Here is a 288,358-nt window from a genome sequence, read left to right as displayed (position 1 = left end):
CCATGTGAAATTGGATCTACTGAAACAATGAGCTCACCCTGGAGAGAGCCCTGGAACTGGCTGACACCTTCTACCAGGCTCAGTCAATGCCCACCAGCATAAGGGGCTTAGAGAGACAACCCATTAACAATGCCCTGATACAATATAGAGGATAGAAGAATTCTGCAAATGAAATTTTGAGATAGGGGGCTCAGACTCCATTACCAGTTTCCAGTCACCAATCCCATCCATATGTTTTAACTTTTGACAGAGAGGACACTTGGCAAAGGACTGTCAGTATAGCTGAAGCAAACATATGAATATTTGCGTGGTGATCCAGACAATGTCAGAGGGGGAAGAGTGGGGGAAGAGCGCATACTTAAAAACAACATCCTGAAGCAGTGATGACCCACAACCCAGAAAAAAAAGGAGACCGGAGAGGTGGGACAACCCAGAAATGGGGCCTTGCAGACTCTCTCTTTTTGTGCTCTTTGTATGGAGAATGGGCATGAAGAAGACTACTGTCCATATAGGCAGCCAGAAATGGAAGAGTCTTTAAATGTACTAGGTAGGTAAGAAACCCAACCAGCCCTATTGGCATGTGCTTTTGTTACGAGCGCGGAGGCGCGGTCGTTTCTATAGCGGGTGTTGTGAGCCCTTGGGCCACAGCAAGACTCAGGGAGGAGCCCCAAGACACACCGCGGGAGGTGAACTGGTGTGAGCACGGGTAGGGAGAAACAGGACATGGCGGAAGCAGAGACAAGGAAACTGAAGGTCTGCCCTCTACCGGACCTGCACGCCTCAGGATGACCAACAACACAATGTTGATCAGTGAACAGTTCTCCGACTGTTCCAAGCCCTTTCGGACCTGCCGCTGGTTACGGCAATAGGCGGCAGGCCGGACAGAGGATGAGGGCAGACGAAGGCTCTGGAACATAGAGACTCTAGACGAAGACTTCAGGAGCAAGGTACTTGGTTGCACAGGCGAAGACCCAGGAACGAGGTGCTTTGGGTACACAGACGAAGACTCGTGCAGGAACTTGGTCAAAGGTTCAGAAGCTAGGTATTAAAGGCAAAGGATATACAGTCAGAGTCTAGGGCATGGACGGATGCAATACAAGGGACTCCGAAGACTGGGACGGAAGAAAGCAAGAACTGAAGCAGAAGTCTTCTGGAGGCTTGTACTTGCACAGGTGAAGGTGGACATCAAGGAGCCAAAATCAGGGGTGAAAGCGAAGATATCAGGGTGGAACAACAGGACCAACATGAGACATGGAGCTCCAACGAAGAACATGAAGATGAGGCCATCAAAGCGGAAGCAGACCACGGTAGACCTGGACCGGTCAGAAGACACAGATGACTGTGGAACCCGATCCGAAGGCAAACAGGAACTGAAGTGAAGATCCTTTTATAATGCTGTAAGCAGGCAACTCCCTGGGAGAAGTGTAGATGGACCACACCCAGCTGGTCCTTTAACTAAAGCAAAGAGCTGCGGGCCGGCCCCTAGGAAGAAGGGCGGGGCCCAAGTCAGGAAGTCCAAACTGAGACTGGAGCAGACCTCAGGCAGGCCCCGAGGGCATCAAAGGCCGCACAGGCCATGGAGCAAAACCAGGATAGACTGTCCAGGCAAGACCCTGGCTTCGGTGCAGCCTCCAGGGAAAAGGTGAGAGGCCTCCTGTGGCACAGCTACAGGAGGAATCGTAACAGCTTTCTGTAAAACAGAAGGTCATGCAAAGACAGAATGTCTTTGGCTTGATGACCTGGAGTGCGAGCACAAGTTAGTGGAACAGAGTGAGATGGAGCAAAGAATGGAGAAAGAACCCCAGAATGTTAATGATACATGGGAACACACTTGGGATCACAAATTCTCAAAACTCCAAAGCTTCAATGTTGTCGATGTTCCTCATGTTTGACTTAAGGACTTTATAATCCAGGTAGAATTGGAACGAACCTCTATTCAGGACTTGGTGGATTCCAGCTGTAGCAAAATGCTCATTTGCTAGGACTTACTGTGTCAAGGACACATCAATTTTAAGAGGAAAGTGACATTAACTTGTATACATGGAGACGATCAGAAATGTTCAACCTCTCAAGTCCTCTTGTTGACCATCACAGGACAAGCCATGCTAGAATTGGGTGTTCTCCCTGAACTCTCATACCCAATAATCCTGCGTCAAGATTATCCCCATTTTGCATCCATATGGAGACTACGCATGGGTAGTGGGGACAGTACAACTGGAGGAGTATACTTAAGGCTGATTTGGGGAGAACGTATGTGATGAAATATTCCGAAAACTCCCTCATTCTACATTAAGGAGCCCGGTTCAGGCTTTTAACCAAGCCTCCTTAAGGCAGAAGGCTGCTAGGGATTCCGGATGAAGGGAGGTTCCTGTAACTCTTACACATGAGCCTAGGCCTAGAGAGCTTGAACAGACTCCAGGGGAGCTGGTAGGACCTCGCGATACATCCGTAAGGAAAGTCTATTTGATATTTTTGCCTGACACAAGGTGAGCTATTATTTTGATTTATGTAACTGTGAAACATTGTAAATAAATAATTGCACCAGCATTGTTAGTCAAGCCTTGTGTTGGTCAAAGGCTGCTGCTAGCCTGAATAAGCTACAGATCTGAATATGGATTTATTCTCTCAAGTGCTGTATATGTAGTGTGAGGGAGAAGTATGTATAGTAAATTAGTATGGAGTAGGTTATATACAAGAGAGATAAATATACATAATACTGCCACATAGTGTGATATGTAATCATTTTGAATGAGTAATATTGCAATACACTATTACAGCAGTCTATTTTGTTTTCATAACTTGGAAGTGTTGCGTGCTCCTTCCGTGCTCGGCCCGTGCACGGGCCTGCTCACCTCTCTAACTCCACTGCAGGTTTCGGGTCGGCCTCTCCAGCAGCAGATGCAAGCTCCTCCAGGCCTCGGTGTCCCGCGGCGGTGGTAGCCGGGCCTTCCTCAGCGCACCAGGCCTCACGGCGGGGCTCGACATCCTCTGTGGTGTTGGCCCCGCCCTTAGGCACGCATGCGCGGACCGCCTGGTCCCTTATAGGGCCAGGGGCGGGTCCAAGCTCCGAGGCATGCCCTGATTGAAGGTACTATAAAAGGAAGTGCCTGCACTTCCTTGCCTTGGCAATCATGTCATCACCGTGTGGGTACTAGTTTGCCTCCATGTCTCATCGCTTGTTCCAGTGTATTCCTGTTCCAGCATCCTCCTGTTCCAGCGTCCGTCTATTCCTGCATTCTCCTAGGTAGTACCTCTTGGACTGACTCTCTGGTACTGACCTCTGCCTGCTTCTTGACCACGTTGATCACTGCCCGGATTCTGACCTTTGCCTGCCTCCTTGACTACGTCTGACCTCTGAAACCTGACCCCTGCTTTGGCTGACTACTCACGGACTGATCCTTGGAACTTGAACTCTGCTAATGTTGACCACGCCTCCTTGATTCTGAACCTGCTCCTAGCCTTGTCATCTCAGACACTGTACTGGCCTTCCTTGACCCCTCAGGCCTCTAGACAAGACATCGACTGCGCACCCTTGATCCTGGTGGGCACACTACTCTATCTATGGCAAAGGAAACTCATCTTTCATTGTATTGGCATTTAATTTTCTATAATCAACACAAAATCTCATGCCACCATCTTTTTTCCATACAATTATGGCTGGCGAAGACCAAAGACTACAGGTTTTTTATATAATGTTCTGATTGACCAAATCCTGAATGTGCTTTTTGAATTCTTCATATACATGAGGAGATACCCTCCACATCCCTGGTGTCAACTCGATGTTGCAATACATCAGTGTGTTCAATATCCTGGTCATTAACTGAGAACACCTGTCTATGGTCTAGATCAGAGCTTTCCAAAGTGTGTGTCGGGACACATTAGTGTGTCGCCTGTAGTGTGGAGGTGTGTCGCCCGGTCCACAGGGCCGGCGGAAGCAGGGAACTATAGCAGGAAGATCTGCGGGCAGTGGTGGAGCTTACATCACCACGGCCCGAAGAAAAGGGTCACGTTCACTCCTCCTCCTTCCTGCCTGTGCAGCCCTGGAAGAAAAACGTTGCCGGAGCCGCGTGGGCAGGAAGGAGGAGGAGCATCTGCTGCGTACAGAAGAAGAGCAGCATTAATGGGCTGTTGCAGATCCCACGTCGCGACGGCCCGAGAAGAGGAGGAAACCCGATAGCAGGGCCGCTGCGGATCCCACGTTGCGGCAGCCCGAGAAGAGGAGGAAACCCGATAGCAGGGCCGCTGCAGATCCCATGTCACGGCCAGGGAAGATCAGGGCCTCTGAAGAGCCCATCCTTCGGCAACCCGTGCAGAGGGACAGCATGTGCCAGTGAGAGCCTGTGCTTGAGCAAGAGAGCATGTAGGAGTGAGAGAGCCTGTGTGTGTGAGAGTGAGACAGCATGTGCACGAGAGAGACAGTATGTATGTATGTATGAGAGAGAGGCATGTGAGAGTGAGAGCTGTGGATGTGTGAGATTGCATGTGAGTGAGAACCTGATTGTGTGTTTGAGGGAAGACAGATGGAGAGAAAAGAAATAGAAAAAAAGACCCTGTAAAAGGAATTGGCAAAAAAACAAGAAAGGAAAGGTGGAAAAAAAAGCCTGTGACCAACCGATTAGAAAACTAAGATCAGACAGCAAAGGTAAAAAAAAAATAACTTTTTAGTGATTGCCACATGTAATCTTTGGGAATGTGCAAGAGTAGCACTTTCTCTATGCCGATCTCACAATGTACGAGATCAGCATGGAGGAAGTGGAAGCCTGCAAATATTTATTATGAGATAGGTTGTGTTGTGAAACATTTTATTTATGTATATATTTAAGGAAATATACATAAATTGTTGAAATACATTTTGTTCGTTTAACCTTTAACTTCTGGTTTGCTGGTAGACTGAATTACTGTGTCACGAAATTATGTTTGTCTAAAAAGTGTGTCACCAACATGAAAAGTTTGGAAAGCTCTGGTCTAGATTCATCAAATTGCTATATTGATTGCAGGGATATGGCGCATTAGCAGCCTTAACAAAAAAGGGGCATCAAGGAGGTAAAAATTGAAATGGGCATCAAGCAGGTAAAAATTGAAACCTGTGATAATTTTTGGCAGAGACAAATAGTAATATCTAGTTTCAAAAGTTGGTTATATTTCAACAGAAAATCAAATAATTATGGAACCAGTTCCCAGAACAGAAAACAGCAAAAGGTATTAAACATTCACAATCTTAAAGATAAGTAAAAATTTTCATTCTATTACTGTGTTTTGTATATTTAAGGAATATTTATTTATTTATGTATTTATTTATAACTTTTCTATACCTAAGTTCAAATAATAGAGTTACTTATCACTACGGTTTACATTTCAACCATAAAATATTTTTGTGTTTTAAAGAACTGATTCTTTGTGTGCTTATTCTTTTAAACAGAGACTCAAGAAGAATCTCATCTAATGGTAAAGGATTCATCTCAGGTAAATATTGTTCTTAGTTTTGTGTATCCTTTTCCTTTTATTAACTAATGTCTCTATTGTAGGTGCACGCTTAACTTTATTTCCCTTGCAGCTGAGGCTAGGGGGCAGAGCTCGTATTCTTTGCTGGTGAGCATGACACTAGGACACCCTGGAGGAAGAGTTGCATCATAGAAACATAGAAATGACAGCAGAAGAAGACCAAACGGCCCATCCAGTCTGCCCAGCAAGCTTCACACATTTTTTTTCTCATACTTATCTGTTTCTCTTAGCTCTTTGGTTCTATTTCCCTTCCACCCCCACCATTGATGTAGAGAGCAGTGATGGAGCTGCATCCAAGTGAAATATCAAGCTTGATTAGTTAGGGGTAGTAACCGCCGCAATAAGCAAGCTACACCCATGCTTATTTGTTTTACCCAGACTATGTTATTCAGCCCTTATTGGTTGTTTTTCTTCTCTCCTGCCATTGAAGCAGAGAGCTATGCTGGATATGCGTGAAGTATCAGTTTTTCTTCTCCCCTGCTGTTGAAGCAGAGAGCTGTGCTGGATATGCGTGAAGTATCAGTTTTTCTTCTCCCCTGCCATTGAAGCAGAGAGCTATGCTGGATATGCGTGAAGTATCAGTTTTTCTTCTCCCCTGCCATTGAAGCAGAGAGCTATGCTGGATATGAGTGAAGTATCAGTTTTTCTTCTCCCCTGCCGTTGAAGCAGAGAGCTATGCTGGATATGCATTGAAAGTGAAGTATCAGGCTTATTTGGTTTGGGGTAGTAACCGCCGTAACAAGCCAGCTACTCCCCGCTTTGTGAGTGCAAATCCTTTTTTCCACATTTCCTCTTGCCGTTGAAGCTTAGAGCGATGTTGGAGTCACAGTAACCATGTGTATGTTTATTGAATAAGGGTATTATCTCCAGGCAGTAGCCGTCATTCTGGCGAGCCACCCACTCTTCATTGACGGCCTCTTGACTTTACGGATCCATAGTGTTTATCCCACGCCCCTTTGAAGTCCTTCACAGTTCTGGTCTTCACCACTTCCTCCAGAAGGGCATTCCAGGCATCTACCACCCTCTCCTTGAAGAAATACTTCCTGACATTGAATGCTGGAGTCTGATGCTGGGGCTTGCCGATAGAGGGCATGGCCTGTAGATCTCTCTCTCACCTCTTGACCCCATAGACCTCTCTTTTTTAAGACTACTACACTAGCCTTAAAAAACGAACTCTCTATTCCAAAATGTTCATCCATTTACTAAATAATGAATTAACACTTCTAACTTATAGAATAAAGAATAATTAAATTCCCTGTTTAAAATAATGGGAGGGAACTGTGATATCTATTTAAGTACAGTAATCTATAATGATTTGTTGTCCAGTGTCATTGAATCTGCTCAAGTTGTGGAGGATATTTAGGTTTACCAACACTCACACATGCCACAATCATTGTCTGTAAATCTCATAGTTTCACAACACTTGTTCGACATCAATACCTTTCAGTCTATTTTAATCTAATTAGGAAAATGTATACATGGATCACAGGAATACTGTTGGTAAAGAATTCCTCTAGTGAGGAGTAATATATATCTTCAGGTTCTGATATATTCTGAAATATCCAAGCATTTATATACTCATGAATCTTTTTGCTAATAATTTATTATATTGTTGCAATTAAAATCAAATCATAGCTGGATTATATTCATCATTTCCTTTTGCTTTATGTACAGGATAGGCTAGCATTTATGGGTGACCTTTAGTTCTTTTATCTTTTATATATAGAATGGACAGCTTGAAACATTAAATCAATGTTCTTTAAAGATTTTTAATTTCCTCACTTATCTTAGTGGAAGTAGTGACATTTAAATAATTATCCACTTCTAATTGTTCCTTTCAGTTTTCTAATAAAGCCAAAGAAAACCCGTGGATTGGCTATTTTTTTAACTTTTACTAATCCTAGTTTCTTACCTTTTTAAAGGTTATCTTAAAGTTAACAACTATATCTCACTCATACATACACATTCCTTTATGTTCCCTTGCTAATCTGAGTGATTTTACATAAAACTAGGCCCCAAAATGTGAGCTTTAGATGCACAGCTCCTGCGGCTCTCAGTGTCTCTTCAGCAATCTGTGAGTCAGTTCTAAATGTGGGTTACAAGCTTTCCACCTGTGATATGACTTTTCCAATGATATCAAAATAGTTCTCAGCTGATTGAGTCATGGAGTTGCTATGGTATCTCCAAGGTGACAGCTTCAGAATGATAGCTAGGACAATTTTTTTTTTATTAACGGACCTTTATTTTTTAATATCTAGCTCTATTGACTTTAATGAAAAGGGAAAACACACTAAAATAAATATAAATAAACTACCACAAAAGAAACACAAATTAAAACAACTTATGGGCACATTTTCAAATCGGCGCATAAGCATCCAAGAACGTGTGGTTCCCAGTGCACATACATGGACATGCCAATTTTATAACATGCATGTGGCAAGGTTTCATAATAAGAGAGTGACAGTGCTTGATTCAAATAAAATGTGCTTCAGTGATGAATAATGGTAAGAATCCTGACTGGAAATGTGAGCTTGCATGGAAGTGCTTGTTTATCAGTGTGCATAGAGTTTTGCTGTCACTGTTTGACTATCTTTCTGCTCACATTCCCTATTGGTGAACGCTATTTGATGTGCATTGATTTTCTGCATGACTGCAGCCATCAATACTAAGCATGAGCCTGGTGCCCTACTCTACCTTTTATTGCACAGATGAGCATTCTGTGGCTAGAGCCATGTATTATTTTATGCCAATCATTTACAAGCTGCAGCAAGACAGAAATGTTATCCTTTTCCACCTGAGTCCTATTAGTGACATATAAAGCAGCTAGCATAAAAAAGATATTAAAAAACTGAACAGCAACTAACTTGTATATGATATCCCTATGTTAACAATCTTTTAAACCGTTTTGAAAACCTTGTTATCCTCCTTAACCTTGTAAACCTTCGTATTTTTGTAAACTGTTATGATGGCGAAACCAAATGATGGTTTATAAAACTCGACAAATAAATAAATAAACAAACAAATAAATAAATAAATATAGCAAAAAAAGGATTTATCACTTATGAATTTAAAACGTCCAACCTTTGACTCTTTCTAGAAATTAGAAAATTGAAATTTGCAAAAAGCAAATCATTTTTTATGTGTAGGTTCATTATAATCACACACAAAAAAGGTGCATCTGTAAACCATTACCTACCCTTATAACTTAGTAGGGATGTGGAATATTTTGAAATGAAAATGGAAAACAGGAAAAATGAGTCTGTTTTCATTTTTCACCCAAAATCCCAAAATTTTTGTTCTCATTTGTTTTCGGCAAATAATGAGCATACTTTGCAAATAGTAGACACAGTTTTCAAATTGTGAGCACTATTTGCCGAAAACAAATAAGAATAAAAATACTAAAATAATTAAAATATACAAAAACATAAAACATTTTTTTTAAATGACAAATGAAAAACAAAAACATAAACAAACTTTATGGCTGTGCCTCTCTATCACAGTGACTAGGCTAAATAATCATACTATTATTGGAAAATTACCAGAATTTGAAAGTAGTTCCTTGACAACTCAGCTGTGTTATAAAGATAGAGCAGTGGATGATGCCAACACAGATAAGGACTGTCTTGGAGGTAGGAATGAGCGGTTTGAATTGATACATTTTTTCATTTAAATAATATATGACACTGAAGCAAAGTTTACTATTTTATTTCATATTAATCAAACTTGTGTCCTCTAATTGTGAAATTCTGTCCAGAACTGAATACGTGATTTTTTTAGGTTCGAGGAAGTACAAGATAAATCCCACGTGACATTCAGATGAGCCAGTGGTCTATCATCCTGGATACTTTGATGCTTCCATTATGATTTCTATCTCCTTTGTTGACCGCATTGGGCACTGCTTGACTCTAAGAGTAATTAAGTTTACACTAACACTAAAAAAAATAACAGAATTCCTCTCTAAATCATGACTCATAAGTGAATTCTTTCACTTATTCCTTCTGATGTCATTTTCCTGATCTAAGCATGGGTGCACATTTAACTATGAATATAAACTAAAAATTGAAAACAAAATTGATTTACATAGATTGCTTTACTACAATTTTTAGTACCTAGCTAAGATATATTCTGAGCTTAAGGCAGCTTATACAAAACCATTAAACTCCTATCTAGCAATAAGGAGTACATCTGAATGTATTAGGTTCTGTAAAAAGCAATTATGCTTCAATAAAAAACATTGTTAAGAAATGTGGAAACTATATTCCTGGGTTTTTTTCCCATAATATAGCACTATACAGATATAGTAGCACTATAAAAGTGATAAGTAGCAGAAGTATATCTATTTAATAAAAGTACAAGTACATATTTTATACATTAATTAATTGTAACAGGTGGTTGTATGAACAGAGGCAAGTGTTTTATAAATATGGGAAGAATTTTCTAAACATTTACATATGTAAAATTAGCATATATGCATATAAATAGTTTGTACTTCAGCACATGCTATTTTAAGATCATGAAAATATGGTTTTTTTCAGTCTCACTTGCACAATTATGCATGAAAACAGGAGTAGTCAAGGAGTGTTTTGAGACAAGGCCAAGAGTTATGCATTCAAGTTGCTATTTTATAAGAGATTTACACTTGTACATTTGTCAATTTATTCACAAAATTTTACACTTGCTAATGCTATTTAACTTGCACAATTGATATCAATCTCAATATTATTTACTATTGATTGGGTAGGAGGTTTGAGTGAACTGGAGGGATTTTGAAGTAAAGAACTAGGAAGGTCTTGATGACCTGGAGAAGAACCATGTGAACTGGTAAAGGTTTCAGCAAACTGGTAATTACAACTATGTGCTCATGTTTTAAAATATACTGACATGTACATAAACAGAATTTTACATGAGCAAGTAGAGAGTTCTTATCATATTAAATATATGCGCATAGAGGTAGATTTTAAAAGCCTTACGCGTGCAAAAATGGCTACATACACGCGAGAGCTACACAAATTTAAATATCTGGGAAGGGAGAGCGTACATTGATATACCTGCACCCGGAAAAAGTAGGTGGAAAAGGGGGCAGGGCATGGGTATTCCAGAGGTGGAGCCAGCACTGCTGTATGCTATTTTCCTACAGCTCCTCAGTAGGCGAGAGAGACTCTTTATAAGGTGCAGCCTGACACTCAATATATGGACCATTGTAAGGGGGCAATTTGATTCAGGATGAGTTTTCAGAAGGTGGGTTGGGGTTAGGGGGGTGTTGTTACAGACACTTTTAGAGGTATTCATAATAAAATTGACATCATTAAAGAATTTTAGACCTTATAAGTGATGAAAATTCTAACAAAAAGAGTTGATTTGCACACCGCAGTTTCTGAGAGCTGCATTGTACAAATCAACTCCTTTTCATCACTTATAAGGTCTAAAATTCTTCAATGATGTAAATTTTGCAATGAATACTTCTGAATGTGTTTGTAACAACATGCCCCCTAACCCCAACCCATCTCCTGAAAACTCACCCCGACTCAAAGTGCCCCCTTACAATGGTCCATATATTGAGTGTCAAGCTGCACCTCAAAAAAAGTCTCTCTCTCTCTCTCTCTCTCTCTCTCTCTCTCTCTCAATATGCATGTGAAGAGTATTTTATAACCTACATGTATATTTTATAAAATAACGTATATCTTTGCATGGGTTTATGGGTGCACGTGCATTTAAAAACATATTTGATACTGTATGTATTTAAAATTGATAGGAAATATATGCACTTTCAATACATTGCAGATATTTACACGTGGGTACACATAAGCGTCACGCCCCTGACATGCCTCCCGCCCTGCCCCGAAATTTGCGCCGCCCACCCGACATGCCCCCGACATGCCCCCTTTGCAAAGCCCCAGGACTTATGCACGTCCCGGGGCTTGGTGCGCCGCCGAGCCTATGCAAAATAGGCTCAGCACACGCAGGGGCCTTTTAAGAGGGTTACGCACATAACTTATACGCGTAACCCATTTAAAATCCGGCCCTTACAGTGCCGACCAGATTGCCAAGGCAAGGAAGTGCAGGCAGGGACTTCCTCATATCGTTCCATCAATCAGGGCGCAACGCAGAGCTAGGACCCGCCCCTGGCCCCTGAAGAGGCCGGGTGGTCCACGCGAGTGTGTAGGGGCATGGCCAATGCCACTGCAGATGCCAAACTCCGGCGTAAAGCCTGGTGCACAGAGGAAGGCCCATTGACTGCCGCTATAGGAAGCCTAGAGGAGCTCACGGCTGCCGCTGGAGTGGCCGAACCCATGACCTGCAGAGGAGCTAGCGAGGTGAGCAGGCCCATGCGCGAGCCAGGCACAGACAGAGCATGCAACAGTATCCCCCCTTCTAGGCCTCCCTCTTTGCGACCGTGGCTTGTCAGGATGGGTTCTCTGGAAGGCTTTAAGGAGTTATTTGTCGAGAATGTTATGGGAAGGTTCCCATGAATTTTCCTCAGCCCCATAACCCTCCCAAGCTAGGAGGTATTCCCATCTACCTCAACACCGACAGATGTCGAGGACCTCTCTTATCTGAAGAGATGAGTCTGGTTCAGTGGAGATCTGTGGAGGTGAGAGGCCCAGGAGAGGATCAAAGGCTTCAACAGCGAGACATGGAACGTGTTATGGATGCCCATGGCACGTGGTAGCTGTAGCTGATAAGACACTGCTCCCACTCTTCGAAGCACCGGAAACGGACCAATGTACTTGGGAGCCAGACGATGAGCAGGAAGTCTCAACCTTATGTTTCGGGTGCTTAACTACACCTTCTGACCAGGATGGAAGAGTGGAGCGGGACATCTGTGGGCATCAGAAGTACGCTTGGAGTGTTCTGCAGCCTAGGTAAGGCGTTCTTTGACTTGATTCAACACCTTTCAAATGGTGTGGGCCATGAACTCTGCCGCTGGGGAAGGAACAGTCAGAGGAACTGGAAGTGGCAGCTGAGGTTGTCGTCTGAAAACCACGGAGAACGGAGATACATCGGTGGCGGCAGTGACGTGGGTATTATGCAACAACTCAGCCCAGGGTAACAAATCAGACCAGTTGTCATGCTGGTCATTCACGTAGGAATGGAGGAATGTTTTCAAGGTCCGATTGGTCCTTTCAGCTTGACCATTGGCCTGTGGATGATAGGCTGACGTAAAATTCAAGGTAATATTAAATTTCTTGCATAAGGAGCGCCAGTATCTGGCGGAAAACTGTGGTCCTCGGTCAGATATTATCTCTTTTGGGAGTCCTTGGAGACAAAAAATATGTTTCAGGAACAACTTGGCTAGTTCTGGGGCCGATGGGAGGCCCAGCAAGGGAATAACATGACCCATTGTCAAAAATCGGTCAATGATGACCCAAATTACGGTATTGTTCTGAGACGGAGGCAGGTCTGTGATGAAGTCCGTTGAGATGCTGGACCATGGCTTGGTAGGTGCTGGAAGCGGCTGGAGTAGGCCCCAAGGCCTTTCGGTAGGTGGCTTCTGTTGGGCGCAGATGGGACATGAATCCACATAGTTATGAGAGTCTTGTGCTATGTTGGGCCACCAGTAATATCTCCGCAGCATCTCTAGGGTCCTGGTACGACCCAGGTGTCCTGCCAACTTGGAATTATGGGCCCATTTCAGAACTCGTTCACGTAATCTACGTGGAATGACGGTTTTCCCCACTGGAACTGTGGTGGTCACGGCAAGGGATATGCAGGCAGGATCTATGATGTGTCTGGGAACATCAGAAACATCCTCTGGTTCATAGGATCTCAATAGTGCATCAGCACAGAGGTTCTTGGGACCTGGGTGATAGCGTAGGACAAAATTGAATTGTTCAAAGAAGAACGCACATCAGGCTTGTCTAGGATTCAAGAGCTTCTTTCAGGTGTTCAAGATTCTTATGTTCTGTGAAAATGGTAAATTTATGTTGCGCCCCTTCCAACCAGGGGCTCCACTCTTGGAGCGCCAACTTGATGGCGAGAAGTTCTCGGTCACCCACGGTGTAGTGCTGCTCTGTGGGAGAGATCTTGTGGGAGTAGAATGAACAAGGTATTAATTTACTCTTTGGAGGAAACTGACTTAAGACGGCACCCACTCCAATTGCGGAGGTGTTGACTTCGGCAACAAATGGACATCTTGGGTCTGGATACTGAAGACAAGGACCAGAACAGAAGGCCTCTTTTAACGTCTGAAAGGTGGCTTGTGCTTTGGGTGTCCACACACGAGTATTAGCCCCTTTCTTGGTCATGGCAGTGAGCGGAGCAACTAGGGTAGAACAGTTGGCAATGAAGCTCCAGTAATAATTGCTGAAACCAAGGAAACATTGTAAGGCCCGTAGGCTTACTGGCTGGGGCAAATCTTGGATCCCTTGGACTTTTTCTGGATCCATGGAGAAACCGAGATCGGATATGATGTACCCTAGGAAGGGTAAGCGATTTCGCTCAAAGAGGCATTTTTCTAACTTGGCATATAGATGATTCTCTCTTAGACGTTGGAGGACAATCCAAACATGATATCGATGGGATTCTAAGTCCTTGGAAAAGATCAAGATGTCGTCATGATATACAGCTACGAATGAGTACAAGAGATCTCGGAGGATTTCATTCATAAGGCGTTGAAAGACCGCTGGGGCATTGCATAGCCCAAAGGGCATCACTGTATATTCAGAGTGACCATCCCTCATATTGAATGCAGTTTTCCAGATATCTTCAGGTTGGATGCGTACCAGAATGTACGCACTCCTCAGATCCAACTTGGTGAATATCCGTGCCCCTTGAAGGCGGTCAAACAGCTCATTGATAAGGGGCAGAGGGTAATGTCTTTGCGGGTTATGGCGTTGAGCCCTCTGTAATCTATACAAGGGCATAGACTGCCAACCTTCTTCTTAATGAAGAAAAAGCCCACTCCAGCGGGAGAATCCGAGGGACGAATGAACCCTTTTTCTAGGTTCTTTTTGATATACTCAGACATGGCTAGGGTTTCTGGGTGAGACAATGGGTAAGTTCGTGCCTGGCAGAAGTTCTATGGAGCAATTGAATTTGCAAAATTGTTACTTAATGGTTTAAAAGTAACATTTGAGGAAATGTTCATTAGCTAGAGGTGTGCACTAAGCCGCGCATGCTTGGTGCTGTCCCCCGTGGCCATTTTGCTACCAGATATAGTACGCACTAGCCAGAAAGAGAAAAAATGTGCCAGCAGGCTGCAGCAGTGACAGTGTCAGCAGTAGCCAGTAGCCAGTCTAGCCTCAGCCTGCTCTTTAAATTTAACCACTGTAAATATAATAAATTAATAATAAACTTTTTTGTTTAGTTTTTCTATAGTATGTTAATGTTTTGAAGCTCAGGTTGCAAGTTTCTTTATTAAATGTTTTGTTTCACTAAAGTAGCATATAGAGAAGTACTTAATTTCATTTTATGTAAAGTTTAAAAAAGAAGTTTAGTTTAACACAGGAACTGCAAACTTGAGCACAGTGAATGGGGGGGGCAAGAGGGATGTGAAGGGGGAGACAGCTCCTGCATTCAGCAGCTCTGATTTTCTGAAGAGATCTGTCCTTCAGAGACCAGGGAGTGGGACTGCTTGGCCCTTCACCTCCCCCTTTCCCTCCCCTCCCCTTCTCTCTCCCATATACCAGCAGTGGGGGGGGGGAGAGGGATGTGAAGGGGGAGACAGCCCCTGCATTCAGCAGCTCTGATTTTCTGAAGAGATCTATCCTTCAGAGACAAGGGAGTGGGACTGCTTGGCCCTTTACCTCCCTCTTTCCCTTCCCTTTGTCAAGCTACCAACCATTTCCATTTCCCATGCCCCATATATTAAACTATCACCTCAGTGGGAACCTTGGTAACATCAATAAATAAGAGGGCAGCCAATAGGAATACATATTCATTCCTAACTGACTTTAACTGACCTGAGAAGTGTCAAATTGTATCATTTTCTGTTAGTGTGCACTAACAATGGGTAGTGTGCACTAACTTCCTGTTAGCGCGCACTAACTCCCGTTAGTGCGCACTAAGGGGTAGATTTTTTAAAACAGCGCGATCGCGTACTTTTGTTTGCGCAGCAGGCGCAAACAAAAGTACGCTGGATTTTATAAGATACGCATGTAGCCGCGCGTATCTTCTAAAATCCTGGATCGGCGCGCGCAAGGCTGCCAATTTTGGCCAGCCGGCGCGCGCTGAGCCGCGCAGCCTGTCTCCGTTCCCTCCGAGGCCGCTCAAAAATCGGAGTGGCCTCGGAGGGATCTTTCTTTCGCCGTCCCCTCACCTTCCCCTCCCCTCCCTTCCCCTCCCTAACCCACCCCCCCGGCCCTATCTAACCCCCCCCCTACCTTTATCCATGGATTTACGCCTCCCGGAGGAAGACGTAAATCCACGCGCGCCAGCGGGCTGCTGGCGCGCTGAGACTCGACCCGGGGGCGGTTCCGGAGGGCGTGGCCTCGCCCCCGATATGCCCCAGGCCGAAACCACGCCCCCGGTCCCGCCCCCAAAATGCCGAGCCCTGCCGCCGAAACGTCGCGTCATCGGGTCCTGCCCCCGACACGCCCCCTTCCAAAAAACCCTGGAGCTATGCATGTCCCAGGGCTCTGCGCGCGCCGGTGGCCTATGCAAAATAGGCGCGCCGGCGCGCAAGGCCCTGCTCGCGTAAATCCGGGCGGATTTACACGAACAGAGCTTTTAAAATCCGCCCGTCAGATGAGTAACGATTTTTTTACGATAAATCGGGGGAATTTCTATTTTTTCGCACTCTTTGATTAATGACGATATTAAAAATATCGGAAGATAATTTAAATCGTTAAAAAATGATTCACATACCTAGTCCCAATACAGATCCCTGAGGCACTCCACTGTCCACTCCGTTCCACTGAGAAAATTGTCCATTTAATCCTATTCTCTGTTTCCTGTCTTTTAGCCAGTTTGCAATCCACGAAAGGACATTGCAACCTATCCCATGACTTTTTACTTTTCCTAGAAGCCTCTCATGAGGAACTTTGTCAAACGCCTTCTGAGAATCCAAGTATACTACATCTACCGGTTCACCTTTATCCACATGATTATTAACTCTTTCAAAAAAGTGAAGCAGATTCGTGAGGCAAGACTTGCCCTGGATAAAGCCATGCTGACTTTGTTTCATTAAACCATGTCTTTCTATATGTTCTGTGATTTTGATGTTTAGAACACTTTCCACTGTTTTTCCTGGCACTGAAGTCAGGCTAACCGGTCTGTAGTTTCCAGGATCGCCCCTGGAGCCCTTTTTAAATATTGGGGTTACATTTGCTATCCTCCAGTCTTCCGGTACAATGGATGATTTTAATGATAGGTTACAAATTTTTACTAATAGGTCTAAAATTTCATTTTTTAGTTCCTTCAGAACTCTGGGGTGTATACCATCTGGTCCAGGTGATTTACTACTCTTCAGTTTGTCAATCAGGCCTACCAAATCTTCTAGGTTCACCGTGATTTGATTCAGTCCATCTGAATCATTACCCATGAAAACCTTCTCCATTACGGGTACCTCCCCAACATCCTCTTCAGTAGACACCAAAGCAAAGAAATAATTTAATATTTCCGCGATGGCCTTATCTTCTCTAAGTGCCCCTTTAACCCCTCAATCATCTAACGGTCCAACTGACTCCCTCACAGGCTTTCTGCTTCGGATATATTTTAAAAAGTTTTTACTGTGGGTTTTTGCCTTTACAGCCAACTTCTTTTCAAATTCTCTCTTAGCCTGTCTTATCAATATCTTACATTTAACTTGCCAACGTTTATGCTTTATCCTATTTTCTTCTGTTGGATCCTTCTTCCAATTTTTGAATGAAGATCTTTTAGCTAAAATAGCTTCTTTCACCTCCCCTTTTAACCATGCCGGTAATCGTTTTGCCTTCTTTCCACCTTTCTTAATGTGTGGAATACATCTAGACTGTGCTTCTAGAATGGTATTTTTTAACAATGACCACGCCTCTTGGACAATCAATGGAGCCACAGGGACTGAATGATAAAATAGAGTGGTATTCTTTGGTTTGAAGGCTTCTGCCTTTGGAACTGTGTTCTTTTTTCTTTTCCCCTGTTTTCACGCCATTTTTCGTTCAGGGTCTACATAGTAAGAGCCAAGGATTCCCCCCACGTAGTTTTTCCAAAATGATCGCTATTATTCTGTAAGGGTGTGCATTCGTTTTGAACTTATATGTAAAACGCTACTTTTTTATTTTTTTAACTTAAAAAAGTGATGAGGCAAAAACGATCGGATTTCCAACTTATTCAACATAGCTATGTTGAATACGTTGGAAATCGCGATCATTGATCCTAAATAAAAATTTAAACCCCTCACCCTCCTTAATCCCCCCCCAAGACTTACCAAAACTCCCTGGTGGTCCAGCGGGGAGTCAGGAAGCCATTCCTCTATTCCTTTGTGAGGAGCACGTGATGTCCGCGTCACGTCGGAGTGACGCGGCCGTCACGTGGTCCACCGCGGTTCCGCTCCTGGACCCCTCGTTGGACACAAACGGAACTTTTGGCCAGCTTGGGGGGGCCTCCTGACCTCCCCAAGCTGGCCAAAAGTTCCGTTTGTGTCCAACGAGGGGTCCGGGAGCGGAACCGCGGTGGACCACGTGACGGCCGCGTCACTCCGACGTGACGCGGACGTCACGTGCTCCTCGCAAAGGAATAGAGGAATGGCTTCCTGACTCCCCGCTGGACCACCAGGGAGTTTTGGTAAGTCTTGGGGGGGATTAAGGACAGTGAGGGGTTTAAATTTTTATTTAGGATCAATGATCGCGATTTCCAACGTATTCAACATAGCTATGTTGAATACGTTGGAAATCCGATCGTTTTTGCCTCATCACTTTTTTAAGTTAAAAAAATAAAAAAGTAGCGTTTTACATATAAGTTCAAAACGAATGCACACCCCTACAGAATAATAGCGATCATTTTGGAAAAAACTACGTGGGGGGAATCCTTGGCTCTTACTGACCTCCCCAAGCTGGCCAAAAGTTCCGTTTGTGTCCAACGAGGGGTCCGGGAGCGGAACCGCGGTGGACCACGTGACGTGACGCGGCCGTCACGTGCTCCTGACCCCCCCAAGCTGGTTCCGCTCCCGGACCCCTCGTTGGACACAAACGGAACTTTTGGCCAGCTTGGGGAGGTCAGGAGGCCCCCCCAAGCTGGCCAAAAGTTCCGTTTGTGTCCAACGAGGGGTCCGGGAGCGGAACCGTGGTGGACCACGTGACGGCCGCGTCACTCTGACATGACGCGGACGTCACGTGCTCCTCGCAAAGGAATAGAGGAATGGCTTCCTGACTCCCCGCTGGACCACCAGGGAATTTTGGTAAGTCTTGGGGGGGGATTAAGGAGGGTGAGGGGTTTAAATTTTTATTTAGGGAACCGGTGCACGTATGGACATAGACTCAACTTATGGAATTCTCCATATGTCCATATTGACCGAAATTGACCCCCCTTTTCGACTTATGGACTTATGAACATAAACGTTTTGTCTGCACATCCCTATTATTCTGATATCACTACCCATATATGGACCTTCCAACCTGGTGTTTTCTCACTAGACGTCATTTCCCATATTTGGATTTTTCCTTTTTTGGCGTTGTAACTTTACGTCACTTCCCCTAGCTATCCTTAGCAGTCGATGGAATCTCCTTTAAATACAGCATCTTTTGCCGTGGTCGAGCTGTCAGCTGCGAGACGAAACACCAGCAGGCAGCGCGTTGCCGCGCACGTAAGTCTATCTTTTGCAGCATAATTTCTCCGTTTCTTAAGAGATACATCTACAAACTTAAACTTAAACTGCTTTAAAATTTGTTTTTTTTAGCGCATGTTTTCGCTACTACCAGCCCAGAACTGACCACAATAGCGTCTGTCTGTAAGTCTCACATTCTCATGCCGTTAGCCATGTTCTTTAGCCGGTTGGCATTTTTTAAGGACTCTGTTTTCTCATTTCTTCCACACAGATGTACCAATAGACCTTTGGTTCCTGAAGCTCCCTGAAGAAGGAGTATTACACTCCGAAACACTGCTGTGTCGGAGGATAGTCTTCAGGATTTCACACGTTGACAGTGGATCCAAGCTAAGTGTACAAATCAGTGCCTTATCTTGTGCAATAGCTCCTGACGGAGAATATTAGGATATCTTGCAACCTTTGATTAGTCAGCCCAGAGCTATATAGGCTTCATATATAAGCCAATTGCTTCTAGGGGCATTGTATGATGGTCGTAAGACTCCTTTAATAAGAGTTCCTTTATTCATAGCTGAATCTTATACATTGTGATAATTTCATATTTTCAAGCTACTTGGGGTTTTTTATTGTACTGTGCAAAGAAGGTCATGCATAGTCAATTTGATGTTAATATTTTATCAAAGCCAACTGAGAAGGTGGTCAGTTGCAATAAAATAACAGCATCTCTTTGAAATGCATTAGATGTGCAGAAGGAGGCCCAGGACTATAATGTGGGTCTCGAGACTCCCATAGCACATTTAAGGTGGCAGAAAAAAAAAAGTCATGGCCAAATGGGGAGGTTAAGTGGGAGCCAGTGCTGACCCCTGTCTCAACCCAGAGCCTCTGCTAAGTTGACCCTAACATCTCCAAAAAGTTTAAAAATAGAAAAAAAAAAAGCCCATGCAGCAAAGACCCCCTGTCCAAGTAAAAATAAAATCAGCTTTGGTTCCTGGCCCCCTATCCTCCAAGTGACAATGATCCTGGCGCAATCCCACCTTGCCATGTCACAGTGCCAGTGGCGAAACCCTTCCCCCATTCCCAAGTGACAGTACTAGTGACGACCCCACCCTATCCCCCGAGTGCCAGTGACAAGCCCCAATTTAAAAAAATGAAATAATCCTGGGCCACACCCTATTCCACCCCTGCCTGAAAGGAAAAAACAAAAGAAATGGTCCGAGCTCTCACCCCCTTTCCACCCTCCCCCACCCCTGACCCCTCTTGCACCCTCTGTACCTAAAAGCTGATCCTGCATTTGGCCTAGATATACCCTCGCACCCGGCCTGGTTTGCACCATTTTCCAAAATGGTGTTAACCTGACCTAGTCCCAGCCATGTGATCCCTGCTCAACCTTCCCGTTTGCCACGACTTTGATTTTTCGGGATAGCGGTGATGACGGTCCCTTGAGATTGGGGCCACTTTGCGTTAAAGGGCTGCTTGCCATGTTCTTTTGTGCTGCAGTGTTTGGCCGCAACATAAAAGAATGCATCATACAGCTACAATGCTTTTCCAGGGGAGGGGCCCCACTATCGCAGCGCCCCCCCTCCCCCCACAATAGTAGGACCCTTCCTGTGACAAAACATTGTGGCTTACTGAATCTAAGGGTAAGTTTGTACCTGAGACAACAGAGGGTAAAGTGACTTGCCTAAGGTCACAAGGAGCGTCAGTGGAATTTAAATCCTGCTTTCCCTGGTTCATAGCCCACTGCTCTAACCACTTTTGCCTTGAGTTAAGCCTTTAAGTCTCAGAATCGATTGAACACCTATCACTGGATGTTCTGATCCACTGTGTCTGTAGATCATGTTTGCAATCTTCCTCCATATTGTGCCCTTTGCCACCTTTGACGTCTTGGCTGTCTGGCTCCTGAACAACATGGTGAGGACACCCTGGATCAGTAGGCCGTTATCCTCAGTGCTGAACCTCTGTGCTTGAAGACTCTGTCTGCTCTGTCCTTGGCTGCCTGAAGATTGGATTGCCATCACTGAAAGGATAGTGACACTTTATCCATCACTCGCGTTCTCACTCTCAGTTCCTTCCTCCCTCCCTCCCATCTGTTCCTGCTCTGACCACTACCCCATCCTCTATCTTTTCTATGTTCCTAAAATGCCTTGCTCTTCCCTCCAGACTCTCTTGCCTGTGCCTTCCCCCGCCTCTCCCTCCACCTCCTGCCTCTCCCTTCCTCCCTGTTTCTACTCCTTTGCCTTGTCTCTCTCCCATCACTTTCCCCTCTACCATTCCTCCACTCCTCCTCCCTCCATCACTCCCATCCCTCCCTCCTCTCCTGATCTGCCTCTCTCCTCTCCTTTCTACCAAAACTCACCCCATTCACTACCTGTCATGAATACACACACACTCCTCTCTTCCACTCTCTAAATACAAAATGACAGATAAATAAGACACATTTCTTTCAGTCACAAGAAAGGATAATAGACAAAGGGGATGATAAACAGCGGAGAAACAAGCAAAAGACATAGGCGCGCGCATGGTATAAAATTCAGGGTCGGCTCATGCAAGGGGGTGCACAATTGTGCACCTTGCGAGTACCGAGCCGTACTGGCTTCCTCCGTTCCTTTCCCACTAACCTAACCTTCCCACCCCTTCCCCCCCCCCCCAAGCCCTACTCTAACTCCCCCCTGACTCTTGTCTTACCTTTTGTGCCTGCCCTTTTCGCGTGCGATCCCTTTAGAAAATGGCCCCCTTAGTTGGATAAGTTTGAATAGTGTTACTTGTCTGGCTGGTTAGCACTTTTCTGATTTATCTGGGTATGTAAGATACCTGGATAAGTCTAAAACAAATGCACTATTTATCCTGATAAGGTCAAATTTGTCCATCTATATAGTGGCAAAGGCATTACTTAGCCAGATAAGGTGGAATTTAGCAGGATAAATATGCAAAAATGATGTACCCGGTATATTTGTACTTTGAATCTTAAAGGGATATATGAATAGACTTTACTTGCATTATTTAGATGCATTTAGCCCCCATAAGTCGACTTTTGCACTCATAAGTCAGGGGATTTTATAACATGCGCACAGCAATGAAATTACCAGTTTTACCAATTAGTCTACCAGTTCACCCATTCCATCTGCAGCTCTTGAAGACCCTCCTGGTTCTTCGGCCTGAGATCCCTCCATGTCACCCAGATGCATGCATCTTGTGAAAATGTACATCGTAATGCGCTTAAATCACTAAATTCCTCACTTAACTCTCCTTAACAAACCTTTATAAGTAGATCTTGTTGTTATCATATTATCCACCTGCTTAAAGGTCAGCATAACCCTGACATTCATGATATATTTATTACTTATACAACTTCATCAGAGTGCATCATGCTATAAATGAAAATCCATGTTATGACAAGGTACCCAGGGTCCTTAGATCTTATACTCTAAACAAAAGTTCAGAGAGGTTTAAGGGTGGATTTTCAAAATTTTCATCTAACTAACTTTGGACGTTAGCCAGATAAATTTAACAAAGTAAAAATTCCCCCATCTAACCATCTAAATTTATTAATCATAAATTGCAAGGTGCACAAATTTAGCCAGTCAAAAAAATGTCAGAATTAGAGCTGTTCCAGGAGTGAGTTTTTTATTTAACCATTCAGCGCAGATTTTCAGCCCTCCCCTAACTGACTACATTTGATTGCACAATTGTGGTTGCCCAAATGGCAATCCTGAATTTGGGAATACAAATTTTGTGTGGTTCAATTTAGGTGGATTTTCAACCACAAATCTATTTTGTTAAATGTAGCTGAAAATATGATAAAGAAAACCAGGTTAAAATTCCCCTTTTATCTTAACCTCTGAACAGGTTTTTGAAAACTGACCTGCAAAGGCTTGTTGAAGGTCAGTAAATGCTAGAGATGGGAATCAGACTTGGATCTCGAATTTTCATCAACTGTGCCTACAAGGGAGAAACTTTGCTTGCTCCTTATGAATTAAATAAAAGAAGAAATTAGTTACAAAATACTCATTAACTCTCTTGTACTTGGTTAAGTTTTCAAAGGAACATTTTATCCTGGAATCAAGAAAAGAAGGACATCTCCAGTTTTCACAATTTTGTGACTGAGTCATAAGGTCACACATTTGATGGTGCCACAAGCATCTATATAATCACGTTAGTTCTACTCTGCTAATGTGAGAATCTCAATCATACACAACTTCATTTCTGAGAAGTTCACCATAGAGGAATTTTTCATTTTAGCTGGCACATTGAAATCAAGTCCAAAGATAAAAGCATTTTTCCTCTGGAGAAAAACTAGCAGCTTGCAGGCAATAGTAAACAACATTTTAAAATGAGCCTAAGATTTAGCTTCCTTGAACATTTAAGTACATCATGGATTAAAAAGGATTTATTTTGTGCTTTTTAAAACCAAGAGAATTTTGGTTTGTTGGAATTGGATTTGCATTAGCGTTCAAAAAAAAAAGGATGATTTCTGTCTTACATCTATTTCCATGAATTTCCTTAAATGACATGAAAGAGAAAATGCAGCTGCAGCACAGATAGTGTTTTACCAAGCTTTACATTTGTTAAGATTTATTTTCCTCTACTAATCTCTAAACACACAGAGCCATTGCATTTTTAAAAACCTAAAACATGCTTTCTAATTTTGTTTACAGCAGTTGCACAATATTTTGAACTAATCAAAACAAGAAAATAAAAAACTTCAGACACAACTACACCAGTGTTTCAGTATTGTTTAAAGTTGTCATTTACAATTGAAGCACATGGTAGTTATTCAAAAGATAGTCAGCTAGGAAAGTTAGCCAGATAAGCATAACTTTAGATCTACTCAATAGCACATCTAACTTATATGACTAACTTATTGGGTCATTCATCAAAGTGTGTTAGGGCCCGGGCACATGTTAAATGGGGTCTAAAGTGCATTGCATGAGCAAAGAAAGTGCAATTCAAGCTAGCATACACATTTTAAATTCAGTATGCATGTGGGAGGAGTTAATGCAAATTAAGGTGTCCTACTGCATTCCGCAATAGCTTAATGCTCACACAGGATTTAATATCAGAAATAACTACACCTATTTTTTTTGCAGTACAAGGGAAAAAAGATTTGATCGTGCACCCGTGACCATTATCGCAGATCACAGCTATTATCACACGTGATAAAAAGAGGTCTTCTATCAGACACACCTACCAGGCCTGCATGGGCCAATAAAAACACTTGTTCTTACCTGGCCTACCTTCCTAAACCCATAGGAGCAGATTTTAAAAGGGTTATGCGCATAATACACGCGCGTAACACTTTAAAACCCATTCCTGCGCGTGCCGATCCTATTTTGCATAGGCCTGGCGATGCGCGCAAGCCCCAGGATGCGCGTACGTTCCGGGGATTTGAAAAATGGGCGGGGGCAGGAAGGGGCGCCAGTCCGGGGGCGGGACTGAGGCCTCTGGCACAGCGGCCATGCTGGGGGAATGAGTGCTAGTTACGCCTGCCAAAGAATAAAATAAAGGTAGGGGGGAGGATTTAGGTAGGGCTGGGGGGCAGGTTAGATAGGGGAAGGCCGGGGAAGGTGGGGCGGAATGGAAGGAAAGTTACCTCTGAGGCGCTCCGATTTCGCAGCGGCCTCAGAGGTATCGGGGAAAGCCATTGGGGCTCCCCTAGGGCTCGGCGCACACAAGGTGCACAAGTGTGCATCCCCTTGTGCGTGCCGACCCCGGAGTTTATAACATGCGTGCAGCTTTTATAACATGTGCCAGACTGCACGCACAAATCTACGCCCGCGCGTAGCTTTAAATCTCTGCCCCATAATGTTTACGGCAAGTTTACTTGTTTGGGGATACTGGATGCTTTAAGAGGCTTGCTTAAAACAACAACCAGAACAACAACCAGAAGAAGAGGCAGGGGAAGAGTCAATCCCTTCTAGGGAAGTCCCTGCACTGGAGCCTGAGCTACTAGCCCCTCAGGGAGAAGGTCAGGGCCCATGGACGCATGCGCACTCCTTTTAAAATCAACCCCTAAGCTTGCTTTTTCCTCATTTTTGCTTTAGATTAGATGGTTACGTGAAGGTCAATATCTGTGGAACTGAGAATATTTATTTCAGTGCTTCATTCTCCAGGAGTGCTGGCCATAGGTCTTTTATGATTTTTCTTAGTTTCCCCAGCTCTGAGTTGTACGTAACTATAGTAAGTACTCACTTTGTGGGTTTGCTTTCTTTGTCGATTTGCCCTGCGTATTTTAAATGAGCAAGCAATCTTCTTAGAAACAATTTTGGGGGTCTATCCCTTTTATTTGAAAGATTCAGTTAAGACTTTCTGGTGTTCATCCCTGTCTTTTGGATCAGAGCATATTATGTTGATACTGTGTGGATTGACTGTGTAAAATTGACTTTTTTGTATGTGAATGATGGAAGCTGGAACTATGAAGGTAACTGCATCTGTCAGTTGTTTCTAGATAGCCACTGTTGATAGAAATTGAGGTAGCTGAAATTTAGTAGCAGTAGTCCATTTTTAGGGTCCTTCATTTTCAGTTTAAATTAATTTTCCCCATATATTCCCCTGATTTTTCCAAAAGTAACAATCAGTTTAAACTGATTTTCACCCTCATTTTAGGCTGATTAAAGAGCAGTTCCAGAATTGCAAGTGCAGTGTCTCAAGGACCCTAGCAACTAGGTTCCTTTCCCTTTTCAAGTCCCACACCACTCCAATGAAAGTGTTTGCCCTCCGAGTGCTGATGACATGGCGTTTCAAGACCTGTTTTGCCCAGGCAGCCAATATGCCTGCTACTTGATGCCACCAAAGCAGCATATGAAACAGGCCTCAGAAGTACTACCTGACAGGCTCCCTTACCCCACACAAAAGCAGAAGTGCAGTGCTACAGAGTACAGGAGATTCAGCAAGCGTGCTGCCAAAGGAGAGAGGAGAAGCCTAGAGCCATCACTAGTAAGGATGAATGCAGATGCAGTGGAAGAGAAGAGGGAGATTCTTGAGGTATGGAAAGAGAAAGGAACATGCTAGGCAGGAGATGGGGATCAAGAAGGAGATGCTGCTGAGAAGGTGGGTGGAAGAATCTGCTTAATATTGTTTTATTGTCCTGGCCTCTGTCCACCAAAATAAACTCTGATATTTACTCAGAAAAATAATGAATCACATATTTCCACTGTTTTTGTTCCTGTTTTTGTTCTTGACATAATAAACCATGATAAAATCCTTGGAAAATTTAAAAAAATAAAAACTGAAAATAAAGGTCCCAATCCATTTTGAATCTGAATGAATTATGGATTGACTTAAAGGAATTGTAAAGAGTCTCTTCTCTTGTTGTCCAAACCATAAAGATATCATTAATATACCAGTAATATTTGAAGGTTCTAGTCTGATATTTATTTTAAGAAATGTCTCTTCCAGTTTTGCCATAAAAGATTGGCATATTGTGGTGCCAACCTGGTGCCCATGATTTATAGATTGATGGCATTATTAATGCTGAAGTAGTTGTATGTCAGGATGAATTCAATTAATTTTGTAATAGTTTCTGGTGTGTATTGGTAGGGCCAGGGTAGATGTCTTTATACATTTGTTATATGCAGCTATACTATCTGCATGAGGAATGTTACTGTATACTGATTCTATATCTATTATCTGTAAGAGAGTGTCAGGCGGTAGCCGTACTTGGTTCAGAAAGTCTGTGATGTCTTGTAGGAAACTGCTTGGGTTGTGCACCATAGTTCTGAGAATCCTCTCTGTATGTTCAGCTATTTCCTCTGTGTTTGCCAATATCAGGTATGATTGGTCTGCCAATCATACCTGATATTGGCAAACACATGTTTTGGAAATGTGTTAATAAGACTTTTCAATTATTTAGCATCGCCTTGTGTAGGTACCTTAATCAGTTTCCTGTAGTATGTATTGTTTGAGAGCTGTTCATGTCTTTCTTCTATGTATTATTAGCTGTCTAGAGCCTTCTTTATTTACAGATCTGATGATAATGTTTTGGTTGTTTTGTAGGTTCTTTATGGCAGTTCTTACTAGTGTATTGCATTAAAACTCAAATCAATTTATCATAATTGAAAACTTATCTCATAATAAAAAATGTATCTTTCCTTTTGTTGTCTTTCTATATTCATTGTTAAATGCCATCTACCATGCACTTACATTCTCTTCAACGTGCCCCTTTTGCTCTCCCCATATCCCTTCTAACTTAGCTGGATAAGTTATATTTGGCCAAGTTACATACACAGATATCTTTAAATATTGGGACCAGGTTGAAAACACAGTTTTCCAGCAAAACATAGGCTGCCTCAGATCAGAAATCGAACATTTTGCCACTGATCCAAATCTTCTTCCATCAGGTAGCAATGCTCTCACCACTTGCTTAATGGCAACCTATTGGCAAATCGATTGGCCAACATCGGCGGTGGCTTTTGCCCAGATTTTTCTGGTTCGTCAGAAAGAACGGTCATTATAAGATGTTATTTTATCTCATTTAGAAAAATATAAAAAAAAACAGTTGGCGTGATTAAAAGATTTTTTGACATTTGAATAAAAACTGGCTGGTTGGAGGTTTTTAGACCGATGATTAGAAAAACACTGACATTTTGAAGTCGGCTGACACAGTATGCCAGATCTCTGAGGTCTTTTCCTCCTCCATATTATTATTATATTAGAAATCCAAGATATTCTCTTTAATAATATAACTATTTCAGTGAAATAGTTTGCAGATTTGAGTTGCTATCTTTCACTTGCCCTTTCTTGGGTTTTTTGGATTGTTTCATTTAAATTGATGCACAAATAAGAGAATGAGAGGTATAGGATTTTGTACTAACATCATTGTAGGTGTCCCATACAATGTCCAATCATTTTGGTACATGTTTGTTTACACTGATTTCAACATACCTGTTGAATAATTTTAAATACTCTGAAAACTTTCACAAATTTTGATCCCAAGATATAGAGAAGCACTGGTTCCTCATATACTGGTGGTAAGCTACAGTGAAAAGGCGTGAGCTAAATACACTAAATAAATAAATGAATAAATAAATAAATAAATAAATAAATGTATGAAAAAGATTGAGAATAGTCTGTTTGTGATGAGCGGGTCAACTGCAGATAGGTCATTCATGTTTCCATAAGTATTGCATTGTTTGGGGATGTCATGATCTATTTGTCTTCTTTTTCAATTTCCTTGTCTCTATCCTATGGAACTTGAAGACTGTATCCTGTTTTGAGTTTGTGTACCATAGATTGATTTTGTGATTACTAAAACTTTTGATTCGATCAGTAAACTCTATTTTTGTTTTGAACATACTCTGATTTGTGTGCTGCTTTATTTTTGTGGACTTTTGAATCTTTTAATGGCCCTGCAGGTATATGAATTCCTGTCCCCCAACTCACAGAACCCATATTACTCCATCTTTCTCTAAGTGGTCTAGTGCTCTGCAGGAATGAGAAGTGTGATCCTGTTACAGGTTCACTGTGTGCTTAAAGCAAAACACAAGTCCACAACCCCCAGGTCCTTTCCCTTGGAGATTTTCTACTCTGAAACACAAATAGGGCTAGTATCCCCCAAGAACTTCCTCTCTGGTGAGACACACTGCCCTGAACACAAAACTTAAACTATTATCCTATAGGCTTCTCTGAAAGGATCTGTTACACCAAAGCACAGATATACTCACGCATGCTCTGAGTAAGCATACACTAGATTCCAGAATAGTAGTGTATTATGCCCATCAGAAAACAATGCAGCAAAGATATATCACACACACATATAGAGAAAAGGCAATAGTTACCATAATAAAGAAGTGCCATATTTCCCTCTCTCTGTTGTCACAAAAGCCCAGAAGAGCAACACAGCTTTGTTGCTTCTAGTTGGTAAACATTACAAATATCTTCTCTCCTTCAGTTTTCCTACTTTTCCATCTGCACATCTGAAAGTATGTTTGGAGAGACTGCATACATTTTTCCAAAACAACTGGCTTTTCTTGTGACTCTGCACAGCTGCTGTTTACCTCTTCCCTTCTCACACTTGTTCACAGTTATGTGATATGTGTCAGTATGAGTTCAGTAAGGTCTAGCAGAGTAGTCAGACTCAAGCTAAGTAATTCCATTTCAGACCCCCTTCCCCCGAGGAGGGGTTACACATATTTGTGACTATCAAAGGTGGGAACAGGACAAAGTATAAGTGCAACAAAATAATATTACTGGACTCCCTAAAAAGTGCTTTGGAATACAGAGGTCAATATTCAGTAGGGTTTGTTGTGGACAAACCCAAGAATTCAATGTTTCACTTCTTTCAGCAGTGAAAGTTTACTTAGGTAAACCATTACCTGTCTAAAATTTAATCTGCTAAAAAGAGACAGGGTGAGGGTGTTCTAGGGCCATGGCTAAAATGTATCTTGCTAACATTGATATTCAGCACTAGCTAGTAGGGATGTGAATCGTTTTTTGACGATTTAAAATATCGTCCGATATATTTTAAATCGTCAAAAATCGTTAGAGGCGATATTTAATAGGAATTCCCCCGATTTATCGTCAAAAATCGTAAATCGGGGAAGGGGGAGGGCGGGAAAACCAGCACACTAAAACAACCCTAAAACCCACCCCGACCCTTTAAAATAAATCCCCCACCCTCCCGAACCCCCCCAAAATGTCTTAAATTACCTGGGGTCCAGTGGGGGGGGGGGGGGGGGGTCCCGTTGTGATCTTCCACTCTCGGGCCACGTGTGCATTGATGGAAATGGTGCCGGCACTACCTTTGCCCTGTCATATGACAGGGCAAAGGTAGCGCTGGCGCCATTTTGGTTCCTGTCCCCCGATGTCATGAGCCTAGGAGATCGCTCCCGGACCCCCGCTGGACCCCCAGGGACTTTTGGCCAGCTTGGGGGGGCCTCCTGACCCCCACAAGACTTGCCAAAAGTCCAGCGGGGGTCCGGGAATGATCTCCTGCACTCGAATCGTGTTGCCATACGGCCGGCGCCATTTTGCAGTACGGCAATATGGCCATATGGCAAAGGTAGCGCCGGCGCCATTTCCATCAACGCACCCGTGGCCCGTTGTGATCTTCCCGAGAGTGGAAGATCACAACGGGACCCCCCCACTGGACCCCAGGTAATTTAAGACATTTGGGGGGGGGGGTTCGGGAGGGTGGGGGATTTATTTTAAAGGGTCGGGGTGGTTTTAGGGATGTTTTAGTGTGCCGGTTTTCCCGCCCTCCCCCGATTTACAATTTACACGATATTTAAAAAAACAAAACCGCGACGATCCGATTCCCCCCCCCAGCCAAAATCGATCGTTAAGACGATCGATCACACGATTCACATCTCTACTAGCTAGATCAGTGGTTCTCAACCCTGTCCTGGGGACCCCCCAGCCAGTCGGGTTTTCATGATATCCACAATGAATATGCATGGGAGAAAATTTGCATACACTGCCTCCACAACATGCAAATTTTCTCTCATGCATATTCATTGTGGATATCATGAAAATCCGACTGGCTGGGGGGTCCACAGGACAGGGTTGAGAACCACTGAGCTAGATAAACTTAACCAGGTAAGTCAAATCGGAAATAAAAATGGATAACCTTATCTGGGTAGAGCTATCTAAGTATATTCAGCAAATGACTTACCTGGCTACATCTTACTGAATATCCTGGATAAAGTTACTCTGATAATGTTATCTGGCTATATTTTTGCTCGTTGGATTAATAAATATTAATATCATAAAGAGTACCATAAAAGTCTGTGAGACAGATAAGTTAATTCTGATGCTATGAAGCAAAAGAAAAGAGTCATACTGATCCCTTTTATCAATGAGAATGAACTCAAAATTGAAAATGTTCATAGTATTTTATGCAATCAGATTTGTAACTTAAGGTTTAGGGAACCATAACTTCAGAATGAATTGACTTATTAGGATGTTGTAGAACTTGTTTCAAAGGAAATTATATTACAAAATCATATGTAAACAGCTCAACTTTCATAACTTTGCCAGAAATGTATGACTAAAAGATAAAATGGAATAGTAGTTACATATAGCTATATTTCTATCAGCAGCTATTTTGTATTTCTGAGTTAAAATGGAAGAATCTACATATCAACATTTCATCTGTACTGGGTCTGATTTTCAAAAACATTTACATGCTTAAAACTGGGCTTTACATGTGTCAATTTACTTTAAGTGGGCTTTTGAAATTTGCTACAATACATGCCTTTGAATTTTACATAGGATTTACCTATTTTAAGTGCACTTTCATAGGTAAATGGCTTTTAAAAATTGCTATGATAGTATTTTAAAAATTGCTATGATACATTTATATGCATACTTCCTTTGAAACTTCATCTGTAAGCAGGGGCAGATTATAGGAAAATAGCCTGGGGGATTTCTTTTTTAAACAGGCCCCTGTGATTCAATGATTCCCAAAAGCACATCAAGCTGACCCTAGAGAAGTACATTATATGGCCTCTCTAACTGTCAGACATGAGCCAAAAAGTCTCCAACACCCAGGGCTGCTCACTTCTTCCCTAATTTCCCACGTACCTTCACCCAATCCTCAAATTCCTGCTTTAATCCCCCAATCCCCCACCCCAGCTATTTTTTATTTTATTTTTTGCAGGTAACCATAACGTCCCTACAGGCTACAATTGGTACATTCAGCTGCTGGGTTCTGTAGCACTTTGTTGTCCTGGTGATAGTGGGAGAGCTGCAGTGTGATGGTCCCAGCCAGACCCTCTCTCCTGCACAGCTTTTTATTTATTTATTTTATTTTTTTAAACTTTACTGGATTCACTGAGGCCAAAAAAAAACCTCTGTTTCTTGTCCCAGGGCAGTGCTGTTTTCAGTCACAGTGCTGCCTGCCAATGCTTGCACAACTTTATTTCCCTTCTTCCATCTCTGAGGCTACAGGCAGGCAGTTTCATCAGGATGGAAACAGAGCTCTATTACTCCAGGATTGGTAATAGACTGCATTTTTATCTCCCTAGGAAGGGCCCTGGGGCTGATAGCTCATCCACACGCCGATACAGTAAGGAGCGGTAGGAAGTGCCGGGCGAACCGCGTTTGCCGCATGCACAGTCCGGCTCACCTACTGCTCGATACTGTATTTAAATAGCTTGCAAATGCAAGCCGCGTCCAAGAAGCGTCCATGAAGTGTTTTACTGTATAGCGCGCTATACAGCACCTATACAGTATCCTGGATGCGCTGGTACCTGTCATTTCAAATGTCATTTCAAATGACATTTGAAATGACAGGTACCAGGAAGTGGATGGTCCTCTCTCCTTCCCTCCCGAAGAAAGGCTCAGGGCGAAAGTTAAAACAAAAGGGAGTGTGATAAAAGTAAACTTACTGGCGGGAGCCGGCGGGCGTGCATTCTTCGAGGCGGGAGACGGCGGGCGCGCATTCATCGAGGCGGCGGGAGCCGGTAGGCGCGCATTCTTCGAGGTGGCGGGAGCTGGCGGGCGCGCATTCACCAAGGTGGTGGGAGCCGGCGGGCGCGCATTCTTCGAGGCAGCGGGAGCCGGCGGGCGCACATTCACCGAGGCAGCTGGAAACAGCGGGCGCGCATTCTTCGAGGTGGCGGGAGCCAGCGGGCGCGCATTCTTCAAGGTGGCGTGAGCCGGCGGGCGCGCATTCTTCGAGGCGGCAGGAGCTGGCGGGCACGCATTCACCGAGGCGGAGGGAGCCGGCAGCGAAAGCGGCCTCCAACAGCCCCCGCCGGCAGTGAATGAATGCACGCCTGTGCAATTCGGGCGCTCAAGGTGTGACGTCACGACTTTTGGTGTCACGGCGTGTGACGCCTCGAAGAATGCACGCCTGCCGGCTCCCGCTGCCTCGAAGAATGCGTGCCCGCCGGCTCCCTCCGCCTCGGTAAATGCGCGCCCGCCGGCTCCCGCCGCCTTGGTAAATGCACGCCCACCGGTTCCCGCCACCTCAAAGAATGCGCCCGCCGGCAAGAAGAAAGGAAACTTTTTTTTTGCAAGACTGGGGCAGAGCTGGGTTGCAGCTCCGGAGAGCCCGGGGGATTGGTCCGTCAATTTGAGAGGACTGGGGCTGCCCCGGAGACCGGCACCCATGGACGCGGCCAGGGGAAAGTTTGCCGTCTACCCTTACCCCTGCCTCTAACGCAGGCGTAAGGGTAGGCGGTAAGTTAGCAGGTTAAACGCACAGGAAAAGTGCAGGTTTAAAAAGTGATAATCGGGGCACGCATTACTATATGGGAGGGAATAGCTAATCCGATCGTTTACATCTCATATACATGCCGCGGGCGGAAAGGGTTACCCGTTGAGTTAAAGTGGCGGTAAGGATGGGTTAAAGGGGATAGTGAATCGCAGGTTGGGTTAACGCGGGTTAGAAGCAGGGTAACCGTGGCCGCACTTTACTGTATTGGCCTGCCAGTTAGTAAAAAAAAAAAAAGGAGGTGGGAGAGACAGGAAGGCAGTCTGGGGCCAGGACACTGCAGCTCTGACTGGAGCATAAAAGAAATGCAGGCCCAAAGCAGGCAGTGCTCTGACTGGAAAGCAGAATGCTGCCATGGAACCATCAACAGAGCAGTGTTTCTTTTTTTTTTTTTTTTTAATATATGCAGCAGACAGGGGTCATTAAGGTACTGGCTTACCTGTAACAAGTACCAGCCTGCCTTTCCTCCCTCCAAAACTGAAGCCCAGCACATCTGCACACAAAGACAAGGAGCTAACTGCTAGTGCAGTTGAACCACAAGGAAAACAGAGGAGTCTGAGAGGAAATGACACGTGACCAACCTGACCAGCCCATCAGGGCATGTCCAATTCCCTGATAGGCCAATCCGCCCCTGTCTATAAGAGTACACAAAATCACGTTTGTTTCAAGAAGTGCAGGTGCCCTTGGGCTTGCCATTCAGTTATTTTGGGTCAGTAAGGATCTTGAAAGAGCAGGAGTGTAAGACTTGACAGGTGAGAGAATGGAGTTTGGAAGGGGCAAGCAACTGTGCATATGGGTAGATATGGGAGGAGCATGTGAGGTAGGAATGTGAGTAGATGTAGTGGGGGGGGGGAGAGGGATAGTGTTGGCATTATCAGAAGGAGGAGGCATTCAGAAGGAGGGTACAGGTAAAGGCAGAGAGGGGTGGAGCTGAGGCAGAAGCAGAGCAGTCAGACTAAAGGGGTACAGGAAAGCTATCTCATTAGACAGTAAATAGTGGAACAGAGGACAAGACAGCAGAGAGAGAAAGGGATGGGAAAAGGATAAAGGATAAATCAAGGAATCCCAAAAGAATGTGACTCCTATGACAATCAAGGAGATAGAGAAAGAGGAGGAAGAAAGTACAGAGAAGCTGTGGAGGAACAGGAGCAAGAGGCAAGCACACAACCATGCCAATGGATCTTTTATTTCACTCAACAAGAAAAACAACCACATGCTGGAGCCAATACTGGAAAACTTCAATGTGCTCTTTGGCAGAGACTCTACAAGAAAATACTTGGCAGAAAAGTTGAACATTTGGTAAAGAATAGCAATATAGCATCAGATGTCAGTAGCCTCAGAGCCACCCCCAGGACAATAAAACATTAAATATTGATATCAAAACATTAAAAGGGACATCTGAGAAAAAAGCAAAGAAATCATGGTGATGGTTTCCTTATTGCTCTCATCTGCTGTTTCTGTTTTTCCTCTGCCCCTTCTTTCGTTCCTCTTCTCTCTCTCCTTTCTCTCTGGTATCCTTCCTCCTCTCTCTCACAGTCTCCCCTTTCCTCCATCTCTCCTCTGTCCTCTGTCCTCTATTCCACTCCACCAATTCCTCCTCCTCCAGCAGCCACATTGCCTGCATCTTGAAACCCACAATGCGTCAGAGTATGCATTCAAAAAGGTTTGCACCCAGTCTGAGGTAGGTGACAAATTTTAGGTCTCAATTAGTTCATGCTAAATAATGCAAGGTGGAAAGTGTACTATGCTATTCTGCACTCACCCACTAAATCCTAATTTGCATCTCATGTTCCTTCACTTACATACATATGAGCGCTAATTTTAACATGTATATGGTAATGACTAAGGATGTGCATTCGTTTGTGACGAAATAGGAAATAGAGACGATAATTCCTATTTCGTCGCATTTCGGGAGGGCAACGAAATGATAAGATAAAAACCACAAAATTTTGTGTGGTTTTCTTATCGTATTTTTTTTTTTTGGGGGGGGGGGGAGAGAAAGGGCACATTAAAAAAAAAAACCTAAACCCACCCCAACCCTTCAAATGTAATTAATTGCGAAACCCCCCCCCCCAAGACTTACTGAAAGTCCCTGGTGGTCCAGCAGGGTCCCGGGAGCGATCTCCCCCTCTCAGGCCATTGGCTGCCACTAATCAAAATGGTGCTGATGGCCCTTTGCCCTTACCATGTGACGGGCTATAGGTGCTATTGGTCGGCCCCTGTCACATGGGAGGAGCAATGGATGGCCTGCGCCATTTTTTAAGATGGTTCTATTCCTCAGTTGCATTCTAGTTATTAATAAAGGATAGGGATGTGCAGGCAAAAAGTTTTCGTTGACTTGTTGATAAGTTTTCGTGGGGTGTCGATTTCGTTCAATATGGACATATGGAGAATTCCATAAGTTGAGGGTCTGTCCATATGTTCACCGGTTCCCTAAATAAAAATTTAAACCCCTCACCCTCCTTAATCCCCCCCCCCCCAAGACTTACCAAAATTCCCTGGTGGTCCAGCGGGGAGTTAGGAAGCCATCCCTGCACTCGTCTGCGATTTCCTCATGGCGCCGATAGCCTGTGTCACAGGGGCTGCCGTGCCATTGGTCAGCCCCTGTCACATGGTCACCGGCACCATCTTGTGCTCCTACCATGTGACAGGTAGGTCATGTGGCAGGAGGTCGCTCCGGGACCCCCGTTGGACCCAACCGGAACTTTTGGCCAGCCGACGTCACGTGCTCCTCCGCACCTCTGCTCCCAGACCCCCGCTGGACCCAACCGGAACTTTTGGCCAGCTTGGGGGGGCCTCCTGACCCCCCCAAGCTGGCCAAATGTTCCGGTTGGGTCCAATGGGGGTCCGAGAGCGGAGGCACGGAGGAGCACGTGACGTCGGCATCACGTGCTCCTCGCAAAGGAATGCAGGGATGGCTTCCTGACTCCCCGCTGGATCACCAGGGAGTTTTGGTAAGTCTTGCGGGGGTCAGGAGGGTGGGGGGTTTAAGTGTTTATTTAGGTTCAACGTATTCAACATAGCTATGTTGAATACGTTGGAACTCGTGATGCGTTTCTCCTCAAACCTTTTTTTCTGTTTTAAAAATATAAGTTGTGTTTTACATATGGGTTCAAAACGAATGCACACCCCTAATAAAGGAAAATAAATTGAAACAAGGGGAAGAATGAATATGAATGAATGCTAAAAGAAAACTGAATATGTATGGAGAAAATAATAAGGAAGTGCAAAGAAATAAAGGTTGAAGGAAAAAGAAACAGATGAGTTCCCTGTAGAGTATTTTAAAATATTTATTTATTAATCACTTATGCAACAGCTCTAAGCGATGAACTAGTTACCATACAAAGTCAAAATACTTAAGAACAATTAGCCACATTGCATAAAATAAAAACAAAATAATAATGTTAATCAAAACATATATAACCAATCATAATAAGTCTTGCCTGTACCACTGGATAACAACAACTCTATGAGCATTCAAAGGTCTGCTGAAAAATACATGTTTTTAACATTGATTTAAATGTTCTTAAACAATCCATTAGCCGCAATGTAATTACATTTCTGAATCACATGTAAAATGGCAAAAAAAAAAAAGTCTGTACATCTGGTGAAATAAGAAAGTAAAGGAGAAAAAACAGAGAGCTTGAAAAATGAGACAAAATGATAATATACAGGGAATACTTTTTGTTCTTTCCATCACTCATGCTAGCTGCAAACATCTGGTTTCCATACTATAAATTGTGTTGTAAAATTGGAAAAGGTAAGAGGTCAAGATGAATTTGTAAAACCTTTCCTTAGATACTCAGAATTGTTAGTACATTCAGGTTCTTCTATCAGCTCAATGAAAATTAACTGCATGCTTTTGACCCTTTAAAAATACTTTATTTTCCTAGTAAATGCTGGTAACAGTGTTTGCTGTCGGCAATATAAATACCCTAGATGGGGCCTAGAGCAAGTAATTTAGGTTATATATATATATATATATATATATATATATATATATATATATATATATATATATATATATATACAGCGAAAATACACTCTAAAATGAGTGGGACAAAAGCACTTATGGAATAAAATATGTTCAATACAAATTAAAGGTGAATCTGTTACAATAAATCTTTATTCATATACATATACACAATTAAAATGTTAGTACTCTCTCATAGTAAAGATTAATGTAAAACTAATACAAATATGCACTAATAACCCCTAAGGCTACATATACAAACAAAAAACTACATATGAGTAAGAATAGTTGAAACATTTTATGACTCTCAAAACAAAGTTACAATAACAACTAGTGTATGCAAAAATGTTCCTCCATAGCAAATGGAAACCATGTCTTATAGTCTTAGCATCATGAATAATATTACATTGTCAAAAAACACCACAATGTTCCCCAGTATATTTTTTTAAATGTTTAGAAAATTTTTACACTAAGATGTGTAGGACCTTCATGAATACAACTTGCACATGTCAACAAGCTGTGTAAACCTTTGGTCCATTTACTTTATTTTTATTTTATACTTCTTTGCCTTATTACATTGTGACAATGCAGTAACTGATTTAACCACATGAAATCATACAACTTTAGTAAAACACAAGAAAAACAACCAGGGTTTTGTGATACAATGTTACATATTACACTAGAATACAAACAGAAAGACTTGTCTCTATTGAAAATAATGTTGCAAGAACCTTCTGTCTACATGAAGCTACATGAGGCTGAACGCCTTTCGATAAATCAGAGTTAACAAGCCAATTGTAGCTGCACTCAATAATATTTATTAATGGTAGGGATGTGCAGAGCAAAAGTTTAAGTTCATATGTCCATATGTCCAAAGGGGGTCCCATTTGCGGTCAATATGGACATAAACAGAATTCAATGAGTTGACTATATGTCCATATGTGCAAATAAAAATTTAAACCCCTCACCCTCCTTAATCCCCCCCCCCCAAGACTTACCACAACTCCCTGGTGGTCCAGCGGGGTCAGGACGCCATTTCTGACCAACTTTGCAAGGAGCACGTGACGTCGGTGTCACGTCGGAGTGACGCGGTGTCACGTGATTCCCCGCGGGTTCGCGCCGGAACGCTCGTTCGGCCCAAAAGGAACTTTTGGCCAGCTTGGGGGGGTTAGGAGGCCCCCCCCCCCCAAGCTGGCCAAAAGTTCCTTTTGGGCCGAACGAGGGTGCCGGAGGGAACTCGGGGGAATCACGTGACGCCGCGTCACTGCGATGTGGCACCGACGTCACGTGATTCCCCGCGGGGTCGCTTCTGGGATCCTCGTTCGGCCCAAAAGGAACTTTTGGCCAGCTTGGGGGTGTCCCCCAAGCTGGCCAAAAGTTCCTTTTGGGCCGAACGAGGATCCCGGAAGCGACCCCACGGGGAATCACGTGACGTCGGCGTGATGCCGCGTCACGTGATTCCCCGCGAGTTCCCTCCGGCACCCTCGTTCGGCCCAAAAGGAACTTTTGGCCAGCTTGGGGGGGGGCCTCCTAACCCCCCCAAGCTGGCCAAAAGTTCCTTTTGGGCCGAACGATTCCCCGCGAGTTCCCTCCGGCACCCTCGTTCGGCCCAAAAGGAACTTTTGGCCAGCTTGGGGGACACCCCCAAGCTGGCCAAAAGTTCCTTTTGGGCCGAACGAGGATCCCGGAAGCGACCCCGCGGGGAATCACGTGACGTCGGTGCCACATCACAGTGACGCGGCGTCACGTGATTCCCCGCGAGTTCCCTCCGGCACCCTCGTTCGGCCCAAAAGGAACTTTTGGCCAGCTTGGGGGGGGCCTCCTAACCCCCCCAAGCTGGCCAAAAGTTCCTTTTGGGCCGAACGAGCGTTCCGGCGCGAACCCGCGGGGAATCACGTGACGCCGCGTCACTCTGACGTGGCGCCGACGTCACTTGCTCCTCGGAAAGGCTTTCAGAAATGGCGTCCTCACTCCTCGCTGGATCACCAGGGAGTTGTGGTAAGTCTTTGGGGGGGGGATTAAGGAAGGTGAGGGGTTTAAATTTTTATTTTGGATCAACAATCGCGATTTCCAACTTATTCAACATAGCTATGTTGAATAAGTTGGAAATCCGATCGTTTATGTCTTATCACTTTTTTAAGTTAAAAAAAAAAAAAGTAGCGTTTTACATTTATGTTCAATACGAATGCACACCCCTAATTAATGGTATGCTGACCAAAAATACACTTAAGGGAGGTGTTCCTGTAGGGTATGATGTTGTAAGGTCCCGACAAGGTCCTTGTTTCACCAGACTGGCTTCCTCAGGGGAGATCCCTGACGAATTGGACACTTAAAAATGCTTATCAAGCTGCACCCATGCCACAGCTGGGGGAGCTGCAATTAGAACTAGGTCTAAAAAGCCACATAGGCTTAATAAACCAGTTGGAACTGTAAATATGAAAACTTAAATGTGGCATTTAACAAGTGTATGGGTCGCGCTTACAAAGATAGCTGCACCATCCTCACGGGCGGGGATTCCTCAAACAGCTAATGGCTTTATAAGGAAGAACTTGTGCCAGCAACTGTGGAAAGGAATTTCAAAAGCAAGATAAACAGCGCTATAGCTTCTTGCACTGTTTCAATCCCGTGCTTAATCGATCAATCCTCAGGCCTTGTTTTCAGTTCCGGTGGAGTCAGGCAAGGTAACAAGACTGTGACAAAGTGGCACCAGAAGTGGCAAAGATGTATCAGAAGTAGTAGCAGCAGCTCTACAAGGCAATATCAGAAGAGCAAAGAATCAGCAAGAGTGGCAAGAACACCCAAAGGCTTCAAAAGAGGGCACTGACAGAAAGTAGCTTAAACCCTTGAAGGCAGCATGGGTAGGCAAAGTGGCATCAAAAGTGTTATTAATTTCCTAAGGCACCAAGAAGGGGGAACAAAGCAGAAAAGCAGCATAAAAATACCCAGGGCACTGATAAAGGGAAAAGCAGCCCAAAGAGTGACATCGATATACCAAAGCACTATAAGAAGGACAAAACTGCCCCTCACAGTGGCAAAAACACCCCAAGATGTGGAGTCTGGGATATGACTGCAAGACAAAATGACAACAAGATTCTCAAGGTACAAAGTCAGTGTATGGCAGCAGTGCTAAGTGGAAGAAAGAATCCTATGTGTAAGATATGGGGGATAGCAGCAAGGCAGAGTGGAATAGAAAATGTCTGTCTTCCTGTTGAAGCACTTGCCACTTGTCAAATTTAATAACATCAGTATCGGTTTTGTGACATAAGATTATATTACATTCCCTACTTGAACTTCATCTTGCTGCTGGGTGGAATTTTGGGTTTCCTGTGAAATGTGCTTTCCAATTGAAACTTTAGTCATAATCACAACATGTCAGTGGTCTCTCATTAGTGTGAATTTCCTGGTAATTTGTGAGGTCTACTTTATTAAAAATGTTTTCCCATATTCTGTATCTGAACACAGTCTCTTTCTTTGATGATTTTATGGTGTTGTATTAGTTCTCTCTTCCTATTGAAACTTTTCTCACATTCAGAATATGTTTTCTGTTGTGCCTGCATTTCTTCCTTCTGACTGAGGATTTTGCTATAGTATCTTTATATGTATGTTGTCTGTAGGGATATGCAAGGAAAAACATTTGTTTTTGTTTTTTTGGTTGATGAGTCCATGGAATGATTAAAATGAGGTGGCCTCAGACCATTTGTTAGCCAAGAATATGGATCGGGATAGATCCTCCGGAAGCTGAGAAAGGATTGTTGGGAGATGTCCAGTGTTTAAGCAACTAGATGGATGAGGGCTGCAGGGTGGAACAAAACCTCCAAGGTGGTACATCTTTTCTGTGCACCCTCCGACTTAATATCATGGCGATATTAAGACGGAGGTCCCAAAAGTTAAAAACCGGATGCTCAATTCTGCCGGCGTCCGGTTTCCAAACCCGTGGCTGTCAGCGGGCTTGAGAACTGACGCCGGCAAAATTGAGCGTCAGCTGTCAAACCCGCTGAGCCGATGCTCCTGTCCAAAAAGAGGCGCTAGGGACACGCTAGTGTCCCTAGCACCTCTTTTTACCATGGGCCCTAATTTAAATATTTTGGTTTACTGAATCGCACGCACAGGACACTGGCCTGTGTGCACGCCGGGAGAGGGGGCGCTCACTCGCTCTCCCGCGAACTTTACTGTATCGGCCTGTTTGAAAGCATAAAGAACCAATTCATTATAGGCAGATTAAGTACTATTCATAACTAAAAAAATAAAATAGGATTCCTTATTCCACTCCACGCTTTATTTGACAAACCTTGAGGATAAAATTGCCCCCAGCTCTGGAGTCGATCAAGGCTAGGGTATCAAAATCTCCCTTGGGAAGAAGTATGGTCACTGGAACAGTACATGGGGAGGATGAAGTGGTGTTACCTAGGGTTAGCCCTCCGACAATCCCTAGGTCCGGGTGTTTCCCAGCCGCTCACCACACTGAGCATGGAAGTGGCCCTTGCCGCCACAATACAGGCACAGACCTTGGGACCGGCGGCTTCTTCTCTCCTCCTGAGAGATTGGACCTCGGCCCAACTGCATGGGTTCTGAGTCTTGACTTCCTGGAGAGGCCAAAGAAGAGGGTACTGGTCGGGAAAATGGGGTTCCAGAGTTCCCAAGCCTCCAAGCAGACCTCCCCTCCCTGAAGCGGTGTTGGATGCATTGATCTACGCGACCCGCCAGGTCGATGAGGCTATTCAGGTCATCCAGGATGTCCCTGCCTACCAGCTCATCTTGGAGACTTGGGGAAAGACCCTCCAGGAATATGCCATGAAGGCTGTCATTCCCCCAGCTCGGCTGCTAGTGTCTGGAATTCTGTGGCATCCTCGAACAGGGGCCGGTTGCCCTGACACAGCTGAAGTAGCTCTGAGGCAGCGTTGGGCCTGTGAGAGGGTTCATCAAAAACCTGCTGGAAGGCTGCAACAAATTGTTCCAGGTTAGCTAAGCGGGAGTCCTGATGCTCCCATAGAGATGAGGCCCACGCCAAAGGTTTCCCGTCCAACAGCGTGATAATGTAATTGGTTGTAATCCAATCCGTGGGAAACTGCACAGTTAGTAGATTGAACCTTATGAAACACTGATTAAGAAATCCTCGGCATAACTTGGCGTCCCCAGAGTACCGTGTGGGCGCCGGTAGTTGTGTGGGCGTGGACGGTCTGACGTCTGCCACAGCTACGGGGACCGGGGGGCTGAGTGCGGCGGCTCCATCAATCCGATTTGCTAATCTTTGCACAGTTGTCATCAGGGCCTCTTGGACTTAGGTGTGATCCTCTGCGACCGAGGATCAGGAGAGACTTAACCCTCGGAAGCCCGCAGTCCCCTCAGGAGGAGCCCGTGAGGACCCGAGCCGCTGGGACTTAGGTGAAAACCTCCAGGCGAGTGAAACACAGGATACTGAAGAAGAGGGTTGAAGCCGGAGTCCAGGGACAAACCAAGGTCGGAAGCCAGAAGTCAGATGCCAAAGACAAACCAGAGACGGAAGCTGAAGACGGAGTCAATGGACAAAGCAAGGTCAGGAGCCAGAAGTCAGAAGCCGAAGACAAAACCAGAGACGGAAGCTGAAGCCAGAGTCGATGGATGAAGCAAGATCAGGAGTCAGAAGCCGAAGACAATCAGGAACCAGGAAACACAACTAGAGACTCAAATGAGAGTGAACCTCTTTGCAAGGCGAGGTTTAGGCCAAGCTGCAGGTTTTAAATACCCTACAAGGTCTGACATCATCCGAGAGCGTCTTTTCCCTTTTCCCGTGCTGGCCCCTTTAAAGTTCAAGCCCCCGTGCGCACGCACCTAGGGGGCGGGGCCAAGCGCGTCGGGTCGGCGGCGTCTCCCTCGTGAACGGAGAGAAGCGGCAGGAGCCTGGTCGGGCCTAGACGACCGAAGAGGAGTTTGGGCAGGCTGGGCCGGCCCCGAAATAGGTGGAGGGACTGGGGTACGGCCTGGGCTCGTAACGATGGGAGGAAAATAAAATTTTAAAAATACATTTTTCCTCACATAGCAGGGAATGGGAGCTATGCAAGCTAAAGGCAAGCCATGTGGATTTTGTCATGCTCTGGGCAGTAGTAAATTTGTTTGAAGTAGAGGATTCAGGGAGGCAAATAAAAACCTTGTTTAACTCTTTTTGGAGGCAGAGCACAGCATTATAATGGAGCATACAGCTGGGCTTTTCCTCCTGCGTACTCTGAATATCTAATTTCAGATACTTCCAAGTAAGTTTTGGATTGGGCCTAATAACCCCTTTTATGACAGTAAATACAATTTTCATCCAGTAGAGACCCAAACTTATTGGGTGAATCAAATCCTTTTATGTGGGGTTATAAATCTTCTTGCACTGATATGATTCTTTCATTTTTCAAACCAATTTATAAAATATTACTGTGGAAGTGCATTTTACTGTCCAGAATAATGTGACACATGGAGAAAAATGTACCTCTATATGTATTTGCACAGTGCTACCCAGTGAAAATGTGCAGGTATCTGTAGACGGTCTCGGAAATTGCAAGGTGATTTATAAAGTTGATAGGTATTGCAAATGGTTTATCGTACTGTTTATGACTTTTACCTACTGTTAGGAGCTTCATAGTAAATGCCCTCTTATCAGTTTTAAAAACTGTTCCAGGGAAAGACTCCTTCATGGCCTGAAGTGGAAATGTCCAACTACTGTTTCCCTGCACACCTTGACATTGTACCAGAAATACAGTCAGTGGAGCATGTCAGTCAATCCAGCAATGTAATTAGCAGGCCATCCCCTTCTGCTTAATAATCTATGGAGATTACTGGAAGCTGGTAAAACTGAATGATTATTTTAGTTAGTATTCTTATTTGTGCAAGACATAAATGAGGTGTAATTGACTTATGGATGTGTTCATCGTGACTAATAACTGAATAAAATAATTCTCTGTTTGTATAGTTCTGTCCACAGAGCCTTGGGCTATAGGCAATGCAATCTCATTAGCAGCCTTTATTGTAGATTAATGTTTGCTGCATTCTGACATGGCTATGAAATTTATATTCTGCTCTTCATCAGAAATGTCTATTATATTTTCAGTTTAAAAGGGAAGCATTGAACTACAAGTTTTTGTTTTGGTCCTGCCAATAAAAATTACTTTAAGATGACACTTTCTTTTTTGTTACTAATATGTTCATTTGGCCGTATTAATTCCATTCTTTAAGAATTAACATCGTCTTAATTTCCAGTTTTAATTTTGCTATGTAAGAGATTATGATAAAAAAAAATTGCAAATGTGAATGTAGCCACTGCTCCAACATCTCCTGTTATGCATAAAAGTATAGAAACATGAAGCCAAGAAAATAACATATAGCCTATCTAGTCAGCCCATCCATACCAACTGCTCAGCTCTACAATCACTACCACTCCCTCAGAGATCCCCTGTACCTGTTCCTTGCTTTCTTGAATTCGAATACTGACCTTGTCTCTACCACCTCCATTGGGAAATTGTTCCATACATCCACCATCTTTTCATCTTGAATATATCATGTAATTATCTTTCAAGCTGTCTAATCTTTAAAGTTAAGCATAAACCCTTTTCAGTACAATTTCAAAGGAGTTACATATGTAAATTAGCATACATGTGCAAGTTGCATTTGCATACATGCTATTTTATAAACATTAAACATATGTGCATATTTTGTGTTTCATGCACACATTTAGCTATACAAAAAAGGGGCAGTCTAGTGGCATTCAGTGGTGAGGCAAAGAGGCACCCATGGAAGTTGCTATTTTATAAGAGATTTACACAAATACATTAAGCACTTATCTCGCAATTTTACACCTGATAATTCATGCAAAAGATCTCAGACTCATCTGTTGTCTGCCTCTCTACCTTAGTGGTGACTCCCTTCGGGTCTGATGGACAGATGCTGCCACGGCTTCTCCTCGCCGTACTTCCTGGAATCCCCGGGCCTGGCCTGACGCTGCGGATCCGCCATGTTCCTGATGACGTAAGGGTGCGAGCGTGTGCGCTCCAGAGTTTGTACTGGCAAGGGCGCGAACCTCGGGGGTGTCCCCCCATAGTGACATCATCCACTTCCAGTTTAAAAGGTCTTTGCTTGCAACTACGAATCGAGTTAGCAAGGGGAATTCTTTCTCCGCTGCTCTGCCTTCACCAACTTACCTAGGGTGTACTCGGAAGTCATGCTGGAGGTTTACAGCACTGTTTGATTCCGGGGATGAAGATATCTCCATCCATCATCCTGATCATTTTGCTGGTATTGCCATCAACTATCTTCCAGCATCCTGCGGAAGAGCCAATCAGACATGGATTTTGGACAAGTTTCTACATCACCACTTCCACTGAAACTTCAGTGACGTCCATGGTAGCCCTCTCATTGCTGTTGACTTCATTATACACTCTGCAAGATTCTTCAAATCTCAACTCCATCTGCCATCGTGAATTACGAACTTGAACTCAAGAATTTAGAGATCCTGGATGTTTGTACACAAGCTGAGTTTTGTTTGCCTGAAAGGGTTTCAGCCCTGAATCCATCTTTGGGAGCCTCAGACCTATTGGATAAAGAGATGCTTAATCAATTCCATCTCACACATTCTTGGTACTTAACCTGGTGTCCGAAGAGGAGACCGCCCTTTGAAGGGCGGTACTGTTGCATTCGTGCCTGTTCTCGCCCTCGCTCCACCCTCTCTACTTTAGTGGCGACTCACTTCGGGTATGACGGACAGATGCTGCCGTCGCTTCTCCTCGCCATACTTCCTGGAATCCCCAGGCCTTGCCTGACGCTGTGGATCTGCCAAGTTCCTGAAGACGTAAGGGTGCGCACTCCAGAGTTTGTACCGGCAAGGGTGCGAACCTCGGGGGCGTCCCCCCGTAGTGATGTCATCCGCTTCCAGTTTAAAATGTATTTGCTTGCAACTATGAATCGAGTTAGCAAGGGGAATTCTTTCTCCGTTGCTCTGCCTTCACCAACTTACCTAGGGGTACCCGCTCCTCGGGGGCCCCGCTCCCTCTTCTTCATTTCAGATTGCTAAGACGGGATCCGGTACTCACTCCACGAGGACCTACATCCCTGAATGCTCAGAAGACTCCTTACTACTAGAGATGTGAATCGTGTGATCGATCGTCTTAACGATCGATTTTGGCAGGGGAGGGGAGGGAATCGGATCGTCGCGGTTTTGTTTTTTTTTAAATCGTGTAAATCGTAAATCGGGGAAGGGCGGGAAAAATCATTAGAGTCGATATACAATAGGAATTCCCCCGATTTATCGTCAAAAATTGTAAATCGGGGGAAGGGGGAGGGGAAGGGGAGGGTGGGAAAACCGGCACACTAAAACAAGCCTAAAACCCACCCCGACCCTTTAAAATAAATCCCCCACCCTCCCGAACCCCCCACCCAAATGTCTTAAATTACCTGGGGTCCAGTGGGGGGGTCCTGCTGTGATCTTCCACTCTCGGGCCACGGGTGCATTAATAGAAATGACGCCGGCGCTACCTTTGCCCTGTCATATGACAGGGCAAAGGTAGCACCGGCGCCATTTTGGTTCCTGTCCCCCGACGTCACGAGTGCAGGAGATCGCTCCCGGACCCCCGCTGGACCCCCAGGGACTTTTGGCCAGCTTGGGGGGGCCTCCTGACCCCCACAAGACTTGCCAAGAGTCCAGCGGGGGTCCGGAAGCAACCTCCTGCACTCGAATCGTATTTGCCGTATTGCAAAATGGCACCGGCAAAATGGCACCGGCCATATGGCCGGCGCCATTTTGCAATACGGCAAATACGATTCGAGTGCAGGTGGTCGCTTCCGGACCCCCGCTGGACTCTTGGCAAGTCTTGTGGGGGTCAGGAGGCCCCCCCAAGCTGGCCAAAAGTCCCTGGGGGTCCAGGGGAGCCGGCGCTACCTTTGCCCTGTCATATGACAGGGCAAAGGTAGCGCCGGCGTCATTTCTATTAATGCACCCATGGCCCGAGAGTGGAAGATCACAGCGGGACCCCCCCACTGGACCCCAGGTAATTTAAGACATTTGGGTGGGGGGTTCGGGAGGGTGGGGGATTTATTTTAAAGGGTTGGGGTGGGTTTTAGGCTTGTTTTAGTGTGCCGGTTTTCCCACCCTCCCTTCCCCTCCCCCTTCCCCCGATTTACGATTTTTGACGATAAATCGGGGGAATTCCTATTGTATATCGACTCTAATGATTTTTGACGATTTAAAATATATCGGACGATATTTTAAATCATCAAAAAACGATTCACATCCCTACTTACTACCTGGAAGCGATCGCAGACGTGAATACTGTTAGTTCTATTACAGACAGGAATCAATTCTCGCTCCATGAGGGCCTATGTTCCTAATCTCCGAAGACTCCCTTCTGTCTAAGACGTTATCGCAGGTACGGAGATCGTGAGTCATTATTACAGATTGCAGATAGGAACCGATACTTGCTCCAAGAGGGCCCATGTTCCTAAATCCCTTCTCAACTCTCTTCTATATCAGAAGCTATCATATACCTATATCTTGTGAATTACTATTATAATTTGCAGATAGGAACAAGTACTTGCTCCACGAGGGCGTATGTTCCTAAAACCCTCCAAATACTCTTCTTTTCCTTAAGCCATCTCAAACACAGATATTGTGAGTTCTCTTTCCAGACTGCATATAGGAACACGTCCTCACCTACAGCTCCTGTTCCTGAATATACTGAAGACTCTCTGTTGCATAGAAGCCATTACAGATATCTACTATTGTGAGTATATCATCTACTACTGGTTATGTATCCAGCATACCCTGGCTACTCACTACCTATAGTCTCTCTCTACAGGTCAGCAACCCAGAGACTGTAATTTCAGTATCAGAGGGACTTCAGCCCTGCCGGGCACATCAGCTCACTACTGCTACCTCTGGTGGTTCTACTGCCTGTCTAATAAAGAACTATCTGTGTTTGTCTCTATACTCCAGCCTAACCGGTGGTCCCACTCAGGATATCCTCCTGGGGGCGCTGTCATCTGCCATCGGCCCAGGGATTCACCAATTTACTTTAAGTGTTCATTCCTTACACTACTAGAGCGGTATTATACAAACTGCCACTCTGTGGGAAGCCAACCCCCCACAGATCATTGACTCCACCTACGGAGTATTACAATGGTTAGCTCTTCCCCTTGACAGGGTGATCCATAACAAATTGCTAACTCCCTGGCAGACTTATAACAGATCGCTACTCCTAGCAACAGGGATTGATAACAGATTGTTAACTCCTCCCTCTCCAGGAGGAGATCCATAACAGATTAGTAACTCCTCCCCCTACAGGAGGAGCTCGATATCAGATTGCTAACTCCAAGCAGCAGATTTATAACAGTTTAATTGCCTTCCTTTTCCCCTGTTAGAACCGACCCTTAAAATCCTGATCTGCCTATTTATCTTTATTTTATTACTTACACGTCAGCCATAGCAGAAGTAAAGTTACGCGGCAGGGGATTCCAGCGGGCACATGTGTGTATAATTATTTATGTGCTAATTTCAATGTGAAATCCAGGAACGCCCATGCCCTGTCCAGACCATAGCCTTGCCCTGCCCCATTTTTGGAACTTTCAATTTGTGTGCGTAGCGGGAGATATGCGTGTTCACAGGCTGCTTTTAAAATCTGCTCGGCATGCACTGACCCAATTTGTGCACATATCTCCCAGTTTTGGCGGGCTTTTAAAATTCACCTATATGTTCGTATGCTTATAAAATAGGTAAATAACGTAAACGTTTTCAATACTTTGCAAATATTTGCACGTACCGAAACGTATTTGTATATATTGGGGCGGATATATGCATAATTTATAATTTGTGTGGATGTATATACGCAGATTATAAAATTCTATAGTAAATCTCGGTACGCCCATATATGTGTGTATATGGGGCTGTGTGGAGTTCTTTGACATTTAGCCTTTATGTGAGTTTGTGCATTAAAGATACAGCATACCCAATAGTGCTTGAGTAAAAGGAGCAAAGTCAACCATGGGTAAAAGGACTTGTGTTTTATTGCCTTGTTTTCACTTTATATTCTGTCCCCATATTCTCCATAATGACTCAGACTCTATGACAAAACATGGACATGTCAGGGGACTATATCTTTTTAGATTCTGTTTTGTATTGCTCTGAAGACATTATTGAAATATTACGTCTGTTTACCTATTAGTCACATACCCTGTTCTTTCATAGAAAAGTATTATGCCATATAGAGTTTTGTTTGGAAAAATTATACTGTACCTGAAATAAAGGACTCAGATTAACTGCTATTTCATTTCCTACATTGCTTTTATCATTAGTTGAACGAAAGGAAGGTGTCATCTACCGTACTGTGTTTTTTCATTATTAGCCTCAAGGGATGTTTTTAATGAGCAAATGATAGTTTACAATAGCATGCTAAAAAAACTGTTTCAATTCTTTTCTAGATATTTCTTTTGGCTACATTGGAGCAGAGAAATTTCAATTAAATCTCTCTCTCTGCTATGACATTTCTTCTCATGTTATCTTGGCTGACACACTCCAGAATCAGCTATCCAACCATTTCCTTGGCAACATCTTTCTCAAGGGATTAGGGGAGCATATGGTAGACTAAGTGACAAAACCATGTGCAGAATTAGCAAAGTACTGAAATGGTAAAATGCAGAAAAAGATTCATTATATCAACAACAATATAAGTTTGCACAATAAAAATATTTTATTTTTCAAACTCATTATTGGTTTTTTTTTTATTTCAGAACATATAACTAGTATCATTAAGTTAATAACAAGCAGATAATGATGTAGCAGGGACCATTTCTGGGTCATTGTAGACAACAATCTACCATGGATCATATAGAGTAACTTACATATCAGAAGATATGTGGTGAATGGAAGGATCTAGTGATTTTAAACCCCTTTGTAATGTTTATATAACACATATAGAGGTTCATATCCAGCGAAAACAGTTTTTTTTCCATTATTTTTCATTTTAATGCATGCTAAATGTTTTTAGTGTGCACTAATGGGTGAATTTTTTAAAGTCCTACGCGTGCCAAAGCTGGGGAATATGTGTGTATATCAGCCCAGTGCGTGCCAAGTGGATTTTAAGAGGTGCCTGGGTAAGTGTGTTTCTCCCAGTATGTGAGTAAACTTTCTTTTCATAAAAGAAGCAGGGCATGGGCATGCCAGGAAATATGAATGAAACTATGGCCCCCAGCTTGGCTTGCCTATTTATGGATAATTTTGAGACCCAGTTTATCTACCCTTCGGAATGGTCTAGATTTATTCATGTCTGGCGCCGCTATATTGATGATGTCCTTTTAATTTGGACCGGGACTGACATACAATTTTACTGTTTTCTTGACTGGCTTAATTCTTTGAATGCACATATTCAATTTAATTTTTGTATTCACCCTCGAGCAATAGCATTTTTGGACATTATGATCATAGCGGGGGATGGCAGGTTTGAAACCACGCTTTACCGTAAGGAAACTGATCGTAATACACTCTTGCAGTATCAGAGCTGCCATCCCCGTGCATTACGAGATAATATCCCCACTGGGCAGTTTTTACGCTTGCGTCGCCTGTGCTCCTCCCGTCCAGAATTTTTAATGCAAGCACGGATTATGATGAACCGGTTCCTGGAGCGCGGCTATCCGTACAGAGTGGTCAAGAGAGCCTTTAAAAGGGCATTGTACACTCATAGAGATTGGCTATTCTTACCCACTGTGCACTCGGAGGATGAGACTAACAATTGTATACTACCTTTCTCAATTGTGGGGGGAGCCATCTCCTCGATGATAAGTCGACACTGGGCAGCTCTCGCACTCACTGACCTCTTACACAGCCCGCTGCGTTTTACTTTTAAACACGGCAGAAATCTGCGTGATCGTCTGGTACATTCATCTTCACCGGTTGATTCAATATACAGCCAGGGTACACACGGCCCTTGTGGCCACTGCACGATGTGCAGTCACACGGAAAGAACATCATCTTTTGTACATCCCACTACAGGGCGCCTGTTTCAATTACGGGCAACATCAGATTGCCTTACTAAAGGCGTGGTATATGCTGTGAAATGTCCTTGCCCTCTACTCTATGTGGGTAAAACCACGCGTATGCTAAAAACTCGCATGATAGAACATTGTTCTAACATCCGTTTACATAGAGTAGATGAGCCCTTAGTCACCCACTGGACAGAATGTGGCCACTCCATTTCTGAGCTCTGCTTCACGGTTCTCGAGGTGGTGGGCCGCCCTTCCCGGGGCGGGGACTACCCATCGATCCTCGGTCGCAGGGAGCAGAAATGGATCTTCATGCTCAACATGGTGGCCCCCCATGGTCTTAATAAAGAAATTGAGTGGAACCTTTTCTATTGAGGTCTGTCTATGGCCACAGTAGGGACGGATCTGCCGAGATTTGGAGGGTTTTGACAGCTCTCGCGAGAGTTGCCGCGTTCGCGCCTTTTTCTCATGTTTAAATATCCCACATCTGTGAGAGCCTGCGCGCTCCAGGTATGACGTCAGAGGTATGTACATGGTCGAATAGGTTTTACTATGTAGCCACTGTTTCCATCATTCTGACTTAACTTTGTGTTTACTCTTTAGATTTGAATTTACCCTGGGTCCCCCCCGATGCAGCCCAGCGAAACACGGGACCGTGTCGGGGGACCTGTTTAATATCTTCTTGTTTGAGTCTATGGAGTTGCCAATAGAAACAATACTATATTGTATTATCTGGATTCACTATTAAAATACACCTAAAATGGTGGTTTAAGACTTCTCCTACACCAGCGTTTTGTGATAATTGAAGTCTCCCAGTATTACCGCACTACCAATTTGGTTAGCTTCCCTAATTTCTCTTGGCATTTCACTGTCAGTCTCACCATCTTGACCAGGTGGATGGTAGTATACTCCTATCACTATAGTCTTCCCTGACACACAAGGGATTTCTACACATAAAGATTCAATTGTGCATTTAGCCTCATGCAGGATGTTTATCCTGTTGGACTCTATGCCATCCCTGACATAAAGTGCCACACCGCGTCCCGGGTGCTCCTCTCTGTTATTGTGATATAATTTGTACCCCGGTATAGCACTGTCACATTGGTTGTCCTCCTTCCACCATGTCTGTGAGATGCCAATTAAGTCTGTCATTATTCACTGCTATACATTCTAATTCTCCCATCTTACTTCTTAGACTTCTGACATTAGCATACAAACATTTCAAAGTTTGTTTTTTGTTTGTATTTTCATTCTGCTTTTTAATTGGTAGGGATAAGTTAGAATTTTTTAGCTCAGGTGAGTTTTTAGTTAAAGGCACTTGGACTACTTTTCTTATTATTGGAACCTCACTGTTGGGATGCCCTAATTCCTATGCATCATTAGTATTCTTTGAAGATACCTCTCTCTCCGAACCATGCATGCACTGCTGACCAATTGTTGGCTTTCCCCTTTGTTCTAGTTTAAAAGCTGCTCTATCTCCTTTTTAAAGGTTAGCGCCAGCAGTCTGGTTTCACCCTGGTTAAGGTGGAGCCCATCCCTTCGGAAGAGACTCCCCATTCCCCAACTATATTTTATATATATACTGTATATTTATATATATATTTTGTGTTGTTGTTTTTATTTGTTAACCTTTATTTCTGCGAGGTCAAAGCAGTAACCAATTTCAAGAAAGCATTGGGAAACTAGGATGAGAGTGTAAAGTCTGATATTGGGTAGGTTTGGTGGTATTACATCAGGAATGGACTGACTAGGTCAGTCTCCTGGTCCTTTTGTACTTTTAATTTCTGTTTATAGAAAAGTTTTCCTTGTTACTTATTTAAAATCTATTTTAAATTTTAATTTCATAGTTCATTGATTTTATTTTTTCAATTTTACTCACATGAACAGCTTAATTATTTTGTTCTACTTGTATAGGTAGATTTTATTTCTGCTGGTAAAATGGATGATAATTCTATAATTTAATTGAAATCAGTTAGCAGTCTATGTTCAGATACTGAATATACCTGTTAAATAAACCCAGTGAATATACCTGGCTATCTTAAAGTTAGCTGGATAGGTTTATCTGGATAACTTTAAAGCTGCTCTTTGGCTGATCTAAAACTATCCAGCTATGTCAGCTGAATAATGCTGAAAATTGGAGCTTGTCTGGCTAACTTAACAGGATAAGCAGTTCCACCCCTAAATGCCCCCAAGCTAGCTGGATAAAATGTTATCCAGCTATCTCCGCTAGTCTGTCTGAATCCAAACTTATATCATATAACAAAAAGACAGAGTATTTAAGTTCTCAATGCTGTGCTGACCACAAGAGTAATCAAAATTAATAGTACCGCATCAGCAAGCCAGACAACGGCAGTGATATACACTTGCCGTCCGGACCACTCGTCACTTGCGGTTAGATGTTTTTTTAGAACATTGTTCAAAAGTGTATATTTTAAGTAAGCTTAACACTTCAGCTGTTCCCTGAGAGTCAACTCGAAAAATCAGTCCCCCGACAGCGGCCGGTGTTTCGCGATATATCAATCGCTTCTTCAGGAGTACTTTGTAAAATGCTGAGAAGGGTGCTGACAAACAAAAGAACAAAAAATTCAAACCTTTTCCAAAGCTTCAAAACAACACAGTTACTTAACTTAAAGCGACACAGCCACGCCAACCTTCTTAGTGGACTCATACGTCTCAGACGCTGTTTCAATTAGAACGGGACAGCAGGAGCCCTGAAACTCCTTACCTTTAAAAAAAGCCAGCGCTTTGTGCGCGTGATGACGTCATAACGTTACCTACGTCACTAAAGATTTGTTACCATAGTTGCATGTAAACAAAGCAAAATATGAAGAGAGGTGAACTGCGGAATGATTAGAGAAACACTTGAAGTTCTAAGGAAGACTTCAAACCTTCAGGTTCCACAGTGCCAAGTCGATGGATCCAATGATGTTCTGCGCGCAGAAGGCGAATATTGAAGTCCCCACCTCTCCAATTAGGAGAGAGTTGCTCAAGTACGCAAACTCTAAGATCATCAAAGGTGTGTTGAAAACGAGTGCAGTGCGAAGTAAGTGGAGCTGTCATCCGGCCTGTAGAAATGCATGACCGGTGCTCAATGAGACGAGTCTTAAGTGCCCGTTGAGTCTTGCCAACGTATAGGAGGTGACAGGGGCATTGTATGATATAAATGACTCCTGTCGAACGACAGTCTGTGAACTTCCTCAAGACGAAAGTAAAATCCTTTCTGGTAAAATAAATTGCTGATGTGTCAATCATGACATGACATACTGTACATGTACCACAGGATGTATGGGCTCCTATAACATTAGCAGATTGGGGTACTGAAGAATCGGAGTGAACCAAAAGATCTTTTATATTGGGACTCCGAGTAAAAGCAAATCTAGGGATCTCCTGAAATTCATTATGAATCTGCAACATGTGCCAATTCTGATGTATGATGCCAATTCTGATGTATGAATCCAAACTTAGCCAGACAAATGAAGATAACTATTGGCCTCTTGTTTTAAATATTTACTACAATCAGATTTGGAATGCTTATATTTGGAAAACAGATATGATCATGAAAAGTTAATCTATTTAACTACAGCTTACCACATTCCTCTTCTTAAGGGAATTTCCTTAGAAATGACCACACTATTACTTAACGGATGGTCTGGGGCCTGGATGCAGGATTTAATTCTCATCCTACTAAGGGACAAACCTTTTGAATAAAAATATATTTCTAACATAACAATACTTTGTAAGACTCATATCATGACTACCCACACATCTGCAAGACAGACAAGTGAATTTTAAAAGACCTATACGCGCCAAAGCCAGAAGATATGCACGAGTCTCGGGCTAGTGCATGCTGTGCAGATTTTGAGAAGTGCTGATTATGAGTATATCTCCCGGTATGTGCACAAATCAAAAAGGCAAAAAAGGAGCAAGGTTTGGGCAGGATCTGAGTGGAATACAGGGGGTCTGGGGCTGTAACATGGTCTGTGCATAAGTATTTACACACACAAGCATGCACCGGGGTCCCATATCATGTAAATTTACATCTGCTATGGATGGTGTGTAAGTTTTAAAATAAAAAAAATCAAAGCTAGTCAGTGGAGTTTTAAGGATCAGGGCAAATAGGGTAGAAAGGAGGCTATCTAGCTGGGGAGTTAGGAAGTCCTATCCTTTAATAGGGTGAACTGGGAATGAACTGGGGAAACACTTATTTGCATCAGCGCGCATGAGTAACAAAATCACCCCACTTATGCAGTAGAAGTGGTATTTGCACACACATATGTTGGCCATATAAAATTGCATGCACATGTACATGTGTACTGCTGATTTTATAACATACATTTATATACGCATGTATAATATAAAATGGGCATGTGTATTTGTGCAAGGTGGCATGCGTGCATACATGTGTGCCTGTGCGGCTATTTAAAAGTTACCTTCCCTGTGTATAAGAAATAATTAACATTCTATGCAGGACAATAGATCTTTCATGCCAAACATGAAAGACACAGTGTGCCTGACTTTAATCCCACTCAGCTCTCTCTTTGTTTTTTGTTCTGGTCGCCGCATCTCAAAAAAGATATAATTGCAATGGAGAAGGTACAGAGAAGGGCTACCAAAATGATAAGGGAATGGAACAACTCCCCTATGAGGAAAGACTAAAGAGGTTAGGACTTTTCAGCTTGGAGAAGAGACGACTGAGGGGGGATATGATAGAGGTGTTTAAAATCATGAGAGGTCTAGAACGGGTAGATGTGAATCGGTTATTTACTCTTTCGGATAGTAGAAAGACTAGGGGACACTCCATGAAGTTAGCATGGGGCACATTTAAAACTAATCGGAGAAAGTTCTTTTTTACTCAACGCACAATTAAACTCTGGAATTTGTTGCCAGAGAATGTGGTTCGTGCAGTTAGTATAGCTGTGTTTAAAAAAGGATTGGATAAGTTCTTGGAGGAGAAGTCCATTACCTGCTATTAGTTCACTTAGAGAATAGCCATTGCCATTAGCAATGGTTACATGGAATACACTTAGTTTGTGGGTACTTGCCAGGTTCTTATGGCCTGGATTGGCCACTGTTGGAAACAGGATGCTGGGCTTGATGGACCCTTGGTCTGACCCAGTATGGCATTTTCTTATGTTCTTATGTTCTTATGTTTCAGCCCTTCCCATCACAAGCAGCCTGCAGGGAACAGGAGGAGATGGGATGTTGAGGCTGGAGCATAGAAACATAGAAACATATAGAAATGACGGCAGAAGAAGACCAAATGGCCCATCCAGTCTGCCCAGCAAGCTTCCCTCATTTCTTCTCTCATACTTATCTGTTTCTCTTAGCTCTTGGTTCTAATTCCCTTCCACCCCCGCCATTAATGTAGAGAGCGGTGATGGAGCTGCATCCAAGTGAAATATCTAGCTTGATTAGTTAGAGGTAGTAGGGGTAGTAACCGCCGCAATAAGCAAGCTACACCCAGAAAGAGCTAAAGAAAAAAGAAGATAAGAACATAACATAAGAACATAAGATATGCCATACTGGGTCAGACCAAGGGTCCATCAAGCCCAGTAACCTGTTTCCAACAGTGGCGAATCCAAGTCACAAGTACCTGGCAAATACCCAAACATTAGATAAATCATAAGCTACTATTGCTTATTAATTACCATAATATCAATTTATGGATTTCTCTTCCAGGAAATTATTCAAAACTTTTTTTAAACCCAGCTATGCCAACTGCCTTAACCACATCCTCTGGTAATGAATTCCAGAGCTTAATTGTGCATACAGTGAAAAATAATGTTCTCTGATTTATTTTAAATATGCTACTTGCTAACATGATGGAGTGCCCCCCCAGTCTTTTTAATCTGAAAAAGTAAATTACCAATTCACATTTATCTGTTCAAGTCCTTTCATGATTCTGTACATCTCTATCATATCTCCCCTCAGCCGTCTCTTCTCCAAGCTGAATAGCCCTATCCTCTTTAGCTTTTCCTCATAAGGCAGTCGTTCCATTCCCCTTATCATTTTGGTTGCCCTTTTCTGTACTTTCAGCTTTATCCTTTTTGAGATGAGGTGACCAGAATTGCATATAGTATTCAAGGTGCGGTCTCACCAAGGAGCGATACAGAGGCATTATGACATCCTCTGTTCTATTTGCCATTCCCTTCCTAATAATTCCTAAAACTGTTTGCTTTTTTGATTGCCACAGCACACTGAGCCAACAATTTCAATGTAATATCCATTATGATGCCTAGATCTCTTTCCTGGGTTGTAACTCCTAAGATAGAACCTAACATTATGTAACTACATTAAGGGTTATTGTTCCCTATATGCATCACTTTGCACTTGTCCACGTTAAATTTCATCTGCCATTTGGAAGCCTAATCTGCTCCCTACTCCAGTTCCTCCCCTCCTGTTGTTTCTCCCTCTCTTTTTCTGTTCAGAACAGAAGAGGAAGGGAAGGATGAAATTGGAGTGAACAGAGAAGGCAGTCGGAATGTTTAATGTTTCACTAAGGATGTGAATTTATTTATAATGAATGTGCAATTCAACAAATGAGGACATTTTTGATTCTTTCCAAATTGAAGAAACTGAAAATAGCCTCCTGCAAAAATACCTGAAAATAATTGGGCATTTTCACATTCAGTACATAAGAAAAAAAATGGACCTCTCAAGGGACCAGGTCTCAATGCAGTGCCCATCCCAGAGACCTGGTCCTATCACTGAGACTTATGCCTAGGCTCAATGCCGAGGCCCAGCCTGGAGGGCTGGTCCCATATCCAAGGCCTAGGATCAGCACCAGGACCTAGCCTGGAGGCTTTGTTCTAGCACCAAGGTCTAGGCACAGACCTAGGCCTAATGTTAAGGCCTGACATGGAGGCCTTGTCCCATCACTGAAGCCTAGGCCTGACACCAAGGCCTGGGCCAGAAGTGCATGACCAAGTCTGCAGATGTTGTCTTCCAATTCACGATCCTCAAAAAATGATATTGTCCGCTTTTAGAATGCGCTAGAGTGATGTTGCTGCAAAACCAATGGACAGCACCATTTTGATGTCATATATTTAACAGAACATAAGAATTGCAGTAGTGTAATCTTGAATATGAGCCTCCCAGGAGAGTCTGTGTATAGGAACCTGCCAGGAGGGTGTCTGTGTGGATAGGAGCCTACCAGGATGGGGTGTGTGTGTGTGTGGATGGGAACCTTCCAAGTGTGTATGTGTTTCTGAATAGGAACCTTCCAAGAATGTGTGTGTGTGTCTGAATAGGAACCTTTCAAGAGTGTGTGTGTGTGTATGTGTGTATATAGGAACCTTCCAAAGTGTGTGTGTGTGTGTGTGTGTGTGTGTGTGTGTGAATAGGAACCTTCCAAGAGTGTATGTGTGTGTGTGTGTGTGTGTCTGTGTGAATAGGAACCTTCCAAGAGTGTGAGTGTGTGTGAATAGGAACCTTCCAAGAGAGTGTGTGAGTGTGTGTGTGAATAGGAACATAAAGAAATTGCCATGCTGGGTCAGACCAAGGGTCCATCAAGCCCAGCATCCTGTTTCCAACAGAGGCCAAACCAGGCCACAAGAACCTGGCAATTACCCACACACTAAGAAGATCCCCTGCCACTGATGCAATTAATAGCAGTGGCTATTCTCTAAGTAAACTTGATTAATAGCAGTTAATGGATTTCTCCTCCAAGAACCCAACTACACTAACTGCACTAACCACATCCTCTGACAACAAATTCCAGAGCTTAACCGTGCGTTGAGTGAAAAAGAATTTTATCTGATTAGTCTTAAATGTGCTACTTGCTAACTTCATGGAATGCCCCCTAGTCCTTCTATTATTTGAAAGTGTAAATAACCTATTCACATCTACTCGTTCAGGACCTCTCATGATCTTAAAGACCTCTATCATATCTCCCCTCAGCCATCTCTTCTCCAAGCTGAACAGCCCTAACCTCTTCAGTCTTTCCTCATAGGGGAGCTGTTCCATCCTCTTTATCATTTTGTTTGCCCTACTCTGTACCTTCTACATCGCGACAATCTCTTTTTTGAGATGGGCTGACCAGAATTGTACACAGAATTCAAGGTGCGGTCTCAGAATGGAGCGATACAGAGGCGTTATGACATTTTCTGTTTTATTAACCATTCCCTTCCTAATAATCCCTAACATTCTGTTTGCTTTTTTGACTGCTGCAGCACACTGAGCCAACGATTTTAAAGTATTATCCACTATGATGTCTAGATCTTTTTCCTGGGTGGTAGCTCCTAATATGGAACCTAACATCGTGTAACTAAAGCAAGGATTATTTTTCCCTATATGTATCAACTTGTACTTCTCCACATTAAATTTTCATCTGCCATTTGGATGCCCAATCTTCCAGTCTTGCAAGGTCCTCCTGTTGTGTCACAATCCGCTTGTGATTTAACTACTCTGAATAATTTTATATCATCCGCAAATTTGATAACCTCACTCAGGGGTAGATTTTCAAAAAAAGCGAATAGGCGTACTTTTGCTGGCGCATCAGGCGCAAGCAAAAGTACGCTGGATTTTAGTAGATACGCGTGGAGCCGCGCGTATCCACTAAAATCCTGGATCGGCGCGCGCAAGGCTATGAATTTTGTATAGCCGGCGCGCGCCGAGCCGCACAGCCTACCCCATTTCCCTCCAAGGCCGCTCCGAAATCGGAGCGGCCTTGGAGGGAATCCTCTAACGCCCTCCCCTCACCGTCCCCTCCCTTCCTCTACCTAACCCACCCGCCCGGCCCTGTCTACACCCCCCCCCTTACCTTTCTCCGGGGATTTACGCCTCCCGGAGGGAGAAGTAAAACCCCGCGCGCCAGCGGGCCTGTTGCGCGCCGGGACGCGACCTGGGGGCAGGTACGGAGGGCGCGGCCACGCCCCCGGACCGCCCCGGGCCGTAGCCACGCCCCCGTACCCGCCCCAAAAACGCTGCCGACACGCCCCCTAAATGCCGCGACGACCGGGCCCGCCCCCGACACGCCCCCCTCGGAGAACCCCGGGACTTACGCGAGTCCCGGGGCTCTGCGCACGCCGGTAAGCCTATGTAAAATAGGCTCACCGGCGCGCAGGGCCCTGCTCGCCTAAATCCGCCCGGTTTTGGGCGGATTTAGGCGAGCAGGGCTCTGTAAATCTGCCCCTCATTGTATTCCTTTCCAGATCATTTATATATATATTGAAATGCACTGGTACAAGTACAGATCCCTGAGGCACTCCACTGTTTATATCCTTTTCCACTGAGAAAATTGACCATTTATTCCTACTCTCTGTTTCCTAGGGGTGTGCATTCGTTTTCGTCTTATTGGCAATCCGCAACGTATATGTCCCTATTCGTTGTATTTGTGGGGTCACGAAACGTATGGCGAACCCCCACGAATACAACGTATCTAGCGAATAAACCCCCCACCCTCCTGACACCCCCAAGACTTACCAAAAGTCCCTGGTGGTCCAGCAGGGGTCCTGGCGTGATCTTCTGCACTCGGACTGTCGGCTGCCGGTTTTCAAAATGGTGCTGAAAACCTTTGCCCTCACTATGTCACAGGGGCTACCGGTGCCATTGGTCAGCCTCTGTCACATGGTAGGAGCAATGGACAGCCGGCGCCATCTTGTGCTCCTACCATGTGACAGGGGCCGACCAATGCCATTGGTCGGCCCCTGTGACATAGTAAGGGCAAAGGCTATTGGCGCCATTTTGAATACTGGCAGCTGACGGCCCGAGTGCAGGAGATCGCTCCAGGACCACCGCTGGACTACCAGGGACTTTTGGCAAGTATTGGGGGGGTGTCAGGAGTCCCTTTGCCCTTACTATATAACAGGGACTACCAGTGCCATTGGTCGGCCCCTGTCACATGGTAGGAGCACAAGATGGTGCCGGCCATCCATTGCTCCTACCATGTGATAGGGGCTGACCAATGGCACCGGTAGTCCCTGTGACATAGTGAGGGCAAAGGCTATCAGTGCCATTTTGAATACCGGCAGCCGACAGCCCGAGTGCAGGAGATCGCTCCAGGACCCCCACTGGACCACCAGGGACTTTTGGTAAGTCTTGGGGGGTCAGGAGGGTGGGGGGTTGTAGTTAATTAAATTTAAGAGGTTGGGATGGGTTTTTTGGGGGGAAACGAATACATACGTAACTAATGAATGGATCGGGGTCCCCCAAGAACGGATGCAAGGGATTTGGCTTCCCACGAATACGAATACCAAATGGGACAAATCCGTCCCTGCTGCACATCCCTACTGTTGCCTGTCTTTTAACCAGTTTGTAATCGCCTCCTAACCCATGACATTTTAGTTTTCTTAGAAGCTTCTCATGAAGGACTTTTTCAAACACCTTCTGAAAATCTAAATACACTACATCTACCAGTTCACCTTTATCCATATGTTTATTAACCCCTTCAAAAAAATGAAGCAGATTTGTTAGGCAAGGCTTCCCTTGGGTAAGTCCATGTTGACTGTGTTCCATTAAACCATGTCTTTCTATATGCTCTACGATTTTGATCTTGAGAATAGTTTCTATTATTTGTCCTGGTACTGAAGTCAGGTTCACTGGTCTATAGTTACCCGGATCACCCCTGGAGCCCTTTTTAAATATTGGAGTTACATTGGCCACCCTCTAGTCTTCAGGTACAATGGATGATTTTAATGATAGGTTACAAATTTTAACTAATAGATCAGAAATTTCATTTTTTAGTTCCTTCAGTACCCTAGGATGCATACCATCTGGTCCAGGTGATTTGCTACTTTTTAGTTTCTCAATCTGGCCTACTACATCTTCCAGGTTCTCAGTGATTTGGTTCAGTTTGTCTGACTCATCACCCCTGAAAACCATTTCCGGAACTGGTATCTCCACAACATCCTCATTAGTAAACACGGAAGCAAAGAATTCATTTAGTCTTTCTGCAATGGCTTTATCTTCCCTAAGAGCCCCCTTAATCCCTCGGTCATCTAATGATGTAACCAACTCCCTCACAGGTTTCTTGCTTCGATTAAAATTATCGTCCGATAATGTTACTATCGTCTTAAATCGTTATAGAACACAATACAATAGAAATTCTAACGATTTATCGTTAAAAATCGTTAAATCGTGTTAGTGCGCACTAACTCCCGTTAGTGCGCACTAACAGAAAATGATACAAATTGACACTTTCCAGGTCAGTGAAGGTCAGTTAGGAATGAATATGTACTCCTATTGGCTGGCTGCCCTCTTATCTATTGATGTTACCAAGGTTCCCACTGAGGTGATGGTTGGGGGGATGGGAAATGGAACTGGAAACTCACGAACACCAACAGAAAATGAAACAAAGTGTTGACACTTCCCAGGTCAGTAAAGGTCACTTAGGAATGAATATGTATTCCTATTGGCTGGCTGTGCTCTTATCTATTGATGTTACCAAGGTTCCCACTGAGGTAATGGTTGGGGGGATGTGAAATGGAAACAGTTGGAAGCTTGACAAAAAAAGTAATGTGATGATCATCACTCATGTGACTAGAACTTGTTTGTTTATTATTTTTGATAGCAGGCACATGAAATGTTAGTGCATGTTGAATTTGCCAATCACTGTGCATTTTAGAAAGGTGGTCCTGGCTGGAACTACACAGTTCAAATATATGTGGTAATTGATTGTTGGTAAGTGTATTTTTTAAGTAGCCACACTGGCCACCAGTATGTTTACTTTTCCTCCTACTTAACTCACTAGCTCAGCTTTATAAGAAGGGCTTCTCTGCTTGTGTGTTGCTTTTGTTTGGTGTGAGGAAAGCAGAAACATCAGATCTTTATTCAATCTACTACAGTCATCTATTATATTAACCTACTCAATTTTTTTTAAATTATTTATTATATCACTGAATTAATAATTAATTATTATTAGGTGGTGGTGAATGTCTGACTAGGCTACTAGCCTAGTGTAACTGGTGAGGCTAGTGGCATTTTAGCAGAATTATAATTTATTTTTATTCGTACTGCAGCATTAATATATTCAAGCCTAGGTAGGCAGGCAGTGCACCACTCCAGCAGTCACATCATTGCTTCCTGTGCATTGCATTATGTGTGCACAGGTCTCCTTTACTACACACACTGACTCCAGCTGTGGAAAAGGCAGGTCTCCTTTACTGCACACATTGATTCCAGCTTGGGGAAAAAGCAGGTCACCTTTTCTGCACACACTGACTCCAGCTTGGGGACAAGGCAGGTCTCCTTTACTGCACACACTGACTCCAGCTGTGGAAAAGGCAGGTCTCCTTTACTGCACACATTGATTCCAGCTTGGGGACAAGGTAGATCTCCTTTACTGCACACACTGACTCCAGCTTGGGGACAAGGCAGGTCTCCTTTACTGCACACACTGACTCCAGCTGTGGAAAAGGCAGGTCTCCTTTACTGCACACATTGATTCCAGCTTGGGGAAAAGTCAGGTCACCTTTTCTGCAAACACTGACTCCAGCTTGGGGACAAGAAGGTTTCCTTTACTGCACACACTGACTCCAGCTGTGGAAAAGGCAGGTCTCCTTTACTGCACACATTGATTCCAGCTTGGGGACAAGGTAGATCTCCTTTACTGCACACACTGACTCCAGCTAGGGCACTGTGTGCAGGAAGATCACAACACTCCTGGTATTAATAGGGATAGGGCACTGTGTGCAGGAAGATCACAACACTCCTGGTATTAATAGGGATAGGGCACTGTGTGCAAGAAGATCACAACACCCCTGGTATCAGGGTTAGGGCACTGTGTGCAGGAAGATCACAACACTCCTGGTATTAATAGGGATAGGGCACTGTGTGCAGGAAGATCACAACACTCCTGGTATTAATAGGGATAGGGCACTGTGTGCAGGAAGATGACAACACTCCTGGTATTAATAGGGAAAGGGCACTGTGTGCAGGAAGATCACAACACCCCTGGTATCAGGGTTAGGGCACTGTGTGAAGGAAGATCACAACACTCCTGGTATTAATAGGGATAGGGCACTGTGTACATGAAGATCACAACACCCCTGGTGCCAGGGTTAGGGCACTGTGTGCAGGAAGATCACAACACCCCTGGTATCAGGGTTAGGGCACAAGTTCTAGTCACATTGACTGATCACATTACTTGTTTTGTCAAGCTACCAACTGTTTCCATTTCCCATCCCCCATATGCTGTCAGTGGGAACCTTGGTAACATGAATAAATAAGAGGGCAGCCAATAGGAATACATATTCATTCCTAAACTGACCTTAACTGACCTGAAAAGTGTCAAATTGTATCATTTTCAGTTAGTGCGCACTAACTGGGAGTTAGTGCGCACTAATCGGAAAAAACGATTTTTAACGATTTTTTAACTAAAAAATCGTGCCAAACACGATTTTCGTCTCCTGCCAGACGATTTCAATCGTTAAGACGATAGGGCACACGATTCACATCCCTAATATTTTTAAAAGTTTTTATTATGAGTTTTTGCCTCTATGGCCAACTTCATTTCAAATTCTCTCTTCGCCTGTCTTATAAATGTTTTACACTTAACTTGACAATGCTTATGTTTTATCCTATTTTCTTCAGATGGATCCTTCTTCCAATTTTTGAAGGATTTTTTTTGGCTAAAATAGCCTCTTTCACCTCACCTTTTAACCATGACGGTAATCGTTTTGCCTTCTTTCCACCTTTCTTAATGAGTGGAATACATATGGACTGTGCCTCTAGGATTGTATTTTTAAACAATGTCCATGCCTGTTGAACACTTTTAACCTTTGCATCTGCACCTTTCAGATTTTTTCTATTTTCCTCATTTTATCAAAGTTTCCCTTTTGAAAGTTTAGTGTTACAGCTGTAGATTTATTTATTGTCCCCCTTCCAGTTATTAGTTTAAATTCGATCATGTTATGATCACTGTTGCCAAGTGGCCCCACCACCATTACCTCTCTCCCAAGGAAAGCATAGCTATGACATCACTCTGACGTGTCCTCCAACAGGATCATTTTTTGAAGGTCATTGATGGAAGAAGATATCGGAAGACCTGGTCCTAGGCTTCCTGGTCAGGACGTGGTGTGGGGTCTAGTCCTTTCAGATGGGATCAGGGCTCCGAGCAGGCCTCAACAATGGTACCAGGTCTCTGAGCCAGGTCCTGGCATCAGGCCAAAGCTTGGGCCTAGATCTCAGTAGTAGGATCCAGCTTTTGGGCCAAATACCAGCATCAAGACAAAGCCTAGATCTCATTGCTGGAGCTAGGTCTAGAGAACAGGCTGTGGTGTTGGGGCTAGGCCTTGATCTGTGCCTCAACTCCAGGGCCAGGTGCCAGGGCTAGGCCTCTGCATCAGGCCTGGGTATTGGAATCAGGCCTCAGGGGCCAGGTGGGACCGACACTTCAGTGTTGGACCCTGTAGCTTGGCCCAGGCTGTTTTTTGGCCAGGGACTTCCCACTAATGGCAACTGGAGGCATTTTTTTTTTTTAGTGGTTGAGTGGGGTTTTTTTGTTTCACACTTTTTTATAGTTAATTTTTTTTCAGTTTGACAAATTAATTGAATAAAAAAAAAATAAAACAAACCAAATCTAGACAACAAAAATGAAATAAAAAAACAAACTGAACAGAAAATTTGGGGGTTTTCCCATCCCTATCTTTTAAAGATTTCTTAAATCAACCAAAGATGATTTTAATATAATTCCTAGATGGAATGATGTCTCTTCAGAAGAATATCATCCTTACACAAGGACAATAGCTTGCAAACTGGCATAGGTCCATGCCCAAGGACACAGTTATTTTACAACTTGTGCACGCTATAAAATAACCTGGTTGCATGCACATGTGCACCTAATTTTAAGTTGTCACATGCATGGGTGTGCAAATCCTGCTTCTATCACATAAATTGGGGGATTTTAAAAGGGTAGCGTGCCCACGCCATTCCCAGTTTACAAATTTGTCCACCAGTTCACTCTGTTAACAGCTAGATCCTCCAATCTCCCCCCCAGTTTGATAGTCTAACTCCCCCAGTTACTCCAGACCTTTTAAACCTCTCAGAAATGGCTTGATCCTTTTATTTTATAACTTACACATCATCCATAACAGAAGTAAAGATACGCGACAGGGGACCTCAGTATTTACATGCACGTCTCTTGGCCAGGCCTCAAAATGCCCATGCCCCACCCCTTTTTGGAAACTTTTGCGATGTGGGTGCCACAGCATTTATGCACATAAACGGGTGCTTTTTAATATATGGTTTGCATGTGTGAGCCCACCTTCTTCATGCATCCCCTAATTTCAGCACTTGCCAGGCTTTAAAAATTCACCTAAGGGTTCTTGCACCTGCATATATGCTCAACCATATACCAGGTACAAGGACCTGGATGTGTTTTTGGAAGTCTGCAAATGCTGTTGTCTCACAGCTGACAGAGAAGGCTTTAATTTCAGTTTATAGCAGCCTTAATAGATAAGAAAATATACTTATGTAAAGTGTGCTTCACTCCTTTACCATATTTATTGCCTTGGTCAATATTAAAGGGACTTATGAGCTTCTGTGACCATCCCTAAATTTTCTCCGTAGAGTGATTTGTAGACTGGTCAAGCTCCCTCTGTATAACTATGGTTGAGCATGAGCAAGTGGTAGTTGTTGTTTTAGTTCCTGCAAAGGTGGAAGTGGAGGGGGTCCTTCCCCCCCCCCCCTAAAAAAAAACAAACCCAAATATCCTAATAGTCCCTTTAACCTGCACAAAGGGGTTAGAGTTTTCCTTCTTTTGAGTCCTCATGGACCAAGAAGGGAAAAGGAAGAAATGAGAGAGCTGGAAAAAGAGAGAGTTGGGATTGCTTGATCTTTTCACTTGAAGAGAGCTGGTTCTTTTAAGATCTGTTCCAGTTGTTGAGAGGACTGAACTTTGGCTATTGTTTGGCCTGTTACCATTCGAAGTTGGTCTGTGGTTTGCTGTGAAGTAGAAAAGAATATTTTTGTTTTGTTTTATCCACTTATTTGGCAGGATGAATTTTTATAACCACCATTCCTGTCCTCTGGAGGAGATGAGGTGATTTGTTTTCCTTCCCCTTAATGTTACCAGGAAAGGACTCGAAAGTACAGATTTTGTGTAGAAATTAAAGCACATGGATTTAGTACCTTTATTTCACCTTTTTTTTTTCAACTTGAAGTTATATGGTTTGGACATTCATTGAGTTCTTTAAGTTACAGTAAATTTTTATTATTTGAACCCCATATCAAGGGGCAGATTTTAAAAGCCCTACTCGTGTAAATTCAGGTAGATTTACGCGCGTAGGGGGGTTACGTGCGCCGGGCCTATTTTCAAAAGGCCCGGCGGCGTGCATAAAGCCCATGGACGCATGTAAGTCCTGGGGCTTGAAAAAAAGGGGCGGGCAGGGGAGGGGCGGCGGGACGGGGCATGGCAGATGGTCCGGGGGTGAGGCAGGGCGGTCCGGGGGTGTGACTGAGCGGTCCGGCAGGTATGGACGAGGACTCTGGCACAGGGGGATTGTGTGTCAGCACTCGGCCGGCAGGCGTAACTTCTAAAACAAAGGTATGATTTTTTTTTTTCGGGCTGGGGGTGGGACAGGCAGGGGAAGGTGGGGGGGGGGGGAAGGAAAGTTCCCTCCGAGGCCGCTCCGATTTCGGAGCGGCCACGAAGGGAACGGGGAAAGCCAGCTGGTCTCCCTGAGGGCTCAGCGCACGCAAGGTGCACTAGTGTGCACCCCCTTGCACGCGCCGACCCCTGATTTTATAACGTGCGTGCGGCTGCGCGCGCATGTTAGAAAATCGGGCGTCCATTTTAAAATCTGCCCCCAAGTATCCAGCCTGATTTTTGTTTCCAAGCTACTGAAGAAAGTAGCCAAAACCTTGAGAAGTGAGTACATTGGGAGAGTGATGTTAGAGGTTTTGAGAGACTGTGTAGAGGTCCCCCCACCACTACTCTTAGGGACCCAGAAGCTTGGACCCCTCCCGGCACCCAGTGGTCAATGGTCTGATAAAAACAAATAATTTGAAATGTTTTCAATAAAAAAATTGCCATTTTTTTATAGAGATATGAATCTTTATGCAAGTTTACCATATAATTGCTGCAGAATTTTGAAAAATCTGCACAGAATGTGCTATCTTTTGCTGCTGAAGGCTATAAAATCTCCCAAAGGAAACCAGGTCTCTGACATGACTATATTGTATCAGTACATTTAGTATCACACTGATGATCAAGTCAGTAACCCAAATAGGATTGCGCCATAGAGATATGATATGAATACATTAGTGCATTTGATGAAGGATTTCTCTTGTGTGCTAATAATTTTCATTATGCCTTAGTTGACTCTTATTTGCTAAGAAACTCAATTCCTTTCATATTTTTTACTTCTCATAGAAACATATAAAGAATCTGACATCAGATAAGGACCAATAGGCCCACCCAGTGCTCAATATCATTCCTGGTAATATACCTAGATCCCAGATAACTCTGGCTTTTCCTTCACAACTAGGGATCCTTTGTGCTTTCTCCATGCTTTCTTGAATTTGCTGCTTTTTTGATCTCTGTAAAGGAATAAGAACATAAACACATGCCATACTGGGTCAGACCAGGGTCCATCAAGCCCGGCATCCTGTCTCCAACAGTGGCCAATTCAGGCCATAAGAACCTGGCAAGTACCCAAAATCTATCCCATTTTACTGTTGCTAGTAATAGCAGTGGCTATTTTCTAAGTCAACTTAATTAATAGCAGGTAATGGAATATTCCTTCAAAAACGTATCCAATCCTTTTTTAAATCCATGTATACTAATTGCACTAACCATATCCCCTGACAACAAATTCCAGAGTTTAATTATGTGTTGAGTGAAAAAAAACTTTCTCCGATTAGTTTTCTTCGTAATTTATACTTTATTAATTTCCAAATCACACTCAAGTGAATAAAAGAATAAATAGAATAAATCTCCGATTAGTTTTAAATGTGCCACATGCTAACTTCATGGAGTACCCCCTAGTTCTTCTATTATCCGAAAGAGTAAATAACCGATAAGAACTTAAGAAAATGCCATACTGGGTCAGACCAAGGGTCCATCAAGCCCAGCATCCTGTTTCCAACAGTGGCCAATCCAGGCCATAAGAACCTGGCAAGTACCCAAAAACTAAGTCTATTCCATGTAACCATTGCTAATGGCAGTGGCTATTCTCTAAGTGAACTTAATAGCAGGTAATGGACTTCTCTTCCAAGAACTTATCCAATCCTTTTTTAAACACAGCTATACTAACTGCACTAACCACATTCTCTGGCAACAAATTCCAGAGTTTAATTGTGCGTTGAGTAAAAAAGAACTTTCTCCGATTAGTTTTATTGGCCTAGTTCCTAGTCCTGTTCGGCGGTGTCTCTGCGAGGGCCATGCCACCGGGAAGCCTTCTATGGGACGCCATGTTTCTAGTCGCACATGCACGCCACTTGGGTGCTTTTCTAGGCCATTTCCCGCCAGTGGTGACTCCGCCCAATTCCTGACGTCAGACGCCTCGGCCTTGATAAACCAGCCGCAGCCACCCAGTCTTGGCCTTGCAATGGGCTTACCTACCAGATCCCTGTTGCGCTGTGCCCCAGAGTGACCTGTCTTGCTATTCACTCCATTCCTGCTACAGTACTTGCTTGGTTCCTGCTTGCCTGCTACAGTACCTGCCTGGTTCCTGTTTACCTGCTACAGTTCCTGCCTGGTTCCAGTACCCGAGTCCTGCTACAGTTCCTGCCTGGTTCCAGAACCTGTACCCTGTTACAGTACTGACCTACTGTCTTAGTCTGGTTCCAGTTCCCAGTCCTGATCCACTACCGCCTAAGTCCCACCGGCCGGGCCCCTACGGGCTCTTCCCGGGGGGGCTTCGGCTTCCAAGGGTGAAGCCACCTAAGTCCCAGCAATTGGGCTCCTACGGGCTCCTCCCGGGGGAGTACCAGCTTCCAGGGTGAAGAGCACCTCTCGTCCAGCCTGAACATCTGCCTCCCGGCCTGCCAGTTACTAGAGACATTGACCATCTTTTCCCAGTCTCTTGCAGGTCGGCCCAAGGGTCCACTAAACTGAGACTCCCACAACACAATCTACCTGCCTTAACAAGAGAGAATACATAAGAAATTCTTCTGCTTAAAAGAATGAAGATATATAGTTTTTGGCTTCCATACTTTCTGGGTAAAATTTTAAGAACCCCTGCTTTTCAGCTATAATTGATGCCTCAGTATGCTGCAGCAGTCAAAAAAGGAAACAGAATGTTAGAAATTATTAGGAAGGGAATGATAACACTGCACTTTGAGACTGTGTGCAATTCTGGTTGCAGTAGAAAAGGTACAGAGAAGGGCGACCAAAATGGTAAAGAGGATGAAACAGCTCCCCTATGAGAAAAGGCTAAAAAGGTCAGGGATGTTCAGCTTGAAGAAGAGACAGCTGAGGGGGGATGATAGAGGTCTATAAATTCATGAGAGGTCTAGAATGGGTAAATGTGAATTGGTTATTTACTCTTTCAGAAAATAGAAGGACTAAGGGGAACTCCATGAAGTTAGCAAGTAGCATATTTAAAATAAATTGGAGAAAATTCTTTTTCACGCAATGCACAATTAAGCTCTGGAATTCATTGGTGGAAGATATGGTTAGGGCAGTTAGTGTAGCTGGGTTTAAAAAAGGTTTCTATAAGTTCCTGGATGAGGAGTCCATAAACTGCTATTAATCATTTGTAGCATGGGATCTGTTTAATGTCTGGGTACTTATCAGGTGATTGTAACCTGGAATGACCACTGTTGGAAACAGAATGCTGGACTTGATGGACCCTATGATCTGACCCAGTATGGCAGTTTCTTATGTTCTTATTTCACATTAATATGTGATGATGACCAATTCCATCAAAACATCAAGCTTTTTACATAATCATTAGTGCTAAGGCCAACAGTAAGTCTAATAATTTTTTTGAAAAACTGATAAATCCTGCTGAAAACTACAGAATGCCATTTACTTATTGCAAAGAAATGGAACAAACTATCTCTAGAGCACATCAAATTTTTCCCCACACCACATTTAAGTACAATTGAACTATAATATAACATATATGATAGGATCCCTAAATCCACATTACACAACACTTTTTATTTTCTTGATTTTAATTTACCAATTCTGACTAGAGTCCAAATTGCCCTGTGAGCTACAAAAATGGATTGTCTAAGGAATGCAGATAAAGATACCCTCATAAATTTGTCCCAAAAGAAGGACCAGACAAGACATTATCATGCAGAACTGAGCCCATATTCACTTTGAAGCCCTTGTAGTCCAGTCACAAGCCCCTTATTGAAACATTTATAATTACCCAGTACTATTTTTTATGAACTAAATATAACATTGCAGGTTTCTAAAGAGTCTGGAAGATTTGAGATTTGTTAAATTTACTTAAACCAATTCATTTTCTAGAAATTCAATGATCCAATTGTACAAATTTAAACAAATGAGAAGATAATCCAAATTTAGACTGCAAAACGGTAAAGGTTGATAATTCCCCCTCACACTCCGAAAAGTATGTCTCAATTTCAAAATCCCTTTCCTTAGCTTTAATTGTCATGTTACTGAAACATTTAACAGGGGATTGAACCTCAAACACTCCTTCCATTTAAGCAGTGATAGAACATCTTATTGCTGAAAAGCTGTTTCTCCTCTTTCACCTTATCTTCTCTATCTCTTATAGGGATGTGCATTTGTTTTGAACGAATGCGCAATCCGCAACTAATAGGTCCCTATTAGTGGATCCACGAAATGCATGGCGAACCCCCACAAATACAACATATCATTTGTTTCATTCTTTTGGTTAGCGCCGCGGTATTTTAGTGGCCATTTGAAATGGAAGGCCATGTGAGATTATCCAGCAGGGAAGGATTGGCCTATCGGGGGATCGGGCTTCCCCCGGTGGGCTGGACTAGCTGATCACTTGGCCTACTCTGTTCCTGCTCACATTTGAGGGCGCCGGGCCGAAGAAAAGAAGATTGGCGCAGCCAGCCACTGTTATGATTCCTCCTGTAGCTGGAGCCACGTGAGGTCTCTCACCTTTCTCTGGAGGCCGCTCCAAAACCGGGGCCTTGCCTGACCTGGCTTTCCGGATTTTGCTCCACAGCCTGGAAGGCCTTCGATGTCATTGGGGCCTGCCTGAGGCCTGCTCCAGTCTCAGCTTGGACTTCTGGTATGGGCCCTGCCCTTCTCTCTAAGGGGTCGGCCCACAGCTTCTCTCTATTCTTATAGGGCCAGCCAGGTGTGGCCCATGGGAACTCCTCCCAGGGAGTTGCCTGCTTTCTGGCCTATAAAAGAGCTTCACTTTCAGTTCTGCCTGGCCTTGCATCGGAGTTTCCTGCTCCTGGAAGTCTTGTCTTCCAGCGCTCCATCAGGTCCATGTTCTTCGTTGGTGCTCCATGTCCTGTGTTACCTGTTCCCGATGTTCATGTTCCAGTTCCATTCCTGATGCCCGTTACCCTTGGTTCCTCGTCACCATTCTTCTTCATGTCCGCAGCTCAAGCCTCTGGAGGGACCCTCCTGCCTGAAGCCAGGTCCTGTCTTGGTCCTGTATCCTTGCCTGAAGCCAAGTTCCGTCTTAGTCCTGTGTCTTGAACTCTGTCTCACCCTCGGATACTTGAGCTTGCTCCGTCCACGCCTAAGACTCTAACTGTACCTGTGCCATTCCTGCTTGGTCCGCGACCAACCTAGGATGGGATGTGTATGGTGTGCCCTGGTGCAGGCCTCTTCAGTATCTTCGCCATGTTCCAGCCTCAGCCTGTCATACCTCATCTAGAGTCTGCCTCTTGTCCAGCGTGGTCCGCGATCAGTCCCATGGGTCCGCCCTGGGGTGGACTGAGTAGGGCGTGCTGCGTGGTAGGGCTCAACCCAGTACTTCGCTTGCTTCTGAATCCTTGCCTAAATTCCTTGAATACCTTGAACCTTGCCTCGTTTGAGTCCTTGTCTTCAGTGCCTTGTTCCTGTGTCTTCGTTTCCAGTGCCTTCTCCTGAGCCTTCGTCTGCCCTCATCCGGAGTCCGGCCTGCTGCCTCTTGCCATTCCAGCAGCAGGTCCAAAAGGGCCGGGAACAGTTGGAGGACTGTTCATTACCAACATCATGATTGTTGGTTCCAGAAGCATGCAGGTCTGGCAGAGGGTTGGACTGTCAGCTTCCACCCATGCTGGGACGTGCCTCGCCTACCCTCGGTGCTTCTTGGATTTGTCTGGGACTGTGCTGAGGCTCAAGGATACACAATCCCCTAGAGTGGGACCGCTCCCTCAGCGCTCCCATAACAGCTGCCGCCCAAGACCAGGCCAGTGGGGCCAAAGAAAAGAAGATGGGCGCTGCCAGCTGCCACCGGAGAGCAGGCCGGCGGGGCCAAAGAAAAGAAGATGGGTGCTGCAAGCCGCCGCTGGAGAGCAGGCTGGTGGGGGCTGAAGAAAAGAATATTGGCTCTGCTAGCCACTGCTGAAGACGAGGTGTTCAGCTGGAGGCCTTTGTATATATATGTAGTAGAGATCGGAAGGATGCTTCTGTGTGTGTATATGTGAGAAAGGAATGGTGCTTCTGTGTGTGAGACAGGGAAGGTGCTTCATGTATGTAAGATAGGGAGGGGTGCTTCTGTATGTGTGTGGTGTATATGTGAGTCAGGGAGGTTGCTTGTGTGTGTCAATGTGTGTGTGCGAGAGAGTGATGGAGCATGTTTTTGGCTGGCTTGTGGCTGTAAGAGAGGGAATGTGTGTGTTTGAGCCTGTTGTAAGTGAGATAGAACATGTGTGTGATTGAGAGCTTGTGTGTAAGTAAGAGAGAGCGAGAGCATTGTGTGATTGAGACAGACTGGCCAGAGAGGTGACGTGTGTATGTGTGAGAGAGACTGATCAGGGTGACTTGTGTGTGTGTATGAGAGAGAGAGAGAGAGAGACTAGTTGGGGAGATGATTGGTGTGTGACAGACAGAAACTGGTCCTGAGCGTGTAACTGGTGTGTGTGTGTGAGAGACAGAAGAGACTGGTTGTGGTCCCTAAGGAAAAGGACTGGGAGGACAGCTTCAGTAGCTATTGCTGCTTCTGGTGTGGCCTGCAAGCGAAAGGAGTAGGAGAACTACTGGAGAGGGTAACTAAAGGTGGCTTTTTAAGTTAATTTTTCTTGATTGACTACCATTTTAATTATTGGGTAGTATGTGATGTGTCTGCTGTTTGAAATATTTTATTGGTGTTTGGTAACGCTTGAGTCTTTATTGGATATGCTATTCATCAGCTGATTTGAAATTATTTTATTAGTATGATTTTACTATTATGATTAATGGTTTATATATCTTGATTTTATTGATTGTTTCATGAGCAATGGTGAAATTTTTGTTTTTCCATTGTTGCACTGTATAGAGTCTGGCGTGATGCGTTTTACAGTTCAGTTGTTGTCTGCACATTTCTATTTATACTTTATGTGGCTTTATTCTGTATTTGGTGAGGGTTTGTGTTCTGCATGCAAAGACTGAGATGAAGTATTTTTTTAATATGTGGTTCTCTGTAGGGATCTGTAGTAGCTTTAGCTTGGCCAGTTCTGTTTTCCTGATAGGAGGTGTATTGATATTTTAGATTCTGGTGTAATATTTGTGGTATTCTTTTTCATAGGTAGGGTTGTTGTTCTTTGAGTGTTGGCAGATAGTACTGTGTTGATACGGGAGGACCATGCCGAAATATATCACAATAGGTATGATACCATATGAATTCCAAGATGCAAAGTTTTCTTGTTGGCATCACAACAGTGCATGAAATTATCACAATAACGTATATATTAATTTTACCTCAGAATGTCACTTTTGATGTAAAATATGTGTTAAATGCATAATTTAAAATTGTGTATGGGGAGGTGGGGGTTGGGCACTAGACTATAAGGTTTGCCTAGGGTGCCTAATACCCTTGCACCGGCCCTGTGCACAGCAGCAATGCTCCACCCCACCCAGGCATAGTTCATCATGTTTCAGGTCCTAGCACATGTGTATTAGACTCCTTGGTCCGTGATTCAAGACGGGTCGGGTGAACAGTACGCACCAGTTGATAGTCATGCCGTATGCTGAGCCTTGTCTTGTCTTGCCTCCTTGTCTTTCCCCTATCAACACCACAGCGACCTGACTACCTCCGCTCTGCCAGCCTGTGTTGCTCCTATCAAAACCACAGCGACCTGACTACCTTGAATACCTTATGAATTCGAATCGATGTGATGTTACTAAACAAATGTCAGTATATAAAAGCAACAAATAAATAAATAAATAAAATACCTCAGCTCTGCTAGCCTGGCTAGCCACTATCAAAACCACAGGGACCAGACTACCTCCGCTCTGCCATCCTGTCTTGCACCTATCAACTTTCTGCCACTCTGCCTTGCTGCCGTACACCAGACGATTCTACTCCTTGTGTTGTTCTTGCCACTATCATGGTTCATCAGTATGTTGATGCTAGTCTTTCGGATGCTTTATCTCTTTATCGGCACCTTGTGGTTTTTTCTTACACCCATTCTGCTTGCTATGTTCCCCCTTCATTGTGTTGTAGGATGTTGATGCCACTTGCTTGCCACTTTGCCTGTCATGCTGCCTTCGAGGGTTCATGCAACTGTTATCGGTTATCTCTTTTGAAAATGTGGTGTGTTTTTGGCACTCTCGCTGCTGCTTTGCACCTCTGTTAAAGCACTCTTGCCACTCCTGGTACCCCTTTGCCCCTTTACAGTACCTTAGGCTATTCATGCCACTTTGGTTCCACTTTGCTACAGTCTAAGTACCTTGGAGCTCTTTTCTTATTCTGATGATTGCTCCCCAGAAGTTTCATCAGAATTGATAAGAAAACCCCAGTTCTGCAGCCAAAAATATGCTGCAAATACATCCTCCATTGACTTTCATGGGAAAATGAATAAAACAAATAATACAAATTGTTTTTTCCCCTATGAAACGAATGCAACAAATTTGGGTCCTGGCGAAATGAATACGAATTGAAACAAATGTTTTCCTTCTGCACATCCCTAATCTCTTATACTCCTTTCATCTTGGTCTAGGTCTTTTCCCTGATTGCTGCAGCATTTTCTGTTTTACAGCCAAACTACCTCCATTTTCTCTTACAACATACGTCTGGCCAACAGGTTAGTTTTATAGTAATCAACAGTCTAGAGTGGGTGATGCATTTTTAGGAGTAGTGTGTGTAGTTGTTAATAAACACTTGAGTTAGTGAATAAACAGACAATTGTCAAGCACGTATGCCTTCAATTGCATCTTATTTTTCTCATTAGTATGAGCTACAATGTTATGGTTTACCATCCACTCACTAATGTGCTAGTGAGTGCCTTAATGTGCACGTTAAAAAGTTGATATTCACATGGTTTGTCCCACTAAGTTAGAAACTTTGCACAGTGAAGGCAGTGCATGTAAATCTTTCTCATGCATACTTGTAGATATCCTGAAAACCTGGCCTGTTTGTAGCACTCAAGGACTGGAGTTCGCCATCACTGACTTAGTGGGACAAACTGCAGGATTTGAAAATTCTGCCACATTATGACATGGGCCTAACATATAGGATCATTTATCAAAATGCTATAAGGCGTTTTAGCATGCGTTAAGCATCTTTAATGCATGCAAAAGCACCATAACATATGGTGCGATGCAAATCCAAAAATGAGGAGGGCTTACTGTTTTGCAAAGCTTTAACTACACCTTTTTCAGTAGCATTAAGCTGTATTACATTGTGTAATGTGTTCTCAAATGCCTGTTTTGAAGTTCCTGTCTGGGGGGGGAAGGGAGGGAGAGAGAGAGAGAGAGAGACTAGCCATGATCCCCTAACACTAAATAGGTATTTATATCTCCATGGGAGGCCCACCTAGCAACTCGAGGTGAGGTTTAGGTATTAGTGTAGGGGTTAGGGGCCGCTTTGACATTCAAGTGAGACGAACAGAACAGTGCTCTCTTGTGAAGATTTGATGACCCTCAGAGTGAGGAAACTCACTCAAAGATGAGATTTGTGCAATGGTCTCTCACCCTAGCTTGATGGACTCTCTACCTGGGTAACATCAAGCTAGGTTGAGAGAACATTGCACAAATCTCATCTTTGAGTGAATTTCCTCACCCAAAGGGATACAAATACCTATCTAGGGAGAGGACATTATGGCTAGTCTTTCTCTCTCTCTCTCTCTCTCTCTCTCTCTCTCTCTCTTTCCATGGTGGTTGGAGGGCCCTGATAGCTAGGCTGGCTCTCCAGGAGCTTAAAACTACTAAACATGGTCCCCCCAGTGGTTGTATGTAGGAAATAGCATGTTCTGGCACTTATCAAAAAGTGATTGCAATAACTTAGCTCTTCACATAGGTATTAGCATAAATTGTGATAAACTCCCTATTACCATAAAACACACCCCTTCTCCCATCACATGTGATATTTAGTGCATTTTGATAAATCCAGGCCATAGCCAGATTGTTACCTAGATAATTCTGAATATCAGCACTATCCAAGTAAATCTGGTCATGCCCCCAGGCAGACCTAAAATTATCTGGATAACTTTAACTTTCCAGCTATATTCAGTAGTGCAAAGAATGCTGCTGAATATCCAGTTCAAGTTATCTGGATAATATACCCTGACAATCCAATATCAGCATGTAAGCTTTTACTAAATAGATATTATTTCATGCATTCTAAACCAGTTCAATGTGTATCGTAACTGTTAGCAACCTTTATTGAACTGACCCCTGAAATCCTGTTTGGGAATTTTTTGGATGTGCCTTATGGAACTGAAAATATTTTTTATTATTTATCAGATTTACAGTCCAGGCAATGGGCAGGATGCCTTTTACACTGCTTGATGTACTATGTTGAAATAAGAAAATAGAATTAATTATGTGATGATATCCTGGCAGAATGAATACATTAAAAATAGACAGATGACATTATAGATAATATAAGAGAATGCAAGACATTTTTTTTTAATCCTGGAAATTTACAAAAACAAAAATCCAACAAATCCAGACATTTTGCATGTAGGTAAGCAAGTATGGAAACAGAATACTATTTCTGTTTTTTTGTGAATAATTACAGCGGAAATCAACCAGTTAAAAAAAAAAGGCAACATATTATAATGAAAACCACATGCATGCAATTACATTCCTGATGGGCTTACTGTAATATAGACATGCAGTAATAAATACATTTGGGTCTGAGGGATGTCAGAAATTAAATACAGGGAGCAATAATTGAGATACCCTTTTAGGGAATTTTTACCTGCAGGATTTGTACCAATAATCAAAGCAAAACGACATAGTATTGCTTTGTCTATTGACCCCTCATAAAATTACCAGCAGACATTTCTCTGCAGGCAATCAAAACTATCCATTGCATTGCTTTAGGTGAAAAAATTGCATTGTTTGATCTTCAATCCTCTCTGCCCCAAGGGAATGCCTCTTCATGCAGAGCAAAGGTTCATTCCAGATCAAACTGAAAGAAAGGAATTGCTGAAGGAATGAAACACTTATTACTGTAACCACTCAGTTCATCTAATTAACTGTAATTGTAATTTACATTTATAAAAACAAAAATTAGCCTTATACTGTTGTACCATACTAATTATTGCATAATAAAACTGTGAACCTAAGTTATGTAACAAAATATTATTAAACAGAACAAAAAGTGCTAGCCATTCTAAAAACTGAATGGGTAATTTTTGGTTCTGACTCTATTATTGATTCTATATGTGCACATATCATTTTAAGTTTATGTTCTATGGTTCCTCTGTCTTAAATATTACAGTGCCTAGGAACTGTATTAAACAGAAAAAACAATCTGTCCTAATATTGATAGAGAAAACATCATCCCTTGGCTAGTTATTCAGTTTGGATTAATATTTCTCAATGGACAATATTCCACAATGCAGAAGTGTGCAAGGAATGATGAGACTGAATTAAACTACAATGAGATTCAAACATAATCTCTGACACTGACAAAATATCTCTCTGTGCAGAGTGATAAAGAATGCCATGGGTAGAGCATTTCCAGATAGTTGCCCAATTATGCAGCTCAAGAATTTAACAGAACAGAAGCCTATGTCATTTCCTTCACTGCAGTGACCTTTTCTGCGAGTACCTTCTTGAGCCAGCCTGTCTGGAGCAGTTGCTGGAGAATATTTAATGAGAATGAGGTAATAAAGAAGCATTGATGATAGGTTCTGCTGACTAAAGAAGCAGTGAAAAAATTGTTATACAATTCTTTCTGTTGGCTCTAATATAGAATATCTGCTTGTTTCTATTTATAATTCCCTTCTGTTTAACATGCTCTTTCAGCTAGGATTAATTTTTTTTAAAGTATATATTTTTATTTCAACAAAATTATGATATACAAATTCTGAAATTTGTCTATGTATCTTTTAATTTGACATACTTGTTTTTTTATTCCCTTATGTTTAAATAAATGAAAATGAGAAGTATACAAATAAAAGTTCTATTTTATTGAACACAGTACTTTTTTTTCATGTTTTTGCATGGTGTCACTATGAATGATATTTTAGATGGCTTCTCCCTGTTTAAAATCAATTTCTCAGTTCCTCCCACAAGTAGAAGTTGTTTTCTAGTTTGCAAGATGTATCTCACAGCTCAATAACAAAAAATCTGGCAAATATCTAAAGCTAAACAAAGTATTAGGGAATTTGATACATAATGTACAATCTATATTATATGACTAGAACAGCTGTTTCATACGGCAGTGTAAACGACTAGTGAGATAAATAATAGATATATTTTAAATATTCAAGCAATCTATAGCAGTAATGAATCATAAGAGAAATATGTGTTTCACTTTGCACTATGACATGATTACTACTACAAAATACATTTAAAAAGTTTATTTTGTTCAGTATTAAGTTGAACTTTGGGACCCATGAAGCAAAAAATATCTGGGTGCTTAGGAAGGTATCTTTCTATTAACTATAATCAGTTACTGATGTAACATGCTTGAAGGAATTCAGTTATATTAAGACTCCTGTAGACTACGGGGTAGATTTTCAAACGGTTTCGCCCATAAGATACGCGCGTAACCCCCGAAAACCTGCCCCTGCCTGCCCCTGCGCGCGCCGGACCTATCTTGCATAGGCTCGGCGGCGCGCACAAGTCCCGGGACGCGCATATGTCCCGGGGCTTCGAAAAAGGGGCATTCTAGGGGCGGGGCCAAGGCCTCCTCTGTTGCAGTCCTGCCGAGGGATGGTGCACCGGCAGCCAGCCGGCGCACGCAAGTTACGCCTGCCCAGAGGCAGGCATAACTTCAACGATAAAGGTCGGGGGGGTTAGATAGGGCTAGGGGGCAAGTTAGGTAGGGGAAGGGAGGGGAAGGTGGAGGAAGGCGGAAGGAAAGTTCCCTCTGAGGCCGCTCCAATTTTGGAGCGGCCTTGGAGGGAAGAGGAAGGCTACGCGGCTCGGTACGCACAAGTTGCACAATTGTGCACCCCCTTGCGCGTGCTGACCCTGGATTTTATAACATGTGCACGGCTGCGTGCGCATGTTATAAAATTGGGCATAGATTTGTTCACGCCGGGTTGCGCGAACAAATCTACGCCCGCGAGTATGTCTGAAAATCTACCCCTAAGGTTATAAAGATGGTCCGCACAGACTCATTTGGTGAAAATGAGTTGTCCTTTTTATATTAATAGGTGTTGTAGAGCTAAGGTTCCACACATTTAGAAGCAGCCAACAGACATAGAGCAAGTAGGCTGTCAACAACATAAAGAACAATGTAAAAGGAATAACAGAAAAGAGAGAAGGAATGTGGTATAAAGAGAAGGATCATAGGAGTTTAGTCTGTAATGGGAATACAACTCTAGTACTCTACCCAGTTGGGAATAGACCAGGGATAACATGCAGTTCACCTGCTAAGTAAGCAGAGAGCACTGCAAAGGAAAAGATGAAATGGAAATAGGTGCCAAGAGATTATTGGGTAATTCTTTGTTTCGAACTTTACTGAGGAGGATGTTGGGGACATACACACCAAAAGGAATCTTTGATGGTGAAGATTCTTAGCAACTAAAGCAAATATCTGGAAGATGTAGTAGATCAAATTGACAAACTCAAGGATAACAAATCACCAGGATTAGATGGTATATCCTCCAGAGTTTGGAAGAAATCAAACATGAAATTACAGACCTGTTACTAATTATCTGTAACTTATTTAAACAGACACAGTTCCCACACATTCAGGGAGTACAATATAACACCAGTTTTTATAAAGGATTCCAGGTAGGTTTGTCAACATGCTCCAGATTTTCAGGATATGCTGATCTAGTCCTGGTTTATCCTCACTGCCTGCATGGACTTGTATATCTGATGTCCCTCTTGATTTTCCTAAGAAAAGCAAGACTGAAAGTCACTGCAGGCAGAGGGTAAAACCAGAATGGTATCTGCCTGTCCTGAAAATCTTAAGCTAGTTGGCAACTCTAGTTCCAGAGGTGATCCAAGAAACTATGCACAAATGAGCCTGGCATCAGTAACAGGCAAATTCGTACAATCTATTCTTAAAAACAAAAGTGCATGTTATATAGGGAAGAGTCAACATGTTTTTAGCAAAGGGAAGTCTTACCTTACAAACTATTAACATTTTTCCTAAAGATATAAGATCTGCCATACTGAATCAGGTAAAGGGTGCATCAAGGCCAGTGTCCTGTTTCCAACAGTGGCCAATTCAGATCACAAGTACTTGGCAAGATCACAAACAGTAGATAGATCCCATGCTGTTAATGCCCAGAAATAAGTTGTGGCATTTCCCCAGGTTTTCCTGGTTAAAAAAAAAAAATTATGGACTTCTCCAGAAACTTGTCCAAAACATTTTTAAACCCAGCTACACTAACTGCCATTACCACATCCTCCAGCAATGAATTCCAGAGCTTATCTGTGCATTGAGTGAAAAAGAAATTTTCTCCAATTTGATTTAAATGGGCTACTTACCCACTTTCTGAATTATCCCTTAGTCTTTGAATTTTTTGAAAGCGTAAATAACTGATTCACATTTGCTCATTCTTTTCCACTCATAATTTTATAGACCTCTGTCATATCTCCACTCAGCAGTCTCTTCTCCAAGTTGAACAGCCCTAACCTCTTTAGCCTTTCCTTATAAGGGAGTGGTTCCATCCCCTTTATCATTTTGGTCAATTTTCTCTGTACATTTTCCAGTAAAACTATATCTTTCATGAGATGTGGTAACCAGAATTACACATAGGGGTAGATTTTTAAAAAATGCGCGTTCGCGTACTTTTGTTGGCGCACCAGTCGCAAACAAAATTATGCTGGATTTTAGTAGATACGCGCGTAGCCGCGCGTATCTTCTAAAATCCAGGATCGGCGCAGCCTGCCTCTGTTCCCTCCGAGGCCGCTCCGAAATCAGAGCGGCCTCGGAGGGAACTCTCTTTCGCCCTCCCCTCACCTTCCCCTCCCTTCCTCTACCTAACCCACCCCCCCCCGGCCCTATCTAAACTCCCCCCCTACCTTTGTCCACGGATTTACGCCTCCCGGAGGGAGAAGTAAATCCACGCGTGCCAGCGGCCCGCTGGCGCGCCGAGACGCAACCCGGGGGCGGTTCCGAAGGGCGCAGCCACGCCCCCGGACTGCCCCGGGCTGAAACCACGCCCCCAGGCCTGCCCCCGAAACGCCGCGCCCCGCCCCCGACACGCCGCATCAATCGGCCCCGCCCCCGACATACCCCCTTCCAAAAACCCCGGGACTTACGCAAGTCCCGGGGCTCTGCGCATGCCGGCAGGCCTATGGAAAATAGGTGCGCCGGCGCGCAAGGCCCTGCTCGCGTAAATCCGCCCGGATTTACGCGAGCAGGGCTTTTAAAATCCGCCCGAAAGTACTCTAGATGTGGTCTCATCATGGAGCAATACAGAGGTATTATGATATTCTCAGTTTCTTCTCCATTTTTTTCCTAACATTCTCTTTGCTTTTTTGACTGCTACTACACACCGAACCAAAGATTTCAAAGTATTGTCCACAATGACACCCAGATACTTTTCCTGGATGTAAACTCCTAATATGGAACCTAACAATGTGTAACTACAGTGTAAGTTACTTTTTCCAGTGTTCATCACTTTGCATTTGTCCACATTATGACAGTATCTTTCAAATTGGCGCGTGGGTGCACTTTGGTATAAGTGTGTCAGCATGCCTCCAGATACATAGCCATTTTATAACTTGCACACACATATGCATGCATGTTATAAAATAACCTGGCAGCTTGCACTTCCAGGTTTAAGTAGCATGCACCTAGGCATACAAATCTCAGTTCTACTGCATAAGTCAGGGTCGTTTATCATGGGCACATGCCCACGCCATTGCCAGTTTCACCAGTACATCCACCAGTTCTCTGTTAAGAGCAAGTTTCTCCAACACCCCCTCCCCAATAGTTTGATAGCCTGCAATCCCTCCCCCCCCCCCACACACACACCAGTTACCCCAGACCCTTTAAACCTGGCAGAAATGACTAACATCTTTTATTTTTTTAAGTTACACCTTCATAGCAGAACTAGTTATGCGGCAGTGGACCTGGGTGCATGCCAGGTGTGAATTTAAGTGCACATCTCTTGGCCATACCCCAAAATGCCCACACTCCACCCAGATCATGCCCACACCATGCCCCTTTATGAAATCGAGTGAGATGTGTATGCAGCAGGAGATACGTACGCATCTAGGTGGTTTTTAAAATTCAGTGAGCACGCGACCTGACTTGTGCCCACATCTTTCAATTTTGGTGCGTGCCAGGTTTTTTAAATTCACCTTTAAATTTCATCTGCCATTTGGATACCCAGTCTCCCAATCTCATGCCCTCCTGCCATTTCTCACAATCTGCTTGTGATTTAACATCTCTGAATAATTTTGTGTCATCTGCAAATTTGATCATCTCACATGTTCCCATCTCCAGATCATTTATAAATATATTAAACAGCACCTGTCCTAATATAGATCCCAGGGGCACTCCACTATTTACCTTTTTCGATTAAGAAAACTGAACATTTAGTCCTAATCTCTGTTTCCTATCTTTTAATGAGTTTGCAGTCCACAGTAGGATATTGCCCCCTATCCCATGACTTCTTAATTTTCTCAGAAGTCTCTCATAGGGAACTTTGTAAAACACCTTCTGAAAACCCAAATACACTGTATCCACTAGATCACCTTTATCCACATTTTTATTAATCCCTTCAAAAAAATATAGCAGATTGCTGAGGCAAGACTTCCCTTGAATAAATCCATGCTGGCAGTATTCCATTGAACCATGTCTATCTATATATTCTGTATTTTTTTATTTTTTTTAGAATAGTTTCTACAATTTTCCAGTCACTGAAGTCAGACTCACCAGTCTATATTTTCCTGGATCAACCTGGAGCCCTTTATAAAAATTTGCATGACATTGTCCTCCCTCCAATCTTCAGGTAGAATAGATGATTTTATGATATGTTACAAATTACTAGTCTTAGATCTACAATTTCATTTTTGAATTATTTTAGAACTCTGGGGTGTAAACCATCTGGTCCAGGTGATTTGCTACTCTTTAGTTTCATCTTCCATCTTCACTGAGATCTGTTTCAGATTTTCTGAATCATCAAAATTAAATACCATTTCGGTATAGGTATCTCCCCAACATCCTCTTCTGTAAACATCAAAGCAAAGAAGTTACAATAAAACCCTCGTTTTATTGTAACTTCTTCTTCCATGCACTTGTTTTACTTTTAATGTATACTCTTATGTTATTAGTTATTTACGTTATAATGTATTTCTCACCCCTTGTTTTATGTAAACCAACATGATACGAACTCCATGAATGCCGGTATAGAAAAATATAAATAAATAAATAAATTAAATAAATAAAATTAATTTAGTCTTTCCACTATGCCTTGTGTTCACTAAGTACTCCTTTAATCCCTCAATCATCTAACGATTCAATGGACATCTTCTCATGTTTCCTGTTTTGGATATATTAAAATAAATGTTTTATTATGAGTTTTTGCCTTATGGCCAGGTTCTTTTCAAATTCTCTTTTTGTCTGCCTTATTAAAGTTATACATCTAACTTGCCAATGCTTATAAGTTTTCCTGTTTTCTTCAGATTTATCCTTTTTCCCATTTTTGAAAGTTCTTTTGGCTAAAATAGCGCAGGCCCACCCCCCGTTTCGGCCCCCCACCCCTTATTCCCTAAAGTATCGCAGGCCTGCGATACTTTAGAAAATGAGGCCCTAAGTAAGCTATTGCTATGATATATGCCATTGAAAATAACATAGGATATTCATGTGTAAGTACACTTTACATATGTAAATGGATTTTTAAAATTGCTATGATAGTATGCTACATTTACACGTGTAACTCCTTTTAAAATTACCTCCTTAGCTTGGGGTCTTTCATTGCTGCTGTATTTTGCCCCTCCAGAGAAAATACCACAAGATTCACAAAACCACAGAATTATTATCGCGGCTTTATGAATCCTGCCATACTTTAACCTCAGGAAAAAATACCACGACTTAATGAATGACTCTCATTGGCACTTGTTCAGTGCAAAAAGACTGACTTCTATTTAGCACAATATAAAACAATTTATCACAGAATACTGCAGAGCATGGAAATTTTTTTTACATAAATTGATTGGTGTTTTCACATTGAACAAATGTTTGTGTTAAATGTGATTACTGTATTTGTGTAAATTCATTCTCTTCTTTTCCTCTCAGATGAAGCAATCTAATTTCAAATAAAAGAACTGACATGCCACAGTTTCTTATCTTTGACCTGTTTTGATTTAAACACCCTGAGGATTTAACATGCATCAAATGTCTTCCAAACACAACACAAATATCCCAAAACAAAACAAATGAACCTGCAGCTGAATTATGTTTTTGTTCTCTTAACTTTAAAAGCCTTAAGTCAAATGTAGCACCCATTACTAAGAAAGCTACACATATATTTTTCAATTTGCTCTAGCAATTTACTGTTATAGTAGTGCTATATTTCACAGATAGCTGGAATACTTAGATTCCGCCATGGACTTAGCTTGCAGGCCTTGAAGGCTCAGCTGCTTGTCAGAATGATGGACTATTGTCTGTCTTTGTACAGAAAAGGTGAGAGAAACAGGTGCCATCTATTCCCTTGGCTCTTTTGCTGTACAATGCTCAAATAAATTTGTATTGTAATGGCAGGAAAAATGCATGTTCCTCTTTCTTATCCGACACTAAATTGTTACTATATCAGGGTAAGTAGGAGGAGGGTTGAACTCTGTGACAATCTAGGAGTAATGCTGTATTTACAGATAGAGAGCTGAAAATTCAAAGCCATTGATGTGAAAAAAAAGAATTTTACCCACAGAAATAGGGGCTTTGAATATGTCCAATCTGTCTGCTGGTAAAAGTGTGTGTATTGTTCACCACACACATGCTTTTATTTGAGGTCACTGGAAACTTTTCTGGGGGTGGAGAGAGGGCATTGGAAAGAATACCACACATAGTTTTGAATTATTCAAGCCTATATGAATTGTTTTGTGCTGACAAAATACCCACAAAGCAAGCATACATAAATCACTGTGGGTAATTTTTTGTTAGATATTTTTCTTTTAGTTATTGCCTATGTATTTTTGCTTTGATTATCATGAAAACCCCACAGGTAAAAAGTAACCATAGAGTTTGTATCTAGGTACCCAGTTTGATTAATTATCCCATAATAAATGGCAAGATGTCAAAGCGGCAGTGACTCCATCTTGTCTCAAATTTTTGTTTTGCAGTGAATAACAAGACATCCTATTACAAAATAGAGAACTACTGGGTCACTGTGTTTTTTTTCTGAGAGTACCAGATCTAAGTAAAATAGGGGTTTATTTAAGATAACTGGGAACACAGAAAATGGTAAGTGAACCATTGGTCTGCCTTTCTTAATCTTGTCTTCATGCCTCTGAGCACTAATTGAATTCAACCTCAAAAGCACCAACTGGGGGGTCAGACGCATAAGAAAAAGAAGAGGAGATAGAAAAGGGAGAACAAGTGCTTGATAGGTACTTTCTGGCTAGGCTGAAGAGTAAGTAACCTTGTTGTTTTCAATTCTTATTGCACTGCATTAAACCTCTATGAAAGTCAAATTGTTACAGGAATGCTGGAAGCAGTCCCATTTCTGGAGAGATAGTATACCCTTGGACCACGACCAACCACAGAGGAGCTCCGGGGAAGTGCCGAGGCAGGTGAGGCGTGTCCAAGCACGGGCAGACAGGCTGGAGATAAGGAGAACTGGCCTCTGCCGAATCTGAACGCATCAAACAGACCCAACAACGCAATGTTGGTCTCTGGGGTAGCTCTCCGGCCACTCGATAGCCCCTTCGGACCTGCCGTATGGGAACGGCAGATGCAACAGGATGGACAGAGGCTGAGGGCAGGAACAAACAGACTCAGACGAAGACTCGGGATACTTGAAGGACTCAGACATAGTCTCCAGTTGCTTGGAGATTCAAATGAGGTTCAGGATCAAGGAGAGTACTGAATAGGTACTGCCATGCTGCGCACCCTACACAGCCAGTCAAGGCAGGTCGTGGACCACGCGATGGCAAAGCAGGCTCCAGACTCCGGTTACTTGGAGATTTAGGATTATGGAGAGTGCTGAGTGAGTGCTGCTTCACCGCATGCCCTACACAGCCACTCAAGGCAGGTCACGGACCATGCTGATGGTGAAGCAGACTCCAGGGGAAGCAATGGAACTTCACATCAGGAGATGACGAAGATTCAGGTGAGGCTGCACCAAGATGCGCCCTCCACAGCCAGTCAAGGCAAGGCACGGGCCACACTGGAACGGAAAAGGTTCAGGTAGAGTCTTAGGCATGGACAGAAGCAGACACAAAGAACTCCAAAGACCAGGACAGGATTCAGGACTCAGGACAGGACCTCAGAATCCAAGACTCAGATCAAGGAACTCAAAGCAGGGGCTTGGAGCAAGGAACTCGGAGCAAGGAACTCAGAGTAAGGACTCGGAGCAAGGCCTCGCGCCTAAGGCAGGACCCTGGAGAGTGGCGTCCTGCCGCAGCTCAGAGCAGGAGCAGAACTAGGCCACAAACCCTGGCCCAGCAACATTGGAGGCAACTCCATGCCACAGAAGGAGAAGGCGACACCCGTGACCTCCAGGCCACATGGAGGCACGCCGGCGGCTCCCTGCCGCCACACAGCTAGGAACGTCAGCAGCCTCCAGGCCACGTGGGGACACCGTCGGCAGCCTCCCAGCCGCAAGGGAAAGTCGGTGGCCTCCGGGCCGCGAAAGAAGGTGAAAAAAGGTGAGAGACTGCCCGCACGGGCAGAATCGTAACACAAATGTTATGTTTTTCACAAGTAGAAAGTTCTGTTGTTTAAATGCTAGATGAGATGGTAAAATTGACTTGATTTTACATTTCCTTTAAGCCATTGCAGTGTTACTTTAGATCATTATTACCTGGTGACATTCTAACATGAGGAAAGTTAGCATTTATAAATAACAAGAGATTATAGAAAGAGGAAGACAGGTGACAATATCTGGAAAATGTAAGAGAAACTGGGAAAATAGTCAGGAGAGTAAAGATGTACATGGAATTAAAAATAGCAAATATGGTAAATTTGAAGGACAAAGACTATTTTTAGATATTAGGAGGAAGTGCAAAAGTGGCATTGTGAGACTCAGAGGTAAAGAGGAAGAATATGTAGAGGCTGATGAGAAAAAAGCAGAAATGCATAACAAATATTTCTATTAGGTGTTTACTGAGGAAGATCCAGGAGCAGAACACAAATGGGATTGGAAGTGAAGTAAACCTTAAGCAATTTTCAGAAGACTGTGATTGTGAGGAACTAGCTAAAATAAAATTAGACAAAGAAATAGGGCTTTAAGGGGTACATCCCAGGGTATTAAGGGAAATTTCTAGCAGCTCTGCTAGCTACATTTTCAATGCTTCTTTAGAGTCGGGAGTAGTTTTTGAGTATTCGAAACAGGTGGATATGGTTCCTTTTCATAAAAGTTGAAGCAATGAGGAAGCTGGGAACTGCAGGTTGGTTAGTCTGACCTCTGTGATGAGTATATTAATGGAATGGCTGCTAAAACTGAGGATAGTAGTGTTTTTGCAATCCATAGAATTACAAGATTTGAGGCAAGCATGGTTTCACCAGAGGTAGATCTTGTCAGACAAACCTGATCAATTTTTTTTGACTAGGTGATTAGATAGCTGGAACAGGGAGAATGTTATGTGTACTCTACTTGGATTTTAAGTAAAGTGTTTGACACAGTTCTACATAGGCAACTTATAAATAAACTGAGCACCCATGCTATGGGTGCTAAAGTGACTAAATGGGTTAGAAATTGGTTGAGTTGGAGGCAGGGTGTAATGGGAGTGGACATTTGCTACTGTGGAGTAGTTAACACAGCCTATGGGTGAACCCCAGAGGTACACATCAACAGCTGGTGGAGGTTTTCTGGGGGAAGACTGGTCTAGGACTTCACCTTTACCAACCCCTTTCCCCACAGGTTGAATACTTGGGGGTATATTTTAAAACATAATGCGCACGTGTACTTTTTTCGCGCACCAGGCACGAACAAAAGTTCATGCAAGGGGGTGCACATTTGTGCAACTTGTGTGCGCCGAGCCCTCTGTGCACTGCCCGTTCCCTCAGAGGCCGCTCCGAAATCAGAGCAGCCTCGGAGGGAACTTTCCTTCCACCTCCCCCCACCTTCCCCTCCCTTCCCCTACCTAACCCACCCCCCCGGCCCTATCTAACCCCCCCCTACCTTTGTTGCACAAGTTATGCCTGCTCAAAGCAGGCGTAACTTTGCGTGCGCTGGGCCAGCTGCCGCACATCCATGTTCCGGTCCAGGGGTGGGTCTGGAGGCCGCGGCCACGCCCGTGGCACCACCCCCAGATGACACGCCGACCGCATCAGGCCCCCGACATGCCCCACGATGATGCACGGACCGCGTCACGCCCCCGACACTCCCACCCCAAGAAAGCCCTGGGACTTACGCGCATCCTGGGGCTTTGCACGCTTCGGAAGCCTATGTAATATAGGCTCGGTGCATGCAGGGGCGTTTTAAAAGGGTTACGCGCGTACCTTATGCATGTAACCCTTTTAAAATCTGGCCCTTGGGTTCCAGGAGCTGGCAAGACTTTGGCATAAGTCTCACAGAGAATGGCCCCAATGATGGTCCAGAGCCAGGCAAGTATCAGAGGTAGGTGACAAGCAAGGAGGGTCAGGGTCCAGGCAAAGAGTCAGTGGCAGGTGGCAGGCAAGAGCAGTCAGTGTCTAGAGAGAGGGTCAATAACAGGCGGAAGGCAAGAGTAGTCAGATTGCAGGCTAAGGGTCAAATCCAGGAGTCAGTGTGAAGGGAAGACAGGGATGAGACGAGAGGAACTGACACAGCAGGATGGACTAGGTGGGCAAGGCAGGGCTGAACACTGTGAGGTAGGACAGACTGGACAGATGAGGCAAGGCCAGATGAGACAAGGTGGGGGAAACTGAAGAAGTAAGGAGAGGCTGGGCAAGACAAGGCAGTCTGGAGAAGCAATGTAAGGCTGGGCAAGACAAGGCAGTCTGAAGAGGCAAGGTGGGATACAGATGGACTAGACAAGGCAGGCTGGAATGAAGAACAAAATGAGCAATACGCACTACTGAGGTAAGTGGACCTGTTGCTGAGGCATCGTTCATCGTGTGGCTGTGGTTGAATTTCCGAGCTGCATGACATCAACAACATCGGATGCCTGCTAGAGAGTTTCTTGCCATGGGTCCTTTAAGATTAGTTATAAAAATGTCTCTTTATCTTGGGCACAGGACACCTGGTCTTCTCACTAGTGCTATCATCAATAGTGCTGTTTATGTTAGTCCTCGATTCCTGTGGAGGAGAATGTAAAACTTTTCCTATTCCTTTGCCATTGTTGTTCCCTCTAGTATTATACATTTAAGCAAGAATGGCAATTAGTTATTGCTTCCGAAAGGTGGGAGGAGGTGATAGCTGAAAAAGCGGTAAATAGATGGTATACCAGTCTTACAGATGTATATAACAAATTAGCACTTCAATGTAGTTAAGTGAGTTCCTTGGTTTTCTCATGCATTGGTACAGTAACTCTTTGCAAAACTTTGTGACAAGTTAAAAAGAAATGGAGAAAAACAAAAGAATATCAGGTTAAAGATCTTTATAAAGCTAAAATGCAGGAGTATAAGCTAAACTGTCAAAGGGATAAATAGGCTCATTATATTCATAAAAGAGAGGGTTCCATTAATCAACTCCTTGAGCTTTTTGCTACTATGAGAAAATTAAGGGGTAGATTTTGAAAGGTGTGCGCATGCGTCCTTATGCGCAAGCTTCTCGGTGCTCACACATGGACGCGCACGCATGCGCGCCAAATTTTGTAATCCAGTCTGCTCCAATTAAGGAGTGGACTGGGAGGGACCTTCCCTACTCCCTACCCTAACCTCCTTTCCCCTTCCCTTCCCTTCCCCTCTCCTCCCCAACCCCTAATTCCTACCTTTTTTTTCCCAACTTACTTCAGGGCCGAACCTGAAGTAAGTTGCGAGCGCCGGCAGCTGGTTGGCGTGCGAGACTCCTGGGCAGCGATCAATGCCGCTGCCCGGCCTGCCCCCCCCCCACCTATACCACCTGTCCCCACCCAGAACACACCCCCGGGCCCGCTTCTTGCAGGAAAGCTGGCAGGTATGCACGTACCGGCCTTTATGCGCATGGCTGGGCCTTTTTTAAAATGGGCTCGGCACGTGCAAGGCCCTGCCATGCACATAAAGGCCAGATTTTATGCATGGGGGGATTTAAAATACGGCCGTAAGAGCTCAGCCTTACATCAGTTTATGGAGTTTTCCTAGCTGTGATACGTTAGCTAGTTATTTTGAGGAGAAAAATACTAACATATAGCAACAACTTACCCCAGTATATTCCATTAATATTGAAAATAAATCATATGAAAGTCATATAGCATGATGTTCAATTTCTATTAGTCCAAAAGGTTTTTTCAGTAATTATTAAATTCCGCTCCACTTATTCTTATTTATAATCCCTATATATTTTCTATAATTATTTGTATGGTCGGTCTTTCTTTTGAAGTAATAACAATAGTAAATACATCATTGATGGAAGGGGTAGTACCCAAATATATTAAAACTGCAACTTTGAGACCCATCCAAAAAAAGAGTAGCCTACCAATGGATGATATCACAAACTACTGTCCTATAATCAAGTCTTCCATCTTTATCAAAGGTCCTCGAGAAATGTGCACTAGTACAGTTGGAAGAGTTCCTGGATGATCATAATATTTTAGATAGCCACCAATATGGCTTCCAAAAAGGCCACAATGCAGATTTATTGCTGACATCCCTTTTGGATGATTTGTATCGTACATTTGAACAAGGTAACTCTGACATATTGGTGCAACTAGCTGTGACAGTGGTGTTTGATACTATAAGACATGATTAGCTGACACATTGGTTGAGTCAGACTGAGATAAAGGGTAAAGTCCTGCAATGGTTTGAATCAGTTTTATATAGTAGGAAAATTCAAATGAGGATGAGTAATTCCTTTTCATCCTGGAAATCCCTAAATATTGGGGTTCCCCAGGCGCCTCATTCTTCCCTATATTTGCCAATGATTGGCCCTCTTCTTAAAGGTTTGTAACATAATATATCTATGCAGATGTCATACATTTGTATATCCCTTTTGATGCAGACGGTATAGTTTTCCAATTTTTTTTCAACAATGTATGACTTCCATCTGGAACTGGCTTGCCAGTCAAAGGTTAGTTTTGAATATTTCAAAATCATGGCTTTTATTGATGGGAAAACAATCATTGCTTAATGATGATTTTTCTCTATCTTTTGAGGAAGTGTCTTTAGTTACCTTAAAAAAAAAAGTCTTGGTATTCTTATGGATTCCCAACTCACTATGAAATCACCCTTTCAACAGATGGCAAAAATTGCATTTTACAAACTCAAGTTGTTAAGGCCACTAAGAGGCATGTTTAAGACAGTAATTGATGCTAGGTTTTCTGGATTTCTGCAACAGTCTGTAGACAGGACTCCTTGATAAGCACCTTCATGTTTTTCAGTTGGTCCAACATGCTGCAACACTTGTTTTAAATGGATGCAGAATGGGAAAGCACATCACCCTTACAGGGCTGGTGCAAGGGTATTAGGAACCCTACCCCACCCCAAGACCTCACAAACACAGATTTTAATGAAAAAGGACATTCTGAGGTAAAAAAAAAAATAGCACTTACAACAACATGTATATCATATTAACATGTGCTACTATGGTGCAAAAAGGACACTTGGAACCAATATGGTATTAGGCCTACTTTTACAAATAGGTATGGGCTTGGTCCTCAGAAAGTCATGAGTAAACTGAATTACAATTACAGTACAGTAAGTCTTCTATAACAAAAGAACACTAGCTGCTATTATTCAAATAGTAACAACTCTACCTATGAAAAAGCAACACTGTAAATATTATACCAAGACAACAGAACAAGCCAGGCTGCTATAGATCCCTACATAGATAGTAGGCGCTAGCAGAATACCTCATCTCAGTTAAACACAAAGAACCCAGACAGACCTTACCAAATACAGACTAAAGAACCCATAAAGTATAAATATAAATGTGCAGACAATTGAAATGGAAACCACAATAAGACACTCTGTATGCAGTGCAACAGTGGAAAAATAGAACTGTTATTTTTGTATACAAAATAACCTTCCTATGGCAGCAAGTAAAGTTATAACAGGGTTCTTATATTATACTTCCAGCATTGCTGGAAGAGTCTAGGAGAGAAGTAGTTTCCACTGCCCTGGCCGGCTTCTGTCCCGTCCTGCCCCTCCCTGCTCAGGACCCTACCCCCCCCCCCCCCCCCCCCCCCGCTGGCCCGTTTTTCGGGGTCCGGCACGTGCGCATACCAGGGTTTACGCACTATTAAAATGCGTGCAGCATTCGCAAGGCACAGCATTGGGCCTTTGAAAATCTGGGCTAAAGCATACAAAAATAATTTACATTAAATGCTTTATCATCGCTGGTCACATCCCTAAACCCTTAAAAATCTTCCCAACACGTATCATACACATGCACTCAAACTATTACATACATATCCATCATACACTCACATAATAATAGGATACATAGCAAACAATATCACATAAGTATCATAGCTAAAATCAGCACAAAATCGATCTCTTAAATAATATCATTAATGAAATATTTAAATCCGTTTTATGATTTACAATGTTTTTCACTGTCAACTCATCCAGCGTATTCGGCACAGTTTATGTAAGGGTTTCTTTAAGGACTTCCCTCTTCAATCTCTTTAACCATAATCTGTCAAACTCTACTTGCTTGGAAAATGTATTTATATATTTATATTATTCTTGACAAAGAATTCTTTGTTTCACCCCATATGGCAAGGGCTTCATCAGGGGAAACTATTAGAATAATCATTCCATCTACTCCTTAATGGATCTTCTTCCAAACATTCAACTCAAATAAATACATAATGGAACTCAAGCCCCACTCTGACGGCGTTATTTGATCCAATACAATTTAAATATATTTCTAAAAGACTCACTCCCCAATCCAGTGATGTAACCATAACCATGAAACCGTGCCGAATACTCCGGATGAGTTGACAGTGAAAAACGATGTAAATCACAAAATTGATTTAAATATTTCATTAATGATTATATTTAAGAGATCTATTTTGTGCTGATTTTAGCTATGATACTTATGCGATATTGCTTGCCTATATATCTTATTATGTGATATATGATGGATATGTTTGTAGTAATTTGAGTGAATGTGTATGATATGTGTTGGGAATTTTTTTAAGGGTTTAGGGATGTGACCAGAGATGATAAAGCATTTATTGTAAATTATTTTTGCAAAGCTTTGTATAAATATTTTGTAAATTTATTAAAATTAGCATTTGGATAATTAGATACAAAAGTACTTTCTTTGTATTCTCTCTTTGATTTAAATTGAAACACATACTACCTCAGAGAAAATAATATTTCACAAAGTTCCGCAGATTCAAATTGTGAACACTCCACCTGTAGATAAAGGTGTTGCATTGCTGTTCACTGGACCTGTAAATAAAAGTGTTGGTTTCTTAGAAGACAAAATATTTGGAATTTGGAATACAAAAATGCAATATATTTTCCCTGTCTTTACTAGCAAATTTATGAGTGGAATGCGAGAGAGAGAGAGAGAGTTATTAATTATTTTTTTAATCTATAAGTTCTCACAAAGCCTGCAAATTAGACAGGGCTGAAATAATTGTCTTTTGATTTCCATTAGCAAGAACTCCAGTCTCACACATAATAGCAACACTAGATTGGCAGTATAAGGAAGTCAGTCTTTATTATTGATTTACCGTAGTTTGAGTTAGCGTAGGTAAACCATTGTATCCTTTAGACTTCATGATCAAGAGTGGTAGTACAGGTCCAGTCTGCACCATCAAGCAGCATAAGCTAGTCCTCAATCACAAGCCACCATAGCTTCACATAATCCTGGGTCAGCACTTCCTATCCAGGTTCACAAGCAGCTTTCTCAAAATGCATTACCATGAAATAAATTAAAGATAAATGCACCCCAATGAACTGTGACACAATTTTGGTAAATTGCACTTGTTCAAATATACATGGACAGTCAAGAGGTCAGAGTCATTGAGTTAAACCAAATTATAGAGAAAAACTGTTCATACTTACCTGAAGGGAAACCTGGAGGATTCCAGAATATTCTGAAGAGTCTGTAATGATAAAAAGTTAACACAAAGAATCAGATTTCTTGAATCAAAATTAAGAATTCAATATTTGTTCTCATTAAGAAGTAACTAACTGAGAAAAATACTTATCTGATAGTATCTTGGTGAAGAGTAATCCTTGTACAGGAACCGGTTTTTATTCAAATAGGGGTAAATTTTAAAAGGAGCGCGCGCATGTTATAAAATCAGGGGTCAGCGCACGCAAGGGGGTGCACAATTGTGCACCTTGCACACACTGAACCTGCGCTGAGCTGCGCTTCCTTACCCCCCACCCCACCTTCCCTTCCCTTCCCCTACCTTTCCCGCCATTTCCTCCCTACCTTTTTTTTTCTTTCTTTTATTACAAAACTTACTTCAGCCCTAGAGCTGAAGTAAGTTGCATGCGCCGGCCGACTGCTGGTGTGTGATCCCCGACACAGCAGCAAATATGGCCGCTGTGTCGGGAGCCCAACCCCGCCCCGGACCACCCTGGCCTGCCTACACCCCACCCACTCCCCGCCCCTTTTTGCAAGCCCCGGGACTTACACATGTCCTGGGTCTTTACGCTCGTCGCTGGGCCTTTTTAAAATTGGCCTGGCGCGCATAACCCTTTTAAAATCTGGCCCATACCTTGTTAAAGAATAAGAGTGAAATTTAAATATACAAAATTGTTTTGTGCATCAGAAGTAAATCATTTTTCATTGACAATATTGACACTATTGAAATGTTTATTCCATTCAATAATTACACTTGTTTCTAGAAGTGAAGAATCTGGAAAATTATCTACTTACCAGCAAAATAGAATTATTTAATTTGATTATAGAAGTGTCTCTAAAACTATTCTTTTATTTTAATTTATTTCACGGTGCAAATACTCTGGGTGTATAAACTATTTACATACCATTTTTGTAAAGTGGAAACCCCAATTGCCTTTACATTGGCTATCCACGTGACAGTTCCTGAAATAGGTTTGTGCCCAAGGGTATTTACATTTGGATATACTGTTAACACTGAAGACTGTGTTAGGATTTTGCCTGTTATACTGGCTTATCCTACCTTCCTGATGCTTTCCTACCAGAAGAGGCCCTCAGTTTGCCTCATCACTAGTCTTGTCCAGTTCCTCCTCACTGCCCTTGACATGCCCAAGTCCCAGCCCTATGTAAACCCACCTTGCCATAGTAGACTTATCTTATCATGGTGTCATGTCTGGCTCTGTGACCTGACCCTTGTTCTGTCTTGTTGTGCCTTGTGGACTAATGGCCTTCTGCCTTGCCTTGCCTTGTAGTCTACAGGCCTTCTGTTTTGCTTTCACTTGTGACCCACAGGCCTTCCAGTCTCTTGCCTTGCCAAGAGGCCCTTGTACCTACCTTACCTTGTTCCCTGTCTTGGGTTCTTTGACCTATTCTCTCTTGTATCCTACCTTGGGGCCTTTGAGCCTATTCTATTTGTTCTAAGCTTTGCTGTCTTTGGGCTTCTCTGTTCTTTGTTCTTTGTCTGCCTTGTCTAAGTCCTGCCCCTGTTTGACTTATTGGTCTTCCCCCTTCTGTTCCAGAGTCCTGCCCCAGTCTGCCTTGTTGGTCTTGCCCTGTCTGTTCCAGAGTCCTGCCCCAGTCTGCCTTGTTTGTCTTGTCCTGTCTGTTCCAGTATCTGGTCTTGCTTGTACCAGAGTCCTGCCATTGCCTTGTCTCACCCTTGTCTTGTCTAGTTTCAGGTCCTGTTTAGTATCCTGACTTGTTTTGTCCTGCCAGCCAGTCCTGCCTGCCAAGCCTTTGTCCATGTCTTCTCTCCAGCCTCCCTTATCCAAGCCTTGCCTGTGTGGACTTACCACTATGATGTACTGCCGCCACAGAGACCTGCTGGGCCCCAGATCCCAAGGGCTGAACCGGCGGGGAAGGGGGCTGGTTAGGCGGAAGACCGGCCCTTTTCTTGCTCTGAGTTCTGCCTTGCCGTCCCATGCCACTCCCCAGGTGGGTTTCCCGGACTCCTGGGCTTGTAAGAGTCTGCAGGCAATACCTTTAGTCATATTTATAAAATTGCATCATTCCATTGCCAATGCTTGTGGCAATAAAGTCCACATTTGGCATAAATGGGAAATGAAGAGGTCTGTGGGTAAAGCCTGTTCCTGTACAGGGAACTAGTGTCAGTACAAGCAGCACAGATGATACTAGTGATTATACTAGAAGCTCCCAAACCAAGATGAAAAGAGGTTATTTTAGCAAGAGGAAAGCAGTTACAGAGGCAGGGTTAGGCAAAAAACTGAAAGAGCAGTTGCTGTTTCCTTCTTCTCCACTCTGTGGTGCAGCAGGAGCAGAGGAAGACCGAGCCACTTATGAGTGAGGGATCAGCAGTGTGGGGGAATGGGAGGAGTTCAGTGTCAGTACAGCACCAGCACTAACCTCTGTTTCCTCCTGAAGACTGTCTGCAGAAGGCGTTCAAAGAAAACATGACGCAGATGAATTGTGCCTTGAATCTGAAGAGTCAGAAAATAGTGAAGATTAAGTAGCTGAGGAGAATTCAAGGAGTCTAGCTACTAGGGTGCTACCCAGCAAGCAGCTGCAGGAGGCACAAAGTAATACTGTCATGACAAATACCCCCAGAATGAATAGGTAGTGGAAAGCATGATAGAGTCCCCTGGCTTTTCCCTATCAGTCTCTCCTTATCTCCATATTTGGGAATTTTTGATATCCAATCACTCTGAAAAAATAAAAACATAAGTTATGTCATACTGGGTCAGACAAGGATCCATCAAGCCCAGTATCCTGTCTTGAACAGTGGAGAATCCAAGTCATAAGTACTTAGAAAGTACCCATATTTGGGGAGGGGGGGGGGGGCAGCACTGTCCACACACACCTTCATAAACACAAACTTTCTCACATACACACACAAACCAACACACTGTGTTCACTCTAATATTCTCTTCCACACACATACATGCTCATTCATTCTCTCTCTCTCTCTCTCTCTCTCTCTCTCTCTCTCTCACACACACACACACACACACACTTATTCTAATTCACCCACAAACGGACTCTCATGCACATGTACATTCACTCATCTCAGTAACAACAAACCAAATAACTTCCACTACCACTTTTGTGAAATAACATAACCCTGCAAAAAGAGAAATACTTAGAACCTTGCCATCCTGTATCATAACAGCACTAAATATCAGACTCAAACAGCAACAACCTTATCTCTGAAAAGGCAGTAATGCAAATATTTTACCATGCCCTAGAACACTAATGTTCTAGGGCATGGTAAAATATTTTTCTCTTCTGCTTTCTCTTCTGCTTCCACCGTTTTCTCTTCTGCTTCCACCGTTTTCTCTTCTGCTTCCTTGCCTTATCTCCTCTGCAGCCTATGCTATATCCCCTCCCCACACCCCTGTTCATTGTATTTCCTTTCCTCCTTTTTTAGTTCCAATGTAAACCGACATGATGTTTGCACACTATTTCGGATTTTAATGCCGGTATATAAAAACCTTAAATAAATAAATAAATAAATAAATAAATAATGCACCACTTATTAAGGAATCAAAATAAGCCAGACTGCTACAAATCCCTACAGAGAAACTACACACTAACAGAAATAATGCACCTCAGTTAAACATGAGGAACACAAGTTTACCCTTACCTAATACAAAATAAAAGACTACAAATTAATAAAAGAAACATGCAGATAAAAATAAAATGGAAAGTCTGAGAAATCAAACTCTGAACAGTGGAATACTGAATAAAGAACAAAATACAAAATATAATGTACATTCCCAAAGAAAGCATATGGCAATCACTAAAAACTCAAAATAATATTTTTTTAACCTTTGTTATTTGATCTTATTTTTCTAATCATTTGGTCCCAGCCTCTTTTTTTTCTGCATTCCCCTTTTTCTGACTTTTTGTAATTCTTTTTTCAGGGTCTATTTTTTTCCTTTGTTTCTACTCTCTCCTCTTGTCTTATTTCCTTTTTCCCTTTCTCCCTTAAACAATCACACTGGCTCTCACTCTCACACACTGGCTCTCACTCTCATACACTGTCTCTTACACTCACACATGCACTCATTCACACAGGTTCTCACTCTCACATGCTGTCTCTCTCACACACAGGCTTGCTCTCACATGCTATCTCTCTCTCTCTCACACACACAGGCTCTCCCTCTCAGATGCTGTCTCTCACTCACACACATATACAGGATCAAACTCTCACATCCCGTGTGTCTCTCTCTCATTCTCATATGCTGTCTCTCACTCTCACACACTCACAACTGTCTTTCACACACACACAGGCTCTCACTCTCTTGCTGTATCTCTCTCTCTCTTTCTTACGCATACACACAGGCTCTCACTCTCACATGATCTCTCTCATATAAACACACAAGCTCACTCTTACATGCTCTCTCCCACACACAGTTTCTCATTCTCACATGCTGTGTCTCTCTCACTCTCTCTCTCTCACACATACACAAAGGCTCTCACTCTCACCTGCTGTCTTTCTCTCACACACAGGCACTCATTCTCCCATACTCTCTCTCTCTTTCACACATACACATATACACGCACACTCACTTTCACATACTGTCACTCTCTCTCTCTCTCTCTCTCACACACACACAAACAGCCTCTCACATATGCTGTCTGTCACTTTCACACATAGACACTCACTCTCACATGCTGTTTCTCTTTTTCACACACACACACATAGGCTCTCCTTCGAATGCTCTCTGTGTCTCTCTTACTTACACAAACACTCTTACGGAGAGGCTCTCACTCTCTCATGCTGTCTCTCTCACATACAGAAGCTTACTCTCACATGCTATCTCTCTCTCTCTCACACACAGGCTCTCACTCTCACATGGAATCTCTCATTCACACACACACAGGATCAAATTCTCATATCTTATATCTCTCTCACTCTCATATGCTCTCTCTTTCTTTCTCTCTTACACACACAAGCTCTTACTCTCACATGCTGTATCTCTTCCTCATACACACACACACACACACACACACACACACATGCTCTTACTCTCACATGTTCTGTTATAAACCAAGGCTCTCACTTTCACATGAAGTCTCCTCCTTCCTACCTGCTCAGCTCTGGCAACTTTTCTTCTGGGTCCTGTTCTGCAAGAGCACCCAGAGTTTCCAGGTCTTGGCCCAAAGACGCGACAATTCCTTCAGAATTCCAGAGTCTTCAGGCCAAAGCCAGAGAGTTTCCAGATATGCCCACAAGACATTAGAAGTGTGGAGGCACTTTAGATTTAGAAAGAACTAACATTTTACAGAATGCATTCATTGTTGTAAGGCGATTAGAATAGGAAAGATACAGGCCATCTTACAGTGTTTTATAGAATCATTTAAAAAAAAAAAAGTTAGTATTGGTTTCAGGGGAAGCTGCAAGTACTATTCCGGGGACCCTTTCTTACACTCAAAGCAGCAGGAAAACCAGAGAAAAAGAGGGTATCTATCTCTCAAACTAATCTCTCAATTCCTTCCCCCAGTGAGATGGCAAGCACGCAGCCCCCAATGAGGTCTGAATTTAGTCATAGTAAAGATAGGCATCTACCTCCCTCATTAAATTTTCATGAGCACTGGAGTGGCAATGTCATGCCTTCATCTGGGCCTGTTGCCGCAAACTCAACACCAGCAGATACTCTAACAAAATTCAGTATGGGGCCTGAAAGCTCCATGGAAACCCATGCAAGGGATGGAGTCACCACAGGATCTGTCAGTACATGATGGCTCTCGGACCCCAGTCTTAATTTTCTTGTTGCTGTTATTGGGTCAGTGCTAATAGTGGAGCTGGATCTATGAAGCGTGTGTGTGTGTGTGTGGGGGGGGGGGGGGGTGCACCAAGAAAGAGAAGGACTTACCTGGGATACAATAACTTGGGGGGAAATAATGACCCTTATGGACACTCTGGTTTTAAATCTGGTCTTTCCCCAACCCCACATTTGTGGTAAGTCACCATGGAGCAGATGGGGTGTTCTACCATATCACTGTTAAATAGTAAGAGGCAGATAACATCAAAGGTGGAAATGATTGCTTTGTATAAGCCTCTGCACATTATAGAGAACATGAGATTTAAGTGGCTGCTGCACCTCTTAACCTTCAACTAGAAAGTGCCCTCCAGTACAACATTCAGAAGGCCGGTTATACTCATCTTGTACACTCAGTACCAAACTGGCATGCAGGCACAGCTGGACAAGATGGAAGGGAGTGGTATCCATTTCACCAATGACATTTGAACTAACCAGAACACTACATACATCTACCTCTCCCTAATGGCACACTGGTGATAGCTGGATAGGACAGGGGCAAGCAACAGCTCTAGCAGGGGGTAGACCTGCAAGGTACTGGTGGGCTGTGCTGCTCACCCAGGTGATGGACATCATCCATAATTTGGTCCAGGGCGGGACCACGGCAAATGGCACCCAGAGAAACTCTTGCCACTTCTGGTACCATTTTGCCTTTCTCAGGGTGCCTTGGGGTGTTTGATGGGGCCCTTTGCCCATCTTTTAGTGCCTTGGAGTCTTCATGCCACTTTTGTTGGTGCCCTTTGTTCCTCTTTTAAAGCCTTTACTCCTCTTTTGAGCTTTGAGCTGTTCATGGTGTTTTTGTTGCTAATTCTTACCCCTTTCATGGCACTATGGGTATTCATGCCTTTGGGTAGTTCCCCCCCCCCCCCCCCCCCCGCCATCTTGGGATTCTGACTCTATTTGTGATGCTTTTTCTCCTCTCATGATACCTTGGGCTTTTCATGCCTTCGCTTGGGCTTCTTTGCCCCTGTCACGGTGCCTTGGGCTATTTATGCCATTTTTGGTATTACTTTGCCCCTCTCTTGGTGTCTTAGAGTGCTTCTCCCTTGCTGCTGATGCCAACCTGCAAGTTTCATAAAAAATGGATTGAAAACCTCAATTTTAGAGCCCAAAATAAGATAAAGTATATTGCTTCCCCCGTTGACTTTAATGGAGAATGAATGAACGAATGACACAAATAAACAAATGTGATTTCGGGGCTTGAAACTGAGCAAAACGAATCAGGGACCCAAACAAACTGAAATAACTAAGACAACTAAAAGATTTTTCTGTGCAACCTTTTAATGTTATGAACTGTATGAGTGCACAATGTCCTTAGATCAGTGTCTGCAGGTCTGCCTTTTGTATGCCAGATTCTACCAACAGTGACAACAATATTCCTTCCTCTCCAAAATCACAGTTGTATTAAATATTAAATACCAGACAACATTATAGCAGTACTATAAAATCCAATTCAAATCAAAATAGCACCCTGGGAAAATTTGCATTCTGGGATATAAAATACAGTCCAGTGGCAAAGGGATGAGTAAATTCATGCAATAATGATTAGCTGGAAAAGGCTGCCAGGCTTAAAAGTGGTAATACTAAAAGCATAATAAGTAACTGAAGCAAGGAGAATTAGATTTCTAGCTGACAAAAGATATAGACAAATTCATATGTCAAATTTGTCTTCACCTTGTGCGTGTTTTAAATTGCTACTTCTTGATAACAGAATTCTAGCAAAAATCTGCTCATGTAGGTTTTTTGAATTCTTTCTGTGCAGCAACAGTGACATCTGGTGGGTACTTAGCTGTGTTTGTATTTTGGCCGAGTATTGTCTTGGCTTTCAGTTCAACTATTCAATGGCTTTATACAATGAAAACAGATACATTTATAAAATAAAAAACTATATAAGTGTAAATCATCCCTCCAGGAGAGAGGGGCACAATCCCCAGTCCTGCAGAGTACTAGAACTCTCAGGGCGGAGGCAGAGAGGCATGTGTTCTATGAGTTGGGGGGCACCAGGAGGGTCAAAGGTCCACCAAAAATAAACCAGTCCATGCCAAAGATGTGTTACAAACAAAATGAAATTACTAGATTCAAATATTAAGTTCAGCAGGTTCAAAAGTATAGAATCAGGGGTAGACTGCAGGAAAATAAAGGCCTGGGGGATTTTTTCAAAACTGGGCAATGGGGTATCTGACGCTCTCATCCACTTTCACTGCAGCACATGTATCTTCCAGCCGCGGCAGGATGGGCTCTGGCATGGCCTCGCAGGCCTCCAGGACTGGTGCTAGCTTTTTTCCTGCCCTGTGCGAACAATTACTGTGTTGCCCCCTCCTCCAGCATCATTCAGTCTCTGCCCGGTGCCCATCAAAAAAAGCCCAGCTTCCCTCAGCAATCTATATTTTTAAAAAATGACATACACACCCCAAACGGAACCCATGGTCAAGGGAAGGGTATTAGGTACCCTAAGCAAACCTTATAGCCTTACACACACACACACACACACACACACACACACACACGCACACACACACATACACACACATCCTCAGATGCACACACACAATTTAATTATGCTTTTATAACATATTCTACATGAAAAAAAGAACATTCAAAAGCACATTCTTCTGAGGCAAAATATTACTTACAACATGCATGTTATATTTACATGCACTGTTGTGATGCCAACCTGAAAATCCTGCAAAAAAAGACAGTTGGAACACCTATGGAATTACATTTTTTGTAATGAGTGCTGGGTGTGGACTTGGCCCTCAGAAAGCCATGAATACGTGGAATTACCATTATAATATAGTAAACTCAACATGAAAAAAAAAGCTATATTCAAATTCTGGGGTCATCTCACCAAAAAAAAAAAAAGACCCCCCCCCCCTCTACTGCTAAACATTTTGTGAAGTAATACAAACCCCTGCAAAAAAAAAAAAAAAAGGCGCCTAGAACCTTGCCATACCATATAACAGAACTGACTCTCAGGACTCAAATAATAGCAACATTATGAAAAAGAAGCAATACAAATAATAAATCAGGCCTTAGAACATTAATACACCACCTACTGGGATAACAGAACAAGCCAGACTGACTACTACAAATCTCTACAGAGAAGCTGCATGCTAGCAGCAATACTGCACCTCAATCACACACAGGCAGAACACAGATTGACCCTCACCTAATACAGAAATAAGGGACTACAAAATAGAAATAGAAACATGTAAACAAAACCGAAATAGAAAGTCAGAGAAACCATACTGTGAACAGTGGAAGGGTAAAAAGCAAAATACCAAATTATAAGCAATGCATATACCCAAAGATGGCATATTCCAATTGCTAAAATCTAAAAAAAAAAAATTATATATATATATATATATATATATATATATCTTAGGGATGTGAATCATTTATTTGACGATTGAAAATATCAGACGATATTTTCAATCTCGTCAGATATCGGGGGGTCCCCGATAGCGATAGGAAACCCCACAATTAATTTTGTGGGTTCTCTTATCGTTATTGGGGGGGGGGGAAGAAAGGGCACTTACAAAAACACAGCCCAACCCTTTAAAATTAGTTCTTTAGTATCCCCCCACCCTCCGGGACCCCCCCCCAAAAGTTTTAAGTACCTGGTGGTCCAGTGGGGGTCCCGGGAGCGTTCTCCCACTCTCGGGCCATCGGCTGCCAGTACACAAAATGGCACCGATGGCCCTTTGCCCTTAGCATGTGACAGGGTATCCGTGCCATTGGCCGGCCCCTGTCACATGGTAGGAGTAATGGACGGCCAGTGCAATCTTTAAAAATGGTGCGGGCCATCCAGAATCCCCCACCTCCCTCACCACACACACACAAGAAAGGGTTCTTCTTAAAGCTGCAGATACCACAATATATCAGACATAGTTTTTAAACACTTCCCAAGTTCAAAAGCTACCTCATGCATCTTGAAGAAATCGAGCAGGGAAAACTTGGAATTCCCAGGACTCCTGGAATTTTGTTCCTTCCCAGATGCCCCTCAGAGATAAGGAATTGTCTTCTACCAATTCAGTAAGACTTCTCAGATTCCTTGTTGATGATAACTGCCTCCTGGACAAGCTTCCAACCCTGAGCATGGGGATAGCCACCCTTCTGGATCAGCTCCAACAATCAAACAGCTGGGAGAAACACCCTATCCCAAAGAAAAGGCAAGACGGCTGTCCTTTCCTTCACTGGAGTTTTGCTGTCTCTCCTGAGCTCTCTCCCGAGCTCTCACAGGTCTGCTTTATATTGGTTAAAATATAGGGAAGGCTGTTGGCCCTCCCGAGGGTTGAGGGGATTGCCTCCACCACTAGGGGGTCCAGACTTGGGATTCTTTTGAACTGGTGGTCTCAATGGAGGTAGAGGAGGCATTAGCCAGATTGAATGCCTCCTCCAGTCCTTTGGATGTATGTCTGTTGTGGGTTCTACAGGTTCTAGGGGAGGAAATGATAAGGGTCATCACAGCTTTAGTTAACTTTCTCTAGAGGAGGAGGTGATGCCATCTAAATTTTATAAAGGTATAATTCGCCCATTTTAAAAGTCTCTCATTTCCCAATGAACCAGTTAGTTATTGCCCCATTTCATTTCTCCCTTCTTTGTGGAAGGCTCTGGAGAGGGTGGCATTGATCCAATTGGTAAATTATGTGGAGGACTGTGCGGCCTGTAGTGGACCATATCCCACCAGCAGCTGAAAAACAAGGAGAGAGGCAATACAGTGAGAACAGCGTGGAGGAAGTGCTAGGCTGTAAATATTTAATACCACGGTGCCTGCACAGAGGAGGCACCATGGCTTCAATAGCAGCAATCATCTTAGCTCCTCTCTAACAGGCATACAGCAGCAGTGACAGTGGCAGCAAAGGACTGAGAGAGGCTCCAAGGCTGTCTGGAAAAGAAAGAGAGGTGGCTGCCTTCAGTGTGTATATGTGTGTGAATGAAAGGGTGCATGCCTGGGGTCTATCAGTGTGTGTGTGAGTGAGAGAGAATGAATGGGTGCATGCTTGGGGGTTTGTGTGTGTGTGTATGTGTGTGTGTGTGTGTATGTGTGTGTGTGTGAACCTGTGAGATGAGTGTATGCTTGTATATGAAAGAGACAGTGAGAGTAAAAGCCCATGAATGTATGAAGGAATCCAGGGAAGTAAGAGCTTGTGTGTGCATGCTGGGGGGTAGGGAGAGAGAGAGGATCTGAGAGTGTGTGTATGAGAGAGAGGTTATGCATGTGTATGAGAGCATGTCTGTGTGTGTGTTTATGACAGCTTATGTGTGAGAGCAAATGAACATGCAAGGGTGTGGGTGAGAGAGAGAGGATAAAGTTTGTGTGCCATCCTAGCCCCCTAATCCTTGACAATTTAAGGGTGACTGGAAATCAAGAATTCCCAGGAATGGACAGCAGGGTTTTTAAAAATCCTTATTTGTTTTAATTATTGGGTGTTATTTGATGTGTCTGCTGTTTTGAAATATTTTTGTTATGAACCCTCCTGTAGCACTGCTACAGGAGGCTCCTTACCTCTTCCTGGAGGCCGCTCCAAGCCAGGGTCTCGCCTGTGAACTGTCCAGGATTTACTCCAGGGCCTGGGAGGCCTCAATGTCCTTTGGGCCTGCCTGAGGCTGCTAATGTTTGCATGGACTTCCTGGTTTGAGCCACGCCCTTCCCTAGGGGCCGGCCCGCAGCACTTCTCCATAGTTATAGGGCCAGCTAGGTGTGGGCCTGCCAAACTCCTCCCAGGGAGTCGCCGGTCTGCAGCCCTATAAAAGGACTTCAACTTCAGTCTGTCTTTGCCTTGCATCATCGTGACTTCCCTCTGGAGGCTCCTGCCTGCCAGAGCCTTGTAAGGTCTTCTGTTCTTCGTGGAGCTCCTCATCTCGTCTGCTTTTATACTACGTCTTCGTGTCCTGATGTCTTGCCTGAGGTCCCTGACCATGTCCTGATGTTCCGCCATGATCTTCCTTATCCTGATGTGTCTGCCTGCCAGGATGTTCTTCCCTGCGTCTTTGTCTGGTGGTCCTGAGCCTTCTGTTCCTGTAAGCCGGTGCTCTCGGATGGTGTATGCCCGAGAATGAGGTGGCTTGCAGGTGGGAAGTGTCCCTGTGCTCCTGAGCCTCCGTTCCTGCCAGCCTTGGGGGAAGCTTCGGATGACACCGGCTTCGTCATTGGAGTTCCTCCTTGCCTGGGTCTTCCCTGCACTGTCCCGTTCTCCTCGTGGTCCATGACCAGCCTGCTAGGGCTGTGTAGGGTGCACAGTGGGACAGGGTGGTCCGCGACTCAGTCCTGTGGGTGGGCTGAGTAGGGCACCCTGAGAGACAGTGCCAATGTCCATGCCTTGTGTTTTGCCTGTTTGGATCAAGTTCCTCGTCATGCGTGTGATGCCGTCGCATCAACCCAGTCTTGTCTAAGATGTCGTCACATCAATCATAGTCCTGTCTACGTGTCAAGGCCTCCGTCTGCCCTCAACCTCAGGCCAGACCTGCTGCTCCATGCTGTTCGCAGCAGGTCCGAAAGGGCTCGGAATGGTCGGAGGACCATTCAACTTCCAACATCCTTGGGTGTTGGCCTTGGGAGATTGCAGGCCTGGCAGAGGGTCAGCCCGTCAGCCATGTGGGAGCATGCCGTCAACCCTCGGCCCGGCCCTGAAGGTCTGGGCCTGGGCTGAGGCCCAAGGGCACACTAAACATCCCCGTTCTCAACAGAATGCAAGGCCTTTCGAGGCCCCTCACAACAATTTTATTGGTGCTTGGGAAATTTTAAGAAATGTATAAGACTTTAATTGATGTTCTATTTGCAGGAGTTATGAAATATTCTTTTATTAGTATGGTTTTACTATTATAGTTAAAGTGTTATGTTTCTTGATTTTTCTTGTTTGTTTTATGAGGAATAGTGATTCTGTTTTTCCATTGTTACATTGTAGAGTGTGATGAGTGAAATAGTGTGAGCCCTTGGTGCTGAGGCATAGTTCACGCAGCCTTGTAGGTGAACCTTTGAGGCCTAGGCTAACAGCTGGCAAGCAAGTCCTGAAGCAGGACACAGTGGAGCTTTACTTATACCAGTGCCCTCCCCCCCACCCCCCATAGGTTGAGCCGTTGGGTTCTAGCACACGGCATGACTTAGGTGGGTCCATAGGGTGGAAGGGAGAATAAAGATATGCTGGTGTCAGGAAAAGCAGCAGACAGGAGGTACTGGGTTGAGACAGGTGTCAAACAAGCATAGTCAGGTCCAAAGCAGTGGTCAAGTAGTGTGGCAGCGGACCATGAGACTGTCACGTGGCCCGCTGCTCTTACCTCCAGCCTGGGCCAATCCTCTCTGCCTTCCAATGCCACACCAGTCTTCTGAGATGTGGCCGCCCATCGCATCTGCCTCCAGGCACCCATCTGCTCCCTGGCATCAAGCCCTCCTTTGAGTGTGGTAAGAGGCCATGCTGCAACTGCTCTTCCTCTTCGCTGCAGCATGCTGCCAGATCCTCAAGGTGTGCACCCCTCCCTTAGGGCACGTATGTGACAACTTCCCTAACTTTAAAGGGCCAGCATCAGGAAACCTCAGGAGGGGCCCCCTGATGATGTCCAGTGCTTTGGCAATAGGTCGCCTTGCTTCAAGATATGCTTTGCCACCGTGTTCCTGTTCCTGATCCTTGTTCCTGGTTCCTAGTTCCTGTTTCTGCTGTGTGTTCCTGAGTTCCTGTGTTTCATGCCTGTTCCTGTTTGGAAGCCCAGTTCATCTTGAGTTCTTGTCTTTGTGCTCAGTCTTCCTTCTCTGTCTTCAGTATTTCCTGCTCTAAGGGCCCCGCCCTCCTCTTCTATGTCCGTCCCCTTGAATTGGACTTCTGGCTGGACCTCGAACCAGCTCAGACTCTGACTTGGATTGGATTTCTGGCTTGACCCTTGGACTGGAACATGATGCTGCTTGACCTCTGCCTGCCTTTGTCCACTGCCTTCTCACCATCTCTGATTCAGCTCCACCTGCCACGACCACTGCCTGGACCTCGACACTCTCTGAACTCTGCCTGCCTCTGACCATAGCCTGAACTTGACTGTGTCTGACCTCTGTCTGCCCTGATCGCTGCTTGCCCTGACTTCGCTTCTTTCTCTGTGTTGGTCTGCAACATCTCCATTGCAACAGATCATCACCTTCACAGAGGCTCGTACCTAAGACCAGCTGACCCTGGCACCCGAGAGCTCAATCTAAGGGGAACATGTGTTGGTATTGGCGAAGCTCCTGTTGGGCTTCTTCTCCAGCTAGCTCTGCCTGCTGACAGTGAGGACCTGCAGGGTTCCTCCCTGCTATTTGTAGCAACTCTGCCTCAGCCCAAGGGTCCACATATGCAAAAGATTGCCAAGGTCATGAACCCGACAGCCACCTCAGGCCTTCAGACCAACACAGGCCTAGCACAGAAGATCCAGCAGCAGCAGTTTCTTGAGCTACTGGCGAACTCCATGGAGTGACTCAGTGCCTGCCTAGATGCAGCAGCACTGTCAGCTACCTCCTCATCTTCTGTTGCTGTCACAGCCCCGCAGGTGTACCTTTTCTCCTCGTGATTTGTCTACTGGCACCACCCTGATATGCTGGGGACCCAAAACAGTGCCAAGGGTTCTTTAAACAATGTTTCATGCACTTTTCTGTCCAGCCAGCATGTTTCCCCAATCGGTCTGTCAAGACTACCTTTGTGCTCTCGCTGCTGGAAGGTAAGGCCTTGGCCTGGGCCTCCCCATTATGAGAGTGAGCGGATCCTCTTCTCCAGGATCTTCAGCAATTTGTCAAGGCCTTCAAGCCCTTCTTTGATGAACCCAGCTGGCTAGCCATGGTGGGTTCGGACCTTCTTTACTTAGGCCAGAGTTCCAGAAAGCCAATGGACTATGCTATTGAATTTCAGACCATGGCTATGGAGATATACTAGGGAGAAGACATCCTCTGTAGTATTTTCATGGAGGGGCTGTCTTCGCGAGACAAGGATGAGTTGGCTGTCCGCGAGCTCCCAGAATCCCTAGATGGTCTTATTGATTTAGCTTGGAGAATCTACCGTCACCTCCAGCAACGAGCCCGGAAGCTTCACCCACCATTCAGACCCATCATGCTAGCTCCTCGATTTCAATGCCCCCTCTCTCCCTTTCCAATGGCAGCACCAGCCCAAGCACGCCCAGAGGAACCAATGCAGCTCAGCCAGGGGCACCTCACCCCTGAAGAAAAGCTTCACCAACGTTAACTGGGGCTGTGCTTCTACTGCGCTGGGACCAGGCACCAGCTTGCATACAGTCCACTGAAGCCAGGAAACTAACCAGCCTAGAATCTAGTCGGGAGGTGATCCTAGGCTTCATGACTCCTACTCCTGAAATGACATTCCCGGTGACTATTTCTGGAATAACCAAGAATTTCCTACCCAAGCTTTGGTAGACTATATACAAAGCTTTGGTAGACTATCTTTAAAGCCATCCATAACCATGCTCCACTTAACCTTCAAATCCCATTCAGAAAACATACCTCGTCCAGACCCATTAGAAAAGCTTACAGAGATTCACTACATGTACCCCAAGCCAAAACCTCTCATCATATAACATTTAGAGACCGGGCTTTCTCTACAGCAGGACCTTCTCTATGGAACTCCATCCCACCGGATCTACGTCAAGAACCGTGCCTCCTAACTTTCAGAAAAAGGCTTAAGATGTGGTTGTTTGAACAAGCCTTTACAGACACCAACTGAACCGCAATTCAACGACAACCACAATCAGACATTCCTAGAACATAGTAAATAATTGCTCTCTATGTTAAATTCCTTTAGACTTTCCTCCTCCCAGTTTTGAATCTCCCCTGTTTTATTGTAACTTCAGAGTTTTTTTCTTTTCACTTGCTACAGTTTGTTAATTAATTAATTAATTTATTTTTTCACCCCCCCTGTTAAATGTAAACCGGCATGATGAGATGTTTATCTTGAATGCGGTATAGAAAAGCGCTAAATAAATAAATAGACTGTGGCGCCAGGGGGAAATTTCAAAATGAAAGCCCTCGTCAACCACTTGCAGCTTCCCATAGTTAGCAGAAAGATACCCCTAGTCATCTCCTCGATTCACATGGATCCTCTTCCTGGCTGGATCACCCTAGCCACAGCACTCTTGTGCCTATGCACCAGCTTGCTATACGTAGAGAGCATAGTCTTTCATATCATCAACAAGGCAGTGCAACCCATTGTGCTGGGTTTAACCTGGTTGCAACTCCACTCTTTGCACTTTGACTGGGCTTCATTACAGTTGTTCAGCTGAGGCTCTCATTGCCAAAACTCATGCCTGCAATGTGTTGAACCACCATCTCATTTGTTCTTGGTGACAACCCTGGTAGGACTGCCTCCACAATACACAGATTACACTGACATTTCTCCATGAAGGAGGCTGAGACTCTGCTTTCCCATAGGATATACAAGTGTGCCATCGATCTGTTACCTAACAATGAACCGCTTCGTGGGAGATTATAAACTTTATCCACCCCGGAGACTAAAGTGATGTCAGAATACATAAAAAAAACCTTGACCAGGATTTCATAGGCCCTCCACTTCCTCCGCAGGGGCAGGTTTCTTCTTCATCTCCAAAAAGGATGGCTCATTATATCCATGCAATGAATATAGAGGGTTGAATGCAATTAAAAAAAAGGACCGGTACACTTTACCACTCATTTCTGTGTTGTTTGACCATCTCCAAGGATCTAGAGTATTTACAAAGCTTTGCCAGGCCTACAATCTAATTCAGATCAAACATGGAGATGAATGGAAATCAGCATTCAGTACTCGAGATGGGCACTATGAGTACCTTGTAATGCCCCTGCTGTATTTCAGAAAATGAATGAAATCTTCAGAGACCTTCTCTATCTGTGTCATCATGTACCTCAATGATATTCTCATCTTTTATAAGGACCTCAACTTCTACTGCCAAGATGTTCACCTAGACCTCCAGAGACTACGAGATAAACTGTGCACAAAGTTGGAGAAATGCCTATTTGAGAAAGAGAGTCTCCCTTTTCTAGTATACATCATATCTAGCAAAGGCTTCCATATGAATCTAGATAAGGTCAAGTGCATCCAAGACTGGCGGCAACCCTCCGGTCTTTGTGCCCTGTAGAGATTCCTAGGCTTTGCCAACTATTACCAGCATTTCATTCCTAACTACTCCTGGATTGTGGCTCCACTCACAGCACTCACTCAAAACAAGCCAACACCAAATCCTGGCCTTTGGAAATTTTTACTGCCTTCCAAGAACTGAAGAATGCATTCCTTTAAAAGCCTTCCCTCCATCACCCTGACCCCATGAGCCCCTTTTCCTCAAAGTTCATTCTTCCGCATTGGGAGTAGGAGCAGTACTGAGTCAGCACTCAATAGGGGAGTCCTTCATCCATGCTCCTCCTTCTCATGAAAATTCTCCTCCACAGAATACAACTATGGGATCGGGGACAGAGAACTGCTAACCATGAAGCTTGCATTTGAGGAATGGTACCATTGGCTCGAAGCTGCTCAACATCGCACTACCATTTACACTGATCACAAAAACTTAGAACATCTTCATCAGGCCCGATGGCTGAGCACCCGCCAAGCATGCTAGTATCTATTTTTTGCATGTTTTTGCTTTTGAGCTGATGTACCAGCCAGCCATCAAGAACATTAGAGTGGACACCTTCTCCCTGTCTATCCTGGTAGAGGACATTCTGGACCCTCCCAGGCATATTATTGATCTAACCCAGATCCTCCTAGCCTCCACCAAGACTGTCCCTCCAGGAAAGATGATTGTACCATGCAAACTTGGAGAAAAAGTATTAAAATGGTCCTATGATTCTCATGTCGCAGGTCACCCTGGATGAGCTTGGACCCTCATGATGCTTCAGCAATACTACTGGTGGCCTCAAATGCACAGAGACATCCAGACCTATGTGGACTCCTTTCCCACCTGCACACAGCAGAAACCTGGGGCTGTTACAGCTGTTGCCAGCTCCCAGGGAACCCTGGACTCACATGTCTACCAACTTTGTGGTGGACATAAGAACATAAGATATGCCATACTGGGTCAGACCAAGGGTCCACCAAGCCCAGCATCCTGTTTCCAACAGTGGCCAATCCAAATCACAAATAACTGGCAAGTAATCAAACATTAAGTAGATCTCAAGCTGCTATTGCTTATTAATTAATAGCAGTTTATGGAATTTTCCTCTAGGAACTTATCCAAACCTTTTTTAAAACCAGTTACACTAACTGCCATAACCACATCCTCTGGCAATATATTCCAGTTATTAACTAGGCGCTGAGTGAAAAGAATGTTCTTTGATTAGCTTTAAATGAGCTACTTGCTAACTTCATGGAGTGCCCCTTAGATCTATTATCTGAGAGAGCAAATAACTGATTTACATTAACCTGTTCAAGTCCTTTCATGATTTTATAGACCTCTATCAGATGCCTGTCAGCCTTCTCTTCTCCAAACTGACGATATCCAGTTTCTAATCCCGATTTAAAGATATTTAGAGCATTCATTAAAAATATTGGAAATTTACATTAAAGCAATTAAACAAACACTTCAGGAAATGAAATTAGTATTTAACTGTGACAAAACAGAAAGTATTCTGCTGAATAGAAAGATATCTATAATATATCGGGCTTGGAGTGTGTCCATCAGTGATCGCGGATGTTCCACAGCCCGCTGATAGATGGCGCTATAATATTTATTTTTTATTTTTATTTATTTAAAATCTTTTCTATACCATTGTTAAGTTAATTCACCATCACAACGGTTTACAAAAAGGCACAAACAGTATTAAAAGTTGATTGGTATAGATTACATATTATAGACGTGCCATTAGTGAACGGTAACGTGTTTTTTATAATATAAAAAGCTATGTGTTGATTTTGCTTATATGTTGGTTGAAAAAACTTCTTTACGGTTCCTATATAAATTTAACACTCTAATATGTATTAGGAGATAGGAAAGAAACATTTTAGAAACTAATTGCTTGGTGCCTACTTATGCGCTCATTCGTTTTCTTCATTCTCCTTATAAAAAGCCTGTTTAAAAAGCCAGGTTTTTAGACTTACTTTGAAAAGTTTAAAGCTTCTCTGCAGTCTAATTTTGAGTGGCATTGAGTTTCCCAGCCCGCCGATAGATGGCGCAAGCGTCTCAAACACGGCACAGGTAGGAAGGACAGCGGCCATCGCGAGAGAGGCAGAATATAGCAGAGGAGACCCTGGCATGCAGCGAACGGAGCGCATCCCGCGGCACACGTGCCGTTTGTGGCGAAAAGGGAAGGCCTCCGTGTGCCATGATCGGAGTGTGTGCCACGGGACACGCTCCGTTCGCTGCATGCCAGGGTCTCCTCTGCTATATTCTGCTTCTCCCGCGATGGCCGCTGTCCTTCCTACCTGTGCCGTGTTTGAGCCGCCTGCGCCATCTATCGGTGGGCCTTCATCTTCACGCACATGCTCCGTTCGCAACATGCCAGGGTCTCTGCTGCTATTTTCTGATCTCCGCTGCTATTTTCTGATCACGCCAAAAATGGAAGACCCCCGTGTGTCGCGAACAGTGCGTCGGGCCTTCATCTTTGCCGCAAACGGCGCCCCAGCCTTCATCTTTGCCGTGAACAGCGCAGGTCCCGCGGCTTGCCGGTGAGAGATAATGTTTGGCGGGGAGGGGAGGGTGAGAAAGAGCAGGAGGGTGTGAAACAGAGCATGGTGGGGGGGGGGGATACCGGTGAGAGACAATGTGTGTGTGAGAGAGGGGGGGTGACACAGAGTATGGTTGGTGAGCGGGGGGTGGTGAGGCTGTGAGAGAGAGCATGGGAGGTAAGAGAGGGTGGGTGGGGAATTCTTGAGTGTGGGTTTCAGAGCCTATATGAGGGGAGGGGGATGCCGGTGAGAGAGAATGTGTGTCTCTCTGGTACTGACCTCGGCCTGCTCCTTGACCGGGAGGATGAGAGACAGCAGGAGGGTGTGAGAGAGAGCATGGGAGGTAAGAGAGGGTGGGTGGACCCGCGCCATGCTGGTGACAGAGAATGTGTGTCGGGGAGGGTGAGAGAGAGCAGGAGGGTGTGAAAGAGAGCATGGGGGGGGGATGCCAGTGAGAGGGAATGTGTATGTGAGAGAGGGGGGTGACAGAGAGCATGGTTGTGAGAGGTGAGTGGGGAGGGTGTGAGAGAGAGAGCATGGGAGGTAAGAGAGGGTGGGTGGGGGGATGCTTGAGCGTGGGTTTCAGAGACAGGGAGCCTATATGAGGGGAGGTGTGTGTGTGTGAGAGAAGGGGTGTGACAAAGAGCATGGTAGAACCTGCCATTTCATCTGCCATTTCACCTGCCATTTGGATGCCCAATCTTCCAGTCTCGTAAGGTCCTCCTGCAATGTATCACGATCCACTTGAGATTTAACCACTGTTATGTGCGCCCGCCGAGGCAGACCCATGGCTCGGCCCCCTCACCTCTTTCAAAGTAATCCAGTGCTTGGTCCCTCATCTCTGGTGGCTGTGGGCCGCCGGCTCTGTCCTTGGGCCACCCCTGGTGCCTCCAGCTCTGCTACTGCTCCTGGCGCTCCGCACCAGGCCTCTCCACGTGGCCCGCGGAGAGACGCCGTTCCGACCAGCACCATGCCCCTCCTTAGGAGTGTGCACTCGTACAACCAGACCTTAAGTAGGGCCCTCAGCGGGAACCTAGCCACAGACCCCGGATGATGACATCAGCGGAACTCTGGTATATAAGGCCAGGCCCCGCTACCTCAGATTGCCTTTGCAACAGGTACCCTCGATGTTCGAGTGCTCGTTGCTTCTGCTGTTCCTGGTTCCTGATCCTGAGTATCCTTTTTCCTGTTTCCTCATTCCTGCGTTCCTGTTCCTTCATCTCCCCTTCGGACTGCTGACCTTGTTTGACCTCTGCATCGACCGACTACGCCGTTGTCTCTCTCCAGCCCTGGTCCTCTGCATTGCATGACTACTCCGTGGCCTCTCTGCAGTCCCGGACCTCTGCATTGCCTGACTACTCCGTTGCCTCTCTCCAGCCCTGGACTTCTGCTTAGTCTGACCATCCACTTGCTTCTCATCCAGTCCTCAGCCTTGCTTTCCACCGCCTCCAGATTGCTACCAGCCCTGAACCCAGCTTGCTCAATGATGCCTCTTCAGCCCTTGTCCTGGACATGGCTTATTCAGGCTTCGGCCTGCTCTTGCTCAGACGCCCCCTGTCTGACCTGAATTTCTGAAATCCATGACTTTTATCTTCATGTGAATTCTCTCCATTTTAGATGGTATATCAAATCTGATAATCACTGGTGATCTGTTGGGCTCCTACCCAGACATTAGAGATACTGTCTCTGATTAAATGGACTCTGTCCTCAAAAGCTTCAATAAATGGGTTAGTCTATAAAGTGCCATCCCACTCCTGTCATTTTTGCTACCCCAGACTAACATGGTTATTCTTCTGAAGATTTGTCTCCATTTGTGAGCACCAGATCTGGTAATGCTTCTCTTCTCTTAGGTTCCATCACTTTTATCTAAGCAGAGACCCTTGAAAGGGTAGATGTGAATCGGTTATTTACTCTTTCGGATAGTAGAAGGACTAGGGGACACTCCATGAAGTTAGCATGGGGCACATTTAAAACTAATCGGAGAAAGTTCTTTTTTACTCAACGCACAATTAAACTCTGGAATTTGTTGCCAGAGAATGTGGTTCGTGCAGTTAGTATAGCTGTGTTTAAAAAAGGATTGGATAAGTTCTTGGAGGAGAAGTCCATTACCTGCTATTAAGTTCACTTAGAGAATAGCCACTGCCATTAGCAATGGTTACATGGAATAGACTTAGTTTTTGGGTACTTGCCAGGTTCTTATGGCCTGGATTGGCCACTGTTGGAAACAGGATGCTGGGCTTGATGGACCCTTGGTCTGACCCAGTATGGCATTTTCTAAAGGCATCCACAATCTTCCTACTCCTTATAGATTCTGTAACAGTGATACTCCAATCCATGTCTGGCAGATTAAAATCTCCAACAAGCAACATTTATCCCTTCTTTCCCACCTTTTGGATGTCTTTGGCCAAATCTCTGTCCAGTTCTTCTGTCTGATTCGGAGGTCTGTAGACCACACCAGTATAAATGGAAGTGCCATCCTATGTTTTTAAGACAGCCCAGAGTGCTTCTTTCTTTTCCCACATCTTCTGCATTTCAGTTACTAAGATATTGTTTTCGACATAAAGAGCAACTCCTCTTCCTTTTTTGCCCCCTCTATCTTTCCTCAATAGGTTATAGCCTGGTGTGGTCATATCTCATTCTTGAGATTCACTGAACCATGTCTCTATGATAGCTACAATATTCAAGACTGCTGCCACTATTAGGACCTGCAAATCTGGAATTTTGTTGCTCAGACTGCAAGCGTTTCTGCACATGGCTTTCCATTTTTTCTCTTGCCTTGATGCTTTTTCCAGACACCTTTTCTACATTTTCGCCTAAACGTGGACTAATTTTATTCTTTACTTAAATCAGTTGTATGTGTTGGGGGTGACATTTCAATTCCATTGACTTCCTTGTCATCCCCATCCCTTATTTTAAACGCCTAATGATACAGATTTTTAGTTTCTCATTTAGGATCTTTCTTCTTGCTATAGACAGATGCAGGCCACTTTTGCTGTATAGTCTTTTATTATTCCATATGCAGCCCCTACCCCCCATTGTATCCAAACCCTTCTTTTTTACACCAGGATTTGAGCCAAGTATTGAAGTTGTCTTTATGATCTGTTGAGCTTGAAGGTGGATCCTTGTCCGGAGCAGTGGAGAATGGCTCCCTGGTAGGGACCAGGAAGCACCTGCCCCCAGGGGGCGGAGCACAGGAGGAGACAGAGGCTAGGATGAGCTTCACCACTGGAAGCCCGCAGTCCCCCCAGGTGGAGCCCATAGGGACCCGGGCCGCTTGGACTAGGTGGGCCTCGTAGGGTCTCCCAGAGAGGTAGTAGAGAGGTGTGCCCATGAGCAGCAAGGGATCATGGTTGGACTCTAGGCTGTAGGTCTGGAGGAGCAAGGAAGGCCAGTACAGTGTAGGAGATGACAAGGCAAGGGACAAAGCCAGAATCAGATGTGGTCAATGACAGCCGAGGTCAGAATTTGAGGATCAGTCCGAGGAGTAGTCAACGAAGCAGGGGTCAGGTTCCAGAGGTCAGACGAGGTCACAAGGCAGGCAAAGGTCAGGATCCAGGCAGTGAACAGAGTGGTCAAGGAGCAGGCCGAGGTCAGTACCAGAGAGAGTCTGAGGGTACTACCTGGAGAGACAGGACAGACAGACGCTGGAACAGAAGGATGCTGGAACAGAAGGATGCCGGACAAGGCTGGAACAGTAGGACGCTGGAACAGTAGGATGCTGGAACAGTAGGATGCTGGAACAATAGGATACTGGAACAGAAGGATGCTGGACAAGGCTGGAACAGTAGGACACTGGAACAGTAGGACGCTGGAACAAGACTGGAACAAGACTGGAACAAGACTGTGAACGCGGAGGCAAACTAGTACACATACAGTGCTGACCCAATTGCCAAGGCAAGGAAGTGCAGGCAGGGTCTTCCTTATATCGTATGTTCAATCAGGATGCCCCGCAGAGCTAGGACCAACCCTTGGCCCTACAAGAGATCGGGCGGTCCACTCGTGCATGTGTAGGGGCATGGCCAATGCCACTGGGGACGCCGAACTCCAGCGAGAGGCCTGGTGCACAGTGGCCTGGGTAAGGCGTTCTTTGACTTGATTCCACACCTGGAGAATGGTGGTAGCAGCGACGTGGGTATTATGTGACAGCTCAGCTCAGGGTAACAAATCGGACCAGTTGTCCTGCTGGTTATTCACGTAGGAATGAAGGAATGTTTTCAAGGTCTGGTTGATCCTTTCAGCTTGACCATTAGCCTGTGGGTGATAGGCCAACGTGAAATTCAAGGCAATGCTGAACTTTTTGCATAGAGAGTAGGGATGTGAATCGTTTTCCATATCGTCTTAACGATAGAAATCGTGTGGCAGGGCAAGAAAATCGTCTTAGGCACGATTTTTTTAGTTAAAAAATCGTTAAAAATCGTTTTTTCCGATTAGTGCGCACTAACTCGAGTTAGTGCGCACTAACGGGAGTTAGTGCGCACTAACTGGGAGTTAGTGCGCACTAACTGAAAATGATACAATTTGACACTTTTCAGGTCAGTTAAGGTCAGTTTAGGAATGAATATGTATTCCTATTGGCTGCCCTCTTATTTATTCATGTTACCAAGTTTCCTACTGACAGTATATGGGGGATGGGAAATGGAAACAGTTGGTAGCTTGACAAAACAAGTAATGTGATCAGTCAATGTGACTAGAACTTGTGCCCTAACCCTGATACCAGGGGTATTGTGATCTTCCTGCACACAGTGCCCTATCCCTATTAATACCAGGAGTGTTGTGATCTTCCTGCACACAGTGCCCTATCCCTAATACCAGGGGTGTTGTGATCTTCCTGCACACAGTGCCCTATTCCTGATACTGGGGGTGTTGTGATCTTCCTGCACACAGTGCCCTATTCCTGATACCGGGGGTGTTGTGATCTTCTTGCACACATCCCGGTATCAGGGATAGGGCACTGCATGCAGGAAGATCACAACACTCCTGGTATTAATAGGGATAGGGCACTGCATGCAGGAAGATCACAACACTCCTGGTATTAATAGGGATAGGGCACTGCATGCAGGAAGATCACAACACCCCTGGTATCAGGGATAGGGCACTGTGTGCAGGAAGATCACAATACCCCGGAGGAGTGAGGGTCAGGCAGCTCCCCCCTGTCTGTGAAGCCAGCCTCTCACTAGTAATGCAGGGAGGGAGCTGTCTCAGACTTCACCATCCTCCCCCCCCCCCCCTTACCCACACACCATTCACTAGCTGGGACATGGGGGAAGTCAGGAGTGAGGGTCAGGCAGCTCCCCCCTGTCTGTGAAGCCAGCCTCTCACTAGTAATGCAGGGAGGGAGCTGTCTCAGACTTCACCATCCACCCCCCCCCCCTCACCCACACACCATTCACTAGCTGGGACATGGGGGAAGTCAGGAGTGAGGGACAGGCAGCTCCCCCCTGTCTGTGAAGCCAGCCTCTCACTAGTAATGCAGGGAGGGAGCTGTCTCAGACTTCACCATCCTCCCCCCCCCCCTCACCCACACACCATTCACTAGCTGGGACATGGGGGAAGTCAGGAGTGAGGGTCAGGCAGCTCCCCCCTGTCTGTGAAGCCAGCCTCTCACTAGTAATGCAGGGAGGGAGCTGTCTCAGACTTCACCATCCTCCCCCCCCCCCCCTCACCCACACACCATTCACTAGCTGGGACATGGGGGAAGTCAGGAGTGAGGGTCAGGCAGCTCCCCCCTGTCTGTGAAGCCAGCCTCTCACTAGTAATGCAGGGAGGGAGCTGTCTCAGACTTCACCATCCTCCCCCCCCCTCACCCACACACCATTCACTAGCTGGGACATGGGGGAAGTCAGGAGTGAGGGTCAGGCAGCTCCCCCCTGTCTGTGAAGCCAGCCTCTCACTAGTAATGCAGGGAGGGAGCTGTCTCAGACTTCACCATCCTCCCCCCCCCCCTCACCCACACACCATTCACTAGCTGGGACATGGGGGAAGTCAGGAGTGAGGGTCAGGCAGCTCCCCCCTGTCTGTGAAGCCAGCCTCTCACTAGTAATGCAGGGAGGGAGCTGTCTCAGACTTCACCATCCTCCCCCCCCCTCACCCACACACCATTCACTAGCTGGGACATGGGGGAAGTCAGGAGTGAGGGTCAGGCAGCTCCCCCCTGTCTGTGAAGCCAGCCTCTCACTAGTAATGCAGGGAGGGAGCTGTCTCAGACTTCACCATCCTCCCCCCCCCCCTCACCCACACACCATTCACTAGCTGGGACATGGGGGAAGTCAGGAGTGAGGGTCAGGCAGCTCCCCCCTGTCTGTGAAGCCAGCCTCTCACTAGTAATGCAGGGAGGGAGCTGTCTCAGACTGGTATCAGGGTTAGGGCACTGTGTGCAGGAAGATCACAACACTCCTGGTATTAATAGGGATAGGGCACTGTAAGAGATGACTGTAGTAGATTGAATAAAGATCTGATGTTTCTGCTCTCCTCACACCAAACAAAAACAACACACAAGCAGAGAAGCCCTTCTTACAAAGCTGAGCTAGTTAGTTAAGTAGGAGGAAAAGTAAACATACTGGTGCCAGTGTGGCTACTTAAAAAATACACTTACCAACAATCAATTACATATATTTGAACTGTGTACAGTTCCAGCCAGGACCACCTTTCTAAAATGCACAGTGATTGGCAAATTCAACATGCACTAGCATTTCAGGTGCCTGCTAACAAAAATAATAAACAAACAAGTTCTAGTCAGGTGAGTGCTGATCATTACATTACTTTTTTTGTCAAGCTTCCAACTGTTTCCATTTCACATCCCCCCAACCATATTGGTAACATCAATAGATAAGAGCACAGCCAGCCAATAGGAATACATACATACATATTCATTCCTAAGTGACCTTTACTGACCTGGGAAGTGTGAACACTTTGTTTCATTTTCTGTTGGTGTTCGTTAGTTTCCAGTTCCATTTCCCATCCCCCCAACCATCACCTCAGTGGTAACATCAATAGATAAGAGGGCAGCCAGCCAATAGGAACACATATTCATTCCTAACTGACCTTCAGTGACCTGGAAAGTGTTTATTTGTATCATTTTCAGTTAGTGCGCACTAAATCGAGTTAGTGCGCACTAACGGGGAGTTAGTGCGCACTAACTCGAGTTAGTGCGCACTAACACGATTTAACGATTTTTTAACGATAAATCGTTAGAATTTCTATTGTATCGTGTTCTATAACGATTTAAGACGATATAAACATTATCGGACGATAATTTTAATCGTTGAAAAACGATTCACATCCCTAATAGAGAGCGCCAGTACCTGGTGGCAAACTGTGGTCCTCAGTCGGATATAATTTCCTTTGGGAGTCCATGGAGATAGAAAATGTGTTTCAGGAACAACTTGGCTAGTTCTGGGGCCGATGGGAGGCCTGGCAGGGGAATGAAGTGACCCATTTTCAAAAAACAGTTGATGATAACCCAGATTACGGTATTGTTCTGGAATGGAGGCAGGTCTGTGATGAAGTTGAGATGCTGGACCATGGCTCAGTAGGTGCTGGAAGTGGATGGAGTAGGCCCCAAGGATGTCCGGTAGGCAGATTCTGTTGGGCGCAGATGGGACATGAATCCACATAGTTACGAGAGTCTGCACCATGTTGGGTCACCAGTAATATCTCTGCAACAGCTCTAGGGTCCTGGTATAACCCGGGTGACCTGCCAGCTTGGAATCATGGGCCCATTTCAGAACTTGTTCACGTAATCTATATGGAACGACGGTTTTCCCAACTGGAACTGTAGTGGTCACAGCAAGGGATACCTAGACAGAATCTATAATGTGTCTGGGAACATCAGGAGCATCCTCTGGTTCGAAGGATAGTGCATCAGCACAGAGGTTCTTGGAAGCTGGGCGATAACATAGAATGAAATTGAACCATTCAAAGAAGAGCGCCCATCGGGTTTGTCTAGGACTCAAGAGTTGAGCTTCTTTAAGGTGCTCAAGATTCTTATGGTTGGTGAAAATGGATGTTGCGCCCCTTCCAACCAGGGGCGCCACTCTTGGAGCACCAACTTGACGGCTAGAAGTTCTTGGTCACCAACAGTGTAGTGCTGCTCTGTAGGAGAGAACTTGTGTGAGTAGAATGAACAAGGTATCAATTTACCCTTTGGAAAAAACTGACTTAAGTCGGCTCCTGCTCCAATTGCAGAGGCGTCAACTTCGACGATGAATGGGCGTCTTGGGTCTAGATGCTGAAAACAAGGACCGGAACAGAAAGCTTCTTTTAGCATCTGAAAGGCGGCTTGTGCTTTGGGTGTCCACACGCCAGTGTTAGCCCCTTTCTTGGTCATGATGGTGAGCGGAGCAGCTAGGTTAGAATAATTGGCAATGAAGCTCCTGTAATAATTAGTAAAGCCAAGGAAATGTTGTAAGGCCCGTAGGCCTATCGGCTGGGGCCAGTCTCAGATCCCCTGGTCTTTATCTGGATCCATGGGAAACCTCAATCAGATATGATGTACCCTAGGAAGGGTAAGTGATTTTGCTCGAAGAGGCACTTTTCTAACTTGGGATAAAGATGATTTTCTGTTAGACATTGGAGGATGATCCAAACATGATCTCAATGGTATTCAAGGTCTATGGAAATGATCAGGATGTCGTCAAGATATATGACTACGAATGAGTACAAGAGGTCTCGGAGTATTTCATTCATAAAGCGTTGAAAGACCGCTGAGGCATTCCATAGCCCAAAGGGCATCACGGTATATTCATAGTGATCATCCCTCATGTTGAATGCGGTTTTCCAAATATCTTCAGGTTGGATGCGTACCAGATTGTATGCACCTCTCAGATTCAACTTGGTGAAGATCCGTGCCCCTTGAAGGCGGTCAAACAGCTCACTGATAAGGGGCAGGGGTACCGGTCTTTGTGGGTTATGGCGTTGAGCCCTCTGTAGTCAATACAAGGGCGTAAACCGCCGTCCTTTTTCTTGACGAAGAAAAAGCCTGCTCCAGTGGGAGAATCAGAGGGGCGAATGAACCCTTTTTCTAAGTTCTCTTTGATAAACTCAGACATGGCTAGGGTTTCTGAAGGAGACAATGAATAAGTTCTGCCCTTGGGAGGCGTCATGCCCGGCAGACGTTCTATGGAGCAATTGAACTTGCATAACGGAGGCATGGTATCCGCCTTCTGCTTTGAGAAGACGTCTTCGAACTCAACATACTGGGTAGGCAAACCAGATAGAGTGCTAGACATCAAGACAGAGACTGCTGGAGATACTTTATGTAGACATGTCTTCTGGCATTTGGAACCACACTGCATCAACTGCAGGGAATGCCATTCAAACTGGGGTTCGTGGACCTGGAGCCAGGGCAGCCCCAGGAAGACTGGATGTATAGAACATTTTAACACATAGAAGGACATCTCCTCCTTGTGGAGAGTGCCCATGGTAAGACGGACAGCCACTGTTCAATGGGTGATCAGCCCTGGAAGACGTTTTCCCTGAATGGAGGTGATGTGGAGGCTCACATCTAATAGCTGAAGAGGAATGTTCAGAAGCTTGACAATGTCATCCATGATGAAGCTGCCACTTGCTCCTGTATCGACAAGAGCAGTGGTGGTGAAGGAGTGGGCCACGATGCCCAGAGAGTCTGGAAGCAGGAGTTGGGGGCCGGTGACAGTAGCACCTAAGTTCGGGACCCCCGCCAGGCTCAGGCATTGCAGTTTTATGGACGGACTGGACAGGACTGCCAAAGTTGTCCGGAAGTGCCACCGTAAAGGCAAAGACCCTCCTTCCTCCAGCGGAGACATTCGGTCGGAGACAGTCGCCCATGGTTCACCTCCATAGGTTCCACCACAGGAGGAGGTGGTGGTGATGGAGTCTTGGCTGGAGGACTTTGGACACGAGGTCACAAGGCAGGCAGAGGTCAGGATCCAGGCAGCGAACAGAGTGGTCAAGGAGCAGGCTGAGGTCAGTACCAGAGAGACAGTCCGAGGGTACTACCTGGGGAGACAGGACAGACAGATGCTGGAACAGAAAGACACTGGACAAGGCTGGAACAGTAGGACGCTGGAACAGTAGGATGCTGGAACAAGGCTGGACAAGACTGGAACGAGGCTGGAACAAGACTGAATGCGGAGGCAAACTAGTACACATAGAGTGCCGACCCGATTGCCAAGGCAAGGAAGTGCAGGCAGGGATGTCCTTATTTTGTACATTCAATCAGAGCGCACCGCGGAGCTAGGACCCTCCCCTGGCCCTACAAGAGGCTGGGCAGTCCACGCGTGAGCGTAGGGGCATTGCATATGCTACTGGGGATGCCGAACTCCAGCGAGAGGCCTGGTGCACAGTGGAAGGCCCGACGACTGCCGCCACGGGACGCCGAGGCCTGGAGGAGCTCGCAGCTGCCGCTGGGGAGGCCGACCCATGACCTGCAGAGGAGCTAGCGAGGTGAGCAGGCCCGTGCGTGGGCCGGGCGCAGATGGGGCATGCAACATGATCTAACCTTTCACTTCCCTTTCTGTGAACAGGTAACACATCCGAAAAAGCAACAGTCTGTGCCATGTGCTCAAGCTGCTTCCCCAGATTCTGGAAATCTTTCTTAACTTCTTGGATGCTGTATCTAGTGAGTCATTGGTCCCCAGATGGATGAAAACATCAGTTTTATATCCCTTTCTTTCTTAATTAATGGTAGTAACAAAATGTTTGTATTGCTGCCAGCTGAGGATCCTGGAGGGCATTTTACTATTGTGTATCCCTCAAACTGAGTCCTCAGTTTAATGCCTTTAATGATAAGAGTCTCCCAGCAGGAGGATCTTTCTCTTAGGATGCCCAAAGGCAGACAAACTAATTTTCTATTTCTAGGGCTACTCCGGCTAGCGCTTCTCCCCTCTCTCTTTGTCCTAAGGGTTGGGTCCTTTTTGTGGGGGAAGGCTTAAGCTTATGGTCCAGGCAGTGGTGTGTTTCTAGCGCCTTCTTCCTTAATGACTGTAATGACAAACAGGCAGGACAAGGTACTGGGTGTTAAAAATCATAATATTGTTCCAAGTGTTTAAAATAAAAGATGTGGGTATACTGAAAGTGAAGCGTATTTCTTTATTTTATTATTCTTGCCTCCCCTCTTTACCTTGAGAGACTGCTGGGTGGGCTGTGGGCCCCAGTCCTTGGGGAGACCTGAGTAGGAGAAGGGAACTGTACTCCAACCTTGAGGACCCACCTGAGAGCTTGCTGAGCTGGTCACAAACATGATTACACAGTGATACCAATAACCCCGGCCACCCCCCAAGTAAGGTTTCCCTGGCCTCCTGGAACAGATTATGCACTTGAAGTAATAAACTCAAGCCCAAGGAACCTGAAAGGACACATACCCAGAGGAAGATTAACATCTGTAAGTCAAACAGCTGTAATCTCACACATTTGCATAAATTGGACTTTGATTTAAAGAATCAGTAAAAATGTTTTCAGAATCATCAAGATGTGCACACATATATGATATCTTTACTCTTCTCTAATTTAAATATTCATGCTCATTTTTCATTACCATTAATAATAATTCTTTATTTTTCATATATTGTTTTCCTTAGAGAAATGACTGTACTAAACAAGCAAGAAAATAAAAACAACTGTCAACACATTCAGGATGCACTTCTATCAGATAAGTATTCTCTTGTGAAACTATTTTGTTATTATATTACTTTTCAGAACTTAATTCTCAATGTCTTATTTCTCTGACTATTAAGATCTGATTCTTTGTGTTCTTTTCCTTGTTATTCAGGTCATGGTAAGTTCTCCTTTTTGGACTCAAGTAAGTAACTTTTATGTTTTATGTATAGTCTTTCCTTTCCTTTTCTTTTCTTAATTTTATTACCTATTTTCTTACAATCTCTTTCTTTTTTTTTTAAATTCTTTATTTATATAATTTTAATATGATATACAGAAACAAAAAAACAAAAAGGTTATCACCTCTTTAAGCAATCATTAAAGAAAAATAAAAACATTTCAAGAAACATATCAATCAGACAATTATTTCTTTCCTTCTCCCTCTATCATATTTAACTTTAAGCGGAAATCTGGGAGATCCAAGGGTTTACGGAACATCATCTTACAATTACACAATGTGGAAACTAAAGGAGGCTAAATGAATTCTTCTCTAGCTTGAGACGTATTAGGCCGCACTCCCCCCATTCTTATGGCTATCCAAAAATATATGCAGTTGGTCCGGTTCAAAGAAAATATAATGAACATCATTCCAAATTAATATACATTTACAAGGATATCTAATAGTGAATCTGGCACCCATCAACCTCGCTTCCTGGTGCATCTCCAATAGCTTTTTCCTTCGAATTTGTGTTGTTTTAGTAATGTCTGGTAAGATCCAAATCTTTTGTCCATAGAACACTTTCTCCCTGTTTCGCAGAAATAATTTTAAAACCATATCTCTGTCAGTGGAAAAGACAAATGAAACTGAGACGGTTCCACGAGACTTGACTTGTTCCTCCAATGATGTTTCAAGAAGAGCTGTTAGATTATCACCAACATTCAGGGGTGGGTTAGCCAGATTAGTATTTGAAATATAGAATATATTTGCTATTGGGAGAATAGCTTCAGTAGGTATATGCAAATTCTCTATGATACTTTTTAAATTGATCCCTCAAAGGGGATCAGTTTCACTTGAGGAAAATTCAAAACCCTCAGGTTTAAATATCTTTGATAATTCTCCATGTTTTCTATCTTCCTGGTTAATATTATATCATTATCGGATTTCACAAGATTTGTTTGTATTTCTTGAAATTCAGTCATTTTAGTGTCCAGATCTTTAATTTTGGCTTCATGCTGGGCCACACAAGGTTCAATCTTTTTAATAGACTCTTGATTATCAACTAATGCCTGTGTTAACGATGCAATCGATTTTTCTAAAATTATCAAGGCACTGCATACCGTCTCCAAAGTTATTTCACTCGGTTTGACCAATCTTTGAATGGGGTTTGTGCCTACCTTACCCCCTGAACAAACCTCTGAAACCTTAATGATTTCATTGGTTGAGTCTTCATCCTCCGTTGGATCTAACAGGACAGCACTTGGTTCCAAATCGGCCCAAATCTCCATTTTGGCCTTCTGATCTTGCCGTCTTCTCACTGCCTCAGTGCTGTCCCCCATTACACACGCTGCTAACAATTTCTTTCCTGCCTCTGTTGCCATTTCTCTCTCCCCTTCACGCTGAGAGATAATCCGGCTCAGGTCAAGGTTGTTGCTGCGGGTCGGAGGCGAAGGCTGCTCGGGCGTTCCGGGGCTCAACGATGTTTGTGAATCCTGGGGTGAGTCAGCGTGTTCCCCGCCCTGCACCCTTGCGGATCTCTCTCCCGGAGTTGAAGCTGAAGTCGGAGTAAAGAAACCCACTATCGTAGGTTTGGAAGGAGTCATCACAACAGGTACAGAAAATTCCTGTCGAATTTGCCCCTTCCTCTTAGTATGGGGCATGATAGATTGTGGTAAATTTTCAAAAAACGAAGCCAGCTTTTCTGCGACCTCTCCTTGAAATGCCATCTTGGATCTCTTACAATCTCTTTCTTTATTATTTGTCTAATAATTTGATGCTTGTGTGTCTGTATGCTCAAGCCTGGCTGTAGTTATTAATATTCTTTTCTTTTTAATGGAAAACATATCTGTAGTTTCTTTCTTCTTCTGTCAGTGCTGGCCAGTTCTTCTCTCTTCTCCTCTTTCTTTTTGTGATTTCCTCTTCACCCTACTTACTTAAGCTTTAAATAAACCAAAAAGAAAACTAACTCCCTCCAACTGCTCCAGGTTCTTCTGCAGACTAGTCAGTGTATTCCCTGGGTGTATGTGTGTCTGTTGTCTTATTATGACTATTATTTTTAACTAAAGAAAACCAAAGGATCTGTAGATAAGGCAAAAAAACAAAAAATAAATACATAAATAAATAGACAAATATATAAATAACTGTGTCCTGGGCTGGTGTGGATGTGATCCAGCTTCCCTGGGCTTGGTGGCCCATGCAAGTATTATCCTGATTTTTTTAATAAATAAAATAAGGGAAGTGGCTCCATTGTCATGGGGCTGGAGATGGATTATGGCCCTCATGTAAAAAAAAAAAAAAAGGCCATGTGCAGGAGGCAGAGTGGTGTAGGGAGTCAGACCGGGTGGCTGACAAGTGCCACGACTGCTCTGAGGCTCCTGAAGCACACCAGTGTGCCGGCTGGTGACTGAAGTGTTGCAGGAGAGTGGGGATTCTTGCCAGCACTGTATTATTATTATTATTTATTATTATTTAGATTTATATTCTGCTTTTTGCACTTTTTTCAGCGCTTCAAAATGGAATAAAAAAATCTGATCTGGGTCAGGTCCCAACATCTATTTTTTTTAATGAAGTGGGTGGACCCCACACTGCTGCGTGAATGCGTGGATTGACAGCAGTCACTCTGGGGAGGCTGCCGCTGTGTGTAGTTGGGAGGGGGGAAGTGCACTTGGTGCTGGGAGCCTTAGGAAAGCTCCTGGTGCATTACAAAAGTGAAGGCCCCCACTGGTGTCATCAGTGACATCAGCGGTTGGCCAGCAGAGTGCCTGAAAGCTCTTATATTAGTCAACTATTTATAGCACTGTAGGAGGGTTAACTAGTAACTCGCGGTGAGGTTTTGGTGGTGAGCTAGTGTTTTACATGCACAGTCAGAGGTATGAACAGCACAGTACCCATCAGTGAACATTTAATGTGATTTGGAATGAGGAAAGGTACTCAAAGATGAGATTTCTACAATGTACTCTTGCACTACTTGATAGCACCTAGGTAGAGAGTGCATATTTGTGTTCTTTGTGTTCTTTTCCTTGTTTTTCAGGTCACGGTAAGTTCTCCTTTTTGGATTCAGGTAACTAACTTTTATGTTTTACATATAGTCTTTCCTTTCCTTTTCTTAAGTTTCTTTCTTATTTTCTAACAATCTCTTTCTTTATTTTGTGTCTAATAACTTGATGTTTGTGTGTCTATAGGCTCAGTCCTGGCAGCAGTTAGTAATATTCATTTCTTTTTAATGGAAAACTTATCTAATTTCTTTCTTCTTCTGCCAGAGCACCTAGGTAGAGAGTGCATCAAGCTAGGGTGAGAGTACATTGTAGAAATCTCATCTTTGTGTACCTTGTCTCATTCCAAATCACATCAAATGTTCACTGATGTGTACTGTGCTGTTCGTACCTCTGACTGGCATGTAAAACTAGACCCCAATCCTAGACCTCCAGATAACGTATGTTATGCTATTGCACGCAACGTTAAACACCCCTCATGTTCATCAACCCTGCTCAAACTCCTCCCCTTTGACTAAATTTTCAAAATGTGCATATGCATTGCAATATGCGAAAAATAACTCATGTGTTATCACGGCAGTTAGGGCACTAACACCCGCGATATGCCATAATGCATTTTGATGAATGATCCTGTTGGTAAGCAACACAGGGCAGATTTTAAAAGGACTACACATGCACTTTTATCTTGCCACGTGCAAAGATATACTCTATTTTATAAAGTATACACATATGGAGGGAGAGTGAGAGAGAGAACCTCTGTAGAGAAATCAATATGTCACTCTCCATTTATACCACTGTAAGAGGGGGGCACACTTAACTAGGTGTGCAGAGCTTGGTTGGCCCTCCCAAACAAAAAGGCATTTCCCTACTCCTGAATCTGCTCCTGAGCCAGACTACTATAGAGCCACATTGAATTGATGGGATTGTGCAGAATAGAAGATGTTCTAAATAATAAATAAAGATCTTTTGAAAGAAAACTAGAGCCTAGCAGAATTTCTCACCTTGATCACTCAGGCAGAATGAGTACAAACTCTCATTTAATACAAAGTAGATGACCACAAATTAGAAAACGAAATGTGCAGACCAAAACTGAACTAGAAACCCCACAATGCCAGATTCTGTATACAATGCAGCAATGGAAAAATAGAAACAGAAATACATTTTTTCCTGCACCTAATATTTCCTAACATAAGCGATAGGTACATGCTGCTATGACAGAGATGTGGTTCAACGAGTCCCCGTCACTGTGATGCAGTCATATCAGGTCATAATCTGTTCAGGAAGGACAGAGCAGACAGAAAGGGAGGGAAAAATAGAACTTTATGTAAAACATGATATTAAAGCAACTGAATAAGTAACTACAAATTAGATAAGAAATGTGCAGACAAAAATGAACAGACTGCATACAGTGCAACACTGGCAAAAGAGAAACAGAAATGCATTTCCTTCTGTAACAAGCAAAATACAAAGATATCAGAGATGCTGCACATTCACATTCCAAAGGCTGACATACTGGCTTCACTATACCAAAAATAAAATGCTTTTTTACCAACTTGCATACTCTGAACATCTTGGTCCCTAATATCCATCCCCGCAAAAAACAACAGAAACCGTCAGTTCCAACATGATAAGACGTTACCCATACACACACATACAAGAACAGGGGCTCGGTATACCCAGCATAAGACCTCTACTTCCCCCTCCCCCCACCACCACACATACACATGTACACACATGCATGATGACAAAAACGGCAGGGGTTTGACAATCCTAACATAACATCTTCCTCCACCCATAAATAATGATGGATCCTCACCACTACTTTGCGCTTGTTCTCTCCCCACCCCCACCCTCTGTCCAACACCTATATGACCCATGATCACCTCTCTCCTCTACACCCAGGATCACTTTTCTTTTTAATTGATGTAGCAGCAAACCCTGGTGCCTCTATATGAGGAAGAAGGTGTTAGTCGGTGAGATTTTCCTTCCTTCACCCCAGAAAAACACATAAAATAGATAGGAGTATAAAAAAGGTATCACCATTTAAATGTTATAGTAATCTGCCTTGAGACCAACTTTGGGAAAAGGCAGACAGAATCAAATGTTCAAAAATAAATAAATAAATAAATGCCACTTCTGGTACCGCTTTGCCCATCTTGATACCTTGGACTTTTGATGCCATTCTTTTTACTACACCCTTACTGTATATCTTGGAGGCCTTGATGACACTCTTCTTGCTGTATTTCTCTGCATCTACTTGTTTGTGATATTAAATGCTAGTACAGCTGCTACTGCAAGCCACTCTTGGTACATTTGGATGGTTCCTCCTCTGCTCCAGCTGTCTTAAAGGTTATTTACAAATTCCCTTCTCTTACGGTACTTGCTGACTCTTGATCTTGGTGTGGCAATCCGATGTTTTACACAAGCCTTACCTATTTACCTTTAACAGTTTCATGTTTTCTTGGATTTTTTTCTTCAAACTCCCTTTCATTACTGACTATTGATCTTGTCTGGTATTTAGCCTTAGTTGGACTATACCACAGCAAAAGGCAGAGGCAGCTGAAGTGCAGGACCCGAAACCAGGACCATACTTATCCATGATTAGTTCTCAGGTAATAAAGGTAGTATTTGCAAAAATGGATTCAGAAGAAGAATCATAGCCTGGATTCCCTGAATCATATGATATTGAACAGCTAATGGTTGAAGAGAATTTGAGAAGCATTTTATCCTCCAGTGAGGAGGCAGATGATATTGACAGGGCTAAGGGCATACCACAGTAAAGGGGGAAGACCAACTCCAACCCTGAACCACCAGTCCCTTCCCCCAATGATTACATATGAAAATTATATCCATCCTCCTCTAGGAGTTTCCTCTGACTTTTCTCTGCCTAGGGCTTTTTACCAATTTGGTTGATGGTCTTTGCACCTCGATTGGAGCCTTCTTGGGCTGTTCTTGCCACTGTGAGTGCCTTTTTTTGTGCCTCTCATGGTGCTTTGGGATCTTCATGCCAATCTTTCTGCTTCTTTGACCCTCTATCTATGCCATGGGTTATTTTTCTGCCACTTTTGGTGCTTTGTTTCCCCTTCATGGTTCCTTGAACTGTTCATGCCACACTTGGTGCTGCTTTGCCACTCTCATGCTGTTTTGGGGGATTCATGCCACTCTGGTTGGTGTCTTTTGCACTTCTTTTGCAGCCTTGGGATATTATGGCCACTCTTGATGCTGCTTTGCCCCGTCTCAGTGCCTTGGAGAACTCTTGCCACTGCTGGCACCATTTTGACCCATTACAGTTCCTTGGGCTATTCTTACCATTTTCTGTGCCACACTTACACAGACTTGGTATGCTGGAGTGCTCTTCATTCTTCTAATGATGTCTACCCACAAGTTTCATTAAAAATGCTTAAAAAATCCCAATGGGAGCCCCAAATTGGCTGCTTCATTTTTCCCATTGACTTTAATGGGAAACGAACAAATAAAAGGAATAAATGAAATCATGTTTTTTCATCTGAAGCAAACCAAACAAATTATTGCTGCCTATGAAAGGAATAAACAAACCAAAACTTTTTTTTTGCTTCTGCATATCCCTAATGTGTGAGAGAGATTGTGAGGGTGGGAGGGGTGAATGGAAGGAAGAAAATTTGATGCTGCATCCCTCTCCCAAATCCACATCAAATCTCATGGTGACCAAAACAAAAGTTTCCCAGGTATGCAATTTTCATAGAGCTGGATGGGTAGGGAAAAGGGAGGGAGGCAAGTAGGATTTCCTGTTTCAGACTACATAAAAACATATCATACTGAAAATGTAAACCTGGTTGGCAATGTCATCAGACGTGGGGTAAGTATTGATCCGATTCGTAAAAAGAAAAAAAAAAAAAAGATTAGGTTAGAAAGTTAACCAGTTGTGAAGGAGCAGCACGTACTGACAAGTCATGATGGTGTTGCACTCACTGCCTGTGGAACCCCCCATGCCGGCTCCCTCCACTCGGCTACACCTCCGGGCCCTGCCTGGGATGTCGGCTGCCACGGCCTGCCTCTCTGATTCCTCTCTGCTCGCACCCGCCAACGCTGAGGCTTCCGCGGCCTCGCCAGAGCATGAGACGCCACCAGCATCCGGCTCCGCCTGGGGTTCCCCCTAGGCACGTGTGCGCTCGCAGCACAGCAGCTATTTAAAGGGCCTTCGGTGGGAAACCTGTGACCACCCCGGAGGATGACGTCATCAGTGCGGGACTATATAAGGCCTCCTCGGGACATACCCAGACGCATTGGCAACGAGTCTCCTGCGTTGCTTCTCTCAGGATACTGGACTTCACCTTGAAGGACTCCTGTTCCTCCCCTGCGCAGAATTGCCATTTTCTGTGCAGAATTCCACACAGGGGCCTTCCCTTTTCGCCACGAACGGCGCAATGGGCCTTCATCTTTGCCATGAACAGATCGCATCCCACGTGTGCCGTTCGCGGCATGCCGGTGAGAGAGAATGTGTGTGTGAGATGGGGGAGGGGCCTGGTTTTGGCCTCTGTTGGAAACAGGATGCTGGGCTTAATGGACCCTTGGTCTGATCCAGCATGGCAATTTATGTTCTTATGTTCTTAAGATGAGGGAGAGTATGGGAGGTAAGAGGTGGGTGGGGGGGGGGGATGCCAATGAGAAATAATATGTGTGTGTGAGAGAGGGGAGGGATTGTGGGGGAGGGGAGGTGAGAGAGCATGGTTGGTAAAAGGGGTGGGTGGAGGGGACGCTTGAGTGTGGGTTTCAGAGAGGGAGCCTATATGAGCGGAGGGGTGTGGCGGAAAGGAGGGTGAGAGAGAACAAGAGAGTATGAGAGAGAGCATGGGAGGTAAGAGAAGGGGGTGGGAGATGCTTGAGTGTGGCTTTCAGAGAAAGGAAGCCTATATGAATGGAGGGGGTGTGGGAGAGGGGAGGGTGAGAGAGAGCATGGGAGGTAAGGGGGGGGAAGCCGGTGAGACAGAATGTGTGTGTGAGACAGGGGAGGTGAGAGACAGCATGGTTGGTCAAAGGGGGTTGGGGGGATGCTTGAGTGTGGGTTTCAGAGAGGGAGCCTATATGAGGGGAGGGGTGTGGGGGAGGGGAGGGGAGAGAGAGCAGGAGGGTGTGAGAGAGAGCATGGGAGGTAAGAAAGGGGGGTGGGGGATGCTTGAGTGTGGCTTTCAGAGAGAGGGAGCCTAAATGAGGAGATTGTGTGTGAGAGATTGGGAGCTCATGTGTATGAAAAAGGGATTGTGTGTCTGTGTGAAGGGATTGTATATGTATGAGACAGAGCCTGTGTGAAGGGGTGCATGAGAGAGAGACACAGGTAGCCTGTATGAGGATATATGCGTGAGAGAGACAGGGATCTTGTGTGGGTGTGTATGCAAGAGAGAGGATTCTGTATGAGGGGATGTATGTGTGCACAAGAGAGTGAGGGAGCCTGTATGAGGGTGTGTGTATGTGTATTAGAGAGAGGGAGCATGTGTGTGAGAGAGGGAGGAACAGAGGGAGTCTGTGTGAGGGGCAGTACTGAGAACAGGATCAAACTCTGGGACTGGCAATAGAGTGGAAGGGGTTGAGCCTAGTGGAGGAGGGGAGAGATACTGGCAGGTGGAGGAGTTGGGGCCTGAGAGGGCTAAGTGGCCAGGGGAGTAAGGAGAGCAAGTGGAAGGGACTCTCTTACAGTGAATTTCTAGGGAAATTCTGCTTAAAATATTTAAAATTCTGCATCTTTAAGTAATACCTTTTTTCTGTATTAATTTAAAATGTAATTACTTAAAGACTGTCATGTACATTGTGTTATTTTGACCAATATAAAATTTGCAGAATTTTGCAGAATTTAAAGTTTTTGTGAGCAGAATTCCCCCAGGAATAGACTGTGTCTGGCTGACAGGCAAGCCAAGCAGGCAGACAGTACAGCACTGGTCATTCAGTGACTCAGCGAGTGCCACCTGACCACTTTCACTAACTGTGTATGTGTGTGTGCAGCCAACTTGAGCATTGACCTTAGAGATGGTCTCTGAACTACTGTGCTGTGTGAATGTGCACTGTGTACTGAAAAGTGCAGTGGCAGACTGGTGATCTGATCTCAGTGACTGAGTGCTGCTACACAGTTCAGTTAACATCTCAGTTGTGCACTAGACTGGAGTTGACTTAATTTTCAACACAAGTAATAGCACCATTTAATTAGTTATAGCTAGCCAATGACCAGTTAACCACACACTAAAACTACTTGATTTATATTTCTATAAATTCAAGTGAAGAGCAGAACTCCTTCTGCATTTTTTTCTGTAGAGCTATCTGTGGGACACACTAGGGGTATGCATTCATTTTCGCCGTATTGGCGATCCGCAACATATACTGCACTATTCGTAGTATTCGTGGGGAAGCGAAACGTATAGCGATTCCCCACGAATACACGAATATTCGCCGAATTATACGGCCACCTAAATAACAATTTAAACAAAACCCCCACCCTCCTGAACCCCCCCAAGACTTACCAAAACTCCTTGGTGGTCCAGCGGGGGGTCCGGGACCCATCCCCTGCACTCACACTCTCGGTACCGGTTTCATCATGGGCCGATAGCCTTTGTCACAGGGGCTACCGGTGCCATTGGTCAGCCCTGTCACATGGCCATCGGCGCCATCTTGTGCTCCTACCATGTGACAGGGGCTGACCAATGGCACCGGTAGCCCCTGTGACATAGTAAGGGCAAGGCTATCGGCGCCATTTTGATTCCTGGCACCCGACGGCATGAGGCAGGAGATCGCTCCCGGACCCCCGCTAGACCCCCAAGGACTTTTGGCCAGCTTGGGGGGGGCCTCCTGACCCCACAAGACTTTCCAAAAGTCCAGCGGGTGTCCGGGAGTGACCTCCTGCAATCGGGCCGTTTTGCCAGTATTCAAAATGGCGCCGGCGCTACCTTTGCCCTCACTATGTCACAGGTATGATACAGCTCCTACTCTTTGGATCACAGGGAATGGTCCTATAAATTTTGGGGCCAGACGATGAGAGGGAAGTCTCAGTCGGATGTGTCGGGCACTGAGCCATACTTTCTGACTGGGATGGAAGAGTTGAGCAGGATGTCTGTGAAGATCAGAGGTACACTTAGAGCATTCTGCAGCTTGCGAAAGATGCTCTTTTACTTGGGTCCAAACTTGACAAATAGTATGAGCCATGGATTGTGCCGCTGGAGACGAAACTGTCAAAGGGACAGGAAGAGGCAGTCGGGGCTGCCGTCCAAAGACCACAGCAAACGGGGATATGTCGGTAGCTGCAGCAGCATGAGTGTTGTGCGACAGATCGGCCCAGGGAAGAAGGTCCGACCAATCATTTTGCTGATCGTTTACATAGGAGCAGAGGAATGTCTTCAAAGTCCAATTGGTCCTTTTGGCCTGCCCATTGGCCTGGGGATGGTAGGCCAATGGATACTTTAAGGCTATGTCGAACTTCTTACATAAGGAATGCCAATACTTGGCAGCAAACTGTGGTCCCCTATCGGAAAAAATCTCCTTGGGGAGTCTGTGGAGGCGAAAGATGTTCTTTAGAAAGAGCTTCGCCAATTCCAAGGCCAAAGGGAGGCCCAGCAAGGAGATGAAGTGACCCATTTTCGAAAAGCGGTCGATAATGACCCAAATTACAGTGTTGTTCTGGGAAGGAGGCAGATCGGTAATAGTCCATCGAAATGCTAGACCATGGCTCGGTATGTGCTGGGAGTGGTTGAAGTAAGCCCCAAGGCTTTCCTGTAGGTGGCTTCTGTTGGGCACAGATGGAACACAAGTCCACATAGTTTCGAGGGTCTTGCACCATATTAGGCCACCAATATTTTATTTATTTATTTATTTATTTGTGGTTTTTATATACTGGACTTCATAGGATAACATCAGTTCGGTTTACATTATAACTTCAAAATCAGCAAAACAGAGGCTTTACATAGAACTTATAGGAAAACAGTGAATAAAATAAAATAAAATAAACTATATAATGAACGAGGCTTAAATAGAGAGACTTAAATAGAGGTTGTTGGATAACTGAGATGGTATTGAGAGAAATGGTTGGGGGATGGAGTGGGGGGAAAGAAAGAAAGGGGTAGAGGGGGGATGAAGATGGACGGAATGTATAGAGGGGATAGGAGTTGTATATTGCATATAGGGAGGGGAATGAAGAGTTGAAAGGGTTGCATGGGGGAGGGAAAGGAGGAGTTGCAAAGATTGAAAGGAACTATTTACAATAGATGCATTGGGGAGGAAGTAGCATATATGATTATAAAACTATATACAGAGTGTACATTATTGAAGATATGTAAGTCAAGGCATGAAGTTTAAAATCCAAGATGGTAGCAACTAAGAGAGGGAGTTATCTTATGAGGGATTGTAAAGTTAGAACTGAGGGATCTGTTAGGGGCAGGGACGTGGGAGAGGAGGGGTGGTGAGGGTAGAGGCATTGTGTGGCAGGGAGAGTGTTTTGTTGGCAAAGAAGATTGAAGGGTGAGCAAAATGAGTGAGTTTTGGTGATATGTACTATTTGAATGCCTTCGTGAAAAGCCATGTTTTGAGTTTTCATTTAAATGTTTTATGGCAAGCCTCTTGGCGTAGATCTACTGGCATAGTGTTCCAAAGGGTTGGTCCTGATACAGAGAGTAGACGAGCTCTAGTTGCGGCCAGTTTGGTAGTTTTGTGAGAGAGGGTTAGCATGGTTGCATGATATTGGTGTCTTGTGGGTCTCTTGGCTTGGTGGAATTTAAGGGAACCGTTAAGCTAGTATATTTCTGGGTTGTAAAGGGCTTTGTGAATGAGAGAGAGGGATTTGTACTGAATACGAGAAGTAATAGGGAGCCAGTGAAGGTTCATGAGTATGGGGGTTATATGCTCATTTCTGTGAGTGTTGGTTATGATTCGAGCAGTGGTGTTTTGTAGAATTTGTAAGGGTTGTGTGACATTCTTAGGTAACCCCAAGAGGAGGGAGTTACAGTAGTCAAGTTTGGATAGAATTGTTGCTTGAAGTACAGTGCGGAAGTCAGTGGGGTGTAGAAGAGGTTTCAGTTTTTTGAGGGTTTGGAGTTTGAAGAAGCCATCCTTTAGGGTATTGCTGATGAATTTCTTTAGATTAAAGCTATTGTCAATGATGACCCCTAGGTCTCTGGCATGTTGGGAAAGCTGAAAGGAGGTTGGTGGGAGAGATGATAGGGGGGGGGGGCGTGATGTGGTGGCTTGGTGACGTGATTAGCATAATTTCAGTTTTAGTGGTGATAAGGGAAAGATGAATAGAATTTAGCAGTTTGTTGATTGAGAGGAGCGTGGAGTTCCAGATTTTCAAGGCATTCGGGAGAGTGTCTGAGATAGGGATAAGTATTTATTTATTTATTTATTTGAAGAGTTTTATATACCGTTATTCGGTTGAGCCATCATAACGGTTTACAATACCTTGTTATTGGGCATTAGTAAGAAAAGTGAATAGATTCTTAACATAATGTGTATAAGTATAGCGACATTATAACCGTTGAACAGTCTTAGCAAAAAGGATAACAAGTCCCGAAAGGGATAAAAGGATAGAGGAGGAGGGGAAGTAGGTAGGGAGGAGAGGGATGAGATTAAGGGTAAGTAAATGGGGGATCAGTTAACAGTATGATTAGATGGTTGAAAGTCAGTGAGGAACCTGCAGAATAATAATGTTTTTAAGTCTTTTTTGAATGTTTTTAAATCATGTTGAATTCGTAAGAACTTCGGTAATGTGTTCCACATTATGGGTGAGGCAATTGAGAAGGCTCTTTCTCTTGTGGTTGTTAGATGTGCCTCCTTGACAGGGGGAATGTATAGGTATCCAGAGTTGTTGGATCGTAAGTTTCTTGCAGTATCTGTACATCGTCTGCATAGTTGAAGTGGGGTAGCTTGAGGCTGGAGAGGAGATGACAGAGAGGAAGGAAGTAAATATTAAAAAGGGTGGATGACAGGGAGGATCCTTGTGGGACTCCTTGGTTAAGAGGAATGGCTTTGGATTCATGATTTCCTATTTTAACTTTGAAATTGCGGTTACTGAGGTACGATCGGAACCAGTTTAGGGCCGATCCGGAGAAACCAATCTCAGAGAGGCGTTGCAGGAGAATGTGATGGCTAATAGTATCAAAGGCAGCAGAGATGTCAAGGAAGGTGAGAAGGAAAGATTGTCCTTTGTCCAGGCCTTTTAGTAGTTAGAGAGGGAGAGAAGAAGGGTTTCTGTGCTGTGGAATTTCCTGAAGCCGTACTGAGCGGGGCAGAGGATGTGATTGTCTTTAAGGTATTCCATGAGCTGTTTATTGATAGATTTTTCCAGGAGTTTAGAGATGAAAGGGAGGTTCGAAATGGGGCGGTAATTGGAAAGATCTGAGGGATCAGTTTTTGGTTTCTTCATTATGGGCTTAACAATAGCTTGTTTGAGGGAGTCCGGTACAATGCCAGAGTTGATTGAAGAATTTATGATATTGGCGATGGGTTTAGCAATGAGTGTGGGAATAGTTAAGAGGAGTTTGGTAGGGATCGTGTCAGAGGGGTGAGATGATGGCTTGGCTTTCTTGAGGAAGGATTCTACTTTAATGGCAGTGGTGCAATCAAGGGTGGACATGCCCTTGAGAGGGTTTCCGGGGAGCGGCTGGTGTGCGTCTTGGTGGGTTGGTGTAGGGGATGTGGTAGTGGAGAATTGGTTAAGCAGCTTGCTTATTTTATTGTGGAAAAATGTAGCAAGTTCTTCACATTTCGTTTTAGCAATCTCTTCTGGCAATTCTGGGGGTGTGGTTTTAGTGAGGGTTGAGACATAGTTGAATAGGGCTTTAGGGTTAAATTGGTATTGGTGGATTTTAGATGCGTAGTAGTCTCTTTTGGTCTTATTTAGTTTCTCGCAATATCTGTGTAGGGAGGATTTGAACTGTGCTTGGTGTTGAGGGGATGGATTGCTACGCCAGATCTTTTCAAGTTTTCTGAGATGTTGCTTGAGGTTTCTCAATTCTTGTGTGTACCAAGGTTTTTTATTGCTATTCTGTGGGCCGATGATCTTAGTTTGCATGGGGCAGACAGTGTTGGCAATTGAAGTGGTAATGTTCTGCCAGGAGGACAGAGCTGTGTCTGCGTTTGTTAGGTTGATGTAGTTTAGCTTATTGGATAAAGCTGCAATAAGGTCATTGCTGCTGCAGGTTTTTCTGTAGTGGATGGTTTTGTTTGTGTGAGTGAAGCATGGTGGTTTTGTTATTGAACAGGAGGATCTGATGAGGTAATGGTCAGACCAAGGCATGGGAGTGCAGGTGGGTGTGTTTGTTTGTATGTGGGAATTGACGAATAAGAGGTCAAGAGTGTGACCAGCCTTGTGGGTGGGGTCATTTATGGATTGTGTGAAGTTAAGGGCAGTTAGGGAATCTAGGAATAGGTCACAGGAGGATGTGCGAGGTAAGGTGTCTACATGTAAGTTAAGGTCGCCTAGGATGATTGCAGAGGTGTCGGTGTTGATGTTTTTAGCTATGTGTTCGATAAGTAGTGAAGGGTCATTATCTATGGTACCTGGGGGCGCGTATATTAAGCAGATTTGTATTGTCGGGGATTTGAAATGGCCTATTTCAATTTTATGTAGGGAGGCCATGGGTTGAGGGATCAGATTTAATTCTTTTTTGGAAGCTAGGAGGATCCCACCTCCTCTCTTTTTGGGCCTGGGGATAGAGAAAATGCCATAGTTGTTGGGGAGTTGATTAAGGAGGACCGAATCTATTTCCTTAAACCAGGTTTCGGTTATTGCGCATATGTCTGGATTTTCATCAGTGAGTAGGTCATGGAGTATGGGGGTTTTTTTGCATAATGATTGCGCATTAAAGAGTATGAGGGAAAGAGCGGTGATGCCAATTATCTGGGATACTGGAGGGGAGATCATGGATGGTAGTAAGTGTTTGAGGTATGTGTGATGCCATGGGGGGGAGGGGTTGTGGTATCTGAGTTTGTTGTATTTGATAATGGGAATGAGATGTTGCAACATGGTTGGGGGAAATAAAATGAAGTAGAGTGATTGGGTATGTATGTGTTTGTGCAAATGGGGAAGATGAGTAGTGAGGAGGGGTGAGACAGAAGATTGAGGATGCGGGGTGGGGTGGGGATGTGAGACAGAGGAGGTGGCGAGATTAGTTTGGCTTGACAGACTCTGCTGGAGTGGTTGTGGGTTATATCGAGTAGAATAGATCAAGTTGTGGTGTCAGGTTGTAAGTATCAGGCAGTAAATATCAAGCAGTAGATGTTAGACAGTAAATTTCATACAGTAAATTTCAGGCAGAAAAATGTTACAGTAAATATCATACAGTAAATTTCAGGCATTAAATGTCAGGCACTAAAAGTCAGGCAGTAATTATTAGGCAGTATTATTCAAGCAACTCACTTAAGCTTCAGGACCAGTTTCGGACTAGAGGCTTTCAGATGTATGCAGGTGGTGGGTTGGGCTGGGCTGCCCTGGGCGAGCTCACGTATTGAGAAGTGTTATTGGTTGGTAGCTGTGATCAGTAGGTGGCTTAGATAGCAGATGTAGGCGGTTGGCGGTTGTTTATTTATTTAAATCTTTTCTATACCGTTGTTAAGAAGGATCCGTCACAACGGTTTACAATAGGGCACATAAAATAAGGATGCTGAGATATATTAATTTACACAGGTGCCGTAATGATTCGGTATATAGTTTTCTCAAAGATATAATTGGTTTGTGATACAATACTGTCCAGGAATTATCAGTTTAAAAACAATTCTAACTTTATAAGTGTCAACTTCTCTTCTGGTGAAGAACGAAAAGGTAGAGTAAAAACAGATAGAACTATAGCTACACACCTTATTTGTTCATATCTCTCACATCGCCTGCCTCACTGTTTCCCCTTCTCTGTTTGGTAGGCTTACTTGAATAGCCAGGTTTTTAAGCCTTTTCTGAAGGTTTTGTTGTCTTTTTGCAACCTTAACTCTAGTGGCATGGTGTTCCACAGTGTGGGTCCTGCCAAGGATACTGCTCTCTCTCTCACTTGAGTTAGTCTTGCTGTCTTAATTGATGGGATCGAAAGGAGTGCTTTATTCGCTGATCTTAGGTTTCTGTTTGGTACATGTACGCTGAGGGCTGTGTTAAGCCATTCCACTTTTTCGTTATGTATTAATTTATGTAAGATGCAAAGTGTTTTGTATTGTATTCTCTGCTCAATAGGTAACCAGTGTAACTCGGCTAGGGTTTTGGTGATGTGGTCTCTCTTGTTTTTACCGGTCAAAATTCTTGCAGCAGTGTTTTGTAAAATTTGTAGTGGTCTGAGAGGAACAGTGGTTGAATTGTGGCGAGGGGGGGGGGGGGTAGCTGAAGGAGAATGATTGGTTTTTCTCCGGGGCTGCACGAAGGGGTGCACAAAGGGGCTGGCCCCTTTGTCCCGCTCCTTAGGCCCGTGACACAGGCGCGTGACGCCTGTGTGAGAGGGAGACAATAGTGTCTCCCTCTCACAATAGAGACAGTAGTGTCTTCGCAACATTTCTAAGGTCCTGGCACGACCCGGGTGGCCTGCTAATTTGGAATCATGGGCCCACCTTAACACTCGCTCATATAGTCTACAAGGAATGATGGCCTTACCAACCGGAATTGTAGTAGTTGCAGCAAGGGAGATACAAGCAGGGTCAATGATGAAGCTAGGGACTTCAGGGACATCTTCAGTTTCAAATGATCTGCATAGCGCATCAGCATGCAGGTTCTTGGAACCAGGATGAAAACAGAGAGTGAAGTCAAATTGTTCGAAGAAAAGTGCCCATCGGGCCTGATGAGGATTCAGGAGTTGAGCCTCTTTGAGATGCTCAAGGTTCTTGTGGTTAGTGAAGATGTTAAACTTATGTTGCGCCCTTTCCAATCAGGGGTGCCATTCTTGGAGCGCCAGTTTGACTGGAAGGAGTTCGCGGTCATCAATGGTGTAACATTGTTCCATGGGGGAAACCTTATGAGAGTAGAAAGAGCAGGGAATCAATTTGCCCTTAGGACAGTGTTGGCTCAAAACGGCTCTGGCGTCGACCTCTACAACAAATGGACATTTGGGATCCGAGTGATGCAGACAAGGGCTGGAACTGAAAGCCTCCTTAATCGTCTGAAAGGTGGCTAGTGCTTTGGGTGTCCATACCAGGGTATTGACCCCTTTCCTAGTCATAGCAGTGAGTGGGGCAACTATAGAAGAGTAAATAGCAATGAAGCTCCGGTAATAATTGGTGATCCCAATAAAAAGTTGTAAGGCCCAGAGGCCTACTGGCTGGGGCCAGTCACAGATTCCTTGGACCTTTTCTGGGTCCATAGAAAACCCATGGTCAGAGATGATGTATCCCAGGAAGTGTAAGCGATTTCGCTCAAACAAGCATTTTTCCAACTTGGTATACAAGTGATTCTCTCTCAGACATTGAAGTATGATACAGACTTGTTCTCAATGAGATTCTAGGTCCTTAGAGATGATCAGGATGTTGTCAAGGTATACGACTATAAAGTTGTACAGAAGGTCTCGAAAGATTTCATTCATAAGGCGTTGAAAGACCGCTGGGCCATTACATAGCCCAAAGGGCATCACTACGTACTCGTAGTGACCGACTCTTGTATTAAATGCGGTCTTCCAAATATCATTAGGTTGGATGCGTACCAAATTGTATGCATCCCTCAGGTCCAACTTGGAAATGACTTGCGCCCCTTCTAGGCGGTCAAAAAGTTCCATGATGAGGGGTAGCGGATATCAATCCTTACGAGTTATGGCATTGAGACCCCTGTAATTGATACAGGTATGTAGTCCGCCGTCCTTTTTCTTAACAATGAAGAACCCCGCACCTGCAGGGGAATCAGACGGATGGATGAAATCTTTTTCTAGATTCTCTTTAATTGTACTCAGACATCGCCTGAGTCTCAGATTGAGACAACTGGTAGGTTCTGCCTTTGGGAGGCATGGTACCCAGCAGGAGCTCAATAGGACAGTTAAACTTGCGTAACAGAGGCAGGATATCCGCTTTCTGCTTCGAAAAGACATCACTGAAGTCAGAGTACTGCGGAGGCAAGCCTGGTAAGGTAACAGACTTCAGGACAGGTATCACAGGAGATATAGAATGCAAACCAGTTTCCTGGCATTTCGGGCCCCACTGTACCAACTGCAGGGATTGCCAATCGACCTGGGGTTCATGGGCCTGGAGCCAGGATAGCCCCAGGGTAACCGGATGGGTTGAACGTTTCAATACGTAGAAAGACATCTCCTCCTCATGGAGTATACCCACGGTGAGACGGATCGCCACTGTCTGGTGAGTGATGAGACCGGGGAGATGGTCCCCCTAAATGGAGGCAATACGAAGATTCACTTCCAGTGGATGGAGAGGTATATTCAAGAGTTTAACAATGTCGTCCATAATGAAGCTGCTGCTTGCTCCGGTATCAACGAGAGCGGTGGTAGCAAAGGTGTGGGCCTTCATGTCCAAGGATACAGGAAACAGGAGTTGAGGGCCAGTAACAGTTGCGCCCAAGCTCGGGACCCCCGCTGGGCTCAGGCATTGCAGTTTCCCGGCCAGACTGGGCAAAACAGATGATGTCCAGAAGTGCCACAGTAAAGGCAGAGGCCCTCCTTCCGCCGACAGAGGTGTTCGGTCGGAGACAAGCGCCCACAATTCACCTCCATAGGTTCCACCACGGAGGGAGGTAGTGGTGCAGGATTCCTCACTGGATTACTAGGTGCATTTGTGGGATGTGCTGTTGGAGAGCATGGAGCCTTTACTTCTAGGCGTCTTTGCCGGAGATGATGAGCAATCCTCCTGGCAAGGGAGATCAGGTCCTCTAGAGATGTGGGAGTCTCACGGACGGAGAGCTCATCTTTCAGAGCGCAGGAAAGTCTATCTAGGAAGATGGCAAGCAGACAGTCTTCTTGCCATCCAAGTTCTGTGGCCAAGGTCCTAAACTCCACTGTGTATTCAGAGAAGGTCCTCGACCCTTAGCAGAGGTGGAGTAGATTATGACTGGTGATAGCCAAGTGACCTGGGTCTCCGAAGATCTGCTTGAAGAGAGAGATGAAATCAGATAACTTGGAGAGGATGGGATCAGAATGTTCCCATAAGGGAGAGGCCCAGGCTAGAGCCCTTCCTTCCAAACGAGACAGAATGAAGGTTATGTTGGTGATCTCCTTCAAAAACAATGAGGGTTATAATGCAAACTGCACTGATTAAGGAAGCCACGACAGGAGCGTGGATCCCCATTATATCTGGGAGGTACAGGAAGTGCCAAAGATGCTTTGGGAAGCCGGGAGGCCTACAGGATTGGCCAATGCTGTATCTTCTAATTGAGAACGCAGTTCTTCCACTGAAGAGGCCAGCGTTTCCAAAGCTTGATGATGTTGCTTCACTGTGGCGGCCAGTCCTGGTAGGGCCCTGGACGTACGAGACTCCACTGAGGTGGACCCTTGTCCTGAGGCAGTGGAGAGACACCTTCTGGGAGGGACCAGGAGGTAACTGCCCCCAGGGGTTGGAGCACTGGAGGAGACAGAGGCTGGGAAGAGCTTCACCACTGGAAGCCTGAGGTCCCCCTGGGAGGAGCCCGTAAGGACCCAGGCCGCTTGGACTTAGGTGGGTCTCGCAGGGTCTCCTGGGAGAGTAAAAGTCCGGTGTGCCCACAGACAAAGGGAGAACATGGTCAGGTTCGAGACTGGAGGTCAGGTGTAACAAGGAGAACCAGAATAGCGTAAATGATGACAAGGCAAGGAACAGAGCCAGAATCAGAAGACGTAGTCAAACAGGCTAAGGTCAAATACCAGGAATCAGTCTGAGAGTGGTCAACGTAGCAAGGTCGGGTTCCGGAAGTCAAACGAGGTCACAGGCAGGCTGAGGTCAGAAGGCAGGCGGCAGGCAGGCGAGCAGGTCCAGGTACAAGCTGAGGTCCGAAGGCAGGCGGCTGGCAGGCAGGCAGGTCAAGGAGCAAGCTGAGGTCCGAAGGCAGGTGGCTGGCAGGCCGGCAGGTCAAGGAACAGGCTGAGGTCAGTACCAGTAAGACAGTCCAGAGGTACTACCTGGGAGACGGACAGACAAACACAGGAACATGAGGATGCAGGAACTAGGATGTAGGAACAAGGCAGGAACAGAACTGGAACAGAAGGATCCAGGAATGAGACTTGTAACAAGACAAGAGCAGGAACAAGCGCAGAGGCAATCTAGCAAACATGCCGACCCGATTGCCAAGGCAAGGAAGCACAGGCAGGAACTTCCATATAACAGGAAATCAATCAGGGCGCACCGCGGAGCTAAGGCCCGCCCTTGGCCCTACTAGAGGCCGGGTGATCTGCATGCTGGAACATAGGGGCATGGCCAACACCGTCGAGGAAGCCGAACCTCGGCGTGAGGCCTGGTGCACAGTGGAAGGCCCGGCGACCGTCACTGCGGGACGCCAGGGCCTGGAAATGCTGGCAGCTGCCGCTAGGGAGGCCGACCCGGGACCTATCGTGGAACCATGAAGGTGAGCAGGCCTATGTGCGGGGCCGCCGCGGACGGGGTGCGTAACACCAGTCTACACAGTCCAAGTAAAAATATAATATTCTGATTTGCTTGCTAATCATTTGTTGATCTGGTGGTGTGTGTCACACATACACATACACATATACACACACACACACACACACAGTGTTTTTTGGTAGCTAAGTGAACTAGTAGTATATTTAAAAAATAACTACTAATAGTAGTCTCTTACTACTACTACAGCATTGCCGTGCCAGCTATCTTTTTAAGGTGTGTGCTTACTTGTTATTATCCATCCTATCCTCTGTCCTGTGGCCTGTGCTCACTCCCAGGCTCTCTCTCATGAATACGCATACACAGGCTTCTCACTCTCATGCATCTCACCACTGACGTTTGGACTAGTATGAATGCAATGCATGCATATTTGTCTCTAACAGCACATTGGTGGCAGCTGAATGAGTCATTAGCTGTAAGCAGTAGTAGCACTAGCAGCAGCTCAAAAAGGGGTTCATCATCATCAGGATACTGGTGGGCTTTTCTGCACACTGAATTGCTAGACAAGAGCCACACTTCAGGAAATATTTTACAGGCAATCCAGGGGATGATGGAAGTATGTCATGGATTACTTAGAAGCAGTGAACTGGAATATTTAAATGGATATTTCATTACTAACAATGGTGCCAATATTATTAAGGCTCTGACTGAGGGTGGATTCAAGGGCATCCAATGTTTGCTAATACACTGCACCTGGTAGGGATGTGCAGAGGGATGCCATATGTTGCATTTGGGATTCATATTCATCGGGGGGCAGATACATTGCATTCGGCAAGGGGGCCACCCGATACGTTCTATACGTCAATTCCTATTCGTTTCCCCGCTAAAATTAAGTTAACTACAACCCCCCACACTCCTGACCCCCCCAAGACTTACTAAAACTCCCTGGTGGTCTAGCGGGGGGTCCGGGAGCCATCCCCTGCACTCAACCGACGGCCAGAGTGCAGATAGCCTTTGCCAGTATTCAAAATGGCGCCGATAGCCTTTGCCCTCACTATGTCACAGGGGCCGACGGTCAGCTCCTATGACATAGTGAGGGCAAAGGCTATCAGCGCCATTTTGAATACTGGCAACCGACGGCCGAAGGTCGCTCCCGGACCCCCGCTGGACTTTTGGCAAGTCTTGTGGGGGTCAGGTAGGAGCACAAGATGGTGCCGATGGCCATGTGACAGGGGCTGACCAATGGCACCGGTAGCCCCTGTGACATAGTAGGTCAAAGGCTATCAGCGCCATTTTGAAACCGGCAGCTGAGGGTGTGAGTGCAGGGGATGGCTCCCGGACCCCCCCCTGGACCACCAGGGAGTTTTGGTAAGTCTTGGGAGGGGGATCATGAGGGTGGGGGGTTGTTTAAATTGGCTCCTAGGTGGCCAAATAATTCGGCGAAGATTTGTTGTATTCGTGGGGAATCGCGATATGTTTCAATTCCCCACGAATACAATGAATAAGGCTCTATACGTTGCAGATTCCCAATTCATAGGGAAAAAATGCACACCCCTAGCACCTGGTAGTGAGGGATGCTTTGAGGCTTGGTAACAAGGAAGGTGGTAGCCAAGTCCTGAAGTGGTTGATTGATAAGTGTCGCAAAATAGCTGAACATTTCAATTACAGTGTGAAAAGTGGGAAGCAACTCAGAGAGAGGCAAGTAGCCATTGGGGCACCATTGTACAACCTTGTTCAGGATGTGCCTACCAGATGGAATTCCACTTATCTTATGTTGCAGAGGTTGTCTGAACAGCAGACACCTCTTCATGATTTGGCAATGGAATATGAAATTGGATTGGATTGTCCTCTTGGATGTCAGGACTGGACAAGCACTGCACAGATGGTGCATGCCCTCAAGCCTCTCAAGGAATATATTGATGCAATGAGTTCACCTATGGCCACATTGGGTGGTGTCATTCCTGTAATAAACTATCTGGAGCAGATATTAGAGGAATTTCTGCATCAACCAGATTTCTCAAAGAAAGTGTTGATGCTTGTTGTTAAATGCTTAAAAGAGAAAATTCAAAAAAGGTTGAAACCTCTCAAGCAACGGGATTGCTATATGTTAGCCACGATGTGTGACTCACGTGTGAAAGGCAGTATTTCTCTCTAGTGCAATGCTCTTACACAAAGGAAACATAAGTTGATTATAATGGTTGAAAAGGTAATGACAGTGGTAATGATGAAGAATTAAGATCATCTTCTCACTCTCCCTCTCCATCCAGCTCAACTAGTATCAGCTGCTCCCTGTTACTTACATCCTCGACCACATCCCCTCCCTTGAGACACCATTCTCATCCCAAGTTTGATGAACTGGCTCCCATGTCAAAGGCAATAGCATCAGCCATTGGCAGAAGTGTGAGTGAGCACAAGAGAAGCTTTTAGAAATTTCTGAGTTTTCTGTCTGAGCCAATTCAGAGCATGGCCACAGATCCCTTAATATATTGGGCACAGACAGCTTCAGTGTGTCCTGATATTGCCATAGTAGCACAGCACTTTATTTGCTGCCCACCAACCAGTGTGCAAAATGAAAGGGTATTTTCATTAACAGGGAACATTGTGACTCCATACTGTGCACGTTTGTCTCCAGAGTTAGTAGAACAATTGGTTTTCATCAAAATAAACTTTCTTTTGCTTGGTTTTTCAGACGCTCTCTGTAATTGGGAGGAGGAGTGAGATGAGAATGATGTAGATTTACTGATGGGGTGGGGGGCAGCCACTATAATATTCCTGCCTGGGATGTGCATTTGTTTAAAATGAATGGCCTATTCTCGTATTAATAATACATTAATAGTATACATTTACAATGATAATAATAATATACCATATTTGTCTGATTTTTTTGCTCCCGAAAATGTATGAGCAAGTCCCATGAATGACTGGAAAGGTTTTCAGTGCTGCTGAGGGCTGCTGTGTCCCCAACACCACAAGTTGGGGCACACTATAACAACTTCACTGCTGTAGCCTCCATGGTCCCATAAGCCAATCCAAGGGCCACAAAACAACAATGCTGAGTCTTGCTGTGTCAAAAAAATCATCACAGGGGCCAACATACACTGACAAAATCTGCCTGCCTTGCGCTTACCATCACAGGGGCCAAAATGCACACACTCTCCATCCTCATGAGGATGTGATCCCATCCACCAAACTGGGGCCTATCACTCACTGCTGCCTCCTGACTTCTCACCATCCACAAATTGTGTCTGACTGAGCTTTCTTCCTCCTGACACGTTCCCAAGAAAAACACTGGGACCTGACACTATAGAGGTCTGACAGATCATCTAATAGCAGCCTTTTATTTCCATACCCCAAAATAAGCATCACGGAGGTCTAGCAGCAGATCCTGCAGCAGCCTTACACTTTTTTTCCCTTGTCTGTCTTTTCCTAATTCCTTTATCAAGGTCTCTTTCATTTTTTTGTTTCTTCTCACTTCTCCTGTCTTCTTTCCTTCCTCTCTCATAGGAGCTCCCACTCCCACACACTCTTTCTTACCCAGGCTCCCACTCTCACATGCAGGCTCTCACTTTCATATACTCTCTCACATGCAAGCTCCCACTCCTACATGCTTGCTCTTTCTCACATCCACAGGATCTCATACCCACAAAGTCTCTCCACACCCACATACTCACTCTCTCTTCTCTATTTAACACTACACAGGCTCACCCCCACATGCTCTCTCTCATACACACATGACACACAAGCTTCTCACTCCCATGATCTCTCTCATGAATACACACACACAGGCTTCTCAGTCCCATGCTTTCTCTCATGCATACACACACAGGCTTCATGACTCCACTGGGCTCCTCTTCCTCCATTTCCCCAACATTCACCTTCAAGACATGACTCCACTGGGATCCTCTGCTTCTGTTTCCCCAGCATCCACCTCCAAGGCAGGTTTGACTCCGCTGAGATCCTCTGTTCTCCTTTCCCCAAATGCCACCACTGAAGCTTGATTCCACTGACCTCCCCTGCCTGCTTCACCTCAACAACTATTTGGAGCAAATCAGACAGGGGAGGTCAGTGAAATCCAGCCTCGGGGTGGTGTTTTGGAACCAAGTTGGGATGGTCAAGAGTGAGAGACTTCTAGTGCTGGTAAAGTAGTTTGGTGACATTGGTAAATGAGTCATCACCAGTGTTAGCCCCACACTACTAGATACACCAGTCCAGTAGTCTCTCTCACTCTGTGCAATCCATCCCAACTTCTTTCCTTTTTTTTTTTAAATCATATTTAGTCAGACAGTCAGACTCAGCATCATTATATTTTGTTTTGGAAATTCAGACCGAGTCTGTGACTTTAACCTATGACAGAGATATTTGTATTTTCTTTCTAACCAACTACTTTTGACTCAGTATAATGTCAAATAGTCACCTCTGTCATAGGTTAAAGTCTTAAGACTCATTTCCAAAACAAAATAATGATTGTGTGAATGAAGTATGAAAGATGTTCAGGCCGATGAAATAAAGTTTGCTTATAAAATGTGCATCCTTGGCCATCGTGCGCCCAGGAGGCGTGGCTTTGCGTTCGTTTTATCCTGCTACCGGCACAATATACATACACAGATTACAATATACACGACCTGGAGTGTGTGTTGTGTGTGTAATACCACTTCAATGCCAAAAATTGCTGTATGACCAAGGCACTCGTTTTAAAGCGGCAAATTTAATGCTTGCCCAGGAGCTTTTTGAGATTCTGCCAGTTCCAGTAACGTTCATTGTGATACTAAGTAGGAGTAAGAAAGCTGAATCATGCAAAAATAATAATAATAACAATAATATATATACACACTACTGGGCACTCAGAATTTATTTTTTTATTATTTCTGATTTTTTTTTTTTTGCATGATTCTGCTTTCTCACTCCTACTTTATGTGATTCTGCCAGTGTCAGTATCCTATGAATGATACTGACACTGGCAGAATCACATAAAGCTCCCAGGCAAGTATTAAATTTGCCGCTTTAAAATGGGCACCTTGGCCACGCAGCAATTTTTGGCATCAAAGTGTTACCCATTGCGCTAGCCTGAGTGCACAATATTGCATCGGCCAATTTGAAAGATGTGTGAATGGACAGTAGCCATGGTTGAAGCCTTGACGTTGGCGCTATTACTCACAAGTTTGCAACTTGTGCTAATTCAACCTCATTGAGAGAATGTTTTGTGATAGTGCATGAGTGTGGTATTTGTTGTTTGGTTGTATTTTTATTTGTAACTGTAAGCTTGCATTGGTGGGCATGCACAATTCTTAGGATAGAAACCTCATTGTGTGTGAGTGTGACTGCTTTGTAAATGTGTGCTCCTTGAATGTGATATTAGCAATCAATTATCAAACCATTGATTCAAAAGAATGAGATAAATAAATACTCATTTGTAAATATCAATTTTTTTTAACAATAAACTTTTTTTTTATAAAACAAATATATACATTTTTTTTACATTCTTTATTATTCTGCACATACCTCTTGTTCCTGCTTAAAATATATACATTTATAAATGGGCAATGAGAACACCCCTGGACATTTTTCACACTAATGTGCAAACTTTACTCAGGGTGTTAGAGAAGAAGATGTACGGGCCTCAGGATCCCGCAGTGGAGCAGTTGGCACTGGCATCTCCTCATGTGATGCCCTCTGCTCCAGGACCTGCATCCTCCTCTCCAGTACCCTGACATCTGCCCTCAACTCCCATACTTCCTGCAGGATCTCCTGCAGGAGAGAAATCTGTATACCACAAATATAGGCAGGAGATCCTGCAGGAAGTACGGGGAGGGGAGGGGGGTAGGTAGTGTTCATCCCCCCGATGTTCTCGATGACCTGTAAGGAAATGTAAAAAAATATTTGAACAAACATGAGACACGGAACAATACATATATTTATTTATTTGTTTTTTAATTTGTTTTTTATATACCAATGTTCGATTTCACATATCACATCGGTTTACAGACAACTGAGTTTTGCAGGAAACGGGGAGTTTCCTTTTGTCAAATACATTGAACATTTATATCGGGTAACAGGTAAAAATTAAATTAAATTAATACATTGAATGTTTCTGAATATCTTGAACGGTTAACAGATAAATACATTGAACGCTTATAAATATCTTGAACGGATAATAGATAAAGTGCCTTGAATGGATCACAGATTAAAAGTTGAATTAAATTAAATATCGCTTGGTACAAATGATTGATGGTTGAAAGGTCGCTTTTGTTTAGTACAGGAACACAAAATGTCACCTTTGTTTAGTACAGGGACATTATAACCGCTTCGAGTAGTTGTTTGGAATTTGAGGTCAAACAAAACAAGTTCTGTATGTTATGTTTCAATTCGGTGTGCGGGGAGAAGAGGGTCTTGAGTGTCAAATGAATAAGCAACAAATATTTTAGCATTAATTATTTACTATTCCAATAACTTAGTCTGTATGTATTACACAACATGCAATCATACAATTATTAGTTTACTAACTTAAGAAATTGCCATGCTGGGTCAGACCAAGGGTCCATCAAGCCCAGCATCCTGGGCTTACCCCTAGATTCATTAAAATGCTATAAAACTTGAGAGAGAGAGCAAAAGTGAGAGCCTCTTTATAGGGCTCTCAGATAAGTCAACTATTTATACCACAATAGGAGGGTCATCTAGCAACTTGATGTGAGGTTTTGGTAGTGGTCTAGGGTTTGGGGGGAAGTTTGACATTCAAAGTGAGACGTACGAACAGCACAGTACACATCAGTGAAGATTTGGCCTGTTTTGGAATGAGGAAAGGTACACAAAGATGAGATAGATGAGATTTCTACAATGTTCTTTCTCCCTAGCTTGATGCACTGTCTACCTTGGTGCTAAATATTGCAAATTCTGTTTCAGGCATATCACAGAGCTTAACGCCAGGAAAAAGGATGTAGTTATTTCTGGCGTTATAACGTGCGTTACGCTATCACACGTAACGTTAAACATCCCTCATTTTCATAAACCCTGCCCAAACTCCTCCCCTTTGACTAAAATTTAAAAATGTGCATACACATCTCGTGATGTGATAAATAACGCATGTGTTATGGCCCTAACGACTGTGATAACGCCATAACGCATTTTGATGAATGATCCTGTCTGTTTACTCACATATCCATCCAGCCACTAAATAATTGAATGATCTCAGAAAATGATAAATGATTTTGTCTTGCAGCCTCAGACAGATATACCACTATATAAAATATTTACCTGCCCCACTGGCTGAGGCTGTCAATGTCATTGGGTCCAGCCTCTGCTGGTGGCAGCTAGGTCCAGGAAGTCCCACGTCCCTCCTACTGGTGTGAGATTCTATAAAAGAGAATTACAGTTGAGAAACACAGAAGTGAGGTCATGAGTAGTAACATTACAGCTACAGGCAATTGCATTCAATGAATGTTAAATAAATATATATATATATAGCAAAATTCATTACATTTAAAATTTAGTACAGCAGCAGCAGCATACCTACTTATTGAATTAGTAATATTTGTGTCACAGTAGTATTCTAAAAACAATCTACCAGGCAAGGGATGGGACAGGGTTCTGTGGACCTCCTCGAGCCACTTACCTTGTGAAGTCTCAAATGATGACCTTAGATTTAGAGGAATAAAGGAATAAAATTAATTATAAAACATAATCAAGATTTGCCTTGACCAACTAGGTAATTTTGTAAGCCACACAGAAAAATAAGTACATTTAAATACTATTTTATATTTACTTATTTTTGGAATGTGGCATTCAAAATTTCAAATACTACAATTTCACAAATGAAACCTCAAGACAACTGCTTCTTTTTCTATTATAATTGTGTAGTGCTAGTACTTCTCTTCTTGTAAAATATATTACTTTTAACTTTACTCTATATAACTTAGTCTATTCTAGTACTACTACTCTATTACATTTTCAAATAAAAAAATATAAATGTGCACAACATTATCTCTCACCTTTCTTTTTGAGATCTTCGATTGCTCGAGGGTAAGAGGCCCTATGGCAGTACTCCACCTGGAGGGCAATCCAGGCTGCAGTCTTCTTTTGCAGGTTTGGCCTGCAGCCTGGAGGTGTATTTAAATTGTGATCCTCCAGGCGGATCGGCCATACAAGGAGGTCCACATCAGCCTCCGTGAAGCTGGGCTTCCTGGACCGAGGAGCGCTCTCCTCTGCTGTCACCTTCGAGGACAACGGTTCCATACCCTGATAAAATAATAAAACAGATGAGGAAAAGTATGTGGTTTAGGATGGAGGATGGATAGTGGAGGAGGGGAGACTGATAAGGCATCCCCCTGTGTGTGGAGAGCTGACTGTACTCTGTGTCAGCTAGGGGTGTGCATTCGGATTGACCGCATTAGTAAAACGCAGCTCATATTTTTTTTTTACTTAAAAAATTGATTCGACAAGCTGGCCAAAAGTTCTTTTTGGGCCGAACGAGCCGTCCGGCGCGAACTCGCCGGGAATCACGTGACGCCGCGTCACTCGACGTGCCACCGACGTCACATGCTTCTCGCCAAGGATTGCAGAAATGACGTCCTCACTCCTCGCTCGATCACCAGGGAGTTGTGGTAAGTCTGGGGGGGGGATTAAGGAGGGTGAGGGGGTTTAAATTTTTTTTTTTGCACATATGTACATATACCCAACTCATTGGATTTTTTTTATGTCCATATTGGCCGCAAGTGGGACCCCCTTTCGGACATAAAAAATATGAACATAAAATTTTGCTCTGCACATCCCTAGTGTCAGCAGCACAGCATTGGTCAGACCTTCATGCAGGGGGCTGCCTCACCTGTCACAACCCCCCCCCCCCCCCCCCCCCAAAAGCACACACACCATTCACTGCCTGGTATATGGGGGAAGGGGAGGGTTGTCAACTTTTCCATAGACCAGGACTGGACAACAGGATTGAATGGTCATCCCTCCTTTCCCCACCCCTCATTTGCATAAATTTGCATGCAGGGAGGTGTAGGGCAGAGAGGATACCAGAGGAATGCTGGGTGGAGAGAGGGGACCTAGGGCTATCAGAAGAACAACCATCCAGGATGCACAGTGCTTGCCAGGTCCGGAGTAAGTGGGGTACCGATGTGCCTCGTCAGGGGGTGAAAGCAAAGGGTTGGAAATAGGGAGGGGATGAAGGATGGGGATGGGGAGAAAGATGAGGGCTGGGCACAGGGGGAAATGGCAGATGAGAGAGAGAAAGGGACTGGAGGCAGGAAGAAAGAGGAGGCAGCTGAAGGAAGAGATGAGAGAACTACCTCTCCATGAAAAATTCAGAATGTTTGGCAGCGCCTAATTAATACCCACCCTTCCCCCCCTAGAAAAAATGATTAAGGTATTACGATAGGGTCACCAAGCCTTTGCCCTTTTACTTAAGGGAGGTGGATGGGGTGGGGGCAAGTGGGAGAGAGAGCAAGAGACAATGGAGGGGTGGGAGCAGAAAGGAGAGAGATGGGTGAGATCAGGGAAAAGGAGGTGGAAGGGAGGAGATAGTGGGGTCAAAGGGAGAGAAAAAGGGTGAGAAAGTGAGGGCTGAGTGAGCAAAAGGCAGTGTGGATAGGCGGAGAGAGAAGATGGAGAGAAAAGGGCTAGTGTGGGGTGGAAGGAGAGAAATCCCCTCCTATCTCTTCTGCTGGCAACCCCTTCCCCCCTGCTCCCAGCCCACTCATTTTCATCCTTCAGCACTTAGCACCCAATCATCTTCTCCCTTCAGCCCCTCCCCACCCCACTGGACTTGCACCAAGCCCCATTCTCTCCACTCAGTACCTTCATTCTCTTCCTACCCTTGTTCTCCTCCCTCCTCCCCTTTCCCGCTGCTCCCACCTCTCTTCTCTCAGCTCTCCTCTTCCTCTCCCCCTCCGGCTCCCCATCATCCCTCCTCCTCCACTACCTTTCTTTGATTCTGCTGCTGAGGCACTTTTGCAGCTCAGGGTGTCAGCTAAAATGAAGTAAAGGGCAAGTCCCAGCTCCCAATGCCTGGGGGCAACTGCAGCAGCAGCAAGAGAAGGATGATCCCGGCAGTGGTGGTGATGGCAAAAAGGGCCCAGAGGATTTGCTGCTTGGTTTTTTTAAAGCTTGCTCACGGTGGAAGTTACGTTTTTTAAGATGTAGCTTCCATCATGAGCAAGTTTCAGAAAAGGAGAACAGCACTCAGTCAGCACATCCTACCAATCAGGCGAGGCAACAGACGTGGGTTGGGGCGGGTAAGCAGCAGGGAGTTGCTGCGGCCGCTGATGGCCTACGCTAAGCCGGAGCACGTGCACTGCAACGCCTCTTCTCCTCTCTCCGTCTCCTGCTGTGGCTGCGTCCGCGAGCAGCTGCTTAGGGGCAGAGAATGTACAGCCGATTGCGCCAGGCCCAGAGCAGCCCTTAAACTGATTGCCCCCTCGGCCCTACCACCGTACTCCAACTTTCGTCGCTGCCTTGACCGGGCTTTATAGTGTCCGGTTGCACTCTTGACCGGCCACTGTACAACTGATGAGAAAACTGGACGGTCCGGTTGAAAACCAGGCAGTTGTTCACCCTAGGGTTGGGAAGGGGATGACTGGCGAGGCAGCCCCCTGAAGAGAGCTAACTTTTTAATTGTTGCAATGTGAATGTACCAGTAGTTGAATGTGGGAGGGAAGTGGGCATTAAAACATTATTTAAAATTAAAGTACTACTTTATTTCATTTTACTTTATGCTACCTTAATGTAAAAACAAAGTTTTAAACACAAACTGGCAAACTGGTCATATCTTTCTCACCATTATTTTTACAGTTTGTTTTTTAAACTTTGTTTATATTAAAGAAAGTACCATAGTAAAATTAAAGCAAAAGCTTAAACTTGCAGCCAGGTGTTTCTTGAAGCGAAGAACAGAACTGATATGAAGTGCATGTGTGCTCCCTGCTGCTAAGGATTCAAAGAAGCCTCAAATGGTGTCGGGAACACTAATGAGCATACTCAAGTTACCGCGCACTAAAGAACACTAATGAGCAACTCAAGTTACCACACACTAATTCAAGTTAGTGCGCACTAAAGAACACTAATGAGCATGCTCAAGTTACTGGGCACTAATTCAAGTAAGTGCCCGCTAACTCCAAAATTGAAAAACAACGAAATAAGACCATCCCGACTCATTTTAACTACGAAATGGCCCTAAAAACAAAATAACCCAAAAAAGAAACAAACAAAAAAAAAATGCTGCACATCCCTAACTCCCAATATTAACCCAACCCTATGCAATAAATATGCGCAGAAAGCGGGCGCTGAACAGTGAGCGCTCGCTTTCTTAACATGCCCCCAGGTTCCACCCTTGGGGGTGCCATGCAATATTTAAATTAGGGGTCATGTTAGCAAGGAGGCACTAGAGTCGCTTGCACACCACTAGTGCCTCCTTGCTAACGAGAACTCGATTGGCATCAGCGGTCTGCTGGTTAGGAAAACCAATGCCGAGTTTATCAGCATCAATTTTCCTAAATGCCGCACAGCCAGAGGGTTCAGGATACAGACACTTGTCAGTTGAGCGTCCGTTTCCTGCACCTGACTGCTGTTTTTTTTTTTTTTACTTTTTTTTAACTTTATTTAATTTTGTTTTTCCTTCTACTCAATATCGCAACGATATTAAGTAGGAGGCAGTACAGAAAAGCAATTTTTTCATGCTAGTTAAATACCTCACCTCCGTCATACACACAAAATCAACTTTCACCAAGTACAAAAAGACCACACATTACAAATATGGAGGCAAACTGGAATGGAAACCCAAAAATACCACTCTGCATGCAGTGCAAAACTGGAGAAATGAAAACAGAAAAACTAATATAGTACCAGGATTTGCAATAATGCACACAAACACAAAGTTACACCTCCATTATGGCATGCATTCAAATGGAACAACCCTACCTATGAAAAGGCAACACTACAAATATTAAACCAGATCCTAAACCTCAATACACCTCCAATTAGGAAACAGAAAAAGCCAAGTTGCTATAGATCCCCACACAGAAATAATTGTAAAACTATATGAATAAATGTTTTGAAACAACTGACTAGAATAACATCTAATAATTAAAAACTCTTAAAAATTATTTAAAATTTTCCAAACACCAATAAAATATTTCAAAACAGCAGACACATCAAATGATATCCAATAATTAAAATGGCAGTCAATCAAGAAAAATGAACTTAAAAAGCCACCTTTACTTACCCTCTCCAGCAGTTCTCCTACTCCTTTACCTTGCAGGCCACAGCAGAAGCAGCAGTAGCTGCTGAAGCTGTCCTCATGGTCCTCTTGCTTAGGGACCACAACCAGTCTCTGTCTCTCTCTCTTTCACTCACACAAACATACACACACACACAGACACACACACACCAGTCACCTTCCTGATCAGTCTCTCACACATACACGCCACCTCTCTGACCAGTCTCTCTCAATCACACAATGCTCTCTCCCTCTCTTACTTACACACAAGCTGTCAATCACACATATGCTCTCTCAATTTCACTTACACTCAAGCTCTCAACCACACACATGCTTTCTCTCACTTACACACAGGCTCTCAATCTTACACATGCCCTCTTTCTCTCAAACAGCCTCAGCCAGCCATAAACATGCTTCATTTCTCTCTCACACACACAGACAGAAGCACCCTTCCTCTCTCACATATACACTACACACACACACACACAGAAGACTATCCCTCACTCACATACACACACAGACGTACTCTCCCTCTCTCACATATACACCACACACACAAGCATACTCCCCCTCACATACACACTACACACACAAGCATCCTCCCCCACTCACATGCACACCACACACACACAAGCAGCTTCCCCATCTCACATACACACCACACACAAGCACCTTCCCCATCTCACATACACCACATACTCACAAACAAGTACCCTCCCCATCTCACAGAAACCACACACTCACACACAAGCACCCTACCCATCTCACATTCACACCACACACACACACAAGCCCCGTCCCCATCTCACATATACACTACACACACATGGAAGCATACTCCTCGTCTCACATACACACCACATACACAGAAGCACCCTCCTGATCTCAAATACATTCACACACGCACACAGACACACCCACACTGGCCTCCAGCTGAATAACTTCAGCCTTCAGCTCCAGCAGCCTGGTCTCCAGTGGCGGCCAGCAGCTCTGATCTTTGGTCCCCCTGGCCTGGTCTCCGGCGACGGCCAGCGGCTCCGGTCTTCTGCCCTGCGACACACTTCAAGATCCAGCAGTGGATCCCAAATATTTCATGGGAATCCCTAAGAACTCTTTCTAGTTTACCCGGTGCAGCTTCATATTCCATCTTAGTAGACAGAAGGGATCCTGAGGGACTACATATTCACATATTTACTGCTTTCGGTTACATTATGGATATTATCTTATTGCTTCTTCTTGTCCCTGTCTCTCTTTTACCTGTTTTTTTTCTACTCTAATTCTAATTCATTCATTGACCTGAAAGAGATATATGAACAACATGAAAACAGCTTTAAAAGTTTGTTTTTGCATTTGGTTTTTTTTTCTATTCATTTTTTTCCATTTATTTTATTTTTGATCACTTTTAGTGCTCACTAAATCAAAATAATGCACACTAAATTCATTTAGTGTGCACTGTTTCAAGTTACAATATGAGAATTCAGCTGTGGAAGGAACTCTTAGAAAGATGTGCAAAGCAACCGTCATAAATAGCCTCAGTTTACTTGTGGCTTATTTGGTGAAGCCTAAATGCTCTGGGCTGGTATAATCATAGGTTGCGAGTGCACTTTGCTTTCCACCATACGGTGCTGAAAAGGTATAGCGCAGACACTGTACAAATTTAGTTTCTAGTGTGTGCACTTATCTTAATCCGCATAGAAAGAGATGGCAAAACAGTCCTGAAGTGTTTCCTCCGACGCCATAGTGTTTCGGAGTCTTTTACTCCTTCTTCAGGGACCTTCAGGTAGAAGCAAGCCGTCTACTCAGTCAGACTGGTCAGTTGTTAAACGGCAAGCTGGCAGGTTGCATTGTTACAGTGCACCGCACAAGTATACGCTGTTTTCTAAATTAAGGACTGACCGGATAATATTGAATTTATGTAGACGGCTTGCTTCTACCTGAAGATCCCTGAAGAAGGAGTAAAAGACTCCGAAACACTATGGTGTCGGAGGAAACACTTCAGGACTGTTTTGCCATCTCTTTCTACGCGGATTAAGATACGTGCACACACTAAAAACTAAATTTGTACAGTGTCTGCACTATACTTTTTCAGCACCGTATGGTGCAAAGCAAAGTGCACTCGCAACCTATGATTATACCAGCCCAGAGCATTTAGGCTTCACCAAATAAGCCACAAGTAAACTGAGGCTATTTATGACGGTTGCTTTGCACATCTTTCTAAGAGTTCCTTCCACAGCTGAATTCTCATATTGTGATTTGATTCTGATTTTCAGCTGTATTCACGGGTTATAATTAATTTGCTACTGTTTCAAGTTACAGCACACTAAAAAAAATTAGTGTGCACTAAAAACCAAATACAAATTAAATGAATGCACATCCCTATATCATGGAAAATCATATGTAAATCTTGCTGGCACAGTGAAGCTGGCACAATCTACTATGCTGACACAGCAACAGTATTCAGCAGAAATTAGATTTAACTTCACTTCTGATGTAGGAGTTAAAGTTCCAGCTTCATAAAAAACATGAGTTAAGCCTTCAGGGCTTTAATCCACCTCTCTGTGACGGGGTAATAGCTGCTGCCTTCTCTGACACGAGATTTTAATGGAGGTGTGCTAATTTGTGAACTCATTTTTATCACGTTTGTGTCCACAGTTTTTATGCTCTACAATCCTTATTAAATCATGAGTTAAGTTACATGCACAAAAATGTGTACACAAATGTGAGTAAATATGTGAGCTCTGCTCAACAATCTTTATTACATTGGCCACATATAGGGCCACGACTGTGAAAGTCTGAGAAAACTGATATACATATCACCATCCCAACTGCTTGAGCTGAGTTAGGTGATTTACAGGATATTACAGTTTGGGTTTAATAAATGAACAAATGCATGTTTCCTCCTTGTGGGGCTTCTTCGGAGAGGCTTCTGGGGCAGTTAACCCTTCTCTTATCTCTCCCTTGTTATGACTACACTAGGCTTACATTCTGTTGGAACACCCAAGTTTCAGCGCAATCTGTGTGCAGGAGCAAGACACCAGTTCCTAAAGCTACAGCATAGCACAACAAACCAAAGCCCAAATCTATATTTTGCTTTGAGGTTAGCCTTTTGCTGGAGCATTTTTACAAGTTTCAAGTTTCATTGTCATTGCATGGGGAGAAACAAAGGAAAATTGGCTAGCCAGCTGATCAGCAATAGGGACAACTGAGGAGTGGGCTGAACAGAGCCAGTGAAAACAAAAAGGTTATTCAATTCAAAACCCAAAGTGAAAAAAACAAAAACTCATGTTTATTCAAGGGGTTGAAAATGTAAACACAAATCAAACATATAAACCCTGCAACTTAAAACAGTGTAATTATATTAAAAAAAAGAAAAATATAGCCAAGCCAGGGTTTTTTTTTATAATGATTTTAGTATACTTTGTAAGGTTTTATATACAAATATGTACATAATCATAGGTTTAATTTTAATTTGTTTACATTCTCAACCCCTTGCATAAAAGTGTGGTTTTTTTACTCTAGGTTCTACATTGAATAATGTTTGCACTGGTTCTGTTTAGCCTCCACTCCTCAGTTGCCCCTATTGCCTAAAGAGAAAAATAATAATGAAGGTAATTTTCAAAGGAGTTGTGTGGAAAAAGTAGTAAATATCATAGCAATTTTCAAAAGCCCATTTATGCACATAAAGTGAATATATGTGTGTAAAACTTTTGATAATTCAGCCCAATGAAAAGTAGCAATTTCCAAAAGCCCACTTAAGTGCTTAATGTCCATTTACATCCCTAAAACAGTTTTAAGCACTAAATCCTTTTGAAATTAGTAATTTCCTACAGATTAAAATTGCTTTTTCGATTGGTGTCAGCTAATCACTAAACATCTCATCCCACTTCTAAATTCTACTAGATTTAATTAGTAAACAAGTTGGTAAGGTATTTCATTCCTTTTGCACTGAGGGAATATGGTTAATATGCCATTCTAGAAGATTTGGTTACCTGCAGCTCAGCCTTTTACAATTTACCACTGGTGTATGAATAAGCAGATGAACTCTGATCCGTTTCTCATTGCTTCGGCACTGCATGAGCAACAGTCTGCAAACACCCCAGAAAGCAGGCGGGACCTATGATGAAAAGTAAACAGGAAGTTCTAATGTTTCTTTCTGTAGCTAATCAATTCCTCGCGCTGTGAATAAATTGTCTTCACTCTGCAGCTCCCACGGTACTTTCAAACTTCATAGAACTGGATTATACCAAGCTATTGGAGAAGGACTGTTCTCTAGTTTTCTTTCATGGTTCTTTTCCCACTCAGTGATTCTGGGAAAGTTAATTCTCTTAATCAGCTTTTGAAACGAGGAAACAATTCACCACTGGATCTTGAAAAATTGAGTTTTGTTTTTTTTTACCATAGAGGTTTGAACTGGTAAGTATATTGAAATTTCTAAATCTACAAGCTAGCAGCAGGAAAAATCTATTAAGAAATGTGTGCAGGTTCTTCAGGACCAATAAGAAAAAAAATATAATTCTTTTAGTGGACTGGCAATATGTTTCAAATTAAATAACGTTTTAAAAATACGTTATGCTGTGTATAGATTAGAACATGTCAAACAAGATGTAAACTGGCTCTGATGTTTGCCAGCATTTCAAATCATCCATCTGGGAATTATCTCAGACTACCAATTGTTGATCTGCAGTATAATCTGAACAAATGCCAGAAACTTAAAACTAATTCAGTTCAATTGACATTTTGGGGAAAGATGCATAATAAGTGAGGAGTGCAATGCCCTCCCTTTGCTTGACATTGTTCAGTAGCATACAATTGTGTCTTTGAGATCTAGCACTACATTTTTCTGTTACCCTGAAGAAGTTTAACTAGCACAGTATTTAAAGAAAACCTTGGCTGACATGAATCTTTAGTAAGACTTGCCCTTGCTTTTCAGGTTCAAAAGCCCCTGTCTGCCTCCTACACACACCCACACAGTTTTGTCACATCCAAACTTTCCCTTTGACTAATATATGTATTAAAAGTTTTTATTTTATTCTCCAGGCTTTGCACATTTTTTGTTCTCCAGGGGCAAGATAGATAGAGCAGGAGTTTAAGCACTTTTCTGGTTTATTTAGGCTTCTGCTTTGTAAAAACAAAATGGTGACAAACATTCTACTGCTTTCACCAGTTTTAAAATAGACAGAAGTTAATTTCCCTGTTTAAAGGCCCTATTTATTAAGCATTTTCCCCATAGACACAAAATGGGAGAAAACCCCCCAGCATTTGTAATCATGGAGAATATAAAATACTATCTATTCTTCCCAAATATAATTGGGCTCTAAACAAAACAGAGCACAAGCAAGCAGAAATGTGCAATACCCAAAATGTTTACATGTTTAAGAAATTTAAATATGAAACTTTGAATCTATTATCCAAATGACTGATATTACCTTTTAATGTCTGGTTATAGCAAATGGGGGGGAAAAAAAGAGAATCTGTGAACAGCATTAGTGCAAGCCAAGAAAGGACGAAACAGTTGAAAAACAGTAAGATAAGCAAGAAAGAAAGGAAGGGATAAGAGAAAAAAAATCTCAAGATTATGCCAAACCTTACAGCCTGGAAGTTACTGTAACTGCTTTCAGTGACTGAATATTATGCACATAGGAGGCAATTTTCAAAGGGAACATTTATATGTAAGATACTATCATAGCAATTTTCAAAAGCCCATTTACACTCATTAAATGCACTTTAAGAGGGTAAAATGACAATTTTCATAGCTTATATTGTAGCAATTTTCAAACCACATATGATTTTCTTCTGTTTGTCCATGAGAAAAAAATGTTCAGTTTTTCTATTCCTTTGTCTCCAGGCTCTCCGACAGCTATGTCAATTTTTGAGAGCAAGATTTTTAGTACAACAATGTTTTACACAAGTCAAGTACTGTTTTGATCTTCTACTTTCTACAGTTTAAATCAAGAAAGTAGATAACACTTCTCTTCCCCAAGTTAGCATATTATATCATCCCAATAGAACCCCTCCTATTTTCATTTAATTTTATTTTTCCCCTGTAGTTTCCATGTCTCTTTCCTATGTTTTTTATAGCTAGTGTCCCAGTCTTGTAGTATATACAACAAATAAATAAACCAAAAGATACACAGGTTACAGAGAGAGTACAGAAACTAGTGGAATACTAGAAAATATATTTTATATGGTGATGTGAACGAGACAACCATAAAGAGAACCACACTGATAGAAAAAGAACAATTCAAAAAAATACATACTTTACAGAGAAATATATTAGAGCAAAGGGGACAACAATTTTCCTAAAAATAATAGAAATAGAAAAAGAACAAAGATTTAAGACTATTTATATAATTTATAATGAATATATTTTTTAAATTAAAAAGATTTGTCCAAGTAATACATGATTCAAAATCTGAATTAGTCCTAGATATTTTCTTCTTCTTAGTCTCCTTTGGTCTCTAGACCATAGACATACATTCTTTATGGTCTTCAGTCTTCAGGTAAGCAGTCCCTACTGTAGCTATAAAGACCTAAATGCTCTGTTGCAGTGACTGCAGCAGAATATGATCACAACAGTGTCCAAACTCTGGTTTTTTTTTCTTGTGAGTGATCAAATTTTTGGATCCATGTCAGCCTTTTTTTGTATTTTTGAAGGCCTTTGTTGAGTTCATGGATCCAGATACTACAACCTTGAGAAGTTGTTTTCATGTGTTAATTACTAGGTCAAAAGCCCTAAAGTCTCACTTGCAAAATCCTTGAACGGAAGATAGGAACAACTGATGTCTCCAACAAAAGGCCCAAGCACTCCATATAGGAAAATTCTACTGTCATGCATATGGTGTACATGCTGCCTAAGCTTTTGAAGGCATCTCTGTTTGAGCAGGATAAAAATAGTTGAAATACTGTCCATTGCGCATGTAGGACCTCGGATGCAGGCTGAGCTCTGGAGTCTCAATGCACGGATGAGACAATGGCGCAGGGAAGAGGCCTTTTATATTTGTTAGAAACTTAGGAACATTCTGTGGAAGGGTGAGCCTTTTCCAATGGAATGGGCTCCAAACCAGGGGAGAGCAAGACTACTAGCTCTAACATTTAAAAAGGGCATAGAGCCATTTTTAAATATGATCATGGGGAAAAGCTGACAGACACTCAGTAGCACATGGTTCAGAAGGAGGTATCTTCCAAGGATACTTACAAAACAGGGAAGTTAGAATATCTCAGAGAGGTTATGGTTAAGGTTGAAGTAGTCCAGATGGGTGTAGACAATAGGGATGTGCATTATGTTGAAATGAATGGGTAAAACAATGAATAAGTCCATATTTGTTTCATTTGTGAACCCCAAATTTAATAAAACTTTTATCTCATTTGTTTGTTTCCCATTTAAGGCTATGGTACATCCAAGTCTATGATTGTGCCCTGTGGAAATAAACAGGTGGAGGTAACTATAGCAACCAACGTGTCACTGTGTGACCTCTCAGCTTTGTCAGAGCCCAGGAAGGACAAGTTGTCAAGGAGACCAGCCAGAGAACAAATCTCAGAGCAGCCTTTTTTTAAGAGCATATATATCTGCTGGCTGGATCAAGGGATACTGATCCACTCCCACTGTAAAGTCTGAGTTTGTGCAAGAATTATTTCCTCTCTAGCTGTTGGCAGATAAATATGTGTACTTTAGAGACTCTCAATTTAAAAAAAAATAGCTTAGAAACTTTTGGATTTGGTACGGGTGAAGGGCTGCTTCTGATCTTCTCTGAGCTGCTGTGGTCTCACTCACTGGGGTGGATTTTAAATGCCCTGCGCGCGTAAATCCGGCCAGATTTACATGCACAGGGCCCTCGCGCGCCGGCGTGCCTATTTTGCATAGGCCGCCGGCGCGCACAGAGCCCCAGGATGCGCGTAAGTCCCGGGGCTTCGTAAAAGGGGCGGGGAGGGGGCGTGTCGGGGGGCATTCCCGAAATGACGCAGCGTTTCGGGAGTGTGACGTGGCATTTCGGGGGTGGGCCCGGGGGTGTGGCGCCGGCCCGGGGGAGTGGTCGAGGCCTCCGGACCAGCCCCCTGGTAGGGTGATGGCGCGCCAGCAGCCTGCTGGCGCGCGCAGATTTACATCTGCTTTTAGCAGGCGTAAATCTGCCAACAAAGGTAAGGGGGGGGGTTAGATAGGGCCGGGGTGGGTTAGTTAGGGGAAGGTGGGGGGAGCGTGCGCTGGGCTCGGCGCACGCAGGTTGCACAAATGTGCACCCCCTTGCGCGCGCTGACTCCGGATTTTATAAGATACTTGCGGCTACGCGCGTATCTTATAAAATCCAGCGTACTTTTGTTCACGCCTGGTGTGCGAACAAAAGTACGTGATCGCACAAATTTTTAAAATCTACCCCACTGTTCCAAAAGACAGGGGCAGTGCACTGCTATTGTACTGCTGCTGATTTTGATTTTCCTCTTCACTGAGAGAAGGGCAGGGTAAGAGACTGTGTGGAGTTTGTAGCAATGGCAGTGATTTATTTCTCTGTCTAGACACCAGTGAGGTGAGCACACTGAGAGACTGAACAAAAGAAGAATCTTACCATGCTGCCAATATTTTTGGTTCTATTTAACTAACAGTTTTTTCTGTATGGAATTAGTCATCACTGAGTGCATACAGCACAGCACACATATATTGTATATGCGTGTGTGTGTGAAAAACACAGTTCTCCATACAGTGAGTGGAATTGTGCATGGGGGTATAGTTACAGTATCAATAAATTTATTTGTAATATCCAAACCCACAAGAGGCAGTGCACTTCAAGAAATCCCACTGTTTCAGGAAAAGGGAGAAGAGGAATTTTTAGCAGCCTTGACTGAACATAAGTATTGCTGCAGATCCAACACAGTCTAGCATTGATTTAAAAAATGTACTAGTTCTGCCCCTAAATTGAAAAGAGACCTTTTTTATCTGTAGAATGGCAGGAGTGAAAAGCACTGGCAACTCAAAGCAGAAACAGTTGAAATTTGTAGAGTATGTACCACTGCTACCTCATGTTTTGGAGCATAGGGAAAAGGTGGGAGAGCTACCCAAGACAGACAATAGCAAGGTAGCAATGTGGAGTGGGGCAGCAGAAATTTAGCAGCCAAAATGAGCTGCACACTCCTGTACACTGATTACTGCTTGAGGCAATGGATGCACTATTTTCAACAACTGATTCTGAGGAATAATCTTGTCTAGGATTCTTTGAATCAGAACTTGAAGAGCTAGTAGCAAAAATAAAATTGGAAGGATTAATCAGTAGCACACGGGTAGCCAGTTCTGGTCCCCAAGTGCCACAAACAATGGAGGCAGTGCATGCAAATCTATCTTGTGTATATTCATTGTGTAATCCTGCAAACCAAACCTGTTCATGGCTTCTGAGGACCAGAGTTAGCCACCTCTGCAGAAGCATCTTAGTTTCCAGAGTGATGATTGGAGAGATAGATGATACTGATGGTTGTGAAGAAGAACAGAGAGTATAGGTAAAGGAGCATAAGTGATACCCCTAGTATTTTTCCTCAGGGTCCATCCATAACCTCTACTCCAATACCAGTATGAGCCCCAAGGATGTAGAGAAGAGGTTACAGGAGACTTCCCTGATCTGGAGGCATTTGAAAGTGAGGGTGACTTTTGCCTAGTGTAATCACTATAGTAAAGATATCAGTCGAGGGAAGAAAGTAGTGCATCTGACAAAATGTGGCTATGCATAATTGCCTGTAGAATCAGCACCTGCTAGCATTGTGCGAAGGGTGGGTGGCAATATTAGCCTGAGGCCCCTTCTGCCAGTCAAAGTATAAACCAGAGGAAAGAGGTTGAAAAGGAGAAGACCATGGCTCTTTTTCTGAGTGAGATGTGCAGCGGGAGATGCATGCGTATGTAGGCAGCGTTTTTAGATATGGCGGGTGCATGTAAGCCCTACATGCGCGCACATCTCCCAATTTTGGTGCATGCTGGACTTTTAAAATTCACTTTAAGCTTTCAATCAAGGAGCATGAGAATTTCTATCTTCCCTTTGAGTCCAACGGAGGAATGATTGAACAAAATGGCCAATAGCTATTCAAAATGCTTTTCGTTAAACTTTCACCTAAAAATAATGAAGTCAATCCATGCAGCTTCCAGCTGGGATAAGCTGAGTGCAAAAATGCTGCAATATGATTGGTCCTACTTCTTCCTTGTCCCATCCACAACTGGCTCTGTTCTATATGGCATTTCTTCCCCCTTAGACTTTAATGGGATCAAAGCGAATGTGATAAAAAGGATTTAGAATTTTTGAAGGACCGCACCCATTTGGTTCTGATGTCCCCAAACAAAAATCATCTCATTTGGATCAATTTAAAAAAAAAATCACATTCTGATCATCTGAACGCACATCCCCAGCTTTCAAAAGTAATGTATAAAAATAGAGTACTTTACATACTTCTAATGGAGAGATGAACTATGCATTTCCTGTCCACCGTAGTTGCCATAGGATTCCAAAAGACTGAGATAAATCAGTTTAAATCCAGATATATTAATACAACTGTTAATGACAATCTTATTTTTCTAATTGCTTTGGCTTTTGTTATAACAAGGATCCCCATTTAGTTTTAAGTGGAATGGTAAAGGGGGATACTCAAAGCACCAAAAAAGGGTAATGTGTGGAGGGGATGGGGAAAAACGACTTTATTAATATTTTTAAAATTGTCTTCTAGCTCTCCTGTTCCCTTCTAATAATTTGTTTCAAACTCCTCTAAGTGGAAGGATTTGAGGACCAGAGAAAGTCCCAAGGCATCCTGAAGCAATTTCTCCCTAAGGCCTGGATTCACTATTCTCGCTGCCAGTTTTCGCACCCAATAGCACCACTGTGAAAGGTGGTGCTATTGGGTGTGCTACTAGCGGCGATAAGGATTCTTACCTTTCACTGTCAGCGAAGTCGTCGTGAAGTCCGCCCTGCCGTCACACCGACTCCTCCCCTTCCGATGCGGACTCCGCCTCTATCTAGGTATCGCATGCGATCCCTTTAGAAAATGACCCCCTAAGTGTCATCAGAAGACTTAAAACTGCTTTTCTGTGCACTCTCCGACTTAATATCATGGCGATATTAAGTCGGAGGTCCCGAAACTTCTCAAAGTAAAAAAAAAAAAAAAAAATTTGAAGTCAGCCGGCAGCTGTCGGGTCGAAAACCAGATGCTCAATTTTGCCGTCGTCCGGTTTCCGAGCCCGTGGCTGTCAGCGGGCTCGAGAACCGACGCCAGCAAAATTGAGCGTCGGCTGTCAAACCCGCTGACAGCCGCCGCTCCGGTCCAAAAGGAGGCGCTAGGGACGCGCTAGTGTCCCTAGCGCCTCCTTTTGCCTGTTTTTACCGCCTGGCCTCATTTAAATACAGAATCGTGCCCACAGGAGCGCGGGCGATCGCACGCTCTCCTGCGGACTTTACTGAATCGGCCCGATACTAAGTAGAGCACATTCTAGAACAGGGATGAGCAAACTGAGCGGCAGATCCCCTTCCAACCATGTAATCGACTGGGCCCCCCAGGCTTGCTTACATCTCTTATATATCCTGAGTTCCTGGTCTGATGTTGAAGTCTTTTGCCAACCAATCAGTTCTTGAACCAGTAATGAGAAAAGCCCACACTGCCTGCCAGTGACTCAGACACAGGCATTTGCTGTGGGGTTGTGGTGCTGTTTCTCTTGAGCTCAGTGACTGCTTCCTCCTGCCCCAGCATTTCTGCATCATTATGTAAAAGTTGATGCTTATTGCCAGCCCTTCTTCAACCTGCAGCAGCCCTCTCCCTCTCCCTTTCCCAGTCTCATTCCTTCATGGCACACTCACTCTCCAGAAGACTCACCGTTTCCATGGCCAGCTGCCCCTCAAAACTCAGCCTAGCCATTTCAGACAGAAGACTCTCTAACGTTGCTCATCCGCTCCTTTTCTGACAGTAGTTTGCTCCATTTCTCAGGGCCTTCCCCACTCCAGCACATACTCATTGTGTGCTAGTCTGCTACTTATATGGTTCACTAGACTTTGCTCTGCCTACCTACTCCTGGGGAAGTGAGGACTAGAGGTGATCCATTCTTCCTGCTTTCTCCAGGACTTAATATATATATACCGACATTCAATCTGAGATATCACATCGGTTTACATTCAGGTACTGTAGTTATTTCCCTATCCCCAGAGGGTTTACAATTTAACAGGTCAATACAGTAAAGTGCGGCCACGGTTACCCTGCTTCTAACCCGCCTTCTACTCACAATTTGGACGCGTTAGTCCAACCCGCGATCCACTATCCCCTTTAACCCATTCTTACCGTATCTTTAAATCAACGAGTAACCCCTTCCGCCCGCGGCATGTATATTAGATGTAAATGATCGAATTAGCTATTCCCCCCCCCCCCCATTCAGTAATGCGCACCCCGACTATCACCTTTTTAACCTGCAGTTTAGCCACGTGTTTAACCTGTTAATTTACCGCCTGCCCCTACCCCTGCGTTAGAGGCAGGGGTAAGGGTAGACGGCAAACTTTCCCCCAAAGAAAACCTAAAATCCCCTCCTCCCGAAGCGACTGGACATGTAAAATATATGTAAAACCTAAAATCCCCTCCTCCCGAAGCGACTTGACATGTTAAATATTGAAAACCTAAAATCCCCTCCTCCCGAAGCGACTTGACATGTTAAATATGTGAATAAGTTTTTATTCACATATTTATTTTACTTTTTGTTTCTTTTTCAGCCTTCTCTGCCGACCTCCGGAGGGGGCAGCCGGCGGCTTCCAGCGGCCCCCGCCGGGGAAGACGGACGAACACACGCCCGTAAATTGACGGGCGCTCAAGCCAATGAAAGCACATGAACGCGCGTGCGTGACATCACGGCATATGTCATGCACGCCCGTCCATGTGCTTTCATTGGCTTGAGCGCCCTTGCACTACGGGCGTGCGTTCGTCCGTCTTCGCCGGCGGGGGCCGCTGGAAGCCGCTTTCGCCGCCGGCTGCCCCCTCCAGAGGACGGCAGAGAAGGCTGAAAGGGCTGAAAAAGAAACAAAAAGTAAGTTGGTTACACTTATTCACATATTTAACATGTTGAGTCTCTTCGGGAGGAGGGGGTTTTAGGTTTTTAGGTTTTAGATATGTTTTCTTTGGTTAAAGTTGGTTAAAGTTTGGTTAAAGTTGGGATCCACTTCCTGGTGCCTGTCATTTCAAATGTCATTTGAAATGACAGGTACCAGCGCACCCAGGATACTGTATAGGCGCTGTATAAAGTGCCTATACAGTAAAATGGGTTGCGCGGGTCTAACGCTTCTTGGACGCGGCCTGCGCAAGGGAGTGCAATTGTGCACTCCCTTGCACATGCCGACCCCTGATTTTATAGCTTGTGCACGCAAGTTATAAAATTGGGCATACATGTGTGTGCACCAGGTATCCTTTTAAAATCTACCCCTTTGATTTTTGTCTGCCGCCGGCCTGGGCTCATACAGTGGCCTGTAACCCACAGCTTCTCATTTTCTGATGATTTTAGTGCCCTCTTGGAAGCAAGGTGAGGCGGCCTCTGGGCATTTAGGAGCACGTTTTACTGCTCCAAAATGTTGCCACCTGAGGCAGCTGCCTCATTATAGAACTACCCCTTCTCTAATCCCTAGATTAATCACAATCCATAAATATAGCAGAAATAGTGCCTTCTATGAAAAACAGGTATGGTTAGTCTAATTTCCTATCTTCCACAAAGTGTGATATGGTATTACGTAGCATACATTGATTTATGCGTGGCACGCTATTTGGTTTATGTATATACCGGCTGCCTCTTGGGGGGGGGGGGGGGGGAAGGAGAGAGAGAGCATTGTAATAAGGAGGACAGGACTCATAATATTCTCTTTCCTTCTCAGTTTGGTTTTCGTAAGTTCTTTAGTACTGAATCTTTTACTAGCCCTATCAGATACAGCATTCAGAGGTTTTGATTCTGGTCAATCTTATCTTTAATCCTCCTAGATCTATCAGCAGCATTTGACACTGTAGACTATGGGGCAGATTTTTAAAATTACGCGTGGGGGCATATTTCTGCGCGCCACCTGGCGCGCAGAAATATGCCTGGCCACAGGCAACTGTGTTGGGGCACTCGGCCACGCCCCAGGACATCGGCCCCGCCAATACCCTGCCATTTTTTTGCACGCCCTGGGACATACGCGCGTCCTGGGGATTGCACGCACCGCCGAGCCTATGCAAAATAGGCTCGGCGCGCGCGGGGGGGGGGGGGGGGGGGGGGGGTTTAAGGGTTACACGCGTAACCCTTTTAAAATCCGCCCCTATGAAATTCTTTTTTTTTTTTTTTTATTTATATTTTATTAAGTTTTTTTAAACAACTTTACATTGTGAAAAAAAACCAAAGGCAAATATTCTGTTTTACAACAAAACTATCATATCAGGCAATACATTTTATCGTAATCTAACAAAAACAGTAATATCTGGTCCACATTACGGGAGGTGTACCAAAGGAAATAATGAATTCATAATAAATCTGTATTCAATCTTACAGAAAAGGAGAGTATTAATTTATTGCAGATCCATTTCTCAACACTGATTCTTTATCTAACAAAAAGGACTTTAAGTGAGGAGGATCCTGGAATATAAATTTATTCTTCTGATAAACCACAGAGCATTTACAAGAGAATTTTAAGTAGAATGTTGCCCCAAGGGCTAGCACTCTAGACTTAAAAATCAAGAATTGCTTACGCCTAGCTTGAGTTGCTCTGGCAACATCAGGAAAAATCTGGATGCGTTGTCCGCATCCTATGAAATTCTGATCCAATTGATATTGGGCTGAAAGGAACCTTACTTTCCTGGTTCAAATAATTTCTTAATGATCATCACTTTCAAGTTAGGTTAAACAACTGTCTTTCTGAAAAAATAAGAATTAATTTGGGAGTCCCACAAGGTTCATTGCTGTCAGCAGTTCTTTTTTATATATACCTACTACCATTATGTAAGCTTTTGTCCGGACTCTGTATTATTCATTTTATTTATGCTGATAATATTCAGCTTTTAATTCCGATAAGAAAATCAATAGAAGAATCCCTCAAATTATTGGAAGTTTTTATGTCCCCAATCAGACAGTTACACTCACATTTGAAGTTAATTTTAAACACTCATAAAATCATTTCAGTTTTATTGAATAGAAAATTGTCTGGTTGCTAAATCATTAAACTATGATAAAACAGAATGGTTAAATGCTGCTCTTCACTTACATGTACCAGAAAGAAATCTAAGGTCAGCAAACAAAGGCCTTCTTAATGTTCCATCGATTCGAACTGCACATTTATCTTAGGTTAGGAAAAGAGCAATTTCGATAGTGGGCCAAAAATTGTGGAATTTGCTTCCGGCAGAATTGCGACTTCAAAAAGAATATGCAAAGTTTAAATAATATTCTAAAACCTGGCTATTCAAAAGAGTGTATGATAATTGAGGTTACAATGGCGTTAAGGCAAAGTAAATTTTAAATTTCCCTTTTTGTTTTATGTTGTTTATTTTAGATTTCTGATTTGATGTATTTTATTTTATCCTAATTTAGGGGTAGATTTTCAAACTATGCGAATAGGCCTACTTTTGCTGGCGCATCAGGCGCAAGCAAAAGTACGCTGGATTTTAGTAGATACGCGCGGAGCCGTGCGTATCCACTAAAATCCTGGATCGGCGCGCGCAAGGCTATCAATTCTGTATAGCCGGTGCGCGCCGAGCCGCGCAGCCTACCCCCGTTCCCTCCGAGGCCGCTCCGAAATCGGAGCGGCCTCGGAGGGAACTTCCTTTTGCCCTCCCCTCACCTTCCCCTCCCTTCCCCTACCTAACCCACCCACCCGGCCCTGTCTAAGCCCCCCCCCTTACCTTTGTCGGGGGATTTACGCCTCCCTCTGGGAGGCGTAAATCCCCGCGCGTCAGCGGGCCTCCTGTGCGCCGGGTCGCGACCTGGGGGCGGGTCTGGAGGGCGCGGCCACGCCCCCAAAACGCTCCCGGCACGCCCCCTAAACGCCACGCGGATCGGGCACGCCCTCGACACGCCCCCCTCCGAAAACCCCGGGACTTACGCGAGTCCCGGGGCTCTGCGCGCGCCGGTAGGCCTATGTAAAATAGGCTCACCGGCAAGCAGGGCTCTTAAAATCCGCCCCTTAATGTTTTATTTTAGAATTTATTTTATTGTACACCGTTTAAGATTGTATTTATTTACAGATTGATGGTATAGAAAACCGACAAATTAAATATATGGTTAGTAACATCGCCGGCAGAGAAGACACCTCCGACTCCGCCCCAATCTAATTTACATGCTATCGCACGCAAAAAGGTCCTTTTCGCGTGCAATAGAGGCTTATCACACGTGATATGGCCGTATCACATTCGATAAGCCTTTGATAAATGACCCCCCTTAGATTGTAAGCCCTCTGGGGATAGGGAAATACCTACCGCTCCTGAATGTAATCCACTTTGAAGTGCTGAAAAAGTGTGAAAAGCGGAATATAAATCTAAATAAAAAAAAACAAATTTAGAATTTGCAGTTAACTTGCCTTGTGATTTTTATTGCGTGCGTTAGACCCATTTAATACACGTTCAGGCCCTAAAGCATTTTGATGAATGACCCAGTAAGTTTGGCCATTGAGCAATGGCTGAATGGCTGGGACTTCTCCCTCAGGGACTATGAATGCTGCTTTCACAGCTGCCCCAGGGTGCAGACGTCTTGTCTGAGAATACTCTTCTCAGGAGCTATGAACACTTCCTTCACCACATCATCATCATCACCATCCCCAGTGTCAACTGGCCTATACTCAAACCCAGGACGTCTGTACCGCAGCACACAGTACTGCTCCTATATCACTTTCCCAACCACCAAATATTTTGTTTACTATCTTAAATATCTCCCAAATATCCCCCTTTTTATTGTAGTTGGTATTCAGCAATCCCCAAATATCATGAGATATTTTTGAAAGGAATTAAAAAAAAAAAAAAAAAAAAGAAAACAAAGTGGTGTGTCAGGCCCATCACAAATAAGTTTTGCATGTTAAAAAAAAACAAAAAACAAAACAAAATGATAATACATTGACTACTAATTAATACAGCAAAACAGTACTGTTATGACTACAATATCTATTGCTTCTTTATGAAAAGTTATTTTTATGCTTCACATACACAATAGGTATAAAAATCTATTAACTTTTACTCAAAATGCCTGACATTGCCCAGAACTGAAATTTTTTTGTCCCAACTCTTAACAGAAGAAAACAAATTAAATGCTCTGTGACTGGTCCAACCACAAGAACAGCTATTCATAAAGTGCACTCAGTGTTCTTTGAATTCAACCTTTCCGCTATACTTAGTATTAGACTGGTTTCCATAGCAAAGTTTTGCAAGTGGGAAGTATTTGTCTGGCATGGAAGTGACTTGTATTTGAATGAAAATGATAGCAAAAGTTGGTATTATGTGTGTTGCTGAAAACTTGACAACTATAGCAAATGCTGTCAAAGATATATTTGAATGACCTTCAAAATGACTCATTCTAATTGACAATGCAGGAAATGTGGTATGCATGATATAAATATTGGAGAGATAAAGAGCATAAATTTAAACTTATAGAAAGTAGTTCCCTAGACAACATGTGCAACTGTGGTCATTTAAGCTGCTTTGACTCATATTATGTTGTGTTCTTTGTATGTTGTGTCTTACTTTCAAAAGAATTAATAGACTAAGAAAATCATATCTCATAGACGAACATTCAAAGAGGTCTGATGACCTATTAGCTGCTATTGGGCCAAATTTTTATTTCCTATCAAAGAGCCAGTATGTCTTTTTATCTGCTGTGTACAAAGCAGGAAACATTAGCAGTTATTGGCATTTAGTGCTAAATGCTGTTTTATAAACAACCAGAGTGTTCGTGTATTTTCCATTTCACCCATACATTTTACCAGCAGGAAAAAGAGGCGGACTAGAGGTCTTCTGGAGTGTGGTTCAGCAGTACTTAACAGTAGTTGCTGTTTTGTAAAAGGTATATGTATAAATATTACCAAACTTATGTGCATATTTTTACACCTGCTCATTGACTGGCACAAGTGAAAACTGACTTCTCTGTTGGCTGCACTTTTTGGGTGAGAGGCCTAGGTGACCTGCAGATGGACTGGGTGAACTGGCAAGTAAGTATTCTCAAAATGGTATTCGCGCATACTTTATAAATTAACTGACTGTATATAAATTGGCATTATTATGCATATATGTTACGTACCTAGAATATGCACACCTAAACTTATAAAATAGGTGGAGAAAGGTATTTTTCGCTCCATAAGACGCACCTGACCATAAGACGCACCTAGGATTCAGAGGGGGAAAATTAAAAAAAAAAAAAAAATTGTGCTAAACCGGCTCTGCGTCTGGGCGTCTTATGGAGCAAATTAGGGGAGTGCATAGCTTTTTTTTTTTCTCCCCATTTTGTTTTCGGGTCTGGGGAGAGCCATTTCGGTCCACTCCCCAGATCAGAAAACTTTTCTTTCTCTGGGAACCCCTCCCCCCAAACCCCCCCCATCCCAACCCTTTAAATTAACAACCCCCACCCCCCTGACCCCCCAAGACCTGCCGACTTAATTTCCTACAACCCTCCCCCAAGACCTGCCGAATTAATTTCCTGCAACCCCCCACCCTCCTGACCCCCCCAAGACCTGCCAAACGTCCCTGGTGGTCCAGCGGGGGTCCAGGAGCGGTCCGGGAACGATCTCCTGGGCGTGGGCCGTCGGCTGCCAGTAAACAAAATGGCGCCGACGGCCCTATGCCCTCACTATGTCACTGAGACCGACCAATAGCAGCGGTCGGTCTCAGTGACATAGTGAGGGCATAGAGCCGTCTGCTGCCAGTAAACAAAATGGCACCGACGGCCCTATGCCCTCACTATGTCACTGAGACCGACCAATAGCAGCGGTCGGTCTCAGTGACATAGTGAGGGCATAGGGCCGTCGGCGCCATTTTGTTTACTGGCAGCCGACGGCCCACGGCCCGGAGATCATTCCCGGACCCCCGCTGGACCACCAGGGACGTTTGGCAGGTCTTGGGGGGGGTTAGGAGGGTGGGGGGTTGCAGGAAATTAATTTGTCAGGTCTTGGGGGGGGGGGGTCAGGAGGGGGGGGGTTGTAGGAAATTAAGTCGGCAGGTCTTGGGGGAGTCGGGGGGGGGGGGGGGTTTGTTAGATTTTTGTTTGGTTTTTTTTTTATATTCGCTCCATAAGACGCACATACATTTTCCCCCCACGTTTGGGGGAAAAAAAGTGCGTCTTATGGAGCGAAAAATACGGTATGTGCTTTCTTGCATTGGAAATATTCCCACATACTGAAGCATACACGCGTACTTTTGGAGCAGAACTACATGGTATTTTATAAATTGTGCAACTCCCGTGCACAGTTTAGAAAGTGCTACTATGAATCTCTATGCGACCATTTACACATGTAAATGCTCTACTGCAGATAGATTTGAAAGTGAGGCTTCCTATATCTGTCTGGGTGAATAATACTTTGGAAAAAAGTCCAAGGGCCTTAATGGAACATCCATGTTGACTCCTTCGCCTTCTTGCCCTGAAAATCTTTGCTTGAGGCACATCAGTATTTTTTTAAATGGCCCTTTCTTTTGGCTTCCTTCTCAGTCATAACTGACCATTTCCATGCATACATGCTACTTATTCTCATATTATAACTTTGTGTGAAACCCTTTGAAAATGTACATCTTTTATACATATCTGAGTCCTGAGTTTGTAAAATATTTTACTCCTGCTTGGGGCTAGTTTCTCTCTGCATAGTACTCATACGGGCGGATTTTAAAAGCCCTGCTCGCGTAAATCCGCCCGGATTTACGCGAGCAGGGCCTTGCGCGCCGGCGCACCTATTTTCCATAGGCCTGCCGGTGCGCGCAGAGCCCCGGGGTTTTTTGTCGGGGGCGTGTCGGGGGCAGGGCCGATCGACGCGGCATTTTGGGGGCGGGACGTGGCGTTTCGGGGCGGGCCCGGGGGCGTGGTTACGGCCCGGGGCGGTCCGGGGGCGTGGCCACGCCCTCTGGAACCGCCCCCGGGTTGCGTCTCGGCGCACCAGCAGGCCGCTGGCGCGCGTGGATTTACTTCTCCCTCCGGGAGGCGTAAATCCGTGGACAAAGCTGGGGAGGGGTTTAGATAGGGCCAGGGGGTGGGTTAAGTAGAGGAAGGGAGGGGAAGGTGAGGGGAGGGCGAAAGAGAGTTCCCTCCGAGGCCGCTCCGATTTCGGAGCGGCCTCGGAGGGAACGGAGGCAGGCTGCGCGGCTCGGCGCGCGCCGGCTGCCCAAAATCGGCAGCCTTGCGTGCGCCGATCCTGGATTTTAGAAGAAACGCGTGGCTACGCGCGTATCTACTAAAATCCAGCGTACTTTTGTTTGCGACTGGTGCGCCAACAAAAGTACGTGAACGCACATTTTTTTAAAATCTACCCCATAGTTAATAGGTAAGAAAGAGATTGAAATCGTCTGTTCAGTGTGCTGCGGCAGTCAAAAAAGCAAACAGAATGTTGGGAATTATTAGAAAGGGAATGGTGAATAAAACGGAAAATGTCATAATGCCTCCGTATCGCTCCATGGTGAGACCGCACCTTGAATACTGTGTACAATTCTGGTCATCGCATCTCAAAAAATATATAATTGCGATGGAGAAGGTACAGAGAAGGGCTTCCAAAATGATAAGGGGAATGGAACAGCTCCCTTATGAGGAAAGACTAAAGACGTTAGGGCTGTTCAGCTTAGAGAAGAGACGGCTGAGGGGGGGATAAGATAGAGGTGTTTAAAATCATGAGAGGTCTAGAACGGGTAGATGTGAATCGGTTATTTACTCTTTCGGATAGTAGAAAGACTAGGGGGCACTCCATGAAGTTAGCATGGGGCACATTTAAAACTAATTGGAGAAAGTTCTTTTTTACTCAACGCACAATTAAACTCTGGAATTTGTTGCCAGAGGATGTGGTTAGTGCAGTTAGTATAGCTGTGTTTAAAAAAGGATTGGATAAGTTCTTGGAGGAGAAGTCCATTACCTGCTATTAAGTTCACTTAGAGAATAGCCACTGCCATTAGCAATGGTAACATGGAATAGACTTAGTTTTTGGGTACTTGCCAGGTTCTTATGGCCTGGATTCGCCACTGTTGGAAACAGGATGCTGGGCTTGATGGACCCTTGGTCTGACCCAGTATGGTATTTTCTTATGTTCTTATGTAAGATTTAGATAACTCCTTTTTATTTTTTGGCATTGCGCAATTAGAGAACCTGTCTAATAAAATGCCTTCCTTCTTATTCTGTCACAGGACACCAGAAGGAAAAGTGAAACCGTTCTCTTAGTTAACAAGTGCTGACTGTAGTTTCTTAAGTTTCCAGTCTCTTTTAAAGAGACAGTACAACTTTTCCAGCAGGAAATGAGAACACTCAGCACAAGATACTCTGTTCCACTGTTTATGGTCTTGCCCAAAAATTCATATTTTTTTGAAAAGAGATAGATATAGTCATTAATTAGAGGTTGTAACTAGGAAAGAGTTTATTTTTGGCAGAATTTTGCTTGTTAAATTATTTAGATCAACACATTTTCCTTGGTAAATTTCACAATTGTTTCATGACCAAGGCCTTTTTTATTGCAAAGAAATGTATTCCTCTCTGTTGGTTGAAAGATATATCCTAACCTTTTTGGAGTGGACTACACAAATCGCAGATTTAATCTATATGGAATATTGCTCAGCAATTCTGAAATCTGTGCTTTGGTTTTTGTCAGATTAGGAATCTGCATATAATACCCAATCAGAAGAATTTAAAATACTGATGAAGTGAACTGTTTACGCTTGATTACAATCACTGAAAATTTAAACTTTGCTTGATGATAACAAGGTCATATGTTCTTTCTCTCTGTTCAGTTTTGGTATGTTATGTTTTGTCCTATTTGGATGGTTGGTTATTATGGGGTTAAAGGAATATTTCATTGACTGACTATATAATGTAACTCAACCCATATACACATATTCCTGATTATATCCATGAAAAAAAAAAAAAAATCTTGTTCAGAGCCTACTTTCAACACAACCAGCCTAATACTTATCACTTAGATTATATTACTCTCCCTAATGAACTTACATCATTTTCACATAGTCTGTGTTGTACTCCTAGAAAAAAGTATAAATGAAGCAGACACCATTCATTATTAAATTTCTCCCATGCCTCCAGTAATTTCAATGTGTTAGTGAAATAGGTGGTTTCTGCTTTGTCTAGAGTATAAATTTACTTTTATCATGCTAATTGGAAATCAGCAGCAGTTTATTTTCTGAACATGATGAGGTCCATATTCAAAAGCTATTCAGACAACTATTACATTTTCTATCCATCAAAAAGGCTTACCATTGGAATATTCATGTTGCACTCAGGAATGAACCCCTGTCTTGTGGCAGTACAGGGACTGCCACAGGGGGCGGAGCACAGAAGGAGACAGAGGCAGTGTATATCTTCACCACTGGCAGCCCGAGGTCCCCCTGGGAGGAGCCCGAGGGACCCGGGCCACTGGGACTTAGGTGGGCCTCACAGGGTCTCCTGGGAGAGTCAGAGTCCGGCGTGCCCAGAGACACTGGGAGAGCGCTATCGGGTTTGAAGCTGGAAACAGGTTGGAGGAGAGCGAACCAGAATAGTGTGAGGACAAGGCTAGGGACAGAGCCAGAATCAAGCAAGGTCAGGCAAGCAGGGTCAAAGTCCAAGAAGCAAGGGTCAAGATCCAGAGGTCAGGCAAGGTCGAAGAGCAGGCTGGGGTCTTAGGCAGGCAGGTCAGGAACAAGCTGAGGTCTTTGGCAGACGGCAGGCAGGCAGGTCAGGAACAAGATGAGGTCTTTGGCAGGCAGGCAGGTCAGGAACAAGCTGAGGTCTATACCAGAAGTCAGTCCGAAGTAAGACCAGGGAGACTAACAATGGTCACAGGAACAAGCAGGCAAGGAAGCAGGTACAGGCAGGAACGGAACTGGAATGGAAGCAGGAACACGAGCAAGGGCAATCTCAGGAACAAACCAATCCGATTGCCAAGGCAAGGAAGTGAGGTCAGGAACTTCCTTATAACATGAGTTCAATCAGAATGCGCCGCGGAACTAGGCCCTGCCCTGGAGCCTATATCAGGGCGGCTGGTCCGCGCACGCAGGGGCGTGGCGTGAGGCTTGGCGCGCGACTGAAGGCCCGACGACCGCTGGACTTGCAAGGGCCGCAAGGGAGACAGGACCGGGACCTGCTGTGTGACACCGAAGGTGAGCGGTCCCATGTGCGGGACAACCGCGGGTGGGGCGCGTAACAATTCAGACTTTATCCTGCTAAATTCTAGCCAACAAATTGGTTAGGGAGGATACAATTTAGCATAAGTTAAAGTTGGTCCAGGGGCGTTACTGGGAAGAGTTGGCATTAGGGCCAGCTAACTCTGCGATAACGCCATAAAGCATGCGATAAATACCGCATCGCAAAATACGTATGCAAATTTTAAAATTGGTATTAGAGTAGAAGGAGTTTGGGCAGAGTAAATGGAAATGAGGGTTGCTTAACATGGTGTGCGATTAGAGTAATGCACAGCAACGCAGTTTTTAATGACGGAAATAACTATACTCTTTTCCTGTGCGTTATGCCTGCGATGGCTGTGCGTTACCAGCCAAAATGCTTTTTATTGCAAATGCCTGTTCGGGAAGGTGAGGGGGAGAGAGAGAAGCTCACTGGTGGGGGATGGGGGGGCAAATTTTCAATTAATACGTATGGTGCCTCAATCGGGCCGCCCCCAGTACCCTCCCTGTCTGCTCCAATTAAGGACTGGACTGGGAGGGAACTTCCCTACCCCCTACTTAAACTGTCTCCCTCTTCCCCTCTCCTCCCCAACTCCTAACCCCTTCCTATCTACTTTTTTTTTTTTTGTTTCATAACTTCTCCTCTGGAACAGCAGTAATCTGCGCGCGCCAGCCAGCTGCCATTCTACATTTCTCCGGGACAGCGTAGAATGGCACTGTCCCGGCCCACCCCTTTGGAGAGGCCCAACACTTGTGCGCATACCAGGGTTTACATGCGTGGCTGGGCCTGTTTTAAAATGCACGCAAGGCCCTGCCACGCACGTAAACACTGTTTTTTATGTGTGTGGGCATTTGAAAATCCGCACTTAAGCCTATAGCAGCCAAAACAGTGCCAATTATTTGAAAATGGAATCTTAATATTAGACAATTATTGGCCAGATTCATTGGGCATGACCTAAAAGTAACTGCTCATTGAGTCTTTCAACTGAAATAAGGATGGGGGAAATTTAAAAAAAAATGCCACAAATACATTTTATTTTTTCATAATTTCATTTTCTGACAAAAATAGTCATTTTGGCGATTAAGAGTATTGGACAATTTTTGGTTGTTAGGGTCTGGACTGATCTTTTGTTTTTTAAATGTGTTTTTTGTTGATGGTCTTGTATTTTAATGTGAGTGTTTTTTGTTTCTGTACATTGCTTCAGGCTGTGCATAATTGCCATATAAGAAACGTCAAATAAATAAATAAATAGGCTTTCGCAATTGCTGCATGCCAGCATCTAATGATAATTAACTATTGGCAATAGGCAATTGCCATATTTGTCCAATATATGACAATCCTTGTGTTTTCAAAAGCAAATTATAAATATATGAAAACATTTTATGCCCCTCCTTATCTTCATCCCTTTCCTCTTTTCACTTTGCTCTTTTTCCCCTTCTTTAATTCTGTTTTCTTTCTTTGCTCCTGTCTCCCTCTACTCTTTCATCCTCTTGTTTTATAAACATTTCTGCTTCCTCTTCTTTCTCCCCTTCCAATCTCCCCTCAGATTGTTTTTTCTCTTCTTTTGCTTTTCTCAACTTTTATTGCTCTGTTCAACAGGTCATTGTTTCTTGCTCCAGTAGCACCTTGTTGGTCAGTGAGGTTTCCCTGTCGGATCTGTAGGGATCGCTGCCATTTCCTGTTGGACTCTGAGTGGCCTGTTACCTCTTCTTTGCCCATTAGAACCAAATGCTATATCTTCATCCCTGTGCCAGTTGCTGCTACCTCCTTTCTTGGCCCCAAATGGACTGAATGCCACCTCCTGCTTCCCTAGCCTTGATCAAGATGGAATCCACTTCTTCATCCTCTCTCACTAATCAGGCTACATGCTGTCTCCTCCCTTAGCCCTATGCTTATTGCTGCTTTCTCTCATGCAGGTACTTTTCTGCGATTATAAGACAAGTGCATTAAAAAAAGTAACTTATGATCTAGCCATCTCATAATAGTGTCTGCTTCCTGAGGCCCTGTTCCTTAAAACTACTCAGAATAGAGAGAGAGTAAAACTTGATTGATTATTGTGTATTCAGCTCACACCTTTTTATTGTCAACTCAAGGCAAGTTACATTTAGGCAAAATGATTTTTTTCCTGTCGCCAGAGGGTTCACAATATGAGGGCCTGGTTTACTAAGATTTTTTCTCATAGACACAATGGGAATAAACCTTTAATAGATGAGACCTTATGGAATGCATTTTCAAAATATTTACACACACAAAACTAGTATATACATACGTAAGTAGTTTGTACTGATAAATATTCTATTTTAAAAGCAGCAAAAGTATGCACAGATTTTCAGTCTAATGTACATATTTACATGAGAAAAAAAAGGGGCGGTCTAGGGCCGTTCCAGGGTGGAGCCAAGACCTATGCATGCAACTTGCTTTCTTGTGCATACATTTGTCAATTTATTCACGTAATTTTGCACTTGCAAATAATTAATTATCTTGTATAATTGATATCAGACTTGTCTGTTTACTATTGGTTGGGTGGGAGGTTTGAGTAAACTGGAGAGAGTTCAGAGTTGAGAAATAAGTGGGTTTTGTTGATCTGGAGAAGGACTGGGTAAACCGGTAGAGGTTTTGACAAACTGGTGATTGGAATTATGCACTCGTGTGTTAAAATATGCTAACTTCTGCATGTAAAAAGGGTTTTATGCAAAAAAAGTCATGAATTTTTTTTTTTTTTGTGCGGAAAATAACGGCCAAATTTTAAATCCACCACATGAGTAAAAATTGCCACTTACACGCTGGTGCGTGCATGTTAAAAAATCGGCACATCCATTTGCGTGCTCTGGGAACCTGCATGCACATGGACACGTACGTGTATGTTTTAAAATCTACTCCTATGTGTTTATGTTTTTAAAATTGATAGAAAAAATATGCGCTTTTCAGTGCATTACAGGTATTTGCACATAACCATACATACAGTATGGGGTAGATTTTTAAAGATATGCGCGGGCGTAGATTTGTTCGTGCAACCCGGCACGAACAAATCTACGCCTGATTTTATAACATGCGCGTGCTGCCCTGCGCATGTTATAAAATCCAGGGTTGGCGCGCATGGGGGGGTGCACAATTGTGTAACCTGCCTGAGCCGAGCAGCCTGCCTCCGTTCGTTCCCTCTGAGGCCGCTCCGAAATCAGAGCGGACTCGGAGGGAACTTTTTTCCGACCCCCCCCCCCCCCCCCCCCACCTTCCCCTCCCTTCCCCTACCTAACCCACCCCCAGCCCTAACTAAATCCCCCACCCTATCTTTGTTCAGAATGTTATGCCTGCCCGAGGCAGGTGTAACCTGCGCACGCCGGCCAGCTGCCGGCGCCACATTCCCTAGCCCAGGGGCTGGTTCGGAGGCCTCTGCCAAGACCCCGGACTGCCCTCAGGCCGGCAGCACGCCCATGACCCCGCCCCCAAATGCCACGCCACCCCGACACGCCCCCCCAAGCAAAGCCCCGGGACTTACGCACGTCCCGGGGCTTTGCACGTGCCGGCGGCCTATGCAACATAGGCGCATGTAAATCCAGCTGGATTTATGCGTGCAGGGCTTTTAAAATCTGCCCCTATGTGCATATGTTTGGGGGCATAAATATGCATATTTTATAATCTGCACATACATCATACGCACAGGTTATAAAATTCTGCTGTTTATCTTCATGATATGTGTGTATATGGGGGCAACAGGGGGTTGTTTGAAGATTACCCTCTAAATATGTACCTGAAGTAATTGTGGGTAAAGTGACTCTTCCAAGGACACAAGGAGTAACAGTGGGATTTGTACTCTGGCTTCAGGGGTTTGCAGTCTGCTGCTCTAACCACTAGACTACTCCTCCATGGATTTGATTCTTGATTAAACATCCTATTATACGGTCAAATTAAATTGAGCTAAAAAGGGTAAGTGGTGAAATAATAAGGAATATGTTAACCAGATGTGGAATTATTTGCACAATGTCAATGAATATTCTCATCTTCAGTATTGTATTCAGTTCTGGTCACCACATCTCAAGAAATGTGGAAGAATTAGCAGAATTAGAAAAGATACAGAGAAAGGTGACCAAGACAAAGGGGATGGAACAATTCCCTTATAAAGAAAGGCTAAAGAGATTAGGACTCTTCAGCTTGGAGAAAAGATGGATAAAGGGAGATATGATAGAGGTCTATAAAATGTGTGGAATGGAACGAGTAAATGTTAAATCAGTTTACTCTTTCGAAAAGTACAAAGACTAGGGGACACAATGAAATTACTAGGTAATACATTTAAAACTAATAAGAGAAAATATTTTTTTACTCAATACATAATTAAGCTCTAGAATTTGTTGACAAGACGATGTGCTGAAAACTATTAGTATTGCGTGCTTTTAAAAAAGATTTGGATAAGTTCCTGGCAGAAAAGTCCATTAACAATTATTAATGGAAAGTTGCAGAAATCCACTGCTTACTCTTGGGATAAGCAGCTTGGAATTTATCTGCCTCTTGGGATCCTGCCAGGTACTTGTGAACTGGCTTGGTCACTGTTGGAAACAGGATACTGGGCTTGATGGACCTAGTACGGCAAACCTTATGTTCTTTTCATTAGAATTTCATAATAATTCAATCAGTTTTGATTACTCACTAGTTCAGTTTGTTCTTTGCCTATGCACTTTGGGGTAGATTTTGTAACATGCGCGCATGCCGGATTTTATAATCTGCGCACGTATGTGCAGGCAGTGTGCGCAAGGGGGTGAATTTATGTAAAATCTACGCGATGACGCAATTGAGCCTTCCTAGTTCCCTCCCAGTCCACTCCAATTAAGGAGTGGACTGGGAGGGAACTTCCATAACCCCCTGCCTAACCTTCCTTCCCCTTCCCCTCTCCTCCCCTCCCCACCCCCTAAAGCTAACCTACCTTGTCTCTATTTTTTTATTTTATTACTTGCTGCTCCTCGGGAGCTGGGCCCCTTTGAAAATGCATGTGGCGCACTCAAGGCCCGGCCATGCGCATAAAGCCCAGATTTTACACATGCAAACTTTTTTTTTTTAAATCTGGCCTTTTATTCTGCTTGACAATTCAGTTTTCTGTAACCTTGTTAAACCCTTTTCCATATAATACCTATTTTGATTGCTTATAATGTATCCTTTAACCCAGAAAACACTTCTTAATTTTCTTTTCACTACTGCAAAAATCCCCCAACTCTCCAGTCAGTTACCTAGCATTTCTGAGATCTTGAGACATAGCTGTCATGTTAATAGTTTAGTTTATTGATTTGATGAATCATCTTTCTTTACAGTCACTCAAGGCGATGTTCAAAACAATAAATCAAATATAACAAATAAAACCAGTTTTCAATAAAATGAAAACAAAAATAATCTGGAGCTTTAATAACTGGTCCTTATTGAAATACAAGCTTCTTTCTTGCAGTGGCTTAAAATGAAAATATCACTTGTAGTTTTCTTTTGTTTTTATTTTTCAGAGGTTCTTTAACTTCAGTTCTCTGTGATGTTTTTGGTGTGCTAATGTAATTGCACTACACTGTCTCCCAAGAATTTGCAGGCTCTCTAAAAGGGGGGTAAGCTTTGAGTGAACCTTCCTCACAGGTCCCTCTGTACTCCATGCTCTCATGTGACTCCAAAATAAAACATAGGATTCACTCCAGTTGAGTCCATCTCATTTATCTTCTTGCACACATTTAACATGATCTATGGGGATTTCAGATAGAAGTAATTGTTCACAGTTCAGTTAAATTCCAAACTGCCAGGGCATCAAAAGATGTTAATTCTGTCTGATTCATTTTATCATCCATCCTGAGGCAGAATACTAATATCATATGGGATATCACTAAACTGTAGACTAATACAACCTCATGATACTCGCAAAAAGATGGTTTGCTCCATGCCTCAGTAAGGGGAGTCTAATTAAATTAGTTGGCATAGTCTTCTCTGGAGCTTACAAATGCGCTACAGAGCGATAGGATTTTATTTAATTTATTTAAAATTGTTTATATACCGCTTTTTCAATAACAATATCATTCAAAATGGTTTACATATTAAAAGCATACATAATATAACTGTTGTGTTCCGTGGCCGACCGCGGCCACAATCCCCTACCTGACCCACGGTGTCAGGGTTGCCGCGGCAGCATCGAGGAGGCCACGGGAGTCCGGCTCCATTCACTCTCGCACCTCGGCGTGGGCCTCTGCGGTGGTTACCAGCGGGAGAGGTGCCCCGGGCCGTCCCTAGCGGCCTCGGGCCACTCTGCTCTGCTTCCAGGATCCAAGATGGCCGCCCTGCCCTTAGGCGCGAGGCCATGCCTCCTCATAGAATTTAAAGGGGCCTCATCCTCCAAATTGTCTTTACCTCTGCCGCCTGGGCCAGGCACAGGGAAGTATGTAAGCAGGCTTCCTCCACTCATTCCTCGACTTGGCAATGAGTCTGCTCACTACGGTGAGTCTCCTGGTTCTTGCTTCCTTCTCGGTGATTCCTCGGTGTGTGACTTCGGACTGGCAAGCGGTGATTCCTCGGTGTGTGACCTCGGACTGGCAAGCGTCGAACCTCTGGCACTCGACCTCAGACTTCTTCCGACTCATCTAAGTCCCAGCGACCCGGGTCCCTACGGGCTCCTCCCAGGGGGGCCGCGGGCTTCCAGTGGTGAAGATCCAGTTGACCCTTGCACCTACCTCACATCTCTTCGACCTCTCAAAGGTCCACCTAAGTCCCAGTGGCCCGGGTCCCTACGGGCTCCTCCAGGGGGGACCGCGGACTTCCAGTGGCGAAGATCCAGTTGGTTCTTGCTCCACCTCCACGCTTCTTCGCCCTCTCGGGGGCCCATCTGAGTCTCCACCGGCGAAGATCCAGCCAGTCCCAACTTTTCTTCTGCCTCGCCACCCAACGGGGGAACCTCAGGAGCCATCTCCTAAAGGTCATACCAACCTCCCGTCGGTCCAAGGGTTCACGACCCTCCTGGGCATAACAATAACTAGGTAACATAGTGATAAAACGGCAGGCTGGAAAGAGACATCTTGCCTATATGTCTCCAAAGAGTGACTTAACTAAAGCTGGAGCATGCCCAGATAAAATACTAACAAAAAAAAATTAACAACCCCACCACAATGGGTGCTACAGTACCATTTTAATTAATAACCATGGGTTACACTAACATATTACCTTTCTTCTTTCTGAAATGAAGTATTGCCTTAATGCCTATTACTCGTTCACTTAAAACATTGAACAAGCACCTCAAAAAACACACAAAAACTCATCTTATTTAGAAACAGCTAAATAGTAGCACTGCCAATATTGCTTCACTTTCTCTGTTAGTTTTAAATTTTATGCCAAGCATAATATCTTACTAGTGGCTTTGCTTCTGATGAGAAAGGCATATCATTCTTATATTCTTGGGAACATAAGTTTGAGTAGTACTGCACAGTTCATAGCAGATATGGTAAAATAACTTTGAATCTCTTTTAAAATATGGCAAACAAATATGCCTTCTGTATGTGTGCCCCCCCCCCCCCCCCCCCACTGAAATATGTCCCTGAGTCAAATGCTCTTTTAGCTCACCTCCAAGAGTTATGACACTCTTGGAGGTTCTGCAGTAAAGATACTCATTTTTTTTTTAACCTATATTGTATAAAATGCTACTTCTGCTTAAGCTAATGACACCAATACAATAAAGGTATCTTGGGCAGGTGTATTTGAGTGATTTTGGTAAAGAAAGTCCATGTTTTGATAAGTGTATGTTTGTTTCTTTTACAATGTTTGCACCCTGCTACTCATTGTGAGCATTTCTTTTTTCACTATATTAATCTTAAGGTATTGCATCACCAGATTTCAATTAAAATGCTCACATTGAGAGTGGTTTTGCTCTACTGACAGACATGGTGTATTTGTAACAGTTATCAAAATATTACCAAAATTATTACTGATGGAGGGGGGACAAGATAGCCGCCGACAGAGAAGTGTGCTTGGAGCCTCTTTCTCAGTTTACCTTTCTTTTTGGATTTCTTTTTCCCTAATGCCTCATACCAAGCAGAAAGCCAAATTGAGGGAGAATATTCTCGTTCTCCCTTGCTGGACTTCTCCCAACCTCGGATTGAGGGGGTTCTTCACTGCAATGCCAGCATTGACCCCGGTAGTGATGGCTGTTGCAAAGGGCAACAGTGAGTGGAAGTCTCTCCTGCTGACCGAAGAGATCTCTCTTAGCCCGGGTGTGCTGGCCACGCCATCTCCCCCCCCTCACTATGGAGTGCTGCTACCTCCAGACGTATCGTCTGCTCCCCTGGAGGTGAGTGGGAGAGCCTCAACTTTTGTCATGGAGGAGGCTGGAAGCCCTGTGCTTTTCCTCCATGAAGGTGGCTTTGTTAACTGCTGAAGAGAATACCCCTGAACCAGGGGCATTCGGAGCAGCTGTTCCTTTGCCTTTGGCCCTGACATCGGTCCCTACTGATGGTCCGGGGGAAGGTGTGTTTCAGAGTGGAAGTGATGCGGTGAACGTCCTGGTTGGTAAGCTTGGACTGTGTAAACCCCTCCCATGATTACTCTAGAAGTTTTAAGGAATGCCTTAGTGACTTTGGAAACCTATTTTTTTCATTAAGTGAGGTTATCTTGGATACCAACAATCGAGTTTTACTTAATTCAAATATTGTTTCGGCCCGGGAAACTAAGTTTTTGGCATTGGATACTCTGGTTCTTTCCCTCGAAAAAACTCAGCAAAACTTGGTTCAATCTGATTTGATATACTCCAGGAAGCTTGAGAATATTGAAAATGCTTTGCAGTCTCTTAATTTGAGAATTCTAAATTTTACGGTTATTAAATTGATTTCTTTAGAAATTATATTTCTCAAATTTTGAAAATTCCAAATGCTGTGATGCCTGTAATAACTAAGGTGTTGCGCTTGGGGGTGGACCCTTATCCTGAGGCAGTAGAGAACTGCCTCCTGGTAGGGACCAGGAAGCAACTGCCCCAGGGGGGCAGAGCACTGGAAGAGACAGAGGCTAGGAAGAGCTTCACCATTGGAAGTCCGAGGTTCCCCCAGGAGGATCCCGTAGGGACCCGGGCCACTTGGACTTAGATGGGCCTCGCAGGGTCTCCTGGAAGGATGGAAGTCCGGTGTGCCCACAGACAGAAGGGGAGCACGGTCAGTTTCGAGACTGGAGGTCAAATGGAACAAGGAGGACCAAAATAGCGTAGGTGATGACAAGGCTAGGAACAGAGCCAGAATCTAGAGACGTGGTCAAGCAGGCAGAGGTCAGAGTCCGGGGGTCAGTCTGAGAAGTAGTCACCAAAGCAGAGGTCAGGTTCTGGAGGTCAGATGAGGTTACAGGTAGGCCGAGGTCAGAAGGCAGGCAGACGAGTCTAGGAACAAGCTGAGCTCAGGAGGCAGGCAGCAGGCAGGCAGGTCGAGGAGCAGTCTGGAGTCAGAAAGCAGGCAGTAGACAAGCAGATCAAGGAACAAGCCAAGGTCAGTACCAGTAAGACAGTCCGAAGGTACTACCTGGGGAGATGGACAGACGAACAGGAACAGAAGAACGCTGGAGTACTAGGAAGCAGGAACAGAACTGGAACGAGACTTGGAACAAGACTGGAGCAAGATACAAATGCAGTGACAATCTAGCATTCACCCTGACCTGATTGCCAAGGCAAGGAAGTACAAGCAGGGACTTCCTTATAACAGGGAATCAATCAGGGTGTACCGCGGAGCTAGGACCAGCCTTGGCCCTACAAGAGGCTGGGCGGTCCGCATGTGCATAGGGGCGTGGCCAACACATCCGAGGGCGTCGAGCTCCAGTGGGACGCAGAGGCCTGGAAGCACCTGCAGCTGCCGCTAGGGAAGCCGACCCGGGACCTGCCGTGGAACCATGGAGGTGAGCAGGCCCGTGTGCGGGCCGGGCGCTGAGGGATGCATAACATAAGGCATAATATTTGCCTCGAGCTGAAGGCGTCCCGGAGGCAGTCTGCCTCTGGATACTGCTCTGGAGCTTACGAATATTCTTGAAAATTCCCAGTCAACAGATATTTCGCAATGAGGAACTTTGCTTGTCATTTGCTTTTTCCTCTGATCGAAATAATGTCCTTCGATTTTTCTTTCATAATCAGTCTTTATTATATTATGGCCAAAATCTATGGATATACCCTGATCTCACTAGAGTTACCCAACTTTGTCCAAAAAAATTCTTTCAATGTGCTCTGAGATGTTGTCTAAGGGGAGGGTCAATTTGTTTTGCGATATCCCTGTAAATGTTCTATCAGATATCTAGATGTTAATTATGTTTTTTGAGCCAACCCAACTTCGGTCATTCTTAGATTCGCACCCTCAATCACTCTTATAGACTTGCCTTATAAAGTGATACTGTTGTCTAAATTTCATTGTGTTATATATTCGTTTATTTTTCTTGTACCCCCCCCATTTTTCCTTCTATTATATGAGGATGCTTGATTTCTTTCCATGAATTTTTTATGTATTACCTGCATCTACTGTTGCATACCTCTGTTACTGTACCAGGTATTCTTGTAATTATTTTGAAATGTATAACCCCCCCCCCCCCATTTGAGCATTTTGACCTCTGATGATAGTGTAGGTGAGGGGGCCCAGCAGAAGGATGGATAGAAATTGGAGAGGATTTTAAGGCAGCTGGGTGGGCCTTAACTTTCATGTCAATGGGGAGGGATGTCATGGCCCACTGCAGGCCCATGCATTACTGGCAGTAGTAAATCATTGGCATTATCTCCTGAAAACTACTAGACATGTGCTTAGTTTTAAGTTTACGGGTCGGGCGCTTCATGGAAAACTTTGTTTTCCTACGTTTCTTTTTTTTTTTCGGCAAAACAGACTGAAAAAAACCCGCCACCCCAACCCTTCAAATTTACTTAATTACAACCCTCCCCCACCATCCCGATCCCCCCCCCAAGACTTAATAAAAGCCCTGGTGGTCCAGCGGGGTCCCAGGAGCGATCTCTCCCTCTCGGGCTGTTGGCTGCCACTAATCAAAATGGCGCTGGTGGCACTTGGCCCTTACCATGTGACAGGGGCTACCGGTGTCATTGATCGGCCCCTGTAACATGGAAGGAGCAATGGATGGCTCGCGTCATTTTCAAAGATGGCGCTGGCCATCCATTGCTCCTACCATGTGACAGGGGCCGATCAATGACACCGGTAGCCCCTGTCACATGGTAAGGGCCAAGTGCCACCAGCACCATTTTGATTAGTGGCAGCCGACAGCCCGAGAGGGAGAGATCGCTCCTGGGACCCCGCTGGACCACCAGGGCTTTTATTAAGTCTTGGGGGGGATCGGGATGGTGGGGGGGGGGTTGTAATTAAGTACATTTGAAGGGTTGGGTTTGTTGTTTTTTTTTTTTTTTTTAAATAAATGTGCCCTTTCCCCCCACGCTAACCCGAAAAACAAATTTTTCCCGAATTTTGGGGAAAATCCGTTTTGGGATTCGGCTCCTCCGAACCATGTCGAATTAGACCATTTCGTCGTTGTTAGTTAACGCACAGTAACAGGTGGTTTTAATGCAGCTTAAGACAGTGGTCCCAGTTTTCATAAAAATCTGAGCTAACATAAACATCTTCATCTTGGCCATGGCATCTCACATATCTCTGCACCAGATTCAGATAACCTTATTGGCATGAAGGGCTTTCCAAGTACACCAATGAAGCACACAGCTCCATGTGTACATTTCTCATTGCTCCCCTTCCTTTTCTGACTTACATCTACAACACCTTTTTTCTTTTTTCTTTTTTCTTCAATCATATTTTATTTCTTATATTTTTGTACTAGCTTTAGAACAAAATATGTATGCAGCTTTTATCATGAAAACACCTCATGTTTTAAAAGCCCCTTCCCCAGAATCAGCTCTTCTTAGGTAGGCTTTGCCAGTATCAGTGAGGTCGATGCCAACCCAGAATTCTGATAATGGTCAGGACAACAAAATCCAATTTACTTAGATTTACAATGGTAAGGGTGAGTAAATGGAAGGCGCATTGAAGAACTGTAATCATTAACAAATCTTTAAAAACTAAATCAAGCACAGAACAGAAAAATAAGGATTTTAATCATATTCTTTTGACTGAATTATCTAAAAAAAAAAATTAGCAATACTGCTACTTTAACCTGTTATATAAAAATTGACTTCTAAAGATAAAACGTATGAAAACTCAGACTGAAAGAATGAACAAAGAGAGAAAATGTATTTTGGGAGCTCTTTAAAATAAATATAGATTATACTAGATAAAACAAATAACTTTTTAGTAAAATAGCAACAATGCTTAAAAGCTGAATTTATGCTCCACCAATGACACAATTGGCAAGGAATGTAACCTTGAGGAGAAAGTTAATAAGACACTTCTGTATTGACTGATAAAGCATTGGAATGTTGCAGATGTGTGATTGCAGAATTTGACTGCTCCCATAGAAAAGTATTCAAAATCTACAATCTTTTTATAAATGTTTTCTTTCAAGACAGTGCCATTTCTGGGGATATAAAAGGTGTGTTGATGTCACTCATTGCTTCTGATATATTTCTCACTTAAATGAATATCTTTGAAATGACTAGTTCTGTGCACTGAATAAAAGAGCATATACAGTTATGGTTTTGTATGGGACTTATCCAGAGAAAACCAATTGGGTGCTGCTGTTTTCAAAGTAGTGGGTCTCAGTCTGTGCCTGCCATAAAAATGAATCCAATCTATCATTTTGGCATTGACTGTTCTATATAGCTAATGTATTCTAATCTCAAAATCTTTGTTTTTGAACTGGTAAAATGTAATACCTTTCTTTCTCTCATATATATATATATATATATATATATATATATATATATATATATATATATATATATATATATATATATATATTTTGAACATCATTATTCAAAATAGGTCTTACCATAAATGAAAATTTGATTTACCAATACAGTATCATCAAAAATTAGATTGGGGGTGCTAGTTCCATTATGGAGCCTTAGAGGTTGATATTCAAAAGCCATTTAGACAAACAACTTTTCATTTATCAATCTAAATGAATAAATCGGCATATTTAAAGACATGTGGCTAAATTATAGCCGGATAATGATCTGGCTAGAATTTAGCTGCACAAGTTAAGGCGGGCAGGAGGCGTTTTGAGGAGGAACAGAGTTAGCTGCATAAGTTAACCAGCTAATTGGAGATAGCCTGTTAATGTAAGCGGCTAACCGTGGTCATGCCGCTGACTTGTCCTAGAATTAGCCAGATAAACATATCCGGCTTACTTTTAGATAGCAGAGTATATTCAGTGGTGTTATCATGCCACTGAATATACCCTGCCAATTATCTGAGCTGTTCAGTGACTGAATATTGCCCCTGTAATGTGTAAGTCAATTTTATTAAAAATTAACTTAAGCTTAATGTGCCATGCTAAATTTTGCCTGACTTTAGTATTTTTTATAGAAGACACTGGAGTACTTCACTTTAAATAATATGTTTGTTTCATTATCACTTGCAGTTTCCTAGGTTGATGAAACTGCATGGAGGATAAGCTCATAAAGCTGTGGAACCTGGTCTGGTTGCATATTGCTGTCCTTCTGATTGTTTATTTTCAAACTGGTTTCCATGCAACATGTAAAATGAAACATAAAAGGAGACCTATGTAGCATGCTGGATAATCAATTACATTTCCCTATTCCCACTTGTTTGTTTTTTTTTAAGGAGAAACTAATAAACTGAGATGGATTGCTTTTAAAACTTTATTAGGTCTGTTCCCAATTTTGTTATAACCTTGCTTGCAAAAGCAAAATATGTATTTAATTTTCAAAGAGAGAACTGAATCTGCACACTATAACCTTATCACACAAATCTCTTCTGAAATATGAATGTCAGCAATCATATTGCTTCACATCAGAGTTTGTTGTAACAAAACTTGTTTATGTAAGAGAAATGCATATACAAAGTAATAGAAAGATGTACTATACGAAAGCACATTTCTAATAGCTGTATTGTTAACCACAATAAGATTTCAGCTAAGCTTAGGATACAGTCCCACATAAGAAATTCATAAATTAACTGAGCAACCTCTGTAGGACCCAAGGTGGTCAACTGGATTAGAAACTGACTGAGAGGTATACAGTGTAGTAGTAAATAGAATTCACCCTGGAGAAAAAGGTAAGCGGAATGCCTCTGGAATCTGTCCTGGGACCAGTTCTTTTCAATATCTTTGTGAGTGATTATTGCAGAGGGATTAAGGATTAAATAGAATGAAAAGACCTAAGAAAGCTCAAAGAGTGACCAAGTGCTTATCAGTTAAGATTCAATACAAACAAAACTGGAAAGGTATACTTCATGGTGTACGCAGTATTTTGAAAGGCATTCTTTACATTGATCACTAATTTCCAATATATGTTTGCATTCATGTCCTTTTTCAACTTACATGGATAACTCTCAAAGTTAGGTACCTAATTTTTAACTTAGGTACATAAAGTTTTGCACATGCGTATTTGAAAAACACAGGCAAATCAACAGGTGCATGAAGGCTTTCAATAGTACCCATAGGGGCAGATTTTCAAAGGGGTACGCACGTAAGATACGCCGACGGAAGATCTGAGTCATCAGAATTATTAGAAGGACGAGTATCTACTCCCCCCCTCAGGGAACAAGGTTAGGCAAGAACAAATGCATTTTCAATCTTTACCCTCTATGCCTACGGCAATATCAGGAAATTTAAAAAATGTGGCAATGGAAATGATATGGCAAGCTATAACCTTTTTGCAAAATAACATAATGAAATTGAATACAAATATAAAAGAAATGCAAAATGTATTGTTAAATATGAATCCTATTTCCATGCAAATGTGTGATTAAATATATTGGGGTCAAATATGTCTTTTTTGACCCCACACAATTAAATAGTTTTCTTAATGATAAGCTTAAGCAAGTTATGTCTAACCTTACATCCAGCCCACAATGTACCGACTAATTAGTAGAATTGGGCTTGATCTGCTTAAACTTAATGGCTATATTCCTTGTTTTGTGAAAAATGTCTTCAGTATTTACATTGGCATCTCCCTTATTGTGGTCTAACAGGGATGTATTTGAGACTATTACTTTACTTAAATGTAATTTCTTTGTTTGATTGAATGATCTCATATACTCCATTACTTGTCAAGTTAATATTAACTTCTTAATTTGAATTAAAATCTGATAAAGAAGGAAATAAAATATGAATCCTATGGTAACTAATTATGGGGTAGCCTTGACTAAAGAAGAGGAGGATTTAACCTCCATTATGAATGTTCAGACTTCTATAATACAAGAGGAATCAATGTTATAAAAAAAAGTTGAGACTTTTTGGAAAATCCTGTTAGGTATACAAATTTAAGAATTGTTAATTTTCCAACGTGCAAGATGGTTTCATCAAAAGAACAATTGAACTATTTTCTTGAAATATTATTATTGCCACCTGAGAATCTCCCACTGATTATTAATGTATACTTTATTAATGGAAAAAATTGAGGTATAACATCTGATCAAGTAGTACAAGAAACCTCATTAAATGTTACTGAGTTGATAGAATCATCTTTTGTTCCCAGGTTGAGAAGAGATGAACTCTTTTGGTAAAATTTGCCCTGTCTTCGGACAGGGACAAAGTATTAAAATTATTTATGGTACATAGATCCTCTCTATATCTGGGGCAAAAAATTTGGATCTATCCAGATGTGGCCAAAGAAACACAAGCAAGACTAAAAAGATTTATAACGTTAGCTAATTTAGCAAGAACATATGGCATCCAAATTGTAATAAGATTTCCTTGTAAATGTGTTATGCGTATAGATGGAATAAGGTATGTTTATTATGATCCAGAACATTTAGAAAGATCCTTGGAAGAATGTAGGAACCAGAGGGTGGAGAGTGGTACTTAAATCCATATATAGTTGTGAATAAATTATATCTGCAGACTTCTGTAATAAAATTGGTTAAATTTTTTTTCCTCTGTTAAATTGCTCAATGTGCTCCCAATTTGGTTTGGTAATAAGGAAACTAGGTAAAATACAAGAGGTATATTCTTTTTGGTTATGTATGTTTAAATATTAATGAAAAACCTGTTTCCTAAAGAAAATTCAATGAAAATTGAATAATGTAATATTGAATTATTATTTACTTGAGTGTAAATTAAAAATTCATAAATAATTCAAAAAAGGAGAAAAATAATGCATGTAGACTGTATTTTTAAACTCTTGTGTATTTTCCATTGAAATTTCACTTTCACAAAAAGGTGCAAAATCTGTGCATGCTGTAGACCTATGGACAGTTTTCAAAGGTAAAGTAGGTGTATATTTTACCTTTGAAAATTAAGTACAAATTTAATTTCTCAAACTGAAAAACTCAAAACAATAAAATGAACCCCGAATGGGCCTTCCTAAGGCTTTGCACCCTCTCCTATCCCTCAATAGACTCAGGTCCTGGGCCTAGCCTAGCCATCCCATCCTACAAATCAAGGGGTCACTTTTCAAACTGCTACGGGCCGTTATTGTGTGCTTTAGGACCTTATGTGGCTTATCGTGTTTTACACATTATCGTCGGCAGTAGCACCAGAAATAGCTACAGCTTTTCCAGGAGTGCTATGGGGGCAATAGTATGTGCCGTGGCTGCAACCTGTGTGGGCGAAAAATGCACCACCATGATGCGGCGGGGTGCAAACTATCACCCCCCCTCCGCCCCTTTCCTAGCTGCGGCTCTTCATTGCGCTATATTTATAGCAGAATGAAAAATCATATGGCAAGTTTGTATGGGCATACAACATAATGGCACCAGCCATACCTGATACAGGAAACAATATGACATGACTTTTCACCTTCCTTCAGGTTGGCGGCACCATTTTTAGAGGACTTAGTTGGAGCAGAAACAAATGGTTATCACTCCGGCCCCTTTCTTGGAGACCCTTCTGAATGGAACGAGTTGATGGGGACCAGGGATATCCCACGCCCTGGCACATAATTCAGGTGCTATGGGAGGGGCCCACAGAACACTCAGTTGGGCTCAGTTCAGCCCAACTGGGTAGGCCCGGGCCCCAAACCTGGGTTTGCAGAGTAGGATGGGGATCAGAGAGGCCCAAGTAGGCCCTGGCTGGGTTTGGTCTAGACCCTGTTGATGTTCCGGCCACAAATACTGATTTGAAGGTACCCTCAAAGCAGGGGAATGCAGGGGTCAGGAGCAGGCAGGTCTATGGAGGGCGATGCACTGGGTCAGAAACAGGGTACTCCCTGGAACAGGGAATACACTGGCAAGACAGGGAGGATAAGGCATGCTAAGTTCAAGGTTGACAGGAACAAGGTATCCGCCTACCAAGAGTACTCAATATAGACAGAATAAAAACCATTTTTAAATAAATAAGGAGGCAAAGAATATATAGACAAGCTAGGCCACTGGGAGACCTAGACATGGCAAAAACAAGGCAGGGACACACAGACAGGATTAAATCACACAGACAGGAGTAAGGTAAAACTAGGGCGAAACTGGAACACAGTGACAGGATAAGCCACTGGAAGGTCTGGACTAGGCAAGGGCAGGACAAGGAATACATGCAGATAAGAGAGGCCACTGGGAAGCTTGAACAAGATGAGGACAGGATAAGAATATACACAGAGAAGATATGCCACTGGAAGGCCAGGACAGGACACAGGAGGGTCACTGGGAGGCCTCAAGGAACAAGAAACAAACAGGAACAGGATAAGACAAGAACAGGACTGGAAGTACAGGCAAAAGACAAGAACAAAGATTAGGGCACTGGGAGATCCAAACAAAACAAAAACAGGGCAGACAGGCTAGAAAGACCATCAGGAGGCCAAAACAGAGCAGGAATTAAGCATAATGAAAGGACAGTTACACAAGCAAGAGATCAAGGAGAAAGGGCCAAAGACAGAGAGGAGACTCCACACTAAGACAGATAATAGTAACCTATGAGGGAGATTCATATAGGGCTGCCTTGCTGCGGCATGCAGCCTTCAAGGTGGCAACTGAAGTAGGTCCAGTGTGGCTCAGTGAAGGCCCCTGCTGACAACATGGCTGTCGAGAAGCCAGTTTTGTTACAGTTGAGGATAGGGGTGTCTGGAAGGCCTCATCAAGACCATCTTCCTTATATTTCTGCTAGACTATTCCTTGCACATGAGAATTCTCCCTCCACAGCTGCTGGAGACAGAGGACACACCACCATTTTCCCTTGTGCCATGATATCTGTCTATAAGGAAGGTATGGTCTGAAGCAGTTGCCAGTAGTCTCTGTCTCCAGCAGTTGCAGACTAGTAAGAAAGTACTAATCTGCTCCCAGGACCCTGGTTAAGCCTAGACTTGGTTGAGCCTATCCTGGGGTAATGGTCCTTAGTAATTGATTTTCCCAATAGTAGCTCACTCCCAAGGAAAACAAAAAATTCGTATTTCTTCCAGGTTGAGCAATCCCTTGGGTTTGTATCCCAGTACTCTTAGGGGTCTAGTGATTCAACCCTTGGACTTTATCCCTAATTCTCTTAAAAAAAAAAAAAAAAAAAAAAAAAGGGGAATCTTAGGGAAGTAGCAGGAGGTGGAGTTCTTCCTCACTGCCTCACCCACATCTGGCTTCCTCCTCCATCCTGCTTTAGGGAAGCACTGTGGGCCCAGGCTCCAATGTGCCACTCAAAGGTGGTGAGTAAAGAGATAATTCACTGGGGGTCAGACAACCTGTGCCATATTTCTGGGGAGGGTGAGCAGCCCAATGCCAATAAGGAGGGAAGTGCCACGGTAGCTAGCTAGAACTCTCCTTTCCATACTGCCAGCAACTTTTATTTTACTGCTACCAGATAACTTTCAAAGCTAACTGGTTATATTTGAACATAAGTGATCAAATAACTTTAGGAAAGTATATTCAGCAGGACAGTTATCCTGCTGAATATCCCAGTCAAGTTATCTGGCTACCTTTTAACCAGATAATTTGTCCACTTGGTGGCTTTCTGAATATTGCCCTTAATGTGCCTGGTCATGGAGAGAGTTTGTATTCCTATTACTGAGGTAACACCAGGATTTGAATTTTTTTTTTTTTTTTTTTCATGGTCAATTAGAAGGTGAATGTCTTATTTTTGCTCGGCACCCATTTGTGAAGTTTTTGTAGATTTAGAGTATGTATACAGAATTGGAGTTATGGTATCTATATTGGGGTTCTGTTCCAGCCTGTATAGACCCCAGACTTCACGGTCATATAGAATTGGCTGAATGATGACTGATGGTAGTTTTAATGGGTGGTATGAACCGGCCTGCGGATTTATATTGTATGTAGGGCCCTTGGATTGGGTTTTTTTGTAGTGTCTTTACAACCAATGTAAAGTTTGCGTAATAAAATGCAGTGAAGACGTACATAGTATAGTGTATGTTCGTCTTAAATATTTAGGGAAAGTTTTGAATTTGTGTTGGTGATTTTTTTTCTGGTAAATCTTTCTTTTCCATTTTCTCCTCCTATAGGACCCATTATTTACAGTAGGTCGCTACAGATTTAGGGTCTCTTGCACACCTGGGGTATGGAATAGCAAGTATTTGATCTCTGAATCATTTAGTTTTATTTCTGGGACTGAGGAGCTTGCTAATAATTTGGAGAGATCATTGATGTAAATGTGAAAGAGAACTGCGGCTACATCCTTGTCTAGCTTCTTACTTCTGCCTGAAGCTATCTCCAAGTTGTTTATCTGCATCTTACAGCTTTTAGCAATGATGACTAGTGTGCTTTTATAGGATCATGCTTGGGGGAAGGAGGCAATCATGATTCTTCAGTTTAATTATCAAAATCTTGGGGGAAGGGAGTGGAGGGGAAGACCTATGAACCCATGCCCCAGATCTTTAAAGTACTTAGCAGTGCCCGTAACAGGATCTTGCTCCAGTTGCTCTTGCCCATTGGTGCTATTTCTCATAATGGCGTCAGCCATTTGCCATACAACAAAATGTTGTTCCGCTGGAAGAGAGTCCATGGGGCCCATGTGGGGAGTTGAAAGCCCAGAAGGATTATTTAAAAATGGCATTATTGTTTTTTTTAATAGTGGTGGCAGGCCATCTGACGAAATGATACTGAAAATATATTTTTCAATTTCATACAAAAAATTAAATGAAACAAAATAGGAAGTGCTGTTTGAAATGATAGTATATCCCTACTATCAGGATGCATTTGGAAATTATTTTTAATCAAGCCAGTGGCACCAAATGCAATTGGGACTTTCTCTTTCTGCAACATTGCATTTTTGGTACGTGATGATCTCCTGTCTCTCCATATGTGCTACTGAATAAATCATTTGATGCTGACACTTCTCTTAGCAATGCCATTCTTATGTTTTCACCTTTACATTTATGTCCGGTTTTGTAACATTGAGCTTTATATTGGCTAGAATAGGAAACGCCCAGGTGATCACAACTTCTTCATTCTCTGAATTTCTGCCAGGTTCGTGATCTCAATGTTTTTCTGGTATAGCAGTATTCTAGTCTCCACTGTTTCCAGTGGATGAGTTGCACTACCTTGTAGTCAGAAGATCTGTATTCCGAAAAGAATTATCAGCACGTTGCACCCAGCAATGAGGAGTGTAACGATTTCAAGTTCTGTAATATAGAATGTAAATTTCTCTGGTTTATTGGTTTGTTTGCATTTTTTAATACTGATCTATGAACTATCTTGTCCATACTCTACTGTCCTGTGCTGCAATTATCAATCTCTCATCTTGACATTTTTAAAGTAACTTTTCCTGTGTCAGGTTTTGATCTATGTGTGGTTATTGCTGTATTCGATGTTTGCCACTTATTTTTCCTTGTTTGCTGGTCTCACTCTTTCAAGAATTTTTCTCTTGTTTTGCTTATTTTCCTATGTGTGCTGGTTGATTTTCACTCATTCCTTCTATTTATCAGAGTGTTTATAGTTTAAGAATGGAGACTGATTTACATTTGTACTTCAACACTTTTTGAGTGTTCTAGGCCAGTCTATTGTAAAATATGCCTGGAGGCCTATGATAGTTGTTCTGAATGTATAATCTATTTCTATAAGACCCATTCTTCTTTAAGCTCTTAGGATACACAATTTTGGCATACACAGTTCTTATAGATTAGCTGGAAGTCATGGAGAAGTTTTCTTGTTTTTAAATCCAATTACTTGATATCTTTGTGGGTCCAGCCTATGATTCCAAAGCTGTATGAAAGTGCAGGGATCACAAACTGATTGATGGCTTACATCTTATCCTGTGCTGTTAAAGCACTTCTCAATATCCATTTCAGACTCCTGTACTGCTTTTGCAGATGTTTTCTCTCAGTGATTTGCACTGCATTGTTGCACCTTCATCTCCTGCATATTTGTGCAATTTAACACATATTTATAAGTATGCACAAAAACCATGTTAAAATGTTAATAGTGTGCATTAATGTGTGTTAGAATGTGCTAGTGGTAAATAGAGCACACTAAAAACCCCCCACAAAGGAATAAAAATAAAACCCCTTCCACTGAAATAAAATAGAACAAATTTTTCAGCAGGTAGACCCCTAGTTGGAGCTGTCCAGAAGTTAATACATTTTGGATATGTTGAACTTAAGAGTTAATCAGCATCGTGGAAAATTATTTAAGCGAGACAGTTGGAACTGAGCTATGTGAATTTCACTGTTTAATGTTGCCATGGTACTAGCTCCTTCTTTTTTTTTTTTTTTTTTTCCACCTTGCTGTTTCCTACTGCCCCTTTTGTGGGGATGTTTTTTTCCCCTCACAGTCCAATCATGGGGGCCCTAAATCCAACCATGACGACTCTGATACTCTCCCTACGTCCTCCCATCTTTCCCTTTCCCTCCACCCCCCCCCCCCCAACCATGGGTTGCAGACACTGCCTCAGCCAGCCCAGGGAGTGGAAGACCTAGACTGAGAATTAAACCCATGACTTTCTACATGACGGCAGCAACTTCCAGCATCACTGGAGTTCTTTTCATCGGTTGGTTGAAAGATATATAAGTATTGAAGTATGATTGACTAGCGTTTGGTGCCAGCCTTTTCAGTTTTTGTGATTGACCAATAGCACAACTTCCTGGCCATGTTGACTTTTTGGCTGTGATTTGTTGCCATATGTTTCCATTCTGGGATATCTTCCCTACATTGTGCTTTCACAACTTTTTTTTTTTTTTTTTTTAGTATGCAGAAGGCATTTTTGCCAGCATTGAAATGCACAAGGAATACATTTTTGTTTCTGCTTTTCAAAAACCATGAGCTCCCCCAAAGCAGGCACAGTCTGTAGCAATTGTAAGATTTGGGACTGAAAATTAAGTTAAACTTATGAAACCATATTTCATTAGACACAAATATTTAATTATTGCATCCTATTGATATACTTTGGAATTGACAATTGAGATGCACTTAAAGAGTTATATTCTAAGGGGGTCGATTTAAAACAAAAAACCCCGCGTGGGCGTCCATGTGCGCATGGTTCCCGGCACGCACAGATGGATATGGCTATTTTATAACATGCGCACATTGGAACGCCTGTTATAAAATACAAAATCCGCCTGCGCATGCACGCCCGGTTTTATAATCAGTGCACGCATGTGCAGGTGGATGTCTATCAAGTATACAATGGGAGGGAAACATAAAAAAAAGAAATACGTGCGGTGATACAAGTAGGCCTTTCCTAGTTTCCTCCCAGTCCGCTCCAATTAAGGAAGCAGAAGTAAGTATCTTCCGCGGTCCGACCGGCTGCTGGCATGCGCTTCCCCAGGACAGCGGCTAATGGCGCTGTGCTGGCCCGCCCCTTTGGAGAGGCCCGGCACTTCAGCACGCAACGGGGGTTACACACATGGCCGGGCCCTTCCGAAAACGCATGCAGCGTGCAAGGCCTGTTCACACACTTAACTCTCATTGTTTATGTGCATGGCCTTTTTAAAATCGGGCCGTATGTGTCTTACAGCCTATAGATACATTTTTATTTTAATTGCTTTCACTTTGCACTGAAAAAAATGATGATTCATGATAAAAATTTGCTTCCCAACCAAGACAAAATTATCTTGGCTGGGCATATATGAGAGTCTATTGGAAATTGTAATAGTATTTCTCAGCAGTAAAAGCAATAAAGATATTTAGCAAAATATATTTTTAAAATATTGACTGACTGTCCACTTTTTTTTATTTTATTTATTTAGCTCAATGTGAATTATATTCAGGTACACTAGGTATTTCCCTCTCCCCAGAGGGATTACAATATAAGGCCTGGATTTATCAAAATGCACTAAATACCGCATGTGATAGAAAAAGGGGCGTGTTTTATGGTAATAGGCAGTCTACATACAACCACTGGGGGGACCATGTTTACTATCAGAGCCACTGAGCAGAGAGAGAGAGAGACTAGCCATAATGCCCCAACACTAGATAGCTATTTATATCTCTATGGGAGGCCCACCTAGTAACAAACAGAACAGTGCTCTCTTGTGAAATTTGATGACCCTCGGAGTGAGGAAACTCACTCAAAGATATTTGTGCAATGTTCTCTCAACCTAGCTTGACTTTACCCAGGTAGAGAGTCCATCAAGCTAGGTTGAGAGAACATTGCACAAATGTCATCTTTGAGTGAGTTTCCTCACTCCGAGGGTCATCAAATCTTCATGAGAGCTGTTTGTACATCTCAATTTGAATGTCAATGTGGCCCCTAACCCCTACACTAATACCTAAACCTCACCTCGAGTTACTAGGTGGGCCTCCCATAGAGATATAAATACCTATCTAGTGTTGGGGCATTATGGCTAGTCTCTCTCTCTCTCTCTCTCTCTCTCTCTCTCTCTCTCTCTCTCTCTCTCTCTCTCTCTCTCTCTCTCTCTCTCAGCCTGGATGGTACTCTGGGAGCCTCAAAACTACTAAATCAGGTATTTGAAAACATCACAAAATATGATAAAGCCTTAACACCACTGAAAAAGGTGTAGTTAAAGCTGTGCAATAGGGCTTCACAAAACAGTAAATCCACCCCTAACTCCTCCTCTTTTTCAGATTTGCATCACACCATAGGTTATGGTGCTATCTCATGCATTAACGGCACTTTTCATATGCGATAAGCCCTTAATGCATGCGAAAATACCTTATAGCATTTTGATAAATGACCCTATAAGGAACTTATTTACTGAAGGTTTTCTCCCTTTTTATGTCTAAGGTAAAAATGCTTAGTAAACTGGACCCTAAGCTTTTGTTCTAGAAGCAATGGAGGGTAAAGTGAGTCACCTAAGGTCACAAGGATCAGCAGCAGTGTTTAAACCTTTTGGCCTTATGAAAAATTGTATAATCCCCTGGGCATCTGATGAGGTAGTGCATAGCAGTGACCTGATTAACTTAAATTCATAATAGTGGGATTGGTAAAGTAGGAAGAGAGCACACTAAGGGCCTCATTTTCCAAGCAGTTTACCGCATGCGATAAATTCACTACAACCCTTTGATTAGCGTTACGGAGTGTGCTATGGGCCAGTAAAGGGTTATCATGGTCCACAATATGTCCAGACAGCCTGTTGCAGGAGAGAGAGAGAGAGAGGCAGAGACTTCCTATAGTGCCTATGCCCTAGACAGGTATTTGTATCCCTATGGGAGGCCCACCTAGTAACTCGAGGTGGGGATTAGGTCTGAGCGTCGAGGGTTGGGGGCCACTTTCGCATTCCACATGAGATGTACGGAAAGAACAGTGGTCTCTAGTGAAGATTTGCTGGCCGTCGGAGTGAGGAAACTCACTCCAAGAGGAGATTTGGGCAACATTCTCTCCACCTAGCTTGATGGACACTCTACCTGGGCAACAACAAGCTAGGTGGAGAGAATGTTGCCCAAATCTCCTCTTGGAGTGAGTTTCCTCACTCCGGCCAGCAAATCTTCACTAGAGACCACTGTTCTTTCCGTACGTCTCATGTGGAATGCGAAAGTGGCCCCCAACCCCCGACGCTCATACCTAATCCCCACCTCGAGTTACTAGGTGGCCCTCCCATAGGGATACAAATACTTGTCTAGGGCATAGGCATTATAGGAAGTCTCTCTCTCTCTCTCTCTCTCTCTCTCTCTCTCTCTCTCTCTCTCTCTCTCTCTCTCTCTCTCTCTCTCTCTCTCTCTCTCACTCTCTCACTCTCTCACTCACCCACCTGCAGGATACTGAAACAGGCTGCTGGAAATATCATGGACCATGATACTCCTGGCTGGACACTTTCACAAAAACATCATGCACTGCAATACAACAACCAATGAATCATCGCGGTGCACGATGTTTTCACGATTTGCAACTCCAGTTCCGCAAATGGCGAAAACGCGTGCGGCGATGTTTCCCCACTGCACGAAAAATGTCTTATTTGCATAGGACACACCCCCTCATGTGTTACTGCTGCAATATTGGAAAATGAGGCCCTAACAGTTCCTCAGAACGGTCACCAATACATCAGAAGAAATAAGGGGATCATAATTTGATTTCAAGTTTTCATTAATTATTTGAAAGGTTTTGCTATGTTGGCTACTTTACCTTTTTCATATATTTTTTTATACAGATAATTACGATCCAGTCTTCACGGACATTTGGAAGGGATTCTGGGAAGGCAGATATGAAGAAAGGAGGAGTCTTGCTGATGCATTCCTTCTTTCTTGTCCTGGTATGTGTGTGTGGGCATGCGAGCAGTGATGTGGAGGGTCCTGAAGAAGAGCCTGTTGGTCCAGGTAAGTCTTTCATATATCATATTAAATGTTGTCCCTTAATTTAATAAACAGTATATTTTTATATAAAGAAAATTACACAAAGGTCATTCAGTGCACAAGAAATGTATTATGAATGTTCATCTCTGTTGTGAGACGAGACTCACTTGAGGTCGATACTCCTGGCCAGCATTCAGGTAAGTTATCAGTGTAAAGCTGTGCATGGAGTTTTACCTCGATATTCAGAGGGACAGGACTCTCCCCTGCTGAATATGCCTGAATAAAGTCATGTGCATAATTTCAGCTGCAATCTAATTTTACAAGCAGACTTAACACACACAACTCTGGCCGGATAGCACTCAATATGTGTGCTCACCAGCTAAAGATGAGCCGTGCCCATGGCGTGCCCCCAGCACTGCCTCTTTTTATTCAGATAAATTTTGGGCACACAATCAGTTGTGCACAAAAAAAAAAGTATTCATTTGAGGGTAGATTTTGAAAGCCCTACACGCGCCAAAGCCAGGAGATATGCGTCGTGTGGACTCTAAAAATCGCCCGAGTACGTGCGTATCTCCTGGTATGTGCACAAATTCAAAAAGATAAAGAATGGGTGAGGCATGGGCAGAGTCTGGGAGCAACCTAGGCGGTTAGGGTCCATAACCAAAAATGTGCGCATAAGTACTTACGTGCTCAAGCACGCACCAGGGTCCCCTACCACGTAACTTTACTTCTGCTATGGAGGAGATGTAAGTTGGAGAAAAAAAAATCTAGGCTTCTCGGCAGGGTTTTAAGGGTCAGGGCAGGTAGGGTAAAAGAGTGGCTAATTAGCTAGGGGGGTAAGGAAGTCCTATCCTTTAACTGTGCAAACACGTGTATGTTATAAAATGGATCCATCCATGTACATGAGCCAGCAAACATGCGCATATTTGTGCCCCACGCGCCAGAATGAGTTACCGTCCCCATGGGGGAAATATTCAAATCTTGGCTGTTTTCTAGCTAACTTCTAAAGTTAGCCAAAGTCTTGTTTTACTATTGATTTTTTTTTCCCATTGGTTATTTAAAGAAATAGAATGACAGGTTTACATGGTCATTGGATATCTAATTCTTACAACAAAATCGGTGAGATTTCTTGCTATATAAGCCGAGATAGGATTTTCCTATTCCTCGAATGCCCTGCTTAGCAGGTCCATGTGCGACAGGATGTGCAAGCCATGCATTAACACAGGGCAGCAATTTCTGGGCAGAGCTGGGACAGCAAGAATCCTTTGTTTCTCATGATGCTCGGGATGAACAGGCAGGACAGGCTTCTGCTTTCTTCATGTCTCCTGATGTAAAGGGTGAGAGATAAGAGGGAAGTAAATACGGGAAAGAGAAGGACCAGCGAGTGCTGGAGGTGAGATGAGGAAGAGGTGAATGCTAGGGGAGTGGGAGTCCAGCAGGGAACTGCTGGACAAAACCCCACCCCAGGCAAGAGTTGCTTTTGTTGTGCCCCCTTTCCCTTCAGGCTTCTGTGGCCAGACTCACGACAGACTAAAGAGGGAATCATGGCACACTTCTAGTATCCTGAAGTACCAGTGTTCCTATACCTGCAGCTGTGTGTTATGAGCCCTGTGCTAAGAGACCGGCATTCTTTTGACCTTCACTTCTTGTTTGTTGATTAAAGGGTTTTTTTAACCTATTGAGGCAGTTTCTGCATTGCTATAAATATCCCATTAAAGGTTATGGACACAGGCAAGAAGGGGGAGAATACTGGGGAGTGATGAGGAAAGGATGAATGCACTTCCCTGTCTAAACAAGCACGTCTTGTAAACACACGAGTGCTTCTTTTCAGTAGCTGCCCCAATGCTCTGGAATACATTTTCAGAAGCCGTAACATCCAAAAGAACGTGTAAAAGCTTTTAAAACAAATTTAAAAACCTTCCTTTTTAAACAGGCTTATTTGTAGGCATTGTAGCCATCAGGTAAATTATTTTGTGATCCATGGCAGCTCATGTGTGCAAGTTATATAATTTAGTTGTCTTTTATGTTAATTTTATCTTGACATTTTTTATGTTGTGTTCTATATTTTTACTAATTTTAGGTTGTTTTTTAAGTTTTGACATACTATTTTTATGTATGTAATCAAGTGTCAATCACTAACAGGTAGACTTTTAAAAGGGCCCCATGTGCGCCCATAAACTATGTGCAAAGAGAGAGACAGAGACTCTCTATAAGGCACACTCTGATACTCTATATATGGACCAGTGCCTACCTGCCTACATCATTATTACAGCAGTACAATAAAGCCTCCATCCATATTGTGTGTGTTCCTTCACTCCAGCCTATCACTGCAGTTCCCCGCGGGGCTCCTTCCCGTGGGCAGAGTCATCACTGCAGTGGCCAAGAGTCCACAATGCCTCAAACACAACAGATTATTAACTCCATGGACTCGGCTCAGCTTGCCGTCTTGCAGGCCATTCTTGGCCTAGCCCAGTGGATCACGGAACAACAAAAGTCTTTGGAGAACCTAGCTACTGCCTTCAATCAGTTACATGTTTAACTGAACTCTTCCATGCCTCCTGTGAAGGAGCTGTTGACTCCGGTGGTAACCCTTAAGACCACTGTTCTTTTATCTACTCCTACTCGCTTTACGTGTGAAGCTAAGATGTGCAGAGGGTTTCTTAATCAATGCAGCAGGCATTTTACACTACAGCCTATCCTCTTTCCCACTGAAGCTTCAAAGATAACCTACATCCTATCATTCCTAGAAGGAAGAGACCTGGCCTCGGTTTCACCATTATGGGAGTGTGAGGACCCTATCCTGAATGACCTACCAGGATTTCTAAAACTTTTTAAGTCTGTGTTTGATGACCCGGCTCGCCAGACGATCACTGGATCTGCCTTGCTCAATCTTCAACAAGGTAACAAGCCACTACCAGACTTTACTATTGCGTTTAAGACTCTAGCATCCAAACTGCATTGGGACACTGGATGTTTGCGTGCCATATTAATGGAGGGTCTCAGCTCTCACCTAAAAGACGAGCTAGTGGCTCACAAATTGCCTGATACCCTTGAGCCTCTGGAACTGGCTGGAAGAATTGACTGCCGTATCCGCAACCGAATTCAGGAGGGCAAGAGTCCACGAAAGTCTACGGTGGGGATTAACCATCCTAAACCTATGCCTATTGCTTCTATCTTACCGTCTACACCCTTAGAGGAGGAAGAGCCCATGCAATTAGGCCGAAGCCATTTGACCTCAAAGGAAAGACGTTTCCGCAAGCGCATGGGATTGTGCATGTATTGTGGCCAATCGGGCCATGCAGTCCAAACCTGTCCCATTTGTCTGGGAAACTGACAGGCCTGGGATAAGCAGGAGGTCTTCTCCTGGGCCTCACCTCTCCTCCTCCTCCTCCATTGTCACTTTGTGGAGGCCTTGAGTTTCAAACACTCGCCCTCATTGACTCCGGTGCTGGAGGTAATTTTATTCTGAAGCACTTAGTTGAACACCTACGGATCCCTACCACACCAATAGCTAAGCATGGGGAACCACTTCCTGGAGAAGTCACACTGACCACCCAGGCCATTGGCCTGCGCATGGGAGCTCTTCATTCAGAATCCATTCCATTTCTGGTACTAGAAAAAGCCATGCATCCAGTGGTATTGGGCCTGCCCTGGCTTCAAGACCATACGCCACAGTTCAATTGGGCCACTTTAGAACTGTCCCAGTGGGGACCAGACTGTCATGGTCGGTGCCTTGCTGAAGTTTCACCTTTCATCTGTATGCCCACTGTACCATCACTACCTGGCTTACCTCCACAATATGCTTCCTTCCAGGATGATTTTTCTAAACAAGCTGCTGATGTCCTTCCGCCACACCGAGAGTATGACTGTGCCATAAATCTGAAGCCTAATTCTGAACCTCCTAAGGGTAGAGTTTACCCCTTGTCTGTTGCCGAGACTAAAGCTATGTCTACCTACATACAAGACAATTTACAAAAAGGATTTATCAGATCATCCAAGTCTCCTGCTGGTGCAGGCTTCTTTTTTGTAGGGAAGAAGGATGGCACCTTCCGCCCCTGCATCGACTACCGGGGGCTGAATGAGATCACAATCAAGGTCAGGTATCCTTTGCCCTTAATCGATGAACTGTTCGATAGGCTCCAAGGGGCCAAAATATTTTCCAAATTGGACCTCAACGGAGCTTACAATTTGGTGCATATTCAAGAAGGATACGAATAGAAGACTGCTTTCAACACCAGAGATGGACACTTTGAGTACCTCATCATGCCCTTCGATTTAAACAACGCACCCGCAGTCTTTAAAAAAAAAATGATGAACGACATCTTAAGGGACCTACTCTATCAGTGGGTGGTAGTATATCTCGATGATATACTGATCTTTTCCCAAGATCTACATAGTCATCAGGAGGTTGTAAAAAAAGTCCTAAGATGCCTGCGCGAGTACCACCTTTATGCCAAGTTAGAAAAGTGTGAATTCCACAAGGAGGCCGTACCCTTTCTGGGATATATAGTTTCAAAGAGTGGGTTCCACATGGACCCCAAGAAACTTGAGCGCAACCAGATCTGGCCTGAAGGCACAGTGTCGCTTTTTGGGCTTTTCCAATTACTACCGATCCTTCATTAAGAACGGTTCTTCACTGAAGTTTCCTCTAACTGCTATGACTAAGAAAGGAGCCAATCCTGCCAGTTGGTCTCCAGAATCTATTTCCGCCTTCCTCATACTTCAAGAGGCTTTTCAGAGAAAGCTGTGCCTCCGTCATCCTGATCCTCACCGTCCTTTTATTGTAGAGGTCGACGCCTCTGATATGGGCGTAGGAACAGTACTAAGTCAGTACAGCGAGTCCAACGTACTTCATCCCTGCTCCTTCTTTTCAAGGCGCTTCTCGCCTGCTGAAAGAAATTATGGGATAGGAGATAAGGAGCTTCTCGTGATCAAGCTGGCTTTCGAAGAGTGGTGTCCTTGGCTAGAAGGCGCACAGCATCAAATAGTTGTGTACATTGATCACAAGAATCTGGAGTACCTTCGACATGCTCAACGACTCAACCACCGCCAAGCAAGATGGTCTCTTTTTCAACAGATTTGATTTTCTACTGAAATACTGTCTTGGAGAGAAAAACACTCAGGCAGATGCCCTATCATGATCCTTCTCCCCACAGGACGTGCCTGATGAACCCAGTCATATCATCGATCCCGAGATAGGTACTGTGTGAGTGGCTGTGAGGACCACTGCCGGGAGAATGGTATTGGCAAAGAATTTAAGAAGAAAACTGTTGACGTGGGTACATGGTTTCCATTTAGCAGGCCATCCAGGACAGAGTCATACCCTTGCCATGTTGCAAAGATATTATTGGTGGCCAACCATGAAGAAAGATGTACAAGCATATGTGGACTCCTGCGCTGTGTGTGCCAAGCAAAAACCAGCACCCGTGCATCCATGGGGTCTCTTAAAGCCTCTACCTCTGCCGAAAGAACCGTGGACACACATAGCCACTGACTTCGTAGTGGATCTACCGTCATCCGATGGGAACAACACAATATGGGTTACGGTTGACCGGTTCTCGAAAATGGCACACTTTGTGGTGCTACCAGGATTACCCTCTGCTACTGAATTAGCAAAGCTTTTTATCAAACACATCTTTCGCCTCCATGGGATGCCTAAGCATATCCTATCTGACAGAGGAGTACAATTTACTGCAAGATTTTGGAGAGCATTGTGTCAAAAGTTTGATTTCTCCTTGGACTTAACCTCCGCATACCATCCCCAGTCTGACGGTCAGACTGAGAGGTTGAATAGGACACTGAAGCAATTTCTGCAATCCTATGTGAATTCCAGACAGAATGATTGGGCTGAATTATTGCCTTGGGATGAGTTTGCCATCAGTTCACATCCTGCTACTTCAACGGGGTCCTCCCCTTTCAGCTTGTCTATGGAAGACAACCGTTACCTCCTTTGCCTATTCCACTTTCAGTAGCCTCTCCTGCTGCTCAAGCTACCATGGCAGAATTAGCTCAAATCTGGAAGCAGACAAGGCTGAGCAAAAGGCAAAGAGAACGTATGACATTCATCATCAAAAGGCACCACAGTTCAAGCCTGGAGACAAGGTCTGGTTAAGTACCAAGTATCTTCGACTTAAGCTTCCCTCAGCAAGACTTGCTCCTCGGTATGTGGGACCATTCGCTGTTCTTCGACATTAGGTAACCTTACATATAATCTACGACTGCCACCATCTATGAAGATACACAATGCATTTCATGTATCCTTACTAAAGCCAGTGAAGCACTATGAATTCTCCAAGAGAGACCCAGAACCTACCAGCCTGGATACGGAAGATGACATAGAATATGCCGTGGATGACATCCTCGATGTACATAAAAAGGGCAAGACATGGGGAGTATCTCATCTCACGGGAGAACTATGGTCCAGAAGAGAACTCCTGGGAACCACTGGCTAACATTACAGATAAAGAAATGCTACGTCAGTTCCATGTAAGCCCAGACCACCTGGAAGAGGTCTTGGAGGAGGCCCTTTGAAGAGGGGTACTTTTGCGACCGCTCTGACTTACCTCTTTTATTCCTCTCTCCTCCTTGGGCAAAATGGCTGCCTCCAGTGCTGAGGGCCTCGGCATCTCCAAACGGGTATGAGCATCCTAGTCTGCCATGCTCACATCGTGGGCTCCTGGAGCACGCGCGCACATCTCCTGTGCTCAAATTCACATTAGGACGGGAACCTCGGGGGCGCCCCCACCGCATGACGTCAGGCGTAACTTGCATGCGCCAAGCCGGCCGCCGGCGCGCAATTCCCAGGCCTGGGAGACGTTTCGGAGGCCTCGGCCATGCCCCCGGGCCGGAACCACGCCCACGGCCCCGCCCCCAAATGACGCACTGCTGCGACATGCCCCCCCAGGAAAGCCCCGGGACTTACGCACGTCCCAGGGCTTGCGCGTGCCACCGAGCCTACTCAACATAGGCTCAGCGCGCGCAGGGGGTACTTCGGCCAAGTTTTCGGGGGGTACGCGCATACCCCTTTGAAAATATGGCCCTATATAAGCAGTACTGAGCTCTTGTAGTGTAGTATCCATTATAGGTTAGCTGGATTTGAAAGGATAAGAGACTGTGATTTGTTTTCTTTCAAGATCTTCACTGAGCTGGTTTGCTGACCCTAGTAGATAGGACTTCCAATTAATTTTTATTTTCTCCCTAAGATAAGCAAGTTCAATTAGACAGCAAAGACACACACCGAGTAAGATATTAACACCTGCAGACGATTGTAGTGATAGTGTAGCCAGTTACAGTCTGTTATTTTATTTAAAGCATAGGGAAGAATTTTTTCTGCAAAAGATGATCAGCTGAGGATGGTGCAGTCCAAGTACACTGAAAGCAGGAGGAAGCAAGAGGCAGTGGAGACAACGGTCACTAGGCAAAGGCATCCAAGTCACGGGAAGGAGAGGCCCATGCTTCTGTCTGTACTAGATAAATAGATGCACTCACTGGGACATAAAACACAATGGGTAGAGAAAGATAGGAAAAGGACAGATAGCACAGAGAGAGAAAACATAAGTAAACCACAGAAAGAAAGGAGGTCAGAGAAATTAGTTACTATTTCTTGCTAATAGCAAGGAGTACTTTCTTTTCATCAGGTGAACCTTGATGGTTTTGGCTGAAGGGAAATGAAAAAGAACATATACAAGTATCAAATCCTTGCCTTTACCTGATAGTTCACATACTCTTGCACGTACTACAGTGAACGGTAAAGGATTGTTACTGAGTGAGTAATATAAATATTAAATACTTATTTAAGAGAGTTACTTGTACAGTTCTTATTTGGTGAGAGGAGAAGATCCTAAGATTTCATATAGAACCTATGCAATACCTAGGAACTTTTTTTTTTGTTGATTTCTTTGTTTAACCTTTTTTTTTTATTTTAAATACAATTTGTTATGCACAAGTGGAAGCTATCCAACTATTTATTATTCCCTGCGTCCCCTCCCAACCTCAGGGGAGCATCACTGGCTGAGTGGGGTTTCCCCAAACACACAAAATTACCTGATCGAGAAGAGAACAAAATGTAGAACCCCTCTGGGTTGCAACCTTGACTCCAGAATGGGAAATCTTTGAACTTATAAAAGTTTGGAGAAAGGTGATATACTGGGATATATTCTTTAGACTAGAGTTTGTGAGTGTCTGAGGTAATAAGCAAGCCAGAGATAGTTAATTCTAGTGTCTGTCTTTCCCACCCAATCAACCCTTGGTTTTTAGGCAAGAGACACTTTCTCATTAAAAATCAATCGAGCTCCTTCTAAATCATACCATTGTACCAGCCCTTATTGAAAGTTAATCATCCCCGTATAGGACACTAGCAGATTAATTGGTAAATTCACCTTAGTATCCTAAACTTAACAAGTAGATTAATTGGTAAATACACCTGTAAATTTTAAGTACTCTAATTCCAACTCCCTTAGATTCCTAAACTTAACTAGGAACTCAACAAAATTAAGATGAAGGCAGCAGTCCAGCAGCAAGGGGGGGGGGGGGGGGGCTTTCCAGTCTTTTGCATTGAGTGTCACATGTATGATTTCTTATCCGTTGAAGAGAGATTATGTGTGTGCACTCGGTGCAAAGAGCTCCTGACTCTCAGGGAATGAGTCTGATCTCTGGAGGCTAGAGTAGCAGACTTGGAGGAGCTGAGGCAGACAGAGAGGTACATTGATGAGACCTTCAGGGAGATAGTAGCCAAGTCCCAAATCCAGTCTGGCAGCCCCAGTGCTGCCTTGGATCAGAAAGGTCTCCCAGTAGGAAAACATCACCCTGGTATAGCAGGAAGTGATCCTGTAGCAAGGACCTGCTCTCCAGGTGATGTATTCTCCTCTCGCACTGAGGACAAGTCTCCCAGGGCTACTTCCCAGGAGGGAAGGGTTAGGCCGGCCATCATAGATGGTGATTCAATTATTAAAAATGTAGATAGCAGGGTGATTGGTGGACATGAGGATTGCCTGGTAACTTGCCTGCCTGGTGCGAAAGTGGCAGACCTCACGCATCACCTAGGTAGGATTATAGACAGTGCTGGGGAGGAGCTGGCTGTCATAGTACATATGGGCACCAACGACATAGGAAAATGTGGGAGAGAGGTTCTGGAAGCCAAACTTAGAATTTTAGGTAGAAAGCTGAAATCCAGAGCCTCCAGGGTGGCATTCTCTGAAATGCTTCCTGTTCCACGTGCATGTCACCAAAGGCAGGCAGAGCTCCAGAGTTTCAATGCGTGGATGAGACGATGGTGCAGGGAAGAGGATTCAGTTTTGTAAGGAACTAGGAAAACATTTGGGAAAGGGGGAGACTTTTCCGAAAGGATGGGCTCCACCTTAACCAGAATGGAACCAAACTGCTGACACTAACTTTCAAAAAGGCGATTGTTCAAGTTTAAAAGCTGCTCTAATGGGAAAGCTGACAGTCACTCAGCAGTGCATGGTTTGGAGAAACGTATCCTTGAAGGATACTAATGAAACAGGAGAGTAAGGGTATCTCAACAGAGAGGTTCTAATAAAAGCAAACGTAGTCCATGTGCCTATATGTAAAAAATCACCGGAGCTAAAGATTTCCAATGTTGTGTTTGAGGCATTGTGGACTCTTGGTCACTGCAGTGATGACTCCTCACACAGGGAGGAGCCCCACGGGTAACTGCAGTGATAGGCTGGAGTGAAGGAACACACACAGTATGGATTTATTGAACTGCTTTAATAATGATGTAGGCAGGTAGGCACTGAGGTCCGCGAGGTGCCAATATGTTCAACAGGCCCTGGATGTTGTATCTCACCCAGATGGAACACTAGGCAATAGCCCGCAGTCCGGCAATGCCGTTGCTGGTAGGTGAAATGGGAGCACCAGATTGTAGACGTACTCACAGGAATAGATGTCCTCCTGAAGATGATAGAGGGGGACCGAAGGTCCATGTTCTAGGATACAAGCAGATAGGCCCTCGAGGAGCGAACACCGAAAGTCCGATATCCTGTAAGGTAGAAAGAAAGAAAGACCCCCGAGGAGTGGTTGTCTTTGTTAGTAAACCCCGAAGGGAAGATGGAAGCGAGAGACCCCCGAGGAGTGGGTATCTTGAGCTTCAGAGGAGCTCGGCCCTTGGAGCGAGGCAGCGTCTAAGTGAGCAGCTTAGAGCAGTCAGAGCAGCTTAAACTGAAGTCTTTGCTAACTCGATTTGGTATCGGAAGTGGAGGACAGATATACCCGGAGGAAGGAAAGTTCTCTTCGAGGCCGCTCTGATTTCGGAGTGGCCTTGGAGAGAACGGAGGCAGGCTACTCGGCGCGCGCAGGCTGCCATTTTGGGCAGCCTTGCGTGCGCCGACCCTGGATTTTAATGAATACGCGTGGCTACGCGCGTATCAATTAAAATCCCGCTTACTCTTGTTTGCGCCTGGTGCGCGAAAAAAAGTACGCGTGGGCGCAGATTTATAAAATCTACCCCATAATGAATAAAGTCATAAATTCAGAGCACGGGATAGCGATGTCTCAGTTTATGCAGCAACTCTGACAATAAAGGTTACTGAATCTGAGTCCCAAATCTTTTCACTTTACTTGGCTTCAATGTACTCTGGTAACCCCTCCCTCACTCACTTGATACTGGTAATACAGGTCAGCAAACTGGTTAACCTCTTTCAGGCAGAAAATTGTCAGATTGATTCTCATTTCCAACATTTATATACAGTTTCCTCTTTTGCTTGCTAGGCTGGGTCTAAAAATCGGCATTTCCAGCAGTTTTTCTTTACTTTTAAAACTATCAGTCTTCAATGCTTTAACCTTTACGTTTTCACATTACCTTCTTCCATATTTTTAAAACATTATCTTTATGCTGTCACCAAACCCATATCTGTGTCCCATAATAATCCCTCTGTGGCTGCAAACTCCTACTGAAAGCAGCAACCTCTCTAGCAGCAAGCCCAACATATCTCTGCATCTGAACTGTGTCCATGAGGATTTTATTTATTTATTTATTTATTTATTTATTTATTTATTCCCAGAGAGATCATCATAGCAAAGAATCCCAAATTTAAAATTGTTAATCCTCTCCACTGTCTTCACTGTCCAGCTTCCCCATAGAATGGCACATGTGCCAGCCACCTTTATTAAATTCACATTGATTTTCAAAATAACAGTGCTTTCCAGAAACTGAGCAGCCCCTGGGATTTATCTCCTTATCCTATCTCTTCACTGCCTTTCTCACCTCTAAAAGGCCAGCTGGAAAGCCAAATGCTGTTTAGAAAGGATGTCATCGATCACAGTACAAGACCAGGATAGGATCCCGAGTGCTGTCTCAGGGACTTTTCTGGACACCAAAAACATTCATAACCACCTTGGCACAGTTAGTGGACATGTACAGGGCACACTATTGCCACTGCTGCCTGAAACAAGCAATTTAAAATACTTTTCCAGGAGCTATGTCATTGCAGGGTTTACATGTCTCCCCCAGGAGTCTCTCACTTGCATGTCTCAAGTACTGGTCCATTGCAGAATCCCATGCATGCACCAATGCATTACTTGGGAGTTATGATCAAATGGGACTTTCAGCTCAAAAGATGTTCTTAAATGATGGCAGCCTCTCTGCTCTGGAATCTTCTCTTCCCTCCTTCTGGGCTACTAACTTACTGAAAAGAAACACTGAATAACTCTCTTGCACTGATATTCGGTCTTAAAGCAGGTAAACCTTTTTTCTTTTTCTTTTTCCTAGTTCTTTTTGTGGACCTGTCCACAATATCCTCCCACTGAAAGTCTGAGCATGTACAAAGAAAATCCATTTGCTTTCATACAACTTGTCTCTGCAGAATCTATGTTCAGAGGTTCTCCTAGAGTGGAATAAAAGCTTTTAAAAAGAAGACATTGGGATTAGAATTGGCAAAGGGCTTTTCTTCTCTTCTCTTCTACAGTCAGTGGTCTCTCACATACAGGCCGATACAGTAAAGCGTGCTCTGCAGAGTACACTGTTTAACACGCGGTTGGACGCACGTCTTGGACAAGCATCCACAACCTCTTATACGATAAGGGGTTCAGCGCCTCCAAAACGCATCCAAACCCCACCCCCCTCCGAAACTAATAGCACTCATCACATGCAAATTCATGGTTTGGGAGGGGTGGTGCAGGGGTGGGCCAGGACAGCGCCATTAGATGCTGTCCCAGGGAAGAATGCACTGGTAGCCGGCCGGCACATGGAGTTTACTTTTGCTCCGGAGGAGCAGCAAGTATAAATACAAACAAAATTGGGCATAGCTAGGGTAGGTTTAGGGGAGGAGAGGGGAAGAGGGAGGAAGGATAGGGTTAGGGAACTGGGCAAAGGCTCATTTGCGTCAGCACGTGATTCTTTTAAAATCCACCCCCCCCCCCCCCCCGTGCACGGAGGAGACCATCTACCTGCACATGCAGACAAAATCTGGCACGCATGTTATAAAATAGCTGTGTCCATGTGCGCGAGCGCGGGTCTTTTAAAATCTACCCCCAAGTATTTTTCCCACAGAGGCAACATGGGAAAATTCCTTCTAATACATCAGGTTCACAGATTGTATTAGAATAAAATACAAATTTTAACAAAACATGTGTGTTACAAATGTTGTGCACCTATTTGGATTATTAAAAAGTAGTTACCGACATTCAAGGATTGATTTTATCTAGTGTATATGTTGATAATGCTTTGACATTTTGTGTATTTGATTAAAACCTAATGGAGAGGTGTTATCATTCCATTTATTTTATGTTTATGTATTTAGCAGGGTGAGTCAGCATTTTTGGATTTCCAAATGCAGGGGTAGGCAGCTCCGATCCGGAGTGCCAGAAACAGGCATGATTTTTAGGATATCCGCAATGACTATGCATAGTCATTGTGGATATTTTGAAAACCAGGCCTATTTGTGGCACTCCAGGACCATAGCTGCCTACCTTTGTTCTAATGTATGGATAGCCAACTAACCTTATGTTTTGAGAAATCTTTGTGTATTTTTTTTTTAATCAGAACATGTCATAAACTGCAAACTGTAAAGTTAATACTATAGTTAGTAAAGGCTGGCATAGTTTTAAATTAAAACCTCCAAAGTTATTTCCTTTAGGAAATAAATATTTTTAAATATCCCAATGTAAATGTTTAATTATTAAATTTTATAATCAAGGTTGATGAAATTGCAAAAAAAAAAAAAAAATGTACTTTTTTTTGTGTGCCAAACTAGGTCCTTTACCACCACTTAAACTTGGACACTCAATTTGTGCCTTGAAACAAGATGGCGGCTTATGTAAGGCAACAATGGAAAGATTTTACTTCAGCATTTATACCCGCCAGTGTGAATCTTTTGATTATGGAGGATGTGGAGGCAATGAGAACAACTTTCTAACTCTAGAAGAGTGCCGGGAGAAGTGTATAGTAAAAGGTTTGTATTCTGTGTCAAAGCAGGTGGATCCACACTGTGTCTAAAAATATGAAGTGCATATTTCTAAAAATCAGTCTCTTCTGTCTTCATGAACATATAATAGTCTAGAGGCACTAGGCATCAATGATTACTGTGGCCTGTCTACTATATAGATATATAAAACATGTTCATTTAAAAATGAATAGTGCATTTCTTGCTTAAATTGTTTTATTTTAGTGAAAATGTATAAAGCCCAGTGATGTCATATATAATGGAAGAGGATTTCTTGCCTCTACATGTAAGATGAATTTCTGCTTTAATAGTGTCAGCATCAAAATTATATTACTCATCTAAGACAACTGATATGGTCATCTTGCTTCTGGGTATTTCTAATTTTCAGCGACTGGCTCCTGATTTGGGTAGTCAATCTGTTTTCTCTGTGCATTTTCCCTACACTGGGCTCCCTGGCAAATTCAGTACACATTAGCTTCAGTCATCCACAACTTAATTTACAATCTCACTTTACCCAGGACAAAAGCAATGCCTAAATTATACAGCCCCAGCAGAACTTTACACTCCTCTGATCACCAGCTTCTTGACATTCCTTCACCTTGATTGACATGTCTCGATTCTGCGAGAGAACGAGCCTTTTCAATAGCTGGTCCAACACTTTGGAACTCAGTGTTAATGAGCCAAAGATGTTCTGGAAAGCCCTTAAAACATTTCTATTCAATAATGTCTACAGTGAATTAATAGCACCCAGTCTAACCACTTAAGTTATAAACAATTTTTCCTTTAAAATGGGTAAACAGCCTCCGTGAAAGATTGTGACCAGTCACCCGTGTTTGCCTATTTTGTTGCGTTTGTTTTCATAATTTTTATGAAGGTTTTTATGTTACCTACCCTGAACCTTGAAGGGCACAGGATACAAGTGCTTTTAAATAAATAAACAGACAGATATATAAATAAATTAAGGAGGACTAAAATTTTGACCTGTTTATTTGCAATTAAAAGCAGTGCTAGTTTTCCATCAGGTCATGCCAGTTTAGTACCTTTTTGAACTGTAGCAAATACTTCCTTAACCCCATTTCAGCCAAATTGGAAAATAGAAGCTGCAGATAACCTCAACCTGGTACTTTTTTTTTTTTTTTTTTTTTTTAAATCACTACTAATCTGTTTATTGATAAAATACTTTGTGGATTTGCTTAGTATAATAAAAAATGAGTATTAACAAAAGTTCTAATAGGTAAAACTCCAAACAAGTATATTAAGGCTATTTTGCATAAACTAGAAAGAGATCATTAACTTTTTTCAGATAGAAGCTGAACCACTATTAAGTAGGATCCTGAATTCTTTCCAAAAGTAACTCAAATAAAATTGGATCCTGCCCTCATAATGTGCTATATTAATCATAAAAATGACACAAACCCACAATTTCTAGTAATAGATACGTATTACACATGCATTTAACAGGAAATCTATCCAGACTCGGTCATCAGGAGGGTTTCTAATTTTAAATACTATATTTATAATCTTTAATTTTAATGCAGTATATGCTTGCTTCATGTTTATAAATTTTATTTTTAGCAAAGGTTAAAACATGACTATGGGGGTCATTTATCAAAATGCGCTAAGGTGTTGTTGCATGCGTTAAGGGCTTATTGCATGCGAAAAGCCCTTTAACGCATGCGATAGGCCCTTACTGCATGCGAACACGTCTTTAATGCATGCGATAGCACCATATCTTATGGTGCGATGCAAATTTGAAAAAGAGGAGGAGTTTGCCAGTCTGTGAAGTGCTATTGCACACATGTAATGCTGATTTTGACTATACCTTTTTCAGTAGTGTTAAGCTGTGTGATAGCTTGTGTTACAGGGTGGTAAAGTTTTATTGCATTGTCCCCTGAAAGGCCTGTTTTAGGAGATTTGAAGCTCCTGGAGCACCAGCCTAGCCATCGGGGGGGGGGGGGAGGGAGAGAGAGAGAGAGAGAGACACAGACAGACAGACACTAGCTGTAATGTCCTTTCCCTTGATAGGTATTTGTATCCCTATGGGTGGCCAACCTAGTAACTCGAGGTGAGGTTTAGGTATTAGTGTAGGGGGTTAGGGGCCACTTTGACATTCAACGTGAGACGTACCAACAGAACAGTTGTCTCTTGTGAAGATTTGATGACCTACAGAGAGAGGAAACTCACCCAAAGATGAGATTTGGGCAATGTTCTCTCCACTTAGCTTGATGTTTCCCAGGTAGAGAGTCCATCAAGCTAGGTTGAGAGAACATTGCACAATTCTCATCTTTGGGTGAGTTTCCTCGCTCCGTAGGTCATCAAATCTTCACAAGAGACCACTGTTCTGTTGGTACGTCTCACGTTGAATGTCAAAGTGGCCCCTAACCCCTACACTAATACCTAAACCTCACCTCGAGTTACTAGGTGGGCCACCCATAGGGATACAAATACCTATCTAGGGAGAGGACATTACTGCATGGTGTCTCTCTCTCTCTCTCTCTCTCTCTCTCTCTCTCTCTCAATGGTCCCCCCAGTGGTTGAATGCAGGAAATAAAACAGGTATGGCACTTATCACAATGTCTGAAAATGTTATCACAATTTTCACTAACTTAGCTCTTTGCATAGGTAATTAGCACAAATTGTGATAAAATGTATATTAGCATAAAACACACTCCTTTTACTTTCACATTTTGATAAATCCAGGCCCATGTTTGACTTTTCCATACTTTGGGAATTTTCTCTACGTCAGATGTTTTTAATTTCAAAACTAGGTGCTCAGATATGAGCATGTTATTTCCAAACTGTGTATTTAGTTGGGCTGGTTTAAATTACCAAAAATATGTATATATCGAAAAGATTACACTATTGGCTGCAAAAAATATTGAAATATTTTAGACATGAGTTCCATGGTGTGGCATCTATTGAACCAATCTGTATTTACATACTTTATCACCTTTATAAGAATTTTTTTGTTTCAGTGAATATGGGTTCATATCTGTCTCCAGTGCTATATAAGTTTTATTTTGGAATACACAACAAGATATTGTACTATATGATGTAGAAAATAGATATCTTAATCCATGCTGCCTTCCAGTCAGGCTGTTAGTAACAGCCTGTGCAGCCATCCAAGTCCACACCTGGCTCCATCCTCAGTCAGTAGGCTGGTATCCAGCTACAATTTTATCTTCATTTGTGGCTTAGTACATAGCTTATGGCAGTAAAATTAACACTCCTTATGGGATATTGGCTTGGTTCCTCTCTGTCTGCATCTGCTTTGAAAGATACAGCATTACAAAAGAGAGAAAAATGGTGTTTGTGCAGCATTACTCATAAGGGGTGGGGGGTGGAGTTTGGGTAAATAGGAGAGTTCAAGTTGCCAGAAACTCTGTGCTGCTGGCCGAGCCAAGTAAAATACAGTAAAAAAAAACAAAACATGTTAGTCACAAGGAGTGAGGGAATCAGATAAAGTAGTTTTCTGTTCCAGTAGAGACAAAACATAGCATCTTCTGAAAGATAAGAACCTAATGAACTGATTAGGAAGAGCATCTATTATGCGAAGCATGTCTGTTTTGTATCATCTTTACCAGAGTGTATTTTTGAACTGACAAATGATAAAAGAATAATATAAGCCATCTATGGGCAGATTCTGTTGCGTGTAGAAGAGGAAGAAAATAAAATAAAATAGAGGCCGATAGAGAAGACCCAGCTGACCCGGTCTTGGCAAGTCCAACTTGCTGGGTTTGTCCCGGAGCTTCCTCCTCCAGCCCTGCCCTACCGATCTGGAACAGGGGAGAAGCTCTCAGTGGCAATCTGCGATCTGGCAGACTCAACAATGTTTCCCCTGGCGAAAACAGGGCTCCTCCCTCTGTCTCGCCTGTGGGACTAGATGCCACAAATCCAGAGTTAGGGACCGCATACTGTGATATTAATCACTGTCCTGAAGAGCTAGTAGGGTCTGATGGAAAGACCCTCACTTTCCCCTTCCTTGTATGCGGCATTTATCAACTATTCCAAAGGAAATATAATAGTTAAGAAATGAGGAAAAAGGAGCTGTGTTCAGTAGCGTCCTCTAATCAACCAATCTTGTTTTCCCCCCTTGAGTGTTACAAAGTTAATCTGTGTCACATTGACACAGACAATGCAAATAGGATATTTAAAAAATACATTTGTCCTCAAAATTCATAAGAGAAATGCATTTTAGCCTACTTTCTAAAGGAAAATGAGGCATATATACCTTAGTAATGTATCGGCAAATTCTCCTCCCCCCCCCCCTCCAATTCCTGCAGAACCAGCCTGCTGACCAGCTGTGAGCTCATCTGGTAGCTCCACCTTGTTGTGACATCATCTCTAGTCTACCCTGCTATAACCATGTCTTGAGGCTGGAGGCAGTGAGCCTCAGAGGGCAAGTCAAAGCTCCTTTGCAAGATTCTAAGCAAGAAGACTATTGGGGTGAATGTGGGTGAGTTTGGATTGTGGTATTTTAGTGAGAATATAGCTCTGGTTGTTTATCTCCTACATAAATACAGCTTTAGGGATGGGTAGATTAGGGTTTAAATCTAGAAGAATGAGAACCAGATTTTGTTTAGATCCATTCCTTATCATTACCGCTATTACTTAGCTAGCTGTAAGCCAGATGGATAAGGAGTTTATTTTAATGCTGGTAAATGGTGAGGTCAATGTTGGGGAAGCCACATTATTATATGATGTTTTATTGGATGAACAGATTGATTTGTTGTGTATAACAGAAACTTGGTTAATGGAAGGAGATAGTGTTTTGCTCTCCCAATTATATCCTTATGGCTATAAAATTATTTAGCAACCCAGACAATGGGGTAGAAGGAGAAGATTATTGAAAAGGCTGTGGCATTGCAAGTATTAGAATTTGTTGATTTTATTTATATTTTTATTATTTAAAATCTTTTCTATACCGTCATTAAGCAGACGCCATCACAACGGTTCACAATAGGGCACATAACTACATGTTGCATAAAATGTCTTAAATTATAACAATTAAACAGGTGCCATCAAAATACTGTAACATAGTTTCATAATAAGTATTAATTGGTGGGTGTTATAAGTCATGTCCCGTTTTCTCTGTATCAGCTATAAGATAAAGTATTACTTAACTCTAGTTCTTTGTTGTTAAAATAATAAAGAGAGAATAAAAATATAAAAATGAGAAACACACACATCAAGTAAAAAGGTGTGTGTATGGGAGTTCGACTGACCGCAACCTACATTTCCCTGGGTTCTACTCTCCATTCTCTTTGTGGTATGCTTGCTTAAATAGCCATTTTAGACTTTTTCAGAAGGTTTTGATGTTTCTTTGCAATCTGATTTCTAAAGGATATTGTTCCATATTGAGGGTCCTGCTAGGGATAGGGCCCTATCCCTTACTTGAGTTAGTTGTGAAGAACTTAGATTACTGTCAATCTGTTTTAGGAAAAACTACAGAGACTATTGCAGCATCACTGGATGATGATTTGAAAACATTAGGTAGAGGAGACTCTGCACTTATCGTTTTATTTGATTTAAGTGTGGCCTTTGATACCGTTGATTATTTGATATTGTGAAATAGACATTAAATTAGTTTTGGGGAATATAGTTCAAACTCAAATTTGACTGAATTTGGAGTCCTCCAGCATTCTGTTTTGTCCCCTCAACTTTTTAACTTGTATTTAAAATCCTTATCTTAGCTTTTAGATGGTTATAGTTTTACTTTTCATATTTTTGCTTGTATTCAGCTTTTCTAGTGGGATATGATTCAGTGGATTTGGAATCAAAGTTATAAGGTATTAGCTTTAATTTAGTATTGGATGATATCAGCAAATTTACTGAAAGCAACAAAAAATGGTGATTGAGATTTTTGCTCTTCATCAAGGTGGAGAAATGTTAGCTTATAAACCCTGTGTGAAGAATTTGAGTGTCATTTGAAATATTTTCTATGATATCACGTTTCCAAAATTTCTAAAGGTCTATACTTTGAAATCTATAAGGAGATTATATCCACTTTTATCAAGACCAGTTTTAGAAACTGCGATTAATGCATTCATTCTTTCTCACCTTGAATATTGCATTGGAATTCTTCATGGATTTCATCTACAGCTGATATAAAAATTACTGCAAGGCTTATTGAAGGGTCTAGAAGGAATGAATACATGTCCTCAGTATTAAAACAGCTCCACTTGTTACCTGATTTATTCTGTGTCAAATTTAAGATATTAGTTTTAGGATTGTTTATGTTTTTGAATAACTTAGCTTCTGGGTAAGTAGATTGGATTATGTACCCGGCTTTCATTTTCAGATCTAAAATGGAGGGTTTTGTGCACGCCCACTTAAAATGTGGTGCACATATGTAAACGGCCAGGCTATGTTATAACATAGGCCACGTCCCTGGGAGCGGGCCGACTTATCTGCATACCCACTTATTGCTTTGAAAGTTAACATCTTACTTGGCAAGGCATCAGATAAAGTGATGGTGATGTGGAAGAGGTAAACCATTTGAAGAATTACATTTAAATGAAAAACACAATATTCGTAATAAGTTGGAGAAGGTAAAGCTTTTACATGCTCAAATTAATGATACCGAAAAAATGTATATGCAAGAACTGTTTTTGAAAGGAAAAAAGTGACAATTTCAATGAGGCTTTTGAAAAACCTGATGAAAGATCAATATACCAATAATCCTTTTCCTGTGAATCTCATCTTGTTGTTCGAGTCATGTCAGCCTAATGTAGACTATGGGGCTGATTTTAAAAGCCCTAAGTGCGCCAGGCCTATTTTATAAAGGCCCGGCAATATGTGTAAAGCCCCGGAATGCATCTAAGTCCCGGGGTTTTACAAAAAGGGCCGTGCAGGGACAGGGCTAGAGGCCTCCGCCACAGTGGCATTTGCCGCTGTGCCGGGGTATTGCGTGCCGGCAGGTTGCCGGCGCACACAACTTGCCCGAGGCAGGTGCAGAAGGTAAATTTAAATTTTGGGGGGGGATTAGGATAGAGCTGGGGGGATAGGTTAGGGGAAGGGGTGGGAAGGTTAGTTTAGGGGGAGGGAATGGGGGAAGTCTGCAGGCGTTGGCGCGCGCAGGGTGCACAATTGTGCACCCCCTTGTGCGCACCGACCCCCGATTTTATAACATGCGTGCACCTGTGCGCACATGTTATAAAATCGGGTGCAGATATGTGTGCACCAGGTAGTGCGCTTACATTTGAAATTTTTCTCCTATATGAATATAAAAAAGTACCTAATGAATGTAATTTTAATTTGCTTTTAAATTGTAATGAAGTTACAGCTCATGCAATACACATTTAGGGGTAGATTTTTAAAAATGGCGCGTTCGCGTACTTTTGTTCGCGCTCCAGGCGCAAACAAAAGTACGCTGGATTTTAGTAGATACGTGCGTAGCTGCGCATATCTGCTAAAATCCAGGATCGGTGCGCACAAGGCTGCCGATTTTGGGCAGCCGGCGCGCGCTGAGCTGCGCAGCCTGCCTCCGTTCCCGCCGAGGCCGCTCCGAAATCGGAGCGGCCTCTGAGGGAACTCTCTTTCGCCCTCCCCTCACCTTCCCCTCCCTTCCTCTACCTAACCAACCCCCCTGGCCCTATCTAACCCCCCCCTACCTTTGTCCGGGGATTTACGCCTCCCGGAGGGAGAAGTAAATCCCCGCGCGCCAGCGGGCTGCTGGCGCGCCGAGACGCAACCCGGGGGCGGTTCCGGAGGGCACAGCTACGCCCCCGGACCGCCCCGGGCCAAAACCCCCGCCCCCGAAACGCTGCGTCCTGCCCCCAAAATGCCGCATCTATCGGCCCCGCCCCCCGACATGCCCCCGACAAAAAACCCCGGGACTTACGCGAGTCCCGGGGCTCTGCGCGCGCCGGCAGGCCTATGGAAAATAGGCGCGCTGGCGCGCAAGGCCCTGCTCGCGTAAATCCGGGCGGATTTACGCAAGCAGGGCTTTTAAAATCCGCCCCTTATTTCCTTCCAATTTATACTTCACTACCGTTTTTCTAATAATAGGTCAAAGCAGTTTGCATCAATTTAATAGTACATAATTTACAATAGTAAAATAAGACATCATTAACATATCAAAATAATACACAAATTCACAATTATAAAACAATATGTCTCAAAATATTAACTAAAATAATAAAACTGAAAAGAAATAGTAAACTGATCCACACATCCTATAGTATATCCTTTACCTTTCAAAATATTTCAAGAAGGTCAGGTTTATTTAAAATACCATTATTGTGTCTGAACAATTTACAGGTAAGTGGAATGAGAATCTCTTGCATTCTGCATTTCTTGCAGAAAATCTTTCAGATCTGTTCAAATCTTTCCTGTTCAGATGCAATAACATCAGTATAAAGTACTAAAATTAATATCCCATTGGATAAATCCATATCTCAATGGTCTTAGTGTATGTTCAACATTCTATGTTGGTAATGAATGCCTACCCGAACAAGGGCACCTTCACTGTGACTATGAAAAAGCTGCCAATTAGTATACCACAGTAATAAATTGAAAGCATTGCTGCAATATGCATTAAAATGAATTCATGTACTCTGTAATTCTGTGCCCTAAGAATTACCTTGGGTATAAACAGATTCAGTTTTAATACTGAAAAAAAAATATCGGTGAACAGCTAGTATGCGGCCTGAAGAAAACATTTAGTTTGCTGTTGTCTTCAGATCTGGCAAATGACCTTGTTTCTGGAGAGAGATTTTTTTCAATTCTTGCTCTTAGATATACCTTCTGACGATATATTGCCTTCAGTATCTATATATTGTAGATGGGGTTTAATTCACTAAGGGGCGGATTTTAAGAGCCCTGCTCGCCTAAATCCGCCCAAAACCGGGCGGATTTAGGCGAGCAGGGCCCTGCGCGCCGGGAAGCCTATTTTACATAGGCCTACCGGCGCGCGCAGAGCCCCGGGACTTGCGTAAGTCCCGGGGTTCTCCGAGGGGGGCGTGTCGGGGGGCGGGCCCGGTCGTCGCGGCGTTTTGGGGGCGGGTCCGGGGGCGTGGCTACGGCCCGGGGCGGTCCGGGGGCGTGGCCGCGCCCTCCGTACCCGCCCCCAGGTCGCTGCCCGGCGCGCAGGAGGCCTGCTCACGCGCGGGGATTTACGCCTCCCTCCGGGAGGCGTAAATCCCCGGAGAAAGGTAAGGGGGAGGTGTAGACAGGGCCGGGCGGGTGGGTTAGGTAGGGGAAGGGAGGGGAAGGTGAGGGGAGGGCGTTAGAGGATTCCCTCCAAGGCCGCTCCGATTTCGGAGCGGCCTTGGAGGGAACGGGGGTAGGCTGCGCGGCTCGGCGCGCACCGGCTATACAAAATCCATAGCCTTGCGCGCGCCGATCCAGGTTTTTAGTAGATACGTGCGGCTCCGCGCGTATCTACTAAAATCCAGCGTACTTTTGTTTGCGCCTGGAGCGCAAACAAAAGTAGGCTATTCGCGCTCCTTTTAAAATCCGCCCCTAATGGTTTTTGCTTTAGAGGTAAAAAGGCACATCTGGCAGTTGACAAATAATACATTATTTAGTGATTATCGCTTTCAAATAATTCTCACCTTTAATACCATATGTAGTAGTCAAATAATTGTTTGATGCATGTATCTTGTTAAATGAGTTTACTAAGTCTTACTGTTCAGCTGTAAATGATCAGTTTGTTCTGTTTAATGCAGATATTCCATTCAAGAGAAAGAGGGGAAAACTTCAACAAGGTAATTTTTCATTTTCTAGAAGAAATAAGGGTTGTTTGAGCAGATTTTTGTAGATCTTCACTACTTTTCTCTCTCTCGACATGACCTGTGAGAAACAAATTGAAGCAATTATACTATTGCTGCAGCTTTGCACAGTATTTTCCCAAGATCAAGGCCAATAAACAGTAAGTGGTGCTATGTACAAAGTGAATGCTCCCTTACAAGACTGGTTAAGAGGTCCAATAACTCTGAGTGACATGAACATTGTAGCAGTGGCATGGCTGGTCACCAAATCACTGAAATACATTAATAAAGTCAACCCCACTTAAACACAAAATAAAGCCATCTGTTCTCTGCTTTATTTCTTTTTGAAAGTGCTTGGCACTCAGAAACAAAATCAGAGGCAAGAATTCTCATGTAACTGTATCAGCAGTGACATCTGGGCCCCGCACCATGAGTTACCCTTTCAATAAACACCCCAGATAAAAGTATGTGAATGGAAATTAAGACTATAATTTTATTAATAATCAAGCCCTAACATTTAACCAATGCTTTCTGTCTTTTAACCAATTCCCAGTCCACAGTAGGACACTACCTCTTATCCCATTACTTTGTAATTTCCTGAGAAGTCTCTCATGGATAACTTTGCTGGATGCCTTCTGAAAATCCAAACACTCTATATATTCCACCTTTCAGCCACTTCAAAGTAGATTGCATTCAGAAATAGTAGGTAGCTGAGTGCCTCACAGTATTTTTGCTTTGAATATACTTGAAAAAATTGTATTAGTTTTTTTCTCTTTGGACAGCTTCTTCTCAAATTCTCTCTTGGCTTGTCTTACTACTGTTTTACATCTAACTTACCAGTACATATGCTCTTGTCTATTTTCATTATCTGGGTCTATTTCCATTTTTTGAACAATGCACATTTGGCTCTAACTGCCTCTTTCACCTCACCATTAACAGTTGTTTGTTCTTCCTTTGACCATTTTTAATGCAGGAGACATTTTATCTGGGCTTCCAAAATGATAATCTCCATACCTCATGAAAACATTTAACCTTTACAATCACTCCCTTCAGCTTTTTCCTAACTAATGTCTCCATTCCCTCATCTTTCTTTTTAAAGTTATATGCTACTTCATTTGTTTTATTTAATATCTCTTCCTCTAGTAATTATGTCAAATTTGATTACAATTTGGACACTATTTGTTAGTGATCCCACCATAGTAAACTCTTGCACTGGTTTGTATGTTCCACTGAGGACTAGCTCTAAAGAAGATGCCCCTCTCATCAGTTCTAGGACCAGCTGCTCCATGAAGCAGTGCTTTATGGCATCTAGAAACTTCACCTCTAGCATATCCCAATGAAAAATTGACCCAATCACTACTGGAATAATTGAGATCTCCCATTACTATTTTGTTGTCAAATTTATTTGTTTTTATTGTAAATTGACCGGTAGAATATTCTTGTATAAGGCCACTCACCAGTCTTACTATTCAGAATTCTGGAATTTTCCTAAAGTTATTTTAAATTGTTTTTTATTTGCACTTTTATGTCTCTTTGTTTTCACAATCTGCTTATTAGCAGAAGCTACAGGCAATATAGAGTCATTCATACCTATGTACACTTCATCTACATCTATCTGGTCTACTTCAGCCTTAATCACAGCTTCTCTATTGGGATATTCTAATTGCCCTGTTTTGCAAGTATTTTTGGAACATACCTCCCTCTGAACTATGCACTTCTGAGAGACTGTTGTTTTTCCCCCATGGCCTAAATTAAAAGCTGTTCTATCTACCCACCAGCCACTAAGCCATCTACATTCCTAATGATTGAATCACCTATTTCTTTTAAAAAGCTTTCAGCAGTTTCTAAAAGTGGGCAAACAAAATACTTGACCAATTAACTAAGTTACACACTTAATTCTTGTTAGCATACACTTTGTGAATTCCTTCATGCACAAAAACTAATAAAATTATTAACATAGGAAAGCAAGACTTGCAGCTTGCTATCGGTCTCCCCACCCCTTGTACAAGAATCAAGGTACACCTATATGGCTTTAAAACAAGGCCACAGTTTATTACATAACATAACCCGAGCCCTCAAACTTATTATACAAACAATGCAAAGAACCCCCGCACCCTTTCCCCCTCCTCCTCCTTGAACCTCTTCGCTTACCACCACGTCCCAATGGTAAGACTAAGCCGTCACTCCCATCTCACCTACCCCGCCGCAGCCCCAGCGAGGGTAAGCTTGCGGCCTGAGCATTGCCCCCTCCCCCCTTGCTCATAGGCCATCCTGTGTAGCAGCCCCAAACTACATGAGATTCTCCCCTCCTCCTCCAATATCCTTTGCAGTCTAATACAAACACTTATTAGGGCTTGGGTTTCCGCCACAAACAAAGACAACCTTGGTTATCTTTGTTCCCCACTGCGGCCCCAAACCACTCACACATTGTTGCTCTAAAACCCTCCTGCAAAGCATTGTTAAAAAAATCAGTGCCTACACCAGAATGGTGGACTCCAATGGAATGGAAGAAACCTCCCAACACCAATCATGGCGCACCCAAAAAAAACCCTTGTCTCTGTAGCCATGCACCACTCTGTCGGTTCAATTTTATAACCCCCCGTTTCCACAGATTCAGTATGATGTCGGATCCTAATTATGATGTTCGACAACCCACCTTAGGATTGGACATTGCATTTATAATGCACGCCAAATATGTCCGCATTTGCGCCACCAGTTCTCTACCAGAAAATTCTCCGATATCCTTCCCACCTAAATGTATAATGAGCACCTATGGCATTCCTCAACTCCTAACAAGCCTTTGCAGGAAAGGTATTAACTCCCCCCCAAGTCATGCCCCTTTTGCCTAACCATCGGATTTTCCATTTCGTGCTATCCAAGGTCAGATTTGCTCCATATGGAAGCTTCACCACCTGGCGCTGAGCCCAGTTCACGAAGTAATGGCCCACGACCCAAGCACATTCCTGCTCACAAGACTTCTCCCTTTGAGTCTGCAAAAGAAAAAACGGCCATTAGTCTCCAGTCTTCTCCCCCTCCCCCCCCCCAAATCCCCTTTCCATACATGTTGTGCCAAAAGCCCTTGACTAACGTGCACCTTGGAGCGTGCAACTAATTCGCTCACTTGCATTGTTCCAAAAAATGGCATGAGCAAATGCTGCCCGGAAGAGAAGTACCTCGTAACATGACCAACAAACTTTTTCCACGTGTCCCGCTATCAACAACAATTCAGCTACCTAATTGGTCGCCTAACTTCCATGTGGCCGGAGCTATGGATTGTTGAAGCAATCTCTGCATTTCCGACAACCCAACTGCCACAGATACTCCGGGAATGACTCTGCCGTCGAACTCGCATGTGGTGCCAACGCCCAAAAGACATCCCTCTTGAAACAAGAAAGAGCATCTACAATCCCATTCCGAGAATCTGGCACGTGCCTAGCCGTGATAGTCACATTCCATTGCAAACACAAGAGTACCAACTCCCGCAACAGCCAAAACACTTGTAAACATCAAGCAGCCAGCAGGTTAATTACCTGCACCACCCCTACATTGTCATACCTCAAAACAACTCTTTTATTCCTGAGTCTATGTCCCCTAATAACAAGCAACCACTATGGGAAACTGCACTAAAAAGGTGATGTTTTTTGTAAGACCCTCCTTTTCCCCAGCCTCCGGCCATCGCTCCGCCCACCAATCACCTTGAAAGCATACACCGAAGCCGAACGTCCCTGCTGTGTTCAAATACAACTCCAACTCCCCATTTGATTCTTCCCCTTCCTGCATGGAACAAACACCGTTAAAGGACTCTGCTAAGCCCTCCCAGACACCCAGTTCTTCCTTCACCCTCAGCTTCACCCTAATAAAATGAAGTCCTGCCCGCCCACCGATAGTCATCGCAGACCGCCTGCGTATAAACACTCTGCCCATCGGGATCACCCGGCATGCAAAAGTAAGTGAAACAATCAAGGACTACATCTGTTTTAAAGTCACCTTAGTTGCCTTTCGCACTAACTTCAGCAATCCCTTCAGCTTGACAACTTTGTCCGAAGGCATATGCGACAACGTTCCTACCAGATCCAACTCAATACCCAGGAAAATAATCTTAATAGAAGGCCTTACCGTTTTGTCATGCGCTTTAGGGACCCCTAAACGAGTTACTGCCCAAAAAAACAGCTAACTCATCCCGCCATAAGCTAGACTAACTAGTTCCCACAAACCAGAAATCATCCAAGTAATGCAAATATCGTTACAACCCATATACCTCGTAGTAGCCCGCTGTATGAAAGTGCTGAAAACTTCCCAAAGCACATGAAATCGCACGACCCATGGGCAAGCAACTATCAACATAGTAACCTCCTTCAAATACAAAATCTAACCAAGTAACAAACAAAAATGCGGATTCTATATCAGCCTTGCTAGCCAAACCCCTTTTCCAACACCTCTCACTAAATCAACCGCCGCATTGAAGGAAGCATACCGTACTGTCCATGCTTTCCTAGGAATGAAATCCTTTACTGACAATCCCGCCATATACGATAGGTTCAAGGTCAATCCGAACTTCCCTGGAGCCTTCTTCGGTATAACCGCCAACGGAGACAAAGGCATGCTTTCAGATGGCGGCTCACGAATGGGCCAACCAACCTACCCAACTGAATCTCGGATCTCGACTTATCCCATGCCACATCTGCCATCTTATAAGCCGACCTGGTATTGCGTGCTCACCCTCCCAAACCTGGACCTTCATGAGGGGATACTAAAACCATCGCTCAAAAAGCCTGCTGCTTCAACATCCAGATAAAACTGTAACCAATTTTGTGGCGCAGAAAGAACAACCGGTGAATCTGCCTTGTGCTGCAAAACCTCGGCCCCGTGCCGCCAATCCTAAGGGCGGCACGGGGCCGCCCTTAGGATTGGCGGCCCCGTGCCCTTCAGGATACGTAGTGGCCGGGTGTGCCCCTCCACATCCAATGCACACATGTCAAAATGTGCACTCTGCCCCCAAAGTCGCTGCGCTGCTTTCCTGCGTCTCCTCCAGATGCGTCCTGACGTCTTACTGGGAACGTGCCCCTCCTGTCCTTGCAGGAACTCTTTATCCCTCCATGCCTCCTGTCTTGGAGTTCCTGGAAATGCCACGTCCGCTGCATCTGAAATAGAAGATGCCCCTACCCCCGCACCCCCCCCCCCCCAAACTCCTGTCCTGCAACCATACTCACTTTTCTCAAACCTGATGGATGCTGAAACAAAGCAGACTAAGCCCTGCTCCCGCCCATCTGACCCTGGACCCATGTTGCACTCATCCGGGGGAAAAATTCTGACCCCTCAACTGACCCAGAATCCAGCGGCCAAACACCCTGGTACCCATACCACCCTGAACTGCCCCTGCCACCCCCGTCACCAGTCGGGTACTCACTGCTCTAGGATATCCGCTATAAGCTCTGGCTGGGAAAATCCACTCAGTCCCTGTCCCATTATTTGGCAGTTCCCTGGCATACCCTGCCCTGCTAGCTTTACTCCTTCTTCCCACCCTAGTCTTCACTGCAGGCACCTTCGCGCCCTGCCTTCTAACTGGACGCTTACCCCTCCCTCGTACACTGCCCTCCCTCCCCTGCGATAAACCTTTTGTTATGGGGAAGGGAGGCAGGGTGGCTGCAAGCTCCTTAGGAAACCTAAGCTGCTGCAATAATCCGCGCACCTCCCTCTTCATAATCCGCGCACCTCCCTCCTCCTTCTCAAGGAACCTTGGCTTTTTCACCACTGCTAGGCTGCAAAACTGCCAGCCCCTCACTGAATCCTCACTATGGGTGCAGGGTAGGCCAAGCCAGCCATGCCTGTGCTAAACAGTTCCAAAGGAAAACGGGCGATGCAAAAAACCGCGGGGGGGTCGCACAAAATATGGGCCGGAATCAGCGCGGGATAGCCCGGGAAAATCAAAACTCCCGCCGAAGCTTATGATAAATTTCATCGCGTTGCAAAGGGACGCCTCACATGCGGGGGGAGTAAAGAAATGGGTGGGCAAAGGAAGGCCAGCTTGGGGCAGGCACAGGGCCGCTCTCGCCGGAATCGACGCACTCTCAGGCGAGGCCGCCGCATGAGCCGGGGGGGGGGCCCTCGCCTTCAAGGGGAGGAGACTAGGGGACAAAACCGAGGGGAGGGCCGTCGGTAGCGGGGTTGCCACGCCATCAGTACTTACCAGGGATGGTCTGCTCGAGGGGGTGGGAGCCCACCCGGGCGGCACCTGACTGGACGCCGTCGGAGGTCGGCCGACCACGGCAGCAGGTAGGGAAGTGGCTCCGCATTTGCGGCCGCGCTTCATGCTGCCACTGAAACAAAACCTAAGCACTAAAACCACTAGCAAAAAACCTCCTGTATCAGCCCAAGCTGTGAAGCAAAACAAGCTGCTGCCATTTGCCTCGCTGCTTCTTGCTGACTGAGGCAAGCAAATAAAACCCGCGCAATTGCTACTGTTTCTGAGGTAACCAATGACGAGGCAGCAATTCAGACTTGTTGCCGTCGTCATGGGCTACCTCCACCCCCCGCCCCCATCCCCTCTCCCTAACGGCGGCCTGCGCTTGCCCCATGTTACCTACGGCAGCGCAGGACAAGCCCGTGCTGCCTCTCCATAGCCTTGTTTCTTAAGTAGGTCTGGGACAAACCAGAATTACGTGATGTAAATTTACATTATCAATAATAATTTCAGATCCCAGTGAAGACACACTTTACCTTCAATTCCTGCTTTTCCATGCATAGTGATGTCCAGACATGTTCCAAAGAGTTTTAATTTTTAGCTAGAACATATAGTGAATGATTACAAAATTCAATTCACAGCAGTTCAACATCGACACAGTTATTGTTGTCTGTTTCTTTCCCTGCTTCTCTGCATAGAATGTGCAACAGCAAGCTTTATTCAAAATAAGATGTGTTTTCTCTCAAAATCTTCTAAGGCAGAGGTGAGCAAACTAGAGGGCAGGCCTCCCAGAGGGGGCTTGAGCAGTCCTGAAGAAGAGCACACACTGGCTATCCAATCCAGGAAGATAAAAAATGGCTATGCTGCTGACTCTTTAGTGCCGTGTAGGCAATGCAAGCTAAGGAGGGAGGGAGCTGCCAGAACATGGCGATAGCATTGTAAACATGCCATGACTTAGCTATGCATTCCTTTAGGCGAGCTAGGGAGAAGAGCTGCTTCGGTTGTGGCGGTCCAGGTGTGGGGAGGGTGGGTATGCCCCGTAGCATTATAGAAATGTTAAATACTAGAGGAGCCGCCTGCCTTGTGGCAGAACTGGACTGGGAGCAGTCACTGCAGTGTTGCACAACCCAGGAAGAGCTGCCACCCTCAGGCCTCAGCCCAGGAGGAGTTCTTGCTGCTAATGGGTTCCTATCCAGGATGATAAATCACAGCTGTTGCCTGCCTGAGGAAAAGAAGTGGTGAGGCAGGGAAGAGGAATGGGCAGAGGCCAGAAAAAATGAAGGGGAGAGGGAGAAGGTGGGGAAGGGAGAATAAAGGTAAACGTTATTATCGCATTTTGATGAATCTAGGGGTAAGTTAGCTGGATAAGTAGCTCTGCCCTGGAATCCCCCATCCTGCCTCTCACTTTCAGGCCGATGCAATACTGCCGTGCTAAAAACATGAGTCTAAACTGGATGTATTTTTTTTCAGATGTGCACAATCACCACTCCTGGGCACTTGATGCAATAGGCAAATGAGCCGCCGTACTAAAAAAGATGCACTAGGGATAAATTGTGTATCCCTAGCGTGTCCATGGCATTGATGTGGCGACATGGCCGTGCACAGGTTAGGAAAATGGATATTTCTAAATTGAGTGTCTCTTTCCCTAACCTGACTGCTTTAAAGACTTTTCTTTTTGCTGATTCTGTGGTTCCTCGTACTTAGTATCATGACAATATTAAGTCAGAGAAACCACAAAAAAGCAGTATTTTCTAGGGATGTGCAGACCAAAAGTTTAAGTTCATAAGTCCATAAGTCGAAAGGGGGGGTTATTTGCGGTCAATATGGACATATGGAGAATTCCATAAGTTGAGTATATGTCCATATGTGCAAATAAAAATTTAAACCCCTCACCCTCCTTAATCCCCCCCCCCCCCCCCAAGACTTTCGCATCCTGACTCCCCGCTCGACCACCAGGGAGTTTTGGTAAGTCTTGGGGGGAGGATTAAGGAGGGTGAGGGGTTTAAATTTTTATTTAGGATCAACAATCGCGATTTCCAACGTATTCAACATAGCTATGTTGAATAAGTTGGAAATCCGATCGTTTTCGCCTCATCACTTTTTTAAGTTAAAAAAAAAAAAAAGTTGCGTTTTACATTTAAGTTCAAAACGAATGCACACCCCTAGTATTTTCTGCTTTTCTGTGCATGGCTTGGGGCGCCTCAAAATGCAAGCTTCTTGGCTGGCATTAATTTTTGAGCATGAAAACGTGCATAGCCAGCGTGCCATAACTTTTTACATTGGGCTACATGCTAGTTTGGACGTGTGTTTTGGACGCACTAATCCCGTTACTGCATCAGGCGTAAGTCTAGCATGTCCAAAATGCGCATCCAACCGCACGTTCAGTGGCACGCTGACCCTAGCGCCCGATATTGCATCGGCCTATTAGCTGATTAATTAGCTTAATAAATTGCTAGCTGGCTAAGTGGCAGATAGCAATGCCCAAATATTGGAATAATGCCACTTAACTGGCAAAATCCGAACTTAACCGGCTAAATGGCGCTGAGTATTGACCTCTATCTTCTTGCTGTGGGGGATCCTCTGTCTTTATATCACATCCTTTTGAATTCCATCACTGTTTTTGTCTTTACCAGTTCCTCCAGGAGGGCACGGTAGACATCCATAGACATCACCATCCTGGTGATGTTCCTGTCTTCCACCCCCCCCCCCCCCCTCGTGGAGTTTCATATCATGGCCCTTGTCATTGAATAAGGTTTGCCTTTTGTGCATGTTTAATAGGTTTCAGCTACTTAACTCTCTTATATCAAGTCCCTTGTCTCTCATCTCCTCTAGAATATATATATTTAGGATCTCAGTTCTCATCTCCTAGTTCTTTCAGTGCAGACCCCACACCATTTTGGTTGTCTTTCTCTGGACTGCTTGTATCCTATCTGTATCTAGATATAGTCTCCAGAACTGAACACAGTACTCCAGGTGAAGTCTCATCAGTGACATGTACAAGGGCATTAATCACTTCCTTTTTCCTGTTCGTTATGCCTCTCTCTGTGCTGCCTTGCCTTCTTCACCCTACTCAACTCTTGTCACACTGCTTTTCTGCCTTCAGATTATCAGACCCTGAAGTCTCTTTCCCAGTCAGTGTTCATTAGTTTCTACCCCCCTATCACATACAGCTATTTTGGATTTCTGTATCCCAAGACCCTGTACTTTTCTCTCCAATCCCCCCCCCCCCCCCAGTTGAAGAAAGATCCATCTGTGACCCGATGCCCCACTCTAGGCTATGTGTAATGGGATTTTCTTCCCTGGAGGATGGAGCTTCATATATTGAATGTTTGGTCCATGTTTTCTTCTTATTGGTTTGCAGGACAGAATTGAGTCAGATACTATACATGGACCTGGATGTAGTAAAGAGGTTTTCTCATTTTGTGTTATAGTAAAAAAGCTATTGTACATCTGCCCTATATAGTATATGACAACAAAATTGATAGTGCCCCTGTTACTATATTTTTAATGATGTTTATAAGATAGGGGCTATCCAAATCCACAAACAACAGAGCAAGAAACGCACTCCAAATATAATAATATCAAACCCCAAAGGAGTGCAAGGAATTTATAGGTCCAAATATATAGTTTCAATTCAAGCAAAATTTTATTTTAAATAATCTCAATGCGGCAACTCCATTGCTCACAAGTCAAGCTGAATAAGTTTTCTCTTTCAGGGTCCCCCTCGCCCGAAGGCTGCATCGGGAGGGACAAGGCAACTTTTAAGAAACTAAAACAAAGAATATAATTTAATAACAACTATAGACCAAAATCGGGTACTGGGTATACACAATAACGCCGGGATCACGTACCTTTAAACGCACAGAGGAATTCTTACAGCTGACACAGCAAGGAGAGCAGGGAAGTCAGACAAAACACAACATTTAAAGGCGTCTGTTTTGGCGCGAATTATTGAACCAATCAGAGTGCAAGAATATTAGCCAATCAGAGAGAGGATAAACAATACAGTAACACAGACCAAAAGAAACATTTCAAATGAAATATTGCCACTCAATTTCGTTGTTAAAACCTTTAGGATGGAGACAATCTAATCTGAAAATCCACTTTTGTTCTTTGCGGATGAGCATTTCAGAAAAATTCCCCCCACAGGATGGTGGAAGTAACAAGTCAATTACCAAAAACTTAAGGTCATGTTCAGAATGCCATGCCGACTGCCAATGTGAAACTAGTGGAGCTGATTCGCGACCAGTACGGATGTTAGCCCGGTGTTCTACAATTCGGGTATGAACTTGCTAGTCATTTTACCCACGTATAGTTTGGGTCGGGGCAAAGAATCACATGGATTACTCCCCGTGAGTGGCAAGTGGTAGAAAATTTTAAAACAAATTTTTTATGAGTTATGGGATGTTCAAAATTAGTCGTCGAAATGACATGACATTTGAAATGTTTCTTTTGGTCTGTGTTACTGTATTGTTTATCCTCTCTCTGATTGGCTAATATTCTTGCACTCTGGTTCAATAATTTGCACCAAAACAGACTGTTATGCTCAGGCTTGTGGACCCTTGGGCCGATGGGAGGATGGAATACCTTGGGGGAAGACCAGAAGGTTCTCCTATCGGGTGGCGAGGCAGGAACCAAAGATGTGACCGGTGGACCCTCGATACTGTAGACAGGCGTGACGGTGGAGGCGGATGAAGAGTCGTGACGTCAAGGAACGGAGATGTGACTTCACCCCTGGAAGCCCGCGGTCCCCCTGGGAGGACCCCTTAGAGACCCGGGCCACTGGGACTTAGGTGGACCTTTGAGAGGTCAAGCAGCAAACGTACGGTGCAAGGGCTGACTGGAGCTTCACCCTGGAAGCCCGCAGTCCCCCCGGGAGGAGCCTGTAGGGACCCGGGCCGCTGGGACTTAGGTGGACCTTTGAGAGGTCAGGTGACTGTGCAAGGGCTGACTGGAGCTTCACCCTGGAAGCCTGCGGTCCCCCCAGGAAGAGCCCATAGGGACCTGGGCCACTGGGACTTAGGTGGGCCCTTGGAGACGGTAGTCTTGAAGTCCTAGGTCAGGTGCCAGAGGGTCGTCGCTCACCAGTCCAAGTCGTACGCCAGAGAATCACCACTTGCCAATCTGAAGTCAGGAACCAGAGAATCACCGTAAGCCAATCCGAAGTCAGGAACCAGAGAATCACCGTAAGCCAATCCGAAGTCAGGAACCAGGAACACCAAGACTAAGCAGGAACCAGAAGCCAAGCTCAAGGAACTCACCGAAGCAAGCAGACTAGACAGCGATCGAAGACGTTGCCAAGTCAAGGAATGGTCGGAGGAAGTCTCCCTTTATACTTCCTCTGACCCTGTGGATAGGAATCAGCTGTGGTCAATTAAAGGGACGGGGTCCCTTTAAATCTAGCGAAGGGGCGCAGCCTTGCGCCTAAGGATGGCGGTGGCCATCTTGGATCCGGGCCTCGGAGGAGAGCAGTGGCGGCCATGAGGGAGGAGCAGGGACGGCTCTGGTCCCGGCGGCCGGCCTGGGGAGCTGCGGCACCGCGTGGGGGTGCCAGGCCCAGGGCAGGGCAGTCGGCCTCGCCACAGTCATGGGTCCGGTTGGGGAATGAGGTAGGGGGCCGCAGGCGCGGAACACAACACAGATGCCTTTAAATGTTGTGTTTTGTCTGACTTCCCTACTCTCCTTGCTGTGTCAGCTGTAAGAATTCCTCTGTGCGTTTAAAGGTACGTGATCCCGGCGTTATTGTGTATACCCAGTACCCGATTTTGGTCTATAGTTGTTATTAAATTATTATTCTTTGTTTTAGTTTCTTAAAAATTGCCTTGTCCCTCCCGACGCAGCCTTCGGGCGAGGGGGACCCTGAAAGAGAACTTATTCAGCTTGACTTGTGAGCAATGGAGTTGAGATTATTTAAAATAATTTTTTGTTTGAATTGAAACTATATATCTGGACCTATAAATTCCTTGCACTCCTTTGGGGTTTGATATAAGATAGGGGCTGTCATCTGGCTCCAGATTTTCAGGACTGGTTCACCCAGTCCTGATTTTATTACCCCATATGTAGATACTTATAGTCTTGCTTTATGTAGGGAATTCAGTAGGGAAACCAGAATAAGTCCCTGCATGCAATGAGGTAAAACCAGGACTGGATCAACCTATCCTGAAAATCAGGAGCCTATTGGCAGCCCTTTACAAGGCGGTTTCTAACTTACGTCTTTCAGAGTTCTTGGTTTTCAACACTTTTTTTAATTCATCAGATCTTTAAATCTTTTTGCATTGTTTTGTTCTGGCCTGTTCTAGAAATTAGCACTTACAGATCGATACTCTAAGGCCGCGGTAGTTGGAAAGTGTTTCTTTCCAAAGTTTGAATTTAGGGCATGAGTTATGTACCAAAATGTTTTTCCCATAGGCATAAAAAAAAGATCAAACCTATTATAAGGCAGAACCTTATATTTCTTTTCCACAGTGATTTACAGTCACATTGTACCTTGTTGAATAAGATTTTGTTTTCTAAAGATATCCAAGCCAGGGAAAAGCATTTAATTGTTCTTTGGGATTCTTTGGCATTCATTCTGAATAAATGAAGATGCAAGAATTTACCTGTTTTACTATTTTTCTAGGAAAGCCTGCATTTTGCCTTTTAAAAGAAGATCCTGGAATATGTAGGGGGTTTTTCTCCAGGTATTTCTACAACAGAGAATCTGAAAACTGTGAAAAATTCAAGTATGGAGGATGCTTAGGAAACGAGAATAACTTCATGAGTTTGGAAGACTGCCAGAATACTTGCCAGGACAGGTGTAAGTTGTGATTTCTTTCCAAAATGCAACTACAGAATTTATCTCTTAACAGTCTGGAGTTTGTTTACAGGGTGTTAGAATACTGACAGCTTAACATGAGAAACTGCAAATAATATGTGATAAAAGAAAAATGTTCAGTTTCCAAGCACATGTAATCAGGAGCTCATCATCAAACTAATTAAATTGTGAAATCCAGAGCAAGACATGGCATGCCCAGATTGTATCTAAGTTAATGTAGTAACACACTATTTATTCCTAGCAGAGGATTAGCTAGGCTACACTTGTAATAAATCCTGGCACATATTTCAACTTAGATTTGTGTATTAAGAGATAAACTTTCAAAAACTTAAGGCTTACATTCCTAAATTGTTTAAGTTTATGGAATGTGCTTAAGTAGATTTTCAGCCACCTAAAAACCATGTACTATTTATCTTCATGCCTTTAGGCATACTGGTGTTTAAACCCCTATGTGTATGCCTGGCATGCCTTGAATTTTAGACTATAGAATGGAAATGTCAATGGTAGAGAGAACTGTTGGTTGAAAATAAAGAGAGAAGCCATAGATATAGTTCACGCCTAATCTCTAAAAAGAGGAAGAGAAGTCTGATCCAGAAAACAAAGAGCATACCAAGATGCATGCTACATCACAGGTATAGATTTGTATTCATTGGAGGCAGTGCATGCAAATATGTCTTATGCATATTCATTAGACATATCCTGACAACCATTCTGGATCAGAGGGGACCAGGTTGGGTTTAGTCTAGCGAGTAAGCCAGTTTTCCAGGATCCCAAATTTGCACTTTGTAACGGCCCTGGTGTAGCTATGGATTTGGATTTTAGTTCTAATTATATATCTTTGCAACTCTGAACCCAAAGTGAGCTTCAGTCAGGTGCAGTAGCTTCTCTGCACAAGAAAACTTACAATCTAAGGGCCTTATTTATTATGGCTTTTTCCCCATTCTTTGTCCAAGGGAAAAATTCTTAGTAAATGAGGCCCTAAATTTGTACCTAACCCCCTCATTTATCAAAATGTGTTAAGGCGTTTTTGCATGCGTTAAGGGCTTATTGCATGTGAAAAGCCCCAATAGTGCATGCGATAAGCCCTTAACTCATGCGAAAAGGCCTTTAACGCGTGCGATAGCGTGGCAAATCTGAAAAAGAGGAGGAGTTAGGGGCAGGAGTGGGCTGGGTTTACTGTTTTGCAAAGCCCTAGCACATGGCTTTAATGCTGATTTTAGCTACAGTGTTTTCAGGAGTGTTAAGCTGTGTGATAGCTTGCATTATGGTTCATCACCTGTTGTGATGTGTTTTGTGGATGCCAGTTTGAAGCTTGCAGAGCATCCAACTAGCTATCAGGGACCTTGGGGTGGGGGGGGGGAGAAGGGAAAGGGAGAGAGAGCAAGCACCTAGCCATGATGCCCTTGTCCTAGATACGTATTTATATCTCTATGGGAGGCTCACCTAGCAACTCGAGATGAGGTTTAGGTATTAGTGTAGGGGGTTTGGGGCCACTCATTCAGTGTGAGACGTACGAGCAGAACAGTGGTCTCTTGTGAACATTTGATAACCCTAAGAGTGAGGAAACTCACTCAAAGATGAGATTTGTTCAATGTTCTCTCAACCTAGCTTGATGATACCCAGGTAGAGAGTCCATCAAGCTAGGTTGAGAGAACATTGCACAAATCTCATCTTTGAGTGAGTTTCCTCACTGCAAAGGTCATCAAATGTTCAAAAGAGAGCACTGTTCTGTTCGTACGTCTCACATTGAATGAGTGGCCCCTAACCCCCTACACTAATACCTAAACCTCATCTCGAGTTACTAGGTGGGCCTCCCATAGAGATATAAATACCTATAATAGTATTAGGATGAAGTTAACTGTTTGGGAATATTATTTAGTAGAGATGTGCTTCATTTTTTTATCCCTGGTCAGGCTAGGGGTTGGCCAACCCATGGAAACTTTCATTTTCCATCGAGTCATTTTTATTTTCTCAGCAATTTTTGCCAAAAAAAAAAAAAAACCCACCCAACCCTTAAAATTTAGTTATTTACAACCCTCCCACCCTCCATACCCCCCAAACTTGCCTAAAATCTGTGGTGGTCCAACGGGCGTCCCGGGAGCAATCTCCTGCTCTTGGGCTGTAGGCAGCCAGTAAACAAAATGACACCGGTGGCCCTTTGCCCTTACCATGTGACAGGGGCTACTGGTGCCATTGGTCGGCCCCTGTCACATGGTAGGAGCAATGGCACCGGTAGCCCCTGTCACATGGTAAGGGCAAAGGGCCACCAGCTCCATTTTGTTTACTGGCAGCCGATGGCCCGAGAGTGGGAGATCGCTCCCAGGACCCCCGCTGGACCACCACGGATTTTAGGCGTTTGGGGGGGTCAGGAGGATGAGGGGGTTGTAATTAACTAAATTTTAAGGGCTGGGGTGGGTTTGGGGTTTTGTTTTGTTTTTTTAATAAAGGTGCCCCTCCCCCCCACACTAACCCGAACAACAAATTTTACCTGAAGTTCATGGAAAATCCGTCTCAGGTCCTCCGACCCATGCCAAATTGGACTATTTCTTTGAAATAGTCCAATTCGGCAAAAACGATTGCACATCGCTATTATTTAGTGTGTTTGTGTGTGTTTGTGCTTTTAATTGTCAGTAAGGCAGGGAATAAACTGAAGTTAGAGTGTTTGTATATTAAAAAAAAGTAGCCAGAAGCTAGAAATAAGCTAGGAGCAGTGTATAAGCTGGGAGCAGTGTATACTTAAGTAAAAAGGTTGAAAAGTTCAGCACTCACCTTGGAAAGGTGTTAAGGTAGTGTGATTTGGTTTGATTAGGTACCAACATTTGTTAATCAAGAGAGCAGTGAGTCACTCTGATTAACTGAAGTTAGACTGTTTGTATTTGCCAACCCTCCCACCCCTCGCCCACCCACCCCTAGCTCATCCTTTAATTTATAGGCAGGTGACACTTTCACACACAAAAAAACAAACCTTATTGAGAGTTTGATCATTCCCCTGTAGGCCACTACCAGATATATAGTGAATTCACTAATACATTTAAAGGATGTTAATTAGACACATTCCTACTCCCATAGCAACCTAAAACTTAACTAGAAACTGAACAAGTTTGAGATGAAGGCAGCAGTCCAGCAGCAAGATGGGGGCTTCCCAGTCTTTTGCATCGAGTGTCACATGTATGATTTTTTAACCTCCGGTGAGAAATTGTACATGTGCGTGTGATGCAAGGAGCTCCTGTCTCTCAGAGAACAAGTCCAATCTCTGGAGGCTAGAGTGGCAGACCTGGAGGAGCTGAGGCAGACAGAGAGGTATATAGATGAGACCTTCAGGGACATAGTAGCCAAGTCCCAACTTCAGACTGGCAGCCCTGCTGCTGCCTTGGAAGAAGAAGTTCTCATGATCGGAGAGCATCAACCTGGTGCAGCAGGAAAGGATCCTGTAGTAAGGACCTGCTCTCCAGGTGATGCAATGTCCTTTCACACCAAGGATGTGTCTCCAAGGCCTACTGCCCAGGAGACTGTTGGCTGTCATAGTTGGTGATTTGATTATTAGGAATATAGACAGCTGGGTGGCTGGTGGGCGTGAGGATCGCCTGGTAACATGTCCACCTGGTGCGAAGGTGGCAAACCTCATGCGTCACCAAGATAAGATTTTAGACAGTGCTGGGGAGGAGCCAGCTGTCGTGGTACAGGTGGACACCGACATAGGAAAATGTGGGAGGGATGTTCTGGAAGCCAAATTTAGGCTCTTAGGTAGAAAGCTTAAATCCAGATCCTCCAGTGTAGCATTCTCTGACATGCTCCCTGTTCCTCGCGCAGGTCCCCAGAGGCAGGCAGAGCTCCAGAATCTCAATGTGTGGATGAGACAATGGTACAAGGAAGAGGGATTCAGTTTTGTAAGGAACTGGGGAATCTTTTGTGGAAGGGGGAGTCTCTTCAGAAGGGATGGACTCCACCTTAACCAGGGTGGAACCAGGCTGCTGGTGCTAACCTTTAAAAAGGAGATAGAGCAGCTTTTAAACTAGAACAAAAGAGAAATCCGACAGTCGCTCAGCAGCGCATGGTTTGGTTGGAGGTATCTTCAAAGGATACTAATGATGCATTAGAATTAGGGCATCCCGACAGTGAGGTTACATTAATAAGAAAAGTAATCCAAGTGCCTGTAACTAAAAACTCACCTGAGCTAAAAAATTCTAACTTATCCCTATCAATTAAAAAGCAGAATGAAAATACAAACAAAAAACACACTTTGAAATGTTTGTATGCTAATGACAGAAGTCTAAGAAGTAAGATGGGAGAATTAGAATGTTGTTGCGACCTTCGCTGCCCGACGTCTCCACTACGCCCACCTTACCGCTTTGGCGACTCCCTGTTTGGCTGCTGCGGCTTCCTCCTGCCGTCCTCCTCCGGCGTCCCCAGACCGGCTAGACGCTGCACACTGCCATGTTTCCTCTGAGCCTAAGGGTGCGTGCGCAGCGCTGCCCTGACTGAAGTACCAGCAGTGGCGCGAACCTCAGGGGCGTCCCCCTGAGGTGATGTCATCCGCACCGGATATTTAAGGTCTCTGATATCGCTAACTATGGAGTTAGCAAGGGATAGGGTTACTCTTCCTAAGCTACTCTGCCTTCACGGACTTACCAGGGGTACCCGCTCCTCGGGGGCCTCGTTTCTCTTTTGCTTTTCAGATCGCAGTCTGGAACCGGTACTCGCTCCTTGAGGGCCCTTGTTCCCGGACTTGCTACTGAATACCACTTTTGCCAGGAAGTCATCGCTGCCTCCAACATCAGTGAGTTAGTGATGTGAATACCCTAAGGCACCAAAAGAGGGGCAAAGGGCATAAAAAAATGGCACAAAGACCTCAAGCATCTCTGAGGGGGGCAAACCACACAGTGGCAGAGTCTGGGGCAACTCCCCAAAGTGAGGAATCAAGACTCTGTGGGGCCATGAGCTGGGGGCAGCTGAGCTGCAAGGCCACACTGGGCACAGGACAATCACATGCATGCACTTCACAAAACCCAATGTCCACAATAAAATTGGTGCTCTATAAAGAATAGACAGTTTGAGGTAGCTTCAGTTACTGTAGACAAGGTACAATTTCCAACTTCATAGCAACTCCAGATAGACTCTTCTGTTTGCTTCCTAGAAGGCTTCAGGCACTTTACATTATAGTCCATGTACACCTTTGTGCATCCTGAGTTAGGCCGCAATGTAAAGATCTCTGCTTCTTCTTTGTAAATCTCAGAGTTCTCACTTTTTCTCTGGGATGGCTTCAAGTTACTCACTTCCCTTGCAGTAAGAGGAAATGGGAGACTCTCCACCCTGTTTCCAAGATCCAACTGGGCACAGGAGTTTCTTTCTGGTCCCAACTAATCCCTTCCCAGTTCCTTTGCTCTTTTCCAGTACTTTTACTCTTAAATCCAATTCCAGTTGCTTTACCCCAGCTGCTCTGAAACCTTGTTGGAAGATCTTTTCCAGTTTCTACTCCTTTCCCCTTGAAACCCCTGGAGAGGGCCTAAACTGTTCCCTTTCCTTTTCTGACCCTCAGAGAGGGCCCCCACCCTTGCTCTAGGTGGGGTTATATTTCCTTCTCACAAAACCCAACCCCTAGGGGCTGAGCAAATATGTCAGTCAAATGTTACCGTACACCCCCTCTGACCATTGGATAACCTTGTGAAAGCTGGAACCTTCCCTTCTCTTTTGTCCTTTATAACACTTCCTTTAGGGGGAAATCACACAACCCACAGTACATCCTCTGCAGTTTATACTTTTCAAACCTTTCTGTTGCTCAGGGGCTACACATGATTTACATGATTTCGTATGTTTGGTTATATGCTGCCTAGGGCCATAGTACAGGCAGGTTCCAAATATCAATATATTTTTTTAAAAAATGGCCCAATATTAGCCCCGCCCCCAGTCCCAAAGCCTCTATCTCCTCGGAACTCCGAAGATGTAACCCGCATCCACTGGCCCCCATCCCCACTAACCCTCTCCTTGAACACTGGACCCACTTGCTAAAACTACTTGAATGACATTAGCGGTGGTTGCTGGAGCACCAGTTAGGCTTCTGGTTCCTGTGGTTCCGTATCCAAAATAGTGCCTGCCAGCCTCAGCCACCACTTTGCCCTTGTCATGTGATGGAGCAAAGGGATACCTGAGACCAGCTGCTGCCATTTTGGAAATGGCAGCACAGAAACTGGAGGCCTAGAGGATGCTGTCACAGCCAATGCTAGACCACTAAGGGGTCATAGCAAGTGAGTCTGGGATTCAAGGAAGGGGAGAGGGAAGAAGGGGGCTGGTGAGGGGGTTAAACCTTTTGAAGTAACAAAGGGATAGACTTTGGGACTGGGAGGTGGGGTTAATATTGGGTCACTATTTTATATTTTGAAATTTTGCCATTTCAGGAGGGCACCAGAAGGTTGGAAGAAAGAGTCTCATTGCACCCCTACTGTTTTTAATACTTGGGCATGGGGGTAGGACTGGGGGCCACTTCGGCCCTTTAAGAAAATAGCCCAGGAGCATTGTGATGTGCATTTGTATCCCACTGCTCCCAGGGAGTTAACTACATGTCTTGAGATGTTGCTTTCCATGAAAAAATGTAGTTTGTGCACTTCACCACTGTTACGGTCTCGGGCCGTGCCCCGGTCTCTCCACCTACCTCGGGCCCGGCCCAGGCCACAGGAACTCGTCTTCGGCCATCCGAGCCTGACATGTCTCCCACCGTGGCTCTCCCTTCACGAGGGAGACACCGCCAATCCGACACGCTGGGCCCCGCCCCCTAGGCCCGCGTGTGCGCGGGGGCTTGAATCTTAAAGGGGCCAGCGCGGGAAATCAGGGGGACAGTCTTCAGATGATGTCAGACGCTGCAGGGTATTTAAATCCTGCAGCTTGGTCTAATCCTCGCCTTGCAACAAGGTTCCTCTGCCCTAGAGTGTCTAGTTGCTGCTTTGACCTGCGTCTTCAACCCCAGCTTCTGATTCCTGGCTTCTGACTCCAGCTCCGTCCAAGACTCCGGCTTCAGCTTCCGTCTCTTCAGCAGGTATCCGGTTCTTCTCTTGCCTGGAGGTTTTGCCTAAGTCCCAGTGGCTCGGGCCCTCACGGGCTCCTCCTGGGGGGGGCCACGAGCTTCCAAGGGTGAAGTCTCTTTTTGTCTCCCGGGCTCGTCTGTTGCCTTGGATACCCTGCTCGGGCTCCCCCTCTGATCCTTGGTCGCAGAGGATCACACCTAAGTCCAAGAGGCCTGGGTCCCTACGGGCTCCTCCTGGGGGGACTTCGGGCTTCCAGTGGTGAAGCCTTCTCCGGAACATCTCTTCAGCGCCGCCTCCCGGCTGTGACATACACCGTGGATCCCCACAGCGCAACACCATTAGTCTCAGCCAGCCCAAGGGTCCACTCCCATAACAACCGCATGCCGTGTTATTTTATAACTATATTAATGAGCTGATTTGCTTGCCAATAAGCTCATTTAAATACCCACACTGTGCTGCTTTTTGGGGGAGTAGATAACACATGGAATTTGGAATTTCACATGCTCTCTGTGGTAAGGCATTTACTGCATGGTAAATGCCATTGACCACATAATAAAGCCTTACTACAGCTTAGTAAATCACCCCAATGGTTTTATGTTGTTCAAGTATGTTTTATGTCTTTTACGTTTCTGTTAATATTTGTTTTGTTCACTGTCTCATTGTGGCAATAATTAGAAAGCATGATCTATACATGTAATCAATAAATTATCATCATTGTAATCAGTAGACATGAACTCATGTGAAATGAAATAGGAAATGTTATTGACATTTCCCATTTTGTTTCATTTTATTTTCAAAACAGAATAAAAGAAAAACTACAGTTTTGTTAATTTTCCTTTCCTATTGAAAGAAACACTGCCAAAAAAAAACAACAACTCCCTTACGGTCTGGGCTTCCCCAAGTGTTCCCCGAGTTCCTTCCAACACCCCCCCCCCCCAAAAAAAAAAAAAAAAAGGCTACATGGTCTGGGGGGCCTTCTGCCCTCTTTGGGTCCTACTTACCCCTTTCCATGGTGGTCCTGGATAGTGAACAGGACAGAGGGAATCCCAATTGCCTCCTGCCCCTGTGCAGGTCTCGGGGCTGGCTGGCACCATTTTATTCTATGGCTGTACGTTTATATGACCGTACAACAAAATGGCACTGGATAGCCCTGAGTCCTATATCATTTTGATGTTCTTAGGGCTGACTGGTGTCATTTTTCAAGTAATGTCAGATTGGCAGGAGGCACGTGGGCATCACTCCTTCCTCTTTCACTATCTATGACTCTTATGGAAGAGGTAAGCAGTCTCTGGCCCTGGCAGCTTTTTCATGGGTGGGGGTGGAGGTTGCTTATTTTGGTTCAGCAAATGAACTGAATGAAAATAAACATTAAACAAATTGAATTCTGAGAAAAATATCCCCTAAAAAAATATATATATATAACATTTTTGGGGCTGCACATCCCTACCCTCCCATGGCCTAGATGTTGTCCTTAGGCGGCTGTGTTTTTCTTCATACTCCTTTCTTTCTACACTGGTGAACTTTTGAATAACCTTTTCAGAGCTTTATGCTGGCTGTTCTGAATTAAGCTGGGTCCTCTTTCTGGTGCCCTCGGTGCCTGGAGCCTGTTTCACCATGTTGGATACTTCTTGCTAAGTTAGCCATCATGGCTGACCTCGTCTGGTTGTATTGCTTTTCAGGGCTGCCATTTTCTTTGTTTGCTTCTGCCCACATTTTGCAACTCCTTCAATACTGCAACACATCACCTGCTTCTCTGCCCTCTGACTCCTTAACAGCAACACCCAGAAGCCAGCCCTCATGCTCCTCTGCCAGATGACAACAGGCAGCTGCCAGCTGTGAACCCAGACACCGTTGCTATTCTGAATCCCACTCTCTTGCTGTTGCACTACTGCTTGTGCAACAGCAGCTCAAGTGCACTTGCTTGCTGGAGATTTCTGGAGGGGCTCTGGCTGCATCAAGTCCATTGGCATTCTTCTTAGTTTGCTACTAGAAGAACAGGATTGTCCCTAGAAGGCTTATAATTAGCGCTTCTGAATGCCACAACATTTTATCGGGAGGGGTAAACTATCCCCCACCCACGATAGATTGCACCTCCTGCGAAATAATATTGCAGCATAGTAAATTGCCCTATAGATTGCAATCCCTCTGGGGATAGGGAGATGCTTATAGTATCTGAACGTAATCTGCTTCAGAGGGCCTGAAAATCGAAATATAAATTAAGCAAATAAATTGTAAATTTAGATGTTTATTTTCCAGCTAATTAGGGGGCTCTTTGGGGGTACCAAAAACCAATGTTTCTGTGGCACCAATCCTATTGTTGAGTACCTTGAACGGATGAATCAAATACATAATAACATTTGTGAAGCTGAGCAGTCATTAGGCACAAAAGCAAAGCCGAAAAACCAGGGTAAGCAAAGCAGGGGTAAGAATATTAGGGGAAGTGGTGTTTTCCCAGTGTTTAGTTAATAAACACTTTTTTTTCTTTTGTTTGTTTTATTGGGGCTTATCGGTTAAAACCTAAAATCAGAAGCCCTACTTATAATTTAAGGATTTGATTTATTAAGCTTTTTTCCCATGGACACACAATAAGACAAAAGCATTAGTAAAGCAAACCCTATGTTTATACCTGAGGCATTGGAGGGTGATCTCTAGGAGCAGCAGTGCTAGCTGAACCCTTTTTTCCTTGATTCTCAGCCTGCTGAACTAAAAACTATACTATTCCTCCTTTCCACATTTACCCTTTGCTGGGTTACTCCTGCTTCTACAACCCTGTGATTCCATCCCATTACTCCTCCCCTCCTATCTTGCTGTTTCCCTTATTCTGCTGGACTCTGCCACATGGCTCTATTATGGGCCCATATACTGAATCTTCAAAGGCATCTAAAGGTGGCATTTTAAAATATTTTACAATGTGTTTTTATTTATATGGAAAGTTGTAGACTTTTTTTTTTCCTTTTTAGTATCCTTTTCATAAATATATTAAGTCCATATTTGTAAATTCAGGTAGCAAGTGCACAACTACCTATGGCCAGGATTCATCATTCTTCGCAGAATGATGAATCCTGCGAAAACGGGGGGCGGGGGATGAAGGGGGGGGCAGGCCTGCGAAAGTCCGCAGCCTTCACACCACGGCGGTGCGCCGGCTGCCGGCTTTCGCATCAAATAGCGCCACCGTGAAAGGTGGTGCTATTGGGCGCGCTACTGCTGACGATAATGTTAGTAACATTAACGCCGGCAGAGAAGACACCACCGACTCCTCCCCTCCCCCTAATTTGCAAAATATTGCATGCGAAAAAGCCCTTTTCGCATGCAATAGAGGCCGTATTGCGTGTGATAAGCCTTTGATAAATGATCCCCTTTGAATGCAAATACAAGATTCTTCCCTTAATTTGGATTATTTAAATATTTAAAAGATGTGCCCATTTTGTTACGGTAGGATTTCTTAATTTTGGACATAACACTATTTACCACCTAACCAATAGCACAATATCCTAAGAGCCTGACCTAGAAATCCTTGTCACATTTTTTATTAAATTAGCTGTGGTGATACATTATTGTACCCATTAACATGAGTCTCTGTTTGCTCTGTTGCTGTGAGGAGTGGGCAGCATGAGAGATATGATGATCAGCCACTGTGTGCCAATAGTATAGGGAAGTAGATAAAAAATAACAAAGAATACAAGCACAATATGGCATAGTCAAGCAGATGGAGATTTCCCTTATTAGGTTAACTAGGAGCTGATTCTATCTAGCCCTCCCTTTTTAAGAAATAAAACTCCTAAATCCCTAATTGTGTGAGTTGATGAATAATTTTAAGTAAAGCAGCTTCTGTTTTCAACTGTGTTTCTCTGATGACAAGTTTCAGCTTGTATGGTAATATTTGCATTCTCTTTTCTTATTGCTAGTCATCAATAGAAAGACTAGTTAGTAGTCAAAGAATGTTTCCCTTAAATATAATTTTTTTTCTACCACTAGCACCTTTGTCTTCACTTGCCCCATCTGAAGAAGAATCTGTACAACAGCAGAACAGCTCCACATATGAGATTCCTATTGTATTTGCCAGATCTGCATGTAAGATTCTTTTTTTCTATACTTTCTATAGCTTGCAGGTTCCAGTTAAAAACCATAGAGTATTTCTGGTTGTTTTTAGATCTAATTCTTGTTGGAATGTAGGATTTGGTGAGAGAGTTAGTGGTGAAAGGGCCACTTGGCAATAGTGATCATGACATGATCAAATTTGAACTAATGACTGGAAGACAGATAATATGTAAATCTACAGCTCTAACACTAAACTTTCAAAAGGGAAACTTTGATAAAATGAGGAAAATAGAAAAAAAACAGAAAGGTGCAGCTGCATAGGTTAACTGGTCTATTTTAAAAGCCATATGCATGCTGAAACAGGGAGATACACAGGTGACTCAGCCTGGCGCGCCAAGCGTATTTTAAAACCCACGTAGGTATGCACGTATCTCCCGGTATGTGCATAAAAAAGTTTTCTCACCAAGAGAGGCGGGGCATGGGTGAGGTCTCAGCAGGGCATGGGAGGGCTGGGACTGCACCATGAAATCGGCGCATAAGTAGTTACGCGCACAAGTGCACACCAGGGTCCCCTACTGCATAACTTCTGTTATGGATGGCGTGTAAGCCGTGCAACAAAAAAATAAGGCTAGTCAGTGGGGTTTTAAAGCTCGGGGCTAATAGGGTAAAATGGAGGCAAGTTAGCTAGGGGGTTTAGGAAGTCCTTTTCTTTACTGGGGCGAACTGGGCAAAAGACCTATTGGGTCGCCACGCGTACCTACTAAAATTCCCCCCACTTACACGCCTGACAGGGCATTCGTGTGCACATGCGCACGTCAATATAAAATCATGTCTGCATGTACATGTAGACAGCTGATTTTATAACACGTGCACATATACACACGTATGTTATAAAATCGGTGCATCTATGTGTGCGCACTGGCAAATGCACGTACATGTGCGCACGAGTGCGGGTCATAAATTTTACTTCTAAAAGTGTACAGATGTGGACATTGTTTAAAAATGCTATCTTAGAAGCACAGTTCACATAAGGAAAGCCAAACGATTACAGGCATGGTTAAAAGGCAAGGTGAAAGAAACTTTCTTAGCCAAAAAAAAGTCCATCAAAAACTGGAAGAAGGATCCATCTGAAGAAAAAAGGAAAAAGCAGACGCATTGTCAAGTTAAATGTAAAACATTGATAAGACAGGCTAGGAGAGAATTTGAAATGAAGTTGGCCATAGCAAAAACTTATAATAAAAAATGTTTTAAAATATATCCGAGGCAGGAAACCTGTGAGGGTGTTAGTTGGATGGTTAGATAATTGAAGCGTTAAAGGGGCTTTTAGGGAATATAAGGCCTTCTCAGAAAGAGTAAATTCTTTGCTTCTGTGTTTACGAATGAAGATGTTGTTTCCATAGACGGTTTTCAAGGGTGATGATTTGGGTGAACTGAACCAAATCATAGTGTACCTGGAAGAGGTAGTATACCAAACTAAAGAGTAGCAAATCACCTGGACCAGATGGTATGCACTCCACGGTTCTGAAGGAACTCAAAAGTGAAATTTCAGATCTATTAGTTAAAATTTGTAACCTATCATTAAAATCATTCATTGTACCTGAAGACTGGAGGGTGGCAGCGTAACCCCAATATTTATAAAGGGCTTCCAGAGGTGATCCGGTAAACTATGGACCAATGAGCCTGATTTCAGTGCCTGTAAAGAGTGGAAACTATTCTAAAGAACAAAATCACAAAACATATAGAAAGACATGGTTTAATGGACCACAGTCATTATGGATTTACCCAAGAAAGTCTTGCCTCACAAATCTGCTTCATTTTTTTGAAGGGGTTAATAAACATTGGATAAAGGGAACCAGTAGATATAGGGGCAGAATTTTAATCCTACGCGCGCGGGGTACATTTGTGCTCGCTACCCGGCGCGCACAAATGTACACCCAATTTTATAACATGCGCGCATGTTATAAAATCCAGGTTCAGCGCACACAAGGGGGTGTACACTTGTGCACCTTGCATGCGTCGAGCCCTAGGGGAGCCCCGATGGCTTTCCCAGTTCCCTCCAAGGCTGCTCTGAAATCGGAGCAACCTTGGAGGGAACTTTTCTTTTGCTGCCCCCACCTTCTCCTCCCTTCCCCTATCTAACCCACCCCTCAGCCCTACCTAAATCCCCCCACCTTTTTTTATTTTTTACGCCTGCCTCTTGCAGGCATATCTTGCGCACGCCGGCCGGCTGCCGATGTGCGAACCTCCGGCACAGCCGCTGTGCCGGAGGACTCGGGACCACCCCCGGACCACCCCCAGATCGGCACCATGCCATCAACTCCGCCCCCTTCCCGCCCCTTTTTCAAAGCCCCGGGACATATGTGCGTCCTGGGGCTTGCGTGCGCTGCCGAGCCTGTGCAAAATAGGCGCGCCGTACGCAGAGGCAGGTTTTTGGGGTTACACGCGTAAGTTATGCGCATAACCCTTTGAAAATCTACCCCATAGTGGGGTAGATTTTCAAAAAGCGCGCCTTCGCGTACTTTTGTTGGCGCATCAGGCACAAACAAAAGTACGCTGGATTTTAGTAGATACGCGTGTAGCCGCTAAAATCCTGGATCGGCGCGCGCAAGGCTACCGATTTCGTGTAGCCGGCGTGCACCGAGCCGCACAGCCTACCTCCGTTCCCTCCGAGGCCGCTCCGAAATCGGAGCGGCCTCGGAGGGAATTCGCTATCGCCCTCCCCTCACCTTCTCCTCCCTTCCTCTACCTAACCCACACCCCCGGCCCTGTCTAAACCCCCACTACCTTTGTTGGGGGATTTACACCTCCCGGAGGGAGAAGTAAATCCCCGCGCGCCAGCGGGCTGCTGGCGCGCCTAGACGCGACCCGGGGGCAGTTCCGGAGGGCGCGGCAATGCCCCCGGACCGCCCCTGGCTGAAACCACGCCCCGGGCCCGCCCCCAAAACGCCGCGTCCCGCCCCAAAAACGCCGCGCCGATCGGCCACGCCCCCGACACGCCCCCCTCGGGAAAACCCCGGGACTTACGCGAGTCCCGGGGCTCTGCGCGCGCCGGCAGGCCTATGTAAAATAGGCGCACCGGCGTGCAAGGCCCTGCTCGCGTAAATCCGGGCAGATTTACGTGAGTAGGGCTCTTAAAATCCGCCCCAGTGTATTTGGATTTTCGGAAGTCATTTGACAAAGCCCCTTATGAAAGGCTTCTAAGAAAACTAAAAACTTATGGGATAGGAGGTGAAATCCTTTCATGGACTGCAAACTGGTTAAAAGACAGGAAACAGCAAGCAGGATTCAATGGTCAGTTTTTTCAGTGGAAAAAGGTAAACAGTAGAGTGCCTTAGAGATCTGTACTTGGACCAGAGCTTTTCAATATATTTATAAATGATCTGGAAAGGGATACAGTGAGTAAGATGATCAAATTTGCAGATGACACAAAATTATTCAGAGTAGTTAAATCACAAGTGGATTGTGATAAATTGCAGTAAAACCTTGAGAAAATGGAAGATTGGCCTCCAAAAGGCAGATGAAATTTAATGTGGACAAGTGTGAGGTGATGCATATAGGGAAAAATAACCCATGCTGTAGTAACATGATGTTAGGTTCCATATTAGGAGTTACCACCCAGGAAAAAGATCTATATGTCATAATGAATAGTATATTAAAATCGTCTGTTCAGTGTGCTGCCACATTTAAAAAAAACCAAACAGAATATTAGGCAATATTAGGAAAGGAATGTTGAATAAAACTGAGACTGTCATAATGTCTCCGTATTGCTCTATGGTGAGACCACACCTAGAGTACTTTGTACAATTCTCATGACTGCATCTCAAAAAAGATATAGTTGTACTGGAGAAGGTACAGAGAAGGGCAACCAAAATGATAAAGGGGATGGAACAGCTCCCCTATGAAGAAAGGCTAAAGAAGTTAGGACTTTTCAGCTTGGAGAAGAGATGGCTGAGGAAGGATATAATGGAGGTCTATAAATTTATGAGAAGACTAGAGCCGGTAAATGTGAATCTGTTATTTACTTTTTTCAGAAAATAGAAGGACGAGGGGGCACTCCATGAAGTTAGCAAGTAGCATGTTTAAAACAAATTGAAGAAATTTCTTTTTTACTCAGCGTACAATTAAGCTCTGGAATTTGTTACCAGAGGATGTGGTTAGGGCAGTTAGTGTAGCTGGGTTTGAAAAAGGGTTAGATAAGTTCCTGGAGAAGAAGTCCATAAACTGCTATTAATCACATTGACTTATAGGTGAATTTTCAAAGGAGTTATGCATGTAAATTATTATACTATCATAGCAATTTTCAAAAGCCATTTACTCAAAGTGTGGGTAAATCCTATTGGCAATTCAATGACATATATTGTAGCAATTTTCAAAAGCCCACTTGAATAAAGTGCATTTACTCAAATAAAACCCACTTTGATGCATGTAAATGCTTTTTAAAATCAGGCTCATAGGGAATAGCCACTGCTATTACTGGCATTAGTAGTATAGGATCTATTTTAATGCTTGGATACTTGCCAGGTTCTTGTAACCGAGATTGGCCACTGTTGGAAACAGGATGCTTGGTTTGATGGACCCTCGCGCTGACCCAGTATGGAAACGTCTTATGATCTTTTGTTCTTATTGTTTTACAATTGAACAAAGCTAACAAAATAATACAAACATTTCTTTGAATATATACTTTGATCCAAGGCTAGAGCTTTTATGTAGACTTGTGCAAACATTAAACTTTTGGAAAAATGTACAACAAAAGCAGCCATAAGGCAGTTTAACCTTTCACGCCCCCTACTGATAAAAAATTAGGTACAATCATAGATAAAAACATGTTTAATCATCTTTATATATAAGTTAAAATTGAAAACAAAATATATTTCCTTAATGCTGCGATAATGAAACTTTAAATATTTCTAGATCTGACACTTGATTGGTATTTTTTAATGCCATTAAAAACAATGATGATGTGGCAAAGAGTTCAGTTTTTAAAATGGGAATATTTTAAGGCATACCATAATGGCCCAATTATTTCTTTTATTTAAAAATACTTATATTCCACAGCTTCCAAATTTCCATGGCAGATCACATAAGTGCATTAATAATACACAAGTATCAACAAATATATGGCACATAACACCCATGTATTACATAACCAGTACATAAAATTAATACATCTCATTAATATCGTTTGCTTCTTGAAAAATATGTTTTTATTCCCTTCCTGAAGTCTTTAACATCTTATATTCTTCACAGCTCAACTGGCAGAATGTTGGGGTGGCAAATGAAAAAGCTCTAGATCGAGTTTGAGATAGCCTACCCTCTTTCAAAGAAGGCACATTCAATAAATCCATGGATTGTGAATGCAAAATTCTACTTGGGATATAACATGATTGCATTTTCTTCATGTCAACCCTTGTATAAAGCAACTTAGGTACCAATTATGGATCCATAACACTGTGGATCCATAAAGTCTAGAGGATGTGAATGAAGAGAGGGTGGCTTGCGGGAAAGACAGGTACTACCTGGAGATTAGGGGTGTGCATTCGTTTTTGCCGTATTGGTGATCCGCAACGTATATTGCACTATTCGTAGTATTCATGGGGAAGCGAAACGTATCGCGATTCCCCACGAATACACGAATCTTCGCCAAATTATACGGCCACCTAAATAAAAATTTAAACAAACCCCCCACCCTCCTGAATCCCCCCAAGATTTACCAAAACTCCCTGGTAGTCCAGCGGGGGGTCCGGGAACCATCCCCTGCACTCACACCCTCGGTGCCGGTTTCATCATGGCGCCGATAGCCTTTGTCACAGTGGCTACCGGTGCCATTGGTCAGCCCCTGTCACATGGCCATCGGCGCCATCTTGTGCTCCTACCATGTGACAGAGGCTGACCAATGGCACCAGTAGCCCCTGTGACATAGTATGGGCAAAGGCTATCGGCGCCATTTTGAGTACTGGCATCGGCGTGCAGTAGGTCGCTCCGGCACCCCGTTGGACCCCCAAGGACTTTTGGCCAGCTTGGGGGGGCCTCCTGACCCCCACAAGACTTGCCAAAAGTCCAGCAGGCTATCGGCGCCATGATGAAACCGGCACCGAGGGTGTGAGAGTACAGGGGATGGCTTCCAGACTCCCCACTGGACCACCAGGGAGTTTTGGTAAGTCTTGGGGGGATCAGGAGGGTGGGGGGTTGTAGTTATTTTTAATTTTAGCTGGGACACGAATAGAAATCACCGTATTAACGCATCGGGGCGCCATACGGCCGAATGCAACGTATGGCGTCCCTCTGCACATCCCTACTGGAGATAATACCCTTATTCAATAAACATACACATGGTTAATGCAACTCCAACATTGCTCTATGCTTCAACAGCAAGAGGAAATGTGGAAAAAGGGATTTGCATTCACAAAAAAAGCGGGGAGTAGCTTGCTTGTTACGGTGGTTACTACCCCAAACCAAACAAACCTGATATTTCACTTTCAATGCATATCCATATCCAGTGTAGTTCTCTGCTTCAACAGCAGGGGGAATGAAGAAAAGATGATTTTATATTCAGACAACAACCAACAAGGACTGAATTACACAGTGTGGGTAAACAAATAAGCATGGGTGTAGCTTGCTTGTTACGACAGTTAATACCACGAATCAATTAAGCCTGATACTTCACTTTCAATACATATCCAGAGTAGATCCCTGCTTCAATGGCAGGGAGAATGAAGAAAAGTGGATTTATATTCAGATAACAACCAACAAGGACTGTATTGCACAGGCTTGGTAAACAAATATGTGTGGGAGTAACTTTCTTATTGCAGCGGTTACTACCCCTAACCAATTAAGCTAGATACTTCACTTAGAAGCAGTTCCAGCACTGCTCTCTACATTAATGGTGGGGGTGGAAGGGAATTAGAACCAAAGGTTACATTAATGGTGGGGGTGGAAGGGAAGTAGAACTAAAAGGTCACTAAAGGCCAAGAGTAACAGATAAGTATGAGAGAGAAAAAAAATGTGTGAAAGCTTGCTGGGCAGACTGGATGGGCCATTTGTTCTTCTTCTGCCGTCATTTCTTTGTTTCTATGTTTCTAATTATAAGCTGGCCATGAATGTAAAATGAGACTTTTATATTTAGGCCAATATAGTAAATAAAAATTTGGGTCACCTATTCATAAACTACTACATGCGAGACTCCAGAGGAAATTAAAGTGATGGGATAAGAGGCAATCTTCTATTGTAGATTGGCAACTGGTTAAAGGATAGGAAGCAGAGTAGTTTTTCCAATGAAGAGAAGTGCATAGAGGGGGTCCCAGGGATCAGTACTAGGACCACTGTTTAATTTCTATATTAATGATCTGGAATGAGGAAGCAATGAGTGACGTGATCAGATTTGCAGATGCCACACAATTATTCAAAGTGGTTTAAACACAAGTAGAGTGTGAGGAATTGCAGAAGAACCTTGTAAGACTGGAGAACTGGGCCACTAAAGGGTAAATGAAATTTTACTTGGACAAGATGAAAGTGATGCTCATGGGGAAAAGCAGCCTTATCATTATGTAGACAATGCTAAAAATGAGGTATATTAGAAGTCACCACTCAGGAAAAGATTTTGAAGTCGGAAAGCAAATGGAATGTTAGCCATTATTTGGAAAGGAGCAGAAAACAAAGTTGTGAATAGGTTTTCTGTTATGATTTTACTCTGCTTTGAACATTTTATTTGGAAAAGCAGATAAAATTTGTATACATAAACAAAGATAATGCCTTTGTATAGGTCCATGCTGTGATCACTCTTTGAGTATTGTGTGCAGTTCATGTTACTCCATCTTAAAAGGGTAAAGCCAAACTAGAAAAGGAACATAGAAGGGTAACGAAAATAATAAGAGCAACTCCCTTATGAAGAAAGGCTTAATAGGCTGGAACACTTCCGACTGGAGAAGAGTAGACCAAGAGGGGGTATGGTAGAAGTTTATAAAATTATGAGTGGTGTGGAACAAATTAATAAGGACACCAATGTATAAGAGAAAAGTACACCATTTTATTATCTCAAATTTTTAAACAATTTTGGAAATGTGTCCGAAAATACATACACTCATGCACTCATTCTCACTCTAAAAACATCATACCATATACAAGGGAATAGTGAGCCACATAACCCAAAGGCCTATACATCAATGTTTTTCTTTAAATATATAGTCATATGCATAAACACCCTGTGGTCATAACCACTTACAACTATATACCCGGCTTTCACCTATTTTTTCATGGTAAAACATAACTGTGTAATAGTATATACCACTCTTATATATCTTCATATGGCAGACTTCCCTGTATTGGTCTCTTCATCTCTAGGTAACCCTTCTTCTTGATGATGGCTGCATATTATCACTGTGGTTTGACCCCAACAAGTGGCCCTTGTTTCACAGTTGTATGCTTCCTCAGGGGGATGATAACCACTGAGAAAACAAACTCAAACTGAATCACTTCATAAACCATAGCATCAAAGACACATTTACCTTGAAAAATGATATAAACAAAGCTTTACCAAAAAATGTCTATAATTCAATTAATTCCCAGGCTGTCCTTTTATATCAGATGTACCAACAAATATATGATTCTCCCGAAACCGACAGGTATCTGGACACTAGAGGCTGTATCTTCACTGTAATTTTTCAAGAGCCTAAAAAAATAAACACACAGGCCATACAAACAGGACTCTTCATTATCCCACACTATATCTCCATTATCCCACACTATATCTTACTACCAAATGCATAATTCTCCCAAAGCCGACAAGGATCTGGACACTAGAGGTTGTGTCTTCGCTATAATTTTTCAAGCACCTACAACGATAAATACACAAACCATATACACTGAACAAGACTCTCCATTATCCCACACTTTATCTTCACGCTAAACACAGACACTGATCATTCTCTATCAAATCACTATCATGCCTGAAAAGCAGCATTCAAGAATTATTTTTTCATAGGTAGTACCCGCTTCTTAATGTCTCCAACTCAGCTTGATCGAAACCTCCAACTGCACAAACATTCGCTATAAGCAGAGCTGTATTACATTCTGCTTTTAAAGCATGTTTTAAGCGGCCACCACCCTGCTATGGTGAGCCGCATGTGTCAGAGTCCCCTACGTGAGACGCTACACTGTGACGTCTTCACGTGTTGCCAACCTTGCCAACCTGTGGGACCGACGAAAAATCATCTACTTCCGATAAAATGCTTATTCAACCATACTCCTATAACATCCGAACATCCACAATATATCCACTATTTCTACAAAAAAAAATAATAACCAAACAAATACATTCTTTACGCCTATTACATATTATTTTTGTAGAAATAGTGGATAGATAGATTAATAAATAAATAGATTTATTTATTTACTTATTTGTTTAAGAACACCAGTATAAAAAAGTTTATAGAGGTACATCACGCCAGTTCACATAAAACAAAAGTAGTGAAATTACATGATAACAGGCCCCTGTCACATGGTAGGAGCAATGGACAGCAGGCATCATCTTAAAAAATGGCATGGGCCATTCATTGCTCCTACCATGTGATAGGGGCTGACCAATGGCACCGATAGTCCCTGTCACATGGTAAGGGCAAAGGGCCGTCGGCGCCATCTTTATGATTGGCAGCCGACGGCCCGAGAACGGGAGATCACTCCTGGGATCACCACTAGACCACCAGGTAATTTAAAAATGTTATGGGGGGATCGGGAGGGTGGGAGAAGCTAAGGGGTCATCTTTAAAGGTTCGGGTGGGTTTTTTTTTTTTAATCGGGCCATCTGCGCCATTTTTGAGTGGCAGTCAAAATGGCGCCGATGGCCCGAGAGCGGGAAATCGGTCTCCGCGCCCCCACTGGACCACCTCGTAAAAAGTTTTGGGGGGGTTCGGGGGGGGGTGGGGGGGGGAGGTAAGGGGTCAATTTTAAAGGGTCAGGCCTCACTAAAAAAAAGTTAATGATGTGAATCGGAACCGATTCCGATTCACATTTCCAGCGATCAGATTTTTTTCTCCCTCAAGCCGAACCCGATCGTTAAGACGATCGGGCACACGATTCACATCTCTAATCAAGATTGTGTAGACCATTGTGAAAGTTTGTGAAATGGGATCTAAGAGCATAACTGTGTACACCTTAATGGAAAAGGGGAGAGGGTGGGTATGACTCAAATACATCAAAGAGTATAAATAATGCACAAAAATACACATTTTTCAGTAGAAAGGAATTTCTATTCTAAGGGTCACAATATAAAGCTTAAAGAGAGTAAACTCAGGAATGATATTAGAAAATCTCTTCACAGAAAGAGTGGTGGATGCATGGAACAGCAGTGGAAGTCATGGAGACAAAACAGGAACAGAATTCAAGAAAACCTGGGATAAGCATAGAGGGTCCCTGTTTGAGAAGAAGTGAAGGGAAAGGCAGAAATTAGCACTCATCTAGTCTACTCATTTTTCATCCAGATGCAGTGTCATGACCTCAGTCTATCAGCTGCCAGACTTTCTATTTCTATTCATTTAAATTATTTTTCCATCTGGTGCCCAGAATACTCAAAGAAAATCATTAAGAACTAATTTTATATAGCAAAATAGAAGAGCTACATTCACGGTATTTGGTCAACAATGATGTGAAAAGAATGCTGATAAAAACTCCATGTGAATCCTGTGGGTGTGTATGTGTAATAATGTGCACTGCATTTTGAGTTTTAATGTATACTGATTGAGAAAACATGTTCCTTTAGGTTCTAAAAGTTTTAAGTATGGTTTTATCAAGACTAAATATGTTCTTCCATGCAGAAAACAAGAATGGGTTCTGGGGTGTTTCTTATCTGATGGTCTTAAAGTGGCCAAACAGGTAGACAAGGTGACTGCAAAAGCCAGAAGGATTTTTGGGTACATAAAGAGAGTAGTAGGCAGCAGGAAACTCTCGAAGTTTGTGGTGAGATCTCATATGGAGTACTGTGTACAATTCTCGAGACCACTCTGCCTTCAGAGGATATGAACCAAATAGTTGGTCCAGAAGGAAGCAAATACAATGGTCAGCCGTCATTATCATAAAATATTTGGGGGACAGACTTAGAGATCTAAACATGTTTACCCTGGAGGAAAGGAGGGAAAGTAGAGATATGGTAGAGACTTTACCTCAAAGGAACCAATCCCTGGAAGCAGGTCTCTTTCCAAGGAAAGAAGGATCTGAAATGAGGGGTCATGGAATGAAGTTGAAAGGAGTTAGACTCAGGAGTAATCTAAGGAAATATTTCTTTGCACTAAAGGGAGTGGATGCATTGAACAGCCTCCCTGTGAAGGTGAGGTTAGTATCAAAATTTAAGAAAACATGGGGCAAAAGCAGAGGATCTCTGTAGGAGAGAAAGGGATTATAAAGATGAGCTGGAGATGTGGCTGGGCAGACTGGATGGGACCATATGGTCTTTATCTGCCATCATGTTCTATGTTTACAATATTATATAATAATATTTTCATGTTTACTATTTTTAGACTTCCGTGGCCCTTCATATTGTCAGATACCTGCAGACAGAGGCAACTGCAGCAGCACTGAGAGAAGATTTTATTTTCAGCATTCTACTGGAAAATGTCTTGCTTTCAACTATAGTGGATGTGGTGGGAATAAAAACAAATTTTACACTAAAAGGTCATGTATAATGGTCTGTAAGAAAGGTATGGAAACACATTATTTAAAAATATCTTTATCCCATTGATCTTAATTATTCCTGTGGCCTCTGTTTGGCCTCTAGTGTGTACTGGAGTGTGGTTTATGTATTAAAATGTAAAATCTCCCAATTGGAGGGTTCAGTAAAGGGTCAGAGGTATTTGAAATGTCCTATCTTTTACAATGGGGAAACACCTAGCTAAGAAGGTTCAATGGAAGCTCAGTGGGTGTATGTGAAAGCTGCTTGAAAGGCAGAGTGGTTCTTTCCCAATAGGGGGTGGGGTCATTTGGGAGTATAAAACATGCCTTCCATGAGGCACAAGAGAGGGAGATGAGGGAGATTGGAGAGATTAAGGAATCTTGAAAAAGCTGAGAGATTGTGTAGAGGTATTTTGATGTGGGTGTTCTCACTGGCACTCAGAGGAATTTGGAAACATCTTTAAGAAGTGAGGCAAGTTAGCATGAGCTATGATGGGGTAAGAAGGGCAGCAGAGCAGGAACCGAGAAACTTCATCTGCCAAAAGGAAGGGGAAGAAGTTGTCTTGGGCCATTTCTGCAACTGTTGTGAGTAACTTGGGGTCTTCAAAAAGATTGTAACTCATTGCTGGGCCCACAGAAAGCCTGGGACAGAGGAGCAGATGGTCCACTCGCATAGTAGCTTACAGTTTACAAGATCTGAAGTTTGGAGACTGAGTTTTGAACTGTGAAATTTTGTATCTGATCTGCTTTTTCCTTCTGTATCTCCCTGTTTCTGCTGTGGATTTTGAATTTTTTTTGCTGAACAGATTATTTTTTCAAGTCCGGTTTTCCTTTGGTTTGTAGCACCAGCTACTGTGTGAACTGTGTGGGGTTTTTTTACTGTGAGGTAAACACTGCCCAGTTGGCCTTCCAAGAAAACTTGCCCGCAATCTATGGGACCAAGAGAATCTAGAGTTCACCGGGGCTGGGAAGGTCACCCTGCTTAAGGAGGGTGGGGGAGGTTTACACTCACACTTAGCAAATTATAAACATTTAAAAGAACAAAATGTTTCTACTGTAAGAGCAATGAAAATACCCTAAGTCAGGGGTGGCCAACTTCGGTCCTCAAGAGCAACAAATGGGCCTGATTTTCAAGATATCCATAATAAATATTCATGATATAGATTTGCATGTACTGCCTCTATTGTATGCACATCTATCTCATGTATATTCATTGTGGATATCCTGAAACCCAGGCCTGTTTTTTGTTCTTGAGGACCAGAGTTGGCTACACCTGCCAAAACTGCCTCAACAAAAGGACAAAGCCAAAATAATGTTCAAACGTAATTATGTTAATAAAAGAACATTTAGGCAGAGATGGATAAGTCATTTTGAGTTTCATTAATCTCCTCCCAACCCCAGATGGATTTGTGTTTCAGTGTCTTAAATCACATCCTACAAGTGCTCAAGCATCTACAGTTGGAACCTGACAGTTACAATATACCTTTTGCAATGTGGATAGAAAAAGCTGGCCAGGCTGGATGGGCCAAGTGGTTTCTATCAGCTGTCGTCTTTTATGTTTCTGTGATACTTGTGACAACTGTAACTCAGTTCATTAAAGTTCTAGTGATGCCATGTCCTAGCTTAAATTTGCAATTTTTATATAACTCGTTCAATTGGACAAAAGATATTCAAGAGTTGGATACTGGAATGATATCCAGCTGCTGTAAGAGTGCTGCAGAAAGCTGTAAAAGAGTTGGGAAAGCTATTAAATCACATGCTGTTCTTCTGCCTAGCATGTGTAAGTGTCTTTGCCAGATCTGAGGAAACTTGCATAGAGAATCTAGGCCAGTGTAAATTCAAGATGACTTTCTTAAAATATTTGAAATGAATTTGGCAAATTGGGACCATCTGAAAATATTTAGAGGTCCATAGTTAGTCATAGTCCCAATAGCAAAGTTAGCCAGATACACTTACCTGGCTAACTTTGGAGATATATTCAGTAGTTCAGCTACACTATTGAATATTTATTTATTTATTTATTTAACATTTTTATATACCGGGGGCGCTCTTGAGCGTGACCAAGATGGCTGCCTAATCTTTGTGCTCTGCTTTCATCGCATTCTATTTTAGGACCTTTCAACTGTATTGATACCACTCGTGAGAGTTTGCACTTTTTTCTGATTTCTGACGATGTCATCCGCTAAATCAGGCAAGATTGAAGCTGCCTTTGCGGCGGGGACGGGTTCTAAACGGCAGAAACAAGATCCCCCCTCACCTGATAAGGTCGCTGCGCAGAAATCAATGGCGTCCGCCGATTTAGTGCTTTTGGAATTGAAAAAGCTTAAAGAAATGTTACAGCTCAATATTGACGCAACTATGGCTATACAGGGTGAACTTCAAACTGTTACCCAACAACTTACCACCTTCCAGGTACGTTTGGATGATGTGGAAGCACAGGCCTCATCGCTACTGCTAACAACGGCGGCCATTCCTCGCATGGCGTCGGACATAGAACAGCTACAGCGAGACATGGAGGACATGTCGAATTGTAACCGCCGCAATAATGTTCGCGTACTGGGCTTACCGGAAGGAGCTGAGGGCTCTGATGTGATCGCTTTTATCTCACAATTCCTTCCATCGCTCCTTAAACTTCAATTTGACCAACCTTTTGAAGTGGAAAGGGCTCATAGGATTCCTGCACGCCCGCTGAGGGATAGCCAACGGCCGCGTCCTCTAATTCTCAAGGTGCTCCGATACCAGCAGGCCCTGGCTGTCCTAACGGCGGCTAAAACCAGAGCCCCTATACAATATCAAGGTAATAACATAGTTCTAACGCCGGATTTTGCGAAAGCTACTGCGCTTAAAAGAAAACAATTTCTGGCACTGCGACCGCAACTGCGATCGATTGGGGCACAGTATGGTCTTTTATATCCGGCGCAGATGCGTGTTACCCATCAAAATCACACGCAAATTTTTCACCAAGTCAAGGCTTTGGAAGATTTTCTGCGATCCCGAACGGAAGCTGAAATGGTTACTTGACTTGCCAGTATGTAGCTCTCCTGGAGCCTTGACCAAGTAATTTTTTACGTGCTTGCTCTCTTTCTATGATAATACGTATACATAATACCTTATGTATGAGTGGTATATCAAGTTATCCGTTCTATTCACGTTACGGTCCCAAGTCCGATACCTGCCTCGTTTTTTTTTTTTCATTATGCGATTTAGCAGGTCCTAAATTAGGATGGCCTCTAGGGTGACAAGAGGCTCATTTTTTTCTGCGTTTAGCCTTAGGGTTTTTTTGATGTTACTATTTTTCCTGTATTGCTCTAGACTTTTTATGTTTTTTTCTCTACATTTTTTTTTCATACTACATGGCGCCATCTGTATCCCGGAATTTTTTTCTCTGATGGTTGGAGGGACTGATACTTGTTTCCATGTTATTTGTCTGTTACATAGCCCATTTTACTACCAGATATTTTGCAAATGGCATCTGCAATCACACATGTTACCACCATTTCTTTGAACGTCAACGGCTTCACACACCCCATCAAGAGGAAAAAGATTCTGACATATCTGCAATCTGTGCATACAGACATTGCTTTTCTTCAGGAAACACACCTCTCTCCTTCAGAATCCCTCAAACTGCGGCAGCAGTGGGTCGGCACTGTTCTTTACTGTCCAGCTATAGCTAAGAAGAGAGGAGTCTCAATACTGCTTCATAAACGCTTGGAGGCAGAGGTTGATACCCAGACTGCAGATATTGATGGCAGATGGATATTGGCCCAAATTCGCATTGCTGGTCAGGTATATACACTGTTAAATCTATACGCTCCTAACGCTGATGATCCTTTGTTTTTTCAATCAGTTTTTGCTACTCTTTTGTCTTTGGAGAGCTCACCGGTTATTGTTGGGGGTGATTTTAATCAGCCTTTGGATCCTTTTCTAGATAAAACTACTTCTTTACGGACTTCCATTTCCAAATCATGCAAGACTTTGCGTCATCTTCTCGACTCCCACGGTTTGGTGGACCCCTGGCGCCTGCTCCACCCTACTACTAAGGATTACACGTTCTATTCATCTCCACATTCATCCTATTCTCGCATAGACTATTTCCTTATCTCAAAGTCTCTGATCCCGTCGATCAAATCAACGTCTATATTTCCTATATTGGTTTCCGATCATGCTGCTGTGGAAATGTCTTTTCGCTTGCTTTCCCCAATTTGGTTGGACAACAATTGGCGTTTTAATTCAGCTCTACTCTCCGAGCCTTCCTTCTGTGACGATCTTCGCCCTAAAATCATGGAATTTTTCAAGTTTAATAGTTCCCCAGAAATTTCACCATCTACTCTTTGGAATGCCTTCAAAGTCACGCTCCGTGGGGACATTATCAGTCACTCTATCAAACTCAAGAAAAGTCAGAAAGCTGCTCTTATGGCTTCGCACCAGGAAGTAGAGGAGTTAGAGCAGAAGCATATCGCTCATCCTACTAGAGCTTCTCTTACTTTATTGTTAAAGGCCAGATACCAGTACAATCAGCTTTTAAGCGCTCAAGTTCACCTGGGCCTCAACCACACAAAGGCCTTATATTATGCCGAGAACAATAAATGTGGACATCTGTTGGCTGCATATCTCAAAAAGCGTCAGGACAGAAAACGGATTTCCTCGATTCAGTCAATTTCCAATAAGTTGCTGACGTCTGATTCTGATATTCTGGCTGCTTTTCGTTCTTTCTACGAATCCCTCTACCAATCTGAACTTGATGACAGCCTGCCGTGGACCTGCATTTCACAATTTTTTGATACACTATCTCACCCCTCTCTTACGGAGAACCAAGTTGCAGCTTTAGATGCACCTATCACACAACTGGAGATTGCCTCGGCGATTTCCTCTTTGGCCAGTGGGAAAGCGCCCGGACCGGACGGATACAACTCTGACTTCTACCGCGCATTTAAGAATGACTTGGTTCCCCATTTACATGATTATTATACGTCTTTTCTTACCCACATTACAGGGTCATCAAGTTTTACTGAAGCGTGTATAGTAGTATTGCCCAAGTCAGGGAGAGATCCTAATCTTATCTCTAACTATCGTCCAATCTCACTTCTCAATACTGACTACAAAATCTTTACGAAACTCCTAGCTACCCGTTTATCTCAGGTTTTATGTTCGCTCATAGATCCTGACCAAACGGGATTTATCAAGGGAAGACTCATTGCTAATAATACTCGGGTTTTCTTGCATGCTCTCCACCATTCTTCTTCTCAATCTACTCCTACGGTGGCTGTCTCTCTCGACGCTGAAAAGGCCTTTGATCGGGTCGAGTGGTCTTATCTTTTTGATACTCTCAAATGGTTTGGTATTGGCCCTTCCTTTTTATCTTGGGTTCAATATATCTATACCTCTCCGTCTGCTTTTCTCTACATTAACAATCAACGGCCTTCTCCCTTTCAGCTTCATAGGGGAACTCGTCAGGGTTGCCCCATCTCTCCTCTGCTTTTTAACCTTGCTTTAGAGCCGTTGCTATTGGCGATACGCCAATCTCCTGATATAACGGGCATCGCCATAGGTAATGACATCTTTAAACTTTCTGCTTATGCAGATGATGTCCTACTTTTTCTTACTAATCCTGATACCTCACTCCCCTCTCTTTTTCGGCTTATTCACTCCTATTCCCTACTTTCTGGCTACAAGATCAACTGGCATAAGACTGAGTTATTACCGTTAAATTTAATGGGTTCTGTAGTGGATTTGTCTGGTTACCCCATCAAAAAAGTTTCCAATGGCCTTAAATATTTAGGCATTCGTTTCTATGGGGATATTGTTACTACCACGGGCTATTGTGAATCCCAGATTCTACAAATGATCAGGGATACTACTTACAAATGGTCCCCCCTCTATCTCTCTTGGTGGGGTAGACTGGACACTATCAAAATGGTTTTGGCCCCTAGGATCACATATATACTGGCTATGATTCCAGTTCTATTTTCTAAGGATTTTTATCAATGTGTGGATCGATTGTTAGCTCGTTTTCTATGGCGTAACAAAGCTCCACGCATTGCCTTACCTAAATTGAAAAGCGCCCCCTCAACATGGAGGGGTCAATTTCCCGGACTTTTATATGTACCACCTGGCTTTTATACTACAACAGGGATATCATTATTTTACATATGAGAATCACCTCTCTGAACAGCCTAGATGGTTCCCAATTGAACAGTGGTTATTATCGCCTGTACCGTTGGAATTTTTTCCGGGGATACCACTTCGGCCCCGGGATGCTGCTCACCCCATTCTATCTACTCTATATAGAGCTTTTCACGAATTTGATACCCTCCGAACGGGGGTGACGCCCCCCTGGCGTGCGTCTAGGTTCGCCCCTATATGGAATAACCCTAACCTTACAATTGGTGGGAAACCTATCAATTGGCCTGTCTGGAAACGTCACGGGATTTGGTTTGTGTCCTCATTGTTTCGTGACTGTTCCTTAGTACCCTTCGAGCACCTTCAGGTTCATTGTGGGCTTCCTCAAACTCAGTTTTATGCCTGGTTGCAACTGCGGAGTACTTTATCTACTATTTCACTTGATTCTATCTATACTCCTCTCCCTCCGCATGTTTTTTCCTTTTATCAGCAATATGGTTGTCTTGGTCATTTAGCATCAAAAATTTATAAGATGCTCAAACTGTCCAAATATGCAGCCAAGGTTCTTGGACTTCAATCGTTATGGACACAGGAACTTAAGCTACATTCTGGCCAGGTTAATTGGACGTATGTATGGCGAACTTCGGTTCGTATATCGCTATCTTCCAGTATCACTCAAACGTCCTATTTTGTTCTTCACCGGGTTGCCTGGACCCCCTGGAAGCTATATAGGGCTGGCCTTTTACCAACTGCAAATTGCTGGTCATGCCAAATGCCTAATGGTACCCTATCGCATGCCTTATATTTTTGCCCTTTCGTTTTTAAATTTTGGGATAAGGTTTGGAAGGTTATTTCTCTTATTCTGGATATCTCCCAGCCCCATACCTATTCCATTATTATCCTAAAAGGGGCGGACCCGTCTCTTACCTTACCTCTCCCTAGATGTAAACTGCTAGATTTCTTGCTTTCCATAGCGCTACAAAATGTTATAGCGAACTGGAAGAGGAGTGATATGCTTTCCGAGCATTATTGGTGGAATTCAGTGTGTATGTATAGTAAGTACGAAAAAGCTATGGCTTTGAAATTTCATAGAATGTCTTCTTGGTGTCAGGTGTGGAAGCCGCTTGACGATTATGTAACTTCGCAGCTAATGTAATATGGGCTTTATTGCTGTATCCTCTCCCTCATATTCGACACATGTTTTTTTTCTATCTGCTTCCTCCATTCTCTAGTGGGCCATGTTTCTCCCTTCCTTTTTTCTTTCTTTTTCTCTTCTTCTATATTTCCTCTCTTTTTTTTTTCCCTTTTGTTTCTTGCTTTCTCTTCTTTGGTTACAGGTTTCCTTCTTCTCTGCCTTCTCTCCAGGGACAGTACTCCTCTTTTTCTGCCTGAGAATGTTTTCCTTTGGGATACAATGTTTATGTTGGCTACCACCATTCTTTATCGTCTTTTATGATGTGGACTGTCTGCCTAATGTGGTTTGTTTTTTTTTCTTTTTCCTATGGATGTTCTACTTGCTTTTTGTTTTATACATTACAGGGCAAAGGACTATGTTCTAGTATTATTCTCTGGAATTTATGCCAGGTTTACCTGTTTCCCCTTTGTATTTCTTTATTGTTCTTCGTTTTTCCTTGTTACACCAAAATCTCTAATAAAAATGGTTTAAACTCAAAAACATTTTTATATACCGAAATTCATGTAGCAAAAGTTACATATCAATTCGGTTTACATTATAACATTAAACAGGCAAGACAGAGTGCAATTACATCGAACAGGAGGATAAACTTGGATCAAGTAACTGGGGATTAAAGAACAAGAAGATACAATAAATAATGTAGTACTCAAAAGGACCTGGCTAAATATACAGTAGACACGTTACAAGGTGCATATATTTGGGAAGATTTAGAGTAAAATTAAATATAGACAGCTATCTTAAAGATAGCCAGATAACTTTCTCCAGCTAACTCTAGGATCGCTCTGCAGCACAACCAGACATAGCTGGATAAGTTATCCAGCTAACTCTAAATATTTGGATTAACCAGATAATGTATCCAGCTAATGTAACTCCTCCCTGAAATGCCTCCGGAATGCCCCAAGTTAGCCGGATAACTTCTGAGTTATCTGGCTAAATGGTTTGGAATATGAACCTCTTACATTTGAATACTAGCCAAGCTAACTCAGTCTAAACCAAGATTCTGAACTGGTCAAAGTCAGCTGACCCATTTCTAGTTTTGTATTACATTTATTTAAGAAAACAAAAGATCAGCTTATATGTTGCAAAATGAAATATAGGAAAACTTTTTCCCAAACCATGTAAATTACTTGCTTGTAAAGTATTTGAGTGCCATCTTCGAGAATCTATCCTCAACTACCCATGTGGTGTTGCCGCCAGAGAGGGGAAGGCCAATGATGGTCACATGGTTCCTGGGTTCCTTGGGAGCAGGCAGCAGCTGCATTAACCCCCAAGGCTGTGCTCTCACACTTTTATTCATGGCACACATAGGGCAGGACTCTGTGCAACGCTTAACATCGGTCTTCATTTGTGGCCACTACTGGTGTCGCACAATTAATTCCAATGTCTGAGTGATGCCTGGACAACCAGACAGGAGGGAGTCATGAGCCCATTGAAGAACTTTCTGTCATAGGCAAACCCAGTCTTAGCTGGATCAATGATATCCTGTGGGGTTTCCAAGGTTCCTTCAGTATTAAAAGAATGGGAGAGGGCATTGGCTCAGTGTTTTTTCCCAGTGGGCCGATAGCACAATTTGAAGACAAATAGATTAAAAATTGGTGATTAGTAGCTTGCCTGGGGTTTAATCTCTGAGACTGCACCAAATATTCAAGGTTTTTATGATCCATACAGATGGTTACTAGATGCTTTGCTCCTTCTAGCAGGTGTTGCCATTCTTCCAAAACCAACTTGACTGCTAACAGCTAGTGGTCTCCTATAGTGTAGTTATTTTCTACCAGAGAGAAATTATTTGAAAAGTAGGAGCATATCATAAGGGTGCCATTATTTTTATGTTGTGGGAAGACAGTGCCCACCTGAAGGGTAGATATATCTATGTTCATTAGATACCGGCTAGTCAAACCTATGAAGCCCAAGCCGGCATCTAGTGAACGTGCCCTGTAGTGGGACAGACTGGAGCTTCACCTGTACCAGTTGCCTTCCCTGCAGGTTGAACCCTTGGATTCTGGCAGCCAGCTGGTCTTAGGTAGGTCCCTAATGGTGGAGGCAAAAACAAGAGTCCAATAGCACACTCTGGTTAGGGCAGACAGCGGACAGATGGAGTCAGAGACTGACCTAGGTCGGGGCAGGCTGTGAACAGACATGGTCAGGTCCAGGCGATAGGCAAAACATGGTCAGGTCCAGGCAGAAGGTCATGATCTAGAGAGTCAGGCCAAGGAAGAAGGGGAACACACTGAAGACACTGGATGAGAGGAAACAGGACAAGGAGGGCTGGAAGAAGGAAAAGGAAGGCAGAATAGAGCAAGGCAAGAAGGCAAAGCTGGATGAAGCAAGGCTGGAAGGCAAGATTGGTTGAGACAAGAATCAAGAATACAGGAACGCTAGCAACACACTGCTATAGTAGGAGACCTATTGCTCAGATGCCAGTAAGCGGTCTGAGGAGCCCTTAAGTAGGATGGGTTTGCTGGCATCATCAGAGGGCGCCATGGGGACTTTCTTGTGGGGAGCCCTTCAAAGCAGGGAGTTGTGCATGTATGTGCCCACTAGAGAAGGCCCAGATATCAGCGGCATGACGGCATGTTGGACCACACTCTGCGGCATTCATGCCACACTGGAGTCTGGCGGCATCAAAGTGAGTCCAATGGCTCATGGGGCCTTCCCATAAGCCACAAATCGTAACAAAGGCAGAGCCAAGGTGATGTTACTTCAGTATTTTTCTCAGGTACAGCTGGTACCATTTGTTGTGCAGCTGTACAACATAATAGCACTAGCTGCACCTGGGAGAGGTGCCAAAGTGACGTCAATTTGGTGTCATCTTCCAGGCAGCCGGTGCCATTTTTTAAAGGACTCATGGAGGGTAGGTGCTAAGGACAATGCTACTGCCCCTTTCTTGGTGATTCCTCCTCAATGGAAGGGGTAAGTGGAGGCCAGGGAGGGTCCCAGCATTGGCCAGTCTTCAGCAGGGGGCAGGGTCATAAGGGCCAAGGCAAGCCCTGGCTGGGCTCAGCTCAGGCCCCAAGATTGTTGAGAGACAGGAAGGGTTAGAAGGTTTTAGGCAGGCATGTTCCGATATGCTTTTTTGTTTTGGTATTAATGTTTTTCTCACTTTGGGAAAAAAACTGAACCAAAAAATATATTAAACAAAACAACTAACAAAAATGAAATGACTGGGTCTGTAACATCCCTAATGTGTTAGTTTTTTTTTAATTTAAATGTTTATTTTAGTTTGGCAAATAAACCAAACCCTTAAAATACCCCAAAACAAGACCTGTTTTTGAGTGAAACAGTATGATTTGTTTTAAATCTGCTATTGGAATATCCACTTAGTCTTCGTACTATATGAAAGGGAAAATAACCATTTCCTTTTTACCTGTTCCGACCCATTTATAATTTTGTAAACCTCTAGCATATCCCCTCTCAGTTGTCTCTTCTCCAAAATGAAGAGCCCTGACCTATTTAACCTTTTTTCCTAATGGAGCTGTTCTTCTGTCCCTTTTACCATTTTTGTTGTCCTCTGTAGCTTTTCTAGTTCCGCTATCGCTTTTTTGAAATGAGGCAACCAGAACTGCAGATAATACTCATAGTGCAATCACACCATGGTTCGATACAGAGGCACTGTGATATTCTCCATTCCTTTCCAAATAATTCTTAACATTCTATTTGGGTTTTTTTTGTTTGTTTGTTTGTTTTAACTGCCGCTTCACACTGAGCCAAGGATTTCAATGTATGTACCACAATGACTCCAAGATGCTTTTCCTCTGTAGTGACCCCTAATATCAAATTGTGTACCTATAATTAAGATTATTTTTTCATTTGTCTATATTAAATTTCATCTGCTATTTAGATACCAAGTTCTCCAATCTGGCAAGATCCTTCTGCAATTCCTCACAGTCCACTCGTGTTTTAGCAACTTTCAATATTTTTGATTCACCTGCAGATTTCATCGCCTCACTTATACCTCTTTTTTTCCAGATCATATATGTAATTGTTAAATAACACTGGGCCCAGTACAGATTTGTGGCGAACTCCACTATTAATCTCTCTTCACTGGGAAGACTGACCATTTTAGTCCATTTGTGTTTCCTCTCTCTTAACCAGTTACCAACCCACAGTAGGCATCTTTAACACAACTCAATCCAACCCAACCCATATTTATTTGCTCAGAGTGAGGTATATGCACAGAGATAAGTACAATAATAAAAACATAATAAAAATAAACAAAAAATACAGAACAGAAGGACTAAAAGCATTCAATTCAATACAGCTTATACAGTATCAGTAATACAATATAACGTCCCCATCACACCTCCACTGGCAGGAAGACTAGTTCTTACCTTCTGCTGGCTTGCCATCCTATGCTGTATTAGTTCCTTTCAGCACCACTTCAAAAATTTGGTCCACAGTGGATCAAAGCATGAGCAGTGCTGGGAGATGCCATTGTAGACGTAGGTAGCAAGCCAGCAGGCAGTAAGAGCCTGTGCTCCTCCTGCAAGCACATGAACATGAGAAGTCTAGAAATGGGTTCAGTATGGGTTGTGTTGAAGTATATCTTAGGTTGGGGGGAGGGGGTTAGCTGAGTTAACAGGCCTGAGAAGTAGGCAATATGTAGGGCCGGTGCTATCGTTTTTGCTGCCTTTTGATTTGATATCCTGACATCTTGAGCTAGTTGTGACTTAGTGAGGATGGCAGAAACATTTCTTCACACGCAAACACACACACACTCAGGCAGGCTCCCATTCATATAAATATACACACATAACCTAGGCAAGCTCACATTCACACAACATACACACGTATAACCCAGGCAAGCTTCCATTCACAAATACACACATAACCTAGGCAGGTTCCCATTCACACAAGCACACAATCCAGGCAGGTTCCCATTCACACAAGCACACAATCCAGGCAGGCTCCCATTCAGTCAAACACAGACACACCACTGCTTTTGTTCTTCTTTTTACAGGGCTCCCTGCCTCTTTCAAAATTTCTGCAGCTGCTTTTTTTCCCCTCTTCCAACCGGTTCCTCTGCAAGATACCCCCCCCCCCCAGGCTTAAATAGGCCTGAAAGAAATTCTGCCTTCCCTGCTGATACAGCTCCTTCTGTTCTCAGCACCAGCGGCACAGAGCAGGAACTGGCTAGATGAAAACAAGCTGCTCAGAGGTGTTCAGCGACGCTGCTCCACGTGCCTCTGCTGGATGCAGCAGCCATGGCTTCAGGGAGGCATAGGGATATCTAATCTTAAAAATAAAAAGCTGGCTTCAGTGGTAGACAGAAGGAGGGGAAGGGGCATGTTCTCCAAGGCATTTTTCCACTGTGACTCTGCGCTTCAGCCAAGCGGGATTCGGGAGGATGAGGATGAGGCTGCCATGAATCTGCTTGCTTCCACTGCCACCGCCGCACTCCTGGGTGTACCACCCCATGCAAATGCACGGTGTGCATACCCGTTTGTGCCGGTCCTGGCATTATGTTGAAGGATGTCCAGGATAGTATGGGTATCTCACCTCGGTGACACATGCAGAATACAGACAGATCCTTACCAAATACAGAATAAAGTTGTCATAAAGTATAATTAGAAATGTGCAGACAAAATCTGAACTGGAAACCACAAGAAGCCAGATTCTGTATGCAGTGCAATAATAGCAAAACAGAAACATCACCATTCCTCATCAAACAATAATAAAATCAAGAAATGTAACACATAAATTATAATAGTAAAACCATACTAATAAAAAGAATAAATATTTTAAAATAGCTGATGATCATTCAGTAATTAAACTCATAAAAATATTTCAAAACAGCAAACACCACCCAACAATTAAAAACAATAAGAATAAAAAATTCCCTACTCTCTATATCTGGGAAATATTGATTTCCAATCACCTTGAAGTTGTTGTGGCTTAGCGGGGAATGGACTGCACACTCACTTTGTCCCCTCTTATATACACATGGGAGTCGATTTTAAGACCTGCGTGTGCGCATCCATGTGTGTGTGGTTCCCGGTGTACGCACACACATGCGTGCGCCCATGTGTGAACGGCCCATGACCCACGCGCGGGGGGGCGGGGTTCAAATTACGCATGGCGTCACGATCACCCTTTTTCCCAGCTTCCTCCCAGTCCGCTCTAATTAAAGAGCAGACTGGAAGGGAGCTCCTCTAACTCTAACCTTATCCTTCCTCCCTCTTCCCCTCTCCTCCCCGACCCCTAACCTAATCTTACCTAGCCCCAACTTTTTTATTTTTATACTTACTGCTACTCGGGAGCAGACGTAAACCCCGGGACAGCGTCTAATGGCACTGTCCCAGCCCGCCCCCGCCATGCCCCTGCCCACCCAGACAGCCCTCCCGGTCCACCCCTTTTGAAAGGCCCGGCACTTCGGTGTGTAACAGGTGTTATGTGCGTGGCTGGGCCCTTCCAAAAATGCTTGCGGTGCGCGCAGCACACAGCCATGCACGTAACCCCCGTAATTCATGTGCGCAGGGCTTTTAAAATGTATTCGATACTCTCTAACACACATACATTCATTCCCACACACACACAGACAGGCTCGCCCACACTTTCTTGGATGTTTGCTCACAGACTCACTCACTCTTCTCCCCCTCTAGAGTGCACAAGTAGTGGCAGCAGCCTCCACCTTCAACCTACACAGTCAACGGGACTCCCATTTCTTCCTGGGGAGTGAGCTGATGCTGAGGCTGCTTCTTTCTTCTTGCCATGGAGGATGGTGCCGCCTCCCGCCTACCTTGGGAGAGCTATGAAACACAGCTTCCTCTTCTGGGCCCATGCAATCCTAGCAGTCCTACCACTGCTGTGCCGCCATAGACAGCCCTGAACTTTCTCCAAACTTTCACACCCCCATACATTCTTGATCCTTCTCAAATTCTCTCACCCTTTTTTCTCTTTCCTTCTCACTGACGTAGTCTCCTCACTCACACTCCCCTCTCTTTCATTCCCTCCCTCCCACTCACTCCCTTCCCTTCTTTTTCACCCAGCTCCCTTCCCATTCCTTTCCTCTTCGCTCCTCTCACTCACCCTTCCTGCTCCTCCCTTCTCAATCATTCTTCTTCCCTCCCCTTCTCAGTAACTCCACTTTTCTCACCTCCTCTTCCCTCCTCTCCTTGCTCTTTCACCCTCTCTTCTCACTCCCTCCCCTCCCTTTTAACTCACTCCCCTCCCTCCATGCACCCAACCTCCTCACTCCCTTGTTCTTTCCTTTCCTCTCTTTCACCCTTCTTCTCACCTTCTCTTCCATCCTCTCTCTCACTCACACCTGTCCCTCCCTTCTCACTCACTTCTTTCACCCCTCCTTTCTTCCCCTCCCTCTCACTCTTTCCTTACTCTCCCTGCTCATTTATCCCTCTTCTTCTCACTACCCTTTTCACTCCCTCCTCCCTCCTCCCTCCTCTTCCCTCTAACCCACTCAGCCCTCCTTCTCACTCATAACCCCATTCTCTTCTTTTACCTACTTTCTCCCTCAGACTCTTCCATCTCACGGACCTTGCCCCCTTTCTCACTCAGCCCCCTTCCTTCCTCCTCACCAGGTCTCCCTTTTCTTCTTGCTGGTAGGGTATGCCGACCCCCCCCCCCCCACACACACACACACACACACTCACTGATACAATGAGATTGGCAGCACTGTGAGGATCCTCTTCTGATCCGCAGGGGGATGGGAATCCCATGGGAACATCATTCCTATGTGCTGCTGTGAGGCTTCTCTTCTGGCCTATGAGTGGGGGGGGGGCGCGGAAGGGGGAGGAGACTGGAAACCCTGCAGGCCCGGCATCTATCTGCACCACCACAAGGCTCTTCTTCCAGCCCGCAAGGTGTGGGAACTCCATTATATATTTGTCTCATAGCAAGGAAAGGAGCTTTATTTTTAGGGGGGGGGTCAGGTGGGGGCACTTTTTGCTGCCTCACCTTGCCTAATCATAGACCTGTCCCTGTTCCATGTTCTCCAGTTCAGGCTCCACTTTCTGTCTCCAAGCTGCTACAGTTCCATCTCATTTCCCTGGAGTTAAACTTCTTCCCCCTGACTGTGTCTCCATCCAACTGATCTTCTTACTGATATCCTCAATGAGGTCAGAGTCACTGTCTATCCTTCTCTCAGGGACTCTACCCTCAGAGACCCACCGGCTCCTGATTTCCCTCAGCAGCCTGGGAAAATCTTTTGACTCATTTGCTCTGTTCTGGGGTTTGTCTTGCCATTATTCCAACTGGTGCTTTCCCACAGGGGTTCACCCTCTACTTCCCATAGCTTTCTGCTCTTCTTATGCAGTTTGGGCCCTGTAACCCTTCTCTGTTTGCATAGATTGCTGGACCTCTGTCTATTATCAGCGCACATCCTAGGAGGATTCTGCCAGTTTTTGTACTTAGGTTTGTGGGGAGGGCTGTAGCTGAACTTTGTTAATGCACTGTGATTTTAAAAAACTGTCTAGAAAATACTGAAACTCAATGTTCAGTCTTTATTTCCTCATTCTGTTTTCTAACAGTGATAGTGCCATGACAGTGGACATTATCAGATACAGCAATATTGTTATATCAGCTGACTTTCAGTCTACAGCACCATGATGTGTATACTATTGGGGGTTATTGAATTAACACTGCATCATCAAACTCTGTCCCAAAAAGGAGAAACTGACACTTGTCAATTGGATCATAATTTGCATGAAACACAATACTGAAAAATAAATAATCTGCAATGTTTTTAGGTATATTAGGTGTTTTCCAGTGTTTAGGATATGTTAGTGATGCTGTTGCATTATACGAAGGTTATGTAGTTAGAAACATCTGAACCCCTCCTCCCCTCCAATTTAACAGTTCAACTTGAAGGCATGGAAGAGCATCCACAGATTGATTCTATTACATCAGTCTTGTAGATCCATAACAGTGTCACTGCTATGGTAAAAAAAAAAAAATCCTTCGGGGAAGGACCAGAACAGGTTTGAAAGCTTTGTTGCAAGTCTTAGTATCCTCCTACTCCTTGCTGTGTTACCGGCGGGCTCCCTTTTTACTGGTCAGGCTGAACTCATCCTATTGCAAGTATGGGTCTTGTAGACCTTTTTTGTTATGGAAATCAGAGCCACAAATCCTCTGCATGTAAAAAGGGTAAACAGTACACCAGGGCTGGGTCAGCTTGGCCGGCAGAAATGAAGCCTTCTGCAGCTTTCCCATCTTTCTCAGTGCCTGATCATAAAAGTCACACGTGCTCTGAACCTTGCATAGGAAGATTTTTGTCCTGCTGAGACTGCCAATAGGTAGAATTGGTCTGTCCGAGTGGGACAGAGGATATTGCCTAATGAAATTTACTGTGCTGCCGCCATGCATGCTGCTTTTACAATTAGATATAGCTTACATATTCCTCATGAGACACCAATCTGAAACCAAGATAACTACCTCCTACTGCTCTCTACGTTTGCAGATAGAGATCCCATGTATATAATTCTGCATCTGGAAATGCAGACTTTGTAACATGTGCTTGCTTTATTTTTCCTTTAGGTTTGGCTGAAAATCAAAAATGGAGTGATTTGATCAAAACCAAGAGAAAAAGAGAGAAAATGGCCGCAAAACCAAAACACGATGCAATCATTTTTGAATTGGTGTAACTACTTTATCACTTTTTCAGTGGCATGTGCAGTGCTCTGTAATGTTTCCTACATTATGTGAGAGAGGACATTGCTTTCCAGGTCATTGCATTACATTTCATATGTATATTCCGCTCTTCTCAAACAAGACGGAGTGGTTTCCAAACATAATTATAGCATACAATTCAGAAACTACAATTCAATTAAAATACAAAGTATAGAGCAGCAGAGCCTAGAAGAGACGCATCTAAAACAGTTCTGTAAAGGTCTTCCCTTATACCCAGAAACAATGCACTATTTTTGGTCCTTTAAATTTTCTTTTCATTTACATTTTTAGATCATTTTTCTTGACCCTGTCAGTCCTGCTGTGACCTCTCTCTGTATCTGCTCAGTGCGTCTGCAATACCCATAAATCGTTCCCCTACCCTTGAGGCTTCGTCCATGGGAACTTGCATTCTATAATGGGTATGCTTTGGAAAAATCTAACAAGTTCACCATAGCAGACATTATTTAAAAAGGAACTCTCAAATCTTGTTCATAAAATTAATTTTCTATTAATTTTGGGATCCATGTACGTAAAAGAATTGACCAGATTACTTAACTAGAGAAGCAGAAGATCAAGTAGGTTTCACACGAATTGGACCACAGTTGAATGACTAGGATACACTGCTGCTTCAATTTGCATATGTAACTGATTATATTATATACTGTTTTTCTACTGTCACTTACATTTTTATGGTAAAAAGAGTATGATTACAGTTTACTAGTAGAAATCTGTGGCTGGCTTTTAATATCAGATCAATTTGAAATAAAAATTAATCACTATGTTTATCTACTGCTGATGGAAGAACCTACTCACCAGCACAAAAGATGGGATATTGTGTTTGGCATGAGAGCATTTCCATCTGATGAAAATATTTAGTTTTTTACTGGTGAAATAAGTTGGTCCTATTTAGAGTTGCCTGCATCACAATGACTTGTGGGTAGTTCAAAATATATGGTGATGTTTTGTAGTTAAAAATGTGGTCCTCTAACTAAAAGAAAACATGCTTACTGTATTTAGTTCATATTTAGCCAGGATTACTCTGAAGATGAATGTTGAGGCACTGGATGAAATTTAACCCAAACCAAAAAGAGTTTAATTCTTTTGAATTATGTTTTCTTCATCAACATAGCATAAACACTCAGGGTTAATCTAAACTGATCCTCCTACACTGTGATGAAAGGAAAGTGAGAAGCTTGCTTTCAAAATGCTTATACAAACAGGAAATACATTTGGAGAATCCTGGCATGATCACTGTTCAATTAGAAAACTATTCATTTACTCAAGGCAACAGAAAATTAAAATGATCAAAATGCTTTGATCAACAACCCTAAAAAGGAAGATTGAAATACCATTCCAGCCTCTGTTTACAGATGAAATGTCATTTTTAATTGACAGCAAGACAAATTAAAGCTGTCTAAATTCTTGAATTAAAGGAAATAATCTGGCACCACTCTCTAAATGTATAGGAAACAGAAATATATTGAGGCAGATTTTTAAAAACTGCGCCCGTGCGTACTTTTGTTCACGCGACCGGGGCAAACAAGAGTACGCCGGATTTTAATAGATACACGCGTAGCCGCGTGTATCCTTTAAAATCCAGGGTCGGTGCATGCAAGGCTGTGCAAAATCGGCAGCCTGCGCGCGCCGAGCCTTGCAGCCTGCCTCCATTCCCTCCGAGGTCACTCCGAAATCGGAGCGGCCTTGGAAGAACTTTCCTTCCACCCCCCCCCTCCCCGCACCTTCCCCTCCCTTCCCCTACCTAACCCATCCCCCAGCCCTATCTAAACCCCCCCTACCTTTGTTTGAAAAGTTACGCCTGCCTGAGGGAGGCATAACTCGTGCGTGCTGGCCGCGCGATTCCCCGGCCCAGAAGCAGTTTCGGAGGCCTCGGCCATGCCCCCGGGCCGGAACCACGCCCGTGGCCCCGCCCCGGATGACGCGCTGCCGCGACATGCCCCCCCAAGAAAGCCCCGGGACTTACGCGCATCCCGAGGCTTGCATGCACCGCCGAGCCTATTCAACATAGGCTCGTCGCGCGCAGGGGGAACTTGGGGCAGGTTTTCGGGGGGTACAAGTGTATCTTATGCGAGTACCCCTTTGAAAATCTGCCCCATTGTGTTGGAGGAATTTTCATCCAATTCACATAATAAGAAGAGCTTTCTGCTGGAAATATCTGATTTGTTTCGTCAAAGCATACACATAAAAGGCCTGATTCACTAAGGCAGTGGTATTCACTTCCATTCCATGAGGACCACAAATTGGACATGTTTCAGGGTATTCCTAATGAATATGCATCAGATTGATTTGTATGTGAATCAATAGACACACTGCTCCCTTCCTAACCCTGCTGCCCCTGAAGGTGGACTGCTGTTAATATAAAAAAATAATAATTTTGAAAATCATTGTCAGGAACCAATGCCAAACTCTCCCCTTCAAAAACTAAAAAATCCAGCCCACGGAGGTCAGGAACCCCACCATCCAGACCCCCGCCACTACTTATAAAATAGATCCTGGTAGTCCAGTGGGGGGCAGAGTGCCCCTAGGCTCCAGGCCCAGTGGTAGCCATGTTTCAAAATGGCACCCCTTGGTCTTTGCCCCTGTTATGTGATAGGATGGGGGATGGGAGTTCTAGCTTCTGAGGGCTGGATTTTTATTTTGAAGAAGAGGGATGGGGCAGAGCCTGGCGGGAATTTCTAACATTTTTTAAAATATTTTAACAGCTGGCTGTCTCCAGGGACCAAAGTTGGGTTCTAACTGGTTCCAGACTTTCAGGACAGGTTGAACTAGTTTTGACTTTACCCAATTGCATGCAGGGACTTGTAACTGAAAATCCCTATTACATTCCCTAAGAAAAAAGGAAGGCAATAAATACATGTATGCAGTGCGGTAAAACCAGAACTGGATTAACTTCTCCTGAAAATCTGGAGCCAGTTGGCAACCCTACCCAAGATGTGTCCTCAGGACTGGGTTGAGAACCTCTGCCTTTTGAAGAAACTGACAGCGTGGAAGGATATAGGTCAGAAGTGGCCAAATCCTGTCCTCAAGAGCCTCAAGCAGCCCTGATTTCAGGATATACACAATGCATATGCATGAAAAAGATTTGCATGCATTACCTCTGTTGTATGAAAATATCTCATGCACCAACATTGTGAATATCTTGAAGACCAGATCCATTTGTTCCTCTTATGGACCGGAGTTGGTCACCACTAATATAAGTGAAATGGGTGAACAGTATGGATATTCTTTTGTTTGTTTAGTGCAGGAGTGGCCAACTTCTTTTCTCAAGATCCATAAATAGGCCTGGTTTTTAGGATGTCCACAATTCATATACATGCGATAAATTTGCATGCATTGTCGCCATTTTATGCAGATATCTCATGTATATTCACTACAGATACCTTGAAAACCAGGTCTGTCTGTGGCTCTTGAGGACCATAGATGGCCATCCCTGGTTTAGTTCATGCTAAATTGCTCTAGCATTTATACTTTTATGAAGGTGTGCTGTTCTGTGATATTTTGTGGGTCTTGCAAGCTTAAAATACTTTATAGTATTCCTTTTTACTGATTAATACTACTGCTTTTAGTACTACTTAGTTTAATAGTGCTACTAGATGTAGTATGGTTTGATTGGTAACACCAAATATTTTTGTATTTCATTAACTTAGTACATATTGTGATATTGGAAATTATTTTAGGCTTGATAATTTTAGTAAGTCTCTCATGGTAACCTTCCAGAATTATCGCATTTTAGTATATCTCCCCAATGTCTTTTTTTCCTTTTTAGTAAAATTGAATTATGTAATTTTTTTCTCCCATTTTTTAAATTTGTTTTTGGTATTGTACACATTTAATCTTAAACTAATA

At 43.7% G+C, this 288,358-nt stretch overlaps 1 protein-coding gene and 1 long non-coding RNA gene across 3 annotated transcripts; one reads left to right on the top strand and one right to left on the bottom strand.

Annotated features, from left to right (window-relative positions):
- Positions 1-153,147: 153,147 nt before the first annotated feature.
- On the bottom strand, positions 153,148-155,840 carry LOC115093229. The gene is made up of 4 exons (XR_003857239.1): positions 155,605-155,840; positions 155,229-155,251; positions 154,871-154,969; positions 153,148-153,475 (listed from the first exon to the last, which is right to left on the bottom strand). It is a non-coding gene; the product is annotated as an uncharacterized LOC115093229 (long non-coding RNA).
- An 8,080-nt stretch (positions 155,841-163,920) lies between these two features.
- TFPI (tissue factor pathway inhibitor) lies at positions 163,921-285,273 on the top strand. 2 transcript variants are annotated; one of them, XM_029605973.1, is made up of 9 exons: positions 163,921-164,237; positions 167,210-167,262; positions 208,601-208,766; positions 221,954-222,151; positions 231,814-231,852; positions 244,656-244,832; positions 255,842-255,937; positions 267,408-267,587; positions 284,363-285,273. In XM_029605973.1, exons 2-9 carry the CDS (start codon positions 167,230-167,232, stop codon positions 284,467-284,469), a joined length of 996 nt encoding a protein of 331 aa, XP_029461833.1. In that variant the 5' UTR covers positions 163,921-164,237; positions 167,210-167,229; the 3' UTR covers positions 284,470-285,273. The 2 variants fall into 2 exon arrangements, with proteins under 2 accessions (XP_029461833.1, XP_029461834.1); XM_029605974.1 differs by lacking the exon at positions 167,210-167,262 and having other exon boundaries at positions 163,927-164,237.
- Positions 285,274-288,358: the final 3,085 nt, after the last annotated feature.

This window comes from Rhinatrema bivittatum, chromosome 6 (genome assembly GCF_901001135.1).
Source record: "Rhinatrema bivittatum chromosome 6, aRhiBiv1.1, whole genome shotgun sequence".
NCBI lineage: Eukaryota > Metazoa > Chordata > Amphibia > Gymnophiona > Rhinatrematidae > Rhinatrema > Rhinatrema bivittatum.
Note: the sequence above shows the minus strand (reverse complement) of the source record. Positions and strands in the feature narration are given on the sequence as shown.

Coding starts and splice junctions, on each gene's coding strand:
- TFPI (XM_029605973.1), top strand. CDS start 167,230: ATGATTGTGCCCTGTGGAAATAAACAGGTGGAG. Junction 255,938..267,407: donor TGTATTTGCCAGATCTGCAT/GTAAGATTCTTT, acceptor TACTATTTTTAG/ACTTCCGTGGCCCTTCATAT. Junction 267,588..284,362: donor TATAATGGTCTGTAAGAAAG/GTATGGAAACAC, acceptor TTTTTCCTTTAG/GTTTGGCTGAAAATCAAAAA.